General features: G+C 45.2%; 8 protein-coding genes and 1 long non-coding RNA gene across 14 annotated transcripts; 3 read left to right on the top strand and 6 right to left on the bottom strand.

Annotated features, from left to right (window-relative positions):
• The first annotated feature begins 28695 nt into the window (after nt 1–28695).
• Nucleotides 28696–79534, top strand: glra1 (glycine receptor, alpha 1). 3 transcript variants are annotated; one of them, XM_049028875.1, is made up of 10 exons: nt 28696–29524; nt 35625–35749; nt 42928–42966; nt 51638–51705; nt 55886–56109; nt 59162–59244; nt 60684–60821; nt 63544–63758; nt 66630–66776; nt 75831–79534. In XM_049028875.1, exons 1-10 carry the CDS (start codon nt 29469–29471, stop codon nt 76116–76118), a joined length of 1383 nt encoding a protein of 460 aa, XP_048884832.1. In that variant the 5' UTR covers nt 28696–29468; the 3' UTR covers nt 76119–79534. The 3 variants fall into 3 exon arrangements, with proteins under 3 accessions (XP_048884832.1, XP_048884833.1, XP_048884834.1); XM_049028876.1 differs by lacking the exon at nt 42928–42966; XM_049028877.1 differs by lacking the exons at nt 28696–29524; nt 35625–35749 and adding an exon at nt 39687–40062.
• Nucleotides 79535–81123: 1589 nt separating this feature from the next.
• On the bottom strand, nt 81124–87378 carry g3bp1 (GTPase activating protein (SH3 domain) binding protein 1). Of its 2 annotated transcripts, none has more exons than XM_049028874.1 (12): nt 87221–87378; nt 85728–85844; nt 85546–85627; nt 84702–84875; nt 84341–84431; nt 84151–84241; nt 83691–83904; nt 82859–82960; nt 82406–82523; nt 82195–82320; nt 81988–82097; nt 81124–81900 (listed from the first exon to the last, which is right to left on the bottom strand). In XM_049028874.1, exons 2-12 carry the CDS (start codon nt 85820–85822, stop codon nt 81670–81672), a joined length of 1434 nt encoding a protein of 477 aa, XP_048884831.1. In that variant the 5' UTR covers nt 85823–85844; nt 87221–87378; the 3' UTR covers nt 81124–81669. The 2 variants fall into 2 exon arrangements, with proteins under 2 accessions (XP_048884831.1, XP_048884830.1); XM_049028873.1 differs by lacking the exon at nt 87221–87378 and adding an exon at nt 86530–86657.
• Nucleotides 87379–91509: 4131 nt separating this feature from the next.
• sparc (secreted protein, acidic, cysteine-rich (osteonectin)) lies at nt 91510–101670 on the bottom strand. Its single transcript, XM_049028854.1, has 10 exons — nt 101518–101670; nt 96623–96683; nt 96334–96360; nt 95623–95716; nt 94897–95018; nt 94355–94475; nt 93761–93894; nt 93263–93411; nt 92904–93052; nt 91510–92202 (listed from the first exon to the last, which is right to left on the bottom strand). The coding sequence occupies exons 2-10, from the start codon at nt 96677–96679 to the stop codon at nt 92174–92176; spliced, it is 882 nt and encodes a 293-aa protein (XP_048884811.1). The 5' UTR covers nt 96680–96683; nt 101518–101670; the 3' UTR covers nt 91510–92173.
• A 14283-nt stretch (nt 101671–115953) lies between these two features.
• Nucleotides 115954–118513, bottom strand: atox1 (antioxidant 1 copper chaperone). The gene is made up of 4 exons (XM_049029693.1): nt 118405–118513; nt 118135–118207; nt 116507–116665; nt 115954–116316 (listed from the first exon to the last, which is right to left on the bottom strand). The coding sequence occupies exons 1-3, from the start codon at nt 118408–118410 to the stop codon at nt 116541–116543; spliced, it is 204 nt and encodes a 67-aa protein (XP_048885650.1). The 5' UTR covers nt 118411–118513; the 3' UTR covers nt 115954–116316; nt 116507–116540.
• Nucleotides 118514–119087: 574 nt separating this feature from the next.
• On the top strand, nt 119088–148106 carry slc36a1 (solute carrier family 36 member 1). The gene is made up of 13 exons (XM_049029069.1): nt 119088–119202; nt 119635–119715; nt 120108–120234; nt 120580–120703; nt 122196–122286; nt 123179–123267; nt 123398–123487; nt 123997–124081; nt 125688–125906; nt 127042–127140; nt 127249–127415; nt 128391–128560; nt 145336–148106. Exons 3-13 carry the CDS (start codon nt 120204–120206, stop codon nt 145602–145604), a joined length of 1434 nt encoding a protein of 477 aa, XP_048885026.1. The 5' UTR covers nt 119088–119202; nt 119635–119715; nt 120108–120203; the 3' UTR covers nt 145605–148106.
• Nucleotides 148107–163691: 15585 nt separating this feature from the next.
• Nucleotides 163692–171980, bottom strand: mtnr1al (melatonin receptor type 1A like). The gene is made up of 2 exons (XM_049029845.1): nt 170761–171980; nt 163692–166661 (listed from the first exon to the last, which is right to left on the bottom strand). Exons 1-2 carry the CDS (start codon nt 170945–170947, stop codon nt 165892–165894), a joined length of 957 nt encoding a protein of 318 aa, XP_048885802.1. The 5' UTR covers nt 170948–171980; the 3' UTR covers nt 163692–165891.
• Nucleotides 171981–179584: 7604 nt separating this feature from the next.
• On the bottom strand, nt 179585–221848 carry fat2 (FAT atypical cadherin 2). The gene is made up of 24 exons (XM_049027526.1): nt 221630–221848; nt 214631–217906; nt 213775–214086; nt 211753–211811; nt 209462–209770; nt 208470–208680; nt 205165–205304; nt 204488–204763; nt 203512–203722; nt 199203–203255; nt 198338–198534; nt 197786–197939; nt 196280–196513; nt 193799–194179; nt 191179–191390; nt 190904–191041; nt 190520–190663; nt 189542–189739; nt 187971–188778; nt 186987–187138; nt 183484–183925; nt 183175–183277; nt 182249–182694; nt 179585–181743 (listed from the first exon to the last, which is right to left on the bottom strand). The coding sequence occupies exons 2-24, from the start codon at nt 217875–217877 to the stop codon at nt 181280–181282; spliced, it is 12891 nt and encodes a 4296-aa protein (XP_048883483.1). The 5' UTR covers nt 217878–217906; nt 221630–221848; the 3' UTR covers nt 179585–181279.
• Nucleotides 221849–237640: 15792 nt separating this feature from the next.
• On the top strand, nt 237641–250388 carry gm2a (ganglioside GM2 activator). Of its 3 annotated transcripts, none has more exons than XM_049028959.1 (5): nt 237644–237850; nt 246325–246452; nt 246586–246738; nt 247408–247590; nt 249074–250388. In XM_049028959.1, the coding sequence occupies exons 2-5, from the start codon at nt 246354–246356 to the stop codon at nt 249227–249229; spliced, it is 591 nt and encodes a 196-aa protein (XP_048884916.1). In that variant the 5' UTR covers nt 237644–237850; nt 246325–246353; the 3' UTR covers nt 249230–250388. The 3 variants fall into 3 exon arrangements, with proteins under 3 accessions (XP_048884917.1, XP_048884916.1, XP_048884915.1); XM_049028958.1 differs by lacking the exon at nt 237644–237850 and adding an exon at nt 246113–246246; XM_049028960.1 differs by lacking the exon at nt 246325–246452 and having other exon boundaries at nt 237641–237850.
• Nucleotides 250195–253140, bottom strand: LOC125750741 (uncharacterized). Its single transcript, XR_007400411.1, has 2 exons — nt 252932–253140; nt 250195–251601 (listed from the first exon to the last, which is right to left on the bottom strand). It is a non-coding gene; the product is annotated as an uncharacterized LOC125750741 (long non-coding RNA).
• Nucleotides 253141–256229: the final 3089 nt, after the last annotated feature.

Below are 256229 nucleotides of genomic sequence, written 5' to 3' on the forward strand. Positions count from 1 at the left end.
ACTGCCAACCCCATATTTTAAATCTAAAACGACCAACAGGGTAATTATAAGTCAATAGCTTGTAATGCGTAGCATTCATTTCTTTGACGAGACTCTATTATAACAGTTAAACAATGCAGGAATTAGATGAAAACATTCTTCTGATTCTAGAACTTTCTCTAAAGCCTTGATATCTCATAAGGGCATGAGGCTGTGGACAGCAACTTAAGGACAGATTACTTTAAGGAGGAGTGAAGTGATGGAGATGGAAGGAGGAGACTTTTCTTTGTTTGTAATTTTCAAGTCCACCTCCCTCTTGCCACTGGTGTCATATGTGATGGTCCAATCCACATTCCCGGGGGAATCTGCCAAGTCGGGCACCCCTGAGAGAGTGCTGGGGGTGGGGGGGGACACCTGCTGGGGGGGGGGGGGGGGGGGGGACAGTGCCCAGCTGAGAAGCTGTGGCTGAGCGTAAGAACCTAATGCCGCTCGATCGATATGCTACACGCAGAGGAAGCGTCCATGGTGAAAGGCAAGGCGGATTAATATGCATAGTACATTTAATGTGCAGAAGTGCTTAACAAGAACATGATAATAGACTGAACATGACAATAGATTAAAACTAATTAAAAGAGAAATGAGAGATTTGCAACACACAAAATAAATTGCATAAAATAAGATAAAGAGGCACATGGAGGCACAGAGGGGAGCATTGCGGCCTTACACTCCAGGGTCTTTGCTGTGTGTGTGTGTGTGTGTGTGTGTGTGTGTGTGTGTGTGTGTGTGGGTGCATGCGAGCGGGTATTCCTGACCTTATGGGGACACAATGTCCCTATAATGTAATAAATAACGATGCTTACCCGACATGTGCACCTGTGTGCATGTGTGTGTGTGTGTGTGTGTGTGTGTGTGAGAGAGAGAGAAAAGTCTGCATGTTCTCCCCATGTCTTGCAGGTTTCGCACAGGTACTCTGGCAATCCAAAGACCTGCAGTTGGGTGAATAGGTGAAAAATCTCTTGTAATTTGGTTCATTTTCACCAAATTACAAGAGAATTTTAAAGAGAAAAGTCGAGGGAACGGCCCAAATGTACATGGAAAGCAGTGGGTTTTTGTTTTGGACTTTAATGTCACAACAACGAGGCGCCTACAGGTCCTGACCATGTTGTATATCCACAGCCCATATAACTATTTATAAAGTCAACTGATAAACCAGTATACAGTAACTATCAACCAATATAGTGCAGATATACCTTGCCATTGGGGGGGTGTGACTCCTCTTTCCCCCAGTTGACCTGCACAGACCCCCCCCCCCAGAGGGGTGTGTTTGAGTTATATATGACCTGCTGGCTTTCTACACTCCTCAATAAAACATCCTTTGCTCACGCATCTCACCCTGATCCATGTGTCTCACTCCCCACTTCAAAACAAAAAGCCAAGCAAAATCACGGCATGAGTGATCAGGGACTGGGGTGATGAGAGCAGGTGGTGTTGTGCAAAGCGCTGAATCACACACTGTGGCCCCTAAGCGGCTGCTGAGAGCTCGAGCCTCCCTGGGGTGGTGGGGGGGGGGGGAGGGGAGATGTCTGTGGCAGGAAACATCAGCATACAATCGTCGACTGGCTGCCCCATCCCACCCCCACCCCCACTGGCCTTCCCCCGAACACTCCACGCCGCACCCTTGAGGCACAGCAGAGCTGCTAGATGAATGAGTGACAGGAGGCCCCTTGCAGACCCCCCTCCCTCCCCAAGACGTGCTGCTCAGCTCTGTGACGGATGAAGGTGCTTGCTCTGGAAAGTTCGGTACGCTAATGGTCCAGTTTCAACGATACGATACTGTACACACTGCTGACATGGTACGTGGTGTGTTTACGTTGATGAAGATATTTATAGCGATTCTATATTAAAATCTGAGGAGAGAAAGTGGAGCACTATCGAGAAATAATTAATCATTCTCCAACATGCTGAATCTGCTTTGTCGAGCTTTTGCATAAAGGGACTCCTGGTGAATCATACAGGAATAGAAAGACTTGACATGTTAAAAGTCAAAGCCCAGAATATGAATATCATTATGGCCTTAGTACCTGGGTTTTCCAAATGCCAGGAGACCCTGTGCCTGTTATGCAGTGCTGTGTGTTTTATTGTGTCTGTTCAGTGCTACATGTTTTATTGCCTGTTCCTGTTAAACAATATTATATGTTCTTATTAACTGTGCCTGTTAGAGTTATATGTTTGTTTTAGCTGAATCAGTGCCTAGTTACACAGTGTTACATGTTTTTATTACCAGTTCCTATTACACAGTGTTACATGCTCTTTAACAAGTGCCTGTTATGCAGTTTGCTTTAGTGGAATCAATGTTAGTTACATAGCGTTACATGTCTCTATTACCAGTTCCTGTTACGCAGTGTAACATGTTTCTATTGCCTGTGCCGGTTGGTTTGAGCTGTCCCTGTTACATAGGGGTGCACCTGCTATGCTGCATGGGGCTGTAGTGCAGTGTTTCTTGCACTCTGCAGCACAATTCTGTCAGACGCCAGTATCCCCCGGGGGGCACCATCACAGGCATAACAGATGATCTACTTTCTCTATACATACACCTCATCGAAAGCCGCAATGACCATACGCAGGCAATTCATTTTCTGAGTCAAAACTTCAAGGGAAAAAAAGTACTTCAGCTAAATTCACCAAATGCAGGCTTCAAAGTCTCAAGAAAAAATGAAATTAGGTTATAGAGCTCCAGTTATCCTTGAAACACAGTCACCATGGTGATCCAAGGTTTTACTGGTCTCATTCTTAAGTTTGTCTTTTGGTTTTTAATTGAAGAGATGGAGCTGTCCATCAGGACTGAAGGGGAGCAACTGTCTGCTGAGTGGGCGCTCACACGGAGGCACACACCAGATCCTCTCACATCTTCATCTGCACGCACGGTGTCTTGCCAGCATGATAAAGCCTCCTAGTCCCATTTTCCCAAAATCCCCTGCTCAGCGCAACATGAGAAATGGACAGAGTAGGTAGGACATATTTCAAAAGGGAGAAGAAGTGTGTTTTCATCCAGGAAAGAGGGGCACCCCGAGATACATAGCAAGGTAGGAAATTTACAGGCTTGAACCCCCCCCACCCACCCCAAAAAAAGGTATTTCTGGTCACAGGCCTGCCACCCACTAAGGAAAGACCATTCCAGAAAACTCCCTCCTGTCAGGCCAATCAGGGAACTGTGGCCACAGGAGTTCTCAACTTTTCATTTAGATTTTCCGGGGGCAGTGGGACAGTCACACATCTAGCACATTCCCTGGCCGCTAATGAAAGCATTAGAAATGCTCGCTCGCTGCCAGAGGGAAAAGGGGATGGGATGGGGGGAGACAAGCCCGGGGCCGACGTCACGTCATCTGGGGTAGGAAGGGCCGCGGCCGAGGTGAGCAGAGATGTCGGGGGCTTGTCCAACACGCCACCTCAGCGCCTATCTTGACTCATTAGTGACGCGGAGCGGTGCAAGCTGGTACACGGTCACGCTCATGGGCCTCTTGGACACGCGTGTGAGGGCACACGGGTCAGTGCGCAAGGGTAACGAGCTGCGCGCTACACAGATATATAAACAGGGAGGCCTTGGACTTGGAGTCTGGTCGACCAAATCACGCACCTTGCTGTCTCAACAGCATGACCGGCATAATGCATACTGGTACCAGCATATGCTGTGTTTTGGTGCTGGTGGACCAGCATCATTAACAAAATGTTACTGGACCAGCTTCACGTGCAGGTAGAGCAGCACAGCTATGCCGGTTCACCAGATACACCAGCACCAAACCAGCACTAACCTGCATAGATCAGTATGGAAGTCATGTTTCAACACATTACAGTATATATATATCCAGATGGATAGATATATGGAGACAAGCAGACAGCCAGAAGCTATGGATGAACGTGATGTTAAAACATGTTTATTATTACATTTTTCATGAATGTTAGTCTATCCCAGGGTAGAGGCAGGGTATGGGCCGGACCGCCTAACCCAGCGGTCCGCATCTATTTTTCCCAAAGGGCCAAATTCCATCTGCAACACAAAGCCATGGTCCACTGTGTCCATGTGTACTGGGAAGTAGGGGGGAGGGACAAATAAATTTGCCAAAGAAATGTAGCGGGGGGGGGGGGGGTGGGAGGACCGATTGCATACTCTGGATTCAATTGCATTTCAGGTGAGATGTGGACCAGAGTCCGACAACTGGTGACCCCTGGCACCACTGGACGGTGAGCACAACCACCTTAACTTCTGGATGGCAGGTCAGCCAAACTGTGTGAAGAAACACAGGTAACTGCACATACAGCATGTGGAGAGAAGATAAGATCTCCTCCTGCCATCACACACTATAGGCGCTTTTCCACTGCCACCAAGAACCGAGCCGTACCGTGAACCGGTGGTTTTCCATTGTAAAGAATGCGAGCCGTACCCGAGCCATAACCGCGCCGTAACCGCGCCGTACCCGAGCCATAACCGCGCCGTACCCGAGCCGTACCGTGAACCAGTGGTTTTCCATTGTAAAGAATGCGAGCCGTACCCGAGCCGTAACCGCGCCGTACCCAAGCCGTACCCGAGCTGTACCCGCGCCGTACCCGAGCCGTAACCGCGCCGTACCCGAGCCGTAACCGTGCCTTACCCGCGCCGTACCCGCGCCGTACCCGAGCCGTACCCGAGCCGTAACCACGCCGTACCCGACCCGTAACCGCGCCGTACCCGAGCCGTAACTGCGCCGTACCCGAGCCGTAACCACGCCGTACCCGAGCCGTAACCGCGCCGTACCCGAGCCGTAACCGCGCCGTACCCGAGCCGTAACCGCGCCATACCCGAGCTGTAACCGAGCCGTAACCGAGCCGTAGCCTCTGACATGGCTGGCTGCGTCACCAACATCTGGTTGGTCGAAATGCATGAGGATACCGGTGTTTTGCGCATGGATTATTTGAATGAAAAAGGGTGTATTCTACGTACATATTAAAAAAGTACTATATACTGTAGCAGCTGAACGGAATGGATTCATGCAAATTTACATAAGCGAATGCTAATTCCACTAGCATCCCACTAACATAATATGGAGATTGGACAGATGTGCTAGAAAATGAGCACATAGTAAATCATGATGCACGACGTGTGAACAGTAAATAAGCGTTTCTTTGGGCTTGCGTCACCATCACTCTCAAAACCCAGCGATGCCTTTACCGAGCCGACCCTTCTGCAGTGGAAAAACGAAGTGAGCTGGTACCGTGCTTTAATCAGTCTCTCTCTGCGGTATGGCCCGATTCCGGTATATCAGTGGAAAATGCCACAGGGGACACAGATTCGCCCGATAATGTTGGAGAAAACGCCGGAACACAAATTCTCAGCAGGAACCAGGCCTGAAAATATGAGGACACAGTGCCACACACTATACCACCAAACGTCACTCTTCGGCTTTCCGCTAAACAGTTATTATTACGCTTTCACACATTAGTCAATATGCGCCGGCAGAGTGAGTCAGTCAGGCCTGTTAAGTGATAGACTGAAACTTTGGCAGTTGACTGTGTCCCTGCCAGTCACTCTCCTATAGGGGGCAGCAGTGCTGCTTGCTCTCCAATAGCCCCATTCACTGTGTTGATTGCTTTAGCAGCATGCACACTGGACACGACTCACCCTGAATCTGTACCGAGGTATCGAGGGGGGAGCTTTGGCACATTTACATATATACAGTGTTTACAACAGGCAGCAGGTTCCCAAGCAATAATCAAGACCCTGACAAATCTGTAGCGGTGGCTGTAGAGGAAGATAATCCTAGAATAAAAGGCTGCATTTCTGAAATTATATATTTAAATAGACATAATTAAATTGACTGGCATCCTGTCCAGGGTATTGCCTGCTCTGTACTTCCTGGGATAAGCCTGGGATAGGCTCCAAGCAACCCTGAGCATAATTGGATGGATGGATGGATGGATGGATGGATGGATGGATGGATGGATTGATGGATGGATGGATGGATGGATGGATCGATCGATCGATCGATGGATAATGTAAATTACATATAAAATATTGCATTGCATATATTTACAATCAATATTGTATGTAAAAAGATTGTATGGTGGTCCTTTACATAGATCCTGTTGCCTCCCCCTTGGTGTGGACATAATGTTGGTCCAAGCTGGGCAGAGTTAAAAGGCAGCCAATCAGCAATGAGCAAGCTTGAGCTTGCAGACGTGCTGTCTGTGGAATCCGCTTCTATCCCCATTTGAATGGGGGAAGATCTTCTTTCTGAAGCTGGCTTCTTGTAGTCTTTATTCTTCTTACCCACCATGGGTTGAACAAGTTTTTTTTTGTGATTTTGTATGTCATGTGCGCACTGTCATGGCCCCACAAATTTTGGTTTTGTCAACATAAAATCACCAGCAATCACCCCTACCTGAATACTGAATGGACTATTCCAGTTACCAGATTGTATACCTGTGCCATAGTAGTTGATGGGGTACTTTTACCTTTGTGACCTTAGCATGGTCTCTGGGTCTCTGAATTGTGGTCTGAGCACTTGTGAACGACTCTTGCTTGACTGCCTGATTACAATTCTGGATCGCCCTTAAAACCCAGTTGAGTAGTGGACTGTGATTCAGACTGCAGAAACAAACTCCAATATTGGATCTACACCCTTGGGAAGCCTCCCCAAACATCACATACACATACATGTACTGAATAATTCATCACGCATTTAATTGCATAAAGGCACCAATTTCAATAAACAATCTATTGTCTCAGGCAGAGCAGGCCTCCTTCTTCACACGAGATTTAATTCAGTTTATTTCAGAAACCATTCCATCGCAATTACAACCAAATCCATATCTCCGTGCCTCGCTGGTTACTAATGGGTTTTAATCCACGTGGACGACGCTTCACTACTTGTGTATTCAGGAGCATCGCAAAACGACTCCGGCAGAGCAGATCCCTTCAGAATGCCACTCTCCCTTACCGTAAACTCCTAGGTCTATTTGCTCGTGGCCTAGAAAGTTGAGATTTCTTTGTAGCCCGGGTGCCTTTAGCCGGTGGCTACACTTTCTTAAGTAAACTATAAAAGCTTCTCATCACATTATGCTTAAAATGCTACAGTGCTAAAGCATTACTGAGCAGGGGTCCGTCTCACGCTACATTCAGCACTCCTGCCGTTTCTTTGCCCAAGGAGAAGCCAACCGTAGCAGTCTGCTGCCACGGAGTGCTTTACAAACTTAACCATAACACACAATAATGTCTAAGTATGACGCTAAGTTGGATTAGCATCATTTTTAACGGTAGTGTGGTTCATATTTCAAATTAACACCGGCAACAGTTTGCCGAAGGACAAAAAAACAAGTTGTTTAAATGGCACACATCTCTTCTGTGACCCTGGTCCAGAGGTGACATCAAGTAAAGGGTTTATTGGTTCTGGTAATGTTAATAATGAACACAGTGAGGACAAAAACAACCTTGGTTATTGACACTGGCCATTTGTGAAAGGTTATATTTGATTGGTGCAGCCCAGTGGATTTATGACATTTCGTTTTTAATGACATTTAGATACCGAGTCGCTTATGACCTGAAAAAGGTAATATTTACCATGTGATGGAAAGAATGAAATAACAGAGTGGTATGGCTGAGTGGCATTGCTGCTAGTAAGTGTCGAGTTTGGACCAAAGCAAATCACTCAAGTAAGCTGAGATATTATTCAGTGTTTGTTCTACACTGCAGCCTGACACCTCGGTGGTTGTGTGTGTGCCGGCCATCCCTTCCACGTTGGGGAGGATAGACTGCCCCACATCCTTGACCAGGATACGTAGCAGGAAGATGGATGGATGGACATAAGGATATTTGTAAAGCTTCTTCTAGTAAGCCATTTTGTCTTGAGGGACCAAACAGGAACCTTTATGCACGAATTTGAGGCAACAGGGATTGATTTATGAGTGGCACTGACGATCACACACATCAAATCAAGCGGTTTTACCTCAGATTTATGATATACGGTAAAGACCGGGGGTCGTGATGAATTGTGCCCTACATAGTCCAGCCACTCATCCATCGTCTAACCACTCATTCGGGTCAGGGGTGCTGAGGAGCCTGCAGTCTATACCAGGCAGCCGGGGGCACAATAATAGGGTACATCCTGAACAGGGCGGCAGCATTGTATAAATAGTTTGATAGTCTGCAACCGAATTTCTGTGCCAGAACAGTGAACGAACATCACCTTTGCCCCCTTTCATTTATTTTCCGTCCTCGTTCAAGTGTCGTTTATTTAAATTACTAAACGAATGCCGCACCACCAGCAAGCCGGTGACACTGTTTGCTGCCTCAGCTCGTTTACAGATATTATGGGATGGCGCAGCGGGCCAAGTTACTGGGGAGACTCGGAGATCACAAGCAGCATATTCGTTTGCTCTTTTCCTGCTTCCTTGCTTAATTTCCCACACTGTTCTGGGGGTGTAATTATGCAGGAAGCTGCCGCCAGTTTGTAGGGGAGACTTCAGGAGCTCCTGGGGGGGGGCCCTCAGTGTCTCTGCACAGCTGCTAACATAACGCTAAATGATCATTAGAACAAATTAATAATTAACCGGAACCCCCAAAAATGAAGCATTTCCCCCAGACATTTTCAGACAAGGAACGGAATTATGAGAGCGAAGCTGCAAGAGGAGAGGAGGTCGCAATTCCCTGGCTGGCCTGAAGGCGGAGCTCCCCTGTCTAGCCTGATGGCGACAGGAGTCAGAGAGCTGGAAGCCCCAGACGTCATTGGATGGGGTTAATGAGGCGGGACAGCCGGGGAGATGAAGCGTGTCGGTAAGGCTCGAGGCGGTGGGTCCTGCATGGAGAGCTGTGGTCGGGGCTGGGACACGTCCTGAGATTATCCGGAGAGCTGGGCCTCTCGATCACATTGCTCTCGTTACATAACCCATTACGACCAAGGTAGCATTCTGCTAACGGCATTTTGCTAAAAACAAACAGGACATGTCTCTTATTACTTTTGTTTTTACTGTGGAAGCCTGGACTTTCATTTGAGCTGTGCTCAATAAAGAGAAGCAACTTCTGATCCTAAAGCAATGATGACATCTGATGACCTTGTGATGACCTTGTGACCCCTCACCCTATGTCCAGGTAGCGTGGAGAACGCTTGACAGAAAATGACACTGGATAACCCTCCAGGCTCAGGTGCTGCTTAAAAACAGTGGTCAGCGTTGCGTGCAGTCCTGAAATCGATGTCCCGGCTCTGCTCATGCGTGTCGAATTAGAAAAATCACGGGTCTTCCACTGTAACGGCCAATCACGGTCCACCACAGAGGAGAAAGGCGGTATCAGCCGATAGGACTCGAAAGTGAGCCTTACTCCCGTAGGTGCGTCACAGCTCGCCATGCCTGAGAGGACACATGCGCTATGCAAATATCTGTATTCTGAAGGTTTATATTATTGTATACATTCTTGAGGAAATAAATTGAAACAAGCTGTCACACAGACATGCATACAATGACCTGGGACCCGGTGGTTTGCACAGCCAACAGGGCAGAGAGAACACTGAGTGGAGGCATTGTGTCCACAGACTGGCAGGCCTGCTTGTGTGGGGTTAGAGCTGAGTGGATGGACAGAGGAGGCACTGTGCCCACAGACTGGCAGGCCTGCGGGGGTGGGGTTAGAGCTGAGTGGATGGACAGAGGAGGCACTGTGCCCACAGACTGGCAGGCCTGCTCAGGTGGGGTTAGAGCTGAGTGGATGGAGAGAGGAGGCACTGTGCCCACAGACTGGCAGGCCTGCGGGGGTGGGGTTAGAGCTGAGTGGATGGACAGAGGAGGCACTGTGCCCACAGACTGGCAGGCCTGTTCAGGTGGGGTTAGAGCTGAGTGGATGGACAGAGGAGGCACTGTGCCCACAGACTGGCAGGCCTGCGGGGGTGGGGTTAGAGCTGAGTGGATGGACAGAGGAGGCACTGTGCCCACAGACTGGCAGGCCTGCTCAGGTGGGGTTAGAGCTGAGTGGATGGACAGAGGAGGAACTGTGCCCACAGACTGGCAGGCCTGCTCGTGTGGGGTTAGGACTGAGTGGATGGACAGAGGAGGCACTGTGCCCACAGACTGGCAGGCCTGCTCAGGTGGGGTTAGAGCTGAGTGGATGGACAGACGAGGCACTGTGCCCACAGACTGGCAGGCCTGCTCAGGTGGGGTTAGAGCTGAGTGAATGGACAGAGGAGGCACTGTGCCTGCAGACTAGCAGGCCTGCTCAGGTGGGGTTAGAGCTGAGTGGATGGACAGAGGAGGCACTGTGCCTGCAGACTGGCAGGCCTGCTCAGGTGGGGTTAAAGCTGAGTGGATGGACAGAGGAGGCACTGTGTCCACAGACTGGCAGGCCTGCTCAGGTGGGGTTAGAGCTGAGTGGATGGACAGACGAGGCACTGTGCCCACAGACTGGCAGGCATGCTCAGGTGGGGTTAGAGCTGAGTGGATGGACAGAGGAGGCACTTTGCCCACAGACTGGCAGGCCTGCTCAGGTGGGGTTAAAGCTGAGTGGATGGACAGAGGAGGCACCGTGCCCACAGACTGGCAGGCCTGCTCAGGTGGGGTTAGAGCTGAGTGGATGGACAGAGGAGGCACTTTGCCCACAGACTGGCAGGCCTGCTCAGGTGGGGTTAGAGCTGAGTGGATTGACAGAGGAGGCACCGTGCCCACAGACTGGCAGGCCTGCTCGTGTGGGGTTAGGACTGAGTGGATGGACAGAGGAGTCACTGTGCCCACAGACTGGCAGGCCTGCTCAGGTGGGGTTAGAGCTGAGTGGATGGACAGAGGAGTCACTGTGCCCGCAGACTGGCAGGCCTGCTCAGGTGGGGTTAGAGCTGAGTGGATGGACAGAGGAGGCACTGTGCCCGCAGACTGGCAGGCCTGCTCAGGTGGGGTTAGAGCTGAGTGGATGGACAGAGGAGGCACTTTGCCCACAGACTGGCAGGCCTGCTCAGGTGGGGTTAGAGCTGAGTGGATGGACAGAGGAGTCACTGTGCCCGCAGACTGGCAGGCCTGCTCAGGTGGGGTTAGAGCTGAGTGGATGGACAGAGGAGGCACTGTGCCCGCAGACTGGCAGGCCTGCTCAGGTGGGGTTAGAGCTGAGTGGGTGGACAGAGGAGGCACTGTGCCCACAGACTGGCAGGCCTGCTCAGGTGGGGTTAAGACTGGGTGATATGACTGTGCTTCAGCCATCCATGTATGTTTCATGTGAATGCTCGGGGGGTTCCGGCGCCTCATCGTATTATCGTGCGGTTCCCTCCGCATACTCTGGTTTCCCACCACAGTCAAAATCTTGCCGAGGTTAATTGGAGTTGCCAAATTCCCCATAGCCATGAATGGTTTCTGTGCCTTGTGATGGATTGGTGCCGCATCCTGGGTTAATCCCATACAATATCTATCAATCCACTGGGTCCTAAATCTGTACCCAAGGCGGTAAGTATTAATGTGACTGTGATGCCCATTTTAACTGTGGTCAGTCTATCTGCATATAGACATTTCAATTAATTTGTACATGGGTGTATGTCCTTCCTGCAAAGGACATATTATATATATATGAGGAGGGTTCCAGGTCCCTGCGGATGTTCTTGAGGATCCGTAGCGTGAGAGATGAGGCAGGCCAGTGGAACCAGAGCTAAAGTGGAGCAGGGAAATGGCAGGGCTGAGGGGAGAGCCAGGTGTGGTCCGGTGGGAGGGGACTCTCTGCTGACGCCGCACTGCTTCGGATGGATCGCCTTGGGGACATTTTTAGAACGTTCTCCTGCAGACGTGTTGCCCAGTGGCTACTGCGTAGCTGTGGGATGTAGCCTCTTCCACCAGGTGTTTCCCAGAGTGACGCAGCTAGGGTGCGTAACCCTTACTATCATTTCAGACGCGTTTGATGGTTCCTCTCACCATAACTAAAAGCTAAAAACCCCTAGATTTTTCATACCTTATTTCAGTAGTTCCCCAAAAAACACAGGTCAAGTCTCGTGACCCCTTTCGATACAATGAAATTTGCCAAGAAGGCTGGGGGGGTGGTCCCACGATATAATGCCTCACAACCCCTCTTATTTAATTAGCGATCTACAGTTTGTGACGCCCTACCTTAGTTTACTATGATCCAGGTATAACCTGGCCTTCAACATCGGAAGATCTTCTGGAATCTTCAATTGGAGTAACATTACCACTCATCTCTCTCTCCTTTGACCAACTACAAGAGGGAATTGATTACAAATCGCTTCAAAATCCAGCCTGATGCCTCTTTACATTTCCTGAATGTTTTTATATTGCAGTTCTGGAGTTTGCTTTGTATGGAAGGCGTTGTGCAGCTACTGCTCCTGCACTGCTGACACTGATACCTGGACGTTCACTGGAAGCTCAGCCTAGCTTCACTTTTGCCTGCTTCACTCTTTAACAACATGCACCTTTGCAATGTGCTATTTGCCTTATTTGTCTGCTAATCAAGTAAACTGTATTTGTAAAAACTGGAAAACAAAGCACGGACAATGCACTTCAAATATTCAAACAACCAGAAAGGAAGAAGTTTTTTTTAAAGTGTATTTGATCATCGCTGTGTAATCACGCCGTTGTTCCATAAATTCCACAACTCACATTGCGGAACATCTGTTACGGAATCATATCGGAATGCCGCTAGCTGAATTACAGCAAAACAAATGGCCGCTCGACGTTGGCTTCTGATTGGCCGTAGGACTGATGCAACACATCAGATGAGTGTCAGTCCCTGGCCCATGGCTGGACACCAATCCAGCGAGACCTTATTTACACGTCCTCACAGACCCGCCCGCCATTGGTCAGCTGCAGTCCATCGTGTTGATGGCCGCTTATACGATCTCCCACCACTCCCAGCTGTGGAATGGACATGGCAGAGGGATATGGATGCCTGAGGCTGGGATGATGATAAATTTTAGAGCAAAGCCCTTGATATTGATAAGACAGTGTTACAGCAAAGCCGTGTAGTAAATGGAATTAATCCCTGCCCTAATATATCACCATACATCATCATCTGAAGCTTCTGCATGACAGTGTGTGTTGGGGGGGGGGGGTTGTGCAAACACAAGCCTGCTTTTTCCCCCCTCCGTCGGTCATTTGGAGGGGGGGGGGGGGGCAGTCTGTCCAGCGGAATCTTCCAGATCTCTGCTGTAGATGGGATGCACGCTTGACAGAGTACCTTTCATTCCGACCGGCTCCCCCAACTCCCCCCCCGCCCCTTATCTAGGTAAATGTTTGTTCAGATCCATTTTCTGTCCCACCTTAGTGGTTTGGGTGTAAAAAAAAATAATCACCTGTTTTCTCTCCTGTAGCACATCGGGAAAAATCCCAGAAAGCAGCTCCCGCTTGCTGTGCGAATGCTCTCATTAGTGGGATTTTCCCGCAAGGCTTTCCTAGGACAGAAGCCCCCCCCACCAATTCACAAATGCAGCCAACCAGGGTGATGTAATGATTTTCCAGCAGAGAGGGCTGTGTTTCTATCTACTGCTAACAGTAGTCCTGGTGGCTCGCTATTTGCTGAGCGTAGCAACTCAGAGAGAAGGAAGCCGACGAAAACGCAGAGCAAATCCTCCCCCACGTCACTTTGAAATACCCAACACCGACTGGCTGAAAGTTACGTTCGCCGCGTGTCCTGCCAGCGGGAGGCAAGATAGTTTCGCTCGTATAGAAGATGTGTAGTAGTGTGACTGCCCATGGTGCAACTTGGAGTCCCAGCCTCTTCCAGTTGGCAGGATCACTGCACTGCCCCCTGCAGTGGGAGCCAACCGCACGCCCTTGCACTGGTCTTACGTCAGATCCTCGCACACTGTCAAGACATAAAGGGAAACAAGCCACTATACCTGTCACAGCTGGCAGACACTGGTTGCGTTCTCGTTTCTGATTGCAGTGTGCTACCAAAAGGCCATGGTCCCTTGGCGAGGCTCACTGGTTAGCTTTTCATGCATCCATCCCCCAATACGAGGTCACGGGGAGCCTGGGGCACATGCCAGGCCCTACAGGACATCCTGGATGGGACGCTAGTTCATCACATGGTACAAACAGTGGGCAATTTAGAGACGTCAGTTCACCTAACTGCACATTTTTGGACTGCAGGAGGAAACTGGATTAAGCAGATGCACAAACCCAGGGAGGCCATCAAGCTCAAAACCCAAAGCTGCTGTTAATACCTGAGACATTTCACATTTTATTTATATAACAGATGCCTTAATCCTAAGAAACATGTATTGAGAAAATAAGGGCGGACTGGTGGAGCATTTGGGGCTCAAAGACCAGCCCAGGGACTTGAACCAGCAATCATGGACACAGCAACCTACTGTAAGGCACTGACCCAAACACCACTCCCACATTAAACATGGCGACACTCCATCATCCTTTGGCGTATTTCGTGAAATTATGTTATTCATTTGCAGAAATATTGGTGCTTGGGATCTTGTAAGGGTGCAGGTTCAGATCTCAGGACTGACCGTCATCTAAGTGCAAACTCAAAACCCAAAGCGGCTAAAAGTCAAATGTCTGGCTGAGCCACATACCATTGTCTCTTCTGTTATTGTATCTAAGTAGCCAAACAAATGCACTTCAGCTGATTCTTAATATTGCCTGATCTTCATTCCTTGATCTCCAGTGTATTCCTGTCCCCCGAAGCCTTCTACGCTGTGACCGTTGAGGAATTGACAGGCAGAAGGTGCCCTGGGGCAAACCCATGGGAGCTGTCCTCCTGAACCGGCTATTGACAGGAGCATCAAGATCGTTCAGAGTGTTGATCTCTTTAATTATGCAGCAGTCCTTCACCTAGTGGATGAAAACTAAAGCTCCTCCTATGGGTGAAGCTGGGTATTCGCAACTAGACTAAACGATGCTCCCCTTGGGTTTTAGCAAGGCCAAAGGAGCTAGCAGCACATTAACTATCATTCAGACGTAGAAATTGTCTTCAGGGTCTTGTGTAGAAAGTGATGCCTGCTTTATTACTGTCGGTGTCAGCACTTAACAAAAAAGGCAAAAAATCTCTGTAAGTTCTCTCCATGTCATTAAGGTGTCACGTTCACTTCAGAATGCATACATCCACATATACAAACACCAAAGGTGGAACTTTCAGGTGCACAGCGTAACAACCAAGACCATGACTTCATTTCAACCAAGCAGTTGAGTATTCAGAGTCATGGTCAACTGCTTGGTTGAAACAAAATCTTGGTCTGGATTTTTACTTTCTGGACTTGAAATTTCCACCTCTGACACATACATTCCACTCAGCAAACATGTGAACTTCCCATCCACATCCAGTCAGCAGAATCCCTCTCAACCATCAAGAAATGTGTCAAAACCCATCGTTTCTGCCAACGCCTCAACTAGTCCATCCTCTGACAGTCCTAACCCTTCTCTGTTCTCTTGTGTATCCTAAGATTCTCTTGTGTCTTTGATTAAGATAGGCATTTTGTTAAAATCTAACGATGTCTTTTTGTAACACATTATGGTTGTTGCTGCTATGCTAATTTGCAGCTGTTCCCGGCCATTTGTTGGAAACTCAGCGTAGCCGGCTCCTTGACAGCCATAACCCTTGTTGTGTTCACTCTGCCTCGCTTGTATATCGCGAACCTGGGCGAACCTGTCTGCTAAATATATAGATGTGAATCTAGATTTAACACGGTCTTCTATTTTAACCCTTTCTTTAACCCCTTAAATAGGTAACACATGGTGCTCTCTGTCTGCTTAGCACAAATTAATACTCGATCACATCAGAAGTGATCCAGGGGTCTTTGTGTCAGAAAACTGCGGTTCCTCCTTTGAGAAGCAGGTACCATGGTAAGCCAGTGAGCCAGTCCCCCCCCCCCCCCCACCGCCAGGTTCCAGCATCGCTGTGGAGGTGGAAGGTAGTGATGGGTAGTGTTTGGGCTAGAAGTGTGATGAGTGATTCAGCCCCCCCTCGGCTGGCAGCCCCCCCTCTCTTGGGTCCCTCCGATCTGTTTGATTGCAGTTAGTGGGGAATGCGAGCGTCGGCTCTGACTGACCTTGGCAATTATCGGCGTGACAGGCTGCTAATGACGGGGGGAGCGGGCAGGGTTGATAACACCGGAGCGAGCCTTCTCACCCCCCACCCGGGGGTGTTATCAGTCTTCCTCGCGTCATCTGTAATAAGCATTCTGGAGAAAATGAACAGCACCGGTCCTGAATGATTGGCCCATCCTCAGATCCAGGCGAGACAAGAGCCCATTCTGGAATTACAGTCTTCAGGTTTATTTATATGCAAGAGGAAAAAAAGCATGTTTCCCTTGAAAGTGATGCATTCTGGGAAGTGTGATCCCACAGTGATCACCGGAGTGCATGTGTGTGTGTGTGTGTGTGTGTGTGAGCGGGTATACCTATCCTTATAGAGACACGATGTCCCCATAACGTGATAAATATCTGTTTTTTAAAACTCTATTTTATAAAAATCTGTGACCGCTATGAAAAAACTGAAAATGCAAAAATGTATTTTGTTGGGTTACTTATGGTTATGGTTAGGGCACGGTGGGGGTTAAGGTTGTCATAGTTAGCGTTAGTATTTTTCCCATAGAAGTGAATGAGCGGTCCCCATAATGATAGGTATACCCAACATGTGCATGTGTGCGGGTGTGTGTGTGTGTGTGTATGTGGGGTGAAGGGGTCGTCCCACTAGGGGCTCCAGCCTCCAACAAATCCCCATTCTGCATTAGCTCAGAGGTGAAAACCCCACAGACAGAAAACTGGGGGTCCATTTTGCAGGGCCACAAACAATTCCAGGCAATCAGATTTCAGCTGGGGCTAGTGGCCCTAAGACCCCGCCCCCATACACACCCCTGCAAGGTAAAGCCTTTTAACCATGTAACCATGGGCTGGTCAGTCTGGCTGAGAAGTCAAGGTCCATCAGAACAAAGACATACGTATAGTTATGATAGAAATGCCAATAAGTATGGTTTGCCCCCCATGTGTCTGTTTCATGTACAGAGGCACAGCCAGAATCTGTGGGCCCCCTAACAAAATGTCACCTTGGGCCCCCGCCCACACTTACATTATATGTGCTCCAGGGCCCTTGTAAAATGTTGGGCCCCCTGAATCTGCCAGGGTATCCACGCCCCCACCGTGCCCCTGGGTACAACCTCAGAAACAGGATAAATAACAAAACAACCTCCCCCCCACCTGCTCTGAGCCCAGCAACGTCACCAAGCAAATGCGGCCTCAAACGTAGCGAATCCGACCTACATGTTTCCACATGCTTCTATCTGCAAAATGTTTTATACAAATATTTAGCCAGCGTCTCCTTGTTCAAACAGTTACCTCACCCATCAATTCTCCGACTGCAGGGGTACAGTCCCAGTCTGTCGCAGGGATCACGGGGCAGGAGGCGGGGGACACCAAAAATGGGACAGCAGCTCATCGCCGGTCGTCCACTCACATACTAGGGACAATTTCGATGGAGCCATTGACCTAAGTGTACGTTTCGGGCTGCAGGATGGAACCATAGCAAACAGCAGCAGAACACAGAACCGCGACCCCAAAGCCCTAAGATCTCAGTGGAGTATAAATTAATTTAATGCGATACCTTCTTATTAACGTGCCAATGCTTTTTTTTGATGCGTTGAAGTTGCTTTGAAGAATAATGTCTGAAATATGTCACGTGTCTCGTTGGCGTCCAAGGTGCTTTTCCGTGATGGATAATAGCCGGTTCCGTCAGACATTTTTAATGAATAATATATCTGCGAATTACCATTATTGATTTGTATATACATAGATGCTGACACAGGGAATAAGGCTGGTCTGGAGAGAAGGACCAAATATGTAATGACAAATGCAAGCTGATCAAAAAAATGGCTCCTTTATTATTATTAGGTCACAGGACAGAAGTAAATAAAATGTTGGCGCTTTATGCTGATTCTTCATTCCCTTAATGATTTTCCCATTGTAAGTTGTGCCTTTCTTTCCCGCTGGTTACATCATCGTATAGCCTGGCTGTATATCTTCCTAAAGACAAAGCTGACGTACGGAGCATGATAATTATTTTTGCTGTCTCCTGATCACGAGCTTTGGTACGCATGGTAACACTGCCCATTCAGTCCTCGAGGTCTCGGGGTGTGATTCAGGTCCTTTCCTGCGTGTGTGTGGAGTCTGATAAACGCTACGCTATCCCACAAGGCCACTGGAGCTGAAACCAGAGACAAAGAATGTTGCTCGCTCTGAAATTTGTGTCATGATGTCGAAAGGAAGTGCCAAATTTAAGTAGAAAACGATTCCTAGTTACATAAGTTGACTTGAACATGTATTTATTTGTTAATAGTTCTTAAGAGTTTTTAGCTTTCGTGGGGGTCAGGCTGTCTCATTGGTAAACATCCAGGTCAGATAGTACGCAAGATGGTGACCTCAGAGTGTCCAAATGCATGCAGACTGTTCTCATGATACACACAGTATGTACTACATTAATGGTCAAGTAGTAGGCTTCCGGTGTAATTCAGTACATACTGTGTAAATATTTGATTTTGGACGCACCCTGAATGTTCCCTTGATTCCTCCTACAGTCCTGAATCACACCCTGTCATGTAAATGTGCATCTTGTGATAGACTGGCATCCCTTCCAATGTGTCTCCTGTACTCTGCTTTCTGGGACAGACTCCAGCACTGCCCCCCCCCCCCCCCCCCCCCCCCAGAAAAAAAAAATCTGTACTAGACAAGCAAGCAGAAAATGGATGATTCAACAATTCTATCTGACCGCATATATTAAAGCATCTTTTGTTTCAATTAGCTATGCAGGTAATTAGGTAACAGCCTTATTTATCTTTGAACTCCTTCAGCTTACCCAGGCTTCCGAGCCTCTCATTTTGCAGTTGAGTTGGATGGCTCCTCTCAAAGCTCCATGATAAACAGCAGCATTTGATGCATTTTTCCAAGTCTGTATGATCAAATGCCTGCCTTTTTTTAGAGCTTATTCACGAACTGAGACACAAAATAGATAATAATGACTGTCTGGTATATCGTGCATCAATAAAAGCAGGTTATGGTACCAAGCCAGACGGAACCAGCCAGTTCTGAAGGTCCGGTGTCAGGAAGCTCCACGTTCTCCGCTCAGATATACAGATCCATTCCCGAGCATTTACTCTCTGAACCCGGGGGAGCCATTAGGCGGGGGCGGACTCCCATACCGATGCATGATTCATAACGGCTCCTATACTGCAAATCAGATTAGAGGTGAGGCCCTGACTGTCGGCACTGTGGTGTGAACCAGCCTCTTGGGAGCAGTAATCATGGTTCAGTCTGCAGGAGTTCAATGAAACTTTCATGGCGTTTCAAAGCAAAGCGGCCGGCTGCCCCGGTCTCCCTCACCCCGTCTTGGCGATCACTTCAGAACATCATGAAAGTGGAGCCACCCAAAAGCTGGGGCTCAGCCAGGAGATGCCGTCCACACATCCCCTCAGCTATGGTCCGTTTTCCAGGAAGGGAGAATGGAGGTTCCTTCACTGGGGAAGGGCAGTTCTGGGAGGGGCAGGGCAGTTCCCTCGTGACATCATACACACTCTTAACACGGATTGGCTGGGTGGCTGAGTTGCTTTAGTTGGTGAAAGGTGAAGTTAATGACAGAAAAAAATATTAAAGCTGGTGGAAGCAAGACAAAACAAGGAATCAGCGAGTTACGTATTTGTAAAAACTATAATGTAACCGCAAAGCATTGCATAAATACATAAATTACATAAATACTGTAAATTATTGGTTTTCAAAATTGTCCATTGCTTGTTAATGCTGGATCTAGTCTAAGTAACGCTTGGAGGACATTAAGATCAAATGCATCTGCCCCCCCCCCCCCCCAACAGAACAACTGGCCCCAGTCTGGCCCCCCTAGTTGAAACTTTGAAGAACCAGCACTGTCACTGTGCCACGATAACTATCTTGACAGTGAATCTTTGAGGAGGTGCAGTTATGGCCATGTGTCGCTTAGCACGTCACCTAAGAAGGAGCTGCTGCTCTCACCTTCATAAGCTGAGGTGCTACGTTCGAATGCATTAGTTCCATTGGTATATTTAGTAGTTGGGTTAGGTTAGGTTAGGTCAGGTTAGGTTAGGTTAGGGTTAGGGCTAGGGCTAGGGTTATGGTTAGGTTAGGGTTAGGACTAGGGCTAATGTTATGGTTAGGTTAGGGTTAGGGCTAGGGCTAGGGTTATGGTTAGGTTAGGTTAGGTTAGGTTAGGTTAGGTTAGGTTAGGGTTAGGGCTAGGGTTATGGTTAGGATAGGTTAAGTTAGGTTAGGGTTATGGTTAGGTTAGATTAAGTTAGGTTAGGGTTAGGGTTATGGTTAGGTTAGCATAGGTTAGGTTATGTTAGGTTAGGTTAGAATTTATTGTCTGCCGTAGGAGAAATTTGTCTTGGATATTTAAGAGAACATATGCATCCCAGTCACATATACGTCACTTACACTAAAAACATTGCTCAAACTATTACACAAATACCCATTACCAAAATATAGCATCTACCCTTACAGAGATTACTGCATGAATGCCCTACATATAATAATTACACCTCTGCCCTCTTCACCGTGAATTACACAATTCCTCAAATATTTATACACACGCACAGTTGTTTCACTTTTTACACTTTATTTTAGAAGTTCTTTTAATAAGAATTAAGGCATCATAAAGGTAAGCAAATCTAATGTTCTCAGCTATGGTGAATGTAGGAAAAATGTAAAGTAACAGAAATGCATCAAAGAAATTAATATATATTTGAATGTATTTAGGTGTTGTAATTCACAACATGCAAACCCAGAAAGGCAAATGTTTTTGTTACGAGTGATAGATTCCCATCCCTGTTCCATTAAATTTTGGTGATTTTTTTTTTTTTAAAAAAGAGGTAAGAGAAAATGGTCATGAATATAAAAGAGAAGGAAAACGTCGCGGCTGGAAATCGATCTTTCTACCTGTCGCAGGTACTGAGTGTCAATGTTTAATCGCAGCCCATTAGACAGCCGGTCCGGGATCGGAGGGGAACACCCCCGTGTAAAATTACTGCTCCAGGCCCGAGATGAAATGCAACCAAAAATCTCGTCAAACCAAACGGGAGCGAGACGCTGGCAGAACACTGAAGGCAGCTGTTCGATCCCATTTGAACAACAGATGAGAATTTCTGTTTGAAAATTAAAAAAAAAAAAACATGCACAGAAAGTTTGGGCAGTTTGATTGGTTGCACTGTTGCCTCACACCTCTAGGATTGGGGGTTTCAATCCCCTTTCCGTCCAGTATGTGTGGAGTTCATATGTTCTCCGTGGGTTTGTTCTGGGCCCTTCAATTTCCGCTCACAGTTGAAAACCTCTGTGAGCCAATCCCAGTCCAGGTTAAGCGGTATACGGTGCCTGAATAATGGCATAAAAAACGCATGACTCAATGCAGGTGCCAATACAGAGGTGGAGCCACAGGGGCTGCAAATCTGATTGGCCCCCGGAGTGTCCCCTCCCCTGTCATTCAAATCATCAATCAATCAAAACAGATAATTGGCTGAAAATGAGATTGCCCCCTATGTATGAATTATGCCCCCTCTCATGTCCCTCACCTTAAAAAAATCCTAAAATCACCCCTGGCTCACTGACTTTTAAAACAGCTGATTACTTTTTACTGTTTGTATTGCCAGTGCAGCCTCTTCTACAGCACAAGTAGCAAAGGCATTCTGGGAATTAAGAACAGTATCTTTAGTTTGGTTTTGTTAATACATTTGATCAACAAAGGAAATGACTCCCCCCCCCACCTTGAGAATGAGTTCGGGACACTTGAGTCAGCTCTTCGAAGGTGGCACCTTTCCAGTGAAAATCGCAAGGCTGGACACTGGAGATAAAGGGGTAGAAACTTCCATGGGCAGAAAGCACTGAGAACAGCCCACCTCACCCCCCCCCCCCCCCCACATGTTCTCACACACACAATTAATCTGTCGGGCTAAATTAAGCAGACGGCTAAACGCTTTAGCGCAAGGAGACGTGGCTTTTACTTCAGCACCGGACACTCATGTTCAAGGTTAAGGGGGGCACTGCGGGGGGGGGGGGGGGGGGGAGGGGTGACAGTGTGAAAGTGCCAATGTGTTCACACCCAGAGGCCTGAGAGACCCATATATTACAGGGATCTCTGACGAGTGACATATCAAAGACATTTTACAGATCTCTCCGCCAGACTGAAAAGCTCACAGACTTCATCAGGGACAAAGGTCCCCCTCCCCATTCTGGAACAAAATCCTGACCCAGGCCCGGCTCCCCTCCCACCTCCCTCCACACTCCGGAACAGAATCCCGACCCAGTCCCGGCTCCCCTCCCACCTCCCTCCACACTCCGGAACATAATCCCGACCCAGTCCCGGCTCCCCTCCCACCTCCCTCCACACTCCGGAACATAATCCCGACCCAGTCCCGGCTCCCCTCCCACCTCCCTCCACACTCCGGAACATAATCCCGACCCAGTCCCGGCTCCCCTCCCACCTCCCTCCACACTCCGGAACAGAATCCCGACCCAGTCCCGGCTCCCCTCCCACCTCCCTCCACACTCCGGAACAGAATCCCGACCCAGTCCCGGCTCCCCTCCCACCTCCCTCCACACTCCGGAACAGAATCCCGACCCAGTCCCGGCTCCCCTCCCACCTCCCTCCACACTCCGGAACAGAATCCCGACCCAGTCCCGGCTCCCCTCCCACCTCCCTCCACACTCCGGAACAGAATCCCGACCCAGTCCCGGCTCCCCTCCCACCTCCCTCCACACTCCGGAACATAATCCCGACCCAGTCCCGGCTCCCCTCCCACCTCCCTCCACACTCCGGAACAGAATCCCGACCCAGTCCCGGCTCCCCTCCCACCTCCCTCCACACTCCGGAACAGAATCCCGACCCAGTCCCGGCTCCCCTTCCACCTCCCTCCATACTCCGGAACAGAATCCCGACCCAGTCCCGGCTCCCCTCCCACCTCCCTCCACACTCCGGAACAGAATCCCGACCCAGTCCCGGCTCCCCTCCCACCTCCCTCCACACTCCGGAACAGAATCCCGACCCAGTCCCGGCTCCCCTCCCACCTCCCTCCACACTCCGGAACAGAATCCCGACCCAGTCCCGGCTCCCCTCCCATCTCCCTCCACACTCCGGAACAGAATCCCGACCCAGGCCCGGCTCCCCTACCACCTCCCTCCACACTCTGGAACAGAATCCCGACCCAGGCCCGGCTCCCCTCCTACCACTGATATTGCCCCAAACACTGTGCAGATATGACTTTACAAATGAGACATTAACCTCGCATTTTGGCAGCATTTATGGGCGTGTGGTCATTAGCATCAAAGCTAATAAATAAGACTATAATTCTATGGTTAGCACCATTAAACAGCTTACTAAAACTTATTATATTCTGTACTGCTGTCTGGACAAATTAATTGTAATATGAGGCTCCCCTGGTAGCCCAGTGTGATATAAACATCTGGACAAAGCAAGACGGAATAGCTTCATGTGTTGTTTTTGTTAAAATGCCTGATGAAATGACTCAAAATATATGCTAACAAGCATGTCAAATTCCTTTTTGTTTTTCCTGTCAGGTGAGGGCTAAAATTTTGATCCCCCTGCTACAAACTCATTAAATCTAGCCTTTAGTTGAACATCTTTATTAAGAAATTAGGTCTCAGCTTCAGCCTGGCACTGTTGTTCCCAGTAATAGAACACCGACATCATCTTATTATTTTTCCGTCAGCCGAAACCGGCGTTTGAATTTGGGAAAAAATGCATCACATTTCTGGGGGAAGCTGGTCTCCTGCGATGAGCTGGTGCTGAATGAGTCTGAAGAGATTTTCCAGTGAGATCTTGGCATGGCAGTGGGATACAACTTAAACGTAAGATGTTCGGTCAGGACGCAGACTTCATCCGCGTTCCTGGGTGCCTGATTCCGTGACACAGGTCACGACCCCTCTGGAAAAGGGTTACAGTGACATCTTTCCATGACAGCGACGGTTAGCAGTTGGACCTTAGCTACAAACCTGGCCACTTTAGTCCAAAATAACGTAATGTGCGTGTAATTTACAGGGAAGTGGCCCAGTTCGGAGTTTCCAGCTACTACTCTCAGAGCTAAATTGAAATGTCTGATCGTTTTCCTTCATCAGCAGCCGGAAAGAGCGTGACACTCCTTTACCCACGCCGAAGGTCACGCCTGAGGGAAGATCAAAGTAGCTAAACCGCGTGTTTAATTGTTATTGACTCTGCTTCGTATTTGCGTCCAGAGAGTAGCTGCCCAGGGGAACCATGAGATGAAGGCTGCTGCTTTATCAGCAAAGGGGAGAAAGCAAGGAGCAGCTTTGAAGGTCTTTTAAATGATCTCATCCCCGCCGTACACTCCGCACCGCCCTTAGGGCTTCTGGGTACATCGACCCAGACGGTGGGGGGCCAGGTCCTTTGGAGGGACTCGCCGACCCGACACAGGGAAACTGATGCATGCAAAGAGATGGAAAGTGAGTGCAGCACAATGAAAGTCTGAATGCAATTCGGCCCAGATCAGCTTATTTCTACCCACTGCTCTTCAAAATAGCCCAGCATGCTTGATACAGCATTATAGACCAACCTGACAATGGTTACTGCTACACAGTAGAAAGGTCTGAGTGGGAAAGGAAGCAGGGAGATAAGGACAGAGAACAAATAAGAATTCCTCTGGAGGTTCAAGGTCGGCTGACTTTCCCCTGTGGCTGTGATTACCACCACTCAAAACACACATTTATGCCCCCTATTGGCCACAAAGAGTCACTACACTAAATATTAAATAGACATCTCCTTATTTAGGAGATGCTGAAGCAGCGTGTTCTGCTAACCAGCTAGCTAGCTACCATCTTCTGACTCTGTTCACTAGCTGTTTTTTAGCTTTTGAAACACTTGCATGGAGCAGACAGCCACCGTAAGCTATGTTAGCTAAATGGCCAAAGGCGACTTACAGAGTTTTCCTCTTTAGTCCAGGTCACTCTCCTTTTTCAATAGCTATTAGGGCCCAGCACCTGTTTATAGGTTAATTATAGGTTCCGCCTACCAACCTGATCTACCAATCAGGGACTGATGGAACTTGATGTTCAGCTCAAGGCCAAACTGAGCCAATCAAGTGTGCTCTCCAGATTCCCACATTCACAACACCTTCGAAATGGAACATTAGACCACTGTGCTTGATTATTGTTAACCATTTTGTGATAATATAATCCTTTACACATTGCTTTTTTCAGGACTGTATTCAGCGCTCCAGTCTGCAGAGGTCTGCTAATGTTAGACACTTTAAATGTGGAAAATTGAAAGAGCAGAAGAGTGAATGGCATCTATTATGCGGTGCTGAGAGTCACGTATGACGCGGAGGGTCAGAGCGGGGGGGGGTTGGGGCAGCTCATGCAGCCAGCTGTACAGGTGTTCTCCTGTCATGTCTTTCTGCTACCCCCCCCCACCCCCCCAGTCAAAATGGATTATCTCTCTCCTGGGGGTGGGGGGAGAGAGGGTGCCAGGGGGGCAGTGGAGATTTGGCTAGGTGTGGGAGCCACAGTGAACAGAGAAAGTGTCCAGGATCAATCCTGGTGACAAGCAAGCCAGAAAACATCTGCCTGCTGAATTGTTTTTGGAATCATGTTACTCCCAACTCTCTAGTCACCAAAAAAATGCTCTACTTGATTTTTTTCCCCCCACGGACTTGCAGTCAGATTGAAAATCTCATTTTCATTACCTCCCTCGGCCCCGGCTGGGAAAGCAGTTGGAAGATGGATGGATTATTATTAGCATTACACATAACTATTATTTTTGGTTATTGATGGAGGGTGCAGGGGCTTGGACCGAACCACGCTGCCGATGCTTCAGGAGCTCATTGACATTGCAAGCAGACTTACTGAGAAGATGTTTGAAAAATTTCAAATAGATGCATCTTTGACAAGGCTCAGCGGTTAGACTGATGTATCACCCAGCTGCTAGGCCACTTGTCCCTTGTGGAAGGAACATCATTTCTCCTGCATGAACAAAGGATGTTCTTCTGTTTCATCTAGGAGTTTAAGTTCCTGGTAGCTCCTCTGTCTGCTGCAGTCACATTCCGGGCACCGAATGCAAGCCGTGTTTCTGTGTGAGCACCGGTTCGATTTTTGGTTAGCATTAGCATTGTCAGCATTGACTGTGGTGTGTGAGGAGCCTGAAGACCAGCGGCAGGGCCAAAGGGGCACTGGTCCCAGCTGAAAGCTGATTGGCCCTAATTGCCATTATTGTGGCTGACTTGCAGACGGGCAGATGGGCTTATAAAAAGGTTTTCATTGGAGGGGTTAATGTAGCTGAATTTAAAGGTCTCTTTCCGTCTGATTTCATACTCATAAGTGGTTGAACGGTTTTGGTGGCAGGTTAGATTACAAGCCTATGAAGCAGGGTCTGCTGCTGTTATCAGTATGGAGTTCGGGGGGCTGGACGCTCTCTGCTTTTATTACTAATACAATATCCAATCTGACTGTCTTCCTCTTTAATTTATTAGTTTGCTTCATTTTTAATCAGCTGTTTTATTGGGGTCATCGCAAAAATACACAATGTCACCAGAGTCGCGTTGGCGGTAAGTGGTGCTGCTGGGGGCCCCTGAATTCTCCCGCTGTCAGACAGTGATGACAACCGGGCATCACCTGCTGCCTGTTACATGCTTGTTATGTAGTTTGCTCTCTGTAAATGGCATGAACATTTTAAGGAGCTGGAAGGATCACAAGCACGAGTGAAAGAGGAGCATTGTGAACGTGCACCTCACCTCATCTGAATTGCTTCTCAATATGCATACTTGACATCGTCTTCCATTGGCAAAGATCGGTTGCCATACTCAAGATAAGAACCACAGAGGACAGTAAAAATACCTGAATGTCATTCTTGCCTTGACCCAAACATCAAGGATACATCTGTTTCATCCTTGCTGAAAGAGACCAATCTCATGATTCATTGCAGCTCAAGTTCGTTCTTGGAAGGCAAGTTAACAAGACCGGTCTTGCTAAGCCCACAGGTAGGGTCTTTGTGTTCTTGGTTTTGAGAAACACAGCAGATCTCATTTTCCATAACCACAGACTCCAGTCTAGCTTCTTCTGTGGCCCCAGGCACCGCCACATACATAATCCCGCCACCGTGTCCTGGGTCTTCCCCAGGAGCCGTCCTTAAGAGACGGTCGGACCACCACCCCTGGCTTCCTCACTGAAAACAGACCTGAATGGAGCGAGAGAGAAGCACGGCCTGGGATTTGGACATGCTGGTTCTCATCCCTGCAACTTGACAACCAGCATCAGAATCACTCGAGTGCATGAGGGACATTCTGGACGGGTGAGGTCAAAGCATGACATCATCCCTCAAGCTGAAAGGTGGGATCCAGGTGTAATGCCATTTGAGTGGCAGGTATAATCCAGGCAAAGGTTTATTCTGGTATTTAAGAAGAAAGAGTCCTACTGACTGTATATTTCTATTATATATGCATATATGAAATACGAATAACACAAACACATATTATATGTGTGTGCATCTCCCCAGCCTTATGCCCTATGGTACCTTAGATCCACCCCCCCCCCCCCCTCCCCCGCCTATACAGTATTCTTTACATAAATAGTGGCAAATGAACCATAGTTACAAAACATCTTCGGGGTTATTCTTAATAAAACGCGCCGTAGGGGGTTATTTTTCTTAAGATAGCGCCCCTAATAATATTCCGGCTGGGCGATATGATTATATTTTGTCATTTTCCTACTCACATCGTTGCATTTGTGTTATTACCCACTGCATATAATAAAACTGTTGCGCCGGATACGTCCTTCATATATTACAAAACATCGGGCACCACGCAGAGGCAGAGTGGCGTCCTGAGGGTGAGTTCAGTTTATCTATCGCCAGTCTCATCCCCTTCCATCATGGAACAAACCGGCATCCCGATCAACTTCAAGGTTCTGTTGGAGCATCGCTGCGCTGCCTGGCGATTCACCTACACGGGAACAGATGTAATCTCACTGTTCCTCAATAAAACAAACGTGAACTACACGCCATCCAAAAACCAATTCAGTGTGACTTGTTAAGGTTTCCTTTTCTTTCGTGTTATTACTATTGTTATTGATAATATTATGATTAGCCACATTAATTACAGATGGTGAACGAGCATAATAGTTATTGTAACTATTATTATTATTATTGTGGTTTTTGTAGACCATAATTATAGTATTTTAAACAATAATATTATTATTACCACAATCAAGCTGCTTTCTCAGTTTTTATAATCTTATGCATACTTTTTCTGAAACAAACAGCCGCTCGTTGAAAATCAGTTAATTTGACTGTGATGTTACAGCGATCCCGTGAAGTGTGTAACAATTCTTAATAGTAAATGCCGTAATTCCTTTTAACTACACGTATGCTGGCCGTGCAGAGCGGCCGCTGGCGGCGGCTTCACATGGCAACATGCGGTTTCCCGAGCATCGGGGTTAAAATCGATCAAACCGCCGCTCGGTTAGGCTACATGGCGCTATATAATCTCGAAACATGACAATACGTGTCTCCAATAGGAGGGCTCGCCATCCGTTGGCGCAGGCCAATGGACGAGGCGTATGGGCGTGAGATGAAAAGGTGAAGCGCTTTTTGAGTTTAGTAAATGACTGCAGTAAAGAAATACAGCGGGGACAGCTGCGTGTGTATGTGTGTGTGTGTGTGTGCTTTTCTCTCTCCCCCCTCCCCCCTACATCCCCAGGCCAGCCTTCTGTATGCAATGGAAATCAGATCGCGGGACCGTGAGCTGGGAAGATTTTGCAGCCCATCATGAGGATCCGAGGAGTATGATCCCGAAAGGCGGCCGTGTCCCACAAACTGTCCCAGACGATGGAGCTTGCTCCATGCTTAAATAAAAATCCGGTCCGGGGGGATGAACGCGCAGAGAATAAGGCTGTCTGCAGACCGACGTTAGTGAGAAGCCAACGGGCGTCTACAACTATGCGGGACTTTGGAGCGACGCTGCTTTCCTTGGGATGTAAATAAAAAAGACAAAGGAAAAATCTTGTAGAACAAACATCGTCGCGTATGTATATACTTTGGGATTTCTTTAATGTAAGAGCTGTTTCCGTCTATACCTAAATGTATATGCAGATCGGCGTTGCAACGTAACACACTTGTCTCTTGACAAAAAAAAAAATCCCAGTGCTACTAAATCAAAATAAAGAATGCCATGGATCGTATGGGAGAAGTCTGTTAAACCGTAAGGTTTTGTTCGTGCACCGTTGAAACGTGCGTTTTAGTGAGAAGCTGCTGTCTCTATCCATGGTCCTAAAACGAGCGTCCCAGTTAAAGGTGTGCAAAGCAATGTCTGTGGTCCCGGGAAAAGGATGTCCTCGCCACTTCTGGTCGTGAAAAGCATTCCGTGGTTTGTACGGGCTTAAAACTGAAAGAAGAAACGGAAGATTTTCTCATCCTTGAAGTGCGAAACCCCCAAAGAGGATTTTATTTCATCTGTGAACATCATTGTAGCACACGAACTACTACAATTCTTTCATCGCTGGCAAAAATGTACCGATTTAATGTGCTTGGGATCTATTTGTGGGAAACTATAGTTTTTTTTAGGTAAGTATTTTTTTGGTTTGGCATAATTTAATTTTGAAACCCTATGCATTAATGTTATTTATTTTTTTTACCCACGGATTGTCTCAGAATTCTTATCAGCTATGATTCCAGTATATTAGGAAACAAAGTAACGTGGAAGGATTAAAACATAAGTTGTGTTAAGTGAAGATGGATGTCTGCTGTGGACGGCCTTATTTCAACAATTAACTATTGTTATGATCCCTTTGCTGAGGGAAAGCGATTAGTTGCATTAACTCACTAACTGCATTGCCGAGTACGACATCGATCTCGGGGACAAACAACGACCACTAGTGGTAGCTGGGCGAAAAAAAAAAATTCAGGAGACCCGGCATTGCAATCAACAGGCTTCGTTAGAATATAAAGAAAATAAATACTGTTGTATTTTCTTAATTATAAAATGCATTCACCAATGTATATATCAGTTTTTTATATTATCATTAGGTTATTGTAAAATTATTATTATTCATACTGTTGGCGCTGTATGGATTTTATTCTCCTGTCTAATATATTACCAAACCGTCCCCTGCGGGGTTTCAAATTATCGGTTTAGGTGGCAAATCGACGGTCACCAGCACCTTCACTAAATTAACACCTACTTAACAGAATCGCGACAGGCTGTAAGTGAGTCTTGCCAGTCATATGATGCACAGTACAGGTGACACAGCGCTTGGAAGCGGATTTGGTTCTTTTGTACTGTATAAAGGACTTTAATGATGTGCGGATTTGCGCGGGAATAGCCGATCCAAATTAACCGAAATCACCTGCAGTGCTCGTTAAAAACCTCACCAGTTCACTTTTATTGTGCATAAAATCAGTGAGCTGGGGGCAAAATTGCGAAACTGACATAAGTGTACCCCCAAGTCTGTTTGAGTATCAAATGCATGTTTGCATGTCGAATAAAAGCAGCGCTAACTTCTTCCTGGCGGTTTAAGGTTTTGGTCCGTAAGACTGAACGAGCGCCGATTAACGCGGCCGTATTTTCATAAAATAAAACAGTTGTTCCTCCATATTGAAGGAATTGAGATGAAATCGAATTAAAGATAAACACGATCTTAGCTTTTAGTTGCTTCCTTTAGATTTAATCTGGCAGTAATGATTGCGCATCCCTGTCGTTTAGTTAATGAAGTCGAATCATGATATTGCAGACAGTGTGCTGAACGCTGCAAATCGCCTTAATTGATATAGCAAAGCTCCTCTACCCAGACTCGGGCCTCATTGCAAATGCAGATTTATAAGTATTGATCACCCTGTCAGTGACCATCCCTGTGATTAATACGCATCCAGTGCTGTCGGACTTTATTTTTTTGTTTCATGTTTATTCATGAAACAAGAGCCGAGGGGTGACCCCTAATCCCGGCGTTTCATTTTTACTAAAGGAATCGCTCTCTGACTTTTTTATTTAGTGTGGCGCAGATTTACAACTCAGTTCCGTGAAACGGTTTTCCGATTATATTTTAATTAAATATAATGTAAAAATATTTCGATGGTGTTAGAAGGAAAATAATTTCCCCTAATAAACATATGAACATAAAACTGTAAAATCACCTTAATGATTTTGCAGTTAAGGCTAACTGAGAAAATGTGTTTTCGTTTTACTTGGGCATTTACTAAGTACATATTCTTGAATACAAACCGTTTGCATATAGGCTTTCATTTTGCTTTAGACATTTCCAAGGTTAATTATGATCACACTGTTAAGTGTGTACAGTATTAGTTCTAGTGGAAGTACAGCTAGTTGTGGATCTGATATTATCTGACGGATACATTAAATTAACCCATGTTTTTGCTACTTGCTGCCCTGATTATACTCAGGGCAAAGGTGCGTCTTTGTGTCTGGGGTTTGGGGTCTGTGTGGCGTGTCGGTAACGGGGGGGGGGGCTGGGGTGTATGGCAGGTGATTCAGTTTACAAATCACTCCTCCTATGAATCCTTTATCGCTCCGGTCATAAATGTTACATCATGACAACATAAATGTAAATATGACTATAGATTTTTTTGTAATAGTAGCTGCATGCTTCATACCTTTGATTTGTCTTAGACCACCTTATATTAGGTGACAGGTCAGTTGTTTTAGGTGAATTACGTGTGCGGATGAAGTGATTGCAATTATTTTCACACCTTGCACATTTCTCAGATTTTGCGATGGAAGGTGCAGGATTTCAGCTGACTGCCCTACAATTTGCTGCGTGGCGCATATATAGTGAATTTAGCGCTTAACCACAGCATTCTGCCGATTTTCCACCTTTACAGCCGAAACTGTATAAGTAACCTTGAATGAGAGGATACACGCATTTCCACTGACGTGCGTTTCGTTTCACCTGAAATTCCCAGATGGCCGGGAAGGAGGGGGGCAGGGGGGGGGGGGTCGCCCTCGTAGCTTCGCAGCAGCATGGTGTACAGTACGCAGCAGAAACCCGGAGTGTTAATTCAGCACTGCTGATCTCGCTGCGTACCAGCCGGGAAACAGGCCTCCATCACTTATAGTCTGTCGCAGGTCCAGCCCGATTCTCAGGGAAACAAGGGGTAGGGGGGCAGGCGACCTCGGGAAAACCTTGTCAGAATCATGTGCATGAAAGGAGACATGTACTGTCGTCCGTGATACTCCCCCCCAACACACCCCTCCCACCAGTTCATCCATTCAAGCCAATGGCATTGCCAGGGACTAAGAGATTGTAATGCATTATCGATTGGAGTGAGGTACATTTTGGTACAAATGCAGCTCTTTCGCTAATGATCTCTCCTTCTGCTTACTGTTGTGACGTAACTGGACTTGCATTTCTGTCAAACAGCCCTCGATTCAATTTAATTTCCTACTGGGAGCATTTGTTTTTACTAAAGGGAACGCAACAGTTGTACCCAGTGTTCATGTACTTTTTCCAAGCCACTAGACAGCTGGGATAAACAAACATGGAATGAATGTCTGGATTTGGGGCACAAAACCAAGGAAGGCATCAGAATCGAGGATCCGTCATTTTCATATCAAGTGCAATCCAGGCCTATTCATGGAATAAAAATCTAGATCCTAACATGAAGATTTGGGAAAGCAGGCCTCATGGAGATTTAGCCCGTGGATGAGAAGCAGCTGATTCGGTTCTGACGAAGCTATCTGTGGTCGTACCTTTGACTGACTGGCGCAGGTACAGTAACTATTCAGCTGTGTAGATGGGAAGCACAGGTGACTCTCCAACAGTCATTCATGCGGCAAAGGTGTGCTTAGCTGTACAGTATCATGAAAAGCGCTGACAGCGAAATTCCCCGTCTTGAGAGGCTCTGGGATAATGAGGAACTTCCTGATTATTGCCCATAAAGTATACAAATCTCTTGGCTTTTTACATGGTAATTTATAGCTGAAAATGCAACAGATATTACCTGTTGACTACTTGTTGTAGCGCCTTTGGGTCTTAGCTGCAGCCTGGCATACTGACGGTTGTGGACGCTGCTGACTTCGATTGCGACGAGCTGTGTGAAATTCAAACGGCTTCGGAGGCTCCTGTCACAGCAAAATCTCACTGCCTCTGATGTTTCATCGCTTATTTCTTGGGAGTAACAGTGGTTCTCAGCAGATCTCCAGAACAGCCTTCTAGTCCTTGTCATTTTAAGATGTCTGGAGATGCCAGGAGCGGAAGTAGGTTGAGAAATGTCCGAGAGGCTGGAAAGAATCATTTTTCTGTTTAGCTTTTTAAACGTGATTCTTCCCAAGAAATACTCCCTGCAGCGTGACTCGTGTTTGTTTTCCAGTAATTTTGTCATCATGTTGCTGGAATAGAATAAGAAAAAGCGGAGATGTCCCTCTTCGTTACTCCTCTTCGCTGGGTGTGCTCCTCGGAGAGGAGTGCATGACTGTGTCGCCCTACGTCACTCGGTTCCTGCCTGATTTGACAATGAGGTCAAACATCATTCATTCTCGAGGTCCCACAAAGCCTGAAACCTATATAAACAAATACAAATAACACACCGTTTCCCACGGTCATTGGCTTCATGATCAGACCTCAATTATTGCTGTACAAAAGCTGTTACGGGAGTTTGTTGTTATGCCTGGCATGTTCCACCACTGGATGTCAGTGCAAGGAGACAGCAAATGAGAACTTGTTGTGAGATGCTAATCCGCTGCACTAACCAACATATTTGACCATTACTAGCCATGCATGATAATGTTTTCTGTACAGCAGATGGGATTTCCACACTCCTGTCACTCGCTGTCTAGGTTGGTGTGCTAAGCATCATTCTCCAGCCAGTAATCGTTCTGATCTAATGAAGACTCTTAAATCTAGTTAGAGTGCCCCATTCATAATAATGTACCTGCTTTTGGTCAGCCAAATGAATATCATCACTGAAGTGTAATGAAGTCTTTACACTTGGGTAGTGACAGTGAATGGAGCCACCGGTGACAAATAGGTAAACTGACATTAGTTTCATTTTGTTAACTGATTGTTTAAGAATTTACTGTGATGCAGCTTCTCATGGTAAATTACTGGTTAATCTTTCTCCCTTTTAGCAGTTAGATGGAGGGTCTTTGTATTGGAAAAGTATGAAGAGATTATGTCAGTATTATATTCCAGATAAGATATGTAGTTTGTGAATTTCTACATTTTTACAGTCAGGGTGATGAAGGAATGAATGAATTAAAATTTATTTCAATCACATGCATGCACATGGATAGATAAAGATGCAGGTGTAAATCACACCAAAAATACACAACAAAATAAAGTTAAACGATTTTCTGTGAATAAGGGAACTGGAACACAAAACAGATACAGTACCTTAGTAGTTAAGTAAAGATTGTTTAATAAATGGATTGAAATTTTGACAATGTATTTTTCATAATTAATAATATGGAAAATAAAGGTGAATTTGTACTTTGTAGTTATGACTGCTTCAAAATCTATCCACATCTATCTGTTTGGACGGCCAGTTCATTGGCAATACTGTTTGTTAGGATGGTTATTTAATGATCATTCATGCGTTAAACTGACCCCAGAGCATTGATCAGATTGGATCGAATTTCAGAAAAATATGGAAAGGTCATAATACACTTCAACAATCTGCATGTATATCAGATTTATATTAATCTATTTTAAATCAATTTAAAAATATGTAGAAACATGCAAATGATGTTTGTATATGCAGGGATTTCAAAATAGATTAGGATTACTAATTATTTCTAATGATTACTATCAACGTTGGACAAACAGCTGTCCACCGCAGTGCCACAACTCGCCTGATTTCCCAGAGTTCCCTGCAGAGTGTGTTCATGAAATCACACGTGAGGTTCTTTCCATAGCTCCTGGGTGCCGTTTGCATGCCATAAGGTTTCACGTAACCTTTCTGAGGCTTCCAGTGCAGCGTTCAGCCCGTGTGGCCTTGGCTATCTGGCGGACGCGTTTCTGTTTACCCCGGAGCTGCTGTTGGCTCCTCGCAGATACACCCACTCTTTGCACAGATTGTTCCTTTCAGTGCCTCAAGGCCATGGACAGACAACTGGTTTTCACACTTATTTAATTCAGAAGAGTGTCCTTTTAATAATAATTATATTTACAAAAGAACGGGGCTTGCACAGCGGTGTTGTAGTTCGCATAGACCTTTGGAGTCCAGGGTTCAATTCCTGCCTGGTTTCAGGTGTGTGAACCTGTATAGAACAGGCAACATAGAAGGTGAATGAATGATGAACATCTGGCACAGCTGGTTACTGGCATAACCTGCTGTGACTTTGTAGTAACCCGCACAGTTTGGAGCTGCACCTATTTCTAATGAAGCGTGGCAACCTTTTGACACACTCTTTCTCGGATCAGCACACACGAGAGGGCGGGCAAGCTGGCTGGCCTCCCTGCACTCTGTCTAATGGAGCACGTAACTTGGAAGATGGCGTGTCTGTTAATGTGTATAGGGTTAAAAAACACTATCTTTTGCTAATAAAGTTCGCCAAAAACAATCACTGATAGCAAGATATTAACATTACGAGCACGTTTTTTTTCGTGCCGATACTTCGCAGTTCACTCTCAGCCAATCGCACTCGTTCGCCTCATAGTTTTCCGCTCTCTTTCTCTCTCTCACTCTCTCCCCTCCCCACCTGTTCCTCAAGCCTGGCGGCATCAAAAGAAGCGGCAGCGAGGAAGGCCGTCACCCCGATGCCCCCCTCCGAGTTCCTGGACAAGCTGATGGGCAAGGTTTCGGGATACGACGCACGGATCAGGCCCAATTTCAAAGGTAAGTGAGGTCGGCCCCAAGGATCCAATTGGACAGAAGCACAGTAGCTGCCAGGCATCCAGGAGCCAATCACGTTCCAGCAAACAAACTTTGTGGTTTACTTGGGAAGCTGATTTAATTTAGCACTAATGCCACCTTTCCTATTGACATTCGGCATCAGATTTTTAACCAGTTAACTAGGAAAGATATTATAGGTTAAGTTCTAAAACTAGATTCTCAGGATTGGATTTTATATTAGTCTGGTCCATAAAGACATAAACCGCAATGACACCCTGCACAATGACTGTTCCTGCACGTCATCTCCGTGCTCTGACAGAATCTGTGGCGGGCCAGATAGCACAGAGTTGGCAGCAATATGAAAATTAATAAGAACCACATGTCTTGAGATGTCAGACGTTCACTCACCGGCCGGCGGCTAAATCACAACAGATGATTTGAGGGACGGCATTACTGACTAACTGCGGCAGTGTGTCATGACACAGAAAAGAAGAGTTATAAACCGGTGTGAACGATACACCGAAATGGACCAGGACTGGCCTTTCATTTATGGACCAGATAAATGAAATAATTAATAAAGCCATAATTAATCAACACCACCAATCAGAAACAATAAATAAATAAATAAATGTATAATAATAATATCAATAATAATAATCATTCAGTCATTGTACGCAAGCCAGGCAATGACTACATTTTTGATGTGATATGATGTCGTATGAATCACGGTGGAAATCTTTTCGACGTTCGACCGTCAGAGCACATGTAAAGGCTCGTGCTGCCCCCTGACACCCTGCATATTTCCCTGAGGGGTACAGACACACTATGGGATGTAAAGCTCCTTCACGGACGCAGTTTGATGCGTTTCGTCTCCCTTTGATGACGTCCTCCTCCGTTAGACCATCGTAGGTTTCAGCCACGAGGCATGATCGCAAGGCTGACCCAGAGGCTGGAAAAACCAGGAACGGGTCGGTTACAGAAGAGACCAGCGTTCTTTAGACCGACGTCTGCACTCGACATGCCTCAGCCCACGGGACCATTTATACCGCTTGTAGCGTGTATAAAAAACACCGTGAATTAAACCTGCACGTATTACCAGTTTGTATTAACAGAGTTTATATTAATGCATACATGAACACAGCATGTATTGCATTAAGAAATGGCAGGAATTTAAGCCCCAAAAGGCTATTTAAATATCCCAGGTACTAACATGCAGACGTTAGCACGCAGACACGCTGCATGGGTATGGCGACACGCTGCATGCGGCATGCTAGTTTCCAGCACACATTTCCTCCAGAGCTGCTCACAACGTAAAGAGCAAAGGCATTTAGTTATCAAGGCTATACAGACAGAATCTTAATTTGGTTCAAATAAATTTCATTACAGCATAATGTCTTCCACCAAGGTGAGGTCTTGATAGTAAAGAGCTATATGTCGGCCTATTACTTGCTTAACAGTATGGTTGTAAAAAATATCATCTCTGAATTCTGAAAATAATGTGAAACAATCTTTAGTCCCTACAGGCTATCCTTACGCAAATTCAAGATATGAGGATTTTAGTAATGTATCAGCCAGTCAGCTCTGTCCCCCACCCAGATTTCTGTAGTCAGTTTTATGTTTTGAGGATCGTGTTTAATCTCTGCTAGCGGTATTCGTGTTATGCTGGCGCCGGCGCTTCGCAGCGATTGTTTGTTTGTCAACAAAAGGAGGCAGCTGTACCGTACAAGCTTTGAAGAGTCTCTCACGCGGCGAGATCAATCCGGCCCGCTTCCCAGTGTCGGCGGGGAACCGCCGCAGAAACGCGGAGCCTCAGTGCCGATTGCACAGCACGAGGTCTCTGCCGACCGCCGGGGCGAGGGAGCGGGCGCTCAGACGTCCTCAAATTAGTGCTGGTCCCATAGAGAAATATAAAAAGAGGAAGAGAATAAGAGAGCCTGAAGCGGTAAAAAGGGCGGGAGGAGGCGCAGTGATCATCAGCGGAATTAACTGGGGGGGGAAACTTCACCGACAATTCAGCAGGAGTTCGGGAATCTCCGAGCGGCGGTGACTGGCAGCGCTGTGGTACAGGAAGGGAAATCCGGTGTCGGAATTCATGAAATACAAGCGTGTTCTCAGAGCGAGTGAGGCTTCTACAAAAACAGCAGGACAATGTTTAGGTGGGATGGTGGGAGACTCGCCTCCATCTCCCTGCCATTGAGGTGTGAGCTGACTTTGGGAGCCGGATTTGGTCCACGCCGCCCGGTCGGGCATGTAAGTGGGAATCGGGCCTTGGGGAGCCGCTGAGACAGCGGATCCACGAGCCTGGTCTCCTTCTTAACACTGTCTCTCCGCATTTATCACGGGCAAGGCAGCAGGACCCCGGCAGGCGTCGAGTGGTACGGGGTCCCTGCGAAAGAATGCTGTTCCGATGCCGATAAGAATGTTGCCTCAGGCGGCCATGACTTTTTCACGTTTTGTTTTACATTTATTTAATGGATGAACTATGTTTATGAGAAAGCAGGGTTAGTCAGTCCCTGGAGCAATTGGGGGTGCCAACCTGGGGGGATTGGAACCAACAACCTTCTGATCACATGCACAGCATCCGAATGTGTTAAGCTGAACACCACTCTCCCCTAGTATGTTTCTTTTCTTTTTTTTTTACCTCGAAATGGTCCTCATCCCTAAACAGTAGCCAACCTGCTGTGATATATTTACTGACTGTTTCTAATTCCTTTTGGACCATCCTTGCTTGTCTCTCTTTCTCCTCCAGATCCCTTGTTGACCCAATTAAGACTGCCGAAGCCAAAAAAAAACTGTATCGGCATTATACCTCGTTACTTACCATGGCACTAGGTTCCAGACCCAACTCTCTCCTGTTTGTCTACAGAAACGTGGCGCTGATTGACTCGATTAAAGGGGGATTTGAATCTGACTCCATAGCTTGTCGGGGGACCCAGTTTGTGCTGAAATGCAGATTCAACTCAGGAGATGGAGGGGAATATCCAGCCGTATCAATATTTAAGCAGCGGTTTAGCTACATGCAGACAAGCGACAAATAAACAAACAGAAATAAAGCCTATTATTTCAAAAACCGTGTTCATGAAAAAAGCCTTTTTAATGCAGTAATTTTCCTCTAGTCCACCAATATTGTTTAGATAAAGGTATTACGCCAGTCAAGAAAAATCATACATGCAGAGTTTATTATTTTATTACTGTAAGCTGGTGTGAATCTGATTCAATTCCAGATCTGGATTAAAAAAAAAATTGGCCCTGATTCAGTAAGAAAGGGAGACGTCTTCTCACGCCTCATCCCTGCCAGCTGCCCTAGGAATCCGGTGTCCCCGTGATCGCCCCGGACCACCCATAGAGTAATCCAGACAGTGCTGGATCTGTTACGAGTACAAGAAAGGAGAACCCAGTCCAAATGCGGCCATGTTCCCGGACCATGAAACGAGTTGCCTGTACTGGAGCGGAACCGGGGCAGCAGGGGTGTTGTGATGAAGGGCGTGACTCTGGTTCAGCTTCATGAGGGCAGTGGGCTGCAGTGACCCTGAAGATCAGGGTCTGGACTTGCGTCCAAAATGATTCCCTGGCAAGATGCCGTCATACCCAAGAGCGAGGCAACCTGAACCACCCCGTAAATACTCCCAGCTGTGTCGGCAAGAGAAGTGTAAACAACATTAAATCTATATAACTTCAGGGGCGGTGCTTGAGAGCCGTACGAGGACGTGAGGGAGACCTTGACCCGGAGCCTGGAGCTTATCCAGCCTGGAAGTCACTGCAGAAGCCCAAACGGGTTGACCGAGAAGTGCAGGACGTCAGAAAGCTTCCAAAAAACATAGACACGTTCCTCCCTCACATTTTTACATTAATGATAGGAAACTATATAACTGCAGGAATCACCCAGCTGGCGTGGAGGACACACTGTGGCACTCTGTGCTGTGCGTTAGCAGGAGATTTGGAAGGGGTCGTAGAACTTCCAGAAACTGGGATAAGGGTTATTTTTGTGCAAAATTTTTCGGACGGGGTAAAAATAGACTCTCCACGCCTGGCGCCCTTTAAAGCGTGAACGGGCATCATGTGCAGACCCGAATCGGATCGCTGGGACCGGGTGGACACGTGGTGCCGTTCTCGCTCTAGGGCGGTTTCACGGAGCAATGGGAAAAGGACCCGTTTTCTATTTCCGCCAAATGAATGGGCTGCCCCTTGATCCTGGCACTCAGAGCCTTTTTAAGGCAGCGGTTTCCAAGCATCACCTCGAGATTCCATGTTCGTTCCTGATCCTTGTCATGTTCCACCTCCAGCACAACTGATTCATCACATCTTTGACTGCCAAGGTTAGTTGATGGAGGCTCAGTGCGTAATGCTGTAGTCTCACACCTCCAGGGTTGGGGGTTTGAATCCCACCTGCTTTGTTTCTATGCAGTATGTATTCTCTCCCATTGTTGGTGTGGGTCTCCTCTTGGGACCCTGGTTTTCTTCTGCAGTCCAGAGACATGCAGTTACATGATTTGTTGCCTCTAAGTTAGGGTTCCCTAATTCCGGTCCTGGAGTGCAAGTCTGCAGTCTGCAGATTTCCCTGCTCAAACATACCTTATTTAGCCCACCAGCTAATTGCCACATTTAGTAGGTGTGTTTGAGCAGGGAAAACTGCAGACTGTGCTGCAGACTGGCCTTTCAGGACCGGTACTGGGGAACCCTGCACTAAAATGCCTGGAGCCTCTGCCCTTCAGATGGACCGGTTGTCTGTTCTGGATAAGAGAGTATGGAAGATGCATGGGTTGAACATTGGTTGATTAGCTTAAGCATGTCACCTCAAAGTGGAATTGAATAGATACAGTAAAAGCTCTCGTATCCGGCATTTAAGTAACCAGCACAATTCTAAAATTCAATGAAAAATTTTTTACTAAACTAAAAAGAACAAATTAAAGCATTGTGCAGTACATGCGTTAGCTCCTGCACATGCCTACGGAACGACACTAACTGTATTATTTCTGATATTTTGCATCGTTTACGATATTTAGTATCATTTCTGACTTGATTGGTGTGAGTGTGTATAAAACAACGTAAGTGTAAGAAATATGTTTTTCAAGATTAACATTCAACCATCTGAAAAACTCCACTACCCAGCACTGCCTAGGTGCAGAAGCTGCCGGATACGAGAACTTTTACCGTATATGGAATATCTTAGGATGCTGAGAAAGAGGTTTGCGAGCCCCAGCACCAAAGATTCCAGCATCCCTTTGATGGTTTTGCATCTCCATACCTGAATGCCGTGCCCCTTCCGGGCCAAGAATCCGTCAACGGCCTTTAAATGCGACAGGCGCGCTGGATCATTGTTCCAAAGCCAAGAAGGAAATCAGAAAAAAAGCCTTCAGTTTACCTTCCCCAGGATGAGAGGGGGATTGATTTTTACAGAATGGCTTTAATCAGCTACCAGCAGAACGAAGCCTCCAACAGGAATAAATCAAAGGAGCAGTGATTCAGAAGGCACTGGCCTCTTAAGTGGACGATGTCAGCAAAGAGAGGAAAATTGTTTCTCGAACATTCGGATTGATTTAAGTGCTTTAACCTGTCTTGGGTGCTTCATGGGTCGGCCAAGGAATGCCAATCAACTTCTGGGGCAATTTCTGCTATAAAAGCAGCAATCTTTTAATTTTTAACAGGCAAATAACTAGGGTGCCCTTGTGGGCCTGTCCGATTAACCAGCTGTCGTCCCTCAAATTCGTACACTGAAATGCGATATTCCTGAACTGCAGTGGAACATTTTGTACACTGAAATGCGATATTCCTCAACTGCAGTAGAACATGAGCAGGACTTTTTCTGTGTGCGACTCATGTTTAAAGTTTGAATATTATGTGTTGTTGTTATTGCCACAATCAGCTACATCTGCCAGGGATCGGCTAATGTTTAACTGAGAGGGGAAAAAGCTAAACTAAAAAAAAAGGACTGAAGCGTCTCACAATATCTTAAAAAAATGCAAATTAACAACGCATGTTGATAATCTGAGAAATAGACTCAAATAGCAGACAAAGTCACAATTTCTAACACAAATTTTGTACTGTAAAGTAGTCCAATACAGTCTCTTATTTGACTGTCTCAGTTGCAATGGTAATTACTTAATTCCTTAATTAATTTATAGCCATGTAACATGGAGACCAATGAGCGAGATTTGTCGGATGACTCATAAATGAACTTATACCATAACAGTGATAGCACCTCCTAGTGGCTGCACTTAATTCTCTCCATGTGACAGACATAAAAAATCTAATTGGCCCCTGGTGACCTATTGTGAACCCAGCCCATGTTCTGTAACCACTCTTGGTGTCAGTGGTTATCCCCAATGAAATATTTAGAACAAATACATACATATATAAACCATAATATTAATGCCTAATAATACCATTCAAGCAAATTAAATGGCCAAAACTGCAACTTATTTGCCAGTATATTGTTTCATATTATTATTAGTTAGGTGAGGATTTAATTAGCTAATGCTCCCTAACCCTAATAATGTGTTTTTAGATTATGCGCTGACAAGGTTAGATGGCCACATATGTACTTGAAAACGTTTGATTAATTAGCCAATCGAAAGTGCTAAGTTTGTCCAAAGCCATTAAAGAGGAAGGTGACATTAAGGCGATGAATCATCATGCCCTCCCCACGCCGTTGCCTCGGCGACATGTTTTATCTCTCCAATTATATTGCTTCACGCTTGGCGGTTCCGGGACTCGGCTCATGTCCCTGTCGAGCTCACACATGCAAAAAAAATATGTATAAAAATCCTAAGCCACTGAACTGAACAGGGGATACTGAGATTTCCTTCCTCTTTGCCCTTTCTGTCTCAGAGCTGCCAGGAGGAAAGGACAGCCATTGGTCCTCCCCAAAGGCCACACCCCCCACAGGCTCCACCCACATTATAGTGATAATTAGCTGAAACCAGCATACCATGTAGTCTGTGTGTTATTCCCTATCCAAGTATGCACGCTTCTCGCCCCCCTCACCCCCCACTCCCCGTCTCTCCTGGACCCCCCTGTTGGGCCGCTTCCTCCCTATAGCCACAGTCTTCCCCCCAAACTCTGGCATGAGCGCTAGGAGGTCCTGCTACTTACATCGCTCTGTGTGTCTGAGTGAGTGCGTGTGTGTGTGCGCGGTACCTGCTGTTAGAATGTGTGTTTAATCCTCATCTTCTTTCTGTTAGACCCTCAAGGCTCCAAATCAGAAGCTTCTCGCAAGAAAGGTACTCTCTCTTTATTTATCCTGGTCCAGTATTTGCTTGAATATTCTATAAGCAATCGTGTTGATTTTTTTTTTTTTAAACAATAAAGTGTGTAAGACATGTAACTAGTTGATAGATATAGAAGACTTGTTTTACTTAAAAGGATTGGGCCAGTGTGTTAATATCAGCAATCCATCCCCAAATTTTGGTAGTTAAGCTATAATTGCAGGCTGTTTTTATGATGAAGGAAGGCATGGAGATAGTTATTAATTAAAAGTTTAGCGAGACAGAGGGAAGGTTTATTTAAGATTAGAGTCCTATCCCCATTTAACTAAAGGAGGGCTTCCCGGTCTTACTGATGAAGGACTGTCTGCTCAATTATGCAACCTCAGCTCTTTAACGAAGCATCATTAAGCTCACAAAAGCTCAGCGTAGGCCGTCGCTTACGAAGGAGTGTTAATCAGCAGGAAGTGCGACGGGGAGGCGTCTGTCTGGCGATCGTCGTGATCCGCAGATTTAGCGCCATTTTTTGGGATTCATCTGAAATGCTTGGCGCTCAAAACCATTGACTTATTAATGGGGACTGAGCCGTTTTTGGAATGTCAAGCATGTCCGGCATCGGAAAGGAGAGGAGCAGACAAACACATACCCACGCTCACACACACCTGGGCTTTCAATGAAATGCCCCCCGTAACTGATTTGTGCTTGACCATGTGCCAGAATATGGCAGCATCCTACATCCGATATAAAAACCCAAAGCAGCCCTACAGAGAACATCCAGTTATAACACAGACACACATTGTGTAGCTTAAGAGTCTTGCAACACCATACGAATCCCAACCAGTCATAATTTCATTTGGAATCATTTTTATGCACTTTTTCCACTGAAAACAGAATCTAGGTTATTTAATATTATACATTAATTTCACAATATAGGTGACATTATGAACTTATCGCAAACCAGTTTCCCGGTGAACATTTATTTCATTGCTGTGTGATACCTGACTGACTAATCCTTAAAATGATGCTGTGAAAACCACATGTAAAAGGATTATGGAGTGCGTTAGCTATTCTTAGTGCTTTTTTATGTGGCACAAAGTTGTGTCGGTCCTTAAGGGCAGCCAATGAGAACTCCGCCTTCTGGCAATAAGCCCCACCCACTTCAACCAAACAAAGGTCGTGACTCTCATAGTCCACAACGGACTGGATCCTCTCAGCCTCAAACCAGGGCAGCGCCTGGCGGTGGTGGTGGTCCGACCGTGACGTTAATCAGTCCTGCCGACGGACACATTCATTAGTGGAGTGCAGCTGGTCCATCCTTCATCAGACGCGCCAGCTCCCGAACGTAGGCTGATGTTCTCCTGTTTCCAGCGGGCCAGATCAAACAGGGAAGCTTTCCTCTGGGAGACAGATTCCGCAGCTTCTTAGGAGCAGACCGCACGTGGGAAGGAGTGTCCAAGGGCTCTTGGGTGGTCTCTGTCGTCTTTGTGCTTTAAAGAACATTCTTCATACTTCCAATGTTGTAACGATAACGTCTTTCAAACGGCCCCAGATTATGCGACAGGCGGGGTCGGATTATGCCACACAACATCAAAATAATAAAAATAAAATATGGGTTATTTTACATTCTAAGAGACAAGCTGAGCTGCTCACACTGCAGACGTTGCTTTTACGAGCTTATCAAACATGTCATCATTCATTTCACTTTTTCTTCCATGCCACCCCCATAAATATAAGTGCCCCCCATTGGCCACCCTAATCAACATTTTCCACAGGTGCCACTGGTGACAGGATAACATTTTTCCAGCAAAAATGACAGAAATTAACAAACTAGGTTACATGTTCATACTACTGGTTATTTTCAGGCCCTGAAGTCTCTGGGACATTTTCCACACTCTACATGCAACGTGAAGCATATCAGGAAAGAATATCATTCCCCTGAAATATCCCAGTATTTTTATCCATCCTGTGGCCAGTGTAACAGTCATTAGGCTCCTGATATGGAATGTGGGGGCTCTGTACAGCACCACTGGTGAAACGGCATGGGCCAGCGGGAACCCCCCCCCCCAACAAAGGAATTAGAAAGTGTGATACCAAGCCCTTCCCTAATCCAACTGGAAACGGTCTGGAACAACTGCATCACTGGATAGCTGGGCGATGTTTTGAGATATACCATGTGATTTTTATTTATATATCATTCTGGCTGTCGACAGCCTTTTGATTATTCCTTGCAGGATATAAATATAGATAAACAGCGTATAACGTTCCCACACACAGAATACGGTGGTATTTATAACCGCGGTATGATGCACATGAGGTTGGCCGCCACAACGTTACAGAGAAACTCTTCACCATGGCTCGCCATTCCGCACTCTCGCTAGCGGCGACACGTCCCCAAAGCTGTATCCACAGTGCTGTGAGTGGTCGTCGTGGCGACAATCTGACGTGTCACATGGCTGGTAGATGATTGGTTGGGAGAGGGGCTGTAGAGGAGGGATTCCGGAAACAGGGCTGCAGTTTGATAAGACGATATTTCCGCTATCAGCACGTCTCATTAAATTTGAATGATCGTCAGTGTGAGAAAGATTGCAATACACCTTATAACAGCCTGAGTTGTTAATTATATATGAAAGTATTCGTGTACATAGCAACTATGTCCTACTGCAGTACTACAAATTAATTCGTACATAAATCCCAAACCCAGGTCGGTTTGGCGTTGGGGGGGGTTGGGGGTGGGGACAGCTGGAGGAGCTATTTCTTAAATTTATGCTGAATGTCCATGAATCTGGGGCTTTGTGGAGCCGCCCAAGTGTCACAGTAAATTAGCAAACAGTGTGACTCATCTACTTAGCATAATAATCTCATGTGTGAGAAGAAATTCACCTCCGTAACGCAGGCCGCTGCACACATGGCACCCTGTCCGTGTGACCCCGGGTCCATGTGCACTGGGCGCAGGTTTGACTAGGGCTGCATTGCAAAGGGGGGGGGGGGAGTCAGGCTTATGAAGGGTTAAAATACCCCTCACACCTATGAATGGGGGGTGCTTTTCTATTGACCATCATATTGCCCTCCTCCTCATTTGTTCAATGGGATGAGTCATTGCTATGATTCATACCCCAAGGCGCACCGATAAATAGTTATCTGCGGATTAACTTTCTGATACACTGCTCCGCATTTACATAAACTGTGCCCAAATAAGCATGTATTAAAATATAGCCATCAAAGACAGGAATCCCGCAGAAACCTCTGGGGAGCGGAGCAGAATTCCCCCGTCGCCATGACACCCAGTAAGTAAATCTCGCAGAGTAATAGGTGACTTCCCTCTGCCACCCACATTAAAAATGTATCTGAAGATGTGCTAACAGTGGCCCCTTATCAATTGACTAGTGTACCGTGGTAAGCGAGCCGTTAATGGGCCGCTTCATTCCCAGCAACATCAATCCCAAAAGCTGCACTATGATCAATAGCATCAATACAAACACTGATGCAGCGACGTCTCCCTTCAGCTTGGTTTTTGGTTGCTGGTCTGTGGCTGCACGCTCCCGTGAGATTTCTGTCCTCAGAAACACAAGCTGCTGCATTTTGCGTTACAAATGCCATAAAATCTGAACATAGAAATATTATTGGATGCCTTTATTTTGAGTGTGTAGGTATGCAGTCCTAGAAGGTAAATTTCTGGAATAAAATTTCTGCTTTTCCCGGTTAGATGTCCCCCCAGTCACCGCCTTGACAACATGACAGTTCCCTGTAATGACTATCTTAAAAAGCTATGCTAAAATGAACGTCCGTGTGTGAAATATTTGCGATACGTCGCTGTCGCAAAATTCAGATAAATGCTGAGTTTCTGTTTTTGTGAAAGTCACTGTTTCCCCCTCATTCCCTCTGCTGCTATTTGTACAAACTGTCTTGGTTTGGAAAGAAATGTGAGAAAGGAGATAAAAACACTGAAAAAGAATAGAAACAAAGATGTCGCGCTACGAAGTGACGGGTCGGTACAGCCACGTCTCTGCGTTTGACGAAGAGCAGCTCTATGGCGCGTGTTACGGCAGCATGTTACTCTGCTGGTCTCGAAGACGTGTGAAATTAAAAGGGGGTGGGCGATGTGGCGTGGCGTGGCGGGGCTACGCTGAACACGCCGGTTTGACTGCAGGTTCGTGACGATGAATCACAGCTGGTAGAACCGACAGAAATAATTAAAACCTGCAGCTTGACGAGCAGCCGATAAGAATCTGGTTCTCAAGCCTGGTGCAAGAAATTTACCTATTAATGTTAGCAGGGTATGACGCGGAGGGTCAAATTCGAATTAAACACTAAAGATGATGTTGAACGATATCTATTCTAAAAAATTCAGCACAATAAAGTCTGATACACATACAATATTTTTATACGGTCATAAAATAAAAGGTAGATAAGTAAATGGCAGACTACGTAGTAGTATGATCAAAGATGTGTGAAGATAACAAAGGTTTAATGCTTTAAAAACGTCAGTAATTGAATCAGGAGTACTGGCCTTGCTGAGCTGCATTACAGCAAGCCGGCTGCTGTGGTGCAATATACAACGTATTCCCCAAGAACAACGGCACACAGGACAGTGAGGAATTACAGCACAACCATCAGCACCAAGCTCATTCCTGCTATGTTTGATGCTTAAAACAAGAATTTACTGATTTGTAACGTTTGTTTTGTTCTTGGTGGAAAAGAAATCTTTAATAATTAGAGCACAAATATTGGCGCATGAGTATATTATAATGACCCTACACGAGTGAAAACAGGACAAACGGTCTTTAACATTAAAAAAAAAATTGTATACACACTAAGGGTTTGCTCTTATTTTAAAGGAATTAGGGATTATTTTAAGGGGGACCAATTTGTTAATACTAGGCCATTTAATTTAGGGCTAAAACAGTGTGGGAAAAGTTTTGCTATTGTAAACAAGCACATTTCCATGTTCCCTAAAAGTATGAGGAAAATCAATAAAAACACACACATATTTTACTCAGTTTTATAACCCCTCTTTAAGTATTTCTAGGAAAGCATGCAGTCGGCCTAAAGCAAATCATAATCTTGTCATGAATTATACTTGTAGATTGCAAATACTCAGTTATGCTGAAATCTGAGTTTGAAAGATCTGATGCATTAAGTTGTGTGATTGAGGCTAGCAGACTTGCCTGCAAGTAAATGCAAAATACACACCAATGATGGCCTTTCGCCCCAGGATTTACATTAGTCAGGCACTTTTATTTAGCTAACATGTCTTTTTTTTGAGAAAGCATAATGAGAGTCTCTGCAGAAATTGAGGGCTAAGAGGCTCACGGAAGGGCCCTATGGTGAAATCACTCAAGCGGATTATAGGATTTGAACCCATAACCTTCTGATCAATGCATAGCAGCCAAACACCCTGAGCCAAACAATACACCATGAAACATTTTTTAAAACACTAGGCTATGCCAGGTGGTTTCCAACTCCATGTAGGACAGCATGGATTTCAGTCTGTCAGTTTTGTTTTCAAACTCAAGACAAAAATTCTGGTGAACAAAAACTGAACAAGAAAGCTAAATCAACCAATATACTTGTAAGATAAAGCAAAACAAAATGGCAATTTAAAAAATAACCAAACAAAATGAACTATAAAACAAGAGCTTTAAAATGAATAAACCCCAATTAGTCCATATACAATATATGCAATCCCATTAAAAATAATAGGGATCCAAAAAACTAACGTTACTTAGAACCCTAATAACACACTGCAGTACAGAATTCACACCAACGTAAAACAAATAGACTTTGTCAGCATTGATACTAAAGTTACCCCTGCTCAGGGATAGCCTGACCAAGCACGAGGACCCCTTCTACTGAGCCCGAAAGAGCACACTTAAGTAAGTCTTACGTATAAGAGATTTCGGTGAAACATTCAATTAATAACCCATGAATCAAAACCCACGCAATAATAATTCCACTTGTACATCAAATCGGTGTGTATATTTATATAGATTTAGATACAACCAGAGGATATAAAAACCAGTGCAATGGCCGACTTTGGAGGAGATGACACTGATATAATGTGGTTTCTATAGTGAATCACTACGGAGTTATATTTTCACTTCTTGCTGATGGCGATGTCAGGGAGCTATAATGAAACGTGCTAAATACAGTAAAGGCGCTCACAACCTGTCCTATTATTCACCTGGAATCATGTTCATTTCCCCGGATAATCTCCAGTTTGGTCCTCCCCGATTCCTCTCCCAGCACAACCGAGCGCATTTGTCAAATGACAGGCATGTAACATAGCATTTTAGCTCTGGTACCATTTATTTCTGTTAAGTCCAATGATGCCGCGTCATATCCCGGTCCTGTCACCCACTTTTTAAAGTACATGTCGTTCGGCTTATGTGGAGGTGATTTCTGCTGTGAACACCCTTCCAATCTTGCAGATGTAAAATAAAATTATAAATTGAACTTTACTGCCTCATGCTTTCCCTCCATAAAAGGTAGACGCGACAATGGGAACTCGGCGCATAAATAATAAATGCAAAGGAGTCGTTATGGTTGTGCTGAAGGCAGCGGCATTGTGCACGTTTCCAATATAATTTAATTTCTGATTTATTTCAGAGAATGACTTTTTCTCCTCTCTCATCTTCCCGGGAGGCATATCGAGCTTTCTTTGTTTCTCGATAAATCAATTTCAGGCCTACATTAAAACCGGGTAGTCCTTAGGATTTAACACCCGATGGAGGACGCATGTTGAATCATAAATTGAAAACATTTCTTTTTTAAAGCGAGAAGGGAAGAGGGATCACTCCTGCATTTAACATTTGCTACATTGGACTGATGTCTCTGCATTGTTGTCCCGAAGTGTTTGTGACTTTGAATCCCTGGTTCGTTTCAAAGCTGATAAACACGATGCAGTCGCTAAAACCAGGGCATCGTGTCTAAATCCAGCTATTTTAAGCCACTGACCGTCTTCTGTGCTCTTTAATAAAGCGTTTGAGAACGCAATGCAACCGGTAATTGGATAACCGGATTTAAAAAGAAGGATGATGATTTAATTCATAATTAACCATTTATATCTCTTCCAGAATATTTTTTTACGTAGAATAAAAGTATGCATTATATAGGTTTCGCCATCCCTTTCAAATTTAAATATAATTAATGTTAGAAACAACTAGGCTTAAAACTGTATTACTTAAAACATTATTCTGGATACTTTATTTTGGGAAATGTTGTCCAAGGTAGGCTTATTCAATCGGCATTTTGAATGAAAACTAAGTTATTTGTATATTGTTTATTTGCATTTGTGGGTACAGTAAATAAATTCTATTGATATAAAATATAGGGTAATCCGATTTAAAAATGTGAATTCTGTGGGATGGACGTAACAAGAAATTGAGGAAATGGAACATTACTTCCATAGGGTCTCTGTTTCCCGGAAGTTGGATGCCACACACACCCCAAGGCGGCTGGCCGCCCACCCCCAAACGCCGCAGATCCGAGCCGCCTGGACGGCTGATGAGTCCGGTCCCCCGAGCGGAGAGAGAGACGCAAAAAGCAGTCTGCTGCCTTTTGATCTCCCCGGGAGGGAGACCAATGGCAGAGCAGCCCGATTCCCAATACAGCCTCATTTATCCACGAAAATGCCCCGAAAGTTGACTGTGACACTTTTCCGATAGCGCTTCAGCAGCAGCGGTGCCATTATACCCATTATAGTCATACTCATCTATAACTAACAGACTGGCTGGTTTTGCGAACCACCGCTTCTTTACTAGAGATCGACTTTTTTCCTGCGGTCGAAACGCGCAGATATTTAAAAATATCAAGGAAGCGCAGAACTTTTCCTGACGATGCTTTCCAACCAGGTCCTTCCTGGCGCAAAGTCACACATTTCTATGTGGTGATGAAGTGAAAACAGGCTTAGCTGTAGACACAATCCTTAATTATTTGGATAAAGGACGTCGTTTGCGGTTCTGGCTCGAAAAGCTCATTATTATTTCGCAGGCTTTTGTTCTTCAGCATTCCTGCGTTAAAATTTCCATTTTGAGCCCAATTAAACAGACTAGATCGAATAGGCTTGGATTCTAGCGCATAGGAAGGTAAATAAAATAGCTTATTATTATTATTCTTATTATTAGTACTGATACTACTATTGTTTTTTACATTTGTTTTGGCTATTTTTGTGGTTTTTCATTTTTATAAATATAATTATTGTATATATTTCGAAATCCACGGCATGTCTGGCGGTGCTCATTTAATGGGAAATGGATCATTTAAAACATGAAGAAGTGATCTAGTCTGTTCCTTTTTTGTATTAGAGAAAATAACCGCAATGAAAGCTTAATATAGTGGAATGTTTATATTATTATTTACTACAGTCACATACCTGTTCTTGCTGCCAGATTCTCTAGTTCAAACATGGGCCATCTTAACCAAATATTGCTCGGTTGATCTTTAAGCTGGTTACCTGAAAACCATGTTATTCTTAAAAGATTCCACCATTTGAAAAGTGTCTCAGAGGTAATGTACTGTTGTAGTTCCATTATGAGACTTGAGGACTGTTCGTTAATTTACGCACTACCCCGGTATTCTGTAGGAAGGTTTGATATCACATATTTGCTGTTGTGAATGTGAAGCATATCATGCAACATTTTTCCTGAGCTTGGTCCAAGCTATTTGCTTTCTCTCTTCTGCATTTCCACAGGTCCTCCAGTAAATGTGACCTGCAACATCTTCATCAACAGTTTTGGGTCCATCGCTGAGACAACTATGGTGAGTGGAGCTCAACCTCTGTCTCAACCTCTGTCTCAACTTCTGTGTACATCTCACAGATTTTCGAGAAGCATTCACTCTCATATGAACATGAACCTTGACGTTTTTAATTCAGTGTTGTGGGAAGTCTACAGACCACCTATATAGTTCAATCATCATCTGGACATAATTACCCCAAGGAGTCACAAGCATTTGCACATCTCCAAAGGACAAGATTACTTTTTTCGATCACTCATCTTAATCAGTGTGTGATTTTATGTGTGTGATTTTATAATAAAGAGTCTTTAATAATTTGGAAAGACCTTTAAATCCTTTTGACTTCCTCTCGTGTTTTTGTTGGTTTGGGGCTCCTTGCAGGTCCTCAATGGCTATGTTCTTGAAGACCTTTGAGGGTATACCCTCAGTGTCTACCTGTAATGCTCTATGAACCTGAGCTATCTTGAGAGATTACACAACCAAGCAGAAGCTCGCTAGGGCTCCTGGTCATAGTCTCTATAAGAGCAAGAAAAGTGTGAGAGATCAGACAGAACGCTGTGTTTCCCTGCAGGTCCCAGCGTAGTCATGGTGGGCTCCTGAGATTCTTGTTCAGTCTGGAAACGAGAAGCCAGAACTGGTGATCCTAGGCAAGGCTGTCAATAATGCTGCATTCCATTTGAACTTGGAACTTGGAAATAACGAGATCCTAGTCAGAAATTTCAGCTGGGAACCTTGAAGTCAGAATTCCTACCCGGAAAGTCAGAAGAATCCACACGATCCCAACCTCAGAATTCAAGATGGCTGCACCCTTTATCAACAGAAGTTAAAGCTGTAGTTTTATACTCTTCATTAGCACTTTATTTTATTTGTTGCTCATTAAATTGTTCGGACACACACAACACTGTCCAACTGCTATCTGTGGATGGGTTCATGTGGTGTTTTTATGCACAAAATACTGCATAATGTGTTGGTATCAATTCAAATTGCTAACAATGGCTAACAACCAGGCTAGAACCGAGGCCCGTTTCAGAGAGCAGGATTTCTTATTTAGCCAGATAACTTGTCGGATTTAAGGTAGTCTGGGCTAAATGTAAGTGAATAAGGCCACTTAAACTGCGGTAAATTAAATCCGATAAGTTATCTGGCTAAGAACGAAATCTTGCGTTTTGAAACAGGTCCTTGGTATTGCTAAATGGCTTTCTGGCTTGCTGTACTGGAACACGGTTAACTTGAGTGTGATGTCATTCGTAGCTCCGACTTTCGACGTCTGAGGTGAATGGAATGCAGCATAAATCTCAGCTGTTTATCCCACGGCAGAGAGCCGTTTTCCTGGCCTCAGACCACAAACCGCTGTTCACCGCCATTGCCACTGGCATCTGCCCGGCCGTTCTAATTGTTTACGTGGGTTTAAAGGCATAGGCCTCCGGGGAGAGTAGTGTGGCTATTTAATTAGCTTTCCGGACCCTTAATTTTCTCGCAGCGATGAGAGTGAGGCGGGAGCATAAATCTGTAACTCTTGTCATTTGTCACAAGACTTTGTGGCCATATCGAGGGAGCTGCAAAACTTTTTAAAATCTGCCACAGTTGGGAGTGGATTTGGCCTTCGGCTCAAATCCCATTATGAGCTGTTGTTATAAATCAAACTCCTAGGCTAAGAAAATCACGTCAAAAATATACTCTATGTATATTTCCTTTTCTTGTTGCCTTGGGTGCAGATAAATGGACAACACCTACTGCTACATGATCTCCAGCTGTGCCCATGAGTCTGTTCCCCAGCCTCATTCTTTCAGGCTTTAATGTCGCACAGAAAGGATATGGCACAGAGCAGCGTTGACTGTCTTCCTCTGCTCGTCATGCCTTGCTTCTATGTTCGGCAGATACCCATAAATTTGTTATTGGGAGCTTTTAACGGGGATTGTGTCTCATCAGGAATTGCTCACATTTGCGCTCACACAAATACACACACACCCTGCACTCGTGGCTTGGCAAAGGAATTCACGATTGTTGAAGGTGGTACCATGCAGCTTTTCAAATAGGGCTGATTAATCTGGTTCCCAGGGCCTTGAATATGCAGGTTAATTTAGCCCCTCAGTTGAGTTGAATGCTGTCAGAGATGGTGTGTTTGCTTATTGTCTGCGCAACGGCCCCCTGGCGCACCACAGTTTCCGTAGTGCGAGACATCGTATTGCTAAATGCCTTTTGAGGTTTTACCGGCATTCCGTTAATGACAGATGGTCCTGTCATAAATAAAAGGAAAACATATTTTTACAGTTCCTAAAATTTATTAGCAGTATTTAAAAAGAAAAAGTCAAAAAATCTTCTGCAAGAGGGAACACTAATGGAAACAGGAGAATATTTTGAAATTAGCTCTAATTAGCAAGGTGACGTCGGTACCCTAATGATTGGGCTGTAGGTAAAGAAATGGCTTAAGAGGAAACACTGTCCCCAAGCCAGAGGACACTAACATGTCACAGGGTGTTTGACAGACAGAAGACACCTCACCTTGGAATATTGGCTGGGACGGTTTAGGTAATGATATGGATGATTTCTGTAGGAATGGTCCCTCACTCCTTTTTGTTTTTCTCCTCCCTAATCTGTAGCCCAGTTTAACGCAGTTTTGCAGTTACATTTCACAGTGAAGCGTGTTACTATTCCTAGCGAATTGACCCTTTTGCTTGGAACAGGTTTGATAAATGTCACTGTTATGAGAAAGGCACCACAGGTGTAAATATTTTAAAAGTATCTCAATGGTTTGAAGGTAATGTCAGAAACAAGTTATTTCTTATTGGGCAATGGAGAAGAAACCTAAGGATATTGTTTTCAGTAGGTAAGATCACTCATAATAGGTTATAACGAGGATTCAACAGCTCGCATCGATCACCAGTATCAGTTTTCACAAGCCAGTAAATGTCAAGGTGTATAATTAAAACTTACACGGATGGCTTGACAGAACGTCTCTCAGTAAATTTGTTTTGTGTTTATCTCCATCAGGTATGCAAATTACACTCTTATTTTATGGGTGGGGCTCTGATTTATTAAGCACTGTCATTCAGACATGCCCTTGGAGAAATTTCATTTAAAGATACAGAATAATCTTCAAGGGATTAGTGTTGTGATATATTTACAGTATGTTCTTAAGCAGGAACACTAAGCACCTATTCCTTCAGGTTCGTTTCTTTCTGGTTGTTCCTTCAACAGCAATCAGTCACTTTCCGCTTTGCAAAGTGGAAGGAACCTTTTCACCAATGTGAAGGTGCAGCAGAGACTTCTACAGATTATCCGAAGGTTTCATGATATATCTCTCATTTGGAGGGAAACAGTCGTCTGTTGTCAATATGTTAATTTGTTTGCCTGTGAGGATTTTCACCAAAGCACCACAGCTGGTAGCTGAAAGTCATCAATACCGAAAACAGATGCCTTTTGGGTGCTCACTCGATTCATCACTGAAGTATGTCTTGTGCACTGATGCATTTTATGCGCATTTATTGAAAAGATGGTCAGGAATTCAGAGACTACCCTCTTGTCCCAGCAGAAAAGTGACTAAATGAATGGAGGTGGAGTTAATCCTGTATAGGATCAAAATCTAGAAATACTCGGATTGCTTTTATCTTTTGTTCACCAAACTGAATCCATGCACCAAGAGTGACTTAATCAGTCACTTGACAAGATTATTTGATAAACTCCATGTTTTTAATGCTTCAAACTATGACAAGGTGACAGGTTGTAACTGCTTGACCTTCTGTCCTCCCTGACCTTGTTTACGAATCCTCTTTCCTTTCGGTCCTTTTTGTAGAATCCAGTAAATTACCCTATAAGTTGGCAGCAGGCACAGTCTGACCTTGAGATTTGCATGGTCATGTAGACCAGCGGATAGCATGATGATTAAGGATGTAGCCCTATAACCGGAATGTCCGAGTCCCGGAAGAGACTCTACAGTTGTACCATTGAGTAAACTGCTTGAATAACTGCAGCAATATGAATGATCTAAGTAGCTTTATATAACAGTGCTTTGTGTAAGCAGTACACTACTATTACTGTAACAATATTCAGTTCTGTGCTTCCAACCGCAATTAATCATGTATAATTGGTTTTGTCTCAGAACTGATTATTTTAGCTCCCTTCAACAACGGTAAGACCTTGGGCTCTCCATTCCTGTCCTCTGTGTGCTGATTTGTTCCCTCTTGCGTTCACTTCCCTGCTGTAGGACTATAGGGTGAACATCTTCTTACGGCAGCAGTGGAATGACCCGCGGTTGGCCTACAGCGAGTACCCGGATGACTCCCTGGACCTAGATCCCTCCATGTTGGACTCCATCTGGAAGCCTGATCTGTTCTTCGCCAACGAGAAGGGAGCCAACTTCCACGAGGTCACCACCGACAACAAGCTGCTGCGCATCTCGAAGAACGGCAACGTGCTGTACAGCATCAGGTAGCCGCCTGCACCAGCAGCACCACCAAGGTCTGCCATTTCAGTCTCAGACTTCACGAGGGATTCTGTTCTGTCTCTACATCAAAGTGTCCAGCCCATTCTCCCCTGCCTTGTTACCCCATCTATCGACCAAGCATACGTCCTCTTTGCCTTTTTTTAAAAGTTAAAATTGGATGTTATTTTGATTAATCTCCCTGCTCCTAGTATCTTCATTAAAAAAACTATATTCCCCATTATATTCTGCCATGTCACCTGGATCTGTTCGCTGGCCTAAACAGTTTTACATGGTCCCTATGGAGCAAAAGATAGCTGTAATTCATACAGAGTGACCAAACTAATCAGTAGTCAATGATATGTTTTTAATTGGTGAGTGACAGGAAGGGACACTCCAGGGGCCAATCAGATTTCAGTCGAGATCAATGCCCCTGTGACCCCGCCCCTGTATACATGCCAGTTCCCATAACCTCGTCTCCATTATAATGACTCTGTCAAGGGGCCCTTCGTTCATAAACAGCTCACGTCTACCCCTTAAAACCAGGCCATCTTCCTTCCCTAAGGCCGAGCTCTGCCAGTCTCTCAGTCGTCTCTCGGTAACACCCTCTCATATTCGCGGAGGTTCCGCACGGCAGCGGCATCAGCCCCAAAGGTGCCTGGCTTTTGTTTAATATCCTAGCTTGGGTCTTCACCGCTATCTTTGCTGCCGGGGCTGGATGCTGGCAGGCGGCAGTAGCAGTGTAGGAGCACCTCCCCGGCCCCCCCTCTCGAGATTACTGCAGGAGCCTCGTTCATCAGTTTACCCTCGTCCCTGAACTGACAGGTGCTCAATTAAACTGCGGCAGATGCACTGAGCTGTTTTGGAGGAAATTGCTTATAAATAACAGCGCTATCTGGCCCAGGGAGGGCGAAGTTATCGCCATGGCACCGGTGAGGCAAGCCACACTCTTTGGTCCTCTTCTCTATTCCGACAGGAGTGTGTTTGGCCTTTTCTGTGACAGCAGATATATCCCTACCTCGCAAAAATGTGTGAAATCTGTGTGGTAATTTTTCCCCGTTGTGACAATATAGGGTTTAATGTGTTTGCTTTGACCACAGAGACGATCTTACGGTCATGCTGTCTGCGGCCTGAATCAGAACTGGCTCAGTACTCAGTATTCAGTATGGCTGCGTACCTCCTCAGAGAATTTTAGAAGCGTTTTTTTATCAGACATGCAGTTAGAATTAAATCCGACTGAAAATCAAACCCCTTCGAAATCAAATCCCCAAGCATGTAACTCAGACCAATATAAATGTAGTGTGGACTTTGGTTATAACTTGTAAACCTCTCAAAGTGGTTTTGATTTTCAATATTTGACACCCTTTTCTCTGGGTTTCTCTGGACTGTGAGGGGGTCGTCTGCAGTTGAGAAATTCTTGTTTCTTGTGAGGAGGTTTGAAAACACTGTAGTGAATCAGAGAGGAGAGCTGAGACCTCATTCGCTTCGTGGCGGAGCTGTTGGTCCGGCTGACTTCATTTCATGTCAGTCTGAGCACAGGCCCAATGCAGTTTAAAGAAAAATTCCTACTGATATTTTTTCATCTCACTCGACAGAAAGTCCATCTTGCTTTATTACTTAGATAAATAAACTGAACGTTATAATGTCCTGTATTCTGACAGGAAGGCAGGCATAATACCAACCCACTTTGATTCAAACGCATTTCCCTTTGTCTTCTACTGGTTAGAATGAAACAGGGGGAGAATGGAGGTGCCAGACATGCATCATCATCATCATTATTATATTTATTTGCTTGTTTTTTTATTTGTTTGCTAGTTATTTACTGTTTATCCATCTTCTATCCTGGTTGGCCCAGACAGCACAGGACACAAGGCTGGGGTACACTCTCCTTCTCAGGGCACATACACACGCAGCTGTGGTAATAATACAATTTAAATTATTGGTATTACTGTTATTAACAATTCAAGAATCATAATTAACATCGGGGGCAGTTGTAGTCGTTGTACTAATAGTTAGAGTGCTGATGAAAGAGCATAAAAAATGAATTGTCTTGGTCAGTCTGTTTTTAATTAGGTATTTAATCAAGACCATTAAAAATGTATGCGTTCGCTTGTCAAGTAAGAAGTGAACAGGGGTCATGGAGATGAGACACTGCGACTGAGATTTACCCTGTTTGGTTTCCTGCTCACCATGTGGCATTCTGGGAAATTAACAGGAATTATGCAAAGCTCAGGACATGTATTAAAGAGACAGAGCTGAATTTTAGAGGTGGACTTGGCAAGGTGGGGTTTGGGGATGTTAAGGGGATTAGTAATAGTAATATTAGTAATTAGTAATATATCATTATTTTTTATAACTTAGGAATGGATGTTATTCAGTAGTTTTGTATTCTAGTCAGCAAGGAGAAGTTTGTGTTGGATTTTACTGCACTGAGAGCATCCATTTACACAGGGTGATTTAAGCGCACAGACCTGGTTTTGTTCCCTGTTTAACTCTTGCTTTGTGCAATGAGATGCTGCAACTCACCTTCCCCCAGGCTCAGCACCTACACTCACATGACCACATGACATTTCAGAGAGTGAAGTGGACCCAGCCATATTGTGGTCCGCACGTGACAACGTTCACCTTTCAAAGAACAAGGTGGACTCATCGACATTTCAGTTCCTACATGACTGCGGTAGCATTTCACAGAATTAAGTGGACGTTTTTGTGTTCTGATCTATAGATCTCCATGTGAACCTAGCTGGACCTGTTTGTGTTCTGGACCATAGATCTCCATTTGAATGTAGCTGAACCCATTTTTTGATCTCGACACTATGTGACCCTGTTAACGTGACACAAAACAAAGCTGATTGTCGTCTTTTTCGGTTGAAGTAGAGTGTTTCCGAAGATTAGCATCCACCTACTCAGTAAGACATAGAAAAACAGCACGTGGGTTTTCCTGGTTCACATCATCTCACTTTGTCGGCTGAATGTTGAAACTGAGGTCCTGTATCTCCTCTCCATTGACCCCGTTCTCTCCTTAAACCCTCGTCTGAGAACCGAACGTGTCTCCTACAGAATAACCCTTGTCTTGGCCTGCCCCATGGACCTGAAGAATTTCCCTATGGATGTCCAGACGTGCATTATGCAGCTGGAGAGCTGTAAGTTGGGCTAAGTGGGGAGATGGGGGCTTTGGTGCCAGCAGAGTGGGTGATGCTGCATGTCCTGTTGGGGTTTGCTTTGTTTTTTTTAAAGACATGAGCCCTGCAGGAGAGATAGGAGGTTACTACTTATCAAGTAAATGTCCTGCTAATGTATGTAATATACGCACATGCGAATATTTACACATATATACAAATACAAAATCATGGATAAATGGGTTTATATGTAAATCATATTAATTATTTTAAAAGAATTTTCCGGTCAGAAGGGCATCAGGTTCCCTAAAGGTTGCAGTAAAATATCAGCACTGTTGGGGGAAAGCAGTGAGAGTCATAGAAAGATGCGGAAATGAGGAAAATACACCTTCCAAAGGCAGGTGAGACCATTTGAGAGGTTTGGCTCTGATGAATAGTGTTGGTGAGGTCAGTGTGCACCAGTACACCGAAGGAAAGAAAGAGATTAGTGTCAGAAAGATAGACATCAGCTACAGGACTCAGCAGTGAAATATAGTGCAAAAATGTCATGGATGTAAGAAATGCCCTTAATAATTAATCTTTTCTATTTAATTAAAAATGAAAGGCTTTACCTTTTGATTTGCCCTTATATGCAACCACGCACAAACACATATTCAAATACACATACATATACACGGATATGCACACAGATAGATGTACATATTTGTGCACATATAGTACTATGAGAAAATCTTACAGCTATTTATCTAGGTAGTCCGTATATATTTGCTCAGAAAAAAAACGCAATTTAACATTATAATGTATGCAAATTAAGAGAGACACGACAAAAACTACCAGGAATTTCGTTCGTTCTTGCTGGATATCTTGCTGGATGGTTAGATGAACACCACTTCAGCTCCCAAACCTCTCCTCAGGGACACCCCAGCCATTCCATGCATTTTAAATTACACCACTAGCTCGCTTAATGAATTAACTTAATTAAATAACTGGATGAGGTATCGAATAACCAACATGGTATGCTAGTGGTCAAGTAAGAAAATACATATTAAATACTCGCTGCAAATACTTGGGTGACTTTAGGAAAGGTCTTGAAATGGATAAGCTGAAGCATTTTGACCAGAGATGGAAATTTCAGGCCCAAAAAGTAAAAATCCAGTCCAAGATTTTGCTTCAACCAGCCAGTTGAGTACTCAGTGACTGTGACTCTTTATACTCAAATGGTTGGTTGAAACAAAATCTTGGACTGGATTTTTACTTTCTGGGCCTGATGTTTCCACCTCTGATTTTGACTGACATAAAATCATATGCACAGTACTGTATATACAGCTAGATATTAAAACACGAATATAAACATCTATAGTTATGTATATATATGCACACACACAAGCAGACATTCCCATACACACATATAGCTATATCTGTTCATGTCAATCTAACCACACTTACGGATCCTTCCCCCTCAGTTGGATATACCATGAATGACCTGATCTTCGAGTGGGACGAGAAAGGGGCCGTGCAGGTCGCCGATGGACTCACACTGCCCCAATTCATCCTGAAGGAGGAGAAGGACCTGCGGTACTGCACCAAGCATTACAACACCGGTGCGTTACCACGGCGACCGCATCCGCTGGGCATGAGGTATAGAGGAGGGTCCAGCGTCAACCCAGTATGAAACTGGAAGATGAGGAGGAAAGAGAGAACTGAAATGAGCAGCAGTAATTTTTAAATAAGTTTCGAGGAACTTCATAGTGTTTTTTAAGCGTCCAGTCACTAAGCTGAGATTAGCCCTAGTTAGCATGCATGCGAGACTGGTAACCGTGTAGGAAACAGGCTGCTAATCCGATCTGATGGTAGGTGAAACATCCACACGCTTAGAGGGGATTTAAAAACAGACTCAGGTTCTTAATCTCGGAATAAGGCTGGTACTCCGTTCTCAGTCGTAAATAAGCCAGAAGACAAAAGAGTGAAGGGACAGGCATAGATGGTCGATGATAGGTCAGGACACTGCCTTCTGGGAGATGTGGCAGATGTTGGGAGGTGGAGCATGAAGGTGGCGGTTTGACGGAGAGAGACGCAGAAGATGTCTCCTGTGAAAGTAAAAATCTACTTTCCTTTCTCTAAATTCTGCTCAGCACCAGGCATGAAGTAAATTTACCTGACAGGATATGAGTAAGATGAAATTCCTTTTATTAAGACAGAGTGCACTCTGGAGTTAGCAGCAAAGAAACAGAGTCCTCCCCCCGGTCCAAAGAAGCAAACCCCCGAACAAAGAAAATGCTTAGATTTTATACATTTCTGCAACTTCCCTTAAAAGGCAATCTTCTACCCCATTGGTCAAGACAGGGGCTCTTGTCCATGCACAGAATGTACGATGACCTCCACCTACATATTTGCTTTAGACTCACCACCAATCACCACCAGTTTGCACCCTTGCTAGCTCCTTACATGTTAAACAATAGTATGCAATCAAGCAACTCAAACTACCCATATCTCACCATATATTCGGTCCATTAATCTATTTCTTTACAACAGAATTATTAGACCATATGATCCTCAAAAAAGGTGAATATAGCAAACACGTCAGGACATAAGCCTGTTTGTCTCATCTGGATATTTCCCATTATCTTCCTCCGCGGCGTTGAGCAGCCTGTGTAGCACGTCCCATCCTATCAGGAGTGGAGGTTCCGATTATCTTCACAAACAGGCAGTTTCAGCTCCAGGTTTCAGGGTCAGCACAAGACACACACACATACACACTCTTCTTGCCTAAGGCCGAAGACACTGACAACAATCCCACAATGCACCTCTCCCCAGCCCTACTGGAATTTTCCTTCCACACTCCGTAATGCCAGGTGGCTGAGGCTTCTCCCCACAACAGGGGTGAATCCAGCTGACACACACCGGGGGGGGGGGAGGCAGGGGTGGGTAGTATAAAAGGGACCATAATTCATACAGAGGGGACAACTTTATTGTTAGCCAATGATTATGTTTCAAATTGGTGAGTGACAGGGGTGTGGGCATTCTGGGGGCCAATCAGCTTTCATCTGGGGCCAGTGCCCCTGTGGCCCTGCCCTGGCATACATTCCTGATGGGGGGACAGAGTTCCTTCACCTTTATTTCATTGTAATCAGATGCCAGCCTCACAGATGTAGCGCAGTTATATATGTAGCCCCCCGTGGCTTGGAGGTGGTAATGCTGCTACGGCAACTATCCAATATGAAAGGGGTGGGTGTGTGTTTGTGTGTGTGTGGGGGGGGTGCCTTAGGCCAAACATCGATTTTTTGGCTGTCACATTCATGGACCTCGAACATAAAGCTGCAGGGGGGTGTGGGGGCATTCATCAGCAACAGCCCCCTCCCCCCCCAGCACTCGGTGATAAACCCCCACTGGGCATCGCCATGGCGATGTCTTATTAACAACGGCCTTATAAAACTCCTCAGTCCCCTTCGCTCGTCTCTCTTCTTTCTGCCCCCCATCCCAGGGGGGGGAGCGGTTGCCAAGACACAGAGTACAAGTATTAATTTTGTTGGTGCACTGCAGCCTCACCTGGTGGTACATCATCGGCGTCATTTATTTTCCTAATGCAGATCTGATTATCCGGTGAAAGGGGTCACATCCTGCATACCTCTGTTTCACCAGCATCCCCCACCCTGGGGGCACCGAGTCACTGACGCTACTCATTTATTTTTTAATTTTAATTCCCTGACTAATGAATAATCTCTAGTCTCTTTCTCTGCCCGCAAACCTCAGAGGGTTCAGCCGTCTCCGTGGCAACGCATCCCGATCGGGATGGACAGGATCTGGAAGCGGCAAACGCACGTTCTGACCACCCGCTTCTGATCTGGGGCTTAGTGACCATCAGGCCCGCCAAACATAATTCTCAGGCCTGGGACAAAATTCCACTGACATACAACCCCTCCCAGCTGGCCCTGTCCTGCCTCCCAACCCACTCCCTCCGGATGAGGTCCAGGCAGACCTGCTGTCTACCTCAGCTTGGTCAGACAGTGCTGTCGGTATGAGAAAATGCTGGCAGAAGCTTTCAGCTGCTTCAGTAAAAAAAAAAGAAAATACCCAGTATGGGGAAATTTTTTAGTTCTTTTTTTCTCTCCCTGTTGGAAGACATTTGGAAAAAAAGGCAGGGATCTGCCTGGCAGTGGGCAGTGGGATGGAAAATTAGCTTTCATGGAACCTGAATGTGTCTTTGTTCTGGATTTGAGGGTCGCAGATGCCCGACACTAACTTACTAACTGCACAGATACATGCGGTAGGACCAGTGGCATGCACGTTTTTCCATGCTGAATCGCTCTCCGCTCCACCCCACAGGGAAGTTCACGTGCATCGAGGCCCGGTTCCACTTGGAGCGGCAGATGGGCTACTACCTGATCCAGATGTACATCCCCAGCCTGCTGATCGTCATCCTGTCCTGGGTCTCCTTCTGGATCAACATGGATGCCGCTCCTGCCCGCGTGGGCCTTGGAATCACCACCGTGCTCACCATGACGACCCAAAGCTCCGGCTCTCGTGCCTCCCTGCCCAAGGTGACAGACTTTGATTTATCGTGTCTCTTACTCTGAACCAGGGTTCAAATTCTTCCACCATCTTTGATTCTCGTTTCTGGTCTAGCGTCTCTGTTCCTGGTCTGCGGTCTGTTGTTTCTGTTCCCTGATTTCTGTCCCCGATATTTTGGCTGCTATCTCCGCTGTCCTTGCACTTGTGTTTTCAGCAACCATCTCAAGGACGCCGGCAAACTGAGTGCAAACCCAGTGGGCCCCTTGGTGCTAGCTCTTGGCAAATATTAGTTAACTTCCTGCTGAGCTCTGAAAGGTCTCAGGCTCCGAGTTGGTAAATTAATATTCAAAACGAGCCTTTTTCTCCCAGAAAGAAAAAGTCCTGACGCTTGATGCCCTAACCCTGAGAGAGTCTTCCAACAACCTCATTTTCTCTGCAGGATTTACAAAATGTTTTTTTTTATTATTTCTTAACCTACTAAGTTGGGAAGTACCTCTTATCTCTTCCTCCTTAGCTGCAGAGACGTAAAAATAAAGATATGTCATCTACTTTTGTGTTGTCCGAAAGTGTTTTAATAAGAGTATAAGCTAAACTGTGCTCCCTCAACTCCGCAAAAGGTCAGACAGGAGCGGTACGGCCTTGTGGTGCTTCCTTTTGCCACTGGACCAGCAAAATTGCTTTTGCTGGGAAGGCGCCCCTCCTCCATTTGGTCTGCTGATGTCAGGTGATTCATGCTTTCTGAGGAATGATCTGTAATTCCTACTCGGTTCAGCTGTCGCCGGAATGATGCGATAGTGCTGCTGAGAGCAGAGGCGCATGCACGCAAGAACATGGTGACTCTCACACTCGCACACACACAACGACGCACACGCCTACACTCCTATAGTGACACACACAGACTTATGACACACTCACTCACCGGCGTATGCACACACAAACAGTGACATACACAAGGACACACACACACACCCAGGTACACACACAGATATACAGTAAAATAGGCCCAGCAAGCACACACTCTGACCTAAAAATCCTATCCCTCACACTCAAATATAGCAAAAATATTGACATTGCTGCATTTGTGGGTACTTTCCATTGACTCTGAGTACAGTGTAATTAACAGTCGCAGATTGCAGATCATTAGAATTCCAGAACTGGTGAAAATTGTAACAAAACACCTGGAAAGATGTGATATTTTTATTTGAATTTAATTTTAGTTAAATAGCTGTGGGGACATCCCCAACCTGCCTTTTCGTCCTGGGTAAATAATGAAATCTCCACTCAGACACACACACGCACACACACACACACACACACACACACACACACACACATACATGCGGATAGATGGATGTGTGAGTCCACCCACTGAACTGTCCATAGAAGGCTCCCACGCTCAGCCTTGTCTCCCCAACTTCTCCACCGGCTCATTCGGCCGTGCGATTCGTTCAACGCGGGCAGAGGCCACTGGAAAATACGCTCTCCGGGAAGGTCAGGTCTTGCAAATTTACAGCCGCGTCGTGGAGGCATTTCTAAGCTTATTAACCCCTGAGGGATCCGTCCACACATCCACCCCCCATGCTGCTTATCCAGAAGCCTTGGCGGTAAAGAACACACTCATGTAAAATATACTCATATATATCATAAATATCATCAATTCATCTTCATACCACTAATCAGGGTTGTGGGAATCACAAATATCGTATGTATTTTTGCTCCCTGCCAGACGGTCCACATTTTTGCTCCCGTGTGTCCCCTAGGTCCAGTTTAAGAAACACTGCCATGAAATATTATAATGCACACTTAGTAGGAACTTCATTACGTAAGCCTAGCTAGTACCAGGTACTTTAGGACCAACTTTTTACTCTAGAAATGCTTCAAAGGTAGATGAGTTGAGCATTTAGAGAAGCCTTTCTGCACACCACAGTCTGGCAGCTCTCCTCTGACCTTCTGTCACTAAATGCCTTGTCTATGACCGCAGACATGCCATTGCCTAGATGCTCATTGTTCATCACATCAGTTCCTGTAAACCCCAGACACTGCAGTGTATGAAATCCAAGGACGGTGGCTCTTTCTGAGATGCTGGAACCACAGTGTCTGGCACCAACATCTGTGGCCATCACCAAATGTTCCAAATCACCTAGATCATGTGTCTTAGGTGTTTTAATGCTTAAGGACACAGTAACTGAAAGTCTTGACCCCATCTACATGTCGTATGTATCCAGTTTTACTGTTTGGAGGAGAACCTGTACCTGTAACAGTGCATGCTGTATATTAGGCAGGCTTTATGCTGTAGTTTTATTAGGTATTTACCTGTTATTGGCTATTGACAGGTCAATGTCTACTGCAAGTGGGTGGGATCCCTCCTGCCTTTGGATTATCATTCTCCCCAAAGGCATGTTCATAGTTGTGATATGGTTTACTTTAGGATTATGATTATATTACACGGAGTAACGATGTAATTTAAAAACCTGTCTATAAAATCCAGAAAACCACAATTGTAAGTCTGCGGGCTGATTTAGGCTGTTTTTTTACCATTGTTCCTTTGCATTATTAATCAAACCTCACGCCAGGGCTGTTGAGGTCAAGGAGGAATCATTTCAGCCAGTCAGACTTGGCTTCACACAGGTTCGATGTACTCATGGATTTCCCCACATTTCTTGATGGAGGAGTTAGACCTTTTCACTCCTTGACTAATGCTATCATCCAAAGTGACTAATAACTAGGTGCCACATCCCAGAAACTACAACTGGAACCCTTGCAGAACTTGACCCAGCAACCTTCCGGTCAGGAGTTTCATCCGTTAACCATCCCGCTGCTTAACAGGCCGATGCTCGGAGCAGATGCATTTGCTATCTGGGCCTCGTTTGTCACAAACGGCCGGCTTGCCGCCCCTGCAGGTGTCCTATGTGAAGGCCATCGACATCTGGATGGCCGTGTGTCTCCTCTTCGTCTTCTCTGCCCTGCTGGAGTACGCCGCTGTCAACTTCATCGCCCGGCAGCACAAGGAGCTGCTGCGATTCCGCAGAAGGAGGCGGCATCTCAAGGTGAGTTGGCCCCGCCCCCCCTACTTCCTCCTCCTGACACCTCCTTCCTGTTAGAGTCAGCTGCCCTATATTCTCACAGAATATTTGTCTTTCTAAAGATAGAGGGTCAGTGTGTGCGGGCGTGCAGCTGTGTGTGTCTTTATGGTCGCGTTTAGCCATCCCGTGGGGAGAAAAGCCTGAGAAAACAGGCATAGTGCAGAGTCCCAACCACAAATACAAACACATTTTTCTTCACACCTTCAGCCGAGCTGGTCCGGGAGCCACTGAAGCACTACAAAGCCAGTGGTCTTGTGTTTATGTGTCTTGGGTAAAGATGGAGTTAAGTCTCAAATGCCAGTTCTGCTTTTCTGACTCGATGGCCTTACACACATTGGACTCCCCTGTGGACCCAGCTTGCGGCTATCAACCTGGCCACCCCAGGTCTCATCAGATGCCATCAATAGCTGAGGCGAGAGGGAGCAGCCCCCGACTTGCTTTGTGTTAGCCTCTTTGTGTCACATCAGAAGGACTTCGACTCCTGGCCCAGGGATGGAACGTCACGGGTGTAATTCAGGTCTGCTTGGTTTGCATTACCAACATGTTCTTGTCTTGCCTGGTGTTTGCAGACGGGGAGTTTGGCTTTAAAAAGCGGCAACCTTGTACTGCTTCACCTCATCCAGAAAGCGGAGCGGAGAGTCGAAATCATTGACAGTCCGCAAGGAGGGTCTAGTGCAAGGAAGCCCCAGGGAGAACATCCCAGGGGCTGGATAAAATCAAAATAAAAACGTCCCCCCCCCCACCCCCATACTGTTTCCCAAGTACTCATTCTACCGGCAGTCGTTTGCATAGGAAAACTGATGACAGCGACAGTTTGTGGTCTGTTCAGTCTATTTTGGCTGGCGTCCCAAATCTCCACTGTAAATTATCCTTGAAATGAAAACATGACATCCGTTTCAGAACAAGACAATCGTTTGAATATTCCCTTTGAAGGTGGTTCAGGGAGCGTGACAGTTGGCTAAGATACCGTCGATAACTCGGCCTGACACGCCATCCGTGTGGATGGACACCCCCACCACGTCAAACCTCTTAAGAACAGCATGAATACCGGAAAAGCCGGGAATAATCCTGAATCCCATTGTCGCGGTCCCAAGTCCCACTGTGGGCTGCTTGTAACAGGTAAAGATGGATTAATCTGTAGCCCCTGGACTCTATGAGGTCCGACGACCAAAAGCTGGTCTGGTCGGCGAGAGCATTTCATCCACAGCTTACAGAAACCAGCAGAGCCACTGGATCTGACTGTGAGCAGTAACCCAGTGTCGAAAAGTCCAGATTCCTGCTGGATGTACTCACTGATGCTGACGTTAGCTAATAAGGGAGATTTGCTGAATAGAAATCTGGACTGTTACTGCCCAGAGAAAGAGAAATTAAGGGAGCTGTAACTAGGGGCCGATTACTGCATGGGCTACATCCAGTAAAATCAGGAACCCCGGCCAGCAAAACAGGGGCCCCGGCCAGCAAAACAGGGGCCCCGGCCAGCAAAACAGGGCCCCGCTCCACCTTGGGAAAAAAGGAAGAGTTGAAGTCAAATTTTACCATCTTCACCACCCCACAGTCAGCGAACTGGTGGCAGAATATTTACGTGGCATCATTTTAAACTCTCTCTTTCTCCTCTTTCGGTGAATTTCTCCTCTATCATGAAGTCGATGTCGACTCGAAACAGACGTCTTTCCTCCTGCCCATTACCCCGAGCAGCCGACCTCTGCTCATCTTCTCCGCCTCTTTCTGCAATGAGGCCATTTGAAGGCTTCACAACAGCCCACGGTGGCCTGGGAGGGACGTGTGATTTGGCTTGTGTTTAGGTACGAGGCTTCATTGTCCTCCAGGACAATAAAACAGCAATCCCTTGGGAACCTCAGGCATCCCCCCTCCCCACACCCCAAGACCGTGGCGTCCCGGTAATACGTAGCTCGTACGTCCCCCTGCATCTGCTCCCCGGAGCCGTAGACGTACTGGCTGGTCTAGGCTCAACCACCGACCCAGCAGACAAAGACACGCCTACCCAAGACCCCGGCGACAAGCCCCGCCGTGTGATTATGTATCGTCCGCGGAACATTAAATTCCTCTAATGAGAGGCGGGGGTGGCCGGGCAGAGCCGGGGGGAGTGCGGCACCAAGTCGCGTCCACAGCCGGCTGCATCAATCCTCAGAGAGGAATGAGACTCTGCCTCAGAGGAATCGTTTCTACATTAATGCTTGGTCCCTGGTGTCCTTCAGCAGCCATCTGTACCCAGAACCCCCAAGAGGACGCTGGACTCCATTCCCTGTCTGGCAACCTCTGTATAGCGCCTTTTCAAATGAACTTGCTTGACGATTATTCCCAGTCTGGCTTATACCCTGAGGGGGGTAAGAAGTCCTCCATTACGCCTCTTTGACTCCATCCGTCAGCCTCAGTTGCTGACATATCACTGCTCGTTGTTAAAAATCTGTTATTTCTATAGCAAAGTGATGGCCTTTTTTCCCCCTGCTCTCCCAGCCGTCCTTTGAAAGAGGAGAATGATTCTGGATGAAAGAATGGGAACTCCCCCTGCTGGTGGGAAGGGAGAAATGCAAACAACTTTAGCAGCACTGCATTCTGGTGGGGTGGGGGGCGGTGGCTAGGAGGTGACCAACATCTGCTGGAGATAAACAAGCCCTGAACAATAATTTAATATCCTGGAAATTAACATTTATATTGCCAGTCTATATTTCCGGAGTTAAACGCCTTTAATAGTGCTGTGGAAGACAAGGTAATAAAATGGAAAGCAAAAAAATTCTTTAAAAGTTACGCTTCAGTAATCACATGAATTAAATAGCATGAACGAAGCGAGTTTGGAGAAAAAAATTATCCAGGGAGTCATCTTCTCGTGTGAAGAAATGGGGAAGCGAATGGCGACAGCATTCGGGATGGGAAGTAGGGCGTCGGAGATTCAGTGAATAGATCACGATCACAGAGAGCGCGACTCTTCCATGAGGTCCTCCTGCTCTGCCGCCGCTCCCCTCCCACCCCTGGATGAAGGAGCGGGATCTCACTGCCACTAACGATGTGAGTCATTAAGGAAAAGCCCTTGATTGATCTGGGATAATCGAGTCGTTAGGGATGAGCTTCCCTCCGGGGACTCTGCGGCTAGGGATAGCTTTGTGTCTAGCCTTGTAAGCCTGGGAGATAAAAGTGAGGACTTTACCTATAAATCATTACTCAGAGGTGACTGATGATCTGTCTTTCCTGTCAGCGAAGCAGCAAAATCTCTATAAGTGGGTGTGTGGAATAGCTGGTGTCTAGCACACACACACACACACAGACACACACACATGTAGGGTAACGCTAACTATGACAACCTTAACCCTCACCCTGCCCTAACCATAACCATAAGTAACCAAGCAAAATACAAGAGTTTTTGAATTTTTAGTTTTTTCATAGCAGTCACTGATTTTTATAAAATAGAGTTTTCGGAAAAAAACGGATATTTATCACGTTATGGGGACATTGTGTCCCCATAAGGATAGGTATACCTATGTGCGCACACACACACACACACACACGCACACATACCTGTACTCTGTGTCCTTTCATATCTATGGGAAGCCCCTAATCTCAACAACGACAACCCTAACCCAGCCCTAACCCTTTGTGTGGACCAAAAAAATGGTCCCCACAATGTCAAATTATCAGGTCTCCACAATGTAGCGTATATCTGCCCCCCCCCCCCCCCCACACACACACACACACACACACACACACATAAACACACACGCACGCTGCACTGCAATCTCCTTTTTATTCTCTCCAGAATGGACATTTCAATGCCGATTCTCCCCAGTGCCACAGCACAGGCGAAATCGCTCCTTTTATTTTTGTTGTCTGTAACTGGAATTTAAAAGACCCCCATGGTTCTGGCTTTGCAGGACTCAAAACACCCAGCTGAATTAATGAGCAAAACTGTGAGGTATAAAAGTCACTCTGAGTAAAACTGTCTCGTATGCAGTCAGTCATTTCATTGGCTCCCACAGCAATTAAATGGCCCCGATTCCCCCTGATTAGAATAATCCTGTAAAGCAAATTCATAACATATAAACGCCTTTTTTCATGTGCATAGGAGAGAAATAACGAGGTGGCTGATGTGTGACTCCACTCTGCTTATCTGCACATGGGTGATTTTTTTATGGTTTTCATACTGCAGCCAATATCAGAGGCCAGGACCACCTTCGCCGAGACGACATGACTGAATCCATGAGAATTAAACACTCTGAATCAGCTCAGTGAACGCCGTTCAGGCTGAATTTAACATGCCTGACTTTCTACGTCAAAAATTATGATTACAACCTGGCAGAAACACTAAAGGAATGTGTTACATTATCCTTACCTTAAGCACCTACGCCCTGCGCTAATTTGTGGCATATTTAAAGGTCTAAAAGCTTGGATTTCATAATTAGAAGTGATGTTCCCGGTGTTTTTCAATGCTCAAAAATAGCTTGGGTTTATCCTGGTTTCTCTGCGGTATTTGTGATTTAAAGGAGAAGTCATTAGAAAAGTACAAGGTGGCCCTCCCTTATTCATACACCAACCCACCCCCACCCCCCAAGCTCCCCACCCCGTCGTTTGCAAATGAAATTCAACGGAATGCATTCCAGAATTATTCATTGCGTATTTAATACATTTAAACACACATAAATTTGTAGAATGGAATTCATGGGCACACTTTAGAATCGCTTATTATGTGAACATGTGTGATGGAACAGAGAGAAAGTTTACAATTATCATATCACAGACTATAATTGGTGCCGCTAATGTGTCTGTCATTAATTATCCACTTACAGCCCCCCCCCCCCCAGTTTAAAAAGAAGATACACACAGCGCGAGAGAAGGAAGACACTGATAATCCATTTTGCACATTGTCTGAGTCAAGGAATGTGTTTTAATTGATTTCTCTTTAATGCAATACTCTGTGTCTGTCTGTCTGTCTGTGTGTGTCTGTCTGTCCGTCCGTCTGTCTGTCTGTCTGCCTGCCTGTCTGAATCTCCAATACGCAAATAGAGCAGTTAGAAGCACAATATAATAATCATTCCTGCGCAATGTGGCTGCTGCTTATATTTTCAGACATAGCTGACGTGAATTAAATAAAGACAGAAGGCACTCGTGGGAGGGTTTCTGCAACATGCGAACTGGCCTTTTTTCTGGGGAGTTTCAGATTTTCAGACATTTCAGAGAAGGTGCGGGATTCTCTCCGACATCGGCGCTCAGGAGACGTCTTTGTTAGTAATAACGTCGACGTCCCTCCCAGGTCCTTCTGTTTGTTAAAGCTGAAATTGCTGACCTGCTTCATGTTAAAAAAACACAGAAAAATACTGAATGTTTACGTACGCACTCGGAATTAATTTGTAATGTAATGTCTATATCGATGTAGGACAATCAGTGCAAAACTGACTTTGGTGCGTTTTATGTTTTATCAAATGAATGTTGATTGTTTAGATGTGCGCAGATTAATTCAAATACTAACCAAGCTACATTGTTTTTATCGACCTTATGATATAACTGTGATGGGTATCCCTGTTCCTGTGTATCTGCTTAAGCATTCGAGCTCCACTGTGCAGCTTTGAGATGAAGCTAAATGCATGTTTCTGAAATTTGGCAGCCTGGTATATTGGGAGTATGCGGCGTCAACAGCGAAATACCGGCCGTTCATTTTGGAAAACGATGACTGATAGGGGCCGTGTGTAAGATATCAGTACTGTGACAAACGCCCACACATCCGCACAGCCAGCGCGTGTCCCAGCTGGCTGGGGTCCCTCACCAGAAGCGTGGGTATCCATGTTTCAATACGGCGCTGATACGAGATGTTGAAAATGGTGAGGAACAGGGTACAGGCCAGCAAGACCGGTCTCTAACATCCCAGAATAAAGGATGGGGGGGGGGGTTTGTTTGAGGCCTTATTTGGCGGGACGGTAGCTTGGTTACTTGTCCGCAGTGTCACGCCTCTTAATCTCTGCCGTTAATCAACTCGGAAATGGCAGTGACATGAGCGTATGAGTCACAGGCGAACCCTGCGCCGGGTGTAGGTAGGGAGGGGGCCCTTGACGGCAATAAAAACGCCCCCCCCCCCCCGTCCCCCATTTTTATTGCCCTCCAGTTTCAGAGTTGAGAATGCGAGCACGTAGTGATGCAGGGTGGGGGGCGGGACGTGAGCTCAGCTGTAATGGCGCATTCCTGATTAAGGTGGAAGGCAATGAATCGGGGTAGGCCATGATAGGGCAGCTGGGGGGGGCGACAGAAAGAGCCAGATCCTCTTTAAAGGCCCACGTCACGTCGCAGGGCCCGGCGCATAAATCACACAGTGGGGAGAAATGAAGGAGGCCGTCCGCGGTAAACGCAAATGGCGGACCAGGGGCCCCTGAAGGACAGAGGGAGGAGGGGGCGGCTGGCAGCGCCGGCATCTTGGCAGAACTCGGGCCGAATCTTCCCATCCTTTTTCCGTGTACCGATTCCGCCTGACTTCCACGTGCCCCGTTATAAATGTGCAGACATAACGACAAGGACGGCAAAAGTGGAAAAAAACGGCTAAAAATGGATCGGTGTCGCAACAGAGGGTGGGTCCCGATTTAGTAAGAAAACAGAAAAAAAACACACACAGCCCCGGCCTGTCACAGAAAATCCAGCTTAAACCGAAAAGGTAAAGGTGAATCGGGCGAACAGCTTCCCCTGCCTCCTTTTTATCCGTGCAAGATGCCGCGAAGAATTCTTTTGGTCAGCAGAAATCTTGCATGATAAATTCAGTATAACTTTTTGTTTTGCATGTAGCATAGAAAGGAGATATAAGGAAGCATTTGTGCCAAGGAGATGAAAACTCTCCAGGAGTCAATCGACGGAAGCAGAACCTGCGGCCTGTCGGACTCACTGAGCCTGCTCTGGCTGTACCCACAATTCCACATCCCTAGAAGCTGTATCCACATCTCTATACAAATGAGATCAACAGAATCACGCTGCTGTTTGATAGCATATACAATTCTGGTTTAAATTGTTGGAACCCCTGAACAACTGAAAATGAAACTCTGTATCATCAGAATATGACGTCCACAGCATTAAAGGCACCCTTCCCTAGTATTTGGTTGCAACCCCCTTGGTAACAATGACAGCCTCCAAAAAATTCTTGTAATTCTATACTGGTAATTTCTCACACTTTTCAGGTGGTTCTTGACAAGTCCATGAACAGCAAACTTATTAATAACATTGCAGACTGTTGAAACAGGGATACCATGGTCTTTGGGGGTGGCTTTGTACCCTTTAGACAGCTCTTGAAAGTTTGCAGGACAGCTTCTCCCAATGGTAGATTTCAGCTGCTTCCAAAGATTTTCAATTGGATTGAGATCAGGACTCACAGTTTATAAGAGTCCAGATTACTTTTTCAGCCATGTGCTTTTGGCTGTGTGCTTTGGATCCTTGTCTTGCTGGAGGACCCATGATCTACAACCCAAACCTAGTTTTCTAACACTGGGTAGCACATTTCAGTATAAGATAGCTCAGTAATCCTGATTTCATTATTCCATTAATATGCAACAAGCAGTCCTACAACATTATAGATCCTCCACAGATTCTAGTTTACTGTAGGTAGGGAGTAATTCCCTGGACTGCCTCATAGCTCAAGGGGCTGAAACCCTCTGGTCATGGGTTCGAAGCTGTCTAGAGAGCAGCTTCAGTTGTTTTGGGGGGTGGTGTGTGGCTCAGTGGGCTAGTCTCGCTAGTGCCTGTGATCAGAAGGTTGCCGGTTCAAGCTCGGCCTCAGTATGTCTCCCAGGCCCTTAATCCCCAGCTCCCATCGGAGCTGCTATGGGTGGTTTCCCTTCGTGGCCAGCTTGCTTTCACCTACAGAGAACAAGTTGAAGGAAGTGTAAAGAGAATTTCCCCACAGGGATCAATAAAGTATCTGTTTTCCACATAAGCCTTGTTTTGTTTTGTTGCCCGTAAATCACTGGCCTGCAATGCCAATGAGCTTTACTTTGGTTTCATCTGTCCATAGAACATTTTTCCATAAAGTGCTTCTTGGTTTAATGTGCAGTGTATGGTGCAGGATGAACACATCAATCCAGATTGTTCTCTGTACATATTAAGTGCCATTTTTTCAGTTCGCAACAACCTTCGAAAGCTTCTCTGATCAATTTTGCTCTTCACACCATGCCCCGGGAGGTTCTGGACAGTTCCGTGAGCAGCAGACTTCTTAATACCATGGAAGACTGTTGAAACAGGAATGCCAAGGTCTTCGGAGATGGCCTGGTACCCTTTAGAATTTGTACGCTTGGAGATCATATTATTCCTGATGCTTTCAGATAGTTCTCACTTTCATCTTTAACAATGTCGAAAAGGAACAGGGACTAAAAGTGACCCTTTAAAGCATTAAGGCCATCGTTCTTTGGATAAAGCAAGTCATGTGAACATTCCTATTTTTGTAATTTTTCTCTCGTTCTTATTGATTTGTGCTTTGCTGCTCGGTATCAAACATATGACTTTCATATAAATATGAAGCTGATTCCCTGCACTTTTTTTCAAGAGAAATTATATGTGATGTACATAAGATTCAGGAGTGCTGCTGACGTTCACCAGAACTATAAAAGCCAAATTGTTTAACTTTTTCCTTTTTAAGGTACAGAAGTATGAAAATGTGTTGTTTACATATTTTTATAGAGTATCAGCTGCTCTAAAAGTATTTTATGGCTTTTTGCTGTTACTTTCATATCTATTTTTTATTTAACCAAGGAAATCAAAAAGCACGTAATAAACATTTTATAAGCTAGATACTCAGCGGGCACTAAGGTGAATTACAGGTTCACCTTACAGCTTACAGCTATTTTGTTACAGGAGTATTTCTGGTTGAGTATTTTCTGCAGGAGTTCCTCAGGATCCTAACCCCCTACAGTTTACTCTCAGTTTACGAATCAGGCAGACCTGTCACCTGATTCCTTCACATATTTTGATTGGTTTGTTTGTTGGCGTGTCTCTGTGGGCAGGGCCTAGTGGGCGGGGTCTTAAGCATGTTGGTGTGTGTTGCAGGAGGATGAGGCTGGGGAGGGCCGTTTCAGCTTTGCCGCCTACGGCATGGGCCCCACCTGCCTGCAGGCCAAGGACGGCATGGCCATCAAGGGCAACAGCAACAATGCTCCATCCTCCGCCAACCCACCGGAGAAGACAGTGGAGGAGATGCGCAAGATCTTCATCGCCCGCGCCAAGCGGATTGACACCGTGTCCCGTGTGGCCTTCCCCCTTGTCTTCCTCATTTTTAACATTTTCTACTGGATCACCTACAAGATAATTCGCAGCGAGGATGTGCACAACCAGTGAGTACCTAGCAGAGGAGGCCATGCCCCCCACGGCCCCTCCCACCCAAAACCCCGCCCTCACCACGCCCACACGCTTCTGGCGGGACCTTTCTGCAGAGGTATACATCAATATTTGTTGTTTCTCTCTCTAACCCCCCCCAACCCCCTTTTTTTCTGAGTAATCCGGACTTGTGCAATAGCAATGCAGTAAAATGCATGAAATATGAATGTGGCAATATATTTACTAAAAGAAACATAAATGACAAAAATTAAATATTAGACTTCTATGGACACGTTCAGAAACATTTAAGAACTTCAGCTCTGATGGGATAAGAAATATCCGAAATGAAGGCGATGCTCTTCCAAGACCTTTTTGCGACTGCAAGTCATAAATCCCGCATTACATGAATTATAAGGGCAAAACCTACTGCACTGTAATATATACTTAGTATATATATTTACTGAAATGTACAAACTGATATTTCTTCGACGCTAGGCAGTTGGAATTGGGACTTTCAGAGGCTTTGAAACCGTTCGGTGCTTCCAACAATAACGCGATGCAGAAGACACACGGCGAATCGTCCTATATATGGAAATCTGCTTTAATGTGTGTATTTCGCGCAGTTGTCAACGCTTCCCCTCACCACACCTTTCTATCCCTAGCCAAAAACTGAAACTTAATGGGGTTAACACCGAGCTAATCGAAAGCTTGACCAATGTGGATCAAAGATATGCTGTTTAAACAAGCCGTCGATATACACGTGTCCCTTTGTCGATTCTTGATTTAAATTATTTATTTGGTATTTGTAACGCTGTGCCAAGTTTACCTCACTTTTTCTGTAATGCCAAACCTGTTTTTTGTCTGTTTTCGGTACCTTGGTATGATTAAGTAGGCCTATATGTCAGGACTGTTGCATTTTAAACTAGTTTAGTCGTTTACTCGTTTGTTTCGTGTTCAGTGTCATTTTGCTGCTTTAAATCGGGGATAAGCTGCCGGTTTATTTGCCTGGCCGCAGGCGTCCGTGCAGTGAGCCGCCGATCACAAGCACCCATCGGCCTCGTTAACAGCATCACGTGCTTCCTATGTCTCCATGCTTCACACGCAGACAGACTCAATTTAAAGTCACGAGTTCGACAACGGCGTGGTTATTTTAACAGAGGTTCAGAACATATTGAGGTGTACAGGCAGCAATTCCCACTACTAAGGTTGTAGTGCAGTTTCCCAAACCATCTTTCACACCAATGAAAACCTATTTGTTCCCATCACTTTAATCCTTTATAAAAATATTAACTATAAACATGAAACGCCCACGTGCAAGTTAAAATGTGTTCAGTACGGTTGGTTTAAAAACTGGCTTTAAAAGCAAGTATTTTATGACAGTGTAATCTGCTGTCGTTCAGATATGTTTTACAATATATCTTTAAACAAAGGTTACACCTAAAACACTGAAATTGTAAGTGTTGGATAAAGGATTTCTATGCAATGCACACAGAATAGAATTACGCTTTAACTGACAGATCTTAACAACATGGTCAGACATAAACGTTTAGGAGCTATTCCCGAACTGATTTCTAGCGATGATTTAAATTGAGAAAGAAGACCGAAAGTCCACGAAAAGCTAACACTTCAAATATGTTTTAACTATGCATGGCAAATGGTATGCAACGTTAGGTTTGACTTTGATCTACGATACTTATTGTCAAATTAGTTGTCCTGCCCCCGCTCGACTTGGTTGAAAACCAAAGATTAATTTTACTATGCTTTTGTCTGCGTCTTCCTTAGTGTGGACATGCATTATAATCAAATGCTCCACGTTTATAAGACAAACATGTTTATTTTGTCCCAATTTAATTTTATTCATATTTTGTAATTGATTCATTTTCACCCACGTACAAGGGTTGCTCAAAAAGAGTGAAATATGCCTTTAACAGCATCTGTCCATTCACTGGGGGACATTTAGAAAGTCACCGTTTACTAGTATGTCGTATTTTTTTTATCATTTAAACCTCATTTTTAAATGTATGTATATCAGTAACTCAAAGCAAAACGGAGACTGAGATTAAAACTGGCTGCAAAGGCGGTACAATGGCGTAGTTTGCAGTTAAACAGGAAATGAACCGTCAGTCTTCCGAGTCAGTTGCATTTGTTTCATCTCATCGACTTGAATGCTGCTACAAATGTCATTGTTTCTAAAACGTAGCCCTAATTTAATACACTTAATTATACCGAAGCTAAGCGGAGAATGTAAGAGTGAAATGTTGTGTGTGTGTGTGTGTGTGTGTGTGTCTTGGAATGGACTAAAAGGGCGGCGTGGGGTTATTATTATATTTACTTACTATGTTTAAAACCAACTCCAATAACAGCATCCCTCCTAAATAAACGTGACCCATCCATATTAACTTGAAGAAAGAGCATGATCAGTTACGCTCATGTGACCCAGTTCCTAAACAGCGCTGTGTACATATATAAACACATACGAACACAATAAGGGCATTACCAGGCGGATTATTCAAAGGATCACACCCCTCCTTTACATGAACGCTGATTTTGTTTGATTGCACCTGTTCTAGTTTGGTCAATTGTGCCCCCCGCCACCACCAAATGTACAGGTAAAAATATCAGTAGGCCATAATTGTAACTGAATACTGCCGCCCAATAACTAAAATGGTGTTAAACGAAGCCACATTTTCCAAGGCTCTCAGACATCGTTAACAACGAGACGATTTTACGATATGAAAAAATATATGCAAACGTAAATGTACTGGAAAAATACAAATTGATTTAAAATATTTGTTCTCAGAGCACAAAGGCTGTATTTGATTTGAGAAGCACGCGTTTTTGTAATCTCCCTCAAAATGTCGTTACAAGAATTCTTATTACATATATATAAAAAAAGAATCTTTGAGTACGCAAAGTCCAGTGTTTCAAAACGTCTAATATTGATTGCTACAACTGCAGTGAATGGAATTGCTGAAACTAATGTCCCTGAAATCATTCATTGCTGGCTTTCATCTATTGAAAAGAAAAGGCGTTTTACTTTGCACAAGTATGGCCTTAATTTTGTCATTTTAATTTGCTTATAATGTGTCTTGGCACAAAGTGCATATCTTACTTTGCCATAATACCAGAATCCCAATTTATTCTTCAGTTCCATTTATAATTCTGGAAAACAGCTAATATTTTGCATGTATAGAATACTAAAAAAATAACAATGGCAGATATTTTTGGCTTGTTCAAAAATGTGAGCTATTTGAAGAAAAAAGGAATGTAAAATTTCTGCTCTATCTGTATATAACTATTTATTGAAATGTCATAATATGTATTCAAATTATAATTAAATTTTATGAGAAAAATCCCCTACCTGTTTTCGAAAAATTGTCAAGGTTGTTGGAATTCAGATTTTGTTTATTGTTGCTCAGTTCAAGAAGATCTGTGTAATCTTGAGATTAAAAATACACAATAAAAAAAACGTATGTAGACTGTATTTATTCAAAGTGTACAACAATCGTCCAACCTAGTAAACCGTTTTCTCTCTGATGATCAGTGTAAATATTTATAGTGAATATTGCACTGACAGACTGAAGCACTGAGTGTTTTGCTGAAAGGCTTTATCTATGGACAGGGCATTTTACCAGTTGAATACATGTAACAATGTTTAGAGTGGTTCACAATACATGCAATCACTTTCAAAAATCTGGCTGAACATTTTCAAGGGATCTGAATTACCTTTGCATTGCCTTCATCCTTAGATTCAAGACACAGATATGCACACCACTATTTCATACCGGCTTTAGGGTTATTCTTCATCTGAACAAGTTCAGAATGGAGATTATCCAAATAACGGACTCCTAATTTACATTGCTGCACCTTTAACAATTGTACAGGAACAAAACGTGCATGCCTCAGTCCAGAAAAGACTTTTGCCCAAAAGCTTCTAGTTTCCGATTTCTGTTCTCCGCATACATTCCATTATCATATTAAGAGTAACGCAAAATGGGACACAGGGCAGCTCAAACTTAGTTTCCAGGTGCAAACACTACTATGCGGGCCATTCTAAAGCAGCATTTCCCAACCCAGTCTTTAGGGAGCCACAATGTGTCCATGTTTATGCTCCCTTCCAGACAGTCCACATTTTTGCTCCCTGTTCCATCACTGGATTGTCTCACAGGATTTTCAACAGAATTAGCTTTTAGCAGTACCTTTGATTCATCTAAACCAGGGTTGCCAAATTTTAGTCTTAGAGGACCAGAATGCAACACAACTCCTTCCTATATACACAGACGGGAAACACAAGGTTGTCAGACGCCGAACTGTAAGATGCACACGGTGGGAGATTTACACACGTCGTGTGTATTTAGCGATTGGACCTGTTACACACAAGACACAGGCAAACACGCGCGCAAGGAGAAAATGCAACCATTAACAATACAAGGGTTAAGGACTGTTAATGAAGAGCATTATTTCCCCGGCAAGCAAGTCTCCATGTTCCTCTCTGCCCCCGCGGTGCCTCAGTCCGCCTGTCGTCACACTATATTTTGTTTAAGTTTTTAGTATAAAAACCAGAAAATTAAAAATCATTTGGTAGACCTGTGAACGAATTAATTGAATTTCACTGCTTTAGGGGGAAAAAACAACCCTGGTTCACATACAAAATTGGTTCATGATCACTTTCCTGGAACGGATTGTGTTCGTGAACCACGGGTACCACTGTACTAAGCCTAATAAATTAGCCGATTAAGGCGAGTTTGAGCATGGAAATCTCCAAACTGGGAACTGGGAAACCCTGATCTAACCTCATCCAGCTTGTTTTAGCAGTGACCAAAAGACCCATTTCAGCATGAAGCAAGACCAATTCGCCATCTTAAGCCTGAGAGAACGGAACCCTCCTTTCCTAGGGGTGGTTATAACCGTAATTCTTTTTTTTTTTAAAGACTGAAATACTCGCTTTTAAATAGACAGAAGACTCCAGAAGACATTCATAGCAGATCAGAAAAAGCAGCAATAAGGGCTCATTTCAAACTGGGAATAGACGCCAAAGCAAATCTACACTTTATTTGTACATAAGTGGAATGGGATAAATAGAAGGCACAAGCATTTGTTTTTACAAAAACAATGAAATCATTTAGACCTAATTATGAACCAGACAGTGGTTTGACCTAAAAAAAAAAAAAAAAAAGTTTGCATTAAAAGTCGAATTTGGTTCATTCATTAGCTCAGTTGTTAAAATGCTGCCTGTCAGATACCATTTAGCTGTGTGTTGAAAATATTCTGTGCTTGGGGGGGGGACTCTGAGAGGGGAAGGTAGCAATACACAGGATTGCCCAAGTAGTAAAAACACGTTCCTTTAAGAAACAGAGAACGTTAAAACCAGTCCAGGTTGTCGATTCAAGTAGCTGTACCCCCTCCCCCCTCGTAATTACAAGTTCAGAACTTAAAAACCAGCCAGAAGAGAAGAGAAGTCCAAATCAGGTTGGGATCATATTTACAAAACCCCAGAACTGAAGATGAGATAAGCTGGGCCAGAAGTCACCCGTGCCCCTCGGCTCAGAGTGCGGCCGATGCCAAAAGCCCGTCACTGGCGCTGGCCGCTGTAGCGGCTGTCCCCGGACCCGGTGCCTCGCCCAGCACCGAAGCTGGGCTTCTGGGCCGCGGCTCCACGGCTGGGCGGGCCCCTGATGCCTCCGGGTCGGTCCCGCGGGCCACCAGGGCCCCTGGGCCGGGTGTCCCGACGTTCCCCCTCCCGGGCCGAACGGGTTTTCTTCTCCTCCACGTTCAAGCGGACCTCTCCGCGGAACTTGATAGGCTGAAACGGAAATGGCGACACTAAAGTGAGGCTGCCAGACAGCGCGGGGCTGACGCCTGCTCCGGACAGGGACGGCCCGAAACATACCCGGCTGTTAAGGATCTTCTGCACGGGCTCCGAATCGTCGAACACGACGAACCCAAAGTTGGGCAGCTTGCCGCCGCTGTTGATCCGTAGTTCCAGAACGGTGCCATATTCTAAGAGGTTCCGGAAACACAGCAGGTGAGTAACAAGAAGATTAGTGGGGGGGGGGGGGGGGGGGGGCGAGATCAAGATTTAGTGACCCCAACTCACGTTCAAAGAACTCCTTGAGGTCAGCCTTGTCCACGTCGTGCGGCACATTGCCCACAAAGAGCTGCTGGCTGTCGGGATACCTCACCACTCGTCGTACCTCCGAATCGCCAGCCTCACCGTCTCGAGCTGGAAGACAACGACGGGGCTCAAACACGCACAGAGGCAGCACAGGCATCAGGATCCAGGACATGAAGCTGGGGGCTGCGCATACCTCCGGGCCGAGGGCCTCTGTGTGCTGGTGGGGGCCCTGCCCTTTGCTCACGGGGCCGCTGATCCCGCTGTGGTCTCTGTGGTACACTCTGGGCTTCCGTCTTCACTTCCACCCGGGGCTACGACAATTGATTTTAAATCAGATTATTCAAGTGCTTGTCATTGTGTAACAACAAAAGTTACTTGTATGACAACCTCAAAGTGCATTAATAAATATAAAGCTAAAAACAAAATCGTACAAAATGTCAAAAACATATGTAAAGACACCATATACAATGTTAAATGAACACATTATTTCTAACCAGAACCAGATTGTACCAGTGCACAGCAACAAACTTCACAATTTACACTTATGAGACACTGGACAAAGACCACAATATTTCTCAAGACCTAGAACCTGACCCAAATTACACCCAACCACCATGGCAACACTCAGGTGACACGCGGAACGTACCTGTACTGCTGGGACCTTGACCACATGAGGTGGGATTCCTGAGACTGGGACCACACCGCCAGGCGGAATATTCTTACTGGTTACAGAGGCCCAAGAAAAAGGCTGTGGACAAGTCAGGAAATCCAGTGATTACGATGAGAAGAGATCGAGTGCGACCGTATGACACGTCAAGACCGGAAGCAGCACTTCTCAACTCGCTGGGCTTCATTTAACCTTACTAGATGATATTCAGATATTATTCAGATAGATTCATAGAGGTAAAACCAAAAACACCTGCTCATTTACAAACAACTCAACCTTCCTACAGGTATTTCAACATTTTCGTTCTAGAAAAACATGGTTTGTTTAAACACGTCAGAATCCCATAATGCCGTGATCGATGGTCTGGCAGGATCTATACCAACGCAAAATTGCGCATTTCTACCCTCCCACTGTCACCACTCCCAGCATTCTTGGCGAATTTCTGACACACCCTCATGCGCCACCACCTCCCCACTCTCCGGCACTGCGAGGAGAACGTCCCTAAACGAAATGCTTCAAGGGAAACCAGAGACCGGCACATCAGCCATTAGTGACACTCGACACCAGCTGAAAAAGCCACCCTAATTTCGGCATGCGCTCGCCTATTTAGGGCGGTGTCGATCGCTTTTATCAAGCTGTAACCTGACCAATGAGAATGCGTCATGGCAAACACTAAAAAAGCGGAACCTAGGAACACTGGAGGAGGATTCCGGCTGAACTCCCAAGCTAAATATAGAACAACTCAGTAAAGGGATTCATTTAACGGGTCCATTTGTTGGCAGTCTTGCCGAGCGGGGTGGGGTGAACATACCCTAGTCTCCTCCGGCATGGCAGGTGGAGGGTCTGCGGGGGTAGGGGAGGACGGGCACTTCTCTGCCTGCTCCTCCACGGGGGGCTCGGGTGCGGATTCCAACTCCTGTTTCAGTTCCGCGGTGACCTGCTCCGGTTCTGCCTCCCGCTCAGGCTCGTGCACAGGTTCCGCCTCCGGCTCAGGCTCAGGGGTGATGGTGCCCTCCGGTTCCACACTGAAACAGCACATGCTTTAGTCAGCCACCAACAGCTGAGGCAAGTCATCCGGGGTCAGAGGCTCCACATGCAGGTGCCTGCTGGACAGAATCTTCATGATCTAATTCACAGTTTCATATTGAGTTCAATTAAGCCACGTGAAAACAGTCAAATGCATATCATCGTCTCACCCATCTTCACTAATTACCAGCAAGGCAGCAGAAACAGCTCAATACATCCAAATAACCAGAAAGTAGCTCATATACCATGGTGTCTGGTAAAATTCTGCAGATTCTTCTTGTACACCCTCTGGTGAGTTAGCCCTCTCTTCCAGCTCCTCCACATCTTCTTCAGACTCTGCAAATAAAGTGCTGACTGAAAATCCTCCAGAGCTTCATAGGACAGATAAGCAGGAACACACATCCAGCACGATCTGATTCTAACCAACCGTCTCACCTTCAGGAGGCTCGGAATCAGAATCGGCAAAAATCTCATCCTGATAGCGGAAAACGTCATTGTGTACGTAGAACTTGTTTGCCACGGTTCCCTGGAAAAAGCAGCCATTCATAGATTGTGTTAGCGAAACAGCCTGTCCTTGAGGTTAGTCTCCGTGGAGAACTTCAACTGTAGAAGCCCAGATCTGTCTGCTGCCCAGCACTCTGCCAGCAGGGGGTGCTAGAGATCTCATAAGACATGAAGCTTCTGCATCTAGAGGATTTCCTTGGTGTGAGCCACCATTAAACTTACAAGATATCAAACTTAGTCTCTTCACGGTACTGATCAAGACAACCAGGGAGGGGTAATCAAGCCAGCATACCTCCGGGGCCAGAACGAAGGTCTGCATGAACTTCCTCATGGGCTGCATGTTGTTGGACAGCTCGCCCATGACCTGGACCACCACCCCCTCGCTCAGGGTGGCGTGGGCGTCCACGTGCCGGATCTTGGTGTGGCAGTCCCGGAAGCCCAACGCCATAACTTTCTTGTGGATTTCCTGGAAGGTGAAACAGCGATTTCAGCCTGTCGCAGTCACTGTGCATGTAGTCTCATCGAAACATTTAGCCTGAAGCGGCAAGTCAATAAGCTGACTCCGGCAACATGCTAGGACACGTTTCTGAAGTGTCTAAGCATGTCACACATATTAAAACTGTTTTTGCCATACACATTTACGGGCTGTGACGCTTTACACTGCACAATGCCTTTTCTCAAAGCCCATCCTCTTCTACATCAACCTGCAACAGTAGATCCTGCTTCACGATCAGCTTTTTTTCTGATCCACAGTCCACCAGAAATTTATCACTGGGATCAATAGGCCATCTGAAATCTTGCTTCTGTGACAACCCTACACTGTCCAACATGAAGCCACAGCCTTCCAACCCTCTACCATTTCTATTCCTCGCTTTTGGTGTCCCCCGAGAACCAATTCAAAGAGGCATAGTAGTATAGAACAGTCAGATACAGGGCATAAATCATAAACCAAGAGAGAAGAGTTAATGTGTCACACCATACAAGCCGGCATTTGAAGGCGTGTACTTCCATTACAGCAAACATAGAATATTAACCCAGATGGGCAATTTTCAAACTTGAGGGTGGAAATTGCAACACACTTCTTGCTAATAATATATGATGCGGTGAATAAGACACCTGATTGGTTGGGTACTTACGGCCTGCCCATAAACTGCCTCTGCTGGTTTCCCATTGGTGTCCAATCCTCCATGTACATAAGAGGAGTTCTTGCCGTAAAATCTATTAAAAAATAAAGAATGCATTGTGATTTTCAAGTGTCTACAGCACACTACCATTGTATAACGGAAAAGGAAGTATCAGAGTACTAATGCAGGATTACCTGTGAAGGTAGTCAGGTGCCTGATTGAGGAGTGTGTAGTACTGTCGGACAAACTCTCGCCCGACAAGCTGGGCACTTGGCTTCTCCATCACCATTTCTTTGGTCAGCTGGTTTGGACTACAAACAAAGAGAAACCTAAATTAGGACAATGTAGCAAGGGGGGAAGAAGAGAATTGTGATCGAGTCTCAGATGGTGACAGTCGTCCCAAAAATAAAGTCAATACTCGTGCCAGAAGGTCAGACGACTGGATTATGCGAGAAATCTGCCAACTCCACCTGTTCCGAATCAACCATCTGCTTTTGCAGAAGCCAAGACACCAGCACCCCCACCCCCGCATGAGCTAATCTTAAATGACAACCGGGGCCGCACGGCTCCCCACTATTAGACCGCCGAGGGAGATACGGTGCAGTCGTGCGTTTTCATTAAGACAATCTGCGAGCAGCAACTATATAGATCTATAACAAAGGAAGCTCCATTTTCGACATCCGAGACAGAGAAAGGCCTCGGCCCGACCGCAGTGCAATGTACAACCGGAACCGCTTGACTAGCGTAAATGGCTACCTGGTTAAAAACGGGTCAGCTGCATTTTAAAAATTTACACCAAGAAGAACGTTCTAGAAAGCGATCAGCTGACATCAGAAAGGACCGGATTTGGGTGACTAAATGGCTAACGCGACTAGTACGCGGAACACCGAGCCGTCCGTCCACCGATTTGTCGGAACTGGACGGACAGATAGGTCAACCGGCTCTCGTTTCCGCATTTCAAAACGTGGCCACGCTTCGTAAAAGGCCCTAACGCACCGGTGCGTCTGGCTAGCGGAGACAGTCGATGGGGCACAGAGCACATGGCCCTGGAGGAGACGCTGAGCGGCCATGTTTCCTGCGGCCGCGAGCTCGCAGTGCGGCCTCGAGCCCGGCGACCTCGCGACAAAGCGCGTGCGCCTGTAACTCCCCGTGTGTTATTGCACGCGCCTCGGTCAGGCAACCAAAAATAGATTCTAGACAAATTTACTATATATACACACATACATACAGAAAACAAAATCCACAATTTAACAACTACAACCACTTAGCACGTACGGTCGTTCCGGGAACTACACGCAGCCATTTGGGCGTCTCAAACTTATCAGATTTAAATAATATATCGATGTTCAAATTATAAAAAGTAAATACAAGCCGGTCTAGATTGGGATCATCTATCTTGGTGCGTATCTTAGATTACCTCACTACTACGTGACCTAATGCAGTTACAGCTGGACAACGATTACCAAAACGAATGTGATTTAACCACTGAGTTAATAATATCGAAAGCAATGTAACTATCATTAACTCAAGCCGGATTAAATAACGTTAGTCACTTCGCCTTAGATCTGAACGTATTTCGACCATACTGAGAATATCATGGACTATATACCAGGAATATTCTTGAATAGAAGTCTGCATTTGCAGATTTTATTCTTTTTTTAAATAATTATCAAATAAATAATCTTACCAGAGGATAAGATCTGATATGGGCAGCACTTTACCCACGACCTCCAGGCAGTAAGATTACTGTATTCCGGCAGCCTAAGAGCGTGCTCGACCGGCTTCAGTTATACCGAAGGTACAACCTAATAATGTGTGTGCACGTCCTGTGTGCCCCCCAATGAAGAAACGACGCTGCAATATTTTCGCCAATCAAGAGTGGAGTTTCGCGCAAAGACGCAAAATCCAGCCAATCGGCTTCGGAGTGATGTGTTGGAACGTGTCAACCGATTGGAAAGAATTAAGCAAGTTTCTTTCCAGACAAAAAGAAATAACCAATCGCAAGTGCAAATGAAACGATTGACGTCGGCAAAGAAGTGGGCATCATGGATTTAGCCCGCCTTCTACAAATTTTAGAGAATAGTTCGAGCCGAAAGCCCGCTTCGCTGGCCGGGTTAGTCGCTGTTTCGCGGTAAAAATAGGTTCACAATGACACAATGTTACAAATGATACAAAACATGCAATTTATTATTTATTAAGGTGGGTTGACGCGTTTACTTGTGGATATTTTGTATTACATCACAGGGAACTGTGTCAGAACTATTCTTTAAATGTTGCTTGGGGAGATGAGTGTTTGTATTAAGTACAGCCATTGCAGGTGATGATTTAGGTTTTACTTGGTAAGCTTCACTGTAACATTCTATAGAATAGTCAGTCAGTCACTTCTTTAACCGGAGTGACCCAAACTCTTGGACCCATTTCTGTGCAGTGGAGATTTAAGCAATTTCCTCCGGCATAATTAAAGCATTATGATTTTGGAGATTTAGTACATGCAACCACACCTGCTCAGCGTGATTTATACTTAATGCTGTTTAATGTTTCTGTTTTGATCGCTTGCACAAGTTATACTGACTCCAGAAAAAAACGCTATGGCAAGTTTTAAAGTACAATTAACCCAAACAACAGGTTGGTCTTATACAGATGGAAGCTAAATTGACCCCCGAATTAATTTTGATGAAATGTATATATTCCACGTAGTCAGCAAAATGGGGAAATAATGGAAGGCCAGCATGTTTGGGCGGTTCGAAGCCCTATCTTTGGCGTTGCATGTTCTCCCTGTGCTGTGTCAGTTTCCTCTCACTGTCCGAAGACGTTCAGTTATGCTAACTGGTGTTGATCAGCGCCTGTGGCCCGTGATAGACTGCTATCCCATCTAGAGTGTACCCCAAGTCTCGTGACATGTGCAGCCTGGAGATGGATTAAAATATTTTGGAAGCAAGGTCAATATTTTGTTATTAGCCATATTATGGGCCAATAACCACTTTTTGGACCACTTTTTGATTCATAAAATTAGTTAGTTTGTCCTCTAGGTGGCACCCTTTGGCTTGTATATTGGCATGTGCAGAGAGCAAAAGCAGGTGGCAGTGATGGGCAGCTTTATCGTACCGTATCTGGGAAAGAGCAGTTAAAACAATTTATATGTCACTCGCGCTGGAACTCATTACTTTATGTAGAACGCAGATTTAACATTCAATATATTTAATATTGTATGCCTTCATACGGGATTGTACCATTTGTTTTCCCTGTCATGGAATATGAAATGGATAAGATAATTTTACGTTTTAATAGTTCTCGTTGCCACTGAGACGAAGGTAATTTTTTAGCTACAACAGTAGATATTTCTGTACTGTCTGTATACTGTTAGTGCACTGACAGCATGTAAACAGCACCCCAAGCCATGAGTAAATAAATTCAATTCATTATATTTTTACAAAGCGACTTTTCCAGCACGTCTTGTTGGTGGTAATTTTGAGTTGCCTGTAGCAGAACATTATTTTAGGAGAAAACATTAGCTAACCGTTTTTTAACGAGAACGACAACAGAAGTCTTCGGACTAGAAGGTATGAGGGATCTAAATGCAAAAACATCGTTTCTGAAGTATTTCATTATCTTGCAGTACTTGCATATGGTTAAAGTCATTTTAAGTAGTCATTTGTCTGACAACCTTGCTTATAAGTATACATACATACATATGCATAAATAGTGCATAAATGGATTTGTAAGTAAGTCGATTACTTGAACATCCATCCATCCTTATGTTTGCATACCTCGAAAGAATCAAAATGTTTCATGATATGTAACGAAGGTTCCACCAGATGGCGGTAAGTTATTAATTGTGAAAGGGGGCGGTAACGGGGGCGTAATCCCATCCTATCATCCAAACCTGGAAAAATAGCTATAAAATCCATGAGAATTTGCATCAGTTTACTGGCCAAAGAAAAAGCAGGCAGCTTAAGGGCGTAACTTTGGGTTGAACATTTGGGAGGTTGAGATCTCCACCCATTAATCATGACGATGTGATTATTTGGGGGGAGGGGTGTATTGACCGGTTTTGGTACCCCCCCCACCCCATCCACTCAGTAATTTACACCCATGATATCACCTTTACAACGCAAAGCTCCATTTTTTAAAATAAGCGCGACAGTTGGTTGTGTATACCCGCAACGCAGCTGTTCATGAAAACCCTGTTTCTTTATGGTTTGCTTTTTCCAGTCTGCGACAATGGCGGCTCTAACATCACTGATGTGCTTATCCTGCAGCATGGTGGCTCTTAAAATCACACCCGTTCATAACAGAGAATAACAGTAAACAGACAAGGAACTGCGATTTCGTATTTATTCCACGAAAAGATATTCGGTCTACTAATACCAAGTCCGACTTCATAGACATCTTTTAAAAATAGCTTTAAAAAAATGGTTAGTGATTTTACTGGGCAAGACGCCCTTGGAACTGCGACTTATGCTCGCAAGCTGCAGAGCGTGTAGTTTTCATGTTTTGACATATTTTTAAAGCACATCTTCGATATTTGCGATAGAGTTGTATTACTACAACGCGTGGGATCAGATATAGCTGCTAGTTTCTCATTACTGGTTAACCCCCCCCCCCCTTAAGAATACAGATCAGGGTTTTTTTCTTCAGACATTTGACGGATGTTTCTAATTATTCCTTATAACTATGTCATTTTAGGTCTTAACTACAGTTTTTGCTAAAAGTACCGGGAATAAAGTTGTTTTTTCAAGTTATTGTCGCGTAACTTCTTTCATTAAACTTTCTATTAAATCATGAAGATGAATTTTATATTATACTGGATTTTTTTGTCCGTAATCCCCCTGCCAAAAGCCTGCACTTCACCGTGCAAAGACACTTATGAGTATGACTGTAATGAGTAAGAACGCACTCCTAGAACCAAATCTGCACTTTGTAAATACAGTCATTACCCTACTTTGATATCCATAGCTAGTTAAGAAAGTGATATTTATCATACCAAAATATCTCTGAAAAATAGGATTCGTTTATTTGCAGCTGTTTGGGAATCCCATGACGCAAAGAAAATTGTAAGATTTCACGGTTATGGAGCTGTATGTACGTGCATGTGTGGCTGTGCGGCCGATGATGAAGGCAGCGCTGGCTCTCTATCTCCCCCCAGCCCTGTTGTGGCCGGGCGGGGCTGTGGGTCTGGCGGAGAAGGTGCAGCTGGTAACCGGGTGCAGAGGACGGCAAGCCTTTTTACCAGCGATCCCAGCTTCGCGCCGTCCCAATGTCTTTCCCAGCTGCTCGGACCTACTGGAACAAAAAGGGCACACCCAGGACCGAAACCGTTTCTGGCTCACATCTTAAATTTCCGTCCTAAAAAAAGCTCAGTAGACGTTTAAGCGTTGCTTATTTCACTAGATCAGTACAAAGCAATAAATAATACTGCTGCATTTAGGAAAAAGATACTAATGTGTTAAAGTCAAAGGCCTACTTCATAAAATTCTAAATTAATAAAAAATCCTGTCTGGAAACCATATTTAATTCACCCGAATCACACGTGCAATAAGCCATTTTTTTAAAATCACCTTTTCTGATATTATCTGGATCAAAGTATAATCACTGCATATTTAGCCTGTGTATTTCAGTTTATGAAATGTAAGGAGCTGCGTTAAAACAAATTTGGAAAAGCTAGTATGCAAATGAAAATGTGACGATTACAAAACATTTCAATACTGTAAATAAAAAAAGGTTTGCAATTAAAAGACAATTTTAATTATTTTAATGCTATATTTCTTCTCAGTCGTTTTCAGGTATTACCACGATTATTTTTTGTTGTGTATATTTTTGCACGGAGTAGGGGAGTGAATAGACGAAGTTAGAATGCAATGCCAGAAAACGTTTCTCCAACACACTGTTTTATTGATGTTAATAGTTATTAGGCTGCTCACATTGTCGCCAAAGTCAAACTGTAAAGTGGGAATAATCTCAACCTGCGAGATTCGGTTCTCATGGTTTGAAGAACGTGCCCTTTTATTGGTATAAATTTGAAAACATTTAACATCTTGCCTGTCTGCGTAACAGGGAACTATTGAAAACAAGAAAATAAAAAAAACCCTCAAGACACACAGGACTACACTTCAAATAAAACAAGGACAAATATTAACCCACCACCAAAACAGGAAAAAACACTTAAGTATATAAAAGCAAGAGAAAAGAAAATTTATTAGGAAATTTTATTTTAGTCTTACAATTCTTGCCAAATAGAACTGTATTTATTCCAAGCCCTGATTATGTGGAAAATACTATTCCGGATTTCAAATTTCGTTTTCCAGGAGCTCCATCATTACATACTTGACGACTTACACAGTCCAATCCAACTGAGCCGAAGGCACGACACCCAACCTTTGCACCATCTGTCTTTCCATCTCCCGCCAACTGACTGACAAATCTGTTTGCACAAGCAAGTTTTAGAAAGCACTGGAAGGAAGCTTGTTTGTTTGCGCTGGGTGAAAATTCGGCTGACCTGTGTATGTTTTTTTTTTTTTTTTTCCATTTTTACATTTTAGTGGTATAGGCTGTTAAAGGAAAGGATTAGCACCGTTACTGCACTTTTAATTTAGGGTTAGCACCTCATCCCGCAGATGGAGGAGTCTCTAGAGACCTATATTTAGATGACAAGGTCCTTGTCGACATCCTCTGTAAAACAGAAAACAGCCACGTGGTCAGCATTTTAAAGGGCTCATCTCATAAGCACAGCTTTCTGACAGACGTTTTGATCAAAATACAGTTTTTACCATGGTCAAGGCATTTAAGAATATGACCTGTATACATTACCACTCAAAAGATTTTGCACATCACAGGTTTTTACCACTTTTCCGTTTATTTCATAAACTGCAGATTTTAAAAAAAAGTCCTTGTTAAGCTTCAAAAAGTTGAGTGAACAGCTATAAATGAAAATATAAGTCAAAGAAGTTTCCTTTATAACATGGAAAGAGTGTGTGACAGTGTGTGTCTGACATCCTATTACCTGGTTGTGTGCTGATGGCACAGTCAAATTCTAGGCTGTCCCTTAACTTTAAATGCACTAGTTAACTAGTTTCATTCTATGATACAGAGCAGAATTTAATGTCCCTTGTAGAAATTTTTCTCTGCTGCTTTAACTACTAAAGGAGGTTACTTGGTGAATTAAAGATATGACATTTCCTTACTAATAAAGATACTTAAATGGTGAACAAACTGTACATTTATTTATCTCAGTGTGTGCAAAAACTTTTACTGGTAGTGTTTGAGTGTGTGTATGTATTTCTCAAACAACGGACACAGATGAGTCTTGCATGTTTGTCCATCTACGGATGTATGGACAGGTTGAACCTCAACGAGAGGGTACCATCACTTACGGTCTTTGATGCCAAAGCAGCCGGCCCATTCCTCCAGGGCGATGTACTTGTCGTTGTCGGAGTCGCACTGCTCGAAGAATCGGGTGGTGCAGTGTTCCATGGGAATCAGGGGGGCGCGCAGGGGGGCCAGCTCAGTGTGGGACAGATACCTGTGTCAGAGACAGACACACAGAAAGGGGGATGGGTGCATTAAGTATTATGAGTGCTATGCAATGTGTTTAGGGACATTGGGTGAATTGCATTGTGGGTAAGACTATGGGAGCTGACGTCACGTGACCCAGGCACTTTGTCTGAGGAGGATTTCATAAAGGTCTGCAATGTGATTAGAGGTACGGGCCACAGGTGACTGGAATACAAACCCGTCAACAGGATGCTGGTCCAGCTGGCCGAACTGCCAGTGCACTGGGAAGATGTACATGTTGTAGTTCTTCTCGAAATCGTGGGCCAGCAGGTCCAGGGAGTGGTCACCGGCCTCCAGCCTCTTCGCATTCTCATAGATCTTCTTCACCTGTGTGCGAGATGGAAAGGCATTAACGGTGAACATGGACTTTATGACCACAAATGCTGAACAGTGCATTCATCAACATGCTCAGCTAACAGTTGAATGGTCCTTTTAGTCGGTGAGTAACATCTGTAGAGCATCTGTAATATCTTTTGTAGAATGATGGATTTTTAAGTTGGTAAATAATTTTTTCACACGAATGGAACTTGTACCCAGCTAAAGAGGGAGTGGCCAGCATCACCAATAAGTTGATGGGGGCGGAGCTGTGAAATACATGATGTAATAGAAGGGAAACAGTAGTCCGACTAGGCAAATTGAGGTGGGGGGGGGTGGGGGGTGGGGTAGTTAAACTCACTCTGAGCTTCTGCTTCTCGGTCAGCAGGTTGTTGTCTTCATCGCGCTCGTAAAGAGTCACCAACACGTTCTTCAGCCAGTCCCTCATACGCAGGGGAAATTCAGTCAGCTCAAGATCCATGCACGGAGCAATGTCTGCCGACAAAAAACGAAAGGAAAAAGGGCCACGTGAGAATGACTGCCAGCCCCTACTAGCTAACATCCACTGAGTGGCGTTTGAGTCAAGCCAGGTCATCCTACCCATGGACAAATGGATATCTCCCTTTACAGTCACCTCCTCCTTTCCTGCCAGAATGTTTAACCAACACATTTTACCACCCTTCTACTCACCAGGCTAACAGAGGATATTGCTACTGTGTGGATCTGATACCTTACAGTCTATGAAAAAATAATTTTTCGCAGGCTCCAGTAGTGACCTTCTTGTGACCTGAACTGAGTATCTTTAGGTCTGTGTCCTTATTTGTGTTAAGAAATGCAGGACAAGCCACAGCCTGAAGGAGAGGCCTATCGTCCAGGGGCCTGTTAGTCTGTCAGCTCTTCCCAGCTGCCTGATGTAGTCAGGGCTCCACGATCACCTGAAACAGACGCTACTCACATTTGCAGGGCCCGATGTAGTCCAGGTGCAGCTTGTGTCCCTTCTTGGTCCCCTCCAAGGCGCACTTGGAGGTGAAGAAGTGGCAGGAGGAGTCATAGGTCTTGTTGTCTGTGCCACAGACCTGAGTGGAACCAGAGCATTAATTGGCTTGGTTAGCTTGTGGTCTTAGTGGGTTGAATTCACCTGAATGGCATTTGACAGTGTAGACAGAGAGGAATTCAAATCTGACGTTGGCTGCCGATCATGGGATCTGGAGAACTGACTCTCGAATACTAGTGAAACTAGAATGATACAAGTTTCAGCTAAAACTGGTACCAGTGGCCATTCATTGTCCCCATCTTCGGGGTCCGGTCGATCATTTCTGTAGAGCAAACTGATCTTCTGAGACCCCTCAGATGGTTCACATTGTTGCTCCCTTCCAACTCCCTGCCAGACAGGCCATATTTTTTCGCTTCCTACTGGGAGATGAGAGGGACCAAAAACGTGGTCTGCCTGGGTGCTTCCGAGGATCAGTTTGATAAACGCTCCCATGGAGTACTTACATGCTCATACTCGCTCGTGGCCTCGGGGCAGGTGGAAGGGTCCTGGCATACGCAAACTGGAGTGTTGCTCTCATCCACCTCGCATACCTTGCCCTTCTTGCAGTGGTAGTTGAGGCAGGGGTCTGCATGCAGGACGTACAAATGGGGGTGAACATAGCTGCACCAGCAAAATGTGGTTCTCTCCCCCGCTTCCCCTTTTAGGGAATGATTATATGTTTCTACTTGAAGCCGAAGAACATTCCTAGTTCCCAAAAAGAAATTTCATTTGCCATCTTTGCCATGGGCAGAGTCTGTGATTAAATAAATAAGACTTTAAAACTGCGCTCCCTGAAAATGTATAGCTGAATAAAGCGTATAATTATAGTTGTGTGTATTTTAAATGAGGTAGTCTTTCATTACTTGGGTTTCGCTGGCCTACATGTTTTGCCACATTTCTGTTAAATGTGCAGAGGTTTCGAATGTTTGTTTCTAAAATCTTCAGAAGGTTCTGACCTCTCGCTGAAGTGTCTTGTACATTATGTCACAGTATTTCCTTTTAGATTCTGATGGACATGTTTCTTTTTAAAGTGTGCATCTTCTGTTTATTTCACAGGCTAAAAGAATAGGATCTTTCAGGCTGTGATTCTTATCGGGGTTTTTAAAGAGGTCTTTTATCTGTAAATGAACAGGGGGAAACCTGACATTGTCACAAGTACCATCCATCATCACATTGGTGCTGAAACTCACTCTCAGCAACAACATCCTCCTCGACCTCAATGGCCTCATCAAACTCTCCGGTCTCCACCTGGACTGGGTTTGCGCCCACTTCCATATCCTGTACCTACACAGGGGACAACCAGAACATTAACGCCAGGCCCGCTCTCTTCCACCTCTCTGCAAGCACCTTGTCCAGTACAGCCGAGCTGAAAGGCCAGAACTCGTTTACAGGCACTGTGCGTAAACGGTGCGGTTTCCCTGCTTGTCTGCCGTGCCTGAGGGAGCATTGTCCAGGAGACCCAGGCAACCGCTCAGGCATCCGAGCGGACAGACAGTGAGGAAACAAACTTGTCGTGGCGCTACTCTTGGCTACACGTGAGGTCCTGCATTTGCTCACACTTTCCTCACCAGGAAATGAAGTGAGGGCACGTCTGTTAATGGACTGGGGAGGGAAGGGAGCAGGGTTTTCAGTGTGGGGAGGGGGGTTAAACAATGTTCTGGAGTAGGGCTGCTGGGGGAATGTGTGGGAACCACTGGACGAACCCCTACAAGGTTTACTCAGAGTCTCCCACAGGATGGGAGTTCAGGGACCTTTCGTCCTACATCAACACTTGTCCATGCATAAGGGGTTTCTCCTGGAAAGTAGTATGGTCCTGGACTTTCGAGCACACCAGCGTTGCGGAACTTGGCAAAATTTAGCCCTGGACATCCCACAATTCATGGACCCTCCACTTTGCTTACCTCCACTAACATTTTCTCCTCTTCAGTCTGGAAACAAGCGAGAAAAGACAATTAGCAACCGCTGCCCTATGGTAAGTCTTTACAATTTTTCTGATAGCCATAGTTTCATAAACATATGTTTATACCTTTATTTACAAAGCTGGAAGAACAAACACCTAAAAGATTAAGTCACTTTAGAGGATGGTATATTTTACATGTATGACTTTTCTCTGTACTATGTAAATCTTTCTTTGTCTATGTGGAATTTGGGAGCAATTCAACATTTGGGAATCCATTCTCGGTCTCTCACCGGGGCGGCTAAGGCCTTGCCCGCCAGGCACAGTGCGAAGATCAGCCACATCCGCATGGTTCTGGGGGAAGAACAGACATGACTGTTAGCCACAAGCTGCAGGCCCTACCATTAAACCAGCAAACGTGCCGGTGGTCACCAGAGCGCAAAATCATCGCAACGACAACGCAGGAAACTCCTGCTGTGATAAATTAATTGAGAGAAATGCACATAATTGTAGGGTGATTGTTGTTTGGCTGTGTCTGCCAGTCATACATGATAATCCCAGTTGTTGACCGTTAGTCAATGTGAAATCCAGTGGCATCTTGCATTGTAATGCGAAATTCAAGTTGAGATAGTAAGGAATTGAGTGCCTCTGGCATCTCGCTCGTACACAGGGCTCGCCTTGGCTTGTGCGGTGTGTCCGATCTTGCAGAAACCATGTGTGAGCTTTGACAGCCAACTATGCCTAGACACAGGTGGGAGGTGGGAACTCAGAAGGATGACTATATTCCCATATTGCCTGTTCTCTCCCCAATGTGTCGGGGAGTCTTTTGTTCCTCCTTTTGACATTCCAATCAAGCCGGGAAGCAGCGGAGCGAAGACAGGAAGATGAGGATGGAGCTCGAGGTGAAGGTCATGCTGTACAGTAATGGGAGTCTGAGGCGCTTGTCATTTTGGACAGAACATCTGGGTGGTTATTCAAAGCAAGACACAACCTTTCATTCAACAGCCTGAATAAACATGCATGTATTACTTACACCATTATTGTTCAAATATCTAACTTAGTTTAACATATCACTATCATTAAGTATCACTGTTCTATTCTGTTCTATTCTATTCTATGTTCAAAATAGTGCCACTGAAGGATACTTGTCATTACATGCAGGAAATCTCTAAGTGTCAGCAGCATGCTTGCATGAGTGCACTGGACAGGCCTTTGCTATTGAGTTTACTGCATTTTTGAAACCAGATTTTCAGCTCTGGAATACAGGTAACCCCAGGCCTTTCGCCATATTTTATTCTAGTTACATGGGTGATGAACATCGTCAGGAGAGATTGTAGGGCTTCTGGACAGAATCAGCCATGTCTTTGGGGGTGGAGGAGTGAGAACGAACCTAAGCATTGCAAAGCTACTCTGAAGCTGTTATCTACACACTGATACTGTTGCTGAGTGTTTTGCTCAGACACCCGGGGATGCAAATGTGTCGCCAGTGGCAACGGTAAAAAAATGCTTTAACGTTTTAATCCATGAAACCATCAGTCTGTTTTCGCGACCATGGAAATCCCAAATCCCGAAGTCTCCATTCGGGAATTCCAGTCCAGTATGATAGGGAATTACAGTATGGGGATATCTGAGGAATGTGTGCATTAGGTGGTCCTATGAGCAGGCATGCCCCACCGAATCCAACATCACATCCCAGCCACATGGAAACCCCGAGGGCGAAGGGATGTGTACGGTGCAGAATGTTCCGCTGTTTCTGCTCCCGTGTGACAGAGAGGTGCTATTTCACGGACATCTCCGAAAACAGCTTGTGTCAGCGGACACGGGCGGGCGGGGGGGGGGGGCCCTCCGGCTGGTGCGGACCCGTCTGTGTTTACCTTGGAGGGGGCTGCTGTTTCTGGCGTGAGGGCACGGCTTGACGTAAGGACGAAAACAAATTATTTTGCTTGGAAACCAGTTCCGGTCATCAAACGGGCCAGAGGGAAAGGAACCTGCTTCGGTGTGTAAGGTGCCTCTGTTCCTCTGTATTTCATTTTGAGCAGGCAAACATTGTAAACAGCATAAAGAAAACTGTCCCACCGAGCTTGGGTCCTTCAAACTCAGTGTGACCCTTGATGTAAATGGTCCTCAATGGATTTTCCATCATGAAAGTTGGCTTAAAGCCTCTATACTGTGCTACGCCCCTATAGTTTGGGGCTATGACCAATTCCGCAGTATTATTTATGTTTCACAACGTACCAGAGCCAGTCTGCCATATTGGTGGCTAAAGCCAGACTAAAAGCAAACTCAGGTGGTCCGTGACCTTTGACCTCTGCCTGCTATTTCCATTTTTTCTGGGAATGCCCCTGTCTGTCGTCCTGCTCATTGACAGTGGGGGGCTATAGTGAAGGCTGGGTCTTATGGGACCAAGATGAGGATATTTAGACCATTTAATGAGTAGTGACTCATGTGGTAAAAACACAGGAAAATTGTAGCTGATTACATCACCAGTTTAAAACTAGCCTTTTTCCTGCACCTCAGTTGGTTCCCCCCCCCCCCCCCACTGCACCATGACTACAAACCCCACCCAAGCCAACCCTGAGTCGGCAGTTTTACTTTCACCACATGTATCAAAACGAAAAGCATCTATACTATTGACCAAAACTGTGGAAACACCTAGTATTTTTGGCAATATGCTTTAAAAATGACTACACAAATATTACCAGTAATGTTTAAAAACAATGTTACAAATTTCATACATTAGGCCATTAAATAAGTAACTGGAGTTGTATAATCTCTAAAAATTGGAAGCGTTTTTTGACCACTAATGCTATTTTCAGTTTTTTTTACCCTCAAACTGTTAAAGCAGAGATTCTCAGCAGCTTTGATGCATGTCTTCGATTATTGTTTTGAACCAAGTTCAACTCACAAAATATAGAGCTGGCTGTGATTTTTCTTTTTTGTTTTTTGACTGCTGAGAAAAGTGCATTATAGTCTTGGGAAGTTCGGGATCCCCGAAGAAAGAAAAAAACACAAGGAACAGGAGGGATTGGCGAACAAAGCCGAAAGACGATCCGTCACCGTGGCAGACCGGGCCTCCGCTAAAAGCGGTGAGCTGGGACGGCAAAGAGGGGACGCGAGTGAGACAAAGGCCGGAGTCAGAGGACACTGAATGAGGGGGGCTGTCTGCGAAACCCGACCCTGACGCCAGCTGACCTCGCCGCCCCCGTGTGGCCTCTTTGCGCCGCACAGATAAGCTCTCTCAGTCGCCGGATCTGAGATCTAACTTCCCCGATGTTCAGGCTTTATCTTCCTCTAGCGATTTCGGCGTCCTAAACATCTCCTCTCAATCTCATTTCCTGCGGCGCAAGGTGGTGTCGAGCCGAGGCGTCTGCACGCATATGTGAGGGGAATGTACACACGAGCGGCTGCCAGCAGTTATACGGATCCTCCACGTTGCGTTTGCACATTTCTGCAGCCATCCAGCTGTCCTCCGTCACTTGGCGGAAATATGTAGATTATAATTTTTTTTTTGGAACATGGAGGGAAAAAAAAATCTTATCTGGTGCTGACGCTATCTCACATTTATTTGGAAAGTATGGTCTGCAGAAATAATGAGCTTCCACTGCATGCACTGATTTTTTCTGTGAGTTTTTTTTGGAGTTTAAAAGCCAACCACACAGTAACTGAGGGACACTTAAGAAACCCTGTTATTATGTCTTGCTTTCATCCTAGAAGTATGAGTTACCCCCCCCCCCCCCCACACACACACAGAAACACACCCACACCCGACTCCACCTCCGGATAAACCTTTTCCATCTGTAAGGACCCCCCCCCCCCAACTGCCAGCATCACTGTTTATTTCTCCAACTTGAAATCATTGTCGAGTTCCGCTGTTAACCCTATCCGCCCCCCCCACCCCCCCCCATGGCACCTGGACAGTAGCTTCTTCCTTTCCCAGGTGGCATTTTGTTCTGGGGTCCCTGGCACACTGTCCCCCTGTTACAAGGCTGCATGTCCACACTTCTGACCCCTGGTATCCCCCCCGGCGACTAGCCCAAAATGTGATTAAGGTACTTTCCCAGCGGTCCATGGAACCCAAGGAATGTGTAAAACCATATTCAGCCAAGTGACTCAAGCCCTCCCCTATCTGAGCCTCGGATCCTGTCCCAGAGAGACTGGGCCTCTCTGCGTGACGGAACAAAAAAAAAATCAAGCGCCGCTTCGCTAAATTGATTTCAGAGATCAACGTGTAACGTTTCAGACTGAAACAATAAAAACTCAAAGATGGATCGCAGAGACAGAGCAGTTCTGCGGATGGGAACGTGACTGCACTGTTGTGCCTGAGTTGTGCCTGAATGGAGACCCCCCCACCAAGGAAAGACAGCAGATTTTGACAGTCTCCTGACCATCCGGAGAAAGAAGATATTTGCCAAGCCCCCACAACAGCTGGTTGGGGTTGCCTTGGAAACACGCATTCCTTTACTGCGAGCATTTGGGAGGGTCTATTCAATAGGATGTCTTCCCCCAAACTCCTTTTTTTTTGTGGGGGGGGGGGGGGGGACTATTTTCCTCCTGCCCCTCCTCCTGCCTATGTGGCAGTCATAATTTTGAACATCATGCTTCTACAATGTTATTTTGAGCCCTGAGACTCTGGCTGTTTGTTCTTGAGCAGATAATCCTGACTGGCGGATTATTCTCTTTCTCCTTAACAAGCGAGTGGTGGGACAATTCGCAGGAAAACCACACAAGTTTTTTTCTTCACAACTATATTAAGTTACTGACTCATCAGCAAAACAACCTTAATTGCTTACTTTGACAAGACGGTTCTGTCCTGCAAAAATTACTCAGATCTTATTCCCGCAGGAAAAGAGTGGCCATCTTGACATCTCAGTCACTTCACGCAAACATAAAGATGCAATTTATATGGTCCAATACGACTTTATACACTTAGTAACTGAATAACCATGATAGTTTGTCTAGTATTGTCTAGTATTTTTTTGTTGTTGCAAAGACTAAACTTTGTCCATATGCATCCATGATCTTGTTTCTAAACAGCACAAGTCTGCACTCTACAAAGGTTTTGAGTGTTTTTAACAGCTACTAAAAATGACTATTCTTAGATTTCTAAAACCAGTGGTTCGATTATCAATAAAAAGCAGCCGTACGGTTGTACTGAGCAATGCCACCGAGGGAGGGGGGGTCCCCTTACCTTGAGTGTAGAGCAGTTCAGCCGAAGAGTTACTCTGTCGTCTGTGACCCGGGAGAATCTAACAGCAGCCCCCAGTTTGGGAGGAGGCAGTAATGGGGGGGCGGCCCATTGAGCTCAGCAGCTCTGAGCAGCAGGGCGGGCTCTGTCGGACTTAACCCTCTGTTCACAGACACACGGCTGTCCCCCACCTTGGAAGTATGGTTGTTTAAATTTGGTTTTCATTTGTTATCTATTTTTCAATCATACCAAGTTTATTTACCCCCAAAAATGGGTGACGTCCAGAAGCTGCTCCCTGTGCTGTTAGGTGCTGCTGAAGTTTCTTTGTGGAACTTGGATTCCTTCAAAACGTAGCTGATGAAACCATCACTCTTTTTTATCACTTTTGTCTTATCACAGAGTATCCCTAACAAAGACAGGCTTATATATCGAACTAAGGAAGTAAAGCAAATGAAGATGTTAACTTTTTCATAAAGAATTTCAGAATGTTTTGACTCACTAAATAGCTAAAAGACTTGAAGGCAGCGACAAAGCCACTGATGTAGTGGCAATTAACATGTGTTTTTATGGCTGGCTTTGCTGCCTCATACCTCTGGGACCCGGGTTCGAGTCTCCGCCCTGGCTCCCCGTGTCATGTCATGTTGTGGGGATACCTCTGGGCTGTTCCCTACCTTGAGTTTGTTACCTCATTTTCCTAGTAGATGTGATTGTCCTGCAGCCAGCTTTCACCTGTGGCATGCAGCTGTTAGTTTGCTAAACTTAAGCTTTTTTCCAGTGGATTTCAAGGCTGTTTGATGGTGGGAGGGCGGAGGGAGGGGGGGGAAGACAGTGGTTGTGTCCATAAACACCACAACGTTTACTTACAGAAATGTTCAGCTTTGCAGTAGCCGAACTGAACAGATCCTCCAGTGAGAGTCCATTATCCAGGGCTCCGGCCCCAGTGTTCCCAGTCCGAGGGCTGCATTCTGACATCCGGTCAGGGCTGCAGTGATCTACGATGCGGTGCCCGGAAAAACGGGACGTGCCCCGGTCAGGCGGGACACACACAGACACACACAAAAATTAAGCAAACATGAGTAGTTGTGTAATGAAAGATGACAGGTTGGATTAATTCAGTGTGTTAGGCTGAACTTACTGAACTAACACTGTAATTAAAACTTCAGTTAGTTCTTATTGTACGTTTCTGCCATTTGTGACCTTCGGAGGAGAAGCTTTGGCTGATGGCGACAGGCCCTGTGTCGGCAAAGCAGCACAGTCTGAGCACCAGGGAACAGATACTAGTGGGCAAAATTGTGGAAACGCTTAGCATTTTTGGCCTTATGTTATAACAATTAATACACGGATACTGGTGATAATCAAAGAATGCTTACAGACATCACTGGATGACTAAATAAGTAACTGGGGTAACTAGAATAAAATCTCTAAGAACTAGAACTGTTTCCACAATTTTGGCCATTAGTGTAAAGCCACATGATTCAGCACCGGTTCCCCTAACGGACCCTGCAAGATCCCATCTGCGATGGATTATTTATGTCTGCCTTTGCAATGCGGACGAGTCAAGAGAAAAACATCTGGATAATACAGGGCGGGTGTGTGTGTGTGTGAGTGTGTGGGGGGGGGGTGACAGCTGCTGTAAGACGTGGCACTGGCTTTCTCGCTTCCTTCTCGGGATGGGGAGCAGAGCCGTAATTACCCAGCTTTCAGGATCTGCCCACGTGGCGCTGTCTGCGTTCTGAGGAAGCAAGTCTGTGCGAGGAACCCGTCCCGCTAAACCGGAGTCCGGAACGCCGCCAGACAGCACACACCTCAATGTCCCGGCCTGCGTTCACACGCTTCCAGCCCTCTTTTAGAATGTTCCGGCGTGCTTTTTTTCATGAGGGTGAACGCCTCATTATAACCCATTGCCCGTTACTGTTGCCTAGACGTTGGGTCTGCGCCCGCCTGTGTCCCGAACACCTTTCCGAGGAGTGAGGTGCTGGCGCGATTTTACATGATGCAGCGGATATCGAGTGCCTCCCCCTGCCTTTTCCAAACAGACTTCGCATGGACGCTGTAAATTCTCCCATGATCCCTGGCAGCTGTCAGAAAGGCCCCTTTCATTGCAGCATACCTGCACTTCCCTCCACACTGGCCCAGTGACGGAAGATTGTGTCACCTTTTGGCCATGATTAAATGACAGCCTTTAAGATCTTTAATTCCGCTTTTACTGGAAGAAAGCAGCCACCGTGGTCCCCCCCCCCCCTCCACCGGTCATTCCAGATGGGCCTGTCTGACACGTATCAGTCAGGAGAATCGCCATAACAACCCCTGCTTCTTCAAGAGAGTCAAGGCCCGTCATCCATCTTTGTGGTCTTAAGTGACATCTAGGGCGCCATCACGCCGTTTGGAAGGAGAACCTCTTCGTTTAGAGGCTTCCTGCGAGGAGAGTGACGAGGACAGAGTCATACAGGACATCGCAGTGCCTTTAGTCTCAGTGCAGAATCAGCCATCCTGCAGAAAGGCGCCGGTCAGCACTCTAGGCTTCACCAAGCGCTCATCAGGTCGGTGCAAGGACAGTGACGAGGACAGTGACGAGGACAGTGACAAGGACAGTGACGAGGACAGTGACGAGGACAGTGACAAGGACAGTGACAAGGACAGTGACAAGGACAGTGACGAGGACAGTGACAAGGACAGTGACGAGGACAGTTACAAGGACAGTGACGAGGACAGTGACAAGGACAGTGACAAGGACAGTGACGAGGACAGTTACAAGGACAGTGACGAGGACAGTGACGAGGACAGTGACAAGGACACCATGACAAAGGACTGGGATGCACAGATCAAGAAATGTAGCTGAACAAGGGGGCAGCATAAAGTAATATCCACTTCTTCAATGGCATAGGAACCCAGGGGGACGAGGGCGGTGTGTACCCCCCAGTATTTAACTTAACTTCATTGCCAGTCTCCCCCCCCCAAAACACAGACCTTTTCATTTAAATGATTAAGCTGAGACCCCGTCCCCCGCCCCCAAAATAAGACTGTCTCCTGCCCCCTTGCACTTGCCTGTTTGCTTTTGAAAAACTCAGATATTACCTGTATTATTAAATAAAGTACGGATATAACACATATTTTTATTAATTAGTCTCTAAAGGTTTTATCGGTTTGCGTTAAATGATTTGTGGGTAATTGTTTTGTGATCGTTCATCACCGCATTCTCAGTGATGCTCCCCTGGGTCTGCAGTGCAGGCACAGCGGGGGGAGGACATAGGGTTAGCAAAGTGGCAGGGGACATGAAAGTATAAGGTTTTCGATTCAGCACAAGGGAGACACACGAGAAATCAAAGAGACTTTGGGTTGAGGAGAGCAACTTTAAAGGGGTGTTGGATAGAGCACCAGTGTATTTTAACAGTGTTTTTCAGTGCATGTGTGATTGGCTCTGATTGGATAATGTCCTCATTGGTTAGGTGCAGTTTTATGTATATGTTTATGTATATGTGTATCTATAATTTTTTCCCTGCTTGGTCTTTGGGCCTCTGCCTTGTAAACTGGTACCCACAGGAGTAACAGCGGAGATCTGTGATCTCCTCCATCCCCAGTGGGCCTCGGGTTCCGTTGTGTCCTCTTTTAAAGTTTGCCGAGGGACCACAAGCCGACGGGGGTTAGCCAAACAGGACACCGCCGTATCCCAAATAGCTCCTGGTCACCTGAGTTTAAAAAGGTTTACCGGGTACCGTTCTTGAACTCACAGTCTCCTTGTAAACACCTCTCACAAAATAACCTTCAGACACCTGGCCGGTATAGCGGGACTCCTTCACTTTCCCCTGAAATGTTCCAGGAATTCAAACATAGTTTGTGTTCCACTCAGAGGCTTTTATTATGGAATCATCAGTATTTCCACAACCCCCCCCCACTTTCCCAAAGGTACCTCTCTGCACTCACCTCCCAGTCGACCCCCTCCCTTTCCCACCCCCCCCTTCCCAGGCCCACAGTGTCATTTAATTCCCGTAAAATAGACCACACAGCCCAAGGATGGAGCCCTGTGCTGCAAGACAAAAACCTGCGGAACGTCATGGTCGTGTTCGTGGCTGTTTCCCAGCTTTGTTTACAGGTTCGTGAGGAACAGGCTTTGACTAATGCTGCCTTTGGGGGGGGGGGGGAGGGGGGATGGGTGTCTTCTGCCGGCAAAGCTCTGGAGACATGGCTGCAGGAAGTCCAGCAGTCTGACCCAGAAAGTTGAGATGGGCCTTGTGCTGTCTGAACTACAGGGAGCAGAATGGAAGCTGGATCCCACCCAGACCCCTGCCTGCATAACATCTAATCCGCGTCCTACTGATCCTCACGGAGTGAGAGACAAAAAACCAAAATCCATCCCACTGATATAACCAAGAAACTATGTCACCAATTTTTCTTTTTTATTGCTATACTTACCCACTACTTAAGTTTACTTCTCATTCGTCAACACACCAGCTAGTTACCTTATATCCACTCATCCATCCATCCATCCATCCTTGCATTCATTTATCTTTTAACCTTGGGCTAATCCACTTACCCTGGAAAGCCAGAAAACACGTGTGCCTTGACCATTAAAACTTGAACTGGGTTCTAGAAGTAGTTTGGTGCAACGTTGTGAAAGTGTTGTGGAGAAAATGGTAATGAGTCACAGCTCCTAAGCCCCGGGAGGGCTGCCTGACTTATCATGGAAGAATGGGCTTGGTACAAAGGGGCCAAAGTCACAGGAACCAAAGGACCGGCAGAAGATCCTCCATGCTGGTGCCAGGAACATTTAAAACTGAGATGCATTCACTATGAAACCGCGATCCAATGGTGGACATTTCAGGTCCACTGTCACTCTTTATACTCAATCTTGGTCTGAAATGTCCACCTCTGCTGCTGTCTTCACCCTCTGTGCCTCTTTACCTTTAACTGGCTTAACTACACTAATTTCTCAATTAAAACCGTAAACCACCCATGAAATAACAAACCTAGAAAGGAAAAGACAATTATGTACTTCTGAATTTACTTAGAGTGCTTAATCTCATTTTTGAAACTTTGTCGAGGTTTGTAGATTTAATTGTTTGTTTTTTTTTGCAGTGTTGTCACGGAGACACTGTAAACATGTTTCCCTGTGAATACAAATCCTGGTCCTTGTCAGATGGATCGGGGGCAATTCACTTCCTCTGGCCCCTCATCTCTCTGTACCTCTAAGACACATGGTGCAGAGAGTCTCACGGCCCTGAAAAGGCCCCTTTAGCGTGCATTGCTTAATGAGAGTGAGTTATACCCCCCCCCCCAAGTAAGCACCTACCCTTTCTTCAACATGTTATGAACATAACTGGAAAGCATAACTCATAGTTTTTTATGGCGTCAGTGCACATGTGCACTAGCCCCTACCAACACAGCAGGGAGGATGACTAATCTTTGCACCAGCCTTGGTCATGTGACAATAAAGATTCCATGGTGTTCTACTGTCTTCTATGGCATCCTGTAAGGCCGACGTAATGCATCCTACTTTGGTGGAAATCTGCTCCCAGCTGGGATTTCTAGCTCTTGACACGTGTCTCTTGAGGGGGACAGAAATGTGAGATGAATGAGAATATTTTCCGCAAACATAAAAGCTCATTTAAGGTTTTGTCTAGTTTTAGGGTTATTGGAAAGTGACCTCTGGTCATGCTAAATAGTCAGCAGCATAAAGAATTCTGTCTATTCGTCTGGACTTGTGTCAGCTATTCAGCTGAAGTTAAAAGGATGACTAACCTGTGAAAAAAACGTTTCTTTGTCCAAATGCCGCTATCCTGGCTCTTGCCCGTACAATCTGCAGAATTCATAGACCTAATTGATGTTCCTTTTGATGTCCTCCTCCTGCTGCCTTCTGTAGATCAGGACATAACACTAGTGATGAACGAAATGACGCTTCATGAACCATTTGCTGTAGTTTGTGACTACACTAGATGGCGCTCTCAGTTCAAAAAAAGAGCACAAAGGGAGCCCCAGAGCAAACCAAGAGCACCATTTATAAGAGTCAAAAAATGCAACAAATGCTTCATGAAGGTCTTTTATCCATGACTGCAGAGCACTGCTCAGTTTGACTCTTTTCCCCCCTTAAATAAGCACGCTCCAGCTTGCCCCAGCCTTATCTGCCTGTCCCCTCATGCGATGGAGAGCCAGATGCATCGCCGGGAGGGAGCGAGCTGTTCAGAAAGGTTCCCCAAACATGTGATTTGTTAGACGCTTCTCCAGGCGATAACTTTGTGAAGGACACTAACAGTCTAAACATGTGCCCCGTCCTCCTCCTGGGTGTATCTCTGTCTCGCCGTCCTCGGCCAGCCGGTCACCAGGTGCCCGTAGGTGCCACCCCAGTCTGCCAAAGATTCCGGCGTACCCACATTCACAACATCAGGCCCAGAAATCCAGAAAATTTAAATCCCTCCGAAAAAAAACACCAAGCTGGTAAACACAGATCTCACCCATTGATATTTAAATCTAATCTCTCCAGTTTTTTTCTCCTCTATACTGCCAAAAGGTAACACAGTTGTCAGTTTTCCTGCCATTATTTACTTTTGAAACGGCTGGAGTGAAAGACAGTCACCCATTTCCAAAGAAGCGAATCTCAGACCCAGGGACGTGGTATTTTCAGCGTGCTCGGAGCTGACAGCTGCCATGGCAACGACAGGCTGGCGTCACCGTTATAGACGAGTCAGTCTTACGGGGATTAAACCCGGCTTTGTGAAAGGAGAGAATTCTTGGTTTCACCGTGGGAGGATGGACCAATCAGCAAACATAAAAACCCAGCATGTGACAGCTGCTCATTGTAAATGTAATACGGTTTAGCAAGGACTTGCTGGTCGCTGGTGCATATAGGTATTCGGTCTGAACACATATTCCTAAAACAACTAACGACCTTTTCAAGATGTGTCAGACAGCGTGCTAACTTAATCAGTGTGTAAGTACGATATGGTTACCTATTCTACAACATGGATGTAAACACATGAACAGTACTGAATCTCAAGAAACATACAAAATAAGTTTAGAATTCGTTATTTATGTTAACACATGCATAATTCTTACATTTAAGCTGTTTATACGTCACTGAGGATGCGTCCCAGTGCATCTAGGAGATGTTTCTTGCATTGATTGTGAATGAAAAATGAAAACAATGTGAATTTTCAAAGCCCCTCTAGAGACATTTAGTAGAATAATTTTTTCTTTATATCTTAAAAAAAATATCTGTGCGTTCCCACAGAGGGGGCTAACAGAGTGTCTTGCGCTATTTGGCAGCAGGGACTTGAGACACAGCGTGCGCTTAAGGGCACGCTCTGATTGGATCGGGTAGGAGATGAGCGTGTGCCAATGGCAGCTGGGTATCCGGGAGCCATGCTGCCAACCGACGCCCAATATGGGGCGGGATCACGTGCCAAGGAATGAAGAGGACCACAGATTACAGGGGTATATTAACTTCACTGGAGGTCCCCCAGGTGAGCCACTTGAGCTATTTAAAAATGAATTTAGAAATATTTAAAATAATTGTTGCAACAAAATATGAAGCAATGTCAATAATGTAATTCTGTGAGGCAGGACCCCTATTTATCCATTGGGGGGCCCTTGATTTTGGTGAATCTACAGCTAATGAGCGGTTGAACATGGACGTTACCAAAAAAAACACCCAGGGAGGTAGCCAAGCTTAATCCTCATGTTTGTCCTCTTAATTAGATTATGTCAGCTTACTGTCAGTGTAGGACGGACATTGGCTGGACATGTGGGTTGTGTCAGGTAACGAGGCCATCCAGTCATTTTCCCTGTGCCTCACTACCAATCACATAACGATGCCAAACTCTGATGCTCAAGCCCAGGGTCACACAAAACACAACTGAGCCCCCCAAAAATTCTACAAACCAAAGCTACCTCTATCCACGCTCACATGATCTCTGAGTCCCTCCCACTCCCGCTGCGGGCAGCCCTGCTCAGGTCCACGTACCCTTAGGGCCTCTCCCTGGTCCTGTGTTACCCTTGTGCTAAAAGCAGAATGGCTGTCCTTTGTTACCATGCTTTTTCCCTTTATTTACCTAACTCCATCTCTACTCCGGTAGCGAGATAAGATTCCCTCGTCACAAGGTTCTGTACATCGACCCAAATTATAGCATTACCGTGAATGATGCGAGATATATTACGAGACCCAGACAATGCTAATGGCCCCCCCACTGTCTTGCCGCCTCTGCTAACGCAAGTCACCGTTGCTGTGAGTTCACGTTTGCTGATGCAGGCATTACAAAAATAAGCGACGGCCTCCAAACTGCTATGTTTATCCTGTAATATTCTCTCCTGCGACGTCCTAGAATCCATCCAAACGTGACCCTTATTTATATCTACGGGACCAAGGTTGATGTGTTTGTTTACATTTATTTCCCTGGAAAACACCGTTAAACCAAATTAGCGGCGCTGGTGTCGGAAATGCGGCAGACATGCCTGTGTGTATCTTTGTCCCGGGTGTTTGCGCGCGGAGCCCAATAAATGCCCTCAGGTTGATAAATAGGCTCCAGCTCTTCTTGTTTACCTTGGCAGATGGACGAACGGCAGTGGATCTCTTGGCATTCTGAGCCTGACCCGGTGGGGGGAGGGGCGGGGGGGGGGGGGAACTGGGACTAATCCTTAGCGTGGTCGCCAGTCGATTCACTGATGCAGGATCCATTTTTGGTTACATGTGAGGTCTCTTTCAGTTGCAAGTCTAGCCCATGTAGCACCATGGTTACAGACGTTGACCTTATAATAGAATCGTTCTGGAACAATGCCCCCAACATCTTGCTGTCAAAATCACTAAAACCTTGAGCTATCTTCATTAAAACCTTGAGAAGATTCTTCTAAAACTATCAAAGGCATCAGTAGTTGTCACGCCCACACGGGCGGACACCCCCAGCTGCAGCTCATTGCGAGTAACAGAGCTAGGGATAAAACCTGCGAGTACTCACCAGTCCGACGCGAAGTATTGCGCTGATGTTTCGAAGCCTTACTGAGCACTCTTTTGTCCATCGTCTTACCCTGCTCCCGAGCCCTGCCTGTTTGCCTCGTGTTCTCCCCTTACCTCTCTCTCTCTTCCGTTCCAGACCCGTTCCCGTACCTGACCCGGCTGCCCTGCCTGTCCCGGCTCGTCTTGTTCCCGATACCCTGTGTGCTCCTGTCTCGTCCCTCCTCGTAGGATTGACCCCCCGGCTAACGAACCCCATGCCTGTTTTTCGACCCTGCCTCTCGCCTGTCACTTCTGGTGCCTATGTTTGGTTGTTCAGAATAAAGCGCTTAGCGGCTTGCATATTGCGATCCTGGTCTTTCTGCCCCGTTTACCGTGACAGTAGTATTCTGAGCAAATAGTTTTAAAGATGGTTCAACACATAATAAGAGGCCAACATAGACACACATGTTGAAATGATAACTGGAATAACCCAACTCTCTGACAAAAGGTTTCTCCCATCTGTGTTTTGTTAGTTTCTCTTTGATGCTATTCCTCCTCCTGCCCCATGTCTTAGAACCCCAGACACCCCTCAGACTTGTCCAATATAGTATCATCAAAACATAAACAGTTGGAAAGACACCCTTTTGATGCCTCAGCCTCCAGGCCGCAACTCTTAATTGATGTTGTGTTCCGAGGGCAGAACTCATGTAGCACGTTAAGTTGACAATATTGGTGTTGTCATGACAATAACGTTGCATAGACTGCCTCAAGTCTGACCCTGGTCAACGCAACTTCTGATGAGAGAAAGTGGTACGGCCCATGGGAAAAGGTCATTTGGTGTAAAATGCAAGACTGCATTATTGGTGTTTCTTTTTTTTCAGACTTCTACTGCTGTCTCAACAACATAGTCACTCCTCTTGCATGCTAACATGGTGGCATTATGTCTCTCTTTTAGCAAAGACATGACTGTCCCCAAGACTGAATATGATTATATCGTAATGAATCGAGAAATGTTTGATCCCGTCAAGCCTTAACTCTGTAAAGGTTGAACTTGACGTTGAGTTACCTTTGGGTGGATATAAACACAGCACAAACACGTATTATCTGAAGAGATCGCCGAAAATTGCGAGACTTGTGCTCAATGGCCGCTTGCAGTCGGTGTTTGATTTTTTTCGCACCCAGTGCAAACAGGCTTTGTCTGAGCCTTATCTTCTGGATCCTTTGAAGTGCCGTTTCAAGTCTCATTGATACTGACGTCTGGGACCTGAACTGTAAGCGTGGTGCCAGGCTGCACATAGGCTGGCCGAGATGAACACTGGGGACTCTGGAAGGCAAGATACCGTCTTGAATTCCGAAAAGATTAATGTCAAGGAAAACGCTGGAATTTGGAAGTTCTCTGCCTTGGTTCAGGCCAACTGAGACAACCTGAGGCTCCTCCTCTTGCTTTGGTGCCGTGGAAAGAGAAAAAAGTCCCTTTGGCAGAATGACCAATTGACTGGAGCGATGCTGGGAACAATAGGGAACAATAGGACACCTGGTACAGGACCAGAAGTGGACACACCGGATCAGAGACGGGAAGTGAGGACTCGACAGGTCACCGGAAACAGAATAAAGAACCCTGTTACGGTGATGATGGCCATGGTGACCCACGGTGGCTGGTCCTGCCAGAGGACACCGGACACTGGGTCTCCTCACCAGTTCTCAGACCTATGACAATTATTGCAGCTGCACAGCTTTTCCAGCTTGCAATGGTGAGGATCCTCTATTTACGTAGGAGATGCTTTGACTGAAAGAGACCCACATTTTTTTAGAAAGAATTACTAACCAGTGCCGGGAGCCCTGCTCGAGGGCTCAAGGTGAAGCCCCTCCGCTGATCCTGGGATTTGCATTGACGACCTTCCAGTTACAGGCAAAGTGTCCTAACACGCCAAGCCCCCCCCCCCTCCCCCCCACTACCTCTTCTTCCTCCTGACTGCTCAGGGATACCTGGCTCCCCCTGGCAACAAAGTACCGGTACTGCAGCAGCGCCTACAATCATGCCCCTGCTCGGTGCTCTTCCATCACCGAGGCATGGGTGAAGCCGACTCGTGGCAAGTAGAGCCTGGGCCTCCACTTCAGCCAGAAGCTCCCGGCAGGGCCCCAGCCTTCTACAGTAGAGGAGAGCTGGAACACATCTGGGATCTATTTTCGACACGCTGACGCACGGGTTCCATTTACATGCGTTTCCTTTTTTTTTCCCCGCAGGACCGTACAGCTTGAGATGGATATTCCTCAGTGGCTCCTGCATCTTGTCCTTCCTCGTGCTCTTCGCCACCAGAACGGCCATCCTGAAGAGGAGCAGAAACACGGCGGCCTTGATCCTGAACACCTTCTCAAGTAAAAACATAAGCAACCCAAAAGAGCATGACAGACAGGTGACGCGGGGCTTTGAAACCAGGCTAATGGCATTACTGAAGCCCGTCAGTCACTCCCTGGTCTGTCCGACCAGGCATGACATTCGCTGAACCAGTTCATGAAGATCGATTGATAAATACTAAATTTTTATATACTGACTTTTATTAGAAAACAGCAGCAGACAGTCCCTTGAGCAAGTGTGAGTTAAAGGCCCAATGGTGAAGTTATTCGACCAAACCTTAGTGCTAGAACCAGTACCTTTCCAATCACAGGAATGGCATCCTAACTGACTGAGCCATGGACCACTTACTCTGGGTTTCAGAGCTGCATGTCTCTCACCAGTACCTGGCACACCATCTCAGTGCTCCATAGAGATCTGAAGGTGACTTCAGACCAGAGTGTCCCCGAGTATGACTGGTATACCCCCTGTTGTCCCCAGTACTGCTATTTTGCTTCCTTGCTGTGGCCTTCCTGGGGTCGGTGTAGAGTCCGCCCGCTCTGACTCTCGGCTGCCCTGGATGGTCCTTCTACAGCAGCTGTGCTGTCCTCTTCTACTCCGCCATGGTTTCAGCGGTGCTCCGTTTAGTAAAGGGCTCCTCTCATATCGAACCCGTCACTGACGCTTTCGTGGAGGCTTTCGGACAACTGGCTCAGCAGCCCCCACAATGCACCTGCATTATTTATTCATAACGCTATAACAAAATATCAGCAAGAGCCCAGAAGCTGAGAAAAGCTGTAGCGATATTCCCCAAAGTTCTGGGAATTATGGGATAAAATCTAAATGTTCTAAGATGGAACAGCGAAAATGTCAAACTGCTCAATAACAACAAAGCAGACATTAAATACAAAAGTAATTCAAATAAAACAAATGTATGTAATTTAATTATCAGCCGTCAACTTACTTCTAATCTACTATTTTATAGGGTTATTTTGCTGATTAACATTTCCCTAATACACTTCCCTAAAATTGTGTCCAGCTTTTTATTGCACCAGTGGGATTTGTGAACAACATTATGCATCCTTTTTACATGTTTTATGGGTGCATGAAGTTCCTGATTTGCATATAAATTACGGGGAAATTGCAAAAGGTCTATCTCTGGAGTCCCACCTAGGCTCCCTGAATCTTGTGGTTTTTCAGCCCATCATTGTCATGTTTCCGTTAAACAGTCACAAGGTAACTATGAGGATGGTGATTTGCAAAGTGACGTCCTCCTTAACCGGAAAACGATCCTGTTGTGTTGTGTCTTCCATAAATTAGAACGCCCTAGTAAAATTAGAAGTTATGGAAAAAGTCAGCATACATGGAGAAATGTCGCCACCTTGTGGCAGTTTTTCCATTAACGCTTGGCTGCATATATACATTACAAGTTCGACTTTTCAGTTGTTTCTATTTTTACCATCCATCCATCCATTTTCCAAACCGCTTATCCTACTGGGTCGCGGGGGGTACGGAGCCCATCCCGGAAGCAATGGGCATGAGGCAGGGAACAACCCAGGATGGGGGGCCAGCCCATCACAGATGGGCCTAACATGTTCCAGGTAACATTACTGATGATTAAAAACAAACAAATAATTACTTACCTACATTTTATTTTACAGTCAAAAAGGAAAATATTTAACGGTTTATATTTTTTATAATATAGTTAGTTTCTGGAGCAATATTTCAAGCTTTTGTTTAGTTGTAGGTTTAACTTTTATTTTAGCGTATCATTTTACGAAAATGTTTCCGAAAAGTTTTAGTTTTCATTATCGATAATAAACTTGTGTGTAACAGCAGAAAACTACAGCGAAACTTCATTTTGGAATCATAATTAAGTGTGATCCTGAACACGGTAACCAGGCTGAAGCAGGTAGTAATGGACTCTCACACAGAACCTCCACACACCATGTTTGCACAAAATTATTGCCCATTTGCACAGGCTGTTTACATATTATATGTCTTGTGTTTTTCTCCACCTCAGTGCAGATGAATACAATATAGGGCTCGGTGATGTATCGAGTTAATAAGATATATTGATATATTTTCATATGAAATATAGGATGAGACAATATCGTTTATATCAATATAGTTTATGCTGCTTTAAAATTATATTCAGAGCCACCAGTTCACATATTTCTCCTCCCCCTGTATGTCTGTCGCACAATTACATAATGATCTCTGCTAGCCCGTAAATTTAGCATTCCATTAGCGTAAATTTAGCATACCATTTCAAGAATATTCGACAAAAAGTAACCGATTATGCTTTTCCGTTATTATGTGTGGCTATAGTTATAACTACGTACAAGTAGCATTTACGCTGTTTCTCGAGTTTGAGATAGTACATAAATTAAATTCACTATTGTAAAAATTCTATAATACACTTCCTGTTTTCTTGCATTGTCCGTTTTTGTTCGTAGTTTGTAATATTTCGCATAAATACAATTTCCGGCAGCTGCTGGAACAATGAGTGCTGGAGGGGAGCCAGCTCTATTACATGCTATAGGTATGCTGATCTGATACCATACATGTCCTTATCAGATTGTTACTACCGTTAAAAAACACAGGAATTTTGTTAAGATAGCATATGTTTGTTCGGGCTTCATGTACGTTATTCCAATAGTATACGTTTCCTTATCGGAATGCATTACCCCATTAAAAACCATAGATATTTGGTTCTGATTGGGTATATTTCCTTATTAGGGCACGTTACTTCTGTTTATCAGTTTATCCTGACATCGTAAATTTCCTTAGAGTACATTACACTCTTTAAAATATGTAGATATGTTGTTTTGATCAAATATGACAAACCGATAGATGTAGCAATAAATTTGCTCTTCCGGTATGCTATTCTGATAAAGTATGCCAAAATGTCAGAACACCGCTAGCTTATTTTTGAGGCATTATGTCATGAACATGTACAGCTGTCAGTGAATAACGGGGCCCGTGTGACACTGGGTGTCATCTGGGCTCTGACTTGGAACTGTCTATTTGTTATCACTTTATGGGGAAAAAATATCGAGATACATATCGTACATCGCCATTCAGCTACAAAAATATCGTGATGTGATTTTTGGTCCATATCGTCCAGCCCTGGTACAATGACAACAATAAAGAACTGAGCACTGAAAAACAGGAAAGACATGGCTAGTACAATCACAATTTAATTTTGCAATTGTACAATATTCAGAGTTCATACATACGTGGGTTTGCAAACACTTCCAACACACAGCTTCCAATCTCATATGAAGAACAGAAAGTAATAAGAAAGTAAAATTCATTAGGGTTTTCGATTGAACAATATTTTCAGTTTCAGATTGAACAACAGTTTCTAGAAAGGAAAAAGTATAAAGCTGAATGGGGCACCCCCTAGTGGACCGATATAGCATATTGCACAGAGAGAGTTTTGTTTGCTATCCAGCTTGACAGGACCCCTCCCAAGCTGAACTGGGAAAAGAAGCTTCCACCAACAGCGCTCTCCAGGTTCTCATGGCAACAGGATCAACCCCATCTGTCAAACCAATGACAAATCAGCAACTTAGAAAGGGTGAGTACTGAAGCAGCTGGGCGATCCGCACCCACCTCCCGCCGCACACCTACATTAGTTTTGTACAGCTCCTCAAACCATCTGGAACTTTTCACACACGATCTGAACATCTGCTCTTGGCTGCCCCAGCTCATCGCTTCAGGGAAGCTGTTACCTGTTTCCTTCATCCGACGAGGAGGGCAGGCACTTCATTTTGAGCCGATATACGTCACGGTCTTTCCGGTCTTTTTCAGCGTCTCCAAAAGCTGGTCGGCATCCTTGTCAGACTCGATAAAAACCTTCTTATTGGGCAGGTCAATGTCGAATTTGACATCTGATCAAAAGAAAGAGAGAGACATTAGGGCTGACGGCTGGGGAGAGCGTGAGAGGGTGCTGTCAGGCATCATCACCCTACTGTACTTTCGTTTGCTGACAGTACAAAGTTCACATTCCCGTGTGCCGCTCACAGCCAGTTCGCCGGGTCGACTGCTGATTACACACTTTTAATACATCAAGGAAATCGTTAATTTCTTTGCAGTGGCAATTTGGGCACATCACTGCCCCAGTTTACATTTTTCAATTGGCTAAACTCTACCAGTTCAATCTTATACATTTTGCAGGCCCCTAATTTATGTCATCAGTCCTCACATACACTAATTAACAGAAAGCGTGAGGAAGACCAATCTAGGATTTAGCTGAGGGCACAGGGCAGGGGACACCCTGGGCAAGATGCTGGGTACAGACTCACGCAAACACTGTGGGAAATTTAAGAGGACCAGTTCATATAACTGCGACATTTTTCACCTGTAGGAGGAAGCATGAGCAAACATAATCCAAATAATCCATAACTGTATTTAGATTAATATTTTAAAAGTTCCCCAAGTATATAACAATGTTCTATGTAACCTCAGCAGAGCATTTATCTTCAACAGTACATGCTAAAATATGCAATATTAAAGCTGGGCCGCAAGAAAGTACTACATTTTTTTAAATAATGTTATCATACAGCTCCAGAATTCTCCTTAAACAAGGCATGAGATTAGGGGCCAAAGTCTAGAGAAAAGCAGGTCTCTGATTTGTGTAAACCAGAGGTGGTGGGTGTCTATGTAGGACTGTAAAGTGCTCAGTGATGGAGATTTTGCAACACATTAACCAATTATCCATATAACGGAGACAGAAACGCTCTGTCTTTCATTGCCATAAGTGCAATTACTTAACTTCCAATGTTCAGCAAAAAAGTAAGCAAACTCTAAATTCAATGGCATTTTAAAAATGGATCAAATTCTTCTTTTCGGAACTCATACACATAACCGACTTTCCCTTTTGTTTCCGTTATTAGAATATGTGAGACAATAAGGTTTGCCCGTCGAGCAATATAAAAACGACATTATTAACCAGACCACCTGTCATGCTAATAAAGATTACTTGCACATGGAATTCCTTAACAATAACTAACAATTTGGTGCAGTAGCAGTGTTGATTTCCAATTACGATACATTAACGGGTAAAACAAGTATAAAATAGCGATGTCACAACGAAGCAGAGATTAATACACGTGACACCAAGATGAAAGCTGACATCGCAAAATCGAAACTGGGGAAAAATGCATCAATAAGATATGAAGAAGTACTAAATGTTATGACTAATCCAGCCGCCTCTGACAAATCCACAACATACTTCATTTTTAAAAATCGTCTTTTGATCGTAACAAAGGATACATAGTTGACTCGCTAAATCGGATGTATGCCCAGAAGGAAACACAGTAACTAAAGAGATCATGGTCTTGCTCCGTAATCTGCTTACCCAGTTTGTTGAGGACTCGTGTCACTGCCCCAGAACACCCTTCGCATGTCATATCCACGAAAAACTCGTGTTTCTGTGGTAGGAAAACAAGACGTTTATAGCGAATTATTTTACTTAGCTATTCAAACTCATTCTCGATTAGCACTTCAACGCCGGGCCTATGATCCATGCACATATCAAATAAGTAACACCAACTATAGTGGTATATTAGGTACATTAGGAAAACAGTACAAATAAATATCTGTGTGCATTTAACGCCTCCAGACTTGCCGTCATTTTGAGGATCGATCTGAGAAAGTGACTACCAAGCACAATAATGCCGTTTTGAGCCACGTACTGGGAGCACGGTTATGATGCGCGTCACATTTAGGGACGAGGTAAAACTACCGCATCGTTTCAGATACGTAGATTTCTTAAACGCCGGTAAACGGGAAGCGTTGTCCATTGGATTGGATTACAAAGCAAAATGACAGTGCTAGATAAATTAAAAGAAGCAAGTGTATTGGCCATATCTTTACTGTTTGAGGTTTTTTTTATTTTTTATTTTTTTTAGGTAACGGGGCGTTGGTAAAAAGATGCACTTTTCCCATTGTCCCTTTATTTATAAACCGTGAGTTTCTCTGGGTTACCAAACTATTCACCCCAAATAAAATAGCTATATGTCTTTTAATATTATAACCCAATTCAGACAGCATAATCGGCAGTCAGGCATAATTTATTGAAATGAGATGTAAGCGTCACTATAAATTGATTCTCATATTTGTAAAAGTAAACAAAATGGCATTTTTGTTTGCCTTCACTACAATTTACAAAATAAAAAAATAAATAAACATACAGCGGCTGATTAATGTCGCCTCATGCCCTGATAGCAGCAGTTTAACTTAATGCATATACTGCATAGTACGGGAAAATTTCACTGGTCATGTGATCTACGGCTACTGAAAGTCATGTGACCTGACGGAAGTCAGCAAGCAAAACACCAGAAAGACGGTGTACCGGCTGCTGACGAGTCCATCGTGTCTGTCTTTCTGTATTTAACTGGTACTAATAGGATACATGCTAGAAATGGTAAGTAACTTTGGCTTATTTGTATATGTACTGCATGTTAGCCGAGCCTTTGTATAGGGTTAGTCGGAAAAGACTCATTCTTGTTAAATGAGGTTGTCAGCGCTTATACTTACTACGGTTACTGACGTTTCTGTGGGAAGAAATTTATATAGATTACAATTCTGACATTTACGCTGTTTCCCCCCGTCCATGCTACTAAATAAATCTATAGTCTCCTTAACATTTAAAGAGCATCTCCGTTTCGTTTTGTAGAGTGAGCGAGGTTGTGACATGTCCTGTAAACGAGTGGTTAGAGCCAAAGCTTTTCGTGCAGTTTTCTTTAGGATGCTGATCCATAGTGTTCAAAAGCATTTTTCAAACGTGGTTTTACAGGTGAAAATCCTACTTGTCTCACAAATGAGTTCTGACATGCCTTCGTGAACTTCATTCCAGGTTTAGGTCATCACCTTTTTGTTGCACTTTCCGAAGATGGTAGTGTCTCACCAGAGCTCACCTAAGTTAGTCTGATTGCAGGTCGGTATCTGGTTTCCCTTTAAACTTGATGGAAGATATTAACAAAAGACGTGAATACTTGCAATAGCTTTTTCCTGTAATTTACTGTATGGCGCGGCAAGAACTGGATTTTTTCGGAATCGATATTTTCCACCTTGAAAACTGGTCATAATATATTATGTACAGCAAACGTCTTATTATACTAATAACTAAATGCACATGTAAAGTGCATTTCGCTACTCCTGAGAAATTGATGTACATTACGTTGAGGGTATTACAACATCTTTAACCTTGTAAAATCCTGCAACGTGACAGTTCCACTGTAATATCTGTAATATAATAGCAATAAGGACGCAGATTGGAGGCCTGGTTTTGTGCCCGGGGACCATGCAAGCTCGTCTCGCACATTACAGCGCATCAGGACGCGGACTGAGCCAGAGCAGCGTAGCACCTGAGGCAGGGAGCAGAGGGCGCGTACCGAGATCACCGAGATCGTCTCCAGCCTACTCATGGCTTCAAATGACGGCAGCACTGGCCGCGGTAACTCAATCAGACCCATTAGTCAAAAAAAAAAAAAAGAACTTATTTTGCCCCACAGGCTCTTGTTTGGACAGATTGCATTGCATGAGGGGGCTTCTGAGATGGTAATCTTTGAAGTGTTTAAATCAGTCACAATGTAATTGAATTTCCCCCATAGAACATGCCTCTGGGCTCCATAAGATAGAAAACTGTGCAAGTCATGTGCAAATAACAAAGCAGAGGCCACCTCCTAAACTGATCTCGTGTGTGTGTGTGTGTGTGTGTGTGTGTGTGTGTGTGTGTGTGTGTGTGTGTGTGTGTGTGTGTGTGTGTGTGTGTGTGTGTGTGTGTGTGTGCATTCCCCAGGCTCTACACCCTCCAGTACTGCAGGGTCCCCCACTGAGGAAACTGCCCTATCGCCTGCTCATGCCCCTGGTCCCTCCAGATCCCAGTCTTCATATGAGCGAATTGGAGGCCAGGGAGGCTCATCGTAAGGAAATTTAATCCCTCGTTTTTACTGGTTGGGAGGGCGGTTGGAGGACTGTTGTGCACATAATAGTGTCAGCAGACAGACTGGTGTTTTAAAGAATGAGAGCTTTCTGGACAGAGGCCTCTTTAACACTTGACTAACACTTCGTCTGCATTTTTCCCACGAGCAGAATGATCGCGTTAAACTGCCCTTGAAACCGAAAACCATCCTTTGCCCACTTCCGTGTTTCTGAGAAAAGTATCTCTTACCTCAAGTCTAACACTTCTTTGTATGACTCTCTCTTTGGGGGTCCGGCAGGCTTCAGCTACATCTCCGCTAGCTGCAAGGCGTCTAAGATCTGTGTGATTCTTTACGGGTTTGCTTTCATTTCTGTTTTCAGCCTGTGTCCAAAATCAAACACTGTGCACTTACTGGCAAAAGCAGAACTTACTGATCTCCCACGGTACTTAGTATGCATTTCTGTGGGCCTTTTCAAACTTACTGTATCACAGCTAGTTGTTCCTCTGAACTGATGTTTTGATGATGGAACAAGCGTGACCTTGTTGCAATGAGATCAGTTTTCATAGCTCCGGTGTGATCAGTTTTGTTTTAAAATGTCAGTGACATAAAGGCGACATAATGAATGATTCTTAAAATCAAAACATCATTCTCATTCTTAAACTGCTTCTCCTGTGTTGTACAAGTGTTGTAATGTAAAAGGTATATAATTTACAATCAAATATGGCAATAACAGGGGGAGAGCTTTTAACACCTTAAGACTTCCAAACCGCTTATCCTACTGGGTCGTGGGAGAAAGACAACAATTAAATAAAATTCGGCCTACTTTCCCATTTTAGAAGCAAATTTATATCCATTTTGCTTGTTTTTATCAACATGGATTGTGTGTAGTATCCAAGTTCTTTTACACCACCTTTAATGCCATTAAAGCCTGAATTGCTTAAATATCTTTCAAGGTGTTCCCAGGAATTTCGAGCAACGAACACAGACAAGGTCACAATTCACATCGATTTGCTCAGTAGTTTCAGCCTGACAATCCCAGAATTTACAGTTATTCTTGTCGTTGTTAAACGTCGCCCTGTGAAAGTTGACTTCCCCTTCAGAGGTTCCAGGGAGAACATGCAAGTATTACATGTACATTCTGGAGAGCAGGAATCGAAAGTACAGCTCTGGAATCGCAAGGAAATTTTGCCCCATCTTATGCTGGGCATCCTCAAGTTACACGTTCCAGAAAAATTACTCCATCCACACGTGGTCTGCTGTTTGAATCTGTGTGTCCAAACATCAAAAAAGTTGTAGGTTTTATGGGATTCCTTAGAGATGACTAGAACCTTAAGTCTCCTCCTAGATACTCCATGTGGAGGAGCATGTTAAGCACAGATGTGTTGTGAAATGACTATAGTGTAAGAAGCTGTAGGTATGTGGCTTGATACACACAGTTCTGTTATAATGTCCACCCTACCTTTCCACCTCTTCCGCCTCCCGCTTTCTCTAGCTTCTTTCAGACCCTCATCCATCTCCTGAAGGGCAACATTGGCACGGGGCTGCTGGGCCTTCCCCTGGCGGTCAGGAACGCCGGTCTCGTGGTAGGTCGCCGGCTACGTCGCAAACTCCCGTTGTTCAAAATGCTTTAAATAATCATTGGTCAGGGACAGATGTGCTCTGAAGGTAGAGGTGAGGCCTCCCTCCCACTCTGGTCAATGTGAAATGGGTGTGAGGAAATGTAACCGCCATCTTTTGGGGTCCAACCTCTGTCCTCTTCACGTGCCAGTGGGTCTTGAAAAGTGTCTTACTGTACCCAGGCAGTCAGTAAACCAGTGTATTGGTCTTTCCACGAGTTTTGCTGTGAATTGTAGCCAGTGGAATTAAGACTTCCGCATAGAATAGTTTGTTGTCTCTCTGTCTCACACACACACACACACACACACACACACACACACACACACACACACATACAGTGATCCTCCGCTATATCGCCGATCCTTCCCCAACACCTCAGTTCTCTGCGTATCGCATACCTTGCTTGTGGTCCAGTTGTTGTGGGCAAACTTTTTGTGAACTTTTCGTTTAGTTTTAAGCCCTACGATGGCTCCCAAGCATACACATACTGAGCTTGAGAGAGAGAGACACGTGTGAATATATATACATATACATTACATATTATTATTATTGTTATTGTTATTATTATTATTATTATTATTATTATCTTACTCATATCCTTAGCCCGACATCCACATGTCAGTGTGTTTTAATAAGTTTTCATGTAATTAAAGCGTGTGGGGGGGTATTTTAAGGCTTAAACTATAAAAACAAATGTTTTTATGTGTTTGTGGCTTTGGGCTGGAACACAGATGTAGGCTTACTGACATTGTGGCGTGGAGTGCATGTCAACCTTCAGTCCACCGTACGTCTCTAATGTGCATTTTTCTTAACTTACACGAGGTTTGACCAGCCGCTTTCTTGCATTTCTCCGTGTAGCTGGGCCCTTTGAGTCTCCTCCTCATGGGTGTTGTAGCTGTCCACTGCATGCACATCTTGGTCAAATGCTCCAACCATCTCAGCGACAGGTACGAAGCAGCCAGCCGTCCTCGTCCTGCCTGCTTCTGGCCGCGTGTTAATGACACATGAAGTTTCTTCCACACCATGTGTATTCAAAGTGACCTGCGCTATACTTATTTAGAAAACTTCTCGTTTCAGGTTGAGGAAGCCATACTTGGATTATGGGGAGGCCTTCCAGTTTGGCATGGAGAACGTGTCCTTCCTGCGTAGCCGATCCATCTGGGGGAGGTCAGTTAAAAAACAGGACCGGCAGATGTGCCTCGGGACGTCATTGAGATCGTACTGAATAACCATGGATCAAAGAAACTGTCTTGCCTCTTGTGTTTTAACACTTAGTTGATTACATACAGTCTCTGAATTGTTTGGGAACTACGACTTTGGTTAATCAGTTGAGTACTGGGACACAGCGGGAGAAACCGAAGATGGCTGTCATTGGGCATTTCAGACGTTGCTGCCGCATAGTATGAAAGCATTGCGGCATTATCGCGGGGGTGGGGCCCGTGCTGCGTTTTCTGGAACAGCACACTAGGGGAGCGGCTCCCGTTCCAAAAGGCCCCTCGTTTGGACCTATTTATGGAAGGCGAACCGGAACGCGGATAGTACATGCAGCAGGGGGGTCACGTCCGCTAAGTTGTGTGTAAGTGGAAAGCCTGGGGCGACTATGCACTTGGGGTGACTCTTAAAATCAGGCTGCCCCCTGCTGCCTTTTAACCCCCCCCACTGGCTTCTGTCCTCAGACGGGTGGTAAATCTGTTCCTGATCGTCACCCAGCTGGGCTTTTGCTGTGTCTACTTCGTGTTCCTCAGCGACAACATCAAGCAGGTGAGACGGTTGGTTGAAGTTGAGGCCCTGGGTCTCGTGCTCCAGGATTATCCCCCCCGGGGACCTTTTTCTATTGCAAACTCCACTATAATCAGTAGGAATAAATCACATCCCGAACATTGTTAATTTCCTATTTTGAATATAACGTATACTGCCCCCCCAACCATCGTAAGGATAGACAGTGAAGCTGTACTGTGCAAAAAGTCTTCGGCAGTCAAAGAGAATTATGTGTAAATCATCCTCATGTTGGTATAAAACTATGCTTTCATGTGTGCTGAAGTGTTTTACATTCGCCAATTCAAAACCTCTGCTAAAGTCAGCCCAGTTTTTACAATAACCATCCAGCACACATGTATTTTTTGACTTGTTCACTAGCACACAATGACGTATTAATTAATTCAGCTGTTGGTGAAACTTAATGAATACATGGATTTCCTGAGGTGCCCCTGAGGAGAGGTTGGGTCTGGCCATCCAGCAAGATACAGTAACTTCATGGAGAACAGAGGAAATTCCTAGTAGTTTTTATTGTTTTACTCTGCATATGTTCTAATGTTAATTGTGTTATTTGTTCTGAGCGCATATACACTTAGTACACAGATGAATAGCTGTAAACATTTCCTCTCACTGCCTAAGACTTGCACAGCACTGTATGTCAGCTGAACTTAAATATCGCAATGAGGCTTAAGTTTTGTAATCTGAGCTGTACTTGTTTGCTCTCTTTTCTTATCTTCTAATGATTTTTTGAGGGTTGTTTTGAGCTTTGCCTCTTTAGTCAGCCTATCGGCTTCTAGCATATCGCGTGCAGCACCAATAGCGTGACAGATCAAACGGCTGTGCTCTGCAAACCACATGGGTTTTGCTGATGGCATGGAAATTCAGCAGCCAGTCTTTTTTTTGTTTTTAGCTAACAGCTAACATCTTAGCGAAAAGCTAAAATCAATGAACGTGCATTTTTAAATTATACATATAATAACATTTCTTGTTGCAAAGCGTTTTAAAATCATATTAGAAATAAGGCATTAATCCAAAACTTTTTCAAACTGATGCCTTTATAGTTTCATCTCTTTTTAATTTTAATGAGAGTGACCACAAAGGGGCAGTATTTGCTTCTGTGCTTGCTGCCTGATGTGTGTGTGGTATGTGTGTTCATTTCGGCTCATGTAAAAACCTGCAGTGAGTTTTATTTTGCTGTTAGGGGGAACTGTACTGTTGCGTAGTGGATGAATTGGTGATTGGTCTGGATTTAGTTTTAGTTTTCTATAAGAACATAACCTGATTTAAATTTTTGATATGAGACATGACATTAAAATGCATACTGGTTTTTATTTTTGATCTGTTAACATTAGTTAAAGAAAAGATAAACGTTAATCACATGGGGTGTTAAAATCACTTCGTAAATATGTCAGCTAAAAGTTAGGCCTGTAAAACGTTTGTAATCCCTCGAAATGTCCAGATTTAAATTTCCTTCATCCAGCATTCCATGTAGTTTATGAGCTAAAGATAATATATTTTACCGGAAGATATGCAGGTATGATGCATCTACCTGGAATTGCAGTACTGCGACAGGGTCTGTAATGACATCACAGCTCCGCCCTCCCGTCCACAGGTCGTGGAGGCAGCGAACTCCACAACTATGAACTGCCATAACAACCAGACGTCAGTGCTGGTGCCCAGCTTTGACTCCCGCCTCTACATGCTCTGCCTGCTTCCGTTCATCATCCTGCTGGTCTTCACACGCAACCTCAAGTACCTGGCGCCCCTGTCCCTCTTGGCCAATTTGGTCATGTGCATCAGTCTGGTTTTGATCTACGTTTATTCTGTAATGGTACGTTCTCTCCTGGCCTCTTAGCTTCATGTTATCAAGTTTTCTCATCCTCTTCTATTCATCTGATATCTTCTGGCTCCATGATACCATGTTCTCTCCTGCCCCGGTCTGTCGGGCCCCTATAACAGAAGATACAGGTTAACTGCCCTATCCTGGTGCTCTTCTTGTATTCTCTCACCAGTATCTGCATATGCTATCTCATGGTACCAGACCAAGTATGTTGTCAGCTTCCACTGAATTCTAGTTTTGTTGGTTTGAGAGTGACTTCAGTTGGGCGCAGTCTTTTGTTGGAAAAGCCTGATGATCTGTCAGATTTGCCCTTTGTCCAGGAAGATCCTGGCATTGACATATTTGAATACAACTCTGGAATAAATTAAGAGACCACTTTATATTTAACAAAATAATCTGCATTGTTAAATCCTGGTTTAAGCTATATATGATGGGAGAGGCTAGGGGGCGTTAACTGTTAGCATATCAACACCCCTAAGAGATGACTGTGGCCAGAGGTGTCAGGAGGGCGTAGTTTGGGGTATGTTTAGCAATCGAGGCCCTTCAGCAGCTGCAATGGGCGTAATTCTACACCCTCGGCCTAAGCAGAGGAGTTTATGACCTTTGAAGGACCCGTGATTATGGGGTTTCTGACAATGGCCAGACCTCTGTGATGGCTCTGCTGGAGATTGAAAAAGATATATATGTAAACTGAACTGGATTTATGTTAATAGCACCCCCTGCTGGCCATCGTACTGGTGCCATGTAATGGTTCTACGTCTATAAGCTCAATATTTGGGGTTTGTCAGCACTTCAGTTTTATAACCCTCAGGTTGTCGCTTCTGAACCTGAGATTGATGCGTGGAAATTTCAGGTTCTTCCCATGTTAGAGTAGGATTCCTCCCACAGTATGTGACCTGGTCTTTCTGATTCACCCATAGTGTGTGTTTGTGTGTGTGACCCATCAGTGCACTGGCATCCTGTTTAGCAATGTTACTGCATTAACTTTCCTGCAAATTAGATTTTAATGTGCTGCTTTTCACGTCAAGTCTTTTTGGGATAATGGGTGTCCCCTAGTGCCCTGGAGGTCTTAAGTGGAGTGAAGCCATGGTTCTGCAGTATCTAAAACTTTGGCTTTGGCTTCCAGAACATCAAGTACCCGATTTCGCTGCCATACTTTGGAAATGCCAGGGAATATTCTCTCTTCTTTGGAACGGCGATATTTGCCTTTGAAGGGATCGGAGTGGTAAGTTTGCTCACAAGTAACATATTTCCAACGTCATGTTTTAAGTGGTCCAGAGGGGGGGGCACTGCTGAGCAGCTGATCAGGAAATGTGAGCACCTCGTCCCGCAGGTCCTTCCGCTGGAGAACAAGATGCAGAAGCCTCAGAACTTCCACGCCGTGCTGTACCTGGGCATGTTCATCGTGACGTTCCTCTACATCAGCCTGGGCACCGTCGGCTACGTGTGCTTCGGGAACGCCATCGGCGGGAGCATCACCCTCAACCTGCCCAGCTGCTGGTGAGCCCCCCCGGCCTGCAAAGACACCGAGACACTCCTGGCTCCCGTGATCGGAGAAGGACAGGGTTTATTCTCTGAAGTCGATGGTTTTGCTCAGTGGTTGAGACATGTGACCTTGTGCTGTTGTTGCTTTTTGTTTGTAGTGTGCAGTGCTCCTGCATCTTACATGGTCAATTGGTTCCACAGCCCACAGCGATACTTCGCACCCGCGTACATTCAAGACGATAATATAAAAGCGTCTATTTATACACCTATTCCCAACCTGCTGTATACCATGCCTAGATTACAGAACTGTACATATGCAATGTACCTTTTATGGAAAAACATTAGAACAGTTATCATAATGTATTGTTTAGGGAAAAATGACAAAAAAAAACATTGTACTTGTGTAACTGTGCATGTACTGTGCTCTCCAAGGTTTGTTACCTAAATAATATAGTATAAATGCATCATGCTCCATCCACGCTTACGCACTTTGTGCACCAGTTTAATATTGTGCAGTTTGGTTCATTTTAAAGCTTTTCATTTAAAAGTATTTAAATCGTTCAAAACCAGGTATGTTGTGGGCTAACTGTGTTTCGTGTTGATTGCCTTCTCTCAGGTCCTAGCATATGATTTATTGATAAGTAATGGATTTAGTGGTAGGTAATTTAGACTAAGCAGGTATGTGGCTTAGTGGGTTAGTGGAATTTCACCAGTCCGAATCTCATGGTGGTTACATTGTTGGGTCTTTCTGCAAGGCCCGTAAGTTGCACTTTCTCCGGGGGCTGATCTTACTTTCTGAACTGTATAAAAGTGTCTGATGAAAGAATGAGTGAATGAAAAAATAAATGAGCTCCACTTTCCCTCATCTGAAAGATGTACCTCCTGCTGGGTTTTTCTTGTTTGTTTATCTGAACCCTCTTTCATGTTCCTATTTTCATGTTGCGCACATTTACGAGACCCAAGCGCCCCGCCCCGTCCTGTGCCCTCCAGGCTATACCAGGCGGTGAAGCTCCTCTACAGTTTCGGCATTTTCGTCACCTACGCCCTGCAGTTCTACGTCTCGGCTGAGATCCTGGTGCCTGAGGCAGTCGCCCGCGTGCCGGCCCGGTTCGCCCTCGCTGTGGACCTCGCCACTCGGGCGCTGCTGGTCGTCTTCACCTGTAAGTCCGTTCATCTTTACCTTCTTGCCGTTTTGCTCTTACCTTATCTTGCCTAAGTTCCTTTGTAACAACACAGAAAACTTCTGAAATAACAGTAACACAACTGCAATGTGGACTTTCGTTAACGAGCTGTCAGCTGAGATGCGAGCGGTAGGACAGTCACAGCAGGGAGGTTTTTCCCCACACACGCACTTGCGCCTGGGGCGGTGTGGCACTCTGCAGCTCAGGCCTCTGTGCCTGTGATCAGAAGGTCACTGGTTCATATCCCATGATAGACACCAGTTACTTCAGCTTTGGGCACATGAGTGAAGCCCATAACCCCGATTGCTTCAGAGTCTGGCTGACCTTGCATTCTCAGTGCACGTCACTGTGGATAAAAATGAATGAATCGATAAATAAGTATTCAAACCAACCAACACAAAGTGTTTGAATGGCGAGACTTTGTTGGGCCGATGTTCAAGCCACCTTCAATGTTGGGATAGTGTTAAGAGGAGAGCTTCTCCTACCTTCGGATTCTGGCCCAGCCCCCAATATTAATCTGAATTCAGGTGCCCGTGTTTCCCCTAACTGCTCACCCAGTGAGACGGCAGCCCATCCCAGGCCAGACAAGGTACGATTTATCCATGATGTTCATTGATTGTCTTCTAGGTGTAGTTACTGCAAGCGTAGCAAGGTGGCGTTCCGAGTGCCAGTCGGGGAGATGCGAGGTCTGTCTATCACTCTCCGTCTGTCTATCTCATCGCCACATGGGAACGGAACACCACCCTCACTTCATAGAGCTTCCTGAGCCATCCCTCCCCCCCCCGAATAATAAACAGGGTCTTTACCTGTGTGCCCCCCTGCCTTCATAAGTATCCTTTCATCTCCGCTCCTCACAGGTGGACGTCTACCGGCCTGATGAATATTTTTATATGGTTCGCTCTGGTCTCCACATGCATATTGCATAAGGCAATTAAAGCTTTTATTATTTTTTTTTTTACTCCATCGCCCCCCCCTACCCCATAGTGAGGAAGTTCTGTAGCTTCCTCTGCGCAACTTCCCAAAGATATTGGGCAGAAATCTTTGACCCTGACTTGGTTTTGATAAGATACAGCTGTCTGTATCGGTTAAAATAGTATATTTCTCTGAATTAAAGCCACAAATGTTACTTAAATGTAACTTTTTCAATTCCGGTTTGTGATAAAGGTTGGGTTCATGTCGACAGCGACAGGTTTTAGCCCCACCCAGAATCACACGTTAACGGAAACGGGTGGACAGTGAGGGACCCTGCTGCCATCTTCCCACCAAATGTCACAGAAGTTGTGATGACGCAAGATCAATGTTTCCCACAAGATGGAGATATGCCAGTGGATTGGCCGTATCTGGGAGTGTGTCAGGCCCAGCCTGCGTCAGCAGTGTAGTCACTCGCACTGTTAGTTCCCTATTCGCCGATGGAAATGCCAAGGGCTCCAAAACAACCAGCCGCACGTAGGTTCAGAGCTCAATTTAAAGTTTTCTGGAATTTGATAGGCTAATTTAGCCAGAACCCTAAATTGAAATGGCCTTAAGTTAAGTGCAAGGTTACATGCATTATTTATTTATTTATTTATTTATTTATTTATTTATTTTCTGCATGTCTGTCTGCTGACAACTGAAATGGACATTAGGTGGCATGGCAGGTTAGTGAGTGGAACCTGTGAGCCACTTAAGGTCCCACTAGCAAGACAGTTTACCTCAGTCGCCCCAGAGAAATATACAGCAGTATGAAAGGGTGAAAATGGTGTGCCCCCCCCCCCCCACAAACTAATAGAATACAGCACTTTAATGCTTACTGTGGCAGAGCAGAGTAAAGGTGGAGCCAAGAGTGTCCTTCATGTTATCTGCTTTGTGAGGTCGCCGAAGTGACCCACGTCTTCCAACAGGAGAAGCCTCATGGGATATTTAATATTTAACCCCCCTCCCCATCCATGTGAAGTTAATGCCTCTTATATGCGAAAGTGGGGGGTGGCAACGTATATTCCACTGGGGCCCACACTCACGCACAAAGGGTAGATGTGAGGATGCTGTAAGCGTCCCATGCTCGCTTGTGGGATTCTGTCCCCCCCCCCCCCCCCCCCACCCTAGAGAGACGTCACCTTTTCGGACTGGTTGCCAGCTAAGTGGATTCCCCGGAATGTGTGTAAATGGATCACACCATCAGCCAGCCATTTTAGCATCATGACCCGGGAGGTCATTTACTCTATGAAGCTTCTATAGCCTTAGGAGTATAGAAATTATGTGAAGCTAGAATGAGAAGCATTTACCCATAGCGGGTCTGTGTAAGTGTCCCATATGGGTGCAGAGCATGCCGTTACTCTACATGCCATTCTTCTACGCTATGATTCTCTGCTGTGTCTCTCCCTTACCCTGGCTGCTGGATGTTTGTCCTTGTCGACTTTGTTAGATCAAAGGGCCGATGTTTTCCACCACTACACTGGCAAAGTTATAATTGAAGAAATGCTGCTGTACATGAAGGAACAGGACACCAGTGCACTTTAATTAAATTGTGGCCACCTGGAATGCAGCCAAACTTCAAAAGCCTGTTTTTTTTTTTTTTTTTTTTTTCTCTTCTAGATCGACCCCCTGTGGGGCACCTAACCATTCGCCTGCGGGCGATTCGATGCCTGAACTGGGGTTAGTGACTAGGGGTGCGTGCTGGTCCCTCTCATATATATATATATATATATATATATATATATATATATATATATATATATATATATATATATATATATATATATATATATATATATATATATATATATATGTGATTCTGTGATTCGTCCGTGAAACAGCAAAGATCTCCCAGTCGTACCCGCTGTATTTTTTGGTCACAGATTGGCACATGCCGTTTCAGCCGGTTTTTATCCAGCAGAAGAGGTCTTTCCTCTTGGGGGTTATTAAGCGTAGTTTACACGTCACTTTTCCATTTGCCGTTTTGGTCGATGCATGGCCGTGCAAATGGGCTCTTGTCTGCATAATACATACGTCCAGGAATGCAGATGATTGCAATTGGCATCAATGTCCCAAGAGTCCAGCACAGAGAGCAGATGTCTTCTTGGTCTGGCTGAATTCTCTGCTCTGCCCAGAGTTTGGCATTTATTTTCTCTCTCCAGGATTTTGTGCACCAGAATTGATCTTAGTGCTGTTTCATTAAGTTACATAGTTATATAGCTGCTAATCGAGAGTGTCCATAGCCTTGCTTACCCTTGGAGTTTGGGAGGGGGGAATCATGGGAGGAGGGGCAGGCAGAGGAGAACAGGGTCAGCTGAATGTGCTTCGGGAAGGTGGGGGCTTGGGAGGGCTACATCTCATGCCCTTGTGTGTATTTCCTAATCCATGTTTCTGGCTCGTGCTGAGATCTTTCCTGGTGGTAGATCAAAGCAGAATCTGTCGCCAAGGTGACAAAATGTCATTTAAAGTTTATTTAGAGTTCATTTTGAGTTGGATAATTTGAGATTTTTATTGTTGCTGAGAAGTAACGAGGTTCAAAAACCATGTCAGCCATTAAGTCCAGAGTGAAATCTCTGTTTATTATCGTTCAATTGATCCTGTTTCAAAATTTAAGGAAGATGTTGGCTGCTGTCTTGGTAATTCTGTACAGTCCACCTTGCCAAGCTTAATGTCTTGTATAGCCAGCTTTCTGACCAATGACCATCACGAGCCTCTTATTCATTCAACCAATCAGGTGTTTGATTTGATCACATCCTATATCAGCTGAGGCCGTTAGGATAGATGCTGCTCTGAGAAGTGTACTGCTTGTACTGTGTAGTAAGGCCCAGTAGTTCTCAATGGGGGTTAAGTCAGATGATGAAGAGGGCCATTTCATCATTAGATCCCCTTTCAAGCCTTTCTTGGCCATTTTATGCAATCTAGAAATTGGCAGTAGAGTTCCTTTTTACACCATTTGCAAGTCGCAAAAGTATTGTAAGTTCTTCACTAAAAATTGCAGCGTCACTCCTGACTACCTTGTTGGTGCTTGAAGGTGTCCATCCATGGGCCCATACATCACTCTCACACTCATTTGTATGCCAAACCTTTGTGAAATCAGTTATAGATGCGTCTATGCCCATTCTGGACATTTCAGCTGGTGTGCCTTATCGAGTGGAGGTTGTGTCTGTGCCTTTGTAATCATGACAGACTGCACCTCATACGGAGATTCTGTTCAGTTTGCAGATCTGAAAAAAGGTGGCACTTGATCTTAAAGGGTTCCTCGAAGTCACCTGTATAATGTAGCATGTATCTTGGGCAGTTCATTTGTCTCTTCTCCCTACATGCTTCTTCCGTCGTCTTTGGATGCTAACCTCAAAACAGTCGACTGTATGGTGCAATCACGTCTTCAAAGTTTGCCAGTTTCGATTGTTTTGCATCCGTCTGACAGACACTATACTGTTTTCTTTTTTCTCTCCCTTGTTATGCTCCTCTTTTGCGCCATTTTATTAGTAATAACAAGTTGCCTAATAATTCTGGTATTACCATCTATGTATATACCATCTCTGTTTTTACTCCAAGCAGAAAATACTCAGAATGCTCTATTTTGAACTGTCTCTTCTTAATTGGAGATTCATCTGGATTGAAAATATTTGTGTGAAGAGAAGATACAAGTAAAATACACTCTTGCCTAATAATTCTGCATGCAGTGTCACGCAAAGAGTAGAACCTGTTTTAGCTGCTATGACTTTCAGCCCCTGTAAAACATCTGATGGGGGGTCAGGCGAGGTCCATTATGCTGGAGGAGAGACCTCTTTCCATCTCACCATCTTTTTAGCACAAGTGAAGCAGGAGAATCTGGTCATGTCTCCTGCCTCTGACATGCAAGTTAGCTCAGGGTCTGACATGCAGTACCTGTTAGCTCTGCGTTCTGTCCAATGAGAAGTTTCCTTCTCTAGGAGTCTGCATCCCGTGGAGTATAATCATAGAGGATTGGATAAATGGGTACCACACACTGCCCGCTCTTTGAACAAATGAGGCCATCGCTGTCTTTGAAAAACTGAGCCTCCGAGCGCTTTGGTTCCATGATCAACTGAAAATCTCTGGAGTACAAGACCCATCTGTTCCATGAATTCCTGTAGTAGCCGGATACCTCTTTACGTTCCCTGAATGTCTTATGTTGCAATTCAGGTCCTTGAATAACCCACGTAGGTGGTAGCTTCCTTAGATGATGTGTAGCTGCTACTTTAATCCTGCTTGTTTCTGGGCGTTCACTGGTTAGGCAGCTTAGCTGCATTTATGCCTAGTCGACTGCTCAACAGGCATGTGTTTGTATTGTGCTTTTGGCCTCACTTGTACATCGCTTCAGACAAAAGCGTCTGCTAAATATGTAAATGTAAATGTACGTGGACGCCATCTACTGATCGAACAGAAAACTATGCTCCCTCTCTTGCCCTGACTTGGTGTTAACTGAAAACTTGCTGTACACACAGGCTCACTGCCGTTATGGCTGTGTTTCTGCAGCACAGTGCTGTACACACAGGCTCACTGCCGTTATTGCTGTGTTTCCGCAGCACAGTGCTGTACACACAGGCTCACTGCCGTTATTGCTGTGTTTCCGCAGCACAGTGCTGTACACACAGGCTCACTGCCGTTATTGCTGTGTTTCCGCAGCACAGTGCTGTACACACAGGCTCACTGCCGTCATGGCTGTGTTTCTGCAGCACAGTGCTGTACACACAGGCTCACTGCCGTTATTGCTGTGTTTCCGCAGCACAGTGCTGTACACACAGGCTCACTGCCGTTATTGCTGTGTTTCCGCAGCACAGTGCTGTACACACAGGCTCACTGCCGTTATGGCTGTGTTTCCGCAGCACAGTGCTGTACACACAGGCTCACTGCCGTTATGGCTGTGTTTCCGCAGCACAGTGCTGTACACGCAGGCTCACTGCCGTTATGGCTGTGTTTCCACAGCGCATACCCCTCAATGACAAAACATTGTTTTACATTTTTACGCATTTTTACATTTTTTTCGGGCCACTGTAAACTGTGAATATGGGGGAACTGCTGTATATAAATATGTAATTAATAATGAATACGATTAAAATTAACCATAAAAATAAAATGGTAAAATAGGACAAAATGACATCGGTAACTGTAAAATGAATATTTAAAATCAAAAGTCTATATACTATCCCAGTGTTGAGAGTAAAATGCCGTATTAGCTGTTGGGGTCCTCAGTCAGATTCTTAGTGGTCTGTAACCCCTGCGACCGCTGCAGATTTGTATGCATCTTGAGGTAAAAGTGGCTCGTCTTTTGGTTGTTTCTCTCTATACCTTACCGCTGAAGCTAACCCTCAGCTAGACTCGGGTGTTTACGCGCTCCGGTCTACACGCCAGAAGCCGCCCCAGGGACCAGCAGGTTACTCTTTGATCGCTGGAAATCAAGGCAGTTGGCAGACCCCAGCGAACGGCACGTCGGATAGCTCAGGCCCTAGAGCGGGCTAAGCTGCTTCTCCCACTGAGCTGGGAGCTCACCTTGCCAGCCCCAGAACATGCCGGAACATCTCGCACTCACCCTGCTGGCAGTCATGCTTATTTGCTTGAAAGTACAACCTGTGTACTGTTTTAAAAGAGGGCTCTTGAGTAGATCCTATTCATAACCCTTTATATAATCATGAAGTTTTTAGGTTGTGAATTTTTAATAAATTTCTTTGACAGACTTTGTATACATAACAATGCATGATTAATATTTGCTCAGCTGCTCTGTCCGGCATTAACTTTAATCGAGTTTTTAAAGTGTGAAGTCATGCCATAATAGCAAGATGTTAACAGATAACCTCCAGGCTTTGATGTCACCACTTAAAGAGGAAATTTGGGTGCGTGAAGCTGTCCACACCCCAGTATACTGTTATCGTCCGTTCTTTGCATATCTATTAGCCTTGTGGACTCGCTTTCCTTTGTCTATATTCAACTCGGCCCCAGGCATGAAGTAGATTTACCTATGTAAATTTCACAATAACATTATATTTAAAGTCAATTTACCCTACGGGATCACTGTCCAGGTCCAAACGTGAACGCAAACCAGTACTGGGAGACTGGATGTACAGGAATGGAGAAAAATGCATTAGCTAGGTCAGCGACTGAAAGCCATTTAGCCTGGGCTGGAATAGAGGCCAACTTGGTTTCTAGGTTAGACACAATAGGAGCCCGAGGGTGTACAGCTGCATTAGCAGTCTTCAGGCTTTGCGCCAATCTCCAAGTGCCACTCGCCTTTTTTACGGGTAAGATGGGGGGAATTGACAGCCGGGTAGGCTATTTCCTTAATAGACCCCCTTTTTACCAAATCTGTAAGTATTTCTCTAATCTCTTTCTCCGCTTCTCTAGATGAAGGATACTGAGCTTTCTGGGGTCTGAATTCAGACTTGGGGTGGGCCACCGGAGGTCCGGCAGAAACTACTCTTCCGGAATCTTCTTTTCCCTTTGCCCGTGAGCAGTCAGGCACATCGGCTAACCGTGACGGAAATGCCTTCATTCGGGAGTGAGTGACACAGATATTAAATGACAGATGTGCAGTATTGTGTCGTTGGCAGGTAGTGGGCTCCATGCAAGATGGATGATTGTGGGGCATTGTGGGAGTCTTTTAGGTAGCCATTTGTCATGCTGGATTAGTATACATTTAGCATCAGACAGCTTGCCAGTTTTTGGGCACAGTATCAAACGCAGCCCTTGTGTCTAAGAGAACCTGGATGCACAAACACTGACAGTGTCTCCAAAATTGCATACTGACACAGTACATACTAAGTTTCTTCAGATGCCTACTACTCAACTGTTAATGTGGTATCTATAAGAACAGTATTCATGTACCTGGGCATACTGTGGTCGACATCCTGCATATTACCTGACCCGGTTGTTTCCCAATGATGTTGCTTGTCCACTGCAAAAGTTAATACATTTCTAAGTCAGCTTTATGTACCTGGTTATTGTTTTCTGCTTTTGAGATTGGCCTAAAGCTGCAGAACACAGTGAAACATCTTGCTGCATTTCCCAGGAGACATTTCATGACCACAGTTTTTCAGTGATGTTTGAAGATCAGCGGCCATCAGTCGAATTTCATGTACCTAATGTTGTGGGAAAAATCTTGCACAATTAGTATGTAAAATGGCTTATTCATGAAGCTTCTCCTGTGCTTGATCGTCGTCTGGCGAGGAAGAATCCCAAACACATTCGGATAACAAGCTTGAACTTTTAAGCGCCACGCCAGCCCCCGCCTCTGGAATGTCTCCTGGGACGACCTTCTCTTTAAAATGTGTAACAAAATCTTTGCGCTTAATTTGCTCTCTGCAGCGCTAGTTAGGCCAACTTAATTAGGCTCTCGCCGAGCAAGTCGTTCGTTGCGAGATCTCTTTTGAAAGGTCCTGGCAAAGCTTTTCTGCAAATGTGCTATTTTGATGTTCATGTTAAGGAGGGAGCCGGAGACCCCCCCTCCATTGGGGGGCTACAGGGGTGTCGGGACTCTGGAAACAAGTGCTTTGATTCACTATGTAAACTACAGCTTGACCTTTTAATGTCTGTCTGCCCGCTGCTCAATCTGGGCAGGTCGGTCTTTTGACTCCGACTCAAAACCTCGCTGCCTCCGGTTACTGCAAATGCGGCAAGATTACCCTGTCATTCTGTCATTTATTACTCATTATTTTTATTAAGTAGAAAAAGAAGAAAGTATTTGCCAAGAGCCTTTGAGAGAGGTTTGGGCTGCATAGGGGTTAAGGTTGTCATTGTTGGGATTATATAGAAATGAATGGAGCGAGGGAGCGGCATGGTGGTGCACTGTTGCCTCACCTCTGGGGCCCGGGTTCGAGTCTCCGCCTGGGTCACATGTGTGTGGAGTTTGCATGTTCTCCCCATGTTGTCGTGCGGTACGGGTACTCCGGTTTTCCCCCCACAGTCAAAAAACATGCTGAGGTTGATTGGACCCGTAGGAGTGCCTGTGTGTGTGAATGGTGTGTGAGTGTGCCCTGCAATGGGCTGGCCCCCCATCCTGGGTTGTTCCCTGCCTCGTGCCCATTGCTTCCGGGATAGGCTCCAGACCCCCCGTGACCCAGTAGGATAAGCAGTTTGGAAAATGGATGGATGGATGGTTTACAATGGGCTTTTGGCATCTCTCAGCGCAACCTGCTTTGGTGGGCAGCCAGAGGAAGAGAGTAAAGAAGATTAATTAACTTGGTGTGAATGGACTCCAGAGAGCCAGGGCCTGTGGAGGGTGAGAGAGGGATACTATTTGGTGGCTTGATGAAGAGACATGAAGATCTGACACTTTGGCTTTTTCCCGTCGTAGGTTAGCCTGTTCCCCTAGCTTGTTTCAGTGGAATTTTCACTGGCCCGCAGTCATTCTGGTGAACGTGTTCCATGGAAAGGCACTGAATTGGCTTTTTTTGCACTGTGCGTCTCCACTCACTCACAATCATTGTCGCCTGGGCTGGGACACCGTATATGACAATTCTGTTTCCTGCATGGTCTCATTTCCATACCGAGTCTTTTACTGTCACCATCTCTTTTCTCCGTCACCCCCTTACCCGCCTTTAAGCAGAGCCCAGACTCCAAACCATTTGGATGTAGCCAATTGGGAATAAAGCAGCACAGAGATTACACGAGTGCTCCACGTCGGTTGTGTGTGGAGTGGGATTGCTGAGAACCTTCTGCTGCGGTTTGTGCTGCCTAGGTCTTGGTCGTCGGCACTTCCTGAGAGGTGTGTGGTTTCCTTCCAGCTGGGTGACTGGGCATCCCTGTGTTTGGTGCAGATGTTGGGTAGTAGTAAGACTAGATGTTAATACCTCCATGGATTGTAAGATGGGCACAGCAGGGTTTAAATTAGGCACAAAGGGATGAAATTTAGATTGAATTTGATTAGACAGAACTTTAGTCATTCTCAGGGAAATGATTGTGTAGCTCTCATAGTGCAAGATTAAAACAACAAACGCAGTATAAAATCTGAAACAGAAAGTGTACATGTGTAAAGGTAGAAAAATATAGAAAGATAAATTATGTAAGTTGGTATTTATGTTTACCAAGAACTTCAAAAGCTTCAAATAACATCAGTGTTAGAGAATCCAGTATGGAATTTCACCTTATTTTGAAAAGAATCTTTAGTCTGAAATGACTAATTTTTGACTTCATGAAATAAATGGAGAAGAATGCATCTGATTTCCATACTAGTTTTGATGTTTAAATGCATTCATGTGGGCTTCCCTTAGAACTGCTGGTTCCCTGGGGGAGACTGAAAACAACCTACAAACGGTTTCAGCATTACAGCAGAACATATGAATAGATCATAAATATCAGAAAAATAGAATTCTCTTTGAAGTCATGAGTCTGGAAAGGTTCATTTTACAGCAAATCTCTATTTTATGTATGAGGGTTATGTATATATAATATTGTGGAGACAAATTGACCCCACAATGGGATTTAAAAACCTGTTATTTTGAAGTTGTGGGGACCATTGATTTGCCCCCCCACAAAAGGAACCATTTTATAAAAATCTGTGACTACAGTCAAAACTGCATTTTGTATTTTGTTTGGTTACCAAGTTAGGGCTGGGTAGGGATTATTTAAATCATCATTTTGGGATTAGAGTTTTCTCAATATAAATGAATGGGGGAAAAAAAGTGAAATCTGAAATTTCCCTACTTTTGGGGACATTTTGAGGCGGCATGGTGGTGCAGTGGTTAGCACTGTTGCCTCACACCTCTGGGACCCGGGTTCGAGTCTCCGCCTGGGTTACATGTATGTGGAGTTGCATGTTCTCCCCATGTCGTCGTGGGGTTTCCTCTGGGTACTCCGGTTTCCCCCCACAGTCCAAAAACATGCTGAGGCTAATTGGAGTGGCTAAATTGCCCGTAGGTGTGTATGTGTGAGTGAATGGTGTGTGAGTGTGTCCTGCGATGGGCTGGCTTCCCGTCCTGGGTTGTTCCCTGCCTTATGCCCATTGCTTCCGGGATAGGCTCCAGACCCCCCGTAACCCAGTAGGATAAGCGGTTAAGAAAATGGATGGATGGATTTGAATGCAATCAAAAAAGTAAAAATGCCAAAAGTCTCGTATTTGAGTTGGTTACTTATGGTTAAGGTTAGGGATGGGTAAAGGTTAAGGGTGTCCTGATTGGGGTTAGGGTTTTTCCCATAGAAATGAATGGATGGTCCCCATTTAGATAGGTACACCAACGTGTGTGTGTGTGTGTGTGTGTGTGTGTCTGTGTCTGAGTATGACTGAATTTACTTGTGCCTTTCTGGAGATTTGTCTTGTTTTTGTAGATTAGTCATTTAGTGCATACAAAATAGCCTTATTTGTAAAAGCTAGAACAAATGAAAATCAGTCGTTTACACCAGTGACACTAGAGAGAACTTGTTCGCTCATTCAGAAAGAGAATTTGTATGCATATTCCTTATTTTGTCACAGATCCAATAAAATGTCATTGGTGAATTAAATTGATTTTGATGCAGTGTATCTTACACATATGTTGGTGAATGGGGGTTTTACGATGACTCACCATCATTTTCCTCAGGGAATCAGAGCCCATAATGGGGGGAGAAGTGAAAATTGTTCCTGACCCCTTCAAAGAAGTTGGTTATTTCTGAGTAATAGTTTCTATGAAAGAACAAACTCTATTGTTTGCAATGAATGAAAAGGTGGAAGGCAGGAACTGTGGGTGGTCACATGACCGTGATCCTGGGGGCATAGAGAGTGGGCCATCTCAGATGATGCTGAATTGCCCTTGATGTTCATTGTCTGATTCATAATGATAAGCCTTGTTAATGGCATTTTGATTATTGTCAAATGACAAAAGAATCTAATCAGGTCAGTGTCCAGTTTTGCTTTTGGCTGGCGGGTGATGAATCTGCTCGTCTGATTGGACACACCTGGAGTCGCAAAGCAACCTCCTCACGCCTCATTGGGCTCTAACCTTTTGTCCCGTTGTGGTTTTAATGGTCTTTAGAAGTGGGGACATTTCAGGCAATCACCCCTGGTGGGGACCTGGCTGATGACCGTGGCCAGTAGGTGTCGAGGTGATTGTCACATGTAGTGTAGCGTGCTGCGTACAGTCTAGAGGGACGTGAAGACACGAGAAAGGAAGTACAGACTCTGGAAATTAATGACGAAGGTCAGAAAGTAATAGCACAGCCGACAAACACGTAGCATATTCACGTGCGGGAGATGCATTGTGAGGGGGAAGGGTTTTTAGCTATAAGCTAACAGCTGTGCGGATGGCTATTCATAAGATGAATAAACTAAGCTGGCTTTATTCTCAGTCAGTCTGGGGGTGTGTTGAATGATTAGTCTGGAATTTGTGAATGAATTGCATTATGTTTGTTAATTTTTTTTGGCACTGTGGTGTTTTGAGTGTAGGCTAACGGAAGCCATAGCTGCTCTAGGTGAAACTGTAACCAATAAAGGAATGGGAGGAGTGAGGTGTTTTGCTCTGTGCTGTTGGTCGCTTTCAATTGGTGGGAACCAATAGAGTGATCTGTGGGGGAGTGGGAGGAGTTAACAGACTGACAGCCCAGGATAACTGGCAGCATTTCTAAGCCCTGTTTCAGCCAGCTCCTAATGCAACATGAAGAGATTATACTTCCATGAATATGATTAACTTGCCCTGCTTTGAAATGGCCAGAAGATTTATTGTATTAACTTATCAGATGCAGCTTTCCAACTTTTTTCATGCATTTGGCAGAGATCCCCCCCCCCCCATTAAACAGGATGGGAGCCTGGTTTACGCTGTGTAAGTCAGCTGAGCACATGAGATCCACTCTAGAATTACAATTACCAAAGCCGGAAAAGGCTGTAACCAACAGCCGTACAGCATGGGCATCACACATTATCCGGCCCCATCTACACAGAAATCCTGTTACCTTACAGGTAGACTTTAAAGGGGCTGTTCACCCCAAAACTAAACAAAAAGCAGATTTGTTTTAGAGGGGGTTTAGTACTATCTATCCATCTGTTATTTGGTTGGGGTTGGCCTGTTTTGGAGATATCGGCCGTAGAAATGTCAGGCATGTAATGGGAGTGAATGCGCCAGAAAAATACACCTGAAAAATCCAACAGTAATGTCTCTTACCGTAAATCATGAGTCCGTTATTGAAGATAATCCACAGACTCTGTAGTGAGAAGTGACCGTATGAAATATTTTCTTCTACCGAGCTTCACACACCAGTCGTGTCACTGCGCAGAAGATATGGTGGGGGTGCCCGTGCTCAGATCTACTGCACAATGATATGATTGGTGTGTGGAGTTTTATACAGTGAAAAGTCAGCATTAGCTTCACACCTCAGTCATTCCTTTTTGACCCTCTGGTCACTCATTTGCTGCAGATCCATGGGCTTTGCACTCCTTACTGTCCCCTTAGCATTTATTCCGCTGCCTTCCGGTTCCCGTGTCCTTATAAACCGCATCCTTGTAATTCCATGGCCCTGCACTGCATAACACTCTATTTGCCCTTCACAATCCAGCACTGCAAAAAACATGAAAGCTCTCCTCTGGAATAAATGCCTTTGAGTTTAATGGAGGGAGATGGTTGAGATTGGTGGTTTAACTCCTGCCTGAAATAGCCCAGGGTTCAGGGTACTGGTGGGAAACATGGTGGTATTTTATTGTAACCAGTTAGAATTGTATCCACAGTACGTATTTCGGAGAAATTGTAAGAAAGGCGGAAGAGCGCATCATTTACGTTTTTTAGTGGACTCTTTTGTCCAAAGCAAACATACAAGTGAGGCAAATGGCACATTAGAAACATACATGCTGTCGAGATGGCAGTCAGTCATAAATGCGACGAGGCCTGAGCTTCCAGTGAAGACCCAGGTACATGTGCATCATCCTCAGCTGCAGAGTCTTACTTTTACCAGTAACTGAACAGGAGAAATACTTAGATTTATTATATAATGACCAATTATTTGCTTATACTTGTAAACTGAGTTCAGAAGTACGCAGTTGTTGACCAAAGTAATTGTTAGTTTGTCTATGAAACATTTGGAAGTTGAGTTAGTTTCCTTTATATGTACAGTATTTCAAATACCTTAATTATTAAGTTTAGTATTAAAGCGCTACAGGAAGTGTTTCTTGTAAGGATAGTTAACATTACTGCATGCATTCCAAAAAAATTCTGATATGTATCATGGACCATGATTATAACCAAAAATGTTATGACATTTTGGCCAAGACGCCCAGCCCTAATCCGGGGTCTCCCCGCCTTCCCCTTCTACCTGCTGGGAGAGGCTGTGGATCACCGGCCCCCTAACTGGTTGAGCAGTTATTAGAGATGGAATGTTGGTGACTCTCCAGTGTATCTTCTGGAGATCCAGACAACCTTAATTTGCTCTTACTTGCCTCTGTAGCATCTAGTGAGCTGTTCCACCCTTTATGGGACCAGGATACTTAAAAGACTCTTAAATGTCAAATCAATAGTGTATGTTCAATGTCGTACTTCTCCCATCGAGTAGGGTTTTTTTTTTTTTTTTTTTAATCGGAAATCCCATTAAAGGCTTTCTTTTCGATTACTTTGCCATATTTATTACTTCTATCACTCTATCCTCTCCCCTTTATCTGGCCAGTCACCCTTTGACCCCAGCTGGGCCAGCCTGCTGGGACTCGTGGGATTTTACCCAAGGACTGGAGTTTTGGGGATGCTCTGAGTTGCATCCTAGATGTAAAGGACCGTAACATCTTTGTTATTTCTATGGTAACAGGCAGTGCACAGTGCATTGCCCCCTAGCTGGTACTAACTAGTTTATTATTTTTCATTTATTTCTCCCTCTCCCTTTTATGCAACTTCGACCTCTGCAGTTTGTCTGTCACGCTTTGTGACATTGGTCAGCGTGGTTGCTAATTAATGACCCGTTTTATCATGCATGGTAACGGTGCTTGGCACTGTGACGTCACACCCCTGGGGTCCTGGGTTTGGTTTGTCCCCCCACTTCTGCATGTGTGAAGTTTGTGTGGGTTTCCTTCAGATGCTCAGTTTCCCCCACCTGCCCAAAGACATGCGGTTAGCTGGATTGGTGTCCGCAAGTTCCCCATTGTGTGTGGGTGTGTCCCCTGTGAGAGTCCCCTGTCTTTCTGCATAACACTCCAGGCTCACTGTGACCCCGTGATGGATGGCTGGAGGATCGGGTAATTGGATGATCAGTCATTGCTAATGTGATCCATGTGACAAGTGGTTTCAGATGCTGATTCCTGCACTTAGTGGTTGTCACACTGTGCTGTGAAACCCAGCTCCTGCTGATTGATACACTACAGAAACTCAGCATGTAGTGGGATGAAGACACTTCTTATTGGTTCAGCTGATTAGAGGCTAGTAGCACCTAATTATGTACAATAAACATGCTCCTTCACGCTCATTGAAGAAAGTCCTACAATGACTTACTAAGTACTCAGCACTGTAGCCCTCCTAGGACGACTATGCCAGCCCCAGCAGACGTATATAAAGTGTGAAGGTTGTGCTTTAGATCCAGGATGGTAACTAACCACTAAGGGTGATGCTGGATAGCACTCCTGGGGGGCTTTGTCCCGGGGAAGATCAGAACGGCGTTCCTGGGGAGCCAATGGGAGCAGGCGAGGTTTGTCTCGTGCCACCCTCCTGCAGGGTATTTGTATTGAAGTTTGTGGCAGATGTTACTCCGCAAGCATCTCTTAAATTCTTCATATTTGAGTCTTTATTTAATACAGACAAACTCTGAGCGCCAGCTTACCACCGGTTACCATGCAGGTTTATGGGATGTCCTTGACTTTTTTTTTTCTTTAATGTTAGAAGAGCTAATCATGGGTGTCAGCATGGAATCTGTTAAGGAGCCGAGGAGCTTCCAGAACCTTCTCTCTCGCTCTCCCCCGACACAGGAGGCCTTTGATGGAGGGCCTTCGCAGCATGCATTAGCGTTGCCTTCTGCCCCTAGTGGATTTGCCCAGTCATTGTTCTCCAAAAGCTATTTCATTACTCCGGCACCTTGGATGGCCTGATGGCCCAGCGGGGTGAACCGGCTAAGGGCTTGATGTTTTTCCTCAGACCTCAAATACGCCCCCCCCACACCTTCATCTCCCCTTTCTGCTCCCCCCTCCTTCCATGTTGGAGCCCTCCCTCCATATTTAATATTGAATATACTTCAAGGAGTCCTTTGTTGATCTCTCTCAGTGTGTGCTAGGTACTAGGTATGCTGAGCCTTACCCCCCCCCCCCCCCCAAAATGTCTCGTGCTTCACAGTGCCCTGGAGCTTTGTGATGTCTGTGTTATGGAGAATTAAAAGCCCCCCCCAGCATCCCCACCTTTATTATTGCTCAAACAGATTTCCACCCGGGTTGTTCATTTTGGTTATCAAACTGCAAGTATTTCCAAGAATTTTACATAACATTGAAAATTTTGAAATGTGCCCCTGCTTCTCCTAATGATGCTCACAGCCTCTGATGATGTCCATGAAAATTGCGATCGTCCACTTTTTTGAAGATTGTGACTTTTGGCAATAGATGGAATACGGCCTTTTCTCTTCTGCCTTCTGATAGCGTTTGACATCTAAATGACCAATGAAAGATGCTGTATGAAGTCGTCTATTTCACTAATATTTGTTTGTAATAGTTAACATTTGTACTGATGATACTTTATATCACTAGTTTTAACAGTTTAACACTGATAACTGTATAGTGATACTTCATTAACCCTTGATGCTGTGTAGTCATGGATTTCCTCCCAAGATCAATAGTTTATTGACTGTTATTTTAAATGTGCCAAATCTGGCTGAATTCCCTGAAAATGAAAGCTTTGTTGAAGAGCCCACGCCTCTCATCCCCGCAGGCGTGCTGGCCATCCTGATCCCGGAGCTCGACCTGGTCATCTCTCTGGTAGGATCCATCAGCAGCAGCTTCCTGGCCCTCATCTTCCCACCCGTGCTGCAGATCTTCACCTACCACAACGAGGGCCTCCCCGCCTGGGTCGTGGCCAAGAACTGCCTGATCACCCTCTTCGGCCTGGTGGGCTTTGTGGCAGGGACCTACATCACCATCGAGGAGATCGTCATCCGTAACGGGAGCCGTTCCAACTCCACCATGCTGCACTATCTGTGAGGAGTGGCTCTCTGTGGTCTGCACACGCCTCTTTCATACATGTATGACAGCCATCTCCATCAGCGGCAGCTGGATTTCAGTCAACGCTGTGTTTTTTGTGCACTTTTTTGTTTCTTAATTTGCCAAAAGAAAAAGTCCGGTGATGTTTATTATGAGGAAACTGTAGTGGACTTTCTATTGACTGGCTCTCAGTCTCACACGGTTTTTTAAAACGCTGTATGAGAAAAAGATTAAAATGTGGTTGTGCTTGGTTTTTAATGTCGAGACTGGTTTTATTAGAGATGGATATAGATGCGGCTGTCTATGTTTGACAGCCTTGGTCTGGCGGTCTAACAGGAACCCCAGCCAGGGTAAAGAGTAACACCTTTGGCTCTGCCATGATGTCTCCAAGCAACCACTATACGCTGATAACAGGTACTGTACTGTACATGACCTTCAGAACTCAAGGTCAGCAGTTTAAGTCCCTGGTGTAACCTTCTGTGTGGCACTTAAGGGCAAAATCACTATAATGTTTCTGTTCCAGTAAAATATCGAGCTTCTGTCCTGTTGACTACTTTGAAAAGCAACTTCTGTTAGGCCATTGAAAAAGTATCAGCCATACATTTATGGGAATAAAAGAAAAAAACCCAGCCAGGCCGTGGGAAATATCTTAAAATGGTTCATTTGTCTACAGTGATAATCTGGTGTCAATCACCTTCGAATTACATTGTGGACAGTGAGAGGACGCCATCAGCACAGATGGTGTGCCCAGGGCCCATCACATCGTATATGCACTCTAGTCCCCATCTCTCCATCGCCACCCTTGAGGATGGATAAGAGACAGCAGGGAGGCAGTAGATTAGGACCAATTGCCACCAGAGTGCAAAATAACAAATTAATGGTGTTAACTGGATATTTGCTTCATCAGTTGGACATCAGATATCAAGAGTTTTCATGGAAGTATTTTCAACAGTTCAGAGTAGCTTTAAATTCAGTACTTTACTACTATTTCTCTAGTATTGTAAGATGTGTTATGATTAAACTCTGATGGGCTTGGTGTAACCTAAAAGATAGGGAGTGGGGGGTGTAGGTGTGGTGTTGCCCCTAATATTAAGCGCTAATGTCATGTAGTAAATACGCCATGTTTCCCGATGGTTTCAGTTGTATATATGTATGACCAGATTTAGTTCTTCAGCTGTATGTAATTTCTGTATGACCACTTGGCTGAAACAGGAAAACCTCCTTCATCTTTATATATATAATTCATGAGCTTTTGAGTAAAGTAGATTATAAATGTTCCTTTGTCTCCTATCTATGGTTCACCTATGCTGAATTATGCATCAGCTATCGGAGTTGAAATGCTAAGTTCCATTTAACGTGTTGACAGGATTGACCAGTCGGTGATGTACATTTTGCACTTAATTATTTTTCTTTGCCGATTTAGCAAGTTGATCACTTTCACGAGTTTTTATAAGTGTAATTATTTAGTCGTTATATTTTTACGGTTGCCATTAAGAAGTTGAAATTTCATCCGTTTCATTTTTTTTTTTTTTAATGTGTGTCGTATTTTTCTATACATCCATATATCTCAGAACCGTTTACCCTGGAAAGGCTCTCGGGGATGCTGTGTTGCTTTTCTATGTGAAATCTCTGTGCTTTCCCGGAAATTTGGATGGCATTGCTGACTATCCACTGATGCCGAGTGTTCGGACATTAGTCGGATAAGCGTGTCTACTCCCTGTTGCTTGCCTACACCAGCCACAAACCCGCCGGTAAGATTTCTGGGTTGTGCAAGCTGTTCCTTCTCCCTGCGTCATCCTACTCTGCGTTTGTACCGCACAAAACGGGTTAAAAATAAGCACTAAGTTGGTCGCTGATCCCTCACTCTGTTCTCACTCTTCCTCCCCATCTCTATGCACATTTGGTGGAGCAAAAGTACATTAAAAAAGGAATCGATTACTGTAAATGTCTTTTTAATCTGTAAAAGAACAGATGAGGGACCAATTGTTTGCTGACCATCACAATCTGCTTCATTGCACATTGAGAGATGCTTTGAGTATTTTGGTGCTGTGATTTTTTTCTGCTACAATTTTTATGTTTCAGAAGAAAAAATGAAATATTATTTTGATTGATGTGATGGAAAATGTCCACACCTGTGTGTTTTTTTTTTTTTTTTTTTTTGATTACTTTTGTCATTCCATAACACATTTTGTTTTTATTTACAATCAAAAATAAATTTCTTGGGGAAGAAAAGGGACATTGAGCTTAAATGTTGCTGTATGTTAGCTTTTGTTTTGTTTTTTTGCTTGTCTGTTTCTGGGGTGGCTCAGCGGGTTTGGATGCTGGGCTTGTGATCAGAAGGTTACTTGTTCAAATCCCTGGTTTAGCTGAGTTTTTTTTTTTGTTTCCCTGAGCAAGGCCCTACACCCCAGGGAATGTCTAATCCTGCTTTCTTAATGTATGTTGCGTTGCATAAAAGCTTCTGCTAAATAAATACAATGTAAATATCATCAAAAAAATACATAGCTCTTTTTTCAATTCTGCATATACCACTGCCAAGATAACGGCTGTCATTAAATGTCAGTTTCTTTTTCAGCATGGCTCTGTGTGTATGGAGGAGAGTAGGCCTGCTTATTTGAGTAGGCCTGCTTATTTCGCACGCTACAAATGGGCCTCCTCTATGCAGTCGGCAGCACAAATGGGGCTGCTGTTGACTTCATAATGACACCAGGATTCACCGTCTGAATGAAGACCGGGTGAGTCATGTGACATCAGAGCCCAGAGAACTGGCATCAGAGAACGTTTGTAGATAAACCTGGAGATGTTGTCTTAGATGGTAAAATAAAAGTAAAATAGAGGCTAAAAAGTCAGAAGACAAATAAATTAACTATTAAGTTATAAATTTAATAAATTATATATATTTTTATTGGGTAGTGCTGTTCACAAAGCATATTGTTTATTCACGTGTGAATTTGAGTAGCATTCACATGGGTCATGGACAAAGTAATGGACATTTGGCCACACAATACATTGTTTATATAGTATGTATCTCATTTGTAGACAGCACCAAAAGCTGTTATTTTACACAGATCCGTACTACAAGCGAACGTGAAACTGCCAGGATGCCTCTGAATGGAGTATCGTGTTTTGCGCATGTTTTGCTAGATGAATATCTTTCAGTTGCTTGACGTTAAAGACGATCTAGTGTGGTAAGAAGAAAGGTCTTCATTACTGAAGAGGAATTACAGGTGGAATCAAGAGGCAAAACCGGCTGGAGGAGGTCAGACGGAGAAGCTGTAAGTGTGGAGGCCAAAGCCAGGTTCCTGTGGCTAAACCCCTTACAGCAACTCAAAACCCTCTTTGCAAAGTGCTACCATAAGATCCTTATGAGTGGAAGTGGGCTGCATGGTAGATTTGATTGATGGTTTACACTGTGTTCAAATGCTTTTGTGATTCAGCCTCTTGGTTCAGAGGCATCGGCCTGTCAGGCTATTCTCACATATTGTATGGGAGACGGTTTCTGGTTTCACCTTAATTGTCCACTAATTTAAAATTCTGCAAAACCTGATCTGAAGACATTCTCAAGAGTGTCTGGCATGCTTCTACGGTTATAGCTCGACTACGCTATTTAGTCGGACCACCATCCTTGTCCCAGTATACATGCATGGGAGAGGAATCGATTTATTGACCGAAGTATGTTTGACGCTGCTGCGATAGCTTTCAGCTTGATAGTATTGGGCTTTTTCCGTGCACCTTATTACATCACAGACGTAAAAAAACAAATTGATAATAATGGAACCGTGGACAAATGCAGTGGCACAAGTTTTAATTGCTATCTGGTCGGAAGAACCGATTTAACAAGATCAGGGTAGCATAAGAAATAAAGTATTTTGTATAATATGCTATGGTATCACGATATTGGAATTTTTCAAATATTGCAATGTTATTTTGTTGTAATAAATATTGGGGCATTTATGAAACAAAAAAGGAGTTTCTCACAAACCCATCTAGGAGTGATCTAAACAGTAATTAAGGATGTAAATAATTATGATTGTCTCGGAGAAGTCATACAGCGCCCATGCAAAGAGCAACTTTAAATGTATACTAGATGATCTTGAAGATGAATAATCATTAAAATTGCAAAACTTGCCAGGTTCTTTTCCTATGTCAGAGTAAAAATGTTTTAGCTAGACTTAAACTTCCTGCACTATAATATTCGTCAAGCCCACTATCAAGTGGGGTCATTGTGGTCGGAATATCTGAATTCTTAACGACTGTCGTTTTGTTTCATGGATGTACAACACGTCATCTGGGCTTAAAGCACCCTTTTTTACGCAGGAGAAACTTTTACTATTTCCTTTTTAGTCACGTTTATCGAACGACTGCAAACCAACAAGCTCATAAATGAGATACCAATATGTTAAAGCAGATTCAGCTATGGGCCAAAAGTAGTGAAGATCTTGTGATGGAATGAAGACCTTTCAAAGATCTTTCATATTCAACTGTAACTTGTGTGAGATTTTTGAAGATGTCTCATGGGAAGTGTCACGCGATTTCCTTATTGACCTTGACTTCGTTTGATCCCTAGGATGAGCTGGCCTCCCCCTATGCTTCATGGGAAAGGCTGCAGATTCCTTGGTATTCAGTAAATTGTTGCGGAAAATCAACAGATGCTTGTTTTGTTGCCATTTTTTCCAGTTCCCGTTTGCTGTTACCTTTCAAGTCTCTTATTTACCCAACAATGTGCTTCCACCGCCCACATCCCGATTAAATTGCACCTGTAATCAAACCTTCATCTCTTCAGCTTTTGTCGCGCTCAGCCTGTTGGCAAGAAAAATCTTGAAAGTATTAGTGAGAAGTGATGAGGTGGCATCCAAATAATACCGACTCATTTGAAGGTCAGGCCTGTGACAATTACGCTAACTGGAGTCAGCTGGAATCAGATTTGAAAATCATTTAAAGATATGACTTTATTTACAATAATGAATGTGTCTTCTGAGAGTCAAATGAGCTAGACAAACACATTTTGATAGATTATTTATTGGATTCTCCGCCGCTAAAGATCAGAAGGTCATTTGAGCATTCATGCTTCATCAGTTGTCCATGAAATGCAACCTTTGGAATGAATGCACAAGATACCTATCTATCTAACCAAATTGTGATCAGAAATTGATTTCTGTCTAATTTCACTTAGTGGCATTTTAGTAATACACAATGTCTGCATTCCTTTGATTTGCTAGGGTCTACGTCAATGTCACGAAAGGCTAATATGAGATTTTTAAGAAGTGCAGTCATATGAGAATTCATGGAGCTGATGATCATTTTGGATTATGTGTCGTTCCATCTGGCACTGAACTGATCAGACATTAGAAGGAAGATGTGATGTTGTACAGTGCATGTATTTTGGGAGTTTTGGGGGTAACATCTGGGCAGTTTTTCTTGCAGGGCTATGATTGATTAAGCAGCTCGTTTTAACTAGAAAACGGTCAGTTGGTGTCTGGTGGTTCAGAAAAGCCAGTCTGATTACCATTTGTCATTAACTAGTAGGCCACACAACATCAGACACAGAGTGGCCACATTTTATTCGTCAATTCTGAAACTGAAAAAAAATCACATTTAGCGCTTAAAGCATTTTTTGAGCAGAAACCCCTGCCGGTGATTTAATAAAACAAAATGAGTCAAGAAAGCAGCGAGACCGGAGGTTAGCATTCGAGTACCACTGAGTGGAAATATAATTCCTAAATTTATATTGGAATAAATTTTAAAATGGGCTTTAGTTTAGCTCTCAATCTATATGCGAATAAGTGCAAAGCATCAGGAAAGCAAAAAGTAGTCCTGAATTTCTTTGTTCAGGCATAAAAACAGGGACACATGCAGTATGTAGATCTAAAAAGACGGCAATCAGATGGAAGCAGTGCTACAACTGAGTTCTGGTTTGGGCATCAAGGTCAGGCTCTGATTAATGGAAGAAAAAGCATATCGACTGGAAACAAGAAACGGGTGAATTGTGCGCTCGTCACCTGACCTCACCCTGCCCTATGACGGAAAGATAAGCGTAAGTACACATCTTGACAAATTTTAATCGACTGTCACTCATGTCATGCCCTCACAAACATAAAACTTGAATTAACGCGACCGACGTGGATTAATGCATAGACTACAGCCTAGGCCCCCAGCAAAATCAGGGGTCCCGTCTTGCCTCAGGAAACCTATAAATCTAGCCAATCAATCTGCTGGTGCGTTACTCCCCCCTGATTGGCAATATTCTATCAACTGCACCCTCCTCCACCCTAAACGGTCACACCAGACAGCACCCCCGTACCCCAGATCACTGAATTCTACCACCGTGCTTATTAGCAGATCAATGATGCTGTGTTGTGTTTAATTCTCTCTCATTTCTCTTTCGGCACTTAAAAAACGTTTGAGTGGCCTGCTGGGGGTGGCAGAGGTATGTCAGCCCCGGGGCCCCCGTAGAAGTTAATCTGCCCCTGTAACTGTTCCATCACTTTCATGTGTTGATTAAACCTGGTAGTTATTAAAGAAGTAAAGCCATCTTCCATTTTACTGACGAGCAGCCGCCGTCGGTGATGCCCAAGAAAGCATGTGACCTCCTGGACAAGGAGGACAGCACCTCCTTGTTTTTTCTCCCCCTTAACGACGCCAGAAGGCCTGAAGGTCTCTGAGTCTAAATGTTAAGAGTCTAATCTTTATCTGACTCAGCCGGGGACCAAAACCAGATGCAAAAAATAGCACCGCAGAGCCCATTTTGACACGTGTGCCTGTCGTCCTCATTCAGAGAATTTCACTGATGTATTTACTGTTCTCAACCTCGAGCCAAAGTACCCCGTGTTTCACTTGTCCCTTTGAGGACTCCATTTGAGGATCTCATCAGCCTTCCCCTTTCAGCACGGAACTGAAGGAACAGCAAAGGCAATTATGTGCGGTTCATAATTTCTCACATGAAAGCAGACAGCCTGCCATGAATTGAGGGCTAAGCAACGTGCGGACGGCCCCGTTTGAATGGCCAGGCTGAAGCCCATTGTTGCACTTTAATGAAAACGCAATGTTCATTTCAGTGGCCCACTTCCCTCCTTTAAGGCCTTGCCCATTTCCTCTGTTTACCGCTACCTCCCCAGTAAGGTCTGCCACAATGCAAACGTGCGCCGCCGCTTCCGGTTTGATATTAAGCAAAATATGTTATTTAAAGGCAGCCCGTCTGTGAGTAGTTCACCTGCCAACATTTCCCTGCCAAAATACCCTTCTGTTTCTGTAAACCTAATGAGTTTTAGAAATGTCAAGGTATTTTTCATTGGATGACTTGAGGATCGAGTGACGTTTGGTTCTCAAGACTCAAGTTATCAAGACTAACGCATGATGAGGAAGCCTGACTTTCGGACGGAGTGAGTTTTGTAAATGTTCTCTTCAATCAATTAATTATTGACAGAGTGAGATATATATATATATTACACACATACACACACACACACACACACACCTATATTCCACTGCGGGATTCGACAGGTTGTAACCATGTAGTGTGGGGGAGGGTTAGGGTTAGGGTTAGGCAAGAGGCAGAGCATCCAAGCCAATGGAACTGCCTTCAGCTTTGATTAATGGCACATTCGTCAATGCATTGTTTCCACATGCTTATGCAACATCTCAACATTTTTCTCATACAGAATTGCATTTGATTCTTGTCAAGATCTTGTATTGGGGATGGGTGAACTGAACCACTCAGTAAAGTCTTCAGCACAATGGGGTTAAGGTCAAGACTCTGTGGTGGCCGATTCATGTGTGAAAATGATTCCTCATGCTACTGAACCACTCTATGACGATTTGAGCCTGATGAATCTTGGAATTATCATCCTGGAATATGCCCATGCCATTAGGACATAAAAAATCCATGTATGAAATAATCTGCCCATTCAGTAGATTCAGGTACTCAGTTGACTTCACTTTATTGCCGCATAATGTTACTCAGCTGTAATAATGATCCAATCATTGACTCTTGGCGATTAAAATTTAAAATGAGACTTTTTTGCCCAGGCAGTGTAGCAAACACTTATGCAATTTCTGACACATCCCAAGTTTCAAGTGTTTTATTACATGATTGAATCAGCTGGGTGGATGGTTGTCTGCCCCAAATGGGCTGTAGATGTACTCGGAGAATTTCCCAAGTGCTGTTTGTAGAGACATGAAGGCGGAAGCCTCTGATCAGCCTCAAGTGGAAGACCAAGGCATCAGTAACTGCTGGGTCGAGGTGAGCCTGGAACTTGTGCCAGGTTGCAAAGGATGGGATGCTAGACCATCGTAAGACATGGCCAGTTTAGACACAGGTTCCACCTAAACTAGTTGTGAGGCAACTCCACTCACTTGGGTATCAAACCCACTACCCTGAATCGCTGTGCCACCGCTGTAAGTGGGGGAAAAAAAAGAGTTACGATGGGCAAGAGCTTCACATCTTCACATCATCAGCAACTTAGGATGATGAGTTTGTGTATCAGCCTATGTTCTGTAGTACATGTCACTGGAAAAAAACTCGTAACTAGGTGTGTCAGTGTTTGCCACATGCCAGACGGAAAGCAGCAGCGATCAGACGCCGGTAAACATGTCCACAAACCGGTGTCCACCAGTAACCACCCTCAAAATGAAATATTCAGAACCCAGCATTTAGGCATAATAATCACCATTCCCAGTAAATGGGGCAGTGTGAGAGGATGTCTGGACAGGAGGGTATCGGAGGAGACGTTGTACTTCACTGTTGTACTATAAAATGAAAAGACATCCCACAGCGCGCACTGGGCAGCCACTGCGTCGACGGAACCAAGAACAGCCTGTTAACGGGCCGATATTGTTAATACAACAACAACAACAAATTTATTTTTATATAGCGCATTATCACAACATTACATTGTCTCAAAGCGCTTTACAGTATCCTCACCCAAAGCCCCCATGGAGCTTTTAATCATGGAGCAGCCTCCATTCAGTCTGAACACAGACTAGCCCAGATTGTTTTTTATCATTAAACTCAGACTATTGTGTGGAGCTGTTATTTAATTATACCTGATTATTACTATAAAATGAACAAACTGGGAAAATTGTTACAGAGGATGACTCATCTTAAGAAACCGTATTCTGACATAATTACATTAAAAACAAAATAAAACCATTCTAACTACTGTTGTAAAAGACAGAATATGTACCAACTGCTTTGTAACAATGACTTTCAGTAATGATTTACATTAACATAGTCAATTCAATAGTCAGTCAACTTCAATTTAAATGTTCAGTATAATAATCTGCTACAGTGTAGCAGTGTAGCCTTCCACAGATGAATTATACCTATTAAATAGGCCTAAGTAGGACTTGGACAGAGACATATAAAATGTGCTCTGATTCATATACATCAAGTCTGAAACATCTTCAGATCACCATAAGCTGGCTTGAAGAGCTGAAATTTAAAGAGTTTTTCTCTCTTTCACTCTTTTTAAAAAGGATTTTCCAAACACGTTCCTCTGACTGAGGCTCATGAAATGGCGATGGAATATGGAATTTACTGGAGCCTTTATGCTAATTCACAGACAACTACCACGACAGTACACTGACCCAATCGGTCGAAAATACAGCGCAGATCTTCATTTCTGAATTTCCGTGCGAAGAAAGGCAGTAAAAAGGCGCCGTTTTTTTCTCTTCAGGATACCGGCACCTCTTATGATCTACCAGTATACGTGAGGCGTGGGAGTAATTAAAGTATCCCTGATATCATTTCTGTAAATAAACTGAAAAAAGGCGAGAATGGGTTAAAATGTTACAAGAAATCAGTGAAGAAGAAAAGAACGGAGACGTAATCTTGCGGGCGAAATCAGGGTCAGGTGTGTCGGTCAGAAGTAAAATTGTCAGCCGGTTTTCTCGTAATTTCAGATGTGCCGCTCCGCGATCGGGGAGCGCTGACCGTGAGCAGAGACGCAGCCGGACGCGTTAACGGCGCCTTCCCGGTGCCATCATCGGATCACGGACAGCTGAGCAGCCCCTGATGCTGCTGCGCTGTCCTGTGTTTCTATCGTTCGTCTTTCGCGATTAAAAACTCATTTTACACATTTAACACCCAATTTTCCAGGTGTATCTGTACACAGCAAAGTTAAAAATGTATTAACCTTATGCTCTTTTTTTTTGCTACACTGGCACTGCGTATAATGACTTCTCCACGCTTCCATCACTGCCGGTTCAATTCCCAGCTTTCCAAATGTGTTTCTCCAGCTGGCTATTATACACGCAGCCCTGTGCTTCCTGTGATAGTTTCCAGGCTTACCAGGACTCTGCATTATGAAGCGGTTATGAAAGATGTTTTCCTAAAAGTAAATATGTCAGACTCATTATAACACTACAGCCATCTGTGTTTAAACATCAGATGACTTGCTCTGATCAGTAGAATAAAGGAACTGAATTTAAACCTGTCCTTGATTCAAAAGTTCTTGCTATCATATTCTAAACCTGCGTTGTTACATATTTTCCATTCGTGGCATTTCATTATTTGTGTGCATGATGAAAACGTCCCGGTTGATGCTGAAGTTGTAATTGTAGATGCAGCGCTGTGAATACGCAGTAATCACCATGTGCACATCAAGGGGGCAGCAAAATGAATCTGACCATCATTTTCAACAATATCATGGAGTGTGTAATGTTCTGTAAATGGGGCAGCAGTGGACACAATTACTGTTCAGATGGGTGGGATAGGAGCCTCTTCTTACATCCTGCCTGTCCTGTCTTTCTGACCCTCCTGTCTCCTCTCTCTCACGTGGCCCTGAGGATCCACGCCAGTTGCTTGTTTGCCCTCATTACTTTTTCCAAGTTCCTGTTTGTCTCATCAACCCCAGTCAAGTCATTAATGACTGTTTTCTTGTTGCCTGTGCTCTTCCCTGTTCCCTTCTTACCGTTTTTGCTCCCTTGCATTCCTGCTTGTTTCCCAGCCACGGTTTAGTTTGCATTTAATAAAGTCCTTTTCATTCTTCCAGCTCCTGCCTTCGAGTCCTTCGTCTGCCAAACCGCGACAATTATATTTTTTCAATGCTAGAATTAAGGCACCATATTTTTTTTTTCCTAAAGTTGTCATGTTTCTCCACTGAAAACTGAATTAGTTTTTTATCTTATTAATTCCTTGAACCTAGGATGCAATAACCCAGAAAAAAATGGGAAATATCCGTGACGTATGCGTTACTCTCAGCTGCTTTAACGATGACACACATGCAAACCTGTCATACCCGGCTCGTCGGCTCCTCGTGTGTGCCACGCCCCCTGATTACCCATGTGTGCTTCCCTGATTGTTTCCAGCTTTGTCTGATTGCTTTGCTTAGTCTTGTCTTATTTAAGTCCTGGTCTTACCTGTTCCCCCCCGGTCCGTCATTGTGGTATAGGTGATGGTGTGTGCTCGTTCCCGGCTCTTGATCTCTGTTTCCGAATAAACCCGTAGTTTGCCCCGATCTCTGCCTGTTTGCCTGCTCTGTTCCAGCCAACCGGCACGATCGCCGTTCCGTCTGGTATTGATCGTGACACAAGCCTCTCTGCCATTCCATTTAAATCATAATTTAAAATAATGAAAATGCTCTTCCATTATTTTGCAAATATCCCCATAGTCATGTTTGTGTGAACATTCGGTACCAATTTATCCTCCTCTGCATAACATGATATTCTACTAAGGTTACTTGGGATTGACTATTCTGCCTATTTCACAAATATAACTGTCATCCCAAACCCAGATGATCTGGTCACAACCTGTAGGTTTTGATGAAGACTTTGTTCTGTTCATCTCATACTGGAAATTAACTGAATATGCCAAGTATTTGGGTTTACCCTGAACTACAGTATGAACTATACACTGTCCTGAGGTGGTACCCTCAAGGGTCTGCCACTTGTACCCTGTAGGTAATTGTACCTTTTAAGGTACAGAAATGGACTATGAGGAACATTTCTGTACCATTGGGGGTATATTAATGTTGTTTGTACCTTGGGCATGTTCCTCAGAGTCCATTTCTGTACCTTATAAGGTACAATTACCTACAGCTAAGGGTACAAGTGGCAGATCCTTGAGGGTACAGCCCCAGTGACAAGCAAAGGTACAAATTGGTACTTTTTTCTAACAGTGTAGCATGAACATTTAACAATTAAGAATTCTGTCCTCATGTTCTGGATGTGAAGATCTTTATTTCATCCTTATTTCATGCCTGTTTCGGGCAATTTTAGCTTTACCTGTTTTGTGAGCTTTTGCGATAATCCCCATTTTTCTTCAGGTAATAAATTTGCAATTTGGTTTTTCACATCCCTGGCAATCAAGATAAACCATAAGTGAACCTTAAAGTGAATTCATGATTCCCTGTGACAATCCAGCTGTCAGATCCCGTCTGTCTGTGACGGACTGGCATCCTGGTCATGTTGTCCCCTGCCCCGTATTCTGCTCTTCCTTGGAGGGGCTCTATAGGATCACTGTGACCCTGTACTAAATGCTATGGGGGGGTGCATGTATGATAAATAATAATAACCTGTAAAATAAAGCTTATTCTGATCCTTAAGATGCAGATCAAGACTAAGATCAGGACAGATACTTCTAATGAATGTCTGTTTGAAACACAGTTTTATCTGTCACATTCTGTGATAGAGAGTCGAGGAGATTCAAGTCTGAGAAGTGAGAAGGGACGGGAGGAGATCGGAGTCCTGGTTCGGAGAGTAGAGAGGTCGAATCCTGGGGGAGTCAATCCTACAGAGATGGAACAAGGGAGGTAAGTACACTGGACTAGTCAAAGGTCAAAACAGGGTAGCAAGACCATGAGCGAGGCGGGAACAGAGAAGCAGGAGAACTCAAAAGAGATAGAGGACCATGCATCATGGGAACGGCGATACCTCACACCGAAACCCTGCCCAGTAACGGGAGCAAGCACAGGTGGAACCAGTGATTGTCTGATTGAGGCTGTGGCATGCCAACTGTAACAGATACGCAATCATACTCTCCATGCAGTGTGCAGTGAAATACATGGCGGAGTAGCTCCAAGACACTGTAACAGATACATGAACATACTCTCCGCTGTGCAGTGAAATGCATGAGTATTTATTATTTATTATGATTATTTAAGTATGAGAGACATAAATACAAAGGGGATACAAGTATGAAGAGACAAGACAATGATCTTTGAACTATCCATAGGTTGAAATTGCAAATAAAGTGACAGATGAGTGAAAATAAATAGGTATTGTTATGTTTTTGCAGATTCCTGTGTTCAGTATGACTTAGGCATTGAGAGCCTTTAGAAAATTCTGGCAGGTTTATGCTAAAAGCAGACATGGGATCTACCCCAAAAAATCAATGTTTGCTCATAAGTGATAAGTACTGATACTCATCTTCTACAGTAAGTACAGTTTATCAACAAACTACTGTCTCAGAAGAGCTAGTCAAGTCCCCTCTTCAAACAGGGGTGAAGTAAGACCTTAGAGAGTTATTGAGCAAAGCAACTGCTCTATCATTCTAATTACGTCATAGGACACATGTGACAGTCGCATTAGTATGGTTAGAGCAAAATCTGGACAGTTATACTATGCTGCCAAATACACAGCATCAGCTGATGCAGGCAGCAATATGAAGTGAGCTCCTGATTCATTCAAACACTCTTACATGTACCTGATATACTTGATGTCTCATCAACTGTTCTGCTTTTCAGCACTTCAAGATGCTAATTTTAGACATTTCACACTCAAACTCTGACTCTTCAAAAACGGATTCAGAATAGCTCGTCATTCATAGCAATCATGCAAAATCGTAGCGTATCATAAGTATTCACCTTGAAAAGCAAAATTATGATTACCGTTACATTGCAGTTTGAAATGAGCCTGGAGGTTCCTTTGGGAAGGCGGCCAAGGGTTCAGCTATATTTCAGCTAGGAGAGATTGACTGTGGCGCTTTGAAAAGGAATGATGTTTCTATATAAAGAACAAATACAAAGGGCTATCGTCAACTCACCCAATGTGCATGGACATGGTGCATATCCTAAAGGTTTGTAGCTGTGCCCGTTTTAACTACACCCAGGGACGTAGGAAATGGAGGACGCTCCCCACTAGAACTTAATTTGCTTTCATTCGTGCCCACCCCACCCCATCCCCCATAAATAGACCTTTGCATTTCAATTATTAAGTAGTGTCACCCCCCAATAACAATCTCTCTCCTACACCCTTGACTTCACCCTTTGACATAGATGTGCAATTTGTTGTTTAAATATAGGTTTCTCAGCTCTCTTGACCTTCCATATACACAGAGTGAATTGGGGGGGGGGGGGGGGGGTGATTGCCTTCAGGATCGCAGAGGGGGCTGACACGAGAATACCTGGTCAGTGACCCGAACTAATACATCATTCCATCCGTCTCCGTGGAGACAAGGACCCTCTTGGCATGTCAAATCTCCCCTTGTTTGACAGCAAAATGCAGGTCGGCTTTGTGAAGAAAAGTGGACAGTATCTTCAAGTACCATTTGCTTGAAATATCCGCTGTGCTCCATATGCAGGGCAGATATTTTGGATGGGCTTTTATATATATATATATATATATACACACACACACACTCTACTGTGGTCTATTTCCATATCCCCATTGCAACTTATGAATTGCTTATTTATGATTCATGCATTCTTATAATATATTGTCTTGTCTTTCATTGTCCCGCATTGCACTGCTGTTCGTCCTGTTGTCCCCCTATGCGCCTGTCCCCTACTGTGTCAAGGTATGTCAAGCCTTTGGGCTGTAAAAGCAGATTGGCTTTGGCTGCTGTGCCAATTTTTATTACGATAAGTATAGTCTGAGAGCCCCACTGCAATGTGAAATGGCTACAGTATACAGACTATTAACTTAAACTATAGATCTCAATTTCAGCATGACATGTATCTGTGAGCTCAGCTTTGATTCATCATTGTAGTTTAAGCGGTACAGCTATTCATTTAGCAGATGCTTCTAAGACACAGCATGTGCATTGTAATAAAATGTCAGTGCGATAAGTAACCAAACCAACAACAACCTAGCAAACGATTTATATTAATGTAGCATGAAACTGCAAAGTGCATTTGCTGGGGCACATTATTCTTTACAGAAAAACATTCAAATCCATGGAACTAATTAGGTATCTGAGTTTTGGTCAAAACTGGTGCCCTATTAACTGTGAATTCTTTATTCTAACCACACAGATAAGACTGCGAACAACATCCACTCTCTGCAAAAGAAAGAAAACTCAATGCATAAGTATTTGCTGTTTTGTCTGCTCATTTATCATTCTCATTATCTCAGAGGATAAAATTGTCTGGCCATTCTATACATAATTTATGCACTCAGTGTTGTAAAAACGGTAAGTAAAACGTATTTTATATGACATACATAATATACCTGCAGGTCCAAAATATCAGGACCAAATTATTGTGTTGTGGAAATTTTATCCTCCCTTTTCTTGGACTGCAGCACGATGGAACACGAAGCCTGTTCGTAACGGCGTCCTTTTCGTTAAATAAGTCAGATAAGGAAGACTTGTGCAGAGCGATTTCTGTCCACAAAGAATCACAATTATGTGATATAAATTTGGTAGTGTGGTTGAAAACAAATACAATGGAGGCGTCTGTCCTCGGGCCGGTCCAACACTGACCGTAAATTCTTTAATAAGTTTTAAATCTGAAGGTTCAGTGAATTTAATAAATGTAGTAACAACAGCACTTTATTGATGCCGTACAGGGAAATTCTCTTCTCACCTTCGCAATCTTGCTTCCCTGAAGACGCAGATTCATATGTGACTGAGAGCGAACTTGTCAGTGAAGGGCAGCCACCTGCAGTGGCACCTATTGACCTGGGGGGTTAAGAGGCCCACAGACATGACTCTTCTGCAGAGTCCAGGTTTGACCCGGCAACCTTCTCTTAACAAGCACAGAGGCTTATTTCGCTGAGTCACACGCCCATTCCCACAAACACTGATGGGTTCATAGAAAAACAAAATTAATACATTTTATTTTTACCTCTTGCTAGTTGCTATACACACAGGGTAGCTGAAATATTAAATAAACCATAACTGGATTCAAATTATTCACAACCAATTATTCTTTTCAGACATATGAAGGTCTATTTAAAGCTCGCAATATAAAATCTCTATTGAAAACGTAGCGTAGAGACACATTCTGTTATTGCTGTCACATTTAATCTACTTATCTCCTGTCTTGCCTGTCAGATCATTATCGCCTTATTAATACCATCTGTATAATTGTCACATCATGCCAACGGGGAAAAACTGTAAATTTGATGAACTGCATTGTAAAACGTACTAAATTACATCATTTATAAGGATCTGACATTTCCTATTCATGTTTACACTATTTCACATGCCAACATATATTCATCTTCCACAGAGCTACTGCATCAATGTCCATCAGCAGTCTTCTGGGTAATTTTATCATGTATTTTCTTCTTTGAGGCATCACACGATTCAAATCACATGGGTTCGGAATCAGATTCCCGCATGTTGCTGTTTACGCCCTGCACTGACGTCCTTAGACACCTGGAGAATTCAGCATAACGAAAGCTCATCAGCTGAATGGGCTTGTAACACAAGGCCCAGGACCCCAGGACTCCCAAACGCTGCCTGTCATTTTCAGCGTCCTCTGGGGAGAAAAAGCAAAGAAAAGCTGCCTGCGATATTTATTATCTAAAGACAGTTCTTGTGGTTTTTAGCTCTTAACTACCACGGCCTTAACAAAAAGGTTACTAATCCAGTAGTTTACTGCTGTTTAAGACCAAGGTTAGCAGAATTCAGAACTTATCCAATGTGGACTTTCATCTTTAGCTGCCCTTACCTGGGGCCAAACAACAGTTTTTCTGTATTTCTGTTTACCACTATCCCAAGCTGAACCTCTCCCCCCCCCCCCTCGGCGTGAGAAGCTGCCGATTTCCCCAAACAGGAAACACTAGCGTTAACGCCGTCAGCAGCAAACACTCCATTTATCAGTCTGTTCCACGGGCCTCGTGTCCAAACACATCCTGCCATGTGAAATTGTCCACTCGACCACATAATGGCTTTTGAGGAGGATTCCGGAGCTGGAAGCTCTCTCCTGGTCTTCAGGGAAGCGTTAAAATGACAACACAGCATAAGGAAGGATGAAGAGGAGCGAAGGGATTTCAGACGCTTGCAGAGGAGGACTGTGGCACAGAGTAAACCCTCCTTATTTTAGCTTTGTCTTTCTGTCCACTTTACAGATCGGCCACCTTCATAACATCTCGACGTTTCCTACGAATTAAGCAGAAATACATGGCATCACGTTGCAGTCTGGTGGCTTTTATTAACTATTATCAGCCTCCTGCTGTTGACTACAGACCTTCAATGAAAGACAGATGCTTTATTTGCCACTTGAACAAGTACAGTACGAGTGTGAGAGTCATGTGATCATTCTGCTGGCCACGGGATTCAAACCCCTCACCTTTCAGACACCAACAAAGACCCCCACTGTCCTACACGCCGCCCCCCAAGAACAGTAACATTTACGAAAGTGGGTGAAAAGATTGGATCCCACCAACTTCAGCAATAAACAAGCAGTTCTTTAATCAAAAAGACATTTATTGACAGAAACCATAATGACGATTCTTAATTTAAGCACATTCTTTTTACTTTTTTTTTCCATGTCCTTTTCATCAACACATACAAACACCAAAAAGACCACAGACCTTTCAAAACCTCCCACGGTCACAGTCATTTAGTCCACTGCTCACTTAAGCTTAATTACTTGACATCTTAAACATAGCAGTCCCTGAACCAAGACTCAGAAACCCTGAGTTTTAAAATAGCTCATAAAGCATTTTCATTGCCTGTATGGCAACTGCATGGCAACGTATTTTGTAACTGTGACAGAAACAGGCTCCCATTTCGTATTTTTATCTCACATGATGGGCTACTTTTTGGGTTCAGCGATCCATGTAATTCAATTTGCACAGACTGTAGGTAACAGTTTGCTGTTCATTGTACAGAACAGGGGTTTTTAAACATGAAAGCAGACAAAAGCTAGGGACACCAGCCCCCCTCCCCCCAACCCCCACCCCCCACTAATGTGTGATTGTATGGATAATTAAAAAATAAGGTCCAGGAGGCACCTACCATTTTGTTTTGGTTGGGTGTTGTTTGCTTGCTATGCGTCCAGGAGCAGGAAAGGTCTGCTTTGTTAAATACACACTAGCATTTAGGCCTGTGCTGTCTGTAACAGTATAATTTGATAATTTGATTGCATTTCTCCCGGATTTGAGTCTCCCCCTGGGTCACATGTGTGTGGAGTTTGCATGTTCTCCCCATGTCGTCGTGGGGTTATCTCCAGGTACTCCGGTTTCCCCCCACAGTCCAAAAACATGCTGAGGCTAATTGGAGTTACTAAATTGCCCGTAGATGTGCATGTGTGAGTGAATGGGGTGTGTGTGCCCTGCGATGGGCTGGCCCCCCATCCTGGGTTGTTCCCTGTATCGTGCTCATTGCTTCCGGGATAGGCTCCGCCCCGCGACCCAGTAGGATAAGCGGTTTGGAAAATGGATGGATGGATGGATGGATGGATGGATGGATTGCATTTCTTTGTCTTTATTACCTCAATGGACTCAGCTATGTCGTAAACTTATTTTAATCTGTCCATTTTCTTGTGGGACAGCCCACCTGATCATGCAAATCTGATAATCATGACAAAACGAGTGATTTCCTGCCACTCAGGGTGTATTTCTTAGCGAAACCGTTCGTTTGCGCTAGCCAGGAACCACAGCAAACAAACTCTGGGATCTCTCGCGCTGGGAGGCAAGGCAGCGCTCTTCGGGTTCCTCTCCGGCAAACAACCAGCAAGACAGCGGTACGGCTCAGCGTAAGATTGCATCGCAGATGAAGCTGGCTTCCCAGGCTATGCTGAGAAAGCCCTCCTGCTTCAGCATTACTCACAGATAATTCCAGGCTCTACCAGGTATGCTTATTTAGCCAAGATTTAACTGATGATTTTAGACTTCCCTCCACAAGTACTGAAACCTAACCGGAAAACATAAAAAAAAATGCCCACAATTCCTACTGTTCTTGTCACAGTCGTTCACAGAATCCCAGCACCACCCTAACTGACAATGATGTCCTAATGGAGGATTGTGTTTGGGGATTCCTTGAACATGCAATGAGCAAACTGATTTCTGAATCTCTGAACCTGGTAAGTCTGAGTTTGGCACATTTAAGGGGACCCACAGGACTGGAGTCGTTGGCTGCAGACGGGTCACTGTCAGGCGCATCTCCACCGCACCTGTAGCCGTGTTTCTGCCCTGACAGCTTGCAGGCTGAATTTGGCCTCCTGTGCTTCAACTATCACAGATCATGCCATGAAAGGTAAGTAATAAATCAACTTTGAATGTCTTAACTGCTGTTCAGATGTGACAAATCTCTGCAGTGCAGGACACAAAGTGTCAAGAGGTAAGTAAGCAAGATATGAGCTCGTTCTAATTGTCTCTTTTATTCTTCGCCTCCAAATATGTGCATCCTATTGATTAACCCTATTGATTAATACCATAGAAATGTTTCTTTGGAAGACTAGTGATCACCAGCTTCCAGAAGAACTATGTTTGCATAAGAAATACACAGACACACATCTTTACATATAGTAAATTTCAGTGAGCAATTCTGCAGAGCAGCTCCAAAACACATGGTGCCAACGAATCAATTTGGATCAATAATGCATATTCTTATTTACATTCAGTTATTCCCTGCAAGAACAGATATACCTTTTCAGGGACATCAGGCAAAGTTATACTTGGGAGGCCCCGATACCCAGACATTGCTTATCATTTCACACTGCTGGGGAAATCATGCACAAAAGTGATACATTAAAGACAGAGATGAAAAGTTCAGGCCCAGATAGTACAAATCCGGACCAAGGTTTTTTTGTTTCCCAACCAACCAAGTACTCCGTGACTGTGACTCTTTATATTCAACTGGTTGGTTGAAACAAAACCTTGGTCCGGATTTGTACTTTCTTGACCGGAACTTTCCACCTGTCTGTAATGGGTTACTTTTGTGAGTTACTTCCCCAGCACTGTAACTTCACATTTGCTGCAACGCAGGTAATTCAGGGGCAAAATTTGGATTCTAGCCAGAACTGGCCACGTTTCTGCCTGCACATAAACATTGTAATTTGATGTATATGGTAACTTTGTCAGGACCCTCAGGCAGCTGCCTAGTTTGCCTATGCCTGAATTCAGCCCTGGTTCCCTATTCTGATCCAGTCAGTCGCTGACTGCTGCCCTCGACCCTTTAGCAGCGCAGTCTGAAGATGGTCAGCACGATCTGCTTGTACTCTTTGCGGAAGTTGCTGTTGAGTACACCATAGACAACTGCGTTCAGGCAGCTGTTGAAATAGGCCATGAAGTAACTGGAGGTGAAGAGCCAGCCGGGGATGGCGAGACCCAGCCGGGGGTCGAGGGCCACTGCCAGGCCAATGAGGTTCAAGGGCGCCCAACAGACGGCGAAGAGCACGAACACCACGAACATGGTGAGGAAGTTGCGGAAGTCGTGTGGCTTGATCTTGAGCCTGTTGTTGGGCTTGACGCGCCGGCGGACTTCGATGACCAAGACCCAGATGCGCAGGTAGCAGTATGTGACGATGCTGATGGGAAGGATGAAGTGGACCACCACCACAGTGATGGTATAGAGAGAACTGACCGACTGCGCAAACGTGCAGGAGTACACCCGCGGGTCATAGCGCAGCGACTCTACGAACCAGTTGGGGATGATGGCCAGCGTGGTGAGCACCCAAACCAGGACCACGTAGCACGCGGTGTTCTTGTTGGAGAACAGCTTGTCGTACTTGAGGCTGTGGCAGATGTAGCAGTAGCGGTTGACGGCGATGCCGGTGATGTTGAAGATGGAGCTGATAACGCTGAGACCCATCAGGAAGCCGCTGATCTGGCAGTGGATGTAGCCGGCGATCCAGCCGTTGTGGAAGATAGCTGAGAGGACCAGGGGGTAGGGGTAAATGGCCACCACTAAGTCCGCCACAGCCAGGCTCACCACGAAGGCATTTCCTGTTCAGAGAAAACCCAGGGATTAGACTTTTATTAGAAGTTAAAACGTAAGGTCTGCCGAGTCTCCCGCATGAATGATCGAAGGAAATACGAAGGTAAATCTAATATAAGATATCAGCTATGAAACTTCTGCCGTTAATTAAAAAAACGGTTCTCACTCTCCTACAGGGCAAGCGGCAAATGCAGCAGAGTTTGGATCTTGATCGGTGAAGGTGCCGCCTAGCGGGTGACCGCTCGAACCCTCCCCCCACTTTGCAGATGTAAAATAGCTCAGGGACAGGGATAGATGCCGAGTGGGGGCTGTTATCGGCAGTGGCAGATGCAGAACACGTGCAATGTGGAGAGAACACCTCCCCAAGTGCAGAAGATGTCCCAGACAAAGGTGTCACTGTGTTTTCAATACTGGGGGGGCGGGGGGGGGGAGAGGGACAGATCCATTAAGTGACTGAGTCAAATCTGGTCTCTCACATTATCCTGTATGACCTCGTACGTATTACTATGTATAGACTGCCCACCCCTTTCAGTACTGACTGCATACTTTCATTTATGTGCATGCAACCGAAATCGACACCTAAGTGTTTTCGCTCCACTCAGAATGTTGTCTCTCAACAAGTGTATTCATATTTTTAAAAGAAAAATTCTGGGTAATCCTTGGTGGCACAAACACCACTGTTTGAATATTAACAGGACGCGTCCCACCCGCCCCCCCCCATCAGTAACACCCACGCTCTCGGATACACAGCTGTATGTGGACGCTCGCCGGTTTGGGCCCTGTTGTGCTACCGCTGAAAAAGCTGGTTTGTCACACCTGAAAATCGCATCAGATAACAGACCCTGAATCTCAAGCCGGCTCATGTCCTCCCATATTCTGTGTAATAAGGCGACATTATATTAGCCATTGAAATATGCCTGGGTGTTTGACTGAGCATTCTGATCCCCCTTCACCTTTAACATCAGTTAAAAGGAAGAAAAGGATGTAAGATCCAAGAAAATGGGAGGCTATTAAGATGCTGATTATTTCACTGCTTCTGCAAACTGCCATCACCATTTTTTTCTTCGTAAGCAGTTAGATGGCAAGACTTCCAAGTTGACTTAAGTGGACTTCAGTGGAGTCCAGACTGTCAGCTGAGGTTTTACTCTTTTCTGAGTCCCCTGGAGCACAAGCCCTTGGTGTCACTAACAAAGGATTTACCTGACTTGAATACTCAAGCTTACGGACTAACTCAGTCAGGTGGGAGCAGGGATTATAAAAAGATGAGTCGGGGCGCTGTGGTTTCCCTGGAGACGGCATGATTCCTAAGCTATAGCAGGACCAGTGGGAGGTGCCCCGTAATGTTTCCTGAGGCCAACTCTGAGTAGCACCTAACACCTCCAGATACCTGCCGCAGTGAATACAGGCATGCAGCTGCACTCCAGTGTACCCACTATCAGGGCAAGTACACTTCCAAGATTCAGTCTTCATGGTGGGACCAGATGAACAAAAGACAACGGATGTATAACCTGACAAAGACTGAGACAGCGTACCCCCCCCCCCCATCTGGAATGCCGCTTGTCCAATTTCCACAAATGATTCTACCTGTACCTACAAAGTACATGAAATATCCACCTTTACATGGTAACCGTGGGTAAGGGTAAAAGTTGCGTTGGGTCGAAATATCAGAATAACGAAAACTAGATTCTCTATCCTTCCTCTGAGGCCGAATGGTTACGTTATCTTGGAGTTTGAATTTTATCCTGCCAAGAGAGAACAGATCAAAGAAATTCACAGTAATGTCAGAGGCAGCTCATTCAACATACGAAACTAAAACGTCGATAGATCACCGAGAAACAAATCCGATTCTGCAAAACCACGTTGACTAAATCTGGCAATAAAAAGACACTGAGTTCTTGACAATACAAACCATTCATCTACCATTAATAAAACTGTCATATTCTCTCTATACTGTGGCATCTCAATCCAGCTAAGTGAATTACTCAAGTGTTTACACTTCCAGCCAGACTATCAGCTAAATGTTGTTGACAAGGCAAGTGAAGGAACTGGCTTTCTTGTATGTTCCCAGAGGGCAGGTACACACCCGTGACAAAGAAAGGTTCGCTGTCTGAAAACGTATGTATTCTGCAAATGGCTTTTGCTGAGATAACATCTCAACTCCACCTGCTATAACTTCTTTCTCGTGGTCCTACCTCTTCCTCGTTACCTTCCTTGGCTCCTCCCCTTTTATGTCACGTCTTCCTTCCACTTTCTCAGACCCCACTGATTATTTTACACCTCAGTTCCTGTGATATATTTTCACACTGTTATTGTCATTGTTGTTACACACGGCAATCTGAAATGGAGCCATTTTGGAACGCAAAAGACAAATATAAGGAAAGAGAATGTTTAAATGCTTGGTGCATGAAATGTTAAGCAATCTTGTTCTTGATGAGTTGCAGCAGTGATTTGGGTAAAACACTTTTGGAACGGAAGCATTGTTGAATTGCCATTTTTGAGGCTGTTGTGACAAGGACTTATCTGATGAGATGATGCAGGTGCAGGAGAATGACATAATGTCAAGAATATTTAAAGAGAGGGACAAGAGCCTGGCAGGGGAGACGTTTAAGCATGGAAAGTTAACTATTAATATTGCGATTAAGAAAATCAGCTTTGACTGTAAAAAAATAACTTTAATTGTAAAATGAGAGGAAAGCAGGCCAGGGATATGCCTTGGGGAGGGTGTGAAATCCACTTCAAGGCATGTTAAGTGTGGTTGTCGGTAAAATAATGAGGAGAACTGAGAATATCCGTCAGGGGCATATATGTTTAACCACCCAGTGTCTTTGAAAAGAACGTGAAAAATCTAACAGAAAGTTAACCAGTTGAATCGCCCGAGCATTAGCCAAGTGATTAAGGTGCGAATGTGGGCTTAACTGATCAGCGCTCCTTTATTGATCCTCGAAAGCAAAGTTTATTTTGGCGGAAAACGCGAATTCGTTCGGATTATTCTGAGAGATAGCACTGCCCTCACCCAGGATATGACGGTGGAAAAACAATTTGACACTTATGCCTAAAATGATGGATGGATGATGGACGGAGTTTGCATGTTCTCCCCATGTCGTCGTGAGGTTTCCTCTGGGTACTCCGGTTTCCCCCCACAGTCCAAAAAACATGCTGAGGCTAATTGGAGTTGCTAAATTGCCCGTAGGTGTGAATGGTGTGTGAGTGTGCCCTGCGTTGGGCTGGCCCCCCATCTAGGGTTGTTCCCTGCCTCGTGCCCATTGCTTCCGGGATAGGTTCCGGACCTCCCGCAACCCAGTAGGATAAGCGGTTTGGAAAATGGATGGATGGATGGATGGATGCACCGGCTGACGGACTGACGGAGTAAGCGGGACGGAAAAGCCTGGCAAACACGCAGGCGCCGCTCGGCTCGTTCACTGATCGAACAGATATAGTTTAAGCCGCTGGTGGACTTTTTTTAAAGTGCTTTTTAGATCAGCATTTACGAAATCAGACGTTGTTGTTCAGTACAGATAGCCTAGATAACTGTTTAAAAACGGCTGCTGTTTTATATGCAGTAATTGGCTCAGATATGAGTTTGCATTGTCATGAGCTGATGCACACAGACCGCGATTCAGCTGCTCGGGCTCTCGTGTCTTAAGTATAATTACACCGCTCCAAGCTCACGTGACGCTGAAAGACACCCCACAGTTAATTGTGGCAAATTAGCCCAAATCAATCAAGTCATAGGGGAACAGGAACTATTATCCTAAAGGTGGATGCATGTGTGTACGGTAATGAAAAGCAGGTGGATCTATACTTGTGGGTTCAGCACGTCTGCATGGCAAATGGAGAAGAAGCCTGAGGCAGGGCAGGCAATCTTGTTGAAACGCTTTTAAACGTGTCACAGGACTGTCAGAGGCGTTTGGGCTGATAAATGTTATTGGAAGTTCATTAAAATCCATTGTAACCGGACCCCTTTCTACACAAATATCCGAGGATTTAGGAAACTATCTTCAGTATAGCAAAAATGTTATATTATCTTAACACGTTATGCTAAAAATTACTAGACCTACATTCTGTAATGTGGAACTTTTACGGAAAATAGATGCAAACAAACTTTACCTGCTTTCCTGAGTTTTTTGTTTCTTAAGACGGAGAGAATCACCAAGAAGTTGCCCAAAATATCTACTACAATAGTGGTGATGAGGACGGTGGCCAACACAGAGACCGCCCAGGGGAATCTGGGGTCCTCCGTGCCCTCATCTGCGGCCGAAGCGTTTATTAGCTGAGGGAGGCTGCTTTCGGACATCCTCAGATCCCCTTCCGACTGGGAGACGGGCGGAGGATGCGGTGCCTTCCAGTCGACCTCGGTGTCTAGCACTCATCGGATCCGTAAAACCATTTGATTCTCTTGTGTCACACGGATACTTGGTTCAGTGGAAGTTGGCATAAGTTTGTACACAAATAAACATCATGTATTTAAGGTTGATATTTCCATTAAAGACAAACGCAGGAAACGGGAATGACTGGGGACTATCAACAGGTTCCGCTGTCTTCCATTCAGTTTCCTTAGTCATGATTCCGCGGTATATATTAGGTTACATTTTCAGTTCATAGTCATCAGAACCTGGTAAATGTTTTCTTCGTGATCTTAGCTTGACGTCTTCTTAAATGTTTCATTTTAACATTTCATGTCCTTCACATCGACTACCAGAGAGAACTCCAATATAAACTGAACTTATCTCCTATCAGCGCGTACTGATGCAAAATTAAACTCTCCGAACCATATATTCTGTGTTTTTAAAATAAAAACATGTGGTTAATATGAACTCCAGCATAACTCGCGTGTTTTTTTTTCCTTCTTCGTTTAGGACAGCCAGTGTAGTATATCATTGTGAGACTCCAAGCAGCGCTGTCTCCATTCACAAACAGCTTTATTCATCTTTCTGTTTCATTCTTTGTTCGCCGCTCTTTTTATTCAGCTGTTGCTGTTGCGATCAATGAACGAGACTCGCTATCAAAGGGCTAGAGTTGGAAAATTGTGGAGTTTCTGGTTCACCATTTTCCTCCGATGTCTTATTTTTATGGTTAATGATATTTCAGTGTTGCGATATATGCGCTCTCCAGTCCAGATGCACCGTTATCCGCTGTTTCAGGCGTGCTTTTATCCGGTAAATTGCCCCTCCGCTGCTTCAGGTGTGCGCTCCTCTCCGGTAAATTGCCCCTCCGCTGCTTCAGGTGCGTCTCTCTCCGGTACACCACCAATCAATCCTGCCCTTTTCACAAGTGATACGCCGCACTTTCGCCGTCCTGTTCTCTCTGCACAATTTAACATTCATTTTTTTTAACCGCCTCCTTGCCGTGCCGCAACTGCTTGGCTGAATGGCAGCGTTCTGATTCAAAATCAATGATTCATTTGTTGCGGTATTAATTATTGCATTTTCTTTGTGTGGTGCTTAACACTGAGACTGTTATTACCCCGCCAACACATTTAAAATCTTACAATTTAAAATTCAGCACTATTTCACACTGACAGTTTGTTTGAGGCCCGGTGGCTAAAGACTTAACTGCCAACAGATGCTTTTTTTCATCATATTTTCAACTATGCGCTCTTGTACTTTCTGTCATATGCAAATCATTTTAAAAAACAAGGGCAATGCATTTCGCCCTAGTGGGGACAAGTATTTTGAATTCAGCTTTTAACTAACAGGTCGTTGCTGGCTAGACTTGGAAATTAGTGCACCGTGTGGTAATTATAATTCTACGAAACTTTTTCCATTTCTGAGAAATAAGACACCAAGGACTGAGGTTTGCTGTAAAGATGCAGCCTCCTACGAGGGACCCACTTTGATTGCATAGCTGGGAAAATAATTAGTATGCGTGATGTCCACGATATTTGTCTGCTGTAGATATGTCTGCTTGCTTGATGGATTGTTTTTTTTCTATGCATTAATCATTTGATCCTCTGGCCTTTCTCTCCTATACTGTAAATACACATTTTAACTGTGTATTAAAAAAGCATTAGGAGGAGGGGGTGTATGCAGGCTCCTGGTGGGAGAAACCAGTGTGCGCACTCAGACAAATTGGTTTAACCCATTTCCAGATGGTTACTTCTTACTGCAGGTTAAACCGGACAGTGATTTGCAGTACAGTACAATCCCAACCACCCTCAAGCCTGATTGCTCCTCATTACTTGGTAAAATTTCCAGAAAGGAAAAAGGAAAACCTCTGTTAATCACATGATCCATCTGGATTGGCGAGTCACATGATTCACTTTGACCAATCATATCATATGATTTTGTAACTTTAAAATGTGAAAAAAGGAAATTGAAATAACCTTGAGAATATGACCACCCTCCACCCCACATGGACTTGAATGCTAAGATTACTGTGTGGGGGGGGGGGGACATATTGCACAAAACATTCTCGCTGTTGGCATGGAGATGGGAAATGAGGAAGGGGACTTGTCTTTTATCTGTGACATTGAGGAACTCAATACATCAGGCCAAGCAGTGTCCCCAACACCAGTTTGCCTGCAGGTAGCAGATGTGTGCCTGTTTCACGTTTGTCTCCATGTCTTCCCTTGTCTTGCACTTACTATACCATGTACCATGCATATAGTACCAAACAAACCAGCTGGACCCTCTGAGCGACTCAGTGGGATTGGGCGCTGTCTTAGGGCGCTGTGTATGTCATCGGAAGGTCAGCAGTTTCATTCCCCGGCTTGGCAGAGTGAATTCGCTGTTGGCACATTGAGCACGGCCCCTAAACACCAGTTGCTCCAGGGATCATCTGACCCTGAATTCTCAAAAATGCTCATCGCTTTGAATAATAGCATCTGCTCATTAAGTGTTATGCCTGATATCATCATCGATCATTATTAATACACTAGGGCCTTGTGTATGACAAGCGAGTATATAACTTCACAAGCACCATTGCTGCAGCATAAATCCTGCTACATTTTCCTTGTCCTGCCTCTTTTCACCGTCCTGCTTTTTCGATCCTGACGGTGGGTTCAGGCTGCAGGCTTTCCTGCCCGTCCGCTGTCCCCTCCGGCTCCTCCGCAAGCTGCAGAGCACATGAGGGGTCCTGCTTTCCCCGTAATCACTGTAGGGCTCTTTCTGTGATTCCGCACTGCTCCTTCCCCCCTCTGCCTCTGTGACTAACCGCCAGTGTTGTTGGGATTCCCCTTGGTTTGGGTCATTGAGCTCAACTTAACAAAACTAAACCAAAAAAAAAAAAAGCGAGCTAATCCATTATTATTTTTATTAATAATACATTTTGTCATATCTCTGCCTGTCTTCTCCCTTTTATAGCCCTAACTGTCACGCTCGTTGGGCGGGTGACCACGCCGGCTGGCGAGCGAGCAGGAAGTAGGCAAGCAGGCAGAAGTAGAACATCAGAAGACGACTAACATCAGCCCACATCAACTAACAGCAACTAATATCAATGACCGACAAGGGGAACAGGCAGGACCAGGACTTGAGTAAGACAGGACTAATCAAAGTAATCAGACAACGCTGGAAACAATCAGGGAAGAACACTTGGGTAACCAGGGGGCGTGGCACACATGAGGAGCGGACGGGTCGGGCGTCACACTAACAAGCCAATCTCTTTTTTAAAAATTTTAAATTATTAAAATTATTAAATTATTTTAAAATATAGGGGCGGCATGGTGGTGCAGTGGTTAACACTGTTGCCTCACACCTCTGGGACCCGGGTTCGACTCTCCGCCTGGGTTGCATGTGTGTGGAGTTTGCATGTTCTCCCCATGTCGTTGTGGGGTTTCCTCTGGGTACTCCGGTTTCCCCCCACAGTCCAAAAACATGCTGAGGCTAATTGGAGTTGCTAAATTGCCCGTAGGAGTGCATGTGTGAGTGAATGGTGTGTGAGTGTGACCTGCGATGGGCTGGCCCCCCATCCTGGGTTGTTCCCAGCCTCATGCCCATTGCTTCCGGGATAGGCTCCGGACCCCCCGCGACCCAGCAGGATAAGCGGTTTGGAAAATGGATGGATGGATGGATTTTAAAATATTCTCCCACTAATTTCCACTTATGGCCACAAATTCTAGTATTTAAATACTAATATTTAAGTATGCATTTGGCTGAACAGCATCCAGACTCTTATATACCTGGATCATGTCCCCCCTTAGTCTCCTTTGCTCGAGGCTGAACAGATTCAGCTCAGCTAACCTCTCCTCACAAGACAATTCCTCTAAGACCAGGAATTCTCGTAGCCCTACGTTGCACCCTGTCCAAAGGAGCAATGTCCTTCTTAAGGTATGGTGACCAAACCTGCACACAATATTCTAGGTGGGGTCTTACAAAGGAATTATACAATCGTAGCATCACCTCCCTTGACTTAAACTCCACACACCTAGAGATGTAACCCAACACCCTACTGGCTTGCTTGTCTCACCATCTCCAGGTCATTAATGTCTGTCCTCCCATTTCCTGGGCCCTTTCCTGTGCTAAGCCTCCCAGTCTTGTTTTGTTTCCCTGCTTTTCTATTATTGAATAAAGCCCCCTTCTGTTTTCCCTCCAGCCTTTTTTGGCTTCCGGGACACGACATATTTTATTTATATAGCACTTTTCGAAAAGTCAATGTCGCTTACATAGGATGTAGCAACATAAAGAGCCTAAACAAGAAGAACAGCAAAAAACATTTTATGGACAGGGAAGGTTATGGGCTCGGAAATGGAAAAGCCTTCAGTTTAGCTTTGAAATTGGTGCCTCTGCTCAACTGATAAATGGCCATAGGGAGGGAGTTCCAATAGAAATGGTCAAAAAATAAAGACAAACTAAGGCTAGAAATTATAAAAAGGGGAAAATAGGCAAAGTCTATATGCTGGTGTCTGTGTCAAAGAGTCGATGGCTCTGTGTGATGTGTGACATCTTCCTGGATTGTATGCCACTGCCTACGAGTGTGAAGTCTGGGATCCACAGCCGAGACGAATACGGCATATGCACACGTGCAGACAGATCCAACATGGCCGACACAGCCGCATTCCTCGCCTGCCAATAATCGCAGCCATCCGTTGCACCTGGAGGCCCTGTCTACTTTTAGCTACACGTTCACTGCTCTTTGACTCTTTCAGCACCAAGTACATCGGGCACCAGGCAAACGAAGACATCTACTTCCGTGAGGCTGAATTGGCAAGGTGTATCAAACGCTGCCTGGTATCAAAATAGCTACTTTGACTGTTGACCAAACAATGACCTTCACATGTTGGCCATGGTTAAGCAGCGAAGGATCAGATTTTAAAGTCTCTCTGTTAGACATTCCTAATTTATGGCCGAGAATCCTTCACCCCTGTAGTTTTCTGAATCGGGTCTCTGTTCTTGCTTTTCCACTGATATAGAACCGGTTCCAGTCTGTTTCCATGTACCTGTTCAATTCGGAACTAGGTGTTCACTAGAAACCTACTCACTTTTGCACCATTTTTTATGTCAACATTTCTGCACCATTGCGACATCAGAGGTGGGTGTAGTTGAGTAAACCTAGTTTAGAGACTGTAGTGTTTACCTCCAAGTACTTGAGTATTCCCAAGTATTACCTCCAAGTATTTGAGTACTCCCAAGGAATTACACGAGCTTGTTTTTTCCCTTCTCCACCAAATCAGGATCAGAAGCTGCTTGTGTAGATTGCTTTATTGCAATGATAAGGTTATAGCCAAGGGTGGACACTTGCAAGTGTGTCCAATACTTTTTCACACTTTTTCATACATTTACTAAATAACATTCCATAAGCTCTGTATATGATATGCAGGTGCAGGCAGAGCTAGAGACTCCATGCAAGATGAATGGTATAAAAAATACGCAGGACTGTGAAATTCGCCCTACCCTGGCCTGCTGCCTTCACCTTTCCTGTGACGTTGGCCAGGCCCCAAGCTTTTCCACACCTCAAGTGCACACGCCGCCAAAACCAGCACCGCCGCCTGGCCCCACAGGGCTTGTCCAGAAAGATCCAGTGAACAATGGACAAACTTATGTCTCCTCATTTTTACTCTGACCTGGCAGAAGATGAGAGAGGAGCATTATGAAGCGATGAGTAATCGAACCTCGTGACGAGTCAGCAGCTGGGGTATTTTTGCACAGAGTGAGCGAGTCTCAGGCCCCCCTCCCCCTCCTGCCAGCATGTACCGTTCTTCCCATGATGCCTGGTGCTGAATTATATTGGGCCTGATAATCCAGAGCCCCAGGGCAGTGCTTCTCAAGCTAATCCTCAGGGACCCCCCAGACAGTTCATGTTTTTGCTCCCACGTAGCTCAGGGAGCAAAAATGTGGACCGTCTAGGGGGCCCCGGGGACCAGGTTGAGAAATACGTCTTCACAAAATTGACTTAAGGGTAAATATTAATGGAAATATTTCAGTGTGAAGTTTCTGAGTAATCTGGTTTACACAGGTAGTATTATTAATAAAGAGATGGCTGCGTCACCCAGTGATTTTCCATTGTTTTACTCTCGAGAAAGGCAGACATAGTATCATATCCAGCTGCGTAAGAGACCCAAATGTGCCCGTCTCTTTGAAAGAAAGTGTCACATAAGAAGGTGTAATGAAACATAAATGATCCAGCAATTAAAGTACTATAGAAAAGTGACCAGGACCACACAGATCTTTGCACACATTGATAATACATGCTAGACAAAAGCTGTTAACCCTAATAGGTAGGGCAGAAACAAGGCTACACTATGACTCTTCTCTTTTTGGTACAGTCTCTCTTCATTTATCTAAGGGCCTGGTTTGGGGGCTTGTGGGTGGAACTGAGGCTGATGCTGACAACCATGGTTGTTATACTTGAGAGACAATCCAAGGAACCCCCAAATGTTCCCGCCCAGCCTCAGCCTTTCATGTTGCATTCGTTTAGCCGATTCAAAGTGATGTATAATTGAGAGAGCAGGGTCAGACCATCCCAGGAGTAACTGGAGCTAAGGACCTCGATCAAGGGCTCAAACGCTGAAATCACCATCAGACAAAGGATTTAAACCAGAAACCTTCTGATCATGAGCACAGAATCCTGACCCACACTTGCTCATTTACATGCTCATTCACACCCCAGTCATTTATACTCCATCCAAGGCTAGTGCTAATGCAAACACAGAGGAATTCTTCGCTGCAACGTCGAGTAGTATAGCAGGTAGGAGCTTGGACTGAAATGTCTACTCACTTTCGCACTGGGGAACGGAACCACCGGGCACAAGCAAATTTGGGCACATCTCAAATACATCGCAAATATTGCCAGCTTTGGTCAGCTGGCCGGCGTGAGACTCAGTTTGAGTTTCAGTTCAAATCTGCACACATATGCACGTGTATGTAGCAGTTTTATTACCTTGTAAATAGTCTGTAGGCTTTGCAAACTACAGCAATGCTTTTGATGCAGCAATATTTGTAATACTCAGGTGTCTACATTGTTAATCTAATCTAATGCTAATCTAAACTATTTTCTTGGTGCCAAAACCTCCAGTATTTTACTGCGTACCTCACCATTTCGTGTCAGTTATTGTATGTGAACTGATTAAATCTGTAACCTCACAGTGACCACCCAGCTATACAGAAAGGTAACAAGAACCAGAAGTTCATTTGTGGGTCTAAGTTTGTTCCAAGGGCCTATTAGGCATTTAAAATGACACGCTGTGTTGTACACAGAGCAGAGGAGCATCCCAGCTAGCATCTGGTGAATTGTGAAGCCTCTGCATGGCCTCCTCCTGCCACTTGGTGGTGCTGTCTACATTTCAGATCGTCCTCTTTGCGAATATCGAAGGGCCGCTTCCCTTCGAGCTAAAATTACCATTTGTTGGCGTTTTTTTTCTTCTGGAGGTTTTGTCCTCTGATCTACATCTGCAGTGCACTGATGTCCTGTGCAGGGTCGTACCCTGTGCCCTATGCATCCTGAGATAGGCTTCTGTGCTGCATATGTGCTTATGGAAAATGAATAGACGATTCATATATATTACGTGTGATTAGTAGTTTGCCACTTCTGGGACACAGCTACACGTGAGGTCACTGGTGTTTTGCTTCTACTCGAGCAGACGTATGAAGGACGGATCACACCGAGAATCTCAGCCACCTGTGCGTGATGACGTCATCCTGACAAGCTGGACGTGGTGGGGTTCGGGGGAAGCTTCACAGAGCCGTATCGGGTGCGATGACATAGGGGTATCCAGATGTGGAGGATGTAACCAATCAGCGGAGAGGCACCAGCACCCACACAGACAAGGTAACACACTTGTACGCTCCCATGCACACCCAGACAGACATAATTCTACTCTGGCGCCCAGATGAATACACTTACACAGACAACACACAGAGAGGCTGAATCCCTCATAGACCTGGACTCTATACATCCCAGACCATTTCCCCACACAGCCCACATTACTTTGTTCTGTAGCTATTGTGTATATTTAATATTTCAATGAGCAGTCCTGTATTTAATGACTAGGTCACTATGATTCCCACAAGAGTGGAAAAGACTGACACATACTGTCACTGATATATGTAGGACAGTACAGTGACAGTGTGTGGCACAGTCTGCTGACACACGTGCCGGACGCCACCCAGGCAGCTGACCAATCACACGCCCCCATTTATCCTGCTGCTCTTTGTCCTTTTGGGAGAAGAGTGGGGAACCTTATCGCCAAATTAAAAGATTAGGCCTGACAGAATTTCACTTCAGAAAGGCCATAAATGAAGCCCGAAGTACCGCCCACCCCAACCTCAAAATGGGATGGCTTAGCTCAGTGATTCTTAGCACAAACCTGTGCAACCATGTTGTGTCTCCCCCTAGTGGACATAATTGTGATCACCGGTAACATTTTGATATCCATCATGATAGCCATGACAATATCATAAATAAGCCACCAACAACTTAGTGAGGCATATTAGAACATTTCAGGAGATTTACAAGCTGTAAGACCATAAGCAGAAAGATAAAGAAAATAGTCTTCAAATAATACAAAACAATACTTTTTAATTATGTTCCTTTTTTTTTACAATATTGAACATCAACGAAAGAATGTAACAACAACCATAAAATTCTCTCACAGAGAAACAACTCATTTAAAACATGGGGTTGGCCCACATTGAGACAAAAAAAAATAAACAACATTTACATCAGGCTATAAGAAAGCCCACACGTGGATCGTCACTCAACATCTATTGACTCCGCCCAGACCACACCCCTAACCCCGCCCACAAGAGTGAATCTGCCCTCAGACTTTGTGGCTTATAATAGATTTAGCGGATCTTCTGGCACCACCCTGCCGAGACCCAGAAAGGCTTCTCCACTGGCCTCAAATCACTACCCATTCGGTCGTCTCAATTAATAATGTATACACACATTGCTACTGCCACAAGAACACATACACACACAGCTCTACGAAGCACACAGCACATACCGCACCCCTACTGCATAAACATGTCATTGTCGCACGCCGCTAAATACAGTTATTCCCTCTATCGGGAGCATGGCGGGTCGATGGGGGAGCTGCAGCAAAAAGAACTGGATTCATTCATGTAAACTTGATGCATCGTCCATTATGCAGCTAGGAGATGGTCAGCAATGAACATGCTTCATTTTGTACCATATCTTTGCACACGCCTCACGGTCCAGTTAAGTTTCCATTACCTGCGAAAAGTGAAATCCCCCAGATTCCGCCTTCGTTCTATCATAAAAGTACATTCCTCCGCAAGAACAAAGAAAGTGTCTAGCACAAAATACACCGTGTCAGATTTTTAGTTGACTAATGGGTACCAGCCCTTCTTTTATATATTTGTGATGTCTTTATACTGAATCACATCCGGGATAAAAATATTTTCATACACAGAGATATAAAAAATAATGTGCGTACATAATTATGCCTGAATTCACAACTTAGAAGTGGGTTAGTTGCTTATATATTTACACAATGCGTATGTTTATAGAATGGGAAATGTTTTAAAATAAATGTTTTTAATAAATCTCTGTATATAATACTCTACAATGACTATCACTGGACCTTCCACACAGATAACTCAAGGTTTCAGATTTGATGGTCAGCTCTGCTCCAGTAAAATGAAACCATCGACAGGCTCGGTGCTCTAAGGGTCTGTTTGACACTCTTATAATCAGCTCCGTTCCCTATTTGGACAGAATATGAGGTAAACGCAAAGTGGGCAGGTCCCTGAATGCTTTTACCAAAAAAGGGTGAGAAAACCCAGCCTTTGTCCAGTCGCTTCATTGCAACGTGGAGTGACTGTCACAACTGCACACATGTACACATATATTTATATACATTTCTATTACATGGAAATTCACATCACAGGTTTTAGAATTACAGTGTCTTTTTTCGTGTTTTTTTTTTTTAAAGATTATATCTAACACTGAATCGGGCACACAGACACACAGGGGCTACGTGAGATAAGTTCTCCAACCGTCAGCCACCCTAATGGGCGAAGCGTCACAAGCAATTCGCCACCGGGAGTCACGGCGACAGGCTTATACGGGAAAGATCAGTGCTACGCTCCCTGTTTTCCCCGAAGGACTGCCTCCCCCCCCCCCTTTTTGTGCAGGGTGAACGATGGGCCACAGTAACCGGAGTCTCTACGGTGAGGTCAGTACAGTGCATCGTGGCCCAGCGAAGCTATCCTGAGCCTTCTGTCCCTCCCTAGAACATGACCTCCTCGCAGCTGCCGTAGTCGCTCTCCGGCATGTCGGAGCCAAGGCGGCCGCGGGAGGCGCGGGTGGGCGGGGCCACGCCTTCCGAGTAGGAGGGCTGTGCCACGCTGAGCCGCACGCTGAGGCGCCGGTAGCCGCTGGAGGAGCCGCCGTCCAGGCTGCGCGCCGGCTGCGAGGGGTAGTAGCTGATGGCCGTGTACTCACTGGGGCACTGCGGACCCGGCAGCGGCTGCCCGTCGGGCCCCAGGAAGTCGTCCAGGTTCTGGCTGCTGTAGCATGGCGGCAGGGGGGCCCGGCGGTCGCCGCGCTCCAGCGGGAAGGGGAAGCCCCCGAAGCGAGAGTTCCGGCGGGGGTCTCCGGAGGTCACAGCGGTGTACGTGTTCTCCCCGATGTCGAACTGCGGGAACTCCTGGACGGTCGGGCGACCGAAGTAGTCGGGGTCAGCGGGGTAAACTGCAGGAGGGAGAAAAGGCGTCAGTCAGTCAGCCCCAGAATCCGGGTCCCAATTCCACAGCCTAACACAGATGCTGTCCATTCTGGCCACTGTGCTGTTGATGTGTCCATGTTAGCAAATGCTTAGCCGTTTACACATATTCTTAAGCATATTATTCTAAAGAACATGCCAAAGAAATCCTAAAAAATATTAACACTGCTTTCTATATTAGCAGAGGTGGAAATTCCAGGTCCAGAAAGGAAAAATCCAGACCAAGATTTTGTTTCAACCAACCAGTTGTGAACGTAAAACCTTGGTCTGGATTTTTATTTCTGAACCTGAACTTTATACCTCTGCATATTAGGATAAGTTCTGGTTAAGTACCTTCCTCAGGGTCAGGGCCCCTGAAAGTCTTCCTCTTCCCCCCCCCGCCTTTTAACAGCCCAGGGGCCCCTTAACCTGTAACCTGTCGCCTTTGTTCCATGACCTATAAGTTTTAAAAGCTGCCCCTGCACCCCCACTCACCATCATAGTCCAGCTCCCAATGGTTCTTGAGGATGGACTCGTTGTCGGAGTTAGAGGGAGGGGGCGGGGGGAGGTTCGGTGCCACACTGCACACCACTGGCCCCGAGGGCTTCGGCACGTGGCTCTCGGCCAGTGATGCCAGATCTGGCTGGTTCCGGGGCTTCAGGGTCCTGAATGGGTTATGGTCCAGGTTGTTTCCAGGGCCGCCCACCGAGGTCAACTCGATGGACCGGCCCTCGGCCATGCCAGGGATCCGCGTGGCCGCACTGTTGTGCTTCTGCCAGTGGATGTAGAGCTTGCGCGCGCAGACAAAGACTCCAGCCAGCAGGAGGAGCCCAAACAACGCACCGCAGATTTCCAATGCCAAGCCCAGTGCCCCCGGGGCCTCCAGAACACGCCCACACAGCACCGGATTCATGGAGCAATCATCTGACATGTTCAGGCACCTGCAGTGGGACCAGGAGAGGAGGGTGTTCACTTTCGCGGACTGGATCCAGACTAGCTCCGTGCAAGACGCCACCTACAGCTCAATTATAGGTATTACAGGTATGACTTTCCGATAATTTCAGCCTCTTAAACTGGCATCTTATTTATTTTACTTTAAAACCAGGCTATGAATTATTTGTACATGAACACTTGAAAAAAACGGTAAGTCACTTTCCAAAACATGCACCAAACAAATCTGCCATAGATGTCCCAGAAGTCTTTGCTGCATTATCCAGGCCATATTGAATGATAAAACATAAAATATGATACTGGTATAAACCAGATAACAGCATCTGATGCAAAGGATGTGAGGAAGACACGTGTACATGTGTGACAGCATTTTACCATTGCTGAACATGATCAGAGACAAAGATATCCTGAATGCTAATGCTAAATGGCTAAAGACGGAGGATTCGACGGTCCGACCGCTGAGAGCCCACCTGCCACCGGCATCCTGCTGTGGGCACTCGCACGGCTGGCCCTCACAGCTCTTCCACTCACAGTGGGGCCCGTCGAAAACAGGCGGACAGTTGCACTGGGCCTCTACAATAACAAGCATGGACGGTACAGAGGTGACCTGCCAGAATATTCTATTGCAATGAACCTGAAAAACTTACTTACACGCTCACAGACTAGAATGCTAACCCAAACTTTAAGAAGAATAACGCAAAACACCTAAATTTTAATTCATACAAATTCATTAACTTGGTCAGGGTTGTAGTTTGGCCCACAGCACCAAGCAAGCTCACCTCCAAGGGAGTTCTCTTTACAGGAGCCCCCGTTCTGGCAGGGGGAGCTAGCGCACCCCCCGGAGCCCAAGCAGCACTGGTACCTCCCGAAAAGCTTCCTGGCACCGGGTAGGACCTCAGCGGGGCCCTCGATGTGCCTCAGCACCTCCCCGTTCAGCTGCAGGTCACCCAGGCAGCCCCCGAAGCCTAGCAGCGTGGCCCCCCGAGACCCCTGGGTGGCAGCGAAGAACAGGGACCCCCGGGGGCCGGACAAGCGGCACGGCCGGGGGGCCACGCCAACAGCGGTGTGGATCCGGTCCAGGGTGAGCTTGAGTGAGGTGCCGTTGGCCTCCAGGAGGACGTGGTGCCAACGGTCGTCCGACACCGGGTCACCTGGCACATGCAGGGTGCCGTGGGACCCCCCCCCACAGCCATAGCGGAAGTGCAGAACCCCGTGCATCATCTGCAGGAGAAATCACACTGCTTTTACTTTCACATTTAATACTGCTTTACAGGCATCCATCCATCCATCCATCCAATCACTTATCCTTTATTTATTGCATGGTATTGTGTTACAAACATCCATGTCCATCCATCCACTAACCACTTATCCTAGTTGATTGTGGGTTATTGTTTAATATGCATCCATTCGTCATCCATCCATCCATCCACTAACCACTTATCCTAGTTGATTGTGGGGTATTGTGATATATCTATCACCCATCTAACCATCCATCTTCTAGCCACTTATCCTGGTTAATTGTGGGTTATTGAGTTCTAAGTGTTACAAACATTTGAGGGCATCAACACAGACACTCAACTAGAAAGTGCAGTAAATATTATGTGCCGTATTGGCACTCAAGTGAGATCTCAGTGTGACACTGTTAATATGTGACTCCAGCAAGCAAATTACCCCAGAGCGTCCAGACCTTGTACGGCAGCCAAAGCCCCAAAGTTAAAGGCACATGTGTGTCAGCTGACAGAGGGTGGCCTTACAATACATTTATTTTTGCTGCAGAAGTTCTGTCTGAGGAGATGGATGATCAAAAACAGAACCTTTGACCTTGGATTTCAGACTTTTCACTTTATAAGCAGTGTTTTTATTTCAACTGGCAAACATTGTTTTGTAATAGGCTCTTTCTTGGATGTTACATTATTCATCAAACAGGGTTTTTTTAGGTCTCTAACAGATGTATGTCCCGCAATCAGCATTCCTGACATGAGGGGTGGATTATAGTACGTATCTTCATAATATCCATATAACAGACACTGTACACACATATCACATGAACAACCTGCCACTACAGACACCTTTGTTCTGGAAAATGACTGATGGAAAATAAATAGCAAGGTGGCAAAATGTTGCAATGAAAACCGGTTAGGAATTAGAAAATGACCTAAAATTCAGATTTTATGATCTTAGAATAGTTACTATTTAGATCTGAAATGACAGTCATTAGTGGATCGAAATGTGTTTGTTCAGCGAAAACCAGACCGAAATATCATCAGCAGATGTGACCTTTCATTCTGTTCCCTCAACACTTAATGTCATTGGCCTAAATTGCCTTCTTATTCTAGCATTTTATCATACTGATCTACCGTGAAGAATCGTCACAGCTTCCCTTAATATTATGTTCTTGAAATCAATAGCTCTCAGGTCCTTTAAATACTCTGTTCGTCTACTTATATTTTTTACCTATTTATATACCTGGATTCCTATTGGAGCAATACTAATTAATCTCCTGACTCTAAGGTACAACAGCGGATCTGTTTTATTAATGTGCCATCCTCTTATTTCGAGTCTTGTTGCCCCTATTGCTGACTCACTGCTATTTTAAACTGATTTAGAATTCAGAATTTGTCAGACAGGTACAGACCATAATAAGTCGCAATTCTAGGATTTTATTTTGAGGTGGGGAGCATAACAGAGGCCATAATTCATACAAGGGGGCCAAACTTATCATTAACCAATGATATGCCTGTCGGTGACAGACAGAGGAAGGGGCACTTTGGTGGCCAATCGGATTTCAGCTAGTACCAGGGCTACAGCCCTGCCTCTGTATTCAAATGCTTACAAGACTGAGGGTTCTAGGGCCCCCTCGTTTTCAGTAATCCTATTGAAGGGCCCCCTCTTTTTCAGTAACCCTGTTCAGGGGCCCCCTCTTTTTCAGTAACCCTGTTCAGGGGCCCCCTCTTTTTCAGTAACCCTGTTCAGGGGCCCCCTCCTTTTCAGTAACTCTGTTCAGGGCCCCCCTCTTTTTCAGTAACCCTGTTCAGGGGCCCCCTCTTTTTCAGTAACCCTGTTCAGGGGCCCCCTCTTTTTCAGTAACTCTGTTCAGGGGCCCCCTCTTTTTCAGTAACCCTGTTCAGGGGCCCCCTCTTTTTCAGTAACCCTGTTCAGGGGCCCCCTCTTTTTCAGTAACCCTGTTCAGGGGCCCCCTCTTTTTCAGTAACCCTGCTGAAGGTCCCCATTTTTTCCAGTAACCCTTCTGAAGACATAATGATAAGGGCCCCCCATCACCGTAAATAGTCTGAAGAGTAAAGGCTGTGCTATCAGCCTGAAGGTCTGAGGCCCCTCTCAAGCCGAATACGTTTCGGAGCTGACTCTGCGTAGGGCAGCATAAGAGAGACGCCTGCCAGCCAACACTCCGGGTTCATGTGACGTGCAGCTCAGTGGATTAGAATATAAGAACATAAAACATTTACAAACGAGCGGAGGCCATTAGGCCCATGAAGCTCATTATCTGGGGCAGGGCAGGGACTTTCGCCCTGTTTTTTTAAAAAGCAGCACTTTCGTTATGTGATAATTTAAGAAATTGACGTCTGAAGAAACCCCACCCGATGACAGACCTGAAGGATGAGTGACATGATAGCAGGTGTCTCCTGGGCTATTCTAATGCATTCCGGAATGTTCTTTACAGTAGATTAACCACCGTGGCGAATATAACACGCATATGAAAGAAGTGTAACTCCACACATCGTCATCTACCTGTTTGCCTCCTTCCTCATCATTCATCACACACTCAATCATTCTTCTTGACCAAGAGCAGGGGGCTCGTAAATGAATTAAAGTCTGATGGTTCATTAAAACTGGGTTTCATAGTGAGGATGCAATATTTGGACCCTTGCTGTATAAATAAGGTGACATAAGTGTGGAATTGTATGTCGTGGTTTTTATCTCCTGTGAACAGAGCTGCATGTGATACAGGGAAGTCTCTCAATATGCTGTTTTGTTATCTTATCTTTCTACATCTCGGTGGCCAAGGTAGGGTTTGGAATGGTTTGATTTTTACCAGGCTGCTCTTTGCCCAGCTCAGGGATTACAGGAAGAGGATGAACCCCAGAGCACTTTGCACTCTAGGGACTGGCTCAGTTTTAAGTATTTAACTATTATATTATATCAGTTCCATCATATAGTGTAAGAGGAAATGGTTGCCTAATTACAGCCCAGCGGTACCCTGGAACTAGGGGAATACCCTTAGGCATAACAGACATGTGCTGTCGTGTCGAGCTGCAGGCCACACCTCCAGGGAGCCCCAGTCGGTGGCATTGGCGGTCACGATGACGGCCTGCGTCTGGGTCGTCCTCATGCTTAGAGAGAGCCGGAAACCCTGCGTCTCCTGTCCCTGGTACAGGTACTTCAGGTAGCCCCTCCCGTCGAAGCGCACGGCCGATCCTAGGAGACAGCAGGCTCGCATGAATAACCTCCAGAGAACTCTCTGGCCTTCTCTTCATGGGACAAATACCACATTAACAATAGTGCAACAAGCTCAGTGCTTCATGGGTTTGAATCTCAGGAAGCAAAGATGAATTAAGATCCCTTTACTTTACTGTAAGTTGCTTCGGATGAAAGCATCAGATGGATGGATAAATGCAACTGTGCCCAGCTAGCTACCTTGGAGCCCCCTCCTCCTGCATTGACCCATCTACAGCCAATGAGTGTCTTCAGAGCCAGGCAACTGCAAAGGCTGAAGATCTGGCTGTATTTTATCGATTTGAAGCAGAAGTGGAAAGTATTTTCTGTAGCTAAACTTTGTGAAAATCAGGTCTTTCTGAATTTACCCACATCCCTAGCCAAGAGCATATCGTTGGGTCGAGCTTTGGGGGGTTGAGGTCTCCACCTGTTTATGGGGGTCCAGGGGGTTGTATTGGCTGGTTTTGATTACTGGGGGGGGGTTTACATCCCCCCACTCCCCCATAATTTATGATCCTAGTAGTCAATATAACAGACTACCGTATTTCTCATTCTGAAGAAGTTCACTGATGTATCAGACCACACCGAAGACTAGATTTATCTGAGCCTTTCAACACCAGCTTTAGGTGGACCAGTCAAAATGAAGACTGGATAAGCTCTGATCTCTATTTCAGTATTTGCGTAGCTGTTTGAATACAGACTCCTGACAGTTAGAAGATAGCTTGGAGATAATGTACAGCATGAGGGTGACTCCAGTCAGAGGATCAGACAATCCCACAGGCCACGCCAAGGCTGACCAAGAGACGACGCATACCATTGCAAGAGCAGATGCTCTCCCAGGCGTGCCGTGGGGTGATGAAACTGGCCCGGGCTGTGGTGTAAGGCCCTTCGACGTCTCTCAGGAGATGGACGGTATTCCGGCAGCTGGCCTGTCGGCATTCCGGCCCCATGCACGCCCCATGTCGTATCCTCAAGACATCGAGACCCATAGCATCGCCCACGTCGTAAGCCACGCTCTCCAGCCGGCTGGCAGGGAAGGTCTCCACGGGGGTGTCCGGCCCCTGCTGGCCCCATACCAGCAGGACTTCCAAGGCCAGGGAGCCCGGCTCGGACTGCAGGCTGGCCACGTGCAGCTCCTGCCGGGGCACGCCCAGGCCGAGGCTGAGGCCACGTTGGAGACTCCTCCAGTGATCGCGAGCAAACTCCTCCGGCGTGAGCCCGGCCAGGCGCAGGGTGAAGCCCCGGTCCAGCACTGGCTGCGTGGCGACCCAGACGTGGACCCGCACCCCGGCCCAGGTGCTAAGGCGCCCGTCCGAGACACTCACGTTCAGCAGGTAGAGGCCCGGCCCCAGCGGGCCCTCTGCCACCACATCACCCTCTGCCTCATCCACGGAGAACCGGCCTCCCGGCGGCGCCTCCGACACCAGCCGGTACGACAACACATCATGAGGATCCTGGTCAGTGGCATGGAGCTTGCCGAGGACTCTACGAGAGAAGTCCCTCTGCATGGTGGTGACATAGACCTCCAGCGGCACGGCGGAAGGCGGGTGCGTGCTCTGCTCTGTGATGTTAATCTTCACCACACATATGGAGGACAGAGGTGGGTGCCCATTATCTATCACCTGATAGGAGGGCGACAAAATAAATATAACTATTCATTCATTTATTCTTTCTCTGTTTTAGCTAAGCTGTCAGTTAACTGGACTGTTGAAATTTGGGCAGGAAACTTCTCAATAAAAATATTCATCCCTATGCTTGCCATTAGTAGGGACGATAGATTGATTTTGGCCATTTGGGTCCATACTGCTGTTGCTGAGGTAAACAGTATGACAGCTTCTTGTTTTATTAAAGCTTTCAGCATACTTTCATCCATCCTCTGTAACAGCTTTTCATATTCAGGGTCGTGGGGGGTCTGGTGCCTATCTCACCCCAAAGGCTACAGATGCAAGACAGGGAACAACCCAGGATGGGGTGCCAACCCATCACAGGGCACACTCACACATGCACACCTACAGGCAGTTCAGTAACTGCAATTAACGTGTTTTTGGACTATGGAGGAAAACTGGAGTACCTGGATAAAACGCTACCTTGACACATGTACACGATGCAAACTCCACACACATGGAGACATGGCAGAAACTCAAACCTGAGTCCCACAGTCATGAGGAGACTAGCCACTGCCCCACAATGCCATCCCTAAACCTCTGAACAAGAACCATGAAATGATGTCTACGTTGTCTTCTTATTAAAAACATGAGGCATGGATTTCACATTCGGTTTTTTTACCAGATCTCCTACATAGCACATAGCGTATCTGTGGTCTTACTTCCTGTCCTTCATGCTCTAGCATTTTGGGAATTGACACGGAAACATGCTCATCCTTGCCTGAATTTTCAGCAGATACTGCTCTTTGGTCCTCTTCTTCAGCTGGCCAGTAGTTGACAGCAGACCGCCCTGGTCCACGTGGAAGTGCCCATCCTCATTCCCCGACATGATATGGTACGCGAAGGGTGGGCCATTCTTGGGCGTGTCTCTGTCTATCACAGTGAGCTGGAGAATACCACTGCCCACTGGCTCGCCCTCCTGTCAAGTCAAAACAAGCAGCTTTTATGGAAAGAACATGTAAACCAAAAGTCCAAAACAATATTTAGAGTGGGGGATATAAGAGGGGTATGAAGGGGCCAACCTTATTATTAGCCAATGATATGTTTTGAATCTGTAGATGACAGGGGAGGCAGCACTCAGGGAGCCAATCAGCTTTCAGCTGAAGCCAATGCCCCTGTGGCTCCTCCCCTACAGTATATATACACCACTGGGTGCCAATAAAATGACCTTCTAAAAAGTTCATGAAGTAGTTTATGGCAGTTGCTGAGTGCAGTCATTACAATCATTGTTATGGTTATCTGACGTCTACTTAGCATTGCTTGGTGTCTTTACACAGACTGATCTGTTTTGGAGCTTTATTCTTAGCAGCTGGGGATTTGCTACTTGAGTCTTTTGAGTGAGACAGAGCAGCTGGCTCGAAAAGCCTACAGCATGTGGCTCGGAGGCCACAGAACTGGCCCCGCTGGAACCAGTAATTAAGAGCACACCCACTGGCACGATTTAAGGTTAATTGTCGCTGACCTACACCATCTCAGCAGATTCAAAAGATAACAGGCCCCTGGTGTGGAAACAAGTTGGCTGCGAGACACGTGTCCGCAACGCTAGAAGCCCGTAATTAGGAGGCATGACTCATGCGGGTTCAGCCGCATCGAGAATTTGCAGCTATTCACGGATGAGGGTGCTAGTCTCTCTGCTCTGCTCTGCTGATGGTCTGGGATGCGATTTCTTAAGGAGGAAGGGTGGGCCCCAAATCCGTACCTGGAGAAAGAGGTTGTGACTGATCTGGGAGAAGGCCGGTGCATTGTCGTTGATGTCCGACACGGTGATCGTCACCTGCACGGCGGTAGAGAGGGGTGGGTCCCCCCCATCAGTGGCCTGGATGGTTAAGGAGTAATGAGGGACCTGCAAAAGGCAACAGTCAGATCCTCTGGACGCACCATCATGACAGGAGTACAAGGATAAGACCTTCTGTGAACTTCTAACATAGAGTATCGAGGACAAGAAAATGAGGGACTTTGTAACGGGCAATTTAATGGGAGAGGTGCTGAACATCTTCAGAGTCAGGGATGACGTTATTTTACGATTAAGATCAGGGTCATGGTCGCATTAGCAGGAGCAAATTATTTGGAAGGATCTGCTCACCTCCTCTCGGTCCAGTCTCCGGTTCACCATAATTTCTCCACTCTGGCGATTAATTCTGAACTGCTTCTGGGGATCACCGTTCACGATGGTGTAGTGGACAAGGCTGTTTAAAGGTCCATCGAGGTCTTCTGCCGTTACCTGGAAGCACGAACGAATTCCATCACGCTGCCTTTGCAGTGGGAATGTGGGATATCACGCTGAAGCCAATCCTTCATTCATTGAGGGGTCAATTCACAGGTTTTTCTCTGTTCTGATAAGATCAACCGCCAGCATACCTGCATCACCAAGTCATCGAGGGCAACGTCCTCCGGGACTTCGGCGCTGTAGTCGCCTCGGTTGAAGATGGGAGGGTTGTCGTTGACGTCTGTGACATTGATGATCACCATGGTAACGTCGCTCAGGGAGGACTTGCCTCTCGATCCCTCCACCGAGAGGTAATACTCGCTCCGCTGCTCGTAGTCCAGGGGGGCATTAACTAAAAGGACACCTAGGATACAGAGAGAGGGTGGATCAGAGATGATAGAGAAGATGCAGCTGACAGGAAAACCAAACCACCCAACAAGGACACTCTTACATACTCAAACCCAAGTCTGTGTTTGTAAATGTCACAAATAAGCAACACAGGCTAAGGTTGCTCAACACATTCGAGAATTCTTGTAAGTTTCATTAAAATCTAGCCACCGAAAACAGCTACACCTCGTCTTTTCCGCCAACAATAAAGATGAATGAGACCTGTCCACAACTGTGTCAAAACGCACAAATCCCAACCTCTACAGACAAACGCAATCTTATCTGGCTAACTCAACTACAGCAAAGCTATGCCAATAAGCTAAGACCTTGGAGCCTTTAAAAGAAAATAAGCAAATGCTATCTTCCAGGTAACACTAGTAATCCCTGCCCTAGACTGCCAGTAATCAGGGTTAGCTAGAAACACTCTCTACGTTTTCTTAATTATTTTGAGATAGAAACAAAAAGTAATTCATTTATTAGGTCTACCACAGAACACATGCTTAAAGAGTCGTGTTAATAATCTGTTGCACATTTCGAGAGTCACCAAATCACCGTAATCCTAAAAAGGACACAGGACAGCACAATTTCCTAACATTGTTTATCTTGTTTAGTGTTTGGGCTGCCTGCCAGCCACTTTCACATGCGCAATTAAAATACAGCGAGAAAGCATGCGGCGAACTCAGCAGACCCCACACACCTAAAAAAATACAAGGGAGGTTCTTAATTGTTGTTGGACCGCTTGGTATTTTTTTTATTGTTGCTACTCTGTGATCTGGCGCACTGCCATTCCTACTCAGTGATGCTCCTGGCCGACTCCCCCACAACATCACTGCCCACCACTCGTGGGGGTTCATTGGTGTTTTACTCACACAAAAATGTTCTGAGTGCAGAAAGAAAAATTATTGGCCCAGAGAAATAGCCAATCAGATTGTAGAGGAAGGGCACCAAGACATCTGATTGGTTGGTCCTGCCTCCTCCAGTTATCATTGCTACAGTAATGCACTCTACAATGATCAGAAGGACCTGATATGAGTCAGATATCTCACCCTGTAAGCTTCTTTAATGAGGTCGTTAAAATGAATAATGCAGGGTGTAAGCAAAGCAGGTTTATATAACTTCAGTCGACATTCAACCCGAAGCGAAATCCTCTTATCTAAACAGTATTGTCAAGACTTATGACAGTACAAGGCAAAACAATGACCTCTACTGGAGGATAGAGGTATAGCAACATATCACTACAATAACACAACAACCAACGATCTATCTTGGGTCACCCTAAGGAACACATTGGACAAAATGAATATATGATTTTATATAATGTTGTGTTATAAAAGTAGTACATTGTTAAATCATCCTTTTTTAATGATCTTTGGGGTTAAAAACTGAGTGTGACTGAATACACCCAGTGGAACATGCGTAACCAGCACAAACTCTCTCGCTCAATAACCCCCAGAAGGCTCAGCACAACCTTTCAGTTCTTCCCTTTCTGTCCCGCTTCGTTCTACGGTTTTGTTTTTCAACAAGTTTGTCTGCAGTGCAACGAGACCCAAAGCTCAAATAATGCAGCCAAAAAAAAAGATAAATCTCAGTATAAAGGATCGCATTTTAAACCAGGCTGAAATGAGGGTTCGTCTGTCACGGCTCTTCAGGAAACTGTGGTATGTCTGTGTCAGCACCTAGCCTGCCTAAATTCTTACCAACTGACTAAATAATGCTGCTCCAAGTGATGACTGTACGAAACCTTCGTGAGCGGTTTATCGGCTAATAAAGGAGCAGTATTGTTACGCAATGAAACTCACGCTAATCTGTAAGCCATGAGAAAAGATTCTCGGTGGGAGTGAGTCATTCACGGACGTGCCTTTACAGGCAGCTGAAGTCTTCCCCTTTCCCGATAACTGATGTGTTTTTGTCTAATCCAGAGAGTGAATGTGTTTCATACGCTTTCAGCGCAGTTACTACACCAGATCTGTTATTGTTTAAAAATACCTTCAGGGGTGAAGAATTTCGGATAATCTTCCAGATTTTTAAACAACATCAGATGCCCTCATTACACGTCATAAATAGTTTGCTTTTTTTCCCCTCTGAGATGTTCTTCCACGACTGCTTATCTAGCATGGTAAGTCTGGAATCTATTCCATGAAAGAGAAGCACAAGGCAGGAGACACTCTGGATGGTTCACACACCACAGGCATGTTGGAGATGCTAATTCAACTCACTGTATATTCTTGGATTGTGGAAGTAAACCAGGTTACCCAAATGACAGCCATTTAAATACATAGAGAACATGCACATTGCACACAAACAGCTCCCTGTCTTCTGTTTATTTATTATCCATCCACAAGCCATATTATCAATACTATAATAGTGCAGCATGCTAATCCTTACCTGATTTTGGATTAATCTGGAACATTCCATGCTCGTTGCCAGAAATAATGTCATATAGGATGGGCACGCTGTCTCCAGAGAAGGCTGACACGCTCAGCACCTCGGTTCCCACTGCAGCGGATTCTGGGATTTGGGCTGAGTATTGGCTGCTCTGGAAGACCGGCTGGTAGTTGTCAAGGTCCACGATGTTGACGGTCACCGTGGCGACGGAATTCAGTCGCCGGGGAAGCCCCCGGTCTGTGGCCTGCACCTGCAGCTCGAAGGTGGTCTGAGGAATGTCGGCCAGGAAGCTCTCCAGCCTTAGGATCCCGGAGTACTCATCCAGAGAGAAGTAGGAGCTGTCCGAGCCCAGCAGCTTGTAGACGACTTCTCCATTAATACCTGAGGAAGGAACAAATGCATACATTTATTTTATTGCTTTGGAAACATTTTGGTTTCTTACTTGTAAAAGTAATTATGGTAATACTTTACTTAAGGACATGTCTTTAATTATAATTATGTAATTTATAAACACATTCATAACAAATAATGCATTCATAAAGTATTATAAATAAATACATATTTATAAAAAAAGGCATAATACATTTTAGCCAAGTGTATTATGCATTATGAATGGTTTGCAAAGCTCTCATCTATACTGCACTACAGATATCACTATAATGCATTATAATGGTCAGTATGGCATTAAGGATGCTTTGTACTGCATTATAAAGGTATCTATAGTGTATTATAAATGAGAGCTTCATAAGACATCCATAATGCATAATAAACATGACTATAATGTGTAATGCCGTTTTATAAATATTTGTAGCTGTGTTTGTAATTCATTATGAATGTATTATAATGCATTATGAATGTGTTTATAAATTACTAAAAACATGGCCTTAAGTACAGTGTTACCGTAATTATTTCACACAAAAGGTGACATGGTGGCTCAGCGGACAGCACTGTCACCTCACAGCTGCAGATTTTGGGGGTTTCAATCCGTGCAGTTTGTGAGTTGCCCCCATTCTCGTGTGGGTTTCCTCCTTCCGGAGCCCAAAAGCATGCAGTGACGCAGATTGGCAGCCCTACATTTCCCATAGCGTGTCAGTGTGCGCTCTGTGACAGCCTGGCATCCTGTCCAAGGTGCCCCCCCTGCATTGTTCCCTGTGTTTCCTGGGACAGGCTCCAGGCTCATCAAGATCCAGAACTGGGTAAGACCAGGTCCCATTTGCTGTTGCTACTCACAGAAACAGGGATTTAAAGTTTTGGGGAATATCAGACTACAGCAGAGATAGAAGCTGCTGACATGTGCGGTATCATGAGAAACAGTAAAGTAGCTCAATAAAAAACCAGCCATAAATGTCAGCATTTGTGCTGTAAATGTCACTGCAGTTCTCGTGAAAATCACTTTTGCTTCTGCACGGTTGGTTTTTTTGTTTAAATCAGTGAAATCTTATATGCTGGACTCTTCTTTTTTCACTTCCCCAGATGTCTTTCTCACCATGGTGTACTTTTAATCACCTCCATGTCAGAAATGTGACTCTAAGACCCCACACATCCGGTAAACATATCCACACATCATTTGAAGTTCACCAATCACCCCCCGTGTCTGTGATTCAGACATTATTCCAGAAGAGTAAGACAATCCGAGTCTGGTTTATTTGGCCAGATTTGTTCACACATGGGGGAATTTGTCTCCGGTAGTCAACCGGTGTACTGCAGATACATAAACAGTTGCCACAAAACTAGACAATTGTCCTGCCTAAGGCATACAGTCATGAGTTAGGGTCAACCGGGCCGGACAAGGCAGAGCGTGAGAATCATGGGAACAGACTGGAAAACCCACAGAAACCCCAGAGAAATGTAACCAGCAGAGATCAGAGCTAAGAGTGATAAGCTTTATCCACAAATCCAGCATGTACCTTCATGGAGCATATCCTGAATCCACAGCCACTTCCTGGAATGCCAACAGTGCTGCCATGATTCTGGGATATGATCTCAGCATGAATTTGGACATGTTCTGACTGATGGCGAGAACCAAAGCTTCAGAACCCACACTGGGTGGGATTTAGCATGGGCTGCTAATTGCTGCCTGGTTTAACCTAACATGAAGCAATAAACTAGCCAATAGGAGAGCGGCTTGAACCAGACAGTGGTTGACAGAGAACAGCGTGGCATGCGATGATTCGCTTCTGCTGCTGGCAATGACCATGCTCAGTTCCAAAGCTAGGTTGAAAAGCAAGGCAGTGGGGAACTTTGGGGCGAGTGTGGGCACGTCTCCATGGAGAAGGCTCATCTGAAGGGATCAAATGTAGAGTGCCTCCAGGTTGCAGCCTGCTTTGTGCTAACTCACTGTGACTGGGTAGGGACAGCGTACTAATGAGGGCTAACCAAGCCACATGGAACTGGGTTCCAGAAGACTCGGTTATACAGGGCTGTGTGTTGTTCCCACTCCCACCACCAATAGGCACCAACGGACACAAGTGGGACACGCACCAGCATCTGGGTCCTTGGCGTAGATGACTGCGATGGGGGTGCGCACAGTGGTGTTGTCGAAAACAGTTATGGAGTAGTGGCTGGTGGGGAACTTGGGCGCGTTGTCGTTCTGGTCCTGGATCATCAGAAGGATGTCGGCCTGGCAGGATCGTCCACCCCCATCGGTCACCTTGGCAACCAGGTCGAATTCCAGGTCGACCTCCCGGTCAAGCGACGCCAGGGTGTACAGGTCTCCTGTGAAGTGTTCACACACACACACACACACACACAGAAAAGAAGAGAGCAGAGCGTGCGCGTGTCAGAGATAATTATACCCATAATAAATTCTTTCTCGTTTTCAGAACAGAATTTCCTGTCATAATTCTGCCAGTTTCAAGTTTAAACAAGACAGATCAACACTCGATAAAGCCTGCTGCTTAACAAAATTATTAAATATCTGTGGTTTCGGAGAAATGAAGGGGTAGCCCTAAAGCTAAGGGTATGTGTAAATAATAAAGTAAGACTGCATGGAAATGAGTGCATATAATCAGGGAGGCACATATCTGGTGTGCAGGAATGCGTTTGCCATAAGAAGGTTAAAATGTGTGGCAATTTCTTGTTGTAACAGTGCAAATACATACAGTAGTCTCCCTTTTTCTGTGGCTCATGTGTTCCAAGACCTACCGCGGATAGCCCAAACCGCAGATAGCCCAAACCGCGGATAGCCCAAACCGCGGATAGCCCAAACCGCGGATAGCCCAAACCACGGATAACAGTGAACCATCCGCTGACCTCATATTTCTTTTGATTTCCGTGTACTTAGGTACGGTAATTTATAAATGAAGCACAGTAAGACAATTTCAGCATTAAATACAGTGATAATTAGATACACTGTACAAAATACAGTGCTCTACAGTATTATTCTCTCTCTTGAATCAAAGACATTCTGACATTTGAACCTAATTCTCAAGACAAGATAGAGCAATGAATTTATGTGCATTTGAATTACCGTGCATTTTAACTTTTACCGTATACGGCTAAAGTGTACTTCCTTCACGGTACAGAGGCTAAAATGCGATTTAATTTCTTGTCAAAATAGTGGATTTGTGCATAAAATAAGTACACATCTGCACTGTTGTAACAAGAAATTGCCTGGCGTATCGCTTGCATACCAGTTATGCGCATCCCTGCATATAACCCAAACGTGAACGGATGCAGAACTTCCAACAGCAATGTGTTTAAAAGTGGAAGCGAAATGCCACAGCTTTGACACCATGATACGCTCCCTTTGTTTATCATATGTCATTCACAGAGTTAATAAGCAGTTATTAATGTGACATAGGTGTCACTGAAATATGTGAAAACGCACAAAGAACACTAGGGGTCTCTGAAAGGGTGCATTTTATTCTTTGTTCCGGGCATCATTCAGCTTCCTATGAACCTTCAGAGCACAGATACTATCAGGTACGAGGAAGAAGCAACCCTCGACACAGAAGCACACGTCCGGCCCCTATGAACGGGCATTACCGGTGTCTTGGTTGATATGAAACTTATCAGCGTCGGGACCATGGAGACTGAAGGAGAATTGTCCGTTTGTGCCCACATCGGGGTCAGTGGCGGTGACCTTGAGAATGAACAGACCCGGCGGAGAATTCTCCATGACCACCTCCGTGTAGAGCAACTGCGCACAGAAGCAGAAACGATCAAAGTGTCACCAGGGGGATCTCTTTTAAAAAATGCCTGTGCGTCGTTTATCTGTCTGTCTGTCTTTTTGTCTGTTGATAAGTCAGACAGTCAACGTTGCAGACAGACACGAAAGCAATTAACGTAATGCAAAAGACAAAGGAGAAGAAAAATAATAATCTAAGAGTAGGTCCAAAATCTCATCTTATAGCTAGCAATTACACTAGTACCTCACTGACCCAGGAAGAGAATGGCAAAGTCATGGTGACAGCCAATCAACTTCACTTTTGTATCTTAGCGAATAAAATGAACCAGTCAAAAATAATCATATTGCACACAGACAAAGAATGCAAATTCTGTGCAGATTTTCCTTCTAATGAATGGCTCAGGTCTCACCTGCTCACAAAGTGGACTGTTATCATTGATGTCAAGAACGTGAACCTCAACGATGGAGGAGGTCTGGAAACGTCCGTCGGTGGCTGTAATCTTCAGACTGTACTTCTCCTTCACTTCTCTGTCGAGAGAGCCTTTCACTACCACCTTCCACTCGTCCCCATCCTGGATCATACCAAACTGGCCCAAAGGATCTCCATCTACATGGAATGGCCAAAAATTTTAACTTAACCCTGTGAAAGGTTTTAAATTACCTCACTGGTACTTAAGGGGTTTTATGGTAACGCACAACATATAAATATGAATGCGATAAGGTAAACAACAAAAAGCATTTTTATTTTTTAAAATCAAACATGATGCAATAACCAAGGATAATCCAGAACAAAGAATAGCTGCTCAGAAATAAACACGGTATCTGTCCGTTTTCTTATGTACAACCAAAATAGAAAAGGATAGAAATCATTGATAGTTTACTGTATATCGGTATCTTTCGTAAACTGATATTTCATAATAAGGAGGGGATACCCTGGGCTGGATGTCAGTCCATTTTAGGACATATACTGAAACCCTGCAGGCAATTTAGAGATACCGGTTCACCTAACCAATGGGATACACTAAAGCATACTGAGGAACTATGTACATAAATGGGGAGCATTCCACACGTACCAGAACCAGAGGAGAGACCAGCTGGGGTGTGAACGGTACATCGAAAACAAAGCTGATCTGTACTTAAATTGTATTAATTGTTTTGTGTATAAAATCACAATGAACATGTGAAATTATTTGCTCTGAATGACAGAACAACAGCCATAAAACTAATATAAGATGTTTCATGTAAAAACATTAACTGTCCAACTTGAGGACTCACCTGTTATGTAACACGTGACCTGCCTGTTCTCCTCCAAAATGTCAGCATCAGTGGTGCTGACGGTGACGATGACTTCTCCTTCTCTGCTGTTCTCCAAGATGGAACCCTGATACACCTCCTCGGTGAAGTGAGGTGGGTTGTCGTTCTCATCTGTCACTGTCACCTCCACCAGCGTGGAGGAGGAAAGCTTGACACTCCCTCCATGATCGGTGGCCACCACATGAAATTGGTACAGACTCATGACCTCGCTGTCCATCTCCTTCATTGTGGTAATCCAACCACTCTCACTGTCAATGGTGAACAACTCACTGATGTCATACAGCTCTGGCTCCAGCCTGTATGTTACCTTCCCGCTGGTTGCAGTGTCTGGGTCACTCGCTGTAACCTGAATGACAGTGGCCCCCGCCGGCATGTTCTCAGCCAGAAAGGCTCTGTAGGGGTCAGCCTCAAAAACTGGCTGGTTGTCATTCACGTCTTGGACTTGGATGTTGACGGACACCAATGAGGCCACATCTGTGCCGTTGTGATTACAGTGAGCCATAACATCGATCTTATACCACTTGGTCTTCTCATGATCGATGCTCTTTTGGATAACCAAGGTTCCACTGTCTTGGTCAACTGTGAAGATTCTTTCCTTGTTACTTTCAATTGTGTTACCTTCCACTAGGCTATATATGACTGGAATATCTGCATCAGCCTTAACTATTCCAACCTCAGAGCCTAAAGGAAGGTCCTCGGATGCTGAAAAGGTGTACAGAGGCTCTGTGAATCTTGGCAAATCAACCTCTGGTGGAACAACTTTCACTTGTAGAGGAACGGTGGTATTATAGAATGGGAGGCCCCCATCACGGGCTTCAACCTTGAAAGTGAAGATTTTGTTCTCCATCCCAACCAGGCTCTCCTTGACACTGACCACACCAGTGAAAGGATTTATCTCAATGAACTCCTCTGTGATATCCTCCACATCGTCAACCATGTAGGTGACATCTGCGTTTTTGCCATCGTCCGCATCATATGCCATTATCTGAATGACGGGAGAGCCTTTGTTTACAGTAGATTTGATCGACACTTGATATTCGGATGACTGAAATTGGGGAGCATTGTCGTTTTCGTCTGTCAAAATGATCTTAACAGTGCAAAACGCCACTTTTCCCCCACCATCTTTTGCCATAACCTTTATAGCGATCACTTTCTGGGTTGGGTTCTCTCTGTCCAGGGGCTGAGATGTACTGATCTGTCCCTCGTTGTCTATGGCGAATTTCTCATCAGCCAGTTTGTTAATGATTGTATAATCCACGCTGCCATATGGTCCATCATCTGGATCGATAGCTGCGAGTCTGATGACGCGGGTTCCAGTTTCGGCATTCTCTGCTAGTTCAGCCTCGTAGACGCTTTTCTCAAAATATGGACTGTGTTTGTTACTGTTCATCATATCGATGTTGACCGGAGCCGTCTTTTGGAAAACCCCGTCAGAAACAGCCACAGTAAGATTATAAAAAGGGTCTAAGCTTCGACTACAGACATTGGCAAAAGAAATTAAACCTGAGGATTTATTGATGGCAAAATGTCTGTTTTCGTTACCTGAGATTATTTTGTATTCCAGGCTGTTATGATCACTGATGTCCGGATCTGAAGCTTGGATCTTGATTACTATGTGACCACAAGTGGCCATTTCACTAAGATTGGCCTGATACTGAGACTCACTGAAGTTTGGAGGGTTGTCATTAACATCAGTGACATTGATGATGACAAATGCTTCACTGGTCAAGGGGGGTGCTCCATAATCTGTAACCTTGACTTTCAAATGAAATTGCTGAATACTTTCATAATCAAGAACCTGCCTGGTTACTAGAAGGCCACTGACTGGGTCAATTTCAAAGACATCTGTTTCATTCTTTCCAGCGCCCATTATTTCATAAAATAACTCTTGATTTCTCCCAGAGTCTCTGTCTGTGGCAAATACCTGCAGTACAGAGGTGCCAATCGGTAGTCCCTCAGGCAGACTTGCAATGTAAGTCATCTGTGAAAATGCTGGGGCGTTGTCATTTATATCTTCGACTTCTACCTCAACGGTGGCCTCAGAGAATGTGCCGGCCACTGAATCTGTCGCTCTAACAGTCAGAACATGGCTACTTTGAGTCTCATAGTCCAAAAGGTCAGCAGTGCTCAAGATACCAGTTTTGAAGTCTATGTGAAAGTTCTTTGAGGAGTTCTCTTCCGCAAGGTTGTAGATCACGCGAAAGCCCTCAGGATTTCTGGCTTGCACATGTAAGATAGTTGTGAAAGGCAAAAGATTTTCTGGAATTTTCAAACGATAAAGTGGACTCTGGAATATTGGATTGGATCGATTTCGGACTTGTACGTGAAGCTCTCTAACACACATCAGACTTGGGTCCCCCTCATCTCGGGCTACTATGCTGAGGTCATACTTATTCATGGACTCAAAGTCAAAACTTCGCAGTAGAGAAACATCCCCAAGGTAAGGATCAATCCTGAAAAGGCTGTAGTCATCCTCCAGTAGGTAAATCACTGATCCATTTTCCCCAAGATCGTTATCCATAGCTGTCACTTGGAAGAACACATCGCCTATCTCCGATTCATCAGATATCGTCACGAAGTTCGGCAAATTCAAGAATTCTGGTGCATTATCATTTGCGTCACCTACATATACCTTCACGTGTGTAGTGGCAATTCTAGGAGGACTCCTCAAGTCCCTTACCTCCACTACCACATCGTACACATCTTGCTCCTCCCTATCAAAAGGAATACCTGTAGTCTCCAGAACCCCCGAAGTCGGGATCATTGAAAACATGCTCTGAGGATTAAGGATTGAGTAGATCAAAGGTTCATTGAGGTAACTCCCAGAGGCTCTCATAACTGCGACGCTTTGGATAGTTGTTGTGTTCTCCATCACAGTGGCGACATAGTGCATTTGATCAAATCCAAGACTTGTCTTTGTAATATTAGTAACATTTATCTTGACCACAGCAGTGTCTTTGTACAAGCCATCAGAGGCTTTGACTAAGATGTGATAACTAAGTTTGAGACTAGAGGCATTGCTTATAGAGATTACCCCGCTAGAAGGATCAATACTGAAAACATTAGGAATGTTCCCCTCATGAATTGAGTATGTTACATCTGAATCCGGATCAACGGCAGTCACTTGGATGACTTCCATTCCCTGAACTGCAGGGAACAAAATAGAAGATTCGTACGTAGACATGATGAATTTAGGCGGACAATCATTGAAATCTAGGATGCGTATAGTTACTTTCGCTGGTTTGACTGCGTATAAAGACGGTACACCCGAATCCATCACTTGAACACTAAAATTGAACTCTGGTGTTGATTCATAATCAACAGTGGAAATTATAGAGAGGGTGCCCATGCTGGGGTCTATAGAAAACACGCTTTGCATCTCTGGTTCAAGTATCTGAAAGACAAGCAAGGCATTGGTGCCTGTGTCTGCATCTGTAGCACGGATCACCAAAGGTGTATTGTCCTCCCGCATTACCATGCTATTGACAGGGGCAGACTCACTGATCTGCCCCACAAACTCATCCTGGAGAAAGGCAGGCGGGTTGTCGTTCTCATCAATCACATAGATGTAAACCATGGCATCTGAGGAGGCTCCAGCCAGGGTGGAGGCTCTTACTAGAAGCTGGTAGGAGGCACGCTCCTCAAAGTTGAGAGCCCGTTGTACCGACAACACTCCCGAGACGGAGCTGATGTGAAAAGTGGCATTAGGATCTCCATCCTTGATTCTGTATTGCACTGCAGAAGGGCTAGAGGCAGTGATGGTGATGAGAGGGGTGCCCACATGACTTGACTCAGGAATTTCTGTGAAATACTCTGTTGAGGAGAACTTGGGTGGCATGTTCTCAGACAGCTTCACCTGGATGGTGACTGGGCATATGTCACTGCGTTGGGGGAACCCCTGGTCTGTTGCCTTCACATGGAGGTGGTAGTGTTCTTGGGATAAGTTATCTAATGGCTCTGCCACCAGTATACTTCCAGTTTCAGGATCAATGCTGAAAATGCCATCAGCATTCCCTAAAAACAATCACAACATTAGTATTCGTTTATAGACATAGATAAATCCTCCTAGCTTCAATACCCTCTGACACCATTGAAATACAGTTTGACACATCTATGCTCAACTTGTAACGAAATACTATTCTCATAAATTGGAAATAAAACATTTGTGTCTTTTTTCAACAGAGCATTGTTTGCAAGAACAGAGTATTCCTCTCACAGAACATGTGTCCAAGGACAAAGTTCTTGCAACAGAACACAGCTTCTCCCTCACCTGAATGGAAAGAGTAAATGATGTCAGCATTGCTGCCCGTGTCCTTGTCCAAAGCCTTGACTCGCAGCACCTCCATGCCAGTTGCAGCGTCACTCAGAATAGTTGCTGGATAGTGAGGACTCACAAACGCTGGAGCATGGTCATTGCAGTCTTCCACATGGATAACGGCTTTTACAAAGTTCCTCTTTACTGGGATCTCTTGATCCCTGACCTGAGAACCACAAAACCAAGAAGGAAACGTTCTGTCAAACTTGGCAATGAAATGAATGCTGTCTTAGTTAACAGGCTATTTGAAAACACTCAACAGGTTATTTGAAATACAGCCCAGAAATGCTCTTCTCTGACTGATCCCATGGTGTGATGCTGTGGAAGTGTGGTGACATCACGTTTATAATTTAGACTGTGTCATCTTTATCCACGTCGAGTGTAACACCATAAACAGAGGAGTGAGACAAGCTCTCCACTTTGATGTGGTGATGCCTGTTATTATTACTGTAAGCAACTGAAAATCAAACTCCGTTGTGGTCTTGGCACTGGATTAAAAACACCATCATTTTTAGCCAGTATTGCAGTGACAATCTCTTGTAATAACAAGTGATGCGTGGAAAATGTTGCTGTGTTACTGCTGCCCTTTACATACCTCCAGACAAGTGTTATATGCAAACAACCAAGGACATGATTTATTTAAGGGTTCAGTGGGTTGCCCTTTCTTATAAACTACACCTAATGGTTTTGATATTGATGTGTTAATAATTATTCTCTATGCAGGTTTCCAAAATAAGAATGTATCAACTCAATGAACCAATGTTCATGTACTGGCCCAATGGCGCCAAGCACCAGTCATATTGTATGATTGTTTTATTCCCCCCTCCCCAACACCATATGGTTGTAAATTGTTATTCTGTTCACAAGACGTGCTCCTCTGCCACCTCTGAAGGACCTCGACACATTAGTGACGGCTGGATGGACGGCCTACCATGATGATGAGCGTATGCACTGGCAGGGTTTCAAAGTCCAGCTCCTCGGCCAAGACGAGAATTCCGCTCTTGGGGTCCAGGTGGAAGTGAGCAACGCTGCCGGGCTGGATGCTCCCGTGGATGGTGTAGATCAGCCTGCTGTTGATGTCCTCGTCCCGGGCGTTGATCTGCAGGATCTCCTTCCAAGGAGCGGTATCCTCTGGCACCCTCACCTCATAATGTTTCTCTATGAATTCTGGACGATGTTCGTTCATGTCCAGCACACGTATGTAGGCCTGACATTACAAAGCATGACACATCAGTACCAAACATTTTGAATAGTCTCATAAGATCCCTAAATGCTACCCGCAACATTATGTCACATTAGACAGATATTAGATATTTTTACGTCACAAAACTGAATATCTTACTTAAGGGTACTAATGCAAGCAGCAACCTTAACCTTTGTGCTACCTACTACTCTAGTCAACTAGCAAATCAAACCAGTTCAGCATTCTTGAAATGTATATATACAATTCATATTAACCACTAATTGTTCAAAATTTCCTTAACACTTCTTGAGAATCTTTTCGGGCAGCTTTCATATTTGCTTCACAAAAGCAAACCTGCATCCTCCGGAGTTACTAGTAACCCTTGTGTAAATATTGGATCATTGTGTCCAGATTAATCTACCCACCTGTGTGGTTACAGCCTTGGTTCCATCAGTGACCCTGACTGTCAGGTTATAATTGGACCTCCTCCCAGCATTCAATGGCCTGGCGATCATCATGCTCCCGCTGTTCTTCTCCACATCGAAGTCCGCTGCTCCTTCGCCACCTATGATGCATTGACAGTGGTTTAAGACAGACATCCACCTCCAAGAATTAGGCCGAGTGCATTGATTCAAGGGTCCCCCTGAAGCAGAATACCCAAAAGGCCACAAGAGGGGGGGGAGGGGGGGCCAGGCTGCGGTATTCACACGTGCCAACACATGGTCCCCCAAAAAGGACAGCGCCACCAACGGGAGGAAGCAGGAAAGACAGTCAGCAGCTACTGCTCCCTCACATCAGTACAGGGCTGCTAATGAGCTTTATAAAGACGCTCGACACCTTCAAACATCCGCAGACGTATGAAACCCCTGCATGCAAGCTACATTTTTCAACGTTCTGCCATTAAGTCATTAAGTCTGACATTTTAATTCGAAATGCATGAAATGCAATTTGGGCTAAAAAGGATTCGACATCAGTAATCCAACAAACAAAGCAAGAAGCAGTAATAATAATAATAATAATAATAATAATAATAATAAAACACCGTTACACCCCTTACATTCTTACGGACATTCCTTTCAGTGACCCCAGAGCCCAAACCAGCAGGTTCCAGTTTGCTGACTTTGCCTAAATAAGATTGTGAGCCATCAGCTATTATAATCGGGGCAGTATTCTGGGAGAGGAACACTTTGTTCTAGAAGACCACATGTGTACTCCTACCCAGGACTGGAGGGAGGGGGAACAGTGGCAAGTCTCCTACTGTTAGGTTGCATGTTTCACCTCCGAAGACACGCCTAGAGTCATCTGGAAGAGAGGCAAACTTACACCAAGCCAGGAAAGGCGGGGATTTCCCCACGTTAAAATTCTCGTGAGTTTTACTAACACACAAGTGTTCTGTGGGCAGAATGAAAAATGATTGGTTCAGAGTTATAACCAACCAAATTGTAGAGGAGGTGGGTCCAAGGAACTAGAGGGGATAGGACCAACCAATCAGATGTCTTGATCCCACCTCCTCTAGTTGCTTGAACCCACCTCCATTACAATATGGTTGGTTATCTCTCTGAACCAATCATATTTTGTTCTGCCCGCAGAACATTTTTGTGTAAATCTTCCGTGAACTAAAATTTGTGGAGTGGAGGGGGGTCCCTCATGATAAATTCTACAGAGTGGAGGGGCATCATGAAATTTGAAACAGGTCACATGTCCTGTATTAGTTCAAAATGGGACACATCGTTTTAGGTTTCCTGTAAAATGGGGGAAAACCGGGATGGGTGGGGGGCGGCAACTCTACTCCCAACACTAATAAAAGGCACAAAATCACAGGGAATGCTGCCTATGGAGTGGATGTGTCACATGGGTGGGGGGAGGATTATTTAAGGGGAACCATTTGGCAGCACAGCCCCCTAACAGACGAGGCGGCCACTGGGGAAGGACTCACACTTCCTCCCCCAGATGGTGCGTGTGAAGTAATCCGCCCGCCAAGACCCGGCGCCTCCGCGCTCCCCCGTGCCTCCGCGCTCCCCCGTGCCTCCTTGCTCCCGCGCCTGCGCGCCCGTCCCTTTCATCTCTGCTGCCGGGACGGTGTGAAGCTGGGACTCTCGCCTCTCCGGTGTCCCGCCGGCTTCTTCTGCTGCTCGCCACATGCCCGCGGTTGCGGCAAAAGGTTGCCGTATTTTTATTCCACTGCCAACTGCGTCTAAAGCCCGCACTTATTAATATTGATCCGAGCCACAGCAGAGAATCGAAAGAGGGTTATTAGCTGGGGAAGTCATTTCCTCGCAGGTACAGGAACAGGGGTCGCCCAGAGAAAAGCGAGGCTGCGGTTCAGCTCTCTACCAAAGCGTCAGAGTAACACTGAGTAACACTGAGTAACACTGACTCTGTAGGAACAGCGCCGCTAAAAAAACACTTTGAATGCAATGCGGAAGCTGGGAACAGAATAATGCCTCATTTGCCTGCCTGTTTTCCAGTCTCATGACCTGCATTTATGCAGAATTACATTCAGTTCTATAAACCAGACCCTAAATCTCTCTCCAGTTTTAACAGACTGTGTATTTAATTTAATAACCAATAAATGTGCCTGTTATGATATTTTTTCTTCTCTGCAGAACACTGCTGAGAGAACAATTGCTGTAAACTTTAAAGTGTATAATTTTTTTTTAATGAACAAGCATCAGTCCTTCAACAGCCATGTCTTTCATTACGGTATACAGTATAAAGATTCTGTTAGTAATAATATTTTCTCTTCATGAGATGATGTCGCCATTCTTGCATCGCCATGCACATTTCAGTGCACTATTCCAAATAAGAACAGGATTGGCTACTGAGTGAAAGCTGAAGCTAAGATAAGGGAGCTCAAGTCCGGACAGGACCCAACACCCACGCTGGCGACCTCCCACCCTGCGGGCCTGAAGAGAGGTGCCGTGTGCTCACACAGCCTGCCGTGACACCTACCTGGCCAGAGCCACGCCCACAGGCAGCATCCCCTTATAGTGACACCATCAGCAAAGCAAACCAAAGTGGGGACCCCCCTCCCCGCTTACCCAGGCAGAACGCCCAGGGCTCTCCGCTAAAAAGGGACCTCAACCAGCGACGTAGGTTTGCTTTCAAAACTGGTAAGGACCAAATCCACTCACCACCGTAAACACATACAGATACATATACGTGTACATGTCCCTATCACCCATAGCCAAAACGTGAATCATCTAATCTTGTTTAGTAACATTTTAATCCCCCCCAATCCCCACTCTTAGCCTCGCCACCCCTCTCTGAACAACTTGTATGGTCAACTCAAAACTCTGCACAGCCCTGGTCTGTGTCCTTCATTTTGCCTCACTGACCAGTCATGCCTGGGTTCCATCTGCGTGTCCTGATTCCTGTATGTCCTCCACCTTGGGGAGGGGGCTCTCACTCGTGCCTCTGGGGACAGGGGCTTCCCAACTCTGGTTCCAATTTCATTTGCTTTAAAAAGGCCACATGCCCAGGTTGCAAAGAACCTGGACCTTATCCCAGGAAGTGAAACGCACACCATCTCCCCCGCATGTCGACGCACACCAGCAGAGCATAAGCATCGGTGACGTGATGGCTATATTGTTCCCAAAAAAGTCCCACAAAATGTTATAACTACAAAATACTCCCCATTTAAAGTGGCTTTTGCTTGTATGAATATGTTGTTTGGTGGACTGAAGACTCTGAGCAGACCTACAATGATGTAATGGAGGAGTCTTCTTACCTACAATGTCAAACCAGAGGAGACTGGAGGAAATCTCCGTGCTGATTATCCCCACCATGTGAGTGACGGGGTCTGTCTCCATGACAGCGAAGGTGAAGTGTGGCTCGTCGAAGGCCAGGGGTTCGGAGGTGGGCATTGGCTTTGGAAGCCATTCAATGTCGAGGCGTGCGGTCGATGACCTCATCGGGCTGCCGTGATCCGTGGCTTTGATCTGAAGCAGATGGTAAAGCGGTATAAACCACCAACGGATTCACCTTCTTCGGTTTATGCCGCTACCTGCCGCTCCTCACCGGCTGCCCTCGACAAACAGCAGCCGCATTTAAAAACAAAAAGCTGACAATGGGAGTCGCGTTACAGTGGATTTGCCATCAACCCACACAGGACACTAGCAGAGAAACAGGGGTATTCAAGAGTTCATCTTGCAGGTGGAAATAGGGAAGTCATCCCTGTGGGGACATTGCCTTTTCACCTACCCTATCCTGTGCATCAAGTGATACACAAACAGGTAATAGCAAGCTTATGGGTTACAGTGCAGGGTTAGCCAGTATGCAGATCCCCTGGAGCTGGGGGTCAAGGGCCTTGCTCAGGGGCCCAACAGTGACATTGGTTCTCAGTATTCGAACCAACGACCTTCCAAGTCCAAACCCACCTAGCCACACGCATCCCTCCCTCCCCCCTTGTGTCCTGGGTTTTTAATTTAGTTCACCTAAAGGCTTCCTTAAGCCACTCTGGCTGGTCTTCTGCTTGCTGAAACGCATGACTACATTCGCAATTATCTGTTCAGTGGGACCTCAGTTACTCCAGGGTATGATGCACACAGAACGCAGAACCTTTGATCTCTAATGACAGCCCAGCGCTTAGAAAACAAGCAGCTTGAATAGGAGGGAGAGAACAAACACAGATATAGAGCTTTAAGATCAGGGTATAGATGACGCATGAGAGCAGCGATAGTCATCCCTGCTAATAAGGTGATGGTCGGTGTGATGATATACCGAGAGGATGCTGTAGTTTCCTGGTACAAAGTCCCCCTTGGAGGAGACCACACCAGTGTCGGGATCGATGACAAACTGCCCCAGGTCGTCCAGCAGGCTGTAGGTGACCCTGGCATGGGGCCCTTTGTCGTCATCACGAGCGACCATCCTGTAAACCTCCTGTGGTTTGGCCTCACCCCGCCGCTCCGGCAACTTCACCTGGAAGAGCTTGTGGCTGAACTGGGGGTTGTTGTCGTTCACATCCAGCACCTGGATTACCACGGAGGCACTGGAGGCCAGCGGGGGTGAACTGTTGTCGGACACAGTGACCTGGAAGAGGACGGGGGTGGCAGGTTGATTTTCGTTTCACCTGGAGGGTGGGCTTAGACACTCTCAGGTACAGTGCTCTAATCAATCATAGCTTTTTCTGTGAAACTGACACCAAGGTTAAGGGCTCCGCCCACCTTCCCCACTGCCATGGCTCCCGGCCAGGGTGAACGCCTCTGCCCTAACTCCGCCCACTTTCCCCGTTACCATGGCTTCAGACCTGAGCGCTTACCTGTCACAGCTGGCAGTGATCAGGGGCTAATTACAGCCTACTCCTGCAGGTCCTGCACTTCTTACTTATTCCTGAGTATTCTGTGTTTTAACCTGTTGTGTATTGCCTATTACTTTGTTCCTGTTCCTGTTATCTTGCTTTGTGCTCTGTCTTTGCCTATCCTGTTTGCTTAGTGTTTTTCTTGTGCCTAGCTTGGTTATCTCGTTCAGGTTAGACACTTGTTCTGTACCTTTTGTAATGCTGCTATCTCGTCTTTGGCTTTCATTTATATTTGAATTGCAGTCCCTCAATCTTGCTTCTCTGTGTTCTGGCCTTGTTATTATTCCCTTAGTTAAACTCCAATACAGTCTGCTCCTGACTCCCTTCCTCTCCAAACGCATATTTATTACTTGCCATGAAGGTTTCCTACAGGTAAATTAATTGTATGTGCCCTGCAATTCACAGGCACCCCACCCCATTGAACGTGTACCTTCCGCTCTGCGCTGCATGGGATAGGCGCCAGGGGCCGCATTAAAAAATGTTCGTAAATTCTTGCGGAACAGAAAATATTCATACGAAAATTCGACCAGCGTATGAAAAGTAAAGGGATTATAAAACCTTGCGTAGACCGTGATACACATTGTACAGGCTATATAACACATATTGTAGATACATTAACATTTATTTTTGCTTAAGAGACCGTACCATTCCCACCCACAAAATATCCTGTATTGACAATGCAAATTAGCCATGTGTATGTAAATACACACATTCTACCTTAGCGACGCCAGTCCACTCAGAATGTGCAATGCAGACGTTTTAGGGTCTGAAGTAGAGGAATGTTAAACCATTATATGTGTTAGTACGTCTGCCGGTGTGACAAAAAAATCATTCTGCTTAAGGTGTTTTTTTTTTTTTTTTGCATGAAGCCTTTATAAATCAGGCCCCAGCGCCACCCCCCATGCAATCAGCTGAGATAAGTAAACATCAGCATACATGGGAAGCAAGCAGACGATCATATCAGTGACCTTCCAGATATCGGAAAACTTCTCCAATCTAACTGAAATCACAATCTGCTAAAAAAATCTATGTTTTACTTCTAGATAACCAAATATATAAATTTTATTTATATATTTTAGCTTTCACTCTGACGCTCGCAGAGAGAAGCAGAGTGAAGATGGATGGATTTGAATTCCTTTTGCTTTGTTTAAATTGTTTACCTCTAGTATGTTAATATCATATGACATAAGGAGCCCAGCCCACTATGGGACCATTACCCTCTCAGGCACTTAAATTGTTCCCCTCGGGGAACGTTAAAGAAAAATGTCCAGCCAGGAAGCCATTCAGTCGCATGGAGCTCAGAGGCAGTGCGTCAAAAGGTAAATGCAGCCAATGAATTAATGCAATAGAGGGTTAAACTGAAGGGGCTTAATGAGGCTTAATCTGTAATGTAATAATCAGGATGGAGTTTGCATGGATAAGCCAGAAGAAGCAGATGCATACGATGTCGCCCCTGTGGGACTGCAGCAGCTGCTGGTCTTCCTGAGAAGTTTAAGTGTCGCCATGCACACTGCTGACAGCTCACTGGAAGTGCCATTCACAGCAACAACCGACCTCCAGAGTGCTATTTCATGCAAATCCCACAGCAGCTACCGCTTTCCGCTCAGGCTTATATAAAGGTTGCCTTCAGCTTCGAAGGAAGAAAGGAACGTGAATGAAATGAAGTGGATTGTGTGTGGGTCGGTGTTGTGCTCTGCGGTGAACCGTAACTCACCTCAATGATGTGCTCTGCTTTCTGTTCCCGGTCCAGGGAGGCCAGAGTGCGAATAGCACCTAAACAAACAAACACAGGAGGAGGGGGGGACAAATTGTCAGGCACTCTAGCTAAAATACCACTTGACACTGTTTTCGAAGCCTTACATTTCATGTAAACTTCTTAGAGTCCTTGCAATTAACAGTGAGTTTAGATGGGACCTGTACTACCCTCCCCTCTCCAAACGTTGCACTTCAACGGTTTAAATTTTCTCAAAAACCCTGGGAGTAGTGAAAACACAAGTGGTCATAAGTCAGTAATATGTCCATGAGAAAATAATTAACAAGAGAGGGGCCTGTGTGCTACAACAGGGACCTCTGTTCCTCCGGGGGAACCTTCATAATTCTGAATGAGTCACAACACAGGTGTTACACTCTTGGTACGAGGACTGTCTGTATTCAGACATCTGTTTGCGAGCAGGTTTGGCGATAACGCAGTTATCCGTGTGGCTGTATGATGAAGTGATGAAAGAAAGGCTTCCCACCCTCCAAATCAGTTCCTAAATGCACCCCCCACCTCCTTCCACAATTAATTTCGCATACTGTTTGGGCATACGGACATTTGTAATGCTGCTATATAATTCATTCTGCTTAAGGTGTTGTTTGTGCCTTCTGAACTGGCCTTCAAGGTATCATGTCCACCCCATACTTAATCCCCCCCTTTTACACAGATTGCCATTGTTTTGCACAGATGGCCACATCTAAGGCTTTAGTTGAATCACCCACCACCCTCATCCCAGAATGCCTCTGGCTTAATGAACTCTCATGCCCCCACAAAAATATTTCTCTTTCTGCCAACCTGGGATCCTTTATTAACACATGAACTCGATCGATCTTTTTGACTATAGTTTTACCAGCTACCTGTCCAGCCAGATCTGTACTTGTCTCGTGTGTCACTGGGATCTGCAACCTACTGCCTGCGTGACTCATGAACCACTTGCTCAAACATGAAGAAAAAAAACTGCTGAAGGCTCACTGATTTCAGCAAATCCTGCGTAACACATTCCCGAGACCTTTGTTACCTCGTGCCAGAGAGTAGCGGTGTAATTACTCTATAACTAAGTGTATTGCTAGTCAAACCTCACAGTACAATACCACTTCAATCAAACACAGTGCATTCATTTCAGAGAAACAATTGAGTATAATGACTCTCAGTCTGGAATTCAAACCCTGAGAGGAAGGTGTCAGTTATAATGACAGCTATAATCACATCGTTGACTCTTGAGAAAATCCATAAAGATACATGACAGCTAAAATAGAGAAATTTATCAAGGAAACGTCACTTGCTGGTACTACTGACATCAGCAACAGCCAGTTAAAAGACAGGAAAGTATTTGTTAATCGCTTATATAATGTCAAGTATTTTTTATCCATATTTCAAGGTTTTAAACATGGGATTATAGGGAAATCTTTAGGCCATGACTTTTGTTCAATGGCTTTGTATCTTTACCAAATTATTTTTTTCTCCATAATCCTTAAGAATTGGCCTGGGGTGGGGCCCTGGGATTACCTGTTGGGGATAAACAAGTTGTAGCCTGTAATAGCAGTTAAGGCTGCGTAATTACTCAGCCCTTCAAAGCTCAGCCAGGCCATGTCCACTCGGGGCAGGGGAGGACGCAGTTTTTCTGCCATCTTTTGTCCTGAAGATGCTACACATCCAGCAATTAGCCAAATACTAAAAATACAATTTAGCATTACATATGAGCTCCTGGCAAATCTATAGGAAACATTATGTGCTACAGTAAAGTGTAACTACTTAACAAGCTGCCCGTTGATCGTCCTGCCTTTCTAGCTAAAGGACATATTGCAGTAAGACTGCAATAAACAATGAACAAAATGATTCACGAATCCAGGAGCAAACAGCAAGGTATGTGACTGCTGTAGACAAAGGGCGGAACACTGTCTGGATTCGCTGCAGATCTGCTAATAGCCGTGGGGGAGCTGATCGGGCATCATATTTCTGGAGATTACAGTCAGTGTTTACCTGTCTTGGGGTCAATGGCAAAGTTTGTGCGCTGAGATTCAAGGATCTGGAAGGTCTGCTTGCCCTCAGACGTGCTGTCCACGTCCGTGGCAGCCACCTGCAGCACAAACTCTTGCTCCGGGGCGTTCTCCAGCACCGAGCCAAAGTAGACGGGCTGAGAAAACTCAGGTGGGTTGTCATTGACGTCCAGCACCTCCACGTACACCTCCGTCCAGGACGTTAGGGGCACGGTGCCCATATCGGTAGCAGAGACTGTCAGCCAGTAGTGGCCAACAACCTCTCGGTCCAAGGTATCGGCTGTACGGATGAGTCCTGTGACAGCAGTCAGAAATGTTATGGTATTAAAGCAAATGACAGACAAAGACAAACAGAATAATGTGGCTTTAAGTCTAGTTAGAAGGGGAACATGTAGAACCAGTTCATCATCCTTCTGAAAAGGAATCAGTGTGAAGCCAATATGCATGAAAACCAACTCTGGGACCATAAAAAATGACTCTTGCACAATACGAAGGTCAGGCAAGCTAACAAAATATACCAAATGACATGCTGTAGGCGCGTTTCAGCCTTGTGGACATGGTGTGAAATGAAGTTCCTTAAAAGTCAAAACTGGAAGGAAATTCTTATTTTTCTTTGAAATAAGAAAGTTCATAGCAAATTGTACAAAAGCAACTGACAAGTAATTAAAACAAACAGCCCCATCTAATGCCTTAAGGTACCATTTTCCTGCATGATATTCATTTCCATCGCTCTGATCTATACTGACAAATGTTTGGAATGTGTCTCTCTAGGCTATAACCTCTAGCCTTGATATCAGTGATTCTCAGTCTCTGTACTGCCCACGGACAGGTCAGGTTACCTGTCTCCTCATCAATGGTGAATACGCCGAGGCCCGTCCCTTCGTGGATTTGGAACCTCACCACCCCATCGTGGTCTTGGTCCTGGTCGGCTGCCGTCAAGGTCAGCACTGACGTGCCCACGGCGGCGTCCTCCATCACCGTTGCCATGTAGACAAACTCCGAGAAGACCGGAGGATTTAGGTTTTCGTTTACATCCAGCACCTCCACCTCCACGTAGCAGGAGGATGAGAGGGCTCGAGGCTTTCCATGGTCCACAGCTCGCACCGTGAGGTTGTAGAACTGCTTCTTCTCAAAGTCCAGCTCTTTCTCAAGAGTCAGGGCCCCCGTCAGAATGTCCAGGAAGAACATGCCATTCTCACTGTTTTTAAGGTTATAACTGATTTCTCCCCCTAACCCAAGGTCAAAATCATACGTTTCGACCCACATTAAAGTCATTCCCAAGGGGACATCTTCAGGTACTTTAATTTTATACATTTTTGGCACAAATTTTGGAGGGTTATCATTAATGTCCTCTAAAACCACCACTAAATCTGTAATAGAGAACAGCTGGGGATCCTCTTTAGGCTGATCTCTTGCTTCAATCCTTAAATCATGTCTCCTATACACCTCCCTATCTAAGGGTGCAGTTACTTTAACTACTCCTGTTATCTCGTCAATCTGGAATGTCTCTGTGGAAGACAAGAGGGAATATCTGATGCTGCCATTGTCATCCAAATCATAATCCACCGCACGGACCTGAAAAATGCTCTTATCCACTTCTGTGTTCTCAGGTATGCTTACGATATACCTGGTCTGGTCAAATGTAGGGGGATGGTCATTGACATCTAAAATGTTCACTGCTAGGAATTTCCAAACAGATTTTTGTGGAGTCCCCAAATCATAGACGGTAATATTCAAAATGTAAAATGTTTTAGTCTCTCTGTCTAATGGGCATATAAGTTTAAGTTCTCCAGATTCCATGTCAATATAGAAGCACCCGTCCTCATTCCCACTTGAGATGGCATACAAGAGTTTGCTGTTGAAACCAGTGTCGTCATCTGTAGCCTGAAAGTGAACGATGGTGGAGTTGAGCGGGAAGTCTTCACGGATGTCTATGGAGCTTGGGAGGCCCGCATTGAACTTTGGTGAGTGTCTGTTGATGATATGCATGTCAGAGAAAGAATCTTCTTCCTGGACAAGCGTGTCAGGCTTGATAGACTTGATTAGTTTTTCCGCCAGTTGCTTAAAAACCCCCGTTTCTTCACAGTTCATACTAGGTTCCTTACCAGGAGGGGCAACCGAAATAGTTACTGTAGCAGGAGAGGAAGAATGTATACCATCAGTGGCAGTTATGCTAAGGCTAAATGAAGGCATCCCACTAGCAAACAAGGCTGGGTGGATTTTCTTGGCAAGCTTGATGGTTCCAGAAACTGGGTGGATTTCAAATAAACCATGCTCATTGCCACCCTCAATCCTGTACCTAACCTGCTCCAGTTCATCCAGGTCTACAGCAGACATGACACCGACACTCCCCCCAACCCCAAGGTCATGTGGTATGGTCACATTGCATCCAACCCTCTCAAACAAAGGGATGTTATCATTGATGTTGTTCATGAGCAGCTTCACAATGGACTCGCTCACGCGGCTGAAGGGGTGACCGCTGTCATAGGCCCAGATCCGGAGGTGGTACAAGCGCTGCATAAGCTCGTAGTCCAGAAGCTCTGATGTCGAGATCACCCCGGTGAATGGGTCAACCACGAAAGGCACAGGGACCGCGTTAGCAATTGTGTAGGTCACAAAGCCGTTTTTGTCGGTATCACTGTCTGTGGCAGACACTCTTAAAATGCTACTTCCCATGGGTACATTCTCTGGAAGTGTCCCCTGGTAAGAGGATTGTGTAAATGACGGGGAGTTGTCATTTTCGTCAATAATATCAACAACAATCTGTGTTTCTGTCCCTCTGTGGTTCGTCGCTACAGTAAACTCATAGCGAGACTTTGTTTCAAAGTCCATGCCTTCAGTGGTCACTACTATGCCACTCTTTGAGTTGATGTGAAATTTCAGACTGTCTGGGTTACTTTTGATATGGTATGTGATATTTGGGTAGCTTGGTATGGCCTGCACCCTTACCACGTGGCTTTTTGGTGGGGCAAATTCACTTAGAGTAACATGGTATACTTCCTTCTCAAACCTAAGGGAATTAAGTTGTTTAGCAGGAATGTGTAAATCTTTTATCTGGGAAAGCAGAGGGGGACTGCTTCTGTCCTTGGCTTGAAGGGACAGATTTACACCAAAGGGATTCTGCATCCAGTTTATCATTTTCTTAGAAATTATCTGGTAGTCATGCCCTTCCAAATTTGAAGGAACAATTTCAAAGTTCTTCAGCGGATCTCCAGCAATGATACTTAAAGAATCTACCTTTTTCAGCCCGTCTTCCACCATGACATTTACCGATATCCTGTCATCATCAGGCGCTGTTATGTTGATGGACTTGATGAGGGGGGGCTTTGGGGGGACCTTGTCAACACTGACAACAACCCTAGCAACATTCCCAAACTTTCGTGTTCCAGAAATTTTCTTGGCCCGGTCCTCAGCTAAGACAGTGAGGTCATACTTGTATGCTTGACTGTAGTCGAGTTTCTTAGCGACAGAAATGATCCCTGTGAATGGATCCACCGTGAAGGGGTGTGACCTTTCTGTGAATGAGTAATAGAACTCCGCATTGCTTCCGAGGTCAGCATCTGTGGCACTGACCTTAGCCACACTGGTTCTCACTGATGTGTCTTCCTTGATGTCGACATAGTATGAAGCTGGATAGAAGAGGGGCTTGAGGTCGTTAGCATCAAGCACTCGAATCAACACCTTCGTCCTGGCCTGGTAGTCATAAATGCTCTCAGTGGCTTCAACCGTTAGCGTGTAGGTATCTCTCACTTCACGGTTTAGTGATGGAACTTGGCCAGCCCGAGTCCTTATGCGGAGGAAGCAAAAATCCCCAACCGTGACCTCTTCCATCCTGAAAAGGTTTTCGTCATCCCCGGCGACCAATTTGTATTTGATGTCCCAGAACTGGTCCATGATCACAATGCCCATTTTCACTGCGTTCTGCACATAGGTCCTCGGGGCGGAGTTCTCGGGGATGGTAGCGTTGTAAAGGTGATGGGTGAAGCTCATTGGAGAGTAACCCTTGCTCAAACTCCGTTGACAGCTTCCCACATGCAGTAAAAATACAGCAACACTGAGTAGCATCCAAGCTTTCATTGTTCCCATATTTAATAGCTCCTCATAGATCTTCAAACCTGGAGAGAGAGGACAGGACAGCAGGATAAGTAATCGAAAGAGAAGCTACTCAGATCTTTCACACGGCTTTAAAAAAAATGACACATCAAAATGGGGCCACCGCACATTCTTTTCAAAAGGAGTGTTTATATTATATATATTGTCGTTCATGATCTGCACATAAAACCTTTAAATCTTTCTTTACATGGTGCCTTCTTCTTCTCCCAACCGCTGATGTTTGCTCACTGTATTGTGTGAATGAGGCACAATGAGCAAAAGGTTGCCCCATCTTTGAACAGAATTAACTTGTACATTTTTGTATCCTGTCCCAACATGCCAGGACAAAGGCAATTAACGTGATGTTCAAGGGCGAGAGCAGCCTTGGAGCCGTGTTATGTGGTTGATGTGAATTTGCATGCAAGTTTTGCGTTTGTACTCACAACTGCAGGTTATTGTTTATTCATTTGGTAATTAATAGGTGCTGCCGACAAAGCAGGCTCTGTGTTTTGGATGAAAAGTCCTCTGATATTTTTGCTGTTAACTGTTTCTTTTATTTTGGAAACAAGCAGAGAGAGGAGAAAGTAGATAGAGGAGAAGGCAGAGAGAGGTGAAAGTTGTTTATGGTTTTTGAAGGGAATTGAAACGAATGCATGGGATGTCGCATTGTTTTGATATGTATGATGAAATGTTTATGCATATGTGTAAATGAGCATGTCTGCATATGTGCAAGCTGAGGCTCAAGAGCTACCTGAACTAGCCAATTTTTACAGCTAAAGGCTATTTCATTACGAGAAAGGTAAGAATATATCAGAAAAACACAGTGTATTGCTTACACTCCCCATTTTGCGAGACCTGCTGTCTTGCAGAGCCAGTTGGTGCACTGCATTTGTCTCTGCGATTGCACAAACGCGGCCCAGAACCGCAGCTCCTGAACCCGGGCCCCAGACAGTCTCACACAGACGGAGGACGAGTGGCAGCACTGACATACAGGTATCATCAGTCAAATTCCATGTTACTGATTTTTTTATTTATTTTTTTTTGGGGGGGGGGGGGGGGGCGGGCATTACTCCACAGGGAGTGTTAAGGAAGCTTATTTGCCATGGATGGGTTCAAACGACCAGGCCAACATCCTGTGATACCCGCTGATGACGTTTCCCGAAACAGCCCCTGCATCGCGGGCCAATCTGCCTTCACGCCGGACACATGTGTTACAAGCCACTGTGTGACTTTACTGCAGGGGTGTCAAAGTGCTGACCGCAGGATGGTTAGTCGGCCCGTGACGTGTTTGTTCACCAGCCTGGTATCAAGTGGGTTTCCACAGAGAGTAAAGAGCTAAGCAGCAGCGGTAAAATGTGACTCCAGTACCAGCTTGGCACCAAGCTTGCGGAATTTTACAGCCCCCCTCCCCCCTCCCCCATCACACATTTTTAAGCCGGCTGTTTCTGAAGATCTCCTACCTAGAGAACCCCCCCCCCCCCCCCCCCCCGGCCTTTTTGGGCTTAACATTTGCTCTATGGCCATTTATTTTTGACATAAACTGTTTTTATCCCCTGCATTTGCGGCCGTGCTTCAAGTCTGTGTTCAGCAGCAAGAAAGGAAGGAAATAGAAGTAATTGATTTAGAAGAGGATGACAGGCGCAAAGCAGCCCCGAAATTCCGCTGCAGGCCTCTCCCACCGTCCACATTTCCGGGCCAATCCCCCATGTCGACCTCGATCCTCTTATAGGATACCCTCCACCTTACGTCAAGTCCGCTAGAAAACTTGGCAACCTCATTTGGGGGTTTCAGGGGTGGGGGGGGGCAGGGCTCGCATGTCAGAGACTATGCCTACCCCCATTAAGGTGAGATTTCCTGAATGTTCCCGGAGCTAGGGGATGGTCCGTTCACAGAGGGATCTCCATTTCAATGCTAAACACCCACACGAAAGTTGGCTCGGCCCACGAATGGTTGTGGGTTCATGGAACACAGGATCATGTCTGAGAACTTCCCCTCCGGGTTCTGACTGACCCCTTGAAATGGGTCGGTTTTCCCTTTGTTACCGATGCTAATGACCCACGTCTCGCCGATTTCCTTGCAAAAGTGCTCCAGGAGTTGAGACTGATGGAGGAGTCGGCTTTCAGCGCACCAGCGCCGATCTTCCCTGCTCCTCGCGACTCCTGGTCGGATGTCACCTATGTATTGTTTAACACATCCCAAGATCAGAAAACATTCATGTTTACCTGCTCCGCCGTGCAGGTAAATGCTGCCTTCCTGTGGCCCCTCCCATACGGCCCCCCCACACCTTCCACACACCCCCCACCCGCATCACGCTGTTCCGCTCTGGCTCGGACGCCGGCGTCACACTGACTGCACGGCCGGCGGGGGGAGAGCGAGCGGGCCGTCTCTGCCAAGTACTTCGATTTGGGCGCCGTCTGTGAGGGGCCCGCGTGCCGAGGCGGGGGCGGAGCCAGGAGCCCAGCATCCGGCTCCACTGACACCATATGGACGGAGAGGGCAAGCAGATGAGGTGCCGGTGGCGCCGTGATCACTGCCGCCAGATCTCTGCTGCTCTCTGGTACCATGTTGCAACACCTTCTATCTGTTTTTATATCAACATGCAGCACCAGGATCAAGCCCGTTCTGCATAATATTCCCGTAACCTGTCATTACAGCTGCCTGTCCCTCAGCCCACCCGGTCACCATAACTAACCTAACCCGTCAGTAGAGCTGGCCGTTCACATCCCTTCCCTCCGCAGTAGGACCCTAAACTAAACTGACACTATAAAAGCCCCCCACCCCGATGCCGCTGGGGGGCAATTGCCAAATTACTGGGAGGGGTCAAAATAATGAGTGGCCATCCCTTAAGGACTGACTTTTCAGGTTCAATACCCTTTAATGAGTGGGGGGTGTTGAGGCCGGGACAATTCAATCTCTGCAGACATCTTGGTAACAGTATGCAAGAATCAAGTCAAGCCTTATTGTATCTTATTAAGTTTCGTTTTGATTTGATTATTTCAGTTACATTTTCATTAAATTTGTATTCACCAATCAGTCAGTATCATAAAAAAATGACCCATGAATATAAATCACAGCGGAACATCGTTTTCATGTATATAAATTAACAGTCACAGCAGATGAGCCCCAAGAAACAGAGGTAGATCTGAGAGAATCTGCTGGCACCGAATGTCTTCCTGCCTGAATCACGGCATCCGGGTTTCACAACCCAGAACTCGCCAGAACAGATCTGCGTCCATGAGCCCATGTTAAAATGAAGTATATCGACTTTTCGACAAGGTCACATGCTGCACCAATCAGAAGAAGCTGCGGATCTATGCATCATTTACACTCAGAAATTAGCCCAGCAAGATAAAAAAAAATCTTTGTATCAACTTACACATCAGCAGTCATGTGCAAAGCCCTAAAACCACTCAGAAGACATGACAGATTATCTAAAGATTGTTTTCACCAACAGAACAGTGGACAGAAGCAACTCAGGACACCTGGAAGTAGCCAAACAACTTAAAAGAAAAATCCTGAAAGCCGCTACGATACGTTGCTAAATTCCAGCATGCCACTTTAACAGCTGCGGACCTGTCCATCTTATTAACCAAACTAACTGCAACGGTAACCATTTCAAAGCTTTGGGTTGCACAGTTAAACCCATCAGACCATGGTTAACCCACCAGAAGCACAAAGACAAGGAGTTTAGGCTGTGAGCAGCAGTAACCAGTGAGGTGAAGGTAAGAGAGCAGCCAAAAGCTCACCTGGAATCCACAGAGGTGGCCGGTCCCCGGGAAAGCGCTGTTTCTCACACACGAGGCTCCGCGCTGCTCCTGGCGGGGGCCGGCAGCGAACTCCCAACTCCCATGCTGCACTTCACGCACGTCTCGATAAAAACTGCCCAGCGTCGCAATCCGAGTCTCCTCACCAAGGAGGAACCGAGTTTGAGCGTTTGTGAGTCAACACCTTGTTCCCTCAGGAGGTCTATCCCAACCCGCCCCCCACACGCACACACGCCCTCATCTCACTGACACTTCCCCCTCTCTCCCTCCCCCTTCACCCGGGAGCAGTGCAGACTTTTTCTCTGGGTTGTATTTTTTTTTCTGTATTTGCACTTGGGCCTCAGCCATGAGGCTGCCAAGGAGGGTGTGCTGGCGGAGGATTTCTGGGTGCGTTTGTCCGCTTCGGTGCCCCGTGGCACGGCAAGCTCTCACTCACAAGAATAGGTTCGAAGCCCCCAGGGGTCCCCCTCATGTTTCTCTTCCGTGCAACGGCCTGTAAAACTTGGCCAATGTGTCTGTCCACAGACAGAGCGTTTCGATTTCATGTGATCATTTGTCGGAGCTGTTTTTCTGAAAGCCTTCCAGATTTTTCCAGACCGTGGGCGCAGGACAAAAAGTAATTAAATGTAGTGCGATAATTTAACTTAAATGCTTATTATCTGCGGGTGCATCGATGATCACAGGATTATCAGTTTTGATTTTATCAATTTTGATTTATTGCCAAAAAAAGAAAAATGAAAGGTAGCCATCTTTAAGCACGAAGCGCCGATTTAGAAATAATTAACATGACCTGAAATTCTTGCTTAGAGTTAATATGAATGAGCATTACCCGGGTTAACTCACATGTGACTGCATGCATTCACATTGTTTGATGTTCACACGCAGAGGCATAGCTAGACATTCTGGGCACTAAATGTCACCTTGGGCCCCCCCACCTGTGTTGGCACTTCCAGCTCTCAATCTGAATGTTCCCCTTGGGTAGATTTTGGCAAACGGAGAGGGTTCTGACAGCAGGGTTAGGGGCCCCTGCAAACTGCTGGGCCCCCAGAATCTGCCAGGGTATCCATGCCTGCCCGCCGCCGCTGCTTACACACGTTTCCACGGCGATGGTGGCCTCCAGCCTGCCAGCACCCGGCAGTTCCCCAGAAAGCGCACATGTTTCTCACTCCCACCCTTTTGTGTTCTGCTCCTTAACGCCCCGGAGCAGGGGCTCATTGTGTGCTTGTTGTATCAACAGAGAATAGTGCCAAGTACCCCCTCCTCCCCGTTTACTGCCCCTATCCCACCCCCACCTGCTTACAGAACTTTTAGTACAGGTGTGGGGGGACAGGTAGGAGGAGCACTGCTCTGCCTCCAGGGTGCTCGCCGTCTGCTGGGCCAAGGACAGCGTGTCCTGGAAGACAGTGCCCGGCAATCCTCCCCCCCACCTGTCTTCAAGAGCAGCGTGGACACCCCCCACCCCCCCAGGTGGAGGACATAACGGAATCAGGACACGCATATGGCTCCCACGTATTACTGGTCAGTGAGGCAAAATGCTGCACTCATACCCATTGCTAAGCTAACACTGCTAAGCTATCGCCGATAAGCTGATGCCGATACACATATGCCGCTAAGCTAGCACGCCTAAGCTAATGCCGCTAAGCTAACACACCTAAGCTAATGCCGCTAAGCTAACACGACTAAGGGGAAGCAGCAAAGATAATGCTCCTAACTTAACGCCTTTAAGCTGACCCTGGAAACCAGGATGAGTACAAGTCCAGAACCACCGCCCCCTCCCCCCACATCCCCCAAGACTGTGGACATCGCAGACCTCCCTGAAGAAGACATTGTACAACAACTCTGAGCCGCAGGCAGGACAGGAGGCTGGGGTATCATGTCTGCCTAATTTCATTCATCATTTTCAGGAAGAATGTTTTCTTGTTTCAGTTGACCTGTTTGTTACTCTTTATGCAGGTCAAATTTGTCATCCAATACACTGACATCACCTCAGCGAAAGAGCTCATTATGGCTGCAAAAATACTAACTAGCAACAATTACTAAGAGCAATGATCAAAATTACCAAAAAAATTCACACTAGAAAAAAAGGAAGCCAGCAGGCAGAGGACTGGTTAATATTTGGGCATCGTGTTCGTCTAAATCCTACCGGGCTTTGCTGTTGTACCCTTGTGGTGGGTGATTGTATTTATTATTATTATTATTATTATTATTATTATTATTATTATTATTATTATTATTCTGTGATGGGCTGGCCCCCCATCCAGGGTTGTTCTCTGCCTCGTGCCCATTGCTTCTGGGATAGGCTCCGGACCCCCCGCGACCCAGTAGGATAAGCGGTTTGGAAAATGGATTGATGGATGGATTATTATTATTATTATATACTAATATGGTCATGGCTTATGCAATGGCATGATTTGCTTTTTACTAGATTTTTCCCGCTCTGTTTTGCCCTTCATGTGTACACGACCTCAGGTCTGACTCGCAGAGTCAATAGGGACTTTTGGATTGAGGGTCTGGTCCTGTTCTTCGGTAATTTGGTGGTACGAGCCCCGCTGATCGTGGGACTGAGGACCCAGGGGAGGAGCTGTCCTGTGATCTGCAGAGCGTGATGATCCGTACGTGACTTGGTTGTGCTCTAATGAATGGTAGACAACCCCCCCCCCCTCTTTCCCCCCAATCAGGGTAGCATGTGCCAGCAGCTTCTCAAAGCTAACCCAGCTTGTTTGAAGGCATTTAGGAGAAATCACTCATAAAGCCACCATCCCCTTTGAGATTTGTTATCACACCCATTGTATCACAGTAGCTTCAGAATTATCACGAGAATGAGATTATGGTCAAGATGACAATTTTACTCATCCACAGAATGGGGGATGATTACTGTTTTTTTAGTCTTCTTTGAAGAAGAATTTGCATTTAATAGTCTAAATATACAGCTAATATGACAGCCTCTGTCATTCAGTAGCAATTTGTATTCACACACTCCACATTGCCGGTTTGCTTATTTCAGTCATCAAACTGAGAAATGGAAGCATAACGTGTTAGGCAGTAATTAACCACATCTGTGTTGAGTCAAAGGAGACCTTCCCATGATTCCTGCACGTGTTTCCAAAATGACAAGGAGCAACGAAAACAAAGACAAGCTGTCAGCACCTTAAAGATCTGAAGAAGACAGACCTGCTTTTCGTGCCGAATTGTACCATCAACAGATCATCAAGCTGAGGATTTCAGCAAATCAGAGGACATGATACTTTGTCCACTTATTCGAGATTATTTTGGACAGGACCTCAGGGCACCTATTCATTGAATATTAATATTTATCACTAGCTAATACTCAGTCATAGTTATAAGAGGAGACGATGTGATCAAACACACCCTGGCTGACATTTTATTGACAGTCTTGTCTGTCATGATGCCACTGAGCGTACAATTACGGCAGAGGAAAATGGATCTAAAAGGCGTCACCATGCGACGATGCTACCATCTCATGCTGCTGCAAACTGCGACGTTATGTTATCATGGTAATAATTAGCATCCAAGTGACGCACCGGTACTAGATACTAAGCCTCATGAACCAAAAATGGGACGGATTACCATGCGCTGTGAATCACTGACCGACCAAATGTCCATCAAATCAATCGGTACCAGCTGACCCCCCCCCCCCCTTTGATATGGGTTTTGATGCCTGGTTTCTCCCGTCTATCAAATCGGCGTCGATGGTTGCCACTGACATTTTAGCAGGTGTGACGGGGGGGGGGGGGGTCTAAGGCACTGATTTTAAACAGGTGGTCTGCAAGTTCTCCTGAAATTCATTAGCACACCTCCCGGAATGCATGTGGGGTTTTTGTTTTGGATCAATGTAGCTCCAGGGAGCGGAGGGAGACGGGCGTGGGGAGCTTAGATGCCATGGTGTGCGCAGATTATCGTTATTGGGGATGGGCACAAACCGCAGTCGGTGCCACTTTAGATTCGCAGACGAGAATTCAGACGCCGCCGACCTAGCGGGTCTGTCCATTCGTCTGCATGCGGCGAGCTTTATCGAGTTTTGAAGAGGCTCAAAGACAGAATTTGACATTTAGGGGGAGGGGAACCACTGCAAGATTGTGTAAACATGATTACTGCGCGTTTTTTAAAGACAGCTTTCCTTTACGTCAAGGAACTGAAGAAGCATTGTCCCTTATTCGTAGCTTTCCTGAAGGCAACTGGCAGACTTTCAACCAGGATGAGAAGTGAAACACTGACACACCCGCTAATCCAAGACGGTGAGCGACGGCTGCCAACTTCCCCGCATGGCCGTCTAACCTCCACGCACCAACAACGATGGTTTAAGGGAAAATCTCCGTAGGTGGGTGGATGGCTGATCTTCTCACGTGGTGCCAAAGTCAGTAGGTGGTCCTTGAGCTGTCCTTGAAGCTTTAGAAGGGGCTTCCATCCAGAAGTACTTACCTGTGTACTGGGTTTAGCAGATAATCTCATAGTGCCATTACAGCTTGCAGGGGAATGTGTCAAACCCAGGTTCAGTGAAAGTCAGGCTCCACACTGACTCTGCAACTGCTTCCTAACTGGCAACCAAAATATTAGAACCGTGGAGAACATGGATAGGAAACTAGCTTATAAGCCTTATAATTCATCTGTTTTGGAAATTTATTTAAAGTGAAAATCAGTTTTCAGTTGCAGTTAATTGAAACTACCCTGAAGGCTAGTTGGGGCTGCGTAATTAGCTACATGTTTGGCAGATATTAGCTAACGTTCTGGTTTTAACTTAAGCGTAGAAGCCTTGTTTTATTTAGATAAGGCATGGATCAAGGAACATAATTTCATTTTGTATAATCAAAGTATTTTAAGTACCAGGCCCTGTAGTTTAAAGGTTTGCAGCCATAAAGCACCACTTTGGGTCAAGCACCCACTGATACAGCAAAGCAAGAGAACCCTGCTGAAAACCACAAAAGTATTAAGCAACTATGCTTCTTTGTGTTTCGACATTTAAGTCCCCGCTCTTATAATTGTGCTTTCTTTCTCTAAAATACAGTCATGTGTGTGCAGGAGTGCTGCTTCTATTGTATGAACGCATTACTTTGGCTCCAAGTTCAGAAGCGGCAGACCGGCTTTCTCTTCACCAGTTCATTCCTTTCTTCCAATATCCCAGGTTTAAGATTAAGAGGCTGCTCAGATATCGCATCATTTGGTGAGATTGCGAGTCCTTTATCTGCGACGTTGCATGTATTTAGCGCAGGCAAAGCCCGTAAGCCAGTCCTGAATGGGCGTCCAGGGCTGCTATTCAGCGGGGTTTAGCGTGTCGTTTCTGAGCTTTCATGGAATAGGAGAGTCACTCCGCACCGACTCAGAGTACCTTTCTGTCAGTTGCGAGGCGGCTTGCGCAACACCTCCCCGCAGGTGGGCGATGCCAACACGCACGGATCCAGTTATGCCAGAGAGAAGGGAAAGAAAGTCACCAAGCAGATGTATGGCGGCTGGGTGACTCACGCAAGGCACAGAGGTGATGGCCACCAGATTGTGGGAACTGAAGAACTGGGAATGGGAATGAGGTTGACTTTACCACACTGTGCAAAAGTCTTAGGAAGTCAAAGAAAATGTTAAGGCTATTGTCTGTGTAGTAGGTGTATAGTTGCCCAGAAAACAAAAATCAATTTAATACTTGAACATAATAACATAATAAAAAACTTTCGTCCCAAAAACTGCTGGTGTCTTGCCCCCCCCCGCTTGGAAGAGCAGCCTACCCTCTCCTCAGGGTCACCCCCCGCCGTTCCATGCATTTGTTAAATTTCACCAGCAGCTCAATTACTTAATGAATCTGCTTAAGTAGTTAAATAACCAAATGAGGTGTCAGTTAGCTGAAAAAAGTGGGTTGGTGGTAAAAAAAAAAAAAAAAAACCCCAAAAACATATGGGCCTATTTGGACGGTTTATGCAAATGCTGGAATGACAGTAGGAGAGGCTCTGAAATGACTGAGCTGACACACGCTGACAGATATAAAGTCGTAGTTTTACATCATGTAAACATAATTTTTTTGACTGGCAGTTTGGACGATGCTGAGTGAAGAGGGACACCTCTTTATTGCACTTCTGTGAGACTTTTAAAATTATAAGGGGCAGAATTAGTGCCTGATCAACATTACAAAATGAACTGGGCAAAATATTTCATGTGCTTAATGTATTCATCTACATTTGAAAATCGCATATTTTTCACGTTTCCTCGGGTTCCACCTTGGTGTCTGTGCCCTAGAAGAGCCTGGCATCACCTCCAGGGTGCCCCCAACCTTCTCCCCTACGCTCCAGCCCCCATCATGCACTTAGAAGATGCATAGATATTTACGATTAACACTTCATTGCTATATTTTGTCCTACGTGGCCCAGAGCCTCGGACCCTGAAGCTGGACCCTGCTGGATGCTCCATGGATGCCTGCACACCTTCTACCTCGAAGGGAGCCTCAGGATCTGGAGGTGGCTGACTATGGATCACTAGCCTGTGGCAGTGTCGCACTGCGCTAACGGCTAGCCCAGACATGTGGGGCAGAAGAAGAAGAATCAGCAACGTCAACAAACATGTTTGCTTCCCAGTTTAGCCTCTAAACAGAGAACTGCACCAGCACAAAAAAAAAACTCGTTAAATTTTCAAGAGTTATTATGCCCGTTATGTATAGAATCAACAAAAAATCTGTTTTTCCTGAAATGGCAGGATATTGAGGCACAATGATGCGGGGGCCTACCAGGTGGGACTGTGGCCCCCAGCTGAGGGCCCCAGTTTGCACATTCTCCCCCCATTTGCTTGGTCCTCCCCTCCCTCGACTCGTCAGTTTCCTCCCCCAGACTAAAGATACTCAGTTTGTGTGAATCTGCATCTGTAAACGGCCGTTTAGGTGTGAGATCGCACGGGTCGGCGTTCCGTCCAGGCACACTCTGCCTCGCTGTGGCCCCAGTCCGGAGGAGTGGTTCTGGGAAATGAATGATGGATAAGCGGGTGTCCACTTGCACCAGAGTACTTGGAGCAGAGAGAGGACCAGACGATCTCTGACTCTTCGCGCCCTCCTGGGCTCCATCCGGCAAAGCCATCAGAGGGTTGGGGTGGTCGGCTGGGGGGGGGGGGGTGGGGGGGCCGGGATTGAAGTGAAATATTTGGTGCAGACAGCCTACTGGCCTTGTGTTTAGAGCAGACATGTGCATCATCAGCCTCCCACAGCTTGGAGCAGGACATCACAATGAGCTGGCGTGTTCAGTCTAGCACCGCCCTGAGAAGAATTAATCAGTACAAGAGCCTAATTAAGACAAATTGGCACAGGACGCGCCATAATGCACACCTGCGTGGATGTACTCTGTTGACATATTTATAGCGCGCATCGGAAAATACAAATAAAAGCTGCAGTGAGGCTTCGCCGGAGGACAATGGGTCGCATTCATAGGGATGCGTCTCAGAGCAGTTCTTCGTCGCCTGATCTTCACGCGGACTCCCGGATAAGATCTTAATCCTCGTTTGATCTCTGTGGGTCCCGTTAGCAGGGGCCCCCATGTGCCTCTCTTATGAAACGCTCATCACTGGGCCCGACAGGGCGTTGCCCAAACACGGCGGCTAAAGCGGCGCTTATCCACGCAGAGACTGCGAGACACAAAGCCGGCATTGTGACCCTCCGCTCTCAGGCGCACTGAGGCACCCCTGGTCCCCCGGCAGAACGCCTTGCTCCGCCACACGCATCCCGAATCCCACGGGCCCCGCGCAGGCCACTCTGGGAATGCGGCAGCAGGCTGACGCAGAGACAGGGTCACTGCTTGTTTTCCTCACGACCGGCTGGACCCCGCCACATGTCTCCGCTCCCACCAGAGGGCGCCGTATCTGCTATTGGGGTGAGCGGACGGATGGGGAGGGGGTTCGAGGTGGTGGTGATTTTGGGGGGGGAGTTTCAGCAAGGGGAATGCCTCCAGCCCAGGGGCACTTGATGGGGGGGGGGGGTATGGGCAAACTGGCGGATCGTGACCGTTTCCCAGAGCGTGGGCTGCCGGCAGTGGGGGCGGAGTTGGGACACGGATCATTGGGAAGGGGGGGAATGAGCGGGAGCGGAGGTAGGGGCTGGGGGGACGGGGGGGGGACTGAAGGCAGATGGAGGAAAGCGGGGAATCAGCCCAACCCTGCAGGATCAGGAAACTTAATCAAAATCCCAGCAGACCCACTGGGAATGACATCGTCTCTCAGAAACATGTGACTTAAAGACATACACACACCACACTCACACACATAGGCGTACCCACTCCACCACAATAATACCATAATAATAATGTTGGGGGTAGGGGGGGGCGGACTTAGCAGTAATAAATAGCGGTTCAACAGAAAAACACCCAGCAAGTTTGTTTGTTTTTACAAATTATCTTCCGGGACAGACTTTACACTCCCACAGTCCTGCGTGGGACAGGTAGGTAGAGGATATACATGCATGTTCAGTTCACACACCTATTCCATCCCCAGGATGCCAATACTCTCCCCGCCTATCGTCTCCCACCCCCAGTCATGCCTCTTGTATCTATTTACCACAATAAACATAAAATGCTTCCTTCTCTCTAAGCTGCTGCAGTGAATCTTCAGCCTGTCCACTTTCATATAGAACAAAAATGGCCACCTGAAGCCAACGATGTGTTCCCTTAATATTTACCACGGCCCAGCTTTCCGTACGTCCGTCGTCTCCTTATCGCCCGTGTAGAGATTGTAAAGTTGGGCCCCAGGGGCCTTTAATAGTTTTTCAACTGAATGGTGCATTGTGCTTCTGCCAACCGGCTGCAGATGAGTATGGAGATTATTAGGCAGCGCCAAGTCGTCCACTGGGGGCCACACATTTACCCACTGAATCGAGTCTTTTAGCCCAGAGCCTGGGAGTTGACACGTCTTTATGTTTTATGGTGCTTACTCAGCCTTTTAGCCCCAGACTTCCGATGCGAGAAATAGGTGTTTATTCAACACTGAATTATCTCGATTCCCAGCAAGAGTTGTCGGCGTGCGGCAAAAGTGGCAGCGTGAATTCAACACCGCCGGTGTTGATTTACCACTCGAGGTGTCAGAGTTTAACAAAGTGGATTAAACGCTCTGGGCTTCCAATGGAAGTCACTGATTTCGCGGAATTAGATTGTTTTGTGACAGCTTGATTATAAGAAGTTTTTGTTCGCTAAATGTAACTCCCTTGGGAATCCGGCTGCCTGAACAGCGTGCTCGTGTCCGTCTGCCCGCTACACTGACATCCATATCCTGCACGTAAATCACTTTTGGGGTTATTCCAGTCCCTGAGGGGATCTTAAAATTTATAGACAAATCCAGTGAGGACCATCCAGCATGGGGTAAATTCTCCTATCTAATCGGTGCCGAATTTCAGGATTTTTCCCCTCTACACACTATAGGACAAGGATATTCTCCATTTTGAATGATCTCACCTGTCAGATTTGTCAGGGTTCAGGCTCAAGGTGATGATTTCAAACCTATTGCTGTTTTCTGAACATCTATTTCAATTTTACAGAAATCTAGAAGCGTTACAAGGAAGCAGGAGGCATACAGCTGGATTACTTTCTGGCAGGATGCACGATCCACTGCAGGCCACAAGCTTCTAAAAAGAATTCATACCAGTTTATTGTTGTTGAGTACGTTCCCCCCCCCACCCCACCCCACCCCACCCCACAGTTGCCCCCAGGCCCTGTGATGTAACAATGGCAGCATCATAACCTGACATGATGACATTTAATGCTGCGCAGTTGTAAATATCTGAGGAACGACAGCCCAAGGCAGCTGTGGGGTGGGAGTTAATGGTATGTTCATGTTGTTAAAGCTAAAACTCAGAGTGAGATGCTCACTTTCTTGCACACAAACACACATTGGATTTTTATATTAGTAGCCACTATATCACTGAATTGCATCAATCATTTGGATTTATGGATATATGCTACCAGTCGTTTTTATCTTTTTTTGATTTATATTTGTACTTATTGCCCTTTTTCTTGTTTTAATTTTGCGCAATGAGACCTATGTCTTGCCACAATAATTTGCCTCTGCTTCAGGATAAATGAAGTTTTATCTAATCTGATCTCATCTAATATCCAACTCGGGGTCTGTCTTCACGATGTCTGCCAAAGTAATATACAGACATTCTCTCAAAGTCTCGACGTGACATGAGGTGATTCGGCCATGCCAGTATGCACGACGCTTAAACAAGAGGCAGCTGTGACTTTCTCAAGCAAAGCGACAACACATTTGGCTCCATTTTGGCCCAGTTCCCTGCTGGGGAATTTTCATTATTGCTCACAGGAACCGGTTGGGTGAGTTCTGATGGAGAAGGTGTAGCATGGATCTCAGTGAGCTGCATTTCTGTGGAGCGCTAGTAACGGCCCCATGTGAGAGAGTAGAATTAGCAGGTCGCATCTCGGTGTAACACCAGTACTGGGCTTTGTGCGGTTTCCCTTGTTAGCGATGGCTAACGGACTAGGTACAGCAATGACCTGAACTCCTAGCATTAGCCAAGTGCCTTAACTACACGCCACCAAAAGTCACCTGCCAACGTGCTGGAGTTCATAACAACTTTGCTACCTGACGCACAGTATGAAGAGCATGGTTCACTTTAAACGCAGAACCTTCTCGAGGCACCGTTTTGCAAATGGATAAACAACAAGAGATCAGGATACAAAAGGCAATTAGGTCCAGATCATCAGGTTGCCTCAAAGCTTTGTTTGCTAAGATCAACTTCTTTTTCACTAAAAGACAAACATTTCTAACTATAGGATACTGCAGACTCCAAAGCGGGACCTTGAGCCGTGTGAAGCATAAAGCCATTGCAGAGAGAGATAAGCTGTTTATGGCGAATCAGACTATGAATCTGCTGAAGTCTTATCGTTCTCTTTTTCTAGGTGAGCGGCTTTCGAGCCGCGATGCTCAGTTTCACTGACAGCAGAGAGATAGAGGATCCTTGTGTAGAGCGGGAAAGAAATCAGAAATCACAGGGCGTCGGAGGGAAGCCAAACAGCTGAGGCCCCCGATGGCCATTCCATGTAATTACACCTTAAGTTGGCAGGGTCCTTTTTCTCCATAGGCGGGTAGCAGTTGCTTTCTAGAGCAGTTTTATTCATTTTTGTGAAGCCTCCATCACTGAAATGACATGCTGATTATAACACAGAATGAGTGAAATAACAACAACAACAACAATAATAATAATAATAATAATTATAATAATAATAATAGAGGGCTTTGTCCCCCCCCAGCCCTCCAGAGAGACGCCGGCTCAGACAGGCAGGTAGAGGTCCGCATATGAAACCACACTGTCCCCCAAGCGTGATGCGTTAGCAGGTGATGCGATGAAATGATATGGATGGATGGCAGCACATATGTCACAATATGCCTACAATACACCTCCCCCCCACTCCCCCACAGGAGGGGAGGAACTAAAATAAACTAAGTAATTTACCATTTCAGATTTGGCTGACAAATTACGACAGTTTATGAACAGAATAAGTAAAAGTAACCTTAACCTTATGCTAAAAAAAAAGTATCCTTAAAAATAAAAGTATCCTTAACTGGTATGCCATCTGCTGGCCAAAAAGCAAAGAGCTCATATGATGGGAGGTGGAGAACGACAATTCTAACAAACACAGCACAGACAAAAATCAGAGCGACTTAAAGAACAATGAGTCATAAATATATTTTTGAAATATTGTGATTAGTACAAATAAAACATAAATCAAAATGTCATCGGCAGAGAAAAACAGCCCTTCTCTGCTTCAGGTGGTCAGAGGTCGACACACAGCCCAACGCCCCAAACACAGCTGACCGTCCGAGCTATCAAGACAGCGACCAGCGTCCATCTCCGCATAATAATGAACCTCTTTGCAGCACAAAGAGAAAGCCGAAATAGAACAGGCATCCCTCTGGAAAGGCCTTTACCATCTGAAGTCCCGGTTTGTCAGGCTACCCAGGGCTTTCAAGACAGATTGGAAAGTTCCGGATCTCTTGGCGGAGCCAGAATCCGGATCTGGGAATTCCTAATGACTACATCACTTAAGATAGCTGGCTAACTGATCATGCTGCTGTTCGTGTTGACATTATGAAGTATATTAAACAAGTTAGTGTGAGTGGTAATGCATTTACCATTCGTTCCTTCAGACACAGAAGACATCCGGTTCTGCCAGGTGTGGCGACCCGTCTGGTTGGCCCGTTCCATAAATGTCGCCTATAAGTCTCTAGAACAAGACAACACAAGCTGAAGCATTCCTTAGGCTGGGCCTACTGCAGCTCTATCTCCACCATCTCTGTGGTTCTTATTATATTCCCCCTCCACCACACCCCCCCCCCCCCGCCCCCACCCTCACAAAGGGGACCTGCCTGTACAGGTCGCGCTGCCCGCAATCGGGGATCAGGCCAGCACATGTAATGTAATGACGCGCTTGCGGGTTCGAGGCCCAGAGATGCACAGTGCCGGCCTGATGCTTTTTGTCACGGTGATTAAACTTTTAGATACAGAGTGTGAAACTGAAGGTGATATAAATTATTAGGATGCCAAGGTGCTTCGGTAATAATTTATACTCGACAAATGGCCTTTCTGTCCTGCTGGTGCCCGGATCACACTCCCCAGACAGACGCTACCTTCGTTTGTCAAAAGCGGATTTTTTTATTTACCGCTTTCAGTTTCTGCAGAGACCACGAGCATAAAAACCTGGAGAGGAATTCAGAACAATAGCCCTGGTGTTGCATTTTATTGTTCTGTACCTGTACTCAGCAAATGACAATAAAGTTGAATCTAATCTGATGTAATATAATCTAACAAATAGAACATAGATTTTTCTACTTATGGTAACAGTTGCCTTCATAGTCTTTATTTGTACTAAACTGCAATAAATGGATTGTACAGTAGGAAACTCGGTTTTATCGGGCTGCAAAGTCCCTGCACTAGACAGCGCATACAGTAGAAAGGCTCATCGCATCCTCTCTCCACTGCATTGTGGATGTTTTCCAGAAACCCTAACAAATTTCCCCTAATAAATTTCCCCTAATAAATTTCCTGTAAGAAAGCCTCTAGCACTGTGGATGATCCTGCCCATCCTACTCCTGGACTCTGGAGGATCCGGGCCGGTTCTGCCAGGTTTAGCAAGATCTCCATGCCCACGGCTGTCAGGACACTCAACACCCTGCCACCCAGTTTACCTCCCCCCCCCTTTCCTGAGTCGGCTGTATAAAAAGTACAATGTGTATGCAGTCATGCAGCAGCAAGAGTGAGTAGTAGATTATTATTATTTATATTATTATTAATAATAATTGTTATTATTATTATTATTTATTTGTTATTTTCTTACCCACTCTTGCTGCTGCATGACTGCATACACATTGTACAGCATTATTTCATGCCACTGTTTCATGATGGTATTAAAATGATGGTATTAAAATGAAGCCCACTTGGTGTTAATTCGTCCTCATCTTTATGATGCCGCTGTAACTGTGCAAGTTAACAGAACTAAGTCTATGCATTATTAAGTGGATCAAGCGGTTTTTCCCTGGTGAATGGACGCGTAATGCGAGGGGCTGGACCTGTGCTCTGTGTCCCAAGGCCTTTGTTACAGAGATGCTAATCCCAGGTTCTTATTAGAGGGATTGAATTCATTTGAGGGGGATCCTCTGATCATTTTAGAGAAAGAAACACCCACAGAACTGACTCATACTTGGGAGCTGTGCTGTCCCTTTACTGGGGCCTCTTTTTGATAAAAAACAAAGTTCAACAGGTCCTGTGCCCTTGGCAGTCTTAAAGAAATGGGAAATAACATAATTACATATATCAGCTGTCTAGTATATTCCATTGATCAAACCTCCAAAAAAGCAGATTCTAGAAAACCCACTTTCAGCACAAGATGAAAAGACACAGACGGCACTGGTCACACTCTCGCACTACAGACATTACTAGTGAAACAGAGGGCCATTCACACCTCCTGGGACAAGTCCAAATCCCTGTTCATCGATGTGCATCGAGCCGCACAATAGTGACACCGATCTCCAGAAGCAACGGTAAGAACATAATTGCCTTAAATTGAGAGTAAAGTCTTAAAAAAAGAATTAGCACCCATTATTTTGCTGTGGGGGCTCAGGTGAATCCGTGAGGGCCATGGGTGGTGCACGTGCAGCTGGAGATTCAGTACTTATGTTTCAGAGGTAGGTGCTCTAGACAGTGCTGCCATTCAGAGACGCCAGGTGCCTACTCAAAAAAAATAATAAAACCCTGAGAAGGGGTCGGAATATTCCGGAAAACGATTCCCAGAACGCATTTCATTGCAATTTACAAAACCTGTCACCTCGGGCCACTTGCGCTTGGGATCAGGATTTCTGAGCAGCCTTTTGACACTCTAGTTTCTGTGGGACGTGGCTGTAAAAACGACAGACATTAAAGACAGACATAAGGTTAGGTCAGACAGGCAGACATAAGTAAACGATCTTCACTCGTCAGCCCAACATTGCATCCATTATACTCGTCTGCTTGGGTCAACGGACTCTCAGACATCTGTACCTTAACTAGTAGGGAGATACTTAAGCACTGAGGAAGTTGTCAGGGTTTAATAAATAGCCTATTTTCCTTCCTAGGATGGTGCTCTTGGTCCTGCTTTAGCATTTAAAGCTCCCCTTTTGATTTCAGTGTGACAGAATAAAACAAAAACTAAATATTCATAACCATAAGAGTTCTAAGTGACGTCCAGATGAGCCACCAGACCTTACGTTTGTCTCTGCACTTGGGCTCTTCGGGGCTGCCGAAGCCAAATGAACGACATAATATTTGTCGTGATGCCTTTACTTATTTAAATGTTTGGCTTAGCGTTGGATCCCTTATGCTTGTCTCCAGCTGTTGGGATCCTGGGTCCTCTATCTCGAACCCCTAACCCTAAATAGGTACGAGGTTGTGTCTTCGGTATAATTTACTTGGGCAATTTGCTTGAGGTGTGAAGGGGAAAGAGTTCATGGACAGGAAGCTTTAATCGATCAGCTGCCCTGTGCGGTTGCCCAACCTTGCGCATTTAGCCATTTAGCATCCAAAAAAAGTCTTTAAAAGATGCAACTGCTCAGTCGACAGCGGTGACCACAGCATCCACAATCTCTATGCACGAGAAAGGTTTGTAATCTCCACCAAGAACTTCACTCAAATCGAGTACATACAGCAGGACAGCCCAAAACTTGAACCAGCACCCTCCAGGTGACAGGCTCATGCCCCGACCCAACAGGCTACCAGCATTAGCCACATCCCTGCTGTGAAACATAAGCTCATTCATTACATTTCAGGAAATGTTGGCTTCACACGTTTTCCCGCTGGATTGCACTTACCTTTGTGACTGTATACCTGGTATTATTCTGCTCTATTGTATTACTATATTATAATGCTGCTCTGTGATGGGCTGTCATCCCATCCTGGGTGTCCCCCTGTGCATTCTGGGATAGGCTCCAGGCCCCCGTGACCCTGTGTTAGATAAGCAGCTACGGAAACAGCTGAGAGGGTGGGCAAATGGGTGTATTTTTAGAAACCTTGAGCATGTTTAACATGAGATAAAACTGAAAGCCAGCAGCCCCTGTACACCTTAAGCACGAGTTCAGAGGAAAAGGGAACCAGGGTTAGAAAGCGATCTAATCTAACATCTCACCTTTCTCGTCTTGCGGTGACTTCAGCACCATGTCTGAGGCATGTTTGAAATTCCAGCCAGCAAAAGTTTGTCAGTGTGCTCCGGGTGGGCCTCCATCCTGCAGGCTGGTTCCCACACTGAGTCGGCCCAGCAAAGCACGAAGGGGCCAGGCAACTTTGCCACAACCCCCCCTCCAAGTTCACCCTACCACCGCTTGTTAGCGGTGTCAGCTAACGTGGCTAATGCACTCCCCCGCTGGCTGTCTGACCACACACCCAGTCCGAGGCTAGCTGAATAAAATCTGCTTCACTTAGTCCTCCTTCCCCAGTGAAGGTGGGTGGGGGGGTGAGGGGGGGTATCTCCTCACTCAAGAGACATAAATGGTCCGGAAAGCACGCACAAAAGCAACGGGGCAGATTTCATAATTACAGATTGGCCCGTTAACGCAGAAGGGAAACCAGTGTGTCTGAAAGAACATTAGTCACGGAGAACAAAGACCAGCCACAAGATAAAGGCGTGATCCACCGTGGGGCTTCTCTCCCGAAAATCTCAGGGTGCAGATCCCACGTCAGAGAAGCAGATGTCGCCGGTAAGTGACTGGCTGGAGAAAGATGCATTCTGTTTGTACGGGGAACCCTAACCCTAACCTTAACCCTAACCCTTCCCACGCGCCTGCGTCTCCATGCGCATGTTAACTTCTCTGGGCTTCTCTCAGAATCGCTTTCCGACTGCTTCGTTTTTTCCGTTATTTCGTTCCTGGGCATCCGTTCTCGGCGAGGAATCTGACGGATCCCACTGCTGATGAAAAACAACACATCCTGCACTATAACGGAAATTGCCGAATGTGTCTAAGAATCCGAAAACCCTGTCAAACGCTATTCCATCTGTCAGAACTATTTTTTTGTAACAATGCAGAAAGTTTGTAGCAATCGTGAAGGTTGGGTAACCATTCCTAAGTCAGTATGTGATTAGTAAGATCAGTATCAGGATTAGTATTCACATTACTTGATAAAGAACTGGGCTGTAATCATCAGAGGGAACTTTGGCACAGTCAGCCCCCCACCGCTTTCAGAGGAGAGAGAAAGGAGAACACATTCTTGGGCCCAAACATTAGGGGGAGCCCATGAATGTGTGAGGGTGGATAATGGTAGCTTTGGTTTGACGGGGGAATTTTTCAAGGGCCTTGCAGACGTCTTTGTACGACCCTGAGTATAGTTACAAGAGATCCACAAGTCTTGTGTAGCCTTCAGGAAGAGGTCGTACCCTCCCCCCTCACTCCCCACCCCCCAGACTTCACCTGGCAGCTGGTCTTTCCCACGCCTCGCACAAACCCACCCCAGCACCATGTCACTCAGCCCAGCCACTGCAGATATATAACGGACCACAGGAGTGTCTGCTGGCAGCCGGATTTCGATCTGTCTCTGTTTTTGCACGACTTGGATGTGGTCTGAGGAGATGTGAGAGCATTCCTTTGCTTCTGGATGTGGGCTCGTGAAGATACACAGCAGTAAACAGCAGGTTCACAGCGGGTCTGGCGCTGTAATCCAGTTCAGCAGTGCGATCTGATTTAGGGACACAGCGGGCCGGCAATACACAGCATTTAATGAGCAAACAGCGGCCTGACGTGCACAGCTGTCCGGCCGTCTGTGGCCGTTTAGCGGGACACAGCCACCCAGCAGGCCGGCGGCCATAACAACCACGGCGAAGCGGGCTGGTGTGGAGACCGTAACTCCTTAACGGGAGAGGTAAGAAATGCATGCAGGACAGCCCAGCGTCTCATGTGAGAAAGAGGAGGCGTGGGGAACGCAGAAGGTGTCAAGCCCCAGTATCACTATAACCACCCCCCGAGATTAAACAGACGAGTCCTTCCAGAAGGCTTACAAATCAGATATCTGTCACATTCTTCCAATTCTGTCGTTCACAAAGGTCAACGGCACAGCCTAAGCCCTCCACCCTGCAGTGTTAGGGAGGACGGAGCTGTGTCACATGGTGAAATACTGCAGAAGAGGCAGCTTATGTGGAGACTGTATTGAAATGAAGCTGTATTTGACACTCACAGAAAAACAGATACAGGGGAATGGCTCCTTTCACATACGTATCCCATCTTGCTCTCTCTCTCTCTCACACACACAACCCTGCTTCCAAAAAAAGTTGGGACGCTGTGTGAAATATAAATAAAAACAGAATGCAATGTTTTACATATCATACAACCCGTATTTAATTGATAAAATAGAACAAAGACAACATATGATGTTGAAACTGAGAAACGTAATTGTTTTGTGACAAATATATGCTCAATTTGAATTTGATACCAGCAACACGTTTCAAAAACGTTATGACACAGTTTTTACTACTGTGCTGCATCACCTCTTCTTTTAACAACACTCTGTAAACGTTTGGGAACTGAGAAGACCGTCCGCTGATAAGTTGGATAGTCCCTCCAGGATGTGGCGTTCCCGTTTTATAAAAAGAATCTGAAATTTTGATTCGTCAAACCACAGGACAGTTTTCCATTTTGCCTCAGTCCATCTGAAACGAGCTCAGACCCAGAGAAGTCGGTGGTGATTCTGGACCATGTTTAGATGTGGTTTCTTCTTTTCATGGTACAAATTCATCCTACATTTATGGATGCGGCGATGAACTGTTCATACACAATGGTTTACCCAGCCCATGCAGTGATTTCCTCTATGAAATCATTTCTGTTTAAGGCAGTGGCACCCGAGGGCTCCAAGATCATAACTACTGATTACCACTTTTCAGCCTTGTCCTTTGTGTACAGAGATTTCTCCAGATTCTCAGAATCTTTTTAATGATATTATGTACCATAGATGCTGTAACTCCCAAATTCTTTGCAATATTACATAGAGGGACATTATTCTTAATTTGTTGCAGTCTCTCACAGAGTGGTGAACCTCTACCCATCTTCACTGCACAGAAACTTGAAGGTACTTTTTTAACCCAGTTATCTTACTTACCTGTTGTCAATTATCCTAATTAGTTGTGAGATATTCAAACAGGTGTTTTGTTTTAGCATCACACGTTTCCAGTCTTTCGTTGCCCCTATCCTGACTTTTTTGGAGCATGTTGCTGGCATCAAATTCAAATTGAGCATATATTTGTCATAAAACAATAAAAATTTACAGTTTTGACATTTGATATGTTGTCTTTGTCCAGTTTGCAATTAAATATGGGTTTATATGGTTCGAAAATGATTGATTTCTGTGTTTATGTTTTACACAGCGTCCCAACTTTTTTGATATGGGGTTGTATATATGGCATATACAGGTGAGAGCAAAGCCTGGGGTCAGAGTGCAGGGGTCAGGGGGTCAGAGTGCAGGGTCACGGGGTCAGGCCATTTATCTAGCACTACCAGGGCGTTTTGGGTGTTAAGGATCTTGCTCAAGGGCCCTGCAGAGGGATTTGAGGTGGTGACCTTCTGTCCGCAGGCACTGAGACCTAACTCACTGGGCTACACATTGTCCTCCCCTACCTCTGCTTGGGGTCACAGGAACCGGGAAGCAACAGGATCAATGCATGCAGGAGGGGAAAATCGCTAAGAGCCACTTTGACAAAAAAATTAATAAATAAGTGACATCAAATCGCAGAGACGGCAAGGACATCGGGATCGGAGCAGATTATCTGGGGGGGGCAAATGACGGGAAAACAAATCTCACACTGCCAACAAAACAAGGAGCAGGTCGACTGAATCATTTTAAAAAAAGCCTGGTCACCTGACCCCACCAGAGACACGCCTACCCCGCCTCCGCCGTACTGGCCCTATTATAAGGTCCTCAGAAAAACTCAGTCACTGAATAAAAATCTGGCTTCCTGCCCTGCAATGTTCAAGCCAGCTGGTGCGACCAAATCACAGCCTCTGAAGGGCATGTGAGACCCAGTGTGTTCCGTACATCATCCACGGCCAGAAGACCAACCATCTCGCCCAAGATCCCAAACGAGATAAGCTGGTTGCCCAGTCTGAAATGCGAGGACAGACACCCAGAATAATGCTCGGGTTACCGGATTAATTTTGAAAGTTTGGCTGGGAGGAGATCGGATCTGCCGGCATCTGGTCTGGGACGACATGTAACACGGCTTCAGAGGGCAGTGGTTTTCCGGGGCGGTGACACAACCCTCCTCTGATTATGCGGACGGCAGAGATCCGGGCACGGCAAACCTGTCACTCGTGCAAACACATTCGTGCAGGACTTGTACTCACTTGCTGTCTTCTTACTTGACTGCTCACCTCAAAAGCATGTGTTTCTTTTTTCCACTAAAAACCATCATTTGCACCTATGCTCAGTCCGGCACCTTTACAGCACTCTCACATACTGTTGTTGCTTTATTCAACTGAACATATAATAATTTATATTACAGGATTTACTATACATTTAAATGTGTGTGCAATACACTATACATGCTCACAGAAGTATCTGCATGTGTGTGTGGGGGGGGGAGTTAAGTATATATTACAATGTAATAAATGTCCCAACAATGGGTTAAAATCATGTTATCTTGATGTTGTGGGGACCTGAAACCTGGAAGGCTATAGCTATGGGGTCAGCATTGAGGGGGGAACCAAGCCCATTATTATAATATATACTGTGGGGGGAAACTGTGAGCACATCTGAATTTTGGGGGAATGTGCCCCCTCCCCCCCCAAAAAAAATATATATATTCTTTTTTGGTCCCCACAAGGGGAAACTCAATTTTATAAAAAATCTGTGACTGCAAAAAAACATTTAAAATAAAATGTCAGAAATCTTGTATTTAGTTTGGTTACTTATGGTTAAGGTTAGGGCTGGGTGGGGGTTAAGGTCGTCATTTTTGGGGTTAGAGTTTTGCCCATGGAAATGAATGGGTGGTCCCCACAAAGATATGAGTACAGATCTCTCTCTCTCTCTGTGTGTGTGTGTGTGTGTGTGTGTGTGTGTGTGTGTGTGCGTGCGGGTATACCTTATCTTACGGGAACACAATGTCCCCACAACGTGATGAAAACCCGTTTTTGTCCTCAATTAAACTCAATTAAAGAAAACTCGAAAAATCGAAAACTGCAAAAACACTTGTATTTTGCTTGGTTACTTATGAATTCCGAATGAAAATTTAGATTTAGGTGATCAGTGGTCATTGTTGACACACCACAGCACACGGTGCACAACAATGAAATGTCTCCTCTGCATTTAACCTATACAGTATGTGACAATGTGACATAACAGGGGGGCAGCTAATGCAGCGCCCGGGGAGCAGTGCCCGGGGGGGGGGGGCGTCCTGCTCAGGGTACCTCAGTGGTGCCTTGCTGGTCGGGGATTGGTGGGGGATAAGGTTTTCATGGTTAGCGTTAGTATTTTTCCCATAGAAATGAATGAGCGGTGCCCATAAAGATTTTTTACCTGACATGCGTGCGTGTGTGCGCGCGCGCGCATGTGTATGTGCGCACGTGAGTGTGTGTGTGTGTGTAATGGCAATGCATGTCCTGTGCATGCTTACATATATGCAATGTCCGTATATGTCCTAGCGTGCTTGCCGCTTTTATATGTGTGCACTTATAGCGAGGCCAGGACTTCTATTCAGCAGGCAAGAGGAAAGCTAAGATCAATTCCTTCATGCAACTGTTAGTTAGTATTGTGTTAGTTAGTCACTGAAAATGCAAAATATAAAGAGAAAAGAAAGTAGTACCAAGATCAAAGCCAAAGAGCATTTCCCCTCTATTGATCGTTGTCGTTTTTTATGTCGCACTCTACCGTGGAGTAAGGAGAAAATGAGAACGAAGCATATCGTTTTAGGCGTCAGTGCAACGCGTAATTAACGAAAAACCGGTTAGAAATAAAACAGGCGAAATAATTAATGAATAACATACTTCAAGCTACACCACTTAAAGTCACCAACCGAAAACACTAGTAATGTGATACTTATAATACAGATGCTTATCGAATAAACGCAGGGATTGATCTGAAAGAAGAGACGCGTGATATATCTGTGCATCTGTGGTTTGATTTTTATCCCCATTTTGAAACATAGCCGCTCCCAAACGCCTGTCCCACTACCCCTTCAGTGCAGATAGATGCGCGGACTCCGTGCGACGTGCACGGACCGCTGCGCGTTCCTCAGCTCCGTGCCCGAGCATGAACTCACACGCACAGCTTACACGCACAACCTCCCAGCACTTCCACATAATAAGACAACGGGGTTCAGTCAGGGGCTCAGACACGAAACTATCGGCATTCTGAATGAGGGCACCCCCATGCAGCGCTGTCGGACCAGTGATCGTGCTCGCTGGGGCAGAATTAAATTATCGGGCAACAACAAATATACAGTCTGGAAAGTGTATAGTCATTAACTCTGCCTGAATGTCTTATGTACTGCCTGCTGAAATGCCTTTATATATTGATATTTAAATTTAATTAACCGCAGCATGAGATGTACCTAGAAGGAGAACAGCCTTTTTTATCTTATGTTACCCAAGAACCGTACCTTATTGGTACACTGGACACTGTCAGGGTCACAGAATACTGTCTTGCTGTTTTGCTTAACGAACAGAGGTGAAGGAAGGGTGCGGCAAATTAAAACAAGTGAAAGAGTGCCATCTAGTGGTGAAAATGTACATGTGCGAGTGTTGCCAGCATTCTATAAAGCTTCGCCTGCCGTGAAAATACGTCAAAATGTAGATTGACTAATGGGAAACAAACACGAGAGTATAACTCCTGAACTCACATATGAAAATGTATCCGATTAAAATATTTTACGTAAAAGCACAAAAACAGATTGCAGAGTGAAAAAAGTGCCATGATTAATGTGAATTCATGAATTCGGCAAATACGTTACGAAAGTGACAAGCATTGGTTTAAAACAGAGAACGTAAAGAAACATAAACTTACAGGCATAAAAATACTCTGTAAACCAAATGTGATGGTATGCAGTGGTACTGAATATTATGTTTTGTGTCTTTCAAAAGCTAGCAGTACAAAATTACGGCTTTGAAGAAACAAATCAATTCCTAGCATCTTGACGGGGATGCATGGAAAAACTTACAAGTGTCAAAACTTAAAAGCGAGTGTGGCTGCCTTTAATTACACCTTCTAATGATGTAATAGAGTAATGAGAGTATGACTAAAGGCCAAATATATGATTAGCAAAAGAGTACAGCAAAAACCCCAGGCTCCACTGGGGGGGGGAGGACCCAACATTTCAAACCTGAAGATGGACCTGATGGGGAAACCAGAGAGAAGCTGCAGGTTTCTGGAGAACAAGCAGTCAGTTTAATTAGAATAGGCTGCAGAAGATTTCATGTTTTAAGATGCCATGGCGGGAGCCATTAATTGGATGGGGTGATGTGCATTTCCAAGCTGAGAGCTACAGAGATCCTTGGCAACAGTCTTATAAGGAGATGTGGGAAGTGTGTATCATGAACCCAGGGAGCTGTGAGGGCTGCTGGCGCTGGTGTGACCGCAGGTCACTTCCTGCTGGCATGGAGTTTTTGGCGACGCCCATTACAAAGCACCGATTATGCCGTGTGATTGTTCGTGGTTCCAGCTCATCATCTTCTTGCATTGCAGAGTTGTGTTTCAACCAGCAATACACTGACAGTAGCCTAACGCTGGGTCTCTGCCAGTCACTGAGTGACTTGCAGGACATTCGGGAAGAAATCACAAGACAGCATTTTCCTTCCAGAAAATTCCACACCCTGACAGACTTTGTAAAGGCCATAAAGCCGTATTTGAGAGCTCCAGACCCCCCTTAACATTTTCCCAAAGGTCTAACAGCGATATGATTACTCAGCATTTCAACACACAATCTTCTCGCTCAGATCCCTAAATCTACTTATTTACACCCCAAATCAATGCTTCTGTATGGCACACATACACATATACTGCACATCAACATGTGTCCTATGCTTATCTGCGTCTTTATTGTTCATGTGTGTCCCGCATGTAATTAATTGGCTGTCTGTTATAACGCATTATGTAACAATGCCACATTATGTAATAACTCGACACAGTGTACCATCACATAATGCGATGTTATTAGATAATGCATGAAAATGTGATGCAAATGTTACAAATTTATAGACATGATTTTATGTGGCACCATTACCCAATTATTATTACGATCATCATCGTTATTATCATTCAGTTTGTTATATTCTGTTGAGTTATTAGAAAATGCGGTATTATAACATAATGCGCTGTTACACTTTGCCAGCCCATGAACTCCTATGTACCAGTACAAACGGAAAATACAATGTCTTCATTATTACTACTTACTAATAACCATTACACGTTATATAAGTCAGCAATAGCAGTACAAAGTCTTTAAAACTTATGACCATCAGCAGCTCTGTATCTCATATGATTTTTGCACCTACTTCTTATTGCTTTTTATTGCAAGATACCCCCCAGTCCGGGGAGGTCATGTGATTGACAAGGGTGTAAATTGCCTTGTTTGTCAAAGACTGCAAGATTCGCAAAAAGATTTCAGCTTCAAAGCAACCAGTAGTAGCATCACATTCAAAATATTTTCAATGTTGATATTAAGATACCATTTGCAATTCAAATTAAAAGGTTAATGTAATACGTAATCCGAATTCAACAGTAAAGTTCTAAAAAAATAAAATACATATACAGATATATATTTATATAATACCAATACAAAATACATTTATGTGTATGATAGTAATCATTCAAAGACAAAAGTACTCATTAACTCGGGAGGCTGCAATTATACTTATGTTCAACTGCATAAACAATCAAAAACAAACATTGCGCGAATGAATCACGTGTTTTTCAATATATTTTTACAATGAAGATTAGCTGGATTGGTCAGGGTTAATCAAAGTGGATCGTTCATTGGTTGAGTTTCTGGCCAATCATCCGAAACTGGGCGTGGTTGAGACGGTACTGCTCAGTCCCCTGTCTTTTACGGGACTCTCACGTGGTCTCTTCTCTTAAACACGGAAGGTTAAAATTTTCTGGCGGAGCGGTTTACCACTCTGTAAGTGTCTTTGTTAATTGCAGGCTTCCTTAAAGCAGTGTTTGTGTCCCTGCAGCTTATTTGGTGTTTCTTGTGAAGCTGCACTGTTGCAGGTCTTAGCCGACAGAATGCGGAGCCTTGCTTCTCTCTTCGCGTCCCTCTGCGCCATTGCAGTTTGCGTCCGACTAGGAGCAAGTGACTTAACAGTAACACGCACATATGTAAGGGTGAGTAGGATGCAGGCTCACCGCAGCCGTGTGTGGGATAGACTGGAATGGATGGATGATTGGACGCACTGACGCATTAGAAGCCAGATTTTCTGTAGATATTCTACTGTAACCCGTTCGGGGCTCTCTGCAGGTCATGGGCTTTTCGTGGGCAAACTGCGGCGCCCCGGATGCCCCCGCGATGATGAAGAGCCTTGACATGTCCCCGGACCCCATCACGATTCCCGGGGACTTAAGCGCCAGCGCTTCTGGTTACACTAAGGTGGAGCTGAGCAGTCCTCTTCAGGTAAGTTTAGACATGTAAGGCGACAGCATGAGCATGCAATACTGGTTCCGCTTCGCATGCGGTTTCTATGCATTTTAATAGCATGAACTTTGGCTGGGAGCCGTGCAAGTCTTTGCAATCTTGCCAAGATTATATTCCACGTTGCTCCTTGTATTATATGTTATGTCGATGAAAAGCCGTGTTGTATATTTGCCCTGCTTACCTTATGGCTTAATCCCGGGGGGGCTCGGTGAGGATGGTGCAGGCTTTTGTATCCACATATCTCTGAGTTGTACTTTTCGGGCCTGCTTGACATTTTGCTGTCATGCCAAGATGTTATCTTTAGTTGCTGTTTCGTCAGTGTTGTTCTTTGGAAGCATGCATCTATCGACTTCCTGCTGTGAATATTGTAGGTCTTTCTTTTTCCTTCTTAACACTCAGTCTTGATTGGCAATTAAGCCTTTGCACGTGCCCTGCTCTGATCAGGGAAGCATCCATGAAGCTTTAAAATCACATGCTTGAGTTTGTGTCTTGAGTTGTTGCGGTTATGCTTATGTGGCAAACCTGTCTCCTTTGCTAATGGAGCATTGTCGCTTGAAGAGGTGCCTATTTTGGATGGATGTACTGTAAAATCCATGGGGGCCTGACATCTGTGATTAACGAGGAGCCGACTGGACCTCCATCCCTTAGGTGAACCTGACCGTGGAGAAGGAGGTGGCCGGCTTCTGGGTGAAGGTCCCCTGCATGGACGACCTGGGCAGCTGTGATTACGACGACATTTGCTCAGTGCTGGACCAGCTGATCCCCCCAGGACAGGACTGTCCGGAGCCCCTGCACACATACGCGCTGCCCTGTCACTGTCCCTTCAAAGCTGTGAGTTCCTGTCCCTGGCTTTGTGGGGGTGTCAATCAAGGGGTTATCCTCAGGTCCTGAGGTCAGGGTTTCAGGCTCCAAACCACCCAATCTCAGGCAGCACAGGGCACAAGGCTGGGATACATCCTGGAGAGGATGCCAGTCCATTGACAGGCACATGCAGTACTGTGCAAAGTCCTAGGCAGTCAAAGGAAACATTGTGTTTAAATGATCTTCATATTAGTGTAAAACTATGATATTAAGAGTGAAAGTGTCAGCTTTAGCCATTTCAAACATCTCTGTACACTAAAGTTACCCTCCCTAGTGTTTTCAGGTATCATCCAATATGCCCATTATTTGTTGACTCCAAACTAGCAGATGCTAGTTTAATGCTGAATAATTTCACAAATTGATTAATTGAGTGGAACCTAAATAAATACATGAAGTGGCAGAGGTGCCCCTGTGGAGAGGAGTTTTGGGAACTGAAGCGGTGTTCATCTAGCCATCCTACAAGATATCAGTGACTTTTTGGAGAAAAGAAGAAATTCTTGTTGGTATATTGTTTCTCTTAATTTGCATATGTTTTAAAGTGTGTGTGTTTTCCCAGGTCAGATTTAGACTTGCTTCGTGGATAAAAAGCTTTAGACTTTTTTTCTTTTTTTTGACTGCCTATGCAGTCAGCAGTTTTGTACAGTACTGAGCATTGCACACTCTGGATGGTTTAGAGAGCATAACTGTGTTTGGCCTCCAGGGGGAGTACCTCCTCGCGCAGAGCGGCGCTGTCAGGCAGCAGTACTACACACTCAGCCAATCGCATACTGTATCGCTCTCTAGCAGCTCTGTACTCTCACAGACATCTGAAATCCGCTCATATCTAATGCTCCGCCCTTTATTCCACTCTGTTGCACTCCCTCAGGGTTCCGGTCCTCCGCCCCTTCGTCCTCTTTCAGACCAGCTGCATGACAGTCACATGACTTCCTCATGACTTTGCTTTGACCTGCAAACGGCATGTGACCCTATGTAGCGTATTAGTTAAGTGCGTCCAAACACAATGCCTGCGGCCCACGCCGGCAGCAGAATCGTGAGCTTAATGTCACTCCTTTGTCGTCTTTCCCGCCCTGTCTTTGTAAAGACTTTCTGCGTGTCCCTGCAAAGAACAGGCTGCAGCCGGCTGTAGAACCGGACTTTTCGTTACTCTTCTGGAATGCGTGTGGTTGCATAAAGCGCATCGCGGTTTGCTGCCCTGAGAACGGTTCACATGTTCTGCAGGCCCTGGCCGAAGCACAGAATTTCACTTCCTTGCGCCCGAAATCTGATGGCCGGGTTTAAATCGGATTAGCGTCATAATATCAGCATTTCAAACATTGATGGATTAAATGGTGACAACCACCATAACGGTGAACCTGTATGGTGACCATGACTCTGGGTTTGAATCGTGTGCTTGCTGTGGCTGCTTTGATGTCCGTTTGCAGCGGTATAAACACTGACTTGTTCTCATTTACAGGGGCAATACACTCTGCCCAAGTCTGACTTCTACTTGCCCAACATGGACCTTCCTTTCTGGCTGACCAACGGGAACTATCAGGTGGAGGCTAAGATGGGCTCACAGGGAAAAGAGTTCGGCTGCCTGAAAGTGGTGTTTGCCCTCCACTCAGCCTAGGCAGCGGGGAACCGTGTGTGTGTGTGTGTGTGTCGGGGGAGGGGGTGCTTCCGATCTGTGAAAGGTGATCAGTGTGCTTGTCTTTTTTTACTTAAAGTGCTTGTGACTTGGACAGCTCTAGTGATTAGAGGTATGCTGGGTGCACACGCTGGTTAATTCTGAGCGCGGTTGTAGGCTCGGCACCACGAAAAGAATCACAAAGAAAGTGTTAAAAAAAATAAAGCGTAAAAATGCGAAGGTGTTCAGTGGGCTGGGTTATGAACCTTCCGATCACCGTACGTTACACTGTCTGAAATACTCCAGGAGTAACGTATGCATCATTTAAAATGAAGTCTAGCTTTTTTACTGCAATGATGATTCACATCTGATTCTCAGCTGTCCAGTCATATGCACTTTAGTTTTAAACGAGAGAAATCGGCTTCTCTCATTGGTGCATTCAGGCATGAGGTAATCACTGCACTTACTTGCATTACTTCTGATTAATACTGTACATGCTGTTCCAGATCTCCTAAGAAGGGTTAGCTGTAGCTTCGCTGGCATTACAGTGCATTGTGTAATTGTGATGAGTGAACTGAAAACTACTGTGGCAGGAGTTCGCGTGGGCCTACATTACCTTAATTATACTGTAAAACCTGATTTCTTCAGCTGTCCTAATGGTGACCTGATAAATCAAGAAAAAGCAAAGCTTGAAGGTACTAATGCAGCGATGGGAGAAAATAACGATTTTTTTTTAAGCCTTTTCATGTTTAAAATTTTTTTAATTACTGATTAATAAATAATACTTGATACTGCTGTAAATTTTGCATTTCTTTTTCTTTTGCAAAAAGGTGTTCAATGTTGAAATGGGGTTTCTGAATCTGTTCATCACGTAAAAACTCTTTTTCAGGGACTTGATGTCCATTCTGTGGAGAGGTTTTGTTTTTCTGTTTAATTGAGGTCAGAAGGCAGTAAATTTGTGAAAATCTCAAAACCTTCCAGTTCTTTTATGGGAAGTCACTGCTGAATGCTAGCGCCCAACCTTTGACCTTCTAGTGTGGCGCACCTCACGTCATGGTTATTAAATCGCATTAATGGCCAGTTTCACTGTGATGTTGCCACTTTTGTTTTATACAGCTGGTTTACATGTTTTATACAATAAATGTTTTCTAGTTTTGCGTAAGATGTCCTCAGAAGATTTGTAATTTTTATTTAATTTTTTGTTTTGAGGATCTTTGGTCCTGTATGTGGGCAGTGCAATGTGTGTGGAATTTGCATGTTGTTCCTGTGCGGGTTCCTCTGGGTTCTCTGGTTTTGCCCGCAATCCAAAGAACATGCTGAGGTAGGTTAGTTGCCAAATTGACCGTGTGTGTGTGTGTGTGTGCGTGTGTGTGTGTGCACCCTGCAGTGGGTTAACCCGTCCTGGGTTATTCCCCGCTTTGTGGCTGTAGCTTCCAGAATAGGCTCTGCAACCCTCAGATGGATGGATGGATGGATGGAACCTAGCATGCAGCTCGGTTTTTAAAAGGTCCCCATTAGTGCCCAGTGTTCATTGTCTCTTGACCTAAATATGTCGACACTGGCCTGAGAATCCTGTCACAGCCCTAATATTCATGCAAGTTCATTCATTCCATCAGCAGCAGCCTCAATAAAACATTCGAAAGCAGGCAGTTACCCCACATATTGTTTTGCGATTAGAAATGAAAGCACTGACTTGAGTAGAAGAGCACATGCCAAATCAGTCCCAGCTTCTCTGCTGTCTGTGTGGTCGGTGCTGGTTTAATATAAAACAGGCGAGCAGTATTGCTGATAATATCTAAAATCGGGGACAGTGATGTGCATTTAGTCCAAGCATTTTTTTGTAGCTCTCTGTAGTAATGATTCATCTAAAATTAGCCCTTAGGGACATTGCGTACCTGACTTAAATCAGGGCCGTGTGGAGACCACTGCATTGCACTGGGAGTTAAAGGAATGACGTCCTGAACCAGTTACGCCCTCGGTGCCGCACAGCCCCATATTGAAACTTATGAGAGATGAATGTTCGTCACCAGATGTTTAAGGCTATGTTTACTGAATATTCAATTCAAATTTTTTTATATAGCGCTTTTAACAACAGTCATTGTCACAAAGCACTTTACATTTAACCGGCCCGAGCCCCACCAGCCAAGCCTGAGGCGACAGTGGCAAGGAAAAACTCCCTCTAGCAGGAAGAAACCTTGAGAGGAACCTAGAGTCAGAAGGAGACCCCATCCTCCTCTGGGCGACCGGGGAGCATGAAACTGCATTTATATTGAGATTCATTAGAGATCATTTAGTTATAATTTAGTTATAGTCCCAGTTGGTTTCATGTTATCTCCAGGTCCGGGTTCATGCGGTGTAGTGTTGCTCAGTATCAGCTTGGAAAAGAGATGATGGAGAAGAGTTATTGCCCTACACCTAACCTAACCTCCGGCAGGACTAGAGTAACTATGGCAGCCTGGCTAAATTTCTTATCACAACACTAGAGGGGGCTGTTGGCAACATTTAACCTGAGTGATTTTTTTTTTTTTTTTTTATCGCCTAGGGAAAGCGATTTCATCATCATAACGTAAAGTTTCATGACGATTACACTTGAATTTCTGTGTGTGTGTGTGTGTGTGTGTGTGTGTGTGTGTGTGTGTGTGTCATTGTGCTTCTGTTTGGCTCCTTTTTTTCTGTATGTATGACTGTTTCACACCAAAGCACCTGTCCCAACTGGTTTATCTACCCATTTGTCACTGTGTGTTGACAGGACTGTGTAGAATTCAATGAGGAGCAGAAACAAACATGTAGACCCACTAAACAGCTGTCAGAATAGCAGCACGAGCTCCACAATGCAGATTTCCTAGGATAGTAGTTCAAATAGACTGCATACAATTAGTTAGAATGAGAGCTTCCGGAGGATTCCGCAGCGCGGGGTGGACATGGAACTCCGGCACTTTCTGTTAGGTCATTTCTAGGGTGGTCATAATTTGCTTTGCAAAACCTAAGATGCTGGGCGACGGACACTATGAGAGGTGGCAAAGCAACGTAGATACGTACGCAAAAAGTATTCTGACCATAAGAGCATAAGAGATTTACAAACGAGAGGAGCTCATTCGGCCCATCAAGCTCATTTGGGGAGAAGCTAACTAGTATCTGACCGTTTAAAGCAAGTGTCAACTTGAAAGAAAGTTAAATTCCCAGACATTTCAGGCTTTTTATGTCCCAAAACAAAAGGACAAGTCCAGGAAAAAGAGGACGTATGGTCACCCTAGTGGCTTGGTTAGAAGGCAGGTCCACCTGAAGACGTCTGTATGAAACAATCACTCTGCCCAGTGTTCAAAAGTAACACTGGGTTTTTTTTCCCCTTCATCTATGACATCATTCCTTCCATTAATGCTTCCCCTCAGAGTTCGCACCCCTCCTTTGACCGCAGCTCTCATTCCAGATGGCTGGAGTGATGCCAGGTCTTACCTCATTGGTGGAGAGAGAAATGTCAACACGTAGCATTCCTCTGCTGCCCGCACCATCGGCAGACAACGTACAATAACAGTGCCTTGCGAGCTCCGATGTCAAAAATCGATTTTTAATAAAGCCTTCAGGCGTTTGCGCAATAGCCTAACGGTAAATGACACCTTAGCAGGAACTTTATGGATGTTTTTAAGTCGGTTACTTTCTACACAAGCCTAACAAAACCTAACAACATAGGCAATTATTTAAAAATACCTGGAGTTGTATTGCTCTTTTGCTCTCCCAGAAGTCTGTACTCTATCAAGGCCGTACCAAGCAGAGATGTCGTTTTGTTGACAGTAACTTGTTTAACAGGACACACGCTGCCTCAGCACCCTGATGTCGTCTCCCTGGAGAGCCGACGCTGTCCATGTCTGTCTGATGGTTCACATATGGGCCCTGACAGTGGAAGGAATGTTATCTTGTGGCAGTAATACATGGAAGGCTGGCCATTTCTCAGGAGGCTGAGCTTGGGGTGATGGAAGGGGGGTGGGGACAACTAGCGCCTTTGTTTTGCCCCGAGCAACTACCCCGGAGCCCAACCGTCTTCCCACACCCCTCTGCTTTGGCCCGATTCTGGGACGCTGAGCCAGAAATCTCAGATTCAAGCAATTAGCAGGAGAGGAGGCTTCTGGGAAGGCGGCTGCTCCACAGGTGCCTGTGTGCATAAGACCATGTGTAACACATGGGCAAAAAACTCCGCCACACCCTTAAAGAAGCACGTCGCCATTTTCTCCCCCACCTATCGAGGCGTTACTGTTTTATTCCCGTTCGCCCAAAGAACTAATTCGCTTCTGTCCACTTTTTAAAAAGCTCGTTAAAAGTTCTGTGTAAATCTGTGGGTTATGGTGCGTAATCCATGGAAACGCACTGTATCTGGCTGCTCGAAACGGCCCAACGAAGCACATGCGTTGATTCACGTTAGCGAGAGCTTTCTAGAAGAACGTGTGAGAAGAAGTGAGTGACTTGGAGTGGGTGTTGTATCTCACGCCTTTCAACCAACTGCACAGCCGGCACTAATCTCCTCCTTTAGCAACCGAAGATATTTGCTTTGGCTTCTCATTATTATGAAATGCTTTATTTTACTTATAAAGGGCGGGAGGAAGGCAGGGATTAAACTGTCCAGTTTTTGTTGAGGTACATCTATTGACAACAAGGGGAGTTTTACAGCACTGTGGTTTCCACCACCTGCTTGGGTGGCATGGCTAACCCCGCTCTCCAAAGGTTTCCTGCTGCCCCCAGATACAACTGCAGAGGAAGCAAGGCATCGTGGGTAAGCGAGACCCCGTGGCTGTCCTTCCACAGGAAGCTCTGTGGCTCTCGAGCACCTTGGAGACCAGCTGGTTCATCCGTCCCATGTCAGATTAGAACAGCCCTATTAATAGCTTGGCTTTTGCACAAAAATGAAATGGGTATCAAGTTTCCCCCGGGACTCCCGTTGGAACAGTCCGATGTATTCGGCCTGTATATACGCAAGCTTCCAGGAACGGGCCATTTTTATCCCCCGTGAGGGAGCATTTCTGAATGCAAAGGGCAGTCATATGGGACTCGACCTGTAATGTGAGAAGAGCGGACAGAAACACCTGAGAGCAGCATCTGCAGCAGGACACCACCTTTAATTATGTCTGTCGTCGAAACCCACCAGACGTAGCAGAATGAGGGGCTGAACTGGGGCCCAATCTCTTAATGACAGGAGTGGAGTCTGATTGCTCGCAAACCTGTGAAAGTAGCGAATAGCATGTAAGAGGTTAAGATGCAGAAATGTCTTTGCCCCCCCCCTCCTCAGAACTGTTTACTAAGGGATGCCAGTATAAAATTCCTATGGCACGTAGAGGCCTCAGATGAGGGGGGGGGTGCTACTTAACTAGCCCCCACCTTCCCATCTTAATAGCGCTGCCCTACCCTTCCCCGGCGCCCCTCACTGGGGGGATATGATTCCAGCAGGCACATCTCAGAGAGGGTCCCCGCCCGTGGGGGGAGCGGCATGTAGCTGGTTTCCCTTCACTGACGGGCTTGGCCTTGGTACGAGGAAGCGCTGCCTTCCTTATAAGCCTTGATTGTAGGAAGAGCAGCCCGGCTGGATATAAACGAAGCACTTATTCTACAGATATGCCAAGCATGCTGCCCGGCGGCCTGCTGTGATAAGGCCCTCTGCAGGCCTACCCCACCCCAAACACCATCTTCTTTTTTTACCTCTCTCTGTCTCTCTCTCTCTCCACACTCTCTCTCTGTCTGTCTCTCTCGCTTGCCTTAATCATGCATTTGTGTTAATCACGAGTTTTTAAAAGTCATGTCTGTCTGTCTGTCTCTCTCTCTCTCTGTCTCTCTCTCTCTGTCACTCTCGCGCTTTCTCACTCTCCCCCCACTGTCTGTCTCTCATTGTCTCTATCACTCTTTCTGTCTCTCTCACTCTCTGTCTCTCTCTCACTCTCTGTCTGTCTCTCTCGCTCTCTGTCTCTCCCCCCCTCTGTCTGTCTCTCACTGTCTCTATCACTCTCTCTGTGTCTCTCTCGCTCTCTGTCTCTCTCTCACTCTCTGTCTGTCTCTCTCACTCTCTGTCTGTCTCTCTCGCTCTCTGTCTCTCCCCCCCTCTGTCTGTCTCTCACTGTCTCTATCACTCTCTCTGTCTCTAGAAACTGGTCCAGGCTTCATTCTTAATACCTATGTGATACTTTTCCTTAACTGAGGGCCTATTCAGCGTCTGCTCTGGGCACCCAAACATCACCTTGTTCTGCACTCTGTTACAGTTACACAGAAGAAATTCCACATAGTTTTGAAAATAGTCACCTTGTCATCTATCAACTGTTACAATCGGCAGCACTTTGGGCTCGAGACATGAATGTGAACGGGCCTGGAAGACATCTTTTTGGGAAATGAAAAGAATAGACCTTATCATTAAAACTAAAGGTTTAAAGATCAGTTGCTTATTCCCTATTGGGGGTTATACCTATTATTTCAGAAACAACCAGAATAGCCATTTGTTCTGTATAATCATTGTTTTCAGTGAGGAATGTGCAAAACCAACATGTAATTACTGCCCTTTTTGGACATTTGATCTAAGTACTATACTTGCGTTACTAAGGTATGTCTTACACTGAGATATTTTCTAAATGTTTAACGTCTATTTAAAGTTATTTTATTTGGTAAATATCTGTAGTTATTATATAATAGTTTTTATATGAACAGCTGCATGATTACAGCGATAAATCCCAGTAAAAGTAACCAGTTAGGTGATGGTTGGTCAAGGAAACAATTTAGAACCAGGAGAACCTAAAATCTAAAGATTTTGTTGTGTGAAGTGTGTGTGTGTGTGGGGGGGGTGTTGATTATGTTTATATTACATTGTGGACCAAATGTTCCCCCCAATGTAATAAAAACCTGCTGTTTTGAGATTGTGTGGATCATTTTTTCAGGTCCCCACCAAGATCTGTGAATGTAATCCAAAAACTAAAAATGCCAAAAGTAACCAACAAAATTTTGTTGGTTACTTACGGTTTAGGTTATAGCTGGGTGG

Source organism: Brienomyrus brachyistius, chromosome 10 (genome assembly GCF_023856365.1).
Source record: "Brienomyrus brachyistius isolate T26 chromosome 10, BBRACH_0.4, whole genome shotgun sequence".
Taxonomy (NCBI): domain Eukaryota; kingdom Metazoa; phylum Chordata; class Actinopteri; order Osteoglossiformes; family Mormyridae; genus Brienomyrus; species Brienomyrus brachyistius.

Coding starts and splice junctions, on each gene's coding strand:
- glra1 (XM_049028875.1), top strand. CDS start 29,469: ATGTACCGATTTAATGTGCTTGGGATCTATTTGTGGGAAACTATAGTT. Junction 42,967..51,637: donor AGAAGCTTCTCGCAAGAAAG/GTACTCTCTCTT, acceptor GCATTTCCACAG/GTCCTCCAGTAAATGTGACC. Junction 60,822..63,543: donor CACCAAGCATTACAACACCG/GTGCGTTACCAC, acceptor TCCACCCCACAG/GGAAGTTCACGTGCATCGAG.
- g3bp1 (XM_049028873.1), bottom strand. CDS start 86,603: ATGGCCGCTCAGCGTCTCCTCCAGGGCCATGTGCTCTGTGCCCCATCG. Junction 84,432..84,701: donor CCTTCGTTCTGGCCCCGGAG/GTATGCTGGCTT, acceptor TGCTTTTTCCAG/GGAACCGTGGCAAACAAGTT. Junction 82,321..82,405: donor CAGAGGCCCTCGGCCCGGAG/GTATGCGCAGCC, acceptor GTTGTCTTCCAG/CTCGAGACGGTGAGGCTGGC.
- sparc (XM_049028854.1), bottom strand. CDS start 96,679: ATGCGGATGTGGCTGATCTTCGCACTGTGCCTGGCGGGCAAGGCCTTA. Junction 95,019..95,622: donor GGAGGATGTTGTTGCTGAGA/GTGAGTTTCAGC, acceptor TCCTGCATGCAG/ACCCCTGCCTCAACTACCAC. Junction 93,053..93,262: donor GACCAGCATCCTGTTGACGG/GTTTGTATTCCA, acceptor TCTCTGACACAG/GTATCTGTCCCACACTGAGC.
- atox1 (XM_049029693.1), bottom strand. Junction 116,666..118,134: donor ACGAGTCCTCAACAAACTGG/GTAAGCAGATTA, acceptor TCTTTTGATCAG/ATGTCAAATTCGACATTGAC.
- slc36a1 (XM_049029069.1), top strand. CDS start 120,204: ATGGCTTCAAATGACGGCAGCACTGGCCGCG. Junction 125,907..127,041: donor TCTACGTTTATTCTGTAATG/GTACGTTCTCTC, acceptor TTTGGCTTCCAG/AACATCAAGTACCCGATTTC. Junction 127,141..127,248: donor CCTTTGAAGGGATCGGAGTG/GTAAGTTTGCTC, acceptor CTCGTCCCGCAG/GTCCTTCCGCTGGAGAACAA.
- mtnr1al (XM_049029845.1), bottom strand. CDS start 170,947: ATGTCCGAAAGCAGCCTCCCTCAGCTAATAAACGCTTCGGCCGCAGAT. Junction 166,662..170,760: donor CAAAAAACTCAGGAAAGCAG/GTAAAGTTTGTT, acceptor TTCTCTGAACAG/GAAATGCCTTCGTGGTGAGC.
- fat2 (XM_049027526.1), bottom strand. CDS start 217,877: ATGGGAACAATGAAAGCTTGGATGCTACTCAGTGTTGCTGTATTTTTA. Junction 211,812..213,774: donor TGCCATTGACCCCAAGACAG/GTAAACACTGAC, acceptor TTGTTTGTTTAG/GTGCTATTCGCACTCTGGCC. Junction 183,926..186,986: donor CCGACTGGGGCTCCCTGGAG/GTGTGGCCTGCA, acceptor TTTCTCCTGCAG/ATGATGCACGGGGTTCTGCA.
- gm2a (XM_049028959.1), top strand. CDS start 246,354: ATGCGGAGCCTTGCTTCTCTCTTCGCGTCCCTCTGCGCCATTGCAGTT. Junction 246,453..246,585: donor TAACACGCACATATGTAAGG/GTGAGTAGGATG, acceptor GGCTCTCTGCAG/GTCATGGGCTTTTCGTGGGC. Junction 246,739..247,407: donor AGCTGAGCAGTCCTCTTCAG/GTAAGTTTAGAC, acceptor TCCATCCCTTAG/GTGAACCTGACCGTGGAGAA.